A 268,030-nucleotide genomic window follows, 5' to 3' on the forward strand; every position below is an offset into this window, starting at 1 on the left:
ACTTGTTAAAATCTGTTAACAGTTAGTTTAGAAGGGTCATTTCCAAACTGACTCTGCTTTGTTTTCTTATCAGATGATGAGATCTGGGACTGGGTTAGCTTACTAAAGATACAGGATGAAGCCTGGACTTATACTGTCTGTTCATTATGTGATGTTTCTTAATGTGACTCCAGTCTGTGTTTTGTTTAATTCTTACTTGTAGCTTAGGTTTTAATCTCTGTTATTTCAGATGATGATTTGGCTATTACAGATGTCAAGTTGAAATCACCAAGGCATTCTTTCCATATGTAATTCATTCCCCCTGCACACATTATAAAGTCTTATTAGATGTAAGGCTCGCCATTGCTTCACATAAACAATTAACTTCCTGTAAACTAAGATATAGACACGTGTCTGCCAGCATCTCTACTTGACTAGGGCTTCTCTTCACACACTTGCCTGTCTTGATTTCAGTATTTAGTGGGAGAATTACCACAGGTTTCTCTTGGTGATCCTACTGCCAGGGTCAAGTCACCTCTCAAGAGTATGACTGAGAGTTCTGACCCCCTTCCACAGAGAGCTGAGAGATCTGACCCCCTTCCACAGAGAGCTGAGAGGTCTGACACCCTTTCACAGAGAGCTGAGAGATCTGACCCCCCTCCAAGCACCAGGGGTGGGCCAGAGAAATACATGAGTGCCAAAATGACCAGAGTGAGCCTCCCACTCCAGAAGAAATGCCAAGTAAGTAAGGGTTAAGTTCAGTCTTTGACCCAAGAATTTTTCTATCCTAGGTTTGGTAAAGATGGGGAATTTGATATGATACATGGTAATGCATAGGCTTACTTTACTAATCCAGCTGATAAAAGATGTTTGAAATGTGTTTATATATAGTGTACTGCCTTCTTTGAGACTTAGTTCTGTTCACCAATATAATTTCCAGACTTGTTAATTAATTTTAATGAAGTCTTTTGCATGTGCACGTTAATTAATTTTAATGAAATCTTTTGCATGTGCACTTGACTCATTTTATGGTCTTACGTGTAATTATATAACGCAAGTGGACATGTGCATTTTAAGTAATAAAGATTAGTATGCACCATTAAATAGTGCAGCATTCCATTTAGATAAGGAATTTGTATATAAGCAGTATTATCTGGGAGTTCAGAGAGAGCAGTTTGAGAGAGAGACCACGTAGGAGAGCTAAGAAGACAGATTCGAGCCATGGGAGATGGTTCAGAAGTTGGAGATTTCACATAGATCATGTAGTTAGCAGGCATCATCAAATAAACTGTTAAACTGGTCATTATGTGTCCTTGGGTTTTCTTTGAGCAACTTACGTAAATCTGACACGAACCATGGAATCTTTAGATTGTGTTATCTGCTAAGTAAGTCGAAAATGTATTTCGAGCCTACGCTTCAGTTAGGCATACTAGAATTAGGAGATTTCATTACATAAGTATAAAAATATCTTACAACTTGCTACACTGAGTTGTAGACCAGAGTGTCCAGGCAGATTTTTTTTATCAGTCAAGGTTAAAATTGAAATCTTAATTTCAACTTGAAATTCAGACCTTGCCTAGGTAGATTTTAAACCTGCCTTTGGGAGATTGAGATTTCAGTATTGCTCTGTCACATTTAAAATCTGCCTGCAACATATCTAAGAAGCTCTCACCATGGAAGATGGTTATCTTATTATCATCCTTTTTGATGCTCTTTGTTTTTTAACAGGTGAAAATCATAGATCTCAGCAGTCCCTCTGACCTGTGTGTGATATTCCCAGACAGTGTTCCCCAACTTGTCAAACTAATACAGGACATGAAGGAGGCACGTCACTGCAGCATTGTGGGACACATTCACAACAAACTTGATCCGCGGACTAACAGATTTGTAGGGAATCTATTAAGTGTTTATTAGGGGTTTATGCAACAAGCTTTCAAGTGGTTCGGCCATATTTAACAGTTAGTCTGCAGATCAATTTTGTTGTGAATACAACCATAATGCACTAATTCTATCTCTTATTTATCAACAGTTGACATGAGTTCTTTTGTTTTCAATCAATAATTGGTATGTAGAACAATTTATTAGCCATTGTATAATAACAATTTGATGCGTGAAGTATCTTAGATATCAGTGAAATATGATGTTAAGTTTAATATGCAGTTGAGGTGCGGCTGGAGATGCTGCCTATTGATTTAATCATGTGAAGTCTTGTGTTATCTTGTAGTATTACAGTGGTACCACTAACATTGGTCCTGGTGCCTATGTACCATCAGTGGGTGAGGTATGTGCTGTCCAGTATGCAGTGGACGGTGGTTGGTACAGGGCAATGGTGGAGGAGATCACACTAAATGGCCAGGTCAGGGTGAGATATCAAGACTATGGCAATGTGGAGGAGAGACCAGTGATGTATACCAGGAAACTGCTGCCAGAGTTCACACAGCTGCCACTACAGGTACTGTAGGAGGAGCCACTGGTGGCCCTTCATCTTCTCGTCACTTTTATTGAGATTGACATCAAAATTCAGGAATTATTCGGTTCATTGTATTAGAGTGATAGCTTCACCAGGTGAATTTGTGGTTACAGGTGTTAAATGGTGCAGTTGTTTACGATGAGAAGTTCTTATTGATTTTTGTGTCCTGTTTGCAGGGTATGCGTTGCTGTATAGCTAATGTAGCGCCAGTCCAAGGAAGTGACTGGAGTGACCATGTGACCAGTGAGCTGAAAACAGTTGTAGACAGTCTGGGAGGGTTGTTTGACGTCGTTTGTGAACAAGTTGTTAATGGAATAAGTCATATACAGCTGCTGACAGAGGAAGGAGGTGAGGGGTTTGGTGGGCACAGGAGTTGAGAATCTCTACTGAAACTTACGTGATTTATTTTCTTGATTTAACTGATTTTGTCCTTTGCTATGAAACCATTTGATTTTACTTTCCTTGATAACTGTAAAGACAGCAGGAGACTTAAATGGCTCCTGACAAATTTCAACTGCAATTCAGCATTTCTAGTTGCTTTCAAAACATGTTTATTGACATGAAGTTAACTTTAAGTCCTCTTGGAATTTGCTCTGGTAAATGTAATCATGTCATTTTGTTCTTTATTGATGAAGTACGGCAGTGAGTATATTTGCTCGCAAAAGTAGTCTAACAGACAGGACCTCGCATTAAAAACTGTTAATATTGCTCATTGTACATAGGAAATGTTGGAGAGGCCTTGATCTACCAGAATATGGCAAGACAGTCTTCAGAGGAAGTGCTGTATGATGCTGCCCTGGCAACTTCCTCAGCAGAGACTGAACAGAATATGGCAAGGCAGTCTTCAGAGGAAGTGTATGCTGCTACCATGGCAACTTCCTCAGTAGAGACTGAACAAAATATGGCAAGGCAGTCTCCAGAAGTGCCGTATGCTGCCCAGAAGACAACCCTCTCTGTGGAATCTGAACAGTGGGGACAGTCACCAAACAGGTAACCCTGACAGTACATGTATCTGCTTTATTGATATAAACTGCTCAGGAGGAATACTTCCATGGAGGAGAATATACCAGCTGTTACAAGGAAAGTGGAATGAAAATTTTACTTGTAAATACCTGAGTAAAATGTGTTTCATTAGAAACAGGTAGGATAGTGATGGTTTATTTATCTGTTTAACATGTTAAGAAAAGGTAATGGACAGAATGTCATGGAAATCTTTCATTTCAGTTCTACCTCGCTGGACACTATATATCTTAGTCTCCTGCAGTCTGCGCTGTCCATGCTGAAAATAAACGAGCCATTTGATGCAGCAGTATTCCACATAGAGACGTCTGAAGTGTTCTATATTCACCATATTGATGAAACCTTTGTGGCATTGAGTCTAGCCATGAATGAAAAATACAACACCATGTCTACACAGCAGACTTACAGGTAACTTGTGTTGTTAATAGTCCTATGTTAAAGCTGTTTAATTTTAAACTGTTCCACTTGATTTCCTCTGGTTAAGTTTTGCCAAGAAACAATTCTCTTGTCATGGAGCTATTGATTAAGTATTACAGATAAATTTTGTTTTCAATAATTTGTCCTGTGGCATCTTCAATTAAAATAAGTGAGCTCAGGATGATTTGATAGAAGTAACAGTTTGGTGATATATCCCCACAATTTCTTCATCTACTTGTATCTGCAGGTTCAAGTCTGGTGATATGGTGGCAGCCCAGTGGCAGGGGGCCTGGTACAGAGCTCTGGTGCTGGCAGATATGGCATCCACATCTAAGGTGTTCTACTTGGATTACGGGAACACAGAGGAGGTCAGCAATACTGCCATACGCCCCCTGCTGGAGGATTTTGCTGACCACCCACCTAAGGCTATCAGGTGCAGCCTGGCAGGGGTGAAGATTTGGGCAAAAAACCCTCAGGTGCCCCACGCAGTCCAACAGGTGCTCCAGGAGAAGCTGGTAGAGAAAGTAGTCAAGGTTAACATGGTGTCCACTGATGATAACAGAGCTTTGGTTAAACTGACACTTGATGATGGAACAGACGTTGGACGTTTTCTGGTGGACAGTGGATTTGCTACATGTACTGACACCAACCAAGTCACAGAACAAAGTGAGGAGTCTAATATGTCGCCATTGGTGACTGCCCAAACAAAAGAGAGCCCGAAATCAGCTACGTCCCCCACACTGCCAGTAGTGAGGAGAGGAGCCAGATCTCCACTTTCCTGTATCACTAGTGAACTGTCTCTACCACCTGTGTCAAAGTCTCCACCCTGTGTGTCAGGAGCAAGATCACCTCTGTCTGTGTCAAAATCTCCACCTTGTGTGTCAGGAGCTAGATCACCTCTGTATGAAGACCGTAGTCCAAATTCTTCGTCTAATGTGCTCAGAGCTAGAACTCCTCCATCCCCAAGACCTGCTGTTACTGGGGCCAGAGCACCGGCATTTCCCAGAGACACTCAAAGAAAGAGAAGCTCAAATGTCAGAGATGCCCCATCAAGACCAAGGTGTCTGACCCATGTGGACCTCCCAAAGTTGGAGCTGCCAGAAGACAGGGAGTTCCCACTACTGTTAGTGCATTGCGTCAGTCCCTGGGAGTTCTTCATCTGTCTGCCTGATCTCATTGAGAAAGTGGCTGAGTTAGAGGTAAGGCTCCAGACGCATGCTCTCACAGATCACCATCCTCATCGTCCTGAGGTTGGCGAGGTGGTCCTGGCGCAGTTCACTGATGGTGTCTGGTACAGAGCCATGGTACAGGCAGACCAGGGTCCTCAGATAGGGTATCAGGTCTACTTCTGTGACTATGGCAACACGGAATATGTTCAAACAGCTAACATCAGGAAAATTCTGGAGCCAGAGTTAGTGACAGGGTATCCCCGCCAGGCCTATCAGTGTAAGCTGGCCGGGGTGAGAGAGGTAAATAAAGAGAGCAGTGTAAAGGCTGCTGAGGAAATGAAGACAATACACCCTGGGTCAATACTGGTCAGAGTTGTCAGGAAGGAAGGAGAGGTATACTCTGTGAATTTGACTACACCAGACGGTGACTCCATGGCCCACTATCTCACAGGTCAAGGACTTGTGGCAGGTACTGAAATATCTGGAAGTTTTTTCTAACCTTTTATCTTTCTAGGATGTTATCAGTTTAAAATTTTAACACAGCCAATGGACATTTGATACTTGCTGCAGTACAAAGACAAAAGTTTTACACCGTTATTATCAGATGTAATGATTTTAATGCAAAAGCAGACTAAACTTGAATGTTCTTAAAATTGGTAAAGCTTGTTTTAATAAGACTCAAACCATTCCAGTGTCGGACCTGGTCCCTCACCCAGACAGTGCCTTCCAGCCCATCCAACCAGCTGTGTGTACAGCACTGCCAGCACCTGAACCTAGAGTTATGACATATGATCTGATCAAAGCTTCATTGGATTCTTCTGTTACCATGGTGATAGTTTGTAACCCAGACTCCTCACCAAAGCTGTTTTATTGTTGGAATATGTCCAAACAACAAGGTATATAATGGTTTCCATCTGAATTAAGATGATTTCAGTTAAGAAGTATTTATTCATTGGAATACTTCAACACAGTTATGATCAGCCTAATTAGACTTTTGAATAGAGATTTTATTCAAATCTCACTTCTATTTTACTAGCTTTTGGCTGTGGCTTAGTATGTGCCTGTATATATTAGGCTTTTCTTTAATCTTTCTAAGCATGATATTATGTTCCCTCTGTCTAGATATATTAGTATGTGCCTGTATATATTAGGCTTCCCTTTAATCTTTCTAAGCATGATATTATGTTCCCTCTGTCTAGATATATTAGTATGTGCCTGTATATTAGGCTTTTCTTTAATCTTTCTAAGCATGATATTATGTTCCCTCTGTCTAGATATATTAGTATGTGCCTGTATATATTAGGATTCCCTTTAATCTTTCTAAGCATGATATTATGTTCCCTCTGTCTAGATATATTAGTATGTGCCTGTATATATTAGGATTCCCTTTAATCTTTCTAAGCATGATATTATGTTCCCTCTGTCTAGATATATTAGTATGTGCCTGTTCATATTAGGCTTTTCTTTAATCTTTCTAAGCATGATATTATGTTCCCTCTGTCTAGATATATTAGTATGTGCCTGTATATTAGGCTTTTCTTTAATCTTTCTAAGCATGATATTATGTTCCCTCTGTCTAGATATATTAGTATGTGCCTGTATATTAGGCTTTTCTTTAATCTTTCTAAGCATGATATTATGTTCCCTCTGTCTAGAAATGCAAGAAGTTGTGACATTGAAGGACAGACTTGGTGAGGTCTATGAACATGTTCACCCGGACCCTGCCTTCAGACCCCTGGTAGAAGAGATGTGTGTTACCTTTGCTGAAGGTGGGTGTGGCAAAGTGATATTCCATTGATCATCAGAAATACTTGTTTTCAAGTGTACTTATCATTTAAGCAAGTGACGTTTCCTCACTGGGACTTTATTGATGTGTAGATTATACTTCTTAGTGAAGATTATAATTTCCTGGTTCCAGGAGAAGATGGTGGGTGGTCCAGAGCAGCAGTCCAAGCAATACTGCCAAACAACAAGTACAAGATATTTTATGTGGACTTTGGACAAGAGGATGTGATCCCAGGAGATAAACTGTACCGTATAGAACCTCAGTTCACCACACTACCTCTCCAAGCTATTAAGTGTGCCCTGTCATATTGTAAGTGTAAACTGTACCATATATAGAGTCTCAATCCGAACTTTTTTATGTACAGACACTGGCAATCTGTTCTGGTCATGCTTTAGAAAGTAAAAGGTTGTTGTTTTAGATTTTTAAACTTTTCAGTTTCTACACGGACTTGAGATGTACCTAAACAAAGCTTTCAGTTACTACTGTTACCCTTCTCAAATTGAAAAGTTTAAATGTCTAAAACAACCAAAAGACTACGCAGATGAATTTCCATCAAATGAAGTGTTCTTGATCTGAATTGATGTGCCTAGAATGCAACTGTTACAATAATGTTGGCATTTTTATCGAAAAAGTTACAAAAATGATATCATTCATTTACAGGCTTCCACTCTGAAAGTCAGACTTTCCCTCCACAAGCTGTTGATAAGTTCAAGGGCTTGGTTCAGGGGACATTACTGCAAGCCAAGCTGATAGGCACCAAGAATATGACTCATTATGTAGAGCTCTGTGACCCCAAAACTAAGGTAGGTTGCCATTATTATGATGGATTGTTTTCTTTTGTTTCATAGATTGGGCTCCATATTTATACTTATTGTAACAATGTGATATTGCTATATAAGTTTCTTCTCTTGATTCTTAATTAGAAAAACATTGGGTCAGAACTTGTCAAGATAGCTACAGATTCCATCACACAAAGACCAGATAACAGGGGTACTTTAAGCCAACTACCAACATACAATGCCAACAAACCAGAGTTTCAGCAGAATAGAAGAACCGGTGATGAAGATCAAAGTATCCGTGGCAACAGACAAAAGTCTTTTTCTGGAAATAGACATCAAGGAATATCTGATAAATCTCAGCAAGATGGTGGCAACAAAAATAGACCCCAGGATCAGATGTCTGCTGGTGGAGATGCGGGAGCCAAAGCTTTTATTGATCGATTAAACCAAGGAGGAAAGCCGTCTGGATATCAGCAAAAGTCTGGTCATCAAGGCAGTCCAGACAGACGACAAAAACAAAGCAGTCAGAAATCTCCAGGGCCGAGAAACAAACAGCAGAAATCTCCAGAATCAGGAAACAAACACCAGAAATCTCCAGGATCAGGAATCAAACAACAGAAATCTCCAGGACCAGGAATCAAACAGCAGAACTCCCCAGGCAGATCTTATGGAGGTCAACTGCCAGATGTGTCTGCCCAGCAACAGTCAGGTCGCAGTCCACTGAACTATCCCCCTAACAAAACTTCACAGGTGAAAGGTCATGGCCCAAGACCTTCCCCACAACAAGCTGACAGATCTCCTGTAGGCAGCTCCTATCACCAACCTTCACATGTGACAGGCTATGAACACAGTACTGCCACAAAACCTTCCCCACAACAGGCTGGTCCACACCCCTCAGTTAACACCTCTCACATGCCAGAGCACCAGTCAGATCCTGGGCTTAGGGACTCTACTGCACCAGGCCGAGTGCAGTCAGGACGCAGCCCATTCAATGTACAAACTCCGCTGCCACTGGAGGGCCCAGGCTATGGGCGCAGTGTGTCAACCACACCGATTCCACAACTATCTAGTCACAATACAGTAGATTTCCCACCTCAGCAGGATTTTCAGGGTCGAGGTCACCAGGAGTATCCTCTAGAGCAGCCATTACGACCTCAAGGATACAATCCATACTTCAGGAGTTATCCATCCCATAATTACCAGGCCAGGAGGTATGAGAACCCAGCTGACTACAGGGAGGAGTACAGAGAGATGCCAGCATATCACTATGGTAACTACCCTCCCAGAGGAGGCTATAGAGGGCACCACTATAGAGGAAGAGGAGGGTTTCACCATAGATACTCACAGCCACTTCAGCCAAGTAAGAAAAATTCTTTAATCAGTGATAATGTATACTGTAGCTGTTGTGTAGAACATCTTGATAAATCATTTGAAGTTGTAACTTGAAAGTAACATGTACATGTACATTTGTACCTTCTCAAAAACTTTGGTTTAATCTTAATCAAAATTCAAGGAATGAAATAGAAAAGTAAACGCCTCATTCGTTTATAAAGCCTGATATATTCTGTTGCTGTTTTAGGTGGTCTGGAGCAGAGACTGGAGAGACTGGTGGCACTCCTGGAACAACAGCAGCTTCTCCAACTGCAGCAACACCAAGACAAATAACCAGCACTATTCCAGTCCATAGAGGGCGCCACCAAGTCTCTAATAAATAGCAGTAGCCCATTTGATGGAGGGCGCCACCAGGCCACTAATTAACACCAGTAATCCAGTTAATAGAGGGCGCCTACAGATCACTAATAAACAGCAGTAGCCCAGTGCATAGAGGGCGCCACCAGGCTACTAATAAACAGCAGTAGCCCAGTGCATAGAGGGCGCCACCAGGCCAGTGCATAGAGGGATCCACTTGGTTTCTGTGCCCACAAAGATGGAAAAAGATGATAAAAACTATTTGAAATGGGGATCAAATATTTTTTGATAATTTGAAGTTTATTTTATAGCTACGGGAGGATAAGTACATGGATGCATGGCAAAACATTAACAGTCTACCCCCCCTTCCCCTATTTCATAATAATTGAATTGTGCTCTTTGTGGCCCTGACCATAATAAAACCGGTGTTGGAAGGGGAAAGCAAGCTCAATGATCATGATTTTTGTTTTTCCCAGTCATTTACTTGCATATATGAACAATGTAATGTTATATGTAGTTGACTTATATTCACATTTACGTTGAATTTCTAAAAAATTTATTTGAACAACTTGTAAATATATCATTTGAAAGATAAATGAGATAGTTGATAAGGATCCATTGTAATCTAGTCGCATGATTTATTCATTCCTAACAAGTCGTAGGATGTCAATTAAGTAAGCAACTGCCTGTAAACTCGTAACCAGCTTTGGTATCTGCTCAGTCAGCATTTACGTGTAACAGTTTTATGCAAAAATTATGCAATTTTATTTATTATAATTTTTGTAACTCTATAATATTTTGGTTCGGATGGGACTCTATCCTCATTCTATTAGAAAATTTCAGTATTGTTTGTTCAAACTTGTAAGATTTTCAATAAATGTGTTCACCTTTGAATAATTGAACCAAATGTTGTATTCTACTCTAAAGATTGTATCTTCTGTCAAAAGCTTTAATTTTAGAAATGTTGGCCTGTCTGGCTGTGCGCATGAGGGAGTACCAATCTTAAGATGTTTTTACAACATTCACCTTTGACGACCACATACCTTGGAACCACTGAGAAACAAAAAGATGAGAAATGTTAATGTTTTTGGCTTTATTGAAAGTATATTGGACATTTCCTCTCTTCCCACACATGCTAACAGGCTTTGGCAACATCACCATGTCTTGGCACATAGAAGTAAACCTATAGATATGTAACATCTGATGGCTCTTATAAAAGAGAAACGCAGTAGAGAACTCATTTGCCATCAGATCTTATCACTTGTTATTTGAATGATCAGCCGCTTGCAACTTAAGAATTTCATCTTTGTCTTTTATGTATTCCCTAAGTTCATTCTCTGGGATATCTTCCTCTGTCAAAAATTCACAATCCAGATTACTGTGACTTGATACAGAAATACTCTCCCGAGAGCAAGAGTCATCTTGCTCAGAACAAAGTCGAGCCTTTTTGTAAGCTGTTGGAAAAATAGCAGATGCTCCTTTGCGTTTTCCATGGTAACCAAGCTGCTCGGTGTCATCATCAAGAAGTTCTGTCCCCTCCCTGTCCTCCTGCTGTAAAGATATGGCAGTTGCCAGTAGAGACTTCTGGTATTTCAGAATATCAGGCAAGTGTAAGTGGACTTTATCTGGTTTCACATCACTGAGCCAGGGCACCCCCTCAGCCAGAGCACACAACACCGTCTTCAACTCCTCAACAAAGTGCTTTAGTCTGTATTTCCACTGCAACAATTTAAAGGTCGAAACAAATCTGCATATGGGTGTCTTGAGCTCTTTAACATTATGAGACTGCCAGACCAAGTATGCGGCAGCGGTGATCACAGAATTATACCTCCTTCCACTGCTGACCCAGGTCTCCTTACACAACTCCACTAATCTTGTCACCTCATCAAGCTCTGTGTCACTAAAGTTACATGAACTGAGACAAGATGGGATAAGATCAACAATATCCTGTGCTTTCAGTGTGATGTTTAAAACCTTCAATATTTCTTTATAGTACTTGCCAAGGTCAAACACACTACACTGACACAAGGAGGCCGTGGAGTTGAGCGTGACAGGCCACCCTCTCTGCCTGCATACCACATACACAGCAGCACTGGCTAATACTAACTTATTTGCCAATAAAATGCCCCGGAAGGGCCCAGACCTGTGAATTAATTTATTATACATATCCAGGGCACTCTCTTTCATGTCAGAGCTGAGGTTCATGGCAGCTGAGATTTCTTTGATCCTCTTCTCTCCAATCTTTTTGCCCTCAGAACTTCTCTCCCCATCACCATGGTGTTGTATCAGATTCTGCAACTTCTTGGAAGAATTCCAGAAGATGTCTGACTTATTTGACCACACTGTCTGTTCTGGAGGGGCCTGGAAGCCTCCCTACAAAATAATGAGTGACAAAAAAATAAATTAAAAATGTTACCTTTGTTTAGCCTGGAATGTTACCAATGTTGTCGAGAGCCTACATTAAAATATAAACCCCAACTCACTCCCTTTAACTTTGTCACTGTTATATATGTTTCTACGCATTAATTTGAGGGGGATAAAAGAACGCAACACTGGACATGTGCTTTTACTACTCTAAACTAATCTTTATTTAACTAGAGAGTATCTTGCCACTAGGGGCACTCCACCACAAGACATAACAGTCACTTTGTTCGCTTACCTAACTTCCATCTTCTTACAAGTCATTCTATAAATTACATGTACTGAGTACATGTACATGTACACTTTTAGTTTATAGAATGGGTCTATTATTACGTATCAAACTTCTCATGTTTTCAACACACTGGGGATTACACACGACACACAAAAGATTAAGAGTCAGTTACTAGACTATTCGTATTTTCTTTTTATTATTACCAATGTTATAAAAAGAATTATTGCCAAATCAGGAAATTATATATAGACACTGAGTCGACTGAGTAACCCCGCTGGAGTCGATCAGAACACATTACCTGTGCTTTAACGGTACCACATTCTTCACAAACCAGCTGAGAACAGCCTCCGTGATCGTCAGTTATCAACGAGTTTTTGCCACAGTTGTCACAGAGCTGCGAGTCCATCTTAATCCACACGAGCTGTGTGACTCTGTTTCAGAACGTACAGGCTGCGTAATAGATGACTGGTTCAATACGATAGCTATGTCTCGAGAAGTCCTATGGTTTGGAATCTAACATTGAAAATGACATCATAAAATTAAGGTAATTATTGACATGATTTTTTAACCTTGAAAAGAATGAATAAAATCTGAATTTTCGGTATAATTCATTGGAATAAAAATTGCTTGGTTTTATGTCTGGAGAAGACCTGTCGTCTTCCGATGCCAACCCTCTATTTCTAACTCTCGAGGTGAAGGTCGTATAAAGCGGGAGTTTTCAAGATGGCGTCAAAAAGATCATTGTCAGGCGGTGGAAACGCGCTACTTATATGATTAAGACGAGCCTAGCCGTCAGTACCGGATATTGTTTTGTGACCTTGAGGAGCAATTAGGTTTGGTCTTTGCGGCACGCATGAACAGTAGTCGAACTACCACACCTGGGTCTTTTGTTTTTGACAACTGTTCACTCGTCATCGAGGCGCTTGTTCAAGACTACAGGCTGATATCTACTAGTACTACCAGTGGCTTCATTAGTAACGTTCCCACAATACTTAGTTTTCTGTCTGTGCGTACATACCCTGAAAAAAGCCAGCCTCGCTGACGAGAACAATGGACGTTTCTCACCCCTCTCTAGGATTACCCCTGTCATTGTATCAGCCAGCACAGCAAGATACTGTTGGACACGGTTTTAACAGGTATTTATACATTATTTTGATTCATAACAAAAGGTAATGCTGTAACACGTATGTTGATCACAGAAACTAGGCAACTGTGATCTATCACTCGCCAAGCCGTCGATATCAATGAAAGTGAATCTGAATATTCGAACGTAAACAGTAAATTTTATTTGAGTCTTTCTGTATTTTACCGTGAAAATTAGTGTCTGTAATTCGGCATTCTCACAATTCCACAGAAATGTGGCACAACTTAATCGCTACTGACTTCTGCTTGTCATGTAAAATGTAATCCTACTATGTTATTCCTACCAGCTAACTCGACGCTGCTGTCCATTTTCAATGTTGTCTAGCCATAATATCCTCCAGTACTACTGCCTTTTACCTGTTTTTTTTTTCATTTGCAGGAAACCACTCACACAGGGAAGACTTATATCCCAGTCTGACTCTGCATTAGGAGCTGAGATTTCACAAACTGAAAGCCCATCACAGAGGTTATATAAGCCAGGTACAGTAGCCTCACACTGAACATTTCATCAGACGCTAGAGATTGTTTACTTGGGTTCAAGAATTTGTGAAGTTAGTTAAAAACTGATTGAAATATTTCAAAGTTGAAAGTGTATCTTATATCAATCTAGCATTGATTTGGTGAAGGTAGTTACATGGCTGAAGCAAGTTTTGTTCTAAGAGATGTAGAAAGGTGTTGCCTTAGAGTTCATTTTGTATTTGTGAGTCATGGGGAACTTTGTGTGTCGCCAACTCAGAATTTAAGAAAATCTGTACTTTATTTCATATTTCAGGCACAGATGGAAGTTACAAAGTGAGCTATGATGGAAGCAGTACAGGAGATCTTTCTCCCAGACAGAAGTTGAGTAGCCATAAGAAAGTCCATGCAGACCACCAAGTAGAGGATGTATTATCTAGCCCAAGAAGGTATATACATACATACATACATACATACATACATACATGCACATTCTGTTTTAGCCACCCAAAAGTGGTCAAGGTAACTGATGTAAAATAAAACATGATGAAACTGTTCTCTTTATGTACACTAAGTAACAGTTTCAACCATGGTGAATAATGTGATTATTTTTGTGTAATTTTTGTGAAATGTGTATTTTTTGCATTAAAATGTATTGGATAGAAAACCATTTTGTTGAAGATTATTTGTCAGTGGTGAATTCAAGTTTCATTCACAGTTGTAAGAGCCCCTTTTAAAAAACAATAATGTAGTAAATTAATGAGGTACTTTGCTTGTTTCAGAGCTCAACCAAATCAAACAGAACACCATTCTCCGAAACGTGTCACACCATCCAGACTATTAGAATTATCAGACAGTGATGATGAAGTGGCATTTAAAACAAGAGTGAGTTATTAGATGCTGTTCACATTGCATCTGATTAACTGTTCATAGCAGTTGAGTACCTTTCCATTTTGTTTTTACTCTTAGTAACTGTGCATTACCAGCCAAGTATAGTGTGATTCTGCAGGAAGACAACAGACCAACACCATGTGGTATCATGTCAGTCTCTGTGTATATCCTCATAGTGTGTTGCAATCACTGTCCCCCATGTTACTGGTTTTCTCACTTCCAGAGATCTCCCCGTGTAATGCAGCACATCAAGCACAGTCCAGCGCCAAATGTCCTGGTAGTGGACGCGTCCAGACAGACCAGACAGCCTCTGGACACAGAGGTGGACATCCACATGGGGTTTGAACACTCCCCTGTCAAAGTGATCTGCCACTCCCCGGGGGCCGTACATTCTGACCTCAGGTAATGAGAGGGCTGGATTATGATCAACTTCCTCCCCCTCCCCTCCTCTCTCTCTCTCTCTCTCACATACACACACACACAACATGTATATGTGTTTTTTTATATTTATTTATTATTGGTTCACAAATTAGACCTTTTTAACAGGTTTGTCAAAATAATGAGACATTTGTACCCCATTAAAATACTTATTTTTGAATTTTGTGCATGTGCTGAAAAAAACCTAAAGCTTTCATCACCTAAGCATTTTTATAAAGAAGAACAATTCCAAATGATGATTATTCAGACATTACAATCTTGAAGCATCTTTTCCCATATTTCATCCCCCAGGAACACAGGGGACACTGCAGCAGCCAGGAGGGTACAGGTGGACCAGGTCCCCTCTGTGAACATATTGTCTGGGAACACAGATATCCCACAGTCAGACCAGGAGAGAACAGGACACCGGTTTAAGTCTCCTATGGTCATCAGAGAGGCTGCAGTGGCAGGTAAGTAAACCACAAGTTCTGTCTCCTGTCTTTGTCAGAAAAAGACATAAGGGCAGATTAAGCCAGGTGTTGTAACTGTTCTTGAAATCTAAACTGGCATCAAATTAACTGTCTTAGCTTGTTTGCCTGAATAACAATAACAGGGGATAATTCCCACTCGTTTTGATATTCTTAACTTTCAACTGGTGGCTATATAAAAGAGAAATGACAGTTAGGTGTCTAGGCAGTGTCAGGGCCTTGTCTCAGTGATGACTGGTGGTGTTGTTACAGGTGTCATTAGAACCAGTGTACTAGCATAGTGAACCACTGCTTTTATTATGATATCACAATGTTCCATATTTAAGGTGGCAAGATTGACCATCATTCTGCAGTGGAGACAGTGGATACAACTGACCACTTGACCAGGCCAATGAGGGAGGACCTTCAGTACCAAACTTACAAGCAACCCAGAGTAACCATAGGAGATAGTGGAATACCAGGAGTGGAGCCCCTCCCTCAGAGTGACACTGCCTCTGTGGACGAGGTGTACCATGAAGTAAAACCTAAGTAAGTACACATGTACTGATGACTTACACCAGTATAGTATAGTATAGTTTATTGCCGAATCAACTTGACATAGGTATATAACCAAGAAAACAAACATAACATTTGTGGTAGGTGCAGGTGGTGGTGGCAACCACTGTTAACACATTGGAATACATAAAGAGTGGTGGATGGACAGATATATATATATATATATATATATATATATATATATATATATATATATATATATTTAAAAACACACACAGAGTCGGGCAAAATGACCTTTATTCCTCAGAATCTAGAAAACTATAAATAAGTAGAACAGACAAACTCAATATTAATAGATTGGATCATAAATAAATTAAACCATTTCTGCAACAGATAATGAAAAGTCCCACCACTTGCAACCGAGTTAAGATAATAAAAACTCCTGAAATTGGAAAGGGAAGGGTGGGTGGGAGAGCAAAGCAGAATAGGCTTAAACAGCAAGGTCGGTGTGCTAACGCTAAAAATTATGCATGTTTCGGCTGGCGGCGCTAAACAAAGACTGCCCCAGGAGTGAAAAATTAATAGGGCCTACAAAGTTAAGCTGAATGACCATTGGCCACGCTACCGGATGTTTTTCACGTGGCCTAGTTACTTAGAACTGATAGGACAAAACTTGTTTTTCACATGACTAGTAACAACCCTGGGAAACAAAGGCCAGCTGCAGGCACCTTCCCTGTGTGTGCTTTTAAATACTCCTTATTCTAAGGGGGCACATATATATAAGTAAAACCTAAGTAAGTACACACGTACTGATGAGTTATACCATGAAGTAAAACCTAAGTAAGAACACATGTTCTGATGAGTTATACCATGATGTAAAACCTAAGTAAGTACACATGGATCATTAAAGAATCAAAAGTGTACGACTTGTTCAATGAAGTTAAGATTAATGATTAAATATGTCTTGGTAAAAAGATGTCTTCATTGTACCATTTTTTCTAGGTTGAAGGGTTCAGTGGTAGAGCCATCAGCAAAGAAGGAAAAGAAAAAACAGTCAAAAGGTAATCAATGAAGCAAGAAGGAACAGTATATCATCTTTACACTGCTGATGTTTTTCTTACATCACTGAAAACACTGAAATCATTTATTAATTAATTTTGTTGCTAAAACTGTGAACAGTTCTATCCCTGTGTTGTTAATAGTTCTGTCCCTGTGTTGTTAATAGTGCTATCCCTGTGTTGTTAACAGTTCTATCCCTGTGTTGTTAACAGTTCTATCACTGTGTTGTTTACAGTGCTATCCCTGTATTGTTAACAGTGTTATCCCTGTGTTCTTAACAGTGCCTATCACTGTGTTGTTAACAGTGCTATCCCTGTATTGTTAACAGTGTTATCCCTGTGTTGTTAACAGTGCCATCCCTGTGTTGTTAATAGTGCTATCCCTGTGTTGTTAACAGTACTATCACTGTGTTGTTAACAGTGCTATCACTGTGTTGTTAACAGTGCCATCCCTGTGTTGTTAACAGTGCTATCCCTGTGTTGTTAACAGTAGTATCCCTGTGTAGTTAATAGTGCTATCCCTGTGTTGTTAATAGTGCTATCTCTGTGTTGTTAACAGTTCTATCCCTGTGTTGTTAACAGTGCCATCCCTGTGTTGTTAACAGTGCTATCCCTGTGTTGTTAACAGTTCTATCCCTGTGTTGTTAACAGTTCTATCCCTGTGTTGTTAACAGTGCCATCCCTGTGTTGTTAACAGTTCTATCCCTGTGCTTACAGAGAGAATTGTACCCTCCAGATACATGCAGAGTGGGACATCATCCAGACACAGAGGACAGGTAAGCACTGCACTGAGGAGATTTCACAGGCTTTTTAACTTAAGAGAATGTGTGATTCTGTACTATTAGTGAATATTACTTGTTTTCATCATCCATGATGATTTTTATTTATCTCTTTGAAAATGTCATGATATATGTTACATCTATGAATTTGTAGACATTTAAAATATTACTTATAAATGTCATAAAAATCTTATATTTAAACTAAATACTTACTGCCATGGTCAGCCCATAAGGCTTGTCAGCATTCTCTGCCATCTTCTCCTAATATGTATTGTTGCTGTGCTGGCTTATTTCAGTCATTGGTTGGTAAGAGTGGTGCAAGGAGTAGTGCCACAGAAACAAAGAAGACACATAAAAGACCAGTTGTCACCAAGAAACGTACAGCCCCAGACTTCAGCACCACTCCCATGGTGAGAGGGGTGTCCAAGATGGCCTCCACCCCTGCGGTTGACACATCCTCTTACCCTCAACCAGGACCCATTGATGTCTCCGCCATTGCAGCAGATGTTCCACACCTGAGCATGGCAGGTAAGTAAACCCTCTGCCAAAACCCATTGATGTCTCTGTCATTGCAGCAGATCTCCCACACCTGAGCATGGCAGGTAAGTAAACCCTCAGCCAAAACCCATTGATGTCTCTGTCATTGCAGCAGATCTTCCACACCTGAGCATGGCAGGTAAGTAAACCCTCAGCCAAAACCCACAGTTGTCTCTGTCATTGCAGCAGATCTTCCACCCCTGAGCATGGCAGGTAAGTAAACCCTCAGCCAAAACCCACAGTTGTCTCTGTCATTGCAGCAGATCTTCCACACCTGAGCATGGCAGGTAAGTAAACCCTCAGCCAAAACCCACAGTTGTCTCTGTCATTGCAGCAGATCTTCCACCCCTGAGCATGGCAGGTAAGTAAACCCTCAGCCAAAACCCACAGTTGTCTCTGTCATTGCAGCAGATCTTCCACACCTGAGCATGGCAGTTAAGTAAACCCTCAGCCAAAACCCACAGTTGTCTCTGTCATTGCAGCAGATCTTACACACCTGAGCATGGCAGGTAAGTAAACCCTCAGCCAAAACCCACAGTTGTCTCTGTCATTGCAGCAGATCTTCCACACCTGAGCATGGCAGGTAAGTAAACCCTCAGCCAAAACCCACAGTTGTCTCTGTCATTGCAGCAGATCTTCCACACCTGAGCATGGCAGGTAAGTAAACCCTCAGCCAAAACCCACAGTTGTCTCTGCCATTGCGGCAGATCTTCCACACCTGAGCATGGCAGGTGGGCAGTACTTAGTGAACTTAATTACTGGGCTTAAAGTAAGATGTCAGGAAGATGTTTGAGTATGAATGTTGATCTCATCTTATGGATTGGTACATTTGAAAAGTGGCATGGATTATATTTTATTAAACCTTAGACAAGAATATTAATCTTAGCTAAAGCTTTTCATTGTATGTTTTCCTTCAGGACCTCCAAGCAAACCTACTGCCGCAGTCTCAGTCCAAAGACCTCCGAGTAAAACTTTATCTAGGACAAAACATAAACAGCCAAAGAATGTGTCAGTGAAGGAAGAGTCAACTCGGGAAATGAGTTCACAGCATTTATTGTCAGCTTCTGTTGCTACCCAGGATTCTGCCTACTCATCACACTCTCAGTCTCACACGACAAAGAAGGTAAATATGACAACATTTATCATGTGTCTGTAACTACCCAGGATTCTGTCTGCTTCTCACACTCTCAGTCTCACACCACAAAGAAGGTAAATATGACAACATTTATCATTAGTGTCTGTAACTACCCAGGATTCTGTCTGCTTCTCACACTCTCAGTCTCACACCACAAAGAAGGTAAATATGACAACATTTATCATTAGTGTCTGTAACTACCCAGGATTCTGTCAGCTTCTCACACTCTCAGTCTCACACCACAAAGAAGGTAAATATGACAACATTTATCATTAGTGTCATCATTAAGATTCTGCCTATTCTTTTATCTCTTTGTAATCAACATTGCGGTATTTCAGAAAACATTCATAGTTTACTCTTTTAGTAGGTTAAAACTTATTTTATACATTCATGTTAAACATCTCTGTGATAGGGATTATAGATAGAGAGAAATGGTTTTTATGTAAGTTTTGATTTAAAGAACTTATGGAAGGCATCAAAACTAAACTTCTGTACCAAAATGCAAATGAATACAACATCATAAAGATTTTAAATTTTTTTATTTTTTAGAAGTCTTCCCCTTCTCGAATCACTCAGGAATCTCTGGACCTTCAGTATGCCAGGTATTTACAGTGGGTGTTCCTGGAAACTAAAGCAAAGAAGGAATTTCAGGAACAGGAGAAGCAAGTCGTGGTATGTACAGGTCCAGTTGACTGTAACATTTAACAGGCACTGTTATTATTCAATTTTGTTGATATGAAAACAGTTTTAAGGCCATATAACATGTTCTGTAGTATTTTTCCTCCATCTTTAACTACTGTCGTAAATTCATTGTGTTTTTCTCAATTAAGGTTTAAGTATTGGAAATATAATAGAACAGTTTTATTCCTTTTAATGGATATGAAGAGATGAAACAGTGTTAAAGATTTTTTTTTTTTTGTGTGTGTGTGTGTGTGTGTGTGTGTGTGTGTGTGTGTGTGTGTGTGTGTGTGTGAAATGACATATGTGATTGTCTCCAGGCACAGTTGTATGGTTTGTGGGAAGAAAACCAAAGGCTGCTACAGAAAAAGGCAGAAGTGGAGCAGACATATGAACAGCTGAAGCATGCAAATAAACTGGATGAATTGCTCGAATTGCAGGTATGCAAAAGGAAACTCAGAACTGCTGGAACTACCAGATGGTTATGTTATACACTCAGAAGTACTGGCACAACCAGATGGTTATGTTTTACATGAAAGTTTAGATATCAATAAAGAATACCTCACAATAGGAAACAAGTTTCTTGTGAATTTTATGCCAGTTTAAATAAAAACCTTCCTTAACTACAGCAAGCTTGGCAATTTTGCAATAACTATTAGTCATTGTACCCATGTTGTTAGTTGAAAAGTGAACTACTTGCCATCCCATATTACAGAAGGCTGGTTTAGGTCCAGTAGCAGCTAACCTGCCTGGCCTGAGGCAGCAGTACAGTACTCTGGCCCAGGCTCTGGACACCACACGGCACCAGATACTGTGTAGAGGAGTACATATCCCAGACAATGAGGAGGACTTCCAAGGTATTGACCTCTTTGGCCCCATTCAGAAAAGCAGACTTACTAGTCCGAGGATCAAATATAGTAACCCACTACAAAGCCTGCTGTCTTATCCACTTATAGACACTGAATAGATATCCCGTGGGGAAGTATTCAAGCGGGTCGGCCATATTTGACCCTCAGACATGTTAGTCCCTATTTTGAATAGGGCCTATAAAGGACAAAGTGATAAGGTAAATAAAGGTCAAAAATTAGGTCTATATGCCAAGCTTATAAAGTCATGAAGGTCAAGGTCAGTGAGGTCATTAATATCGTGGTTGATTGTGTCCCTGTATTCCACTTGGCACCAGTGTGATCACTGCATCTTAGCTGGCTTACATATTTCTTTTCTTGGTTACAGTATCATTAAAACCCATGCATACATTTCATTATAATCGTGGCAAAGTGTATAGCACCACATTTCTTAGTTTTAGTCTATTATCATAAGCGTTGAGTCAGGGAGGGCCGTGACATCTAACATTTGTTCTTGGGTTTTATAAATTATGTTACATGATTTCAGAAGCTATGTTATCAGCACTAGCAGAGAGCGAGCAGCTTCTTGGGGAACTTAGTGTAATGACGCGGCAACAGCAGCCTAAAGTGACCTCTTTTGCTAATGCGATCCAAGCTTTAGAGAAAGCAGTTGATGAAGAGAGTAAAGAACTCAAAAGGTATATCTTCACATTTGTAAAATAATCATAACCATTCACTGCTGAGTCACCAATAACTTCTTATAGTGTTATGTGGCATGTATTGTATTCACATATACAAGTCCAATAATCACATAGTTGTACAATTGAATACAGAGAAAGACAAATACAGATGTTAATTAATTCACTTTATTTTTTTTTCAGGTGTCAGGAAATGCAGGCAGCTGTACAGACTTTAGCCACTCAAGAAAGCTCCCTGAAAATACAGGCCGTTCAGATCAGAGACGAGGAATGAGAAATGAATGACTTTAGCCACTCTTGAAAGCTCCCTGAAAATACAGGCCGTTCAGATCAGAGATGAGGAATGAGAAATTAACATCACCCGCAAATTTCATTGACTGTAGACAGCTACTTGACTTATATTTTAACTTGTCTAAAGGGAAGGAATTACCATTACTTCAATGTTTTGTCTAAATGTATTTCTTGCAAGAAGACATCAACTGTCAACTTTGACTCAGAAAACAGCCCAGATGTTGAGGCCCCCCCCCTCCCCTCGCTCCCGTTATAAACCAGTATAACTGGAAGCCAGAACTATTTCCTCAGCATCATCACTTACATTGTTTTCTGACAAAATAGAATACCTTAGCCCCCTAGTACATAGGCAATTGCAAATTTGACTACAAAGTCTGTTACATTATATCAAAATATGTATTTATTTCACTGACATCTGTGGACTATGTACAGAGACCATATTACTGACAACATATTGTATACACTGAAGTATTCACACAGCTATAAAATACAGATATGGAAGAACATATATAGGTAATGCTTTCAAGTAAAATAGCACAGATTATTTTCATTTCAAATTTCTGTGTGCAGTTTGTGATGTATACAAAGAACTGCACTGGCTTTTGGCCAGGGGTGATGTAGAAAACGTTCCAATAATTTTGTCAAGAATGTCTCCCTGTACTGCATGCATTCTTGTAGTTGACTGAACTACTTTTTCAACTTTTTTTAGTCAGAGTGGCATTTGGATAAAACATTTTAACACTTCACAATACAATACATTATTATACTATTCAATTGCACAGTGTAATTAGCGATCCTTTTAAAATATTCAAAACTATATTTTGTGAAAGGACTACCAAACTTGGAAAAAAAGAAAGAACAAAACTTGGTCTTCAGTAAAATAACAAGAATAACAATACATCACTCAGCACCTAATACTTCCCATATCTCCTTAAAACTTACTACCTTCAAACTAGATGATCTGAAAGACAAATACATATGTATTGAAGTTATGCTGGATTACAAAATTATTTCAGGGATTGGATAAAAATAATCCAAGAGATATTCACTGTGAAGTGTGACCATAAAGAAAGAGAACAGACTATATTCATATATAAGCTTAAAGCATGGAAGTATTCATACAGCACTTACAAAAAATATAGCAATTAAGTAACAGGCCATCAACAGACAAGTGCATATGTTACTTGCATATACAGAGAACAAGCATATCTACACAAGAGTGTTAATATACCTCTTAGTTTGTTGGATTAGAAAATCTTTTCTATAGAATATTGTACAAGTACTGACATGTCAGGCAATGTTCATTTTCTATTGACAGCCCAGTCCATAGCCTTTACCATGGCAGTGTAAGTTTTTACTTAATACAAACAGAAAATGAAGTCATTATTTTACCCTTGCTACTACTGTCCTACAAGGCTCTGTATATCCCTGAGCATCACATTTATGTCATAAGCTATTGCACCCTTTACGCAGCACTGCAAGGACGTTAAGATCAAATACAACTGTCACAGACATACCACTTCACAAACGTTGGACAACTCACGGTTAACATTTGAATTAATTACAATGAACATGACCAGTTTCATGTGTATTGCTTGATAAGAATGCACTGCCATGTAGATATAACTACACCTCAGGGCAACGATCATCTTGTTTGACCACTGGTCGGTGTTAATGACATCCACTGTGATCACCTTCGCTACAAAAATATATTGGATTTCTGGATCGATTAACTTATTATGATACAGAGCTAAATCACATCCTAATTTTGTGCATAATTCTTGTCTTTGTCAACTGTACTTACTGTTGATTGTTGATTACTCTAGTAATCATGCGATACTTGGCACAAAACAGCTTATAAAAATATCTTGAATAAAAGTAAATGCAATACTCAAGCTGAATTCTGAAAGACAAGCTACTGGGGATATCCTAAATAACCCCAAGCATAGTTCCCTTCCTCTTCAGGGGTGGATCCAGAATTATTTGAAGGGGGTCTGCAGGGTGGGGTGCAGGACCCAGTGAGGGCAAAAAATATATTTGGGTATTTTAGAGGGTGAAAGGTGCCATTTGGGTCATCCTATGATTTCCAGGAGAAGAGGAGGGAACTCTATATCTGTATGGGTCATCCTATGATCTCCAGGAGAAGAGGAGGGAACTCTATATCTGTATGGGTTATCCTATGATCTCCAGGAGAAGAGGAGGGAACTCTATATCTGTATGGGTCATCCTATGATCTCCAGGAGAAGAGGAGGGGACTCTATATCTGTATGGGTCATCCTATGATCTCCAGGAGAAGAGGAGGGGACTCTATATCTGTATGGGTCATCCTATGATCTCCAGGAGAAGAGGAGGGAACCCTATATCTGTATGGGTCATCCTATGATCTCCAGGAGAAGAGGAGGGAACTCTATATCTGCATGGGTCATCCTATGATTTCCAGGAGAAGAGGAGGGAACTCTATATCTGTATGGGTCATCCTATGATCTCCAGGAGAAGAGGAAGGAACTCTATATCTGTATGGGTCATCCTATGATCTCCAGGAGAAGAGGAGGGAACTCTATATCTGTATGGGTCATCCTATGATTTCCAGAAGAGGAGGGAACTCTATATCTGTATGGGTCATCCTATGATCTCCAGGAGAAGAGGAGGGAACTCTTATATCTGCATGGGTCATCCTATGATTTCCAGGAGAAGAGGAGGGAACTCTATATCTGTATGGGTCATCCTATGATCTCCAGGAGAAGAGGAGGGAACTCTATATCTGTATGGGTCATCCTATGATCTCCAGGAGAAGAGGAGGGAACTCTATATCTGTATGGGTCATCCTATGATTTCCAGAAGAGGAGGGAACTCTATATCTGTATGGGTCATCCTATGATCTCCAGGAGAAGAGGAGGGAACTCTTATATCTGTATGGGTCATCCTATGATCTCCAGGAGAAGAGGAGGGAAATCTATATCTGCATGGGTCATCTTATGATCTCCAGGAGAAGAGGAGGGAACTCTATATCTGCATGGGTCATCCTATGATCTCCAGGAGAAGAGGAGGGAACTCTATATCTGGCCAGTCCAACTGAATGCTCTCAATGACTTTCCTGTTCCACTCAGATAATACCCTCAGGTCCATCAGTCTGACTATCACTTTAGCCAACAGTATCTTGTCATTAGGATGGTGGACTTTAAAGGAGTACTGGAGCGCTTCTATCATCTTTAACTGGATTTTCTCTACTTGAGCAGGATTTTCCAACTCACAACGGTCTGAAATGTGTCAATAATAATAATAATAATAATAATAATAATAAAGGAATAGATAGAGAAAGTATTCAAAACCTTAAAAGAACCATTCATGTAATTAAACATTATTTACATATAATTCAATTAAAATCTTTCTTTGATAAAAATACTTAAAATGACTCTTTTTTTCAAAACTTATTCAATGAAAGAAAATTGCTCTGGCCTTATTCAACTAAACACGGTGAAATGTAGAGAAGAACATAAATCATGCAAATAAACAGCATAATAGGAGGGAATCAAAATATTAAACGGGAGTGTACACGTAATCTCCAAGTTACAACATGGTGAATACTAAGTGCAACAAATTTAAATGTTTGCCTCTTTTACATGTTTTAGAGTCATCATTTCCATATTGTTACACTATCACAAGTTTTGATGCCTAACAACTGGCCAAGGCAGTCACTCGTCAATTATTTTAGAGTTGACCTGCAGTCACTTGAAGTCAATTATTTTAGAGTTGACCTGCAGTCACTTGAAGTCAATTATTTTAGTGAGTTGACCTGCAGTCACTTGAAGTCAATTATTTTAGTGAGTTGACCTGCAGTCATTTGAAGTCAATTATTTAGACCTATGGCTAGGTTCTTGGCTAGGTTCAACCCAAAGCTGGAACACAATCTGATATTGAAGACCAATTATCCCAGCTTCAGTTGCCAAGATGTGACCTCATCCAAAGTCTATAATCATATGAAGATGTGACCTCATCCAAAGTCTATAATCATATGAAGATGTGACCTCATCCAAAGTCTATAATCATATGAAGATGTGACCTCATCCAAAGTCTATAATCATATGAAGATGTGACCTCATCCAAAGTCTATAATCATATGAAGATGTGACCTCATCCAAAGTCTATAATCATATGAAGATGTGACCTCATCCAAAGTCTATAATCATATGAAGATGTGACCTCATCCAAAGTCTATAATCATATGAAGATGTGACCTCATCCAAAGTCTATAATCATATGAAGATGTGACCTCATCCAAAGTCTATAATCATATGAAGATGTGACCTCATCCAAAGTCTATAATCATATGAAGATGTGACCTCATCCAAAGTCTATAATCATATGAAGATGTGACCTCATCCAAAGTCTATAATCATATGAAGATGTGCTGGGTGCAGGTAACAACATCTGTATCTGTCACAACATGATATCTGCGACAACTTAACTATTATCTAAAATCTTAAAAAACACAGGAAGAATTCACAAAGACATTAGGGAGTTTGTACTAACAAATATGTGGCATCCATGTAAATGCACTGCTAACTCTGAGGGGTTGAACTCCAAAACCAAAGGTACATTGAGAAGGTAGAAGAGTCTTAGGATTTTGTCTTTATTCATATGTTATTGAATGCCCCCATATTTTAGTGTGCATTTACTGAACCTTCCTATACACAGTAAGACTGGGTTCCCATGCCTAGATTGATCCATCTGGATCGGCCTAACTCCATGGGGAGTCTCATTAAATTGCCATCAACTTACCTGGCTTAAATGTCTGTCACGCCTATCGAAGCAGCAAGGGTAAAGATAATTACCCCCTAACAGCTTTACTAGGCGTGACAGACATTTAAGCTGGTTAAGTGATAGCAATTTGGTGAAACTCCCCAGGGAGATAGAACGATCCATATATCTGTGGAAATGGTCCCTAACGCCAGGGACATTCAATAGCTCAGTACATGGGTCATATTCTCTGGCTACCCACCATGTTCTCTGATATACTGGCTGTCTATACCATTCCCACCATACTGCCTGTCATCTACACTGACATGATTACCTCTACGGAGACAGACTCCTACCTGGACTGACTATGGCGATTACTGCCACCAACAGAGTTTCAGGAAACGTCAGGCGTAATTTCTTCATCTGACTACCAGTAGCAAACAATGCTTCGACCCATTTGGGATCATTATATAGCATCTCCAACTGTATGCGGTGGACAATTCTGCCATTTACTGTAGTGAAGTGACAATTCTCTGCATCAAAACGTCTGTGCAGCATGATTGTCCGGGCCTCAAACCTTGCGGCTAGAATTAAAAAGAAAGCAGTGGAGATATCTCAAGCTGGTATACTTGCCTTGGAACAGAATGTTTACACTTGCCAAGACAGCGTTCTCTTCCCTGGTCAGCCCTAGGGCCTGCCAATGTCCTGCTTCTTTGAATAATGAATCAGCACGGATTATGTTGGTCACTTTGGACATTTCAGAGCAGTGATACGTTTTCCCATGTACGGATGTTACACACTGATGTTTGACATTGAAACGATAAACTGCACTTGCCGCAAACCCAGTTTCAAAGCGATTTGCTAAAAATGAGAAGAGAAGGAATGATTTAGTTGAAGCTAAACTACACCTATATCACCCCAAATGCTGCCCCATCTCAATGTGTGGCCATACTGGTCCTAGGAATGATGGCAGCAGGTCAACACAAAACAATATAAAACACTCCATCACATATATATATATATATATATATATATATATATATATATATATATATATATATATATATATATATATATATATATATATATATATATATATGAAATGAAAGATTATGCACACACATATATATATATAACATAAAAGCCATGCAGAACTTGGTTCATAAAAAGCCAAGGGACTTCTAGGTATCCAGGCAGTCTCAGAAAAATTATCTGCTTCTTAAAAACCTATAGCCTCATTTTAACTCTTCTGAAAATAAAATTATGGCACACAAAATGTTTGCTGAGAATATGTAAAACTGGAAGACAATTTTGTGCATAATCTTTCATTTCATTTCTTGCAATTCTAGCTGGGGTATTTACACAAATAACGTTTAGACAGCTGACTAACAGTGCAGGAAACTAAAGGAAAAAAGTGCAAACTTTATCATAATTCCTAACTTATAGAATTACTGACTCTGAACAATGCAGATATTCTTAACAGTTTGACAAGTACATGCAACCACTAGTTTACCTTTTATAAGAGCAGCCTGGTCATTGAGTGAAAGCTCCATAAATCCTGGAATGGCTTTGGCAAATCTGATCAGTTTCTTCACCCCATCTTCAAGCGTTTTGGTCCAGTTCTGTACCATAGACTTCCTATCATCTATGTCTATACCAGTCAGTTCATAGAACATCCGGTACTCTTCTTTTGTGATTGGTTCCAGCTGCCCAAACATTTCTTGTTTTAGTTTATAATGTTCCTGGAGGACAAAAGCAAGAAAAGGGAGTTGAAAGAGCTGGATCTTTTAACCAGACACTAGGCCAACATATGATTGTGATACTTATTTATATAAAAAGGTTTCTCAGCAAAAAACAAAAAACAAAAATTAGTCAAATAACAGATATTTTTGATACTTGTCTCATACTTTTTGTCAAATGTAAATTATTGAAATTGATATCTTGTATGTTAAAAGGATCAGTTTGCACATTTTACCATGAATTCTTCTTGCTGCATTGCAATCTTTTTATAAGCATCAGGCCCAGAAGGTTCTAGCTCTGTATAGGCCTTGGTTAAATACTCAATAAGCTGTGTGATCTCATGTTCTTTCTGGTCCCGAGCTTGCATATAGAGAGGATGGACGTCTGCAGGATTATCATCTTTGCCTTCCAGTTTCCTCACTTCTTCTATGTCTCGTGTTCTCTTGGCGTGTGTATATCTACCTGTTTTTATAGCTAGAACAGACAGAAAACAGGGATAGAAAACATGGAGTATTGCTCATGTAAAATCAAAGATAAAAATATGAATTGGGCTTTTAGGTCAACAATGAGAGAGAGAGAGAGAGAGAGAGGAGGGAGGGAAAGAGAGAGAGAGAGAGATAGAAAGAGAAAGAGAAATGAGAGAGAGAGAGGGAGAGAGAGAGAGAGAGAGAGAGAGGATATGATGACTTAGGTCATAGGATATATATATATATATATATATATATATATATATATATATATATATATAGTCCAGGTCAGCAGACAGTGACCTAGATCAGCAGACAGGTTACAGACAGCATGGGTTATCTAGAGTTTCAACAGCTATCTTCAGTTCAATAAAACACCGCCATCCCGCCACTCCTCAGTTCAATCTATACTAAGATGCTGATCTCAGAGTCAGCAGGCTGCACTTGTCAAACACTTTCCCTTAAAGCTTCCATTGTACAGTGTGCTAATGTCACCTCTCATATTGCTTTGATTGAAATGGGGGCTATTGACACTTTGTGATAACACAACTGTGTCAATGTCCTCAACATAAAGATGGACCACATGGATGATAGCCACTTTATCTCACTGCCTTTAAATACTGAAAAAATTAGTCGTTATAATTCTTTTCTTTAATTTTAACAGGTCTAATTCAGGGGTGGATTTAGGTCGTCTTCTTGGTCTTCCAAAATACGGCCAGATTTTCAAGTTTACATTGACTGATATCTAATTTTTTCTGTCAGAAGAAGGTCGAAAATAGAGGATGGATCAATAAAGATAATTTGGAAGACTGTCAGAAAATATATCTGGATCCACTCCAGTAATTGACCTAGTTCAATCAAGCTATCCATCTGGTCATTTTAAGAGCTAATTTTACTATAGCTGTACTTTTGATGATGTTTGTGTCTGGTTACCTATAAGGTTAGGACCCTGATATATCTGTCAAATAAAAAGTCTGATCTATAGTAACCTGAAAGGTTAGTATCTTAACTGAATGGTCTGTCCAAAAGATCTGATCAACCTGATAGGACAGTACCTTTACTGAAAGGTTGATGTGTCCTAACATTTCTAGCAGTTTCATCATATAGCCCTATGTAATATCTGAGAACTTTATCTTTATATTTGAGGCAAATTTAAAAATAATTAATAAATATTAAATAAAAAGATGAAGTAAACATATATCCCAAATTAACAATAGAGTATAAATGAAAAACTTTTTGAATTTTTTAGTGTCAGAATGCAAGAATAATTTAAAGCCAAAACCCCTCCATCTCTTAACCCTGTAAATAAATAGAGAAGTGGTATTGCACAATATCACACTGACTCCAAATAAAGCTGACTTCATCATGCACACTTGGCAAGTCACGAGATGCTGTACTATATCAATAAAGACCTTTCAATACTAGCCATACCCAATTACCAAACCACAGAAAGCCTACAACAAAAGAATAATCAACAGAAAATTAAAAGAAAACAAAACAACTTGGAAAAGTTTATAATTTGATCTTAATGTGTAGGATACAAATTATTTTATCACACTGTTAGACTTCATATCAATTATTAGCCATTAGTTTTTAAACCAAAGCCTGCCTTTAGGTGACATGGTGCAGAAATAGTAAATGAAGTGATAATAAAGATGCATGTAATGTCTCCCCACACATTGAAAATGCATGAGTAACAGACCACATCATCTAGCGATATTTATGAAGTGAATGTCCCCTACTATGTTACAAGTAACATTATCTAGCCTATGTTATTCAGTTAGTAAAACTGCTCAACTGACATCTTTCTTCAATCACTTTTCTCAATGCCAGTTAATTTCACATAAACACAGGGGGTCAAGTTTCCAAACTCCCAATGAAGTTCACACTAGCAGCATACAAAAAGAGCCTAGCTGTTTTGAATTCAAATTATTTGCTGGCTGATAGAACAAGTTCTACAAGATGTGGAAAATAAAGATAAACTGTACATGCAGACTATGGATATATCATATATTGTGGTAAGGATTGGCAGATATTATCACTTGTAAAACAGGTGACATGAACTCAGAACAGGTGACATGGTATAATTTAACCTTTGTCTACATTTTTCATTGAAACATATCTCAGGGGTGGATCCAGAGATATTTTCTGACAGGCTTCCAAATTATCGCTGTTGATTCATCCTCTATTTTGGACTGTCTTCTGACAGAAAAAAATTAGATGTCCATCTGTGTACAGTGGAAAAATTCTGACCATCTTCCAGAAGACCCAGAAGACATCTTCCATCAGCCCCTTATATAAAAAGCTAAAATTCAATTTCAATCACCAAAAGTATAGAGCACTGCAGCAGTGTCTGTCATATGAGTTCAGCCACTCAAAGGACAAACTTACTTCCAGTTCAGTTACTCAGGCTATCAAACCATGTGGCCTTCTAGCCAAGTGACACTGACCTCTGATATCAACTTACCCTTCTTTGACATCCCTACGCTGACACACTTCTTATAACGACAGTGTGCACATGAGTTGCGTTTCCCAGGCTGTATTCTGCAGTTGCCATCGCCCACACACTGATAATCTTCCTTCCTCTGTAAGCTGCGGCGGAAGAAGCCCTGAAAGAGATAACAGCTCTAAAGTGCTCATATACTTCCTCAATAGCAGGGTTCAATTTGAAATGAAAAAGTCTGAAAAAAGTTCTTATTATGAAACAAATCTCAGATATATTTATAACATTTTAATTGTTGGTCATCATGAGTTCATTTTCTAGAATATTTTGAAAAAACGCACTTCTGGTAATCAAAGCACTTGCTTCAGGCTTGTAAGCGTGACTGTTGATTTTACTGAGATTTCATAAGACACACTACAAAACTGCTAAAAATCTCTTTCTGGTTTATAATAATTCTACTCCACAATTGATAACAGTAACACTGGGAGATAACAATAGCACTATTCTGTCAAAACACCAGAATTTAACCAAATTATCCATTTTCAAAACATTAAAAAGCTACCTTGGATAGAGTGTGTGTGCGTGCTTTAAAAACAGATTTTAGGTATTTACATTTACATTCTATATACATATTGGTAATATTCAATTAACATAAAAACATTCATAATATGTTTTTTGGCCCAGAGAAAAAATATTTTCAACTCATTCCAAAAAAAAATGTAGGTAACAAATTTAATTGGCAGTCCTTACCTTGCATGCCTCACAAGTGTTGATTCCATAGTGTAAACCTGAAGCCTTCTCCCCACACACACGACATGGAGGGAGTAGAGGAGAGGGGGGTTTGTCTTCCTTTGTAATACTGTCACTGCTACTGATGATGTTACTGCTGCTGATAGCACTACTGTTGTCTACCTCAGGACTTGTGACTACAGGAGAGGAATCCATTGGAAAAAGACTGGAAGTGACACAGCTCTCTCCTAAAACAGATAGAAATGTAAACATTGATTTTACTTTCAGCTATAATCTTCACTCCTCTCTGGGCACATTTCTCCCAGTGAAGAGCTGACATAGCTGGTAGTCTAGAGAAGTTAAACTGACCTGGCCCCTTGATAACCAGTCTTCTGTATTGACACACCTCACCTGCCTGTAATCCCATACACAGCTAGTATACACCTGACCACAGTGAATCTCACATGGCCTGCCATACATCATGATGTAAGCAGCTTAATACAGGGAATACTAACAAGGCACAATCAATAGAAGTAGTAGGCAATACCTTTATAAACACAGGTCAATCCATGGGAAAGAAAACATGGAGCCATCATTGATCAGGAGATGTGGAACTGTTGTTCTAGCTGGTCCATATGTGCAATACTATTATATACCTTTATTCAAAAAGGGGAATAAATGGCAAGGTAAAATCTCATTTTTCTTACTCCCCTCATGCAACAGAAGTATTCTCTAAGTCTTCAAGATAATGGATTAATCTATATAGCCAAGTATTCTGCTAGTACTGCATCCACACCTTTTATTCATAAACAACACTCTTATCTGTCAACCTTAGCAAGGAATCGTGACAAATTTCCCTCAAAGCACTCTCCAAATCTCTGACAGCCAAGTCCACTAATATATCTATGTGGTAACACTTATTATTATTTCTGTAGTATATCATGCACTCCTACAAGTACACAAATAACCCATGTAGAGGAATTCTATTGGTTAATATGGAGATTACTCCTACATCATTTCTACCCCCACTTACATCATATCATTTGATTGGGAGGCACCAGCACAACCGCAATGATACTGTGAAAGGGTGTAGAGACCATCAACAAATAACTTACTCCTACATAACAGTTCTACATGGCATCTAAACCTACATACAACCATCCACACACTATGATAGGGTGTATGACCATCACTAGTAACTTCACTTTCCTTTCCATAAAAATACATGTACACGCCGCTGGTCAACATAGAACAAATCCACTCTGTAAGTAGGGACTCTCGCTAAGTGCAATCAGCTTAACTGAATGACACAACTCAACTTGTTTCCAACATTATTGTCTAATCACCAGTTTTTCTGTATTCTACTTAATGCCAGGAGGAGGTGTGTGTCATTTAGTTAAGCTGATTGCAGTCAACAAGAGTCCATGCGAAGTTGGGTTGATCCATGTGGATCAATGCTGTTTGTGGGAATGGGGCCTTAGGTTAAGGCAACTATTTTATCTTGTGAGCTCTTTAAAAAATTGCAAAAACTTTTGTGTATATAACAAGCAAGAGTATTATTTTTAAAGTCCTTTTTCTATATTTTTCCACTTTAGCGTCATTTTGTACCTTAACTGACTGTACACCCCTGTAACAAAACTTGCAGGTAACTACACACATCTTGCACCCAACTGTCTGAAGGACTTTGAAGGAATTTGCAAGAAAAAAAAAATGCAACAAATTTACAAGAGCACCTAAAGCAAGAAAGTATTCAAATTTGCAGCAGACATCATTTGCATGGTAACATTCCCTCTTGTATGAGGCCAGATATATATATATATATTGATTGGGGGGGGGGGGTCTTTCTCAACTCTTCTCAAATTGATCATGAGTTTAACTTACAAGCATACATCAAAGATAGGAAAAAGCTGATCTAGCAACCACCCCAACTTTATGAGAAAAAGTGTAAAATAATTAATTTTTAATCGATATTTTAAAATATCTAAATACATGTGTGTCTATATTTTGCAAGACAAGCCTTTACAAAACTCTTGGAAAATCTGTCCAGTTCTCTTAAACTTACATGTGCATACATGTTATCAAACCCAATCAGACAAAACCCATGGCAAACGGACCTCCCGGTCCCACTGAAAACATCCTAGCCTGCCTGACTGTGTTAAAAAATGCAAGTCATCTCCTCACTGCAGAGATTACTTCAACCATAACACATGACATCACCCCAAACCCTGTGTGTTCAATGCTTACCAAAGACATCATGTGCACACTCTATAAGATCTCCCAAATCATCCCAAGGTATAGGATGCTCCATGTTAATACATGCCATGTCCTCCTCTGAGACAGTTTTCATGATTGCCTGGCTGGGTTGTCACACCCAGTTCACACCCACAACACTGGGCTTGAGAGTCTCTGAGCCCAGCTCTTATTTAAATGACCCTCTCCATAGTGAGGGTGCACACGGTGAACATCACACTTAGAGAATTAAAATGGTTCACAATATCCATATCTTTCTGTATCTACTGTAGCTCAGTGCAATAACAGCATAATGCTCTACTGATCACTGCATGAAGCTCAAAGTAAAAAGAAAAACACAGTACTAATGAAGTACTCTTTAAAAAAACACCATTACTTTTTTATTTCTTGCTCCTCTAAAGCCCCATTATAAAAGCCTTGAGAAACTGACGGAATCTGACGTCACCTATCGATAACCATTCAGACTGAAGGACCAGTGTAAAACGTTGGCATAATAGTTCCATACAAATAAGTACCCAAGTACTAAGCAAACACCATGTTCTACCTTTACTTGCTATGGAGATGACAACAAACATTGCTACACTGCATTATATACTGTGTCACACAATTACAAAGTTTCCACACACTAACACATCTATAACCCCATTGTACAATCCTCCTACAACTTCTATATAAAACATTTCAAGACATTCTTTACAAGGCTTGGAGAAAGGTATGAACACAGGGTATGGCCCATATGAAGAGGCTTGCTCAAGAGAGTAACAGTAAAGGATTAGCAGAGAGGATTATACACCTGGGCACTTATGTTGCAGGGGGCATGGTGACCTGATTAAGTCACATGATGTGGTACATGTGATCAGTGAGTGACTGGGGCAGATCACAGTACAGATGTACTCTAAGTCAACACCAGCTGATGATGAGAACTTAGTGGGATGATAACACATGGTAAAATAGGTCATCTTCACTGGACAACAGTGGTTTGATAACTTAATAGACTGATGCAGAAAAAGCTTTTAATAATCTTAGGTTTATGTCATAGACTGATCAGTAATTACTGGTATGTCCATTCAAGTTTCCCCTCTACCTCTTACTGTACTTTATGATATTTCAGCAGCATATGTGACAAGTTTTAAGTTTATTTCATACTTCAGGCCTACAGACCCAGAATACATAGTTCAAAACATTATTTTATGGGATGAAAATACAATAAGTAACAAACGTTCTAAATATAAATATGAAAATAAAGTCTAGATATACATGTACATGAAGTCCACATATTATAATTTTATCTTCTGATTTTGTTACAATGATATAAGTAACCTGCCAATCTCAGGAGCAGATCCAGAGATATTTTCTGACAGTCTTCCCAATTATCTTTGTTGATCTATCCTATTCCTCCATTTTTGATCGTCTTCTGACAGAAAAAAAATTAGATACCCATCTATGTACAGTACAGTAACCTTTAAAATCAGACTGTCTTCTGGAAGACCAAGAAGACGGTCTCAATCCGCCACAGAATCTTTTTATAAAGTCACTGTTTTGCAAAGATGTATGTTTGGTATGTACTGTTTGGTTAAGCCTTTGTATTAAGTATGCTCTTGTAGGACATGAATCTCTTTTTTGACATAACTACAGTATATCCTTTTGAAAAACAGGCAATGCACACAGATCTATTTTCTGCCTCTGTGCCGTTATAGCGTCCCTTTTCTATTTGTAAATCATGATTCGATACTATACATTTATACAGACATCTTCTGTGCTCTGCCACAGTAACAAAGCAAAGATATTCCTAATGTACTTAGTATTTTCAGATTGTGCTTGCTGTTCATGTGCAATCTCAACAGACACATTCATGGCCAGAGCTTCAAAGGGACAAGCAACAAACTTGGTGAGAAATACATAACAAATCAATGTTTTATCAGATTTAAGAGTGTTCTATGGTGATAAGGCTGATGCGTCTTGTAAATTAATTTTTTTAAGGTAATAACTGATACCTCAACATTAACCAGGCAATCAATCTCAATTTTATCAAGTTCTCCACCAATCTCAGTTTTATCAAGTTCTCCACCAATCTTAGTGCCTGATGTAAAGTTCATGTGGAACATTCATACAGTAAAACAAAAACACAGTTTGTACACAATAAATTGGCTGAAAACAAACCAACTGCAGTCATATCCATGGCATTATATTTTGCATTCATTTTTCACTTCTGTTCTTCCTTCACAATGGTTACAAATGAACATAAGCAATGGTACACACAGGAAAGAATATACCTTTTTAGGCCATTCTGGCATGTCTAAGTTTGTTGTCAATAATCTACATGGCATTACTTAGAGACTAAATAAACATAGGGGTGGACAGAAGCAGTCTGTTGGGTCTTCTGGAAGACAGTCAGAATTTTTAAGTTTACATTGACAGGCACCTAATTTTTCTGTTGAAAGAAGGTCAAAAATGGATAATTTGGAAATCAAGACTGTCAGAAAATATCTCCAGATCCTCACCACGTCTGGATCCCATCTATGGACCTTAGTCAAAGCCTGGGAAACAGGACTCACCATTCTTGTAACCAAGGTCCATAAATGGTGGTTCAAAAACTCATGTTTAATTTATGTCATTTAGTCTCTGGAAAAGAATCATTCTGTTTCATCATCCTTTTTAGAGACCATGAAAAAAAAACTGTTTCCTAGTTGGCAAAATATTCTTCAGGCATTCAAATCATTGTCATTAGAACCACTACTGTCTACTAGTACCATTCATCACTGTTATCACTGGTTGTCACATGAACCCGATTGTGTTTGTGGAAATCAAGACTGTCATGTTTATATAACAAGATTTAACTAAGTGCCAAAAGCACAAAATATCATCAATAAGATATTTTAATACCTGTATTAGAATGAATAAACAAACTTTTTAGTATCTGCATTTATGTTTATATTTCTCACAATCATATAATTTGAATAAACAAACTTTTTAGTATCTGCATTTATGTTATTATTTCTCACAATCATATAATTTTGGGCCTGTAATACAGATTTTACCTGAGAGAGATGTCTACGCTGAAATATAATTCACAATAATAACACTGATTACAATTTAACATGTTTATCTTAAAAGCATCCTATCTCAGGGTTCTCGCCATATATAATTTTCTTCAAAAAAATTGAATTTCTCCAACTTACAAATCATTGGTCAATCCATCTCTGCACTTGCAGTCAATGTTTTACACCATTTCTAATTAAGTAATTTATGAACTCCACACACCTCCACAACATCATCAGATCTTCTGAATGGCCTCAAAGTCACATCTTGAATATGTGAAATATTATTTCACATAAAACTGTATAACTTACAGAAATATTAACCAATCAGACTGCATGGTTTTCCTACTGAAGCTATAGTTAAGTCCTTAAAATTTGTTTCTTTACTGTAAGTTTGAGAATTATGTCAGTGACGGTTTTCCTTAAATGGTCACTATGACAACAGTGCCCAAAATAGGGTTTTCTTCAATTAAAATGCAATATTACAAAATGTTTAACAGCATTATCACCACCAATCTTTATTTATGTACTGCAGGTAACATGGATGAAATAGTGACTAGCAGAGGTCTTCAAGCCCACGGAACTTCAAAGTCACACCTTAAAAATGCCAAGAGATAACTGTATCAAAATGAGTTTATTTCCATTTTCAACACTATTTTTACATAATACAAAATAAGGAACTTTCTACCATTTTTATATGATCAACTAAGAAAATTGCTGAAATGGTAAAAATATCAATAGAACAATTTTAAATGTTCGTTTGGCTCCATTCTAAGATTCTACACATACGAAGGAATGAATCTGACAAACTGCAATTACATGAGTTCGTTTCCATATTTGACACTTTATTACACAATACATGATAACACATTTACAGACATATCTGTGTCTGTACATAAAAATGACTTTGGATCATTGAGCGCATTCTCAACGAATTAAGCCAGGCTTTACAAAGCCGATGACCTAAAAATGGCGGACGTACATGAAAGAAAAACCGCCTAATCTTTTAATAGTCTCTCCGCCTCCCCACACGTCGTCCCTGCGGGGTACAGTAATTAAATCTCGGCTCCGTTCGCCATGCGGAAGCTACCTGAGAAATATTAAGTGCGCATGCTCATCAGTTAAACTCATGGTGAAGAAAGCATGGCGGCTGAAGGCGATCGAAGGAAAAAAGCTCTTCTATTCTATTATCTTTGAAAACAGAGACAAAAAAGGAATAATTTGGCCCGTAGAGCAGCAATGAATCGACTATCTACGGAGATAATATCACCAGAGATATTCACGGAAATATTAATGTTCGGAGCCGAGATTTAATTACTGTACCCCGCAGGGACGACGTGTGGGGAGGCGTGTGAGAGGCGGAGAGACTATTAAAAGATTAGGCGGTTTTTCTTTCATGTACGTCCGCCATTTTTAGGTCACTGGCTTTGTAAAGCCTGGCTTAATTCGTTGAGAATGCGCTCATTGTCAATATAGTCTACCTTAATTATAGCATGTGTTACTGTTCTCATTATTGGCATCACATAAATATAATTTTAGGCATGTGACTCTTAAAATGAGAAATAAGAACATCATGTTTAGGAGGACAATAAGGTGAGCAGAATTCTTGTTGCGATGTTCCAATGTTTTAAAATACTCCGCGCAGAGCCTCGTTTACATTACTTCCGTAATATTCTTCCTGCCTTGAAACAATTGATTTGTATTACACATCCGAGCAATTGATTTGGGGATGTGACGGGTGGCTATTAAAATTCTGGAGACTAGTCTTTGAGTTATATTTACTCTGCCGTAACTATAACTTAACTAAAACACACTGGACGAAGTCATGGCATGAATACGCTAGCTAGACCAGGTGGTGATTTTCAATTACCACATTCGGAACATTTTAGCAACATGACATTGGATTTCAAGCAAATATAAATAGTAAAAAACAATCTATAACTTTCCCTGGCCCTCTAGTTTTGTTCAATATAGATTATATTCTATACAATAGTACATCAACAAACAGGTTAAAAAGTAGAACTTCACCTGATGAACTTTTTGGTTCCGCATCCGTTTACCTTATTCCGTACAAAACACAACAACAAATATCAAATGCGGACTTAAAGTATTTTTATACATCATATGATATTGAATTTTATTTTTTGTAAAGGCAGCAGCTGTGAATATGTCATCTATGTAAATAATATTTCAACTAATCAATTTCTAATTCTGTTTCTTAGAGAATAAGGTAAAAAGCACGCCGCCATTTTGACCTGGCCTTGCCTGGGAAGGAAGCGACCTGGACATTGAGGTGTAATGCTATTACTCCATTTCTGCATGATTTACACAAAATCCATGTGGTTCTAAGGCAGCAATAGTACAGGGTAGCGAGGAGAAGGCAGCGTGGGGCTTGGAATATATTGGCACAAAAGAACTTTTGGTTTTTAACACAGCAATGGATGCGGCTGCAGCCGTGCAGGCAACGCAGCCGTCAAATCACGGAGCTGCTGTGTTTGAAACTACCAAGACTGTCAACGCACATGCATCCAATCAAGTGAATAATAATATTGCGGCCGGTATGATCACGTTTTATGTCATTTTGTATTATTGTTGTGTGATTTCAATATTACTGCATAAACGCCTGCTGAACCCTTTGCTAACAATGAAAAGGTTTCAGAGCAGTTGTACAATTTTCTCTGAGAGCCCCTAAGTCTTACTGGACGCCTGGTCTGTTGTGAATCAGTATGTCCTCTATAAATGAAATGGTTGACTGAGCGTTCAAAACTGTAGCACCTTGCACTTATCATCTGAAAATGACTGGCAAAATAGTGGTCATTTTTTATTGCAAGTTTCTGTTGTCCTGGAGAAGATGTTCTTGGGTGCCATTTAGTCAAGGAAAGAAGCAGTTGCAACCCTGCATATAATTCCTGATAGCCAATACTTTTTATCTTAGGTCAAATACCTCAGATATATCTGTAAGACCATATAGTGCAGCCTCCCCAATATATTACAATGTAATGGACAGAGGGGGATAACATGTTTAAATACTCCTCAGATATATCTATAAGACCACATAGTGCAAACCCTCCCCCCCCCCCCCCCCAAATACATAAGTGTAAGAGTGTAATGGACAGAGGGGGGTAACACGTTTAAATACACCTCAGTTTTATATCAGGCTAAATTGCGCAATACGCTGCAACACAGCGCAATACACTTGAAAAAACGAGTCCAGTCACATGTAAACACAGGAAAATGTCATTCCAAACAAAATAGGCTGATATGAGAGCGAAATATAGTAATAAATAATTAAAAGCCTTGATAAAACTGAACAAATTTGCACATTTTGTTTATTGTCAGGTCAGCCGCCATGTTGGTTAGTGGCTCTTCTTTGCCGGTAATATTGTTAAGAAGCGCCACAAGCCAACTTAGCTGCCGACCTGACGATATTAGAAGTAGCGCCGATGTGTTAGTTATATCAATGACATCAATAATCTAGTAAAATATTTTGCTTTTATATCATCTTATTTTGATGAGAATTGCCGTTTTCTGTGTTTACTTGTGACTGGACTTGTTATTTCAAGTGTATTACGGCGTATTGCGTAATTTAGCCAGGCCGGTTTTATATCTGTAAGACCACATAGTGTACCCTCCCCCCCCCCAATATATTACAGTGTATTGGACAGAGGGGGTAACATGTCTAAATACACCTCAGATATATCTGTAAGACCACATAGTGCAACCTTCCCAATATATAACAGTGTAATGGACAGAGGGGGATAACATGTCTAAATACACCTCAGATATATCTGTAAGACCACATAGTGCAACCTTCCCAATATATAACAGTGTAATGGACAGAGGGGGATAACATGTCTAAATACACCTCAGATATGGATGTGACTGAAATGTGCAATACACTGCAATACAGCGCAACACAGCGCAATACACTTGATAACACAAGTCCAGTTGCAAGTAAACACAGGAAAGGGTAATCTCAAATAAAATAGGGTGATATAAAAGCAAAATATAGTACATAGTTATTATTATTGCTGATACAACTTGACAATTTTCTCCTTGTTTGGTCAGCCTCCATGTTGGCGAGTAGCTCTTCTTGGCCAGTAATATATCCAAGAAGAGCCACTCGCCAACATGGCTGCCAACCGGACAATATAAAAGTCTTGCTGATTTGTTAAGTTATATCAACGATATTACTTACCTAGTAATATAGGTTGTTTTTATATCACCCTACTTTGCTGGGGATGGTCATTTCTTTAGTGTAATTGCAACTGGATTTGATTTTTGAAGTGTATTGCACTGTGTTGCGCTGTATTGCGCATTTCAGTCACACCGCTCAGATATATCTGTAAGACCACATTGTGCACCTCCCTCCTATAAACAACAGTCTGTGAGGATAGACAAATATAAAAAAAACTTGTAGTCTTGAAATTAGCATCCCCTGTTGTGAGTGGCTATCTGGGCCCATTTTTACCTTGATGCTATTGGCCTTAGTTCAAAAGATAGTACAAAAAACTTAGAGGAGATGTTTTTGTTAAAAAAATATTGCTAAGTATATGCTTGATGGTAATGAAAGTAAGTAAATACTAAATCACTTGGACTGTTTTCAACTTAATTTGGTTCACATTTGAGAAAAAAAGACTCCCAACATCAAAACACAAAATATATGCTAATTCAGTTTGATAAAATACCTGTTGCTGATGTAATCAAAGAGCAACTCAGTGTAATATGTAGAAATCAGCTCACTGTTAGGAACAGCTGTTGCGTGAGCAGTACATTCAATACATAAGAATATCTCTCAGTGTTGTGTGTAAAAATCATCTCACTATGTCAGCTGTTGCGTGAGCAATACATCCAATGCATATGTATTCTGGTATTTGATGATGTTTTTATGTCAGTGGTATCTTTGTCTGAATGCATTCATTGCTTTCAGAATCCAAGTTTCAGGTAACAGATGGTGTGATTGTTAAACATTTTGTACAATATATTCTACACTAATACGAGATCACCAGGGAAAGAATATCATGAGGAGAAATACAGAGCATTTTAACTGCTGATCTGCACTGAAGGCCAATATCCATTGCCCTTTTTCCTGTTTAAATAAGATCTTTTGTAATTTAGAATATTGGCTTTATAAAGCACCACATACAAAGTTGTTCTGGTAGATATAGCCTGGCCTCTTGATTTGCTGTTTGCAATTAAGGGGTACAGTAGATCTTCCACTCTCTCTCTTCTTCTGTTAAATGTTTATGTAAACATCTGATACACATATCATAATTCAGGTTGAAAGGTACGCTAAGGAGTCCCCATCAATTGGAGATGTAGTATTTCTCATATGCATGCCTGTAGAAGAATAAGGTATTTTATTCAGTCCAGTATCTGAATCAAATATAATGAAGTAGTTTTAATGAGCAGAGGATGACAGGATATATATATATCTGCAAATTGCTGTCAATGTTTAAGCTGGTAGTTGATATCAGGCTCTTGATGATATAAAAAGTCCCCAAATCTAAATTTTTTCCCAGTTGCTCTCTGTTGATGTTAGTCCAGGCTCCGACTGCTGTTAATTTATTGGATATGAAACAGTAATAGTAGAACCCCAGCAGGAGGGAATGAAAGGACTTGAACAGAACCACATTGAATATTGGAAAAGTTCATTACTCACTGTCACCTAGACGCTAAAGTCAACTAGGCTAAGGTGACTATTTGATACAGCTAACTTAAACAGGATTTGGAAGTTGATTTTCATTTTACATCTGTAACTGATGTTTTAAATTAAGATGAATATAGGATGAAAGGAAATTGAGATCTTTTTACATACACTCAGACTGTAGAATTATAGATAAAAAAATGTTGTTCCAGTATATCTACTCCTATTAATTTTCCAAGTAATGGAAGACAGTAAAAACAGCATTCTAATTAGTTTTGCATATGAACTATATAATGTACAGTACTAAAAACTATAAAATAGATGTATATCTGTCCCCTAAGTACACATGTACTTCAGCAACCTGGCTGTTTGATGTGTGTAGAAGTTTTGCCTTCACCTTGTAAAGTTAACATTATTTGCTGATCATGCAGGTTTTCACCATGTCACATTAGTTAGTATTGTCCATAGCAAACTGTCAGCAGATTTTATATAATGTCACCCTAGTTGGTTTACAGTTTATCCCATAGTAAAGAAACACTATAGTTTGGCCATAGGAAACACAGTCTCTGTGGTTTTAGAATGTGTTTGTTTAGTTTGATCCTTGTGGTTTGATAGGTTTCTTGGTGACAATAAGTTCCCATTTGACACATTGGTTTGGACCTGTTTTATGATGATTTCCACAAAGCAAGTCTCTGTGTGGTTTATGTGGGGAGGTTGTAATGAAAGTCAATATGGTCTGGTTCAAGCTATAATGGCAGGCAGTGTGGTTGGAAAGTCTTTTTATATTCCTGTGCCGTGGGAGCAATAAGGACATCCGATTCAGTGGTACTGACAACATAATTAATGACTACAAGCTATGTTCTATGGTCTATAGTGGATCACAGTGACATATACTCCATGACTTGGATTTTACTGGCAGGTGTCATGGATACTTTATGAAATTATTCCCATGTGTTCATACTACCAGCTCACTGGGGTTGTTTTAATGGTTTGGAGAAATGATGACAGAGATTTGTACCAAGAGAAAGATGTTTGACAATGTGCCATGCTATGTATTGTGCACATCTCTATTAGCTGGATAACTGATCTGGTCACGTAAGATTCTGGAAAATACATGAAAATACATTCTACTGTTGGCAGGTAATAGGAAACCAACTTTAAATGTTGCTTGTGAAAACAGAGTTAAATCCTATAATTTATCATTTGTGCTTGAAATGTGATATTGCCAACGGGCTGTATTTTTTGCACAAAAGCACATACTAGTATCAAAGTCAGAGCATTTACAGATTCTGGAAACAAAATTAATTTTTATTGTGATAGAAGACATCTGATGCCCTTTCAGCTGAATTAGATATTAATTATGAAGCTGTTTGTGGTAATAAATAATCAAGAGGGAAGTAACAGCAGTGTACTACCATCTGTCCCTTAATATGTTCAACGGTATCAACAAAAATTCCATCCAAGGTTACATAGTAAAAAACCTTTGTTATCATGGCAAGAAAATATTATGGTTTTGGTAAATTAATGCTTTTTTGCCCTTAAAAGATGAAAATTGACTGTAATAGAATTTGTACAAATAGACTGCCATGGAATTGAGTGTTGTTAAAGATGCATACAAAGTCAATTTTTTGTCACAAAAACCAATCAAATGCCAGCATATAGTTTCATGTAGTATAACTTGAATTACCAAATTACCAAAAGGCATTGTTTAATTTTACCCGAAAATGATGTTTGAACAGATTTTTCTGCTAGCATTCTATGCTGTATGTCAATAGGGCAGAAAAGTAGGTCACGAAAGTAGGTTAAATTATCGACCAAAATTTTAAAGAAAGGAGCAGTCTAAAACTCTTTTATGGCTGATCGAGTGATCTATTCAGTTTATCCCTTGGCATGTCGAATTTATTTGAGTCGTATAAGATACTAGTAGAAGTGGTTTACATGTGTTACTGGGAATCCACGCTCCACCGATGCTCGGTTCGTATGTACCTTTAAACATTCATCTTTTTTAACTATTTACATAAAAGCTACAGCTTACAGCTAAAAACCTCCAAAAACTGTCTCATAACACTTTCATTAGTGCTATTTAATAAGCTGATGTCATTCAAATATTTGTGGAAGCATTAAGTGGAATTTAGTGAGAGGTTGTTAAATAAATGTTCATTATTAAAAATTACTTAAAGTGGTAATTTTGTCTGAGTGTTTTTACATAGGTATCAGTGCTTGCCTGTGACAGTGATGGAGTGACTCGTCTGCAGTGCCTAAATCAATAGTATTCACTCAGTAATTAGGTTAGTATAAGTTTAGATGATGCTTCGCTCAAAATGTGAAGTTAACAAAGGATGTTCACAAGCTCACCAAGGAAATCACAGTGGACTCTTTTTTTCCACTGGTATTGAATGGATTCCTTCATAAGTTGTATTATTTTTTGTATTCATTATCAGGCTTAACCTGTAGCACCACAATCATATTGATCAGTCATTATACTCCTTTTTTTTCTTGTAAGCAATAAATAACCTTGGAATGGTGTAGAATCAAGTTTAATGTGTCCATTTTAAGTACAGCAGTGCAGTGAAACCTCAAAGTTGTGGTGGGATGGACTGATATCTGTTCTCTTACCTCAACTGGCATGTGTATCAGTGTTAAAAAGCCACAAAAACCACAGCAATTCATAGGCTTTGGTAGGCATGAGAGAGAAGATAGATCAGGCTGTGACAGGGTAGAGAGATACAGTAATAGAGCTGTCAGCCACTTTCTTTGTCTGAAGTTCTTAGGAGGAATGCTGATGATTTTTATGCCGTCTCATAATGAAATTGATGGCACAACTTAACTGTTGTTTTTCAACACAATATTAAGTTATAAAACTAAGCATGAAGCTAAATTTTGAAATAGAGTAAAGTCCTCATAAAATCAAATAATCCTTTGATATAGCATCTGTCAGTAAAAGGAATTATGCCATTGTAAATATTTCAGTTTAGATTTGTCAGCATGAACACCCCTTTTGATAAACAATGGATTATCCACATTCACTGTGCTCTGAATATAAAACTACACATTAGGAACATAATGCTGTTTTTGTGAAAGTACCCTTAATATTCATTCAATTGTTCTGTGCCAAATGATTTTCTTCTGTAATCTCAAATAGCCTCTCTTGTTTACTTAGAGGTGTTTTAAATGCATCATATGAAGTGGAAATTTATTCATAATTCTGCATAATCATCAATAACATGCAAATTGCCATGTTTTTGTACTGTAAACTACAGTCCCAGCTGGAGCAACTAGTCTCTCTCTTTCAGGCATTGCTGGTCTTCATATCTATTACTAGTCTATCGATTAGTTGTTAGTCGTTTATTCTGCCCTCTGCTGTCACTGGTGTATCATATCATTGTCACTGATTTGGAGTTTGCTTGGATTAAGTAAAGTAGCAGTATCTTTCACATTAGGAATTCAGTCTTCCACATGAAAAAACTAATTAAGGAAACAAAAAACTGTAAATCAATAAATTATTTAAGGGTGTAAGGTAGCTCTTTACAATTATTCTTTCATTTAAGTACAAAGTAAACTATAGTGAATTTTGTTTGGATGTGAAAAGGGCTAGAAACATTGGTGGAAGCGCCTGCTTATTTTGTCTTTGGGAGAAATTTAAATGGGCACCTACCACTTATGAGGCAGTGTGCGGGCTCAGCTGTATCATTCATAACTCTGTGAACATTCCAAGCTTGATTTCTTTTACTAACCATGTATGGCAAGGTTTGTAGGAGGACAATTGATGCAACCAGGCATAAACTTGCATGTGGTCCTGATAAGGGCTACATGCCTGGGTGCTTTTATGTAGCATTTGTAAATTGGGACAGTTGTATAAGTTATCTTTTTTTTTTTTTTTTTTAAACCTTACAGGGCAAGAGTTAAAGTAAGAAGGTATGTATTTCTTTTAAATACTGATTTAACATTATTAGTATTTTCAGTTAAGTATTGAAGTGTTTGGTAACATTTTATTGTTGTTTGTTCAAAACTCAACATCCAAAAAGGAAAAAAAATGATTTATTTATGTAATTCTTAAATTTTCATAACCCTTGACTGCAGAGTAGGTAGCAGTTTAGTGGTGTGGTCCATTAGTAAAAGTATAATTAGAAACTGAAGAAAAAAGTCTTGAAATTAGATTTTTAGGTATATTTTTACAATGCATACTGGTGTCAAATATAACGTGGACCTAATGGGTTCATGACCACACTCAGTTTTGATAGTTTTACCGTCTTAGTAATGGATGACTGGAAGTTGATCTTTCCTTTTCATTACCCAAAGTTAATCATCTTTTTTATTTGTCAAAATATGGTGTATGCAGTGGTTTGGAACAAAGTTTTACTGTGTAGGGTGAATGGCATTACGCAAAGCCATCCTGAGATTTAAAGTCAGCCTTAGACCCCATTCTCACAGATTTTAGATTGATCTATCCCTATGAGGAGTCTCACTAGATTACTTTCAGCTTAGCTGGCTTAAATGTCTGTCCCGCCTACTAAAAGCTATAAGGGGGTAATTAACTACCGTGCATGCTCCACTGACACCAATTTAGCGTGAACCCCCAGGGAGTTAGGGCGATCTAGTAAGATCGATCTAAATCTCTGGGAATGTGCTCTTAGTCTCAAATAACCCATGAAGTCATCTTTTCTGGTTATGAATGTGATGATTGTAGATATCAGACTCAAAATACAAGATGCCTTTAGTATTTTGTCTGGAGATTGAGGTAAAGAATTAATAGAAAGTGTTCATGAGAAACCTTTAAACTTGAGAAACCTTTAAACTTGTTTTCTATCCTAACCAGTCAATTTGTATATCTTAAACTATTTTACAGTCCATATATCACAATCACAAAAAAATATTATCGCAAGTCCAAAACCTAGGTTTATATTTAACCTTGGTTTTTTATTGCTGATTTATTCAACTGTACACCAGAACAATCTTTCACTGAAAACTGAAAAAAAAACTTGTTTTACTATTTACATACATGTATATTACAAAGTTAACTATTTCTAGTGCTGGTGGTATTGTTTGGATTAGGTTTAGCTTCTCCATCATTGATGTACTGCTACAATGATAATACAGACCTCTGTTGTGTCCATTTTCAGTGCATTTGTGAAAAGATTCAAAAGCTCTCAAATGTGTTTACCTCCAATTGCATTCATACTGAATTCTATTAAGATTTTTTAGAAGTACTTTAAATTGGACCTATTCAAGCTATAGGAGTTCCATACAAAGGAGGCTGAGGTCATGGCACCTTGAGGACATTGCCTGGTGTGGTCCAGTAGTGTTTTGGCTGTACTCTATAGTTCAGTGAGGACATTGCCTGGCCCCCGTTTCACAAAAAAACTTAAGTCGGTTTCCCTGACTTAGGGCTTGGTTACCAACGTAATTAAGTCCTTACGTCACTAAGTCCCGTTTCACAAAGAATCTAAAAGGTCGCTTGCGTCATTTTTTTCTTAGCTGTAAGTCCAGTAGTGTTTTGGCTGTACTCTATAGTTCAGTGAGGACATTGCCTGGTGTGGTCCAGTAGTGTTTTGGCTGTACTCTATAGTTCAGTGAGGACATTGCCTGGTGTGGTCCACTGGTGTTCTGGCTGCCCAATACACTACAGTTCAGTGAGGACATTACCTTCTCTCTAAATTGCTTTCAGCTTAAGCAGCTTCAGTAGGCGTGACAGACATCTAAGCTGCTTAAGTTAATTGCAATTTATCAAGAATCCCCTTGGAGATAGATCGATCCAAAGCTAGTACAATAGGGTCTGCAAATGGTACCTGTAACAGTTGTTAACTAGTGTACCACTGGTTAAATGCAGCAGAAGTTGAAGAAAAGAAGGAAGGCTTATTATAAGATCTGTATTACCCACCTTCCTCTATATCTTTCTGATCTGCTGACCAGTGTGTTGGTAATTATTAGGAGTTAGGGTGTATTCCCAGAGCTTTTAGATCGATCTATCCCTGCGGGGAGTCAGATAATCCATCTTAAATGTTGTCCCGCCTACTACAAGCTATAAGGGGGTAATTAACATTCGTACCCACTCGGCTGACAGCTATTTAACGTGAACCCCCAGGGAGTTAGGTCGATCTAAAGTAGATCGATCTAATCTCTGGGAATGGGGTCTTAAAATAGAGGGAAAACAGGTTGGATTCAGGGATTAACTCAGGATTTGGGCTACAGGGAGTCCAAAAGGTGAATCTTTAATTTGGTCATCGATTTACAGAGAGTCCTACCAGGCAAGCCCAACAAACCAACTTGCATTTCCCCAAAATTTTGTAAGCCATTAGTCATCTCTTGAAATAAAGGCTGACTTTTGAGATCACTGGCTGTCCAAGGGATGGCTGGATGCTCTCTTGGGGAAATGTTGGCTGGATTGTATATATGTTTATGTATAAACCTATGTATTTTATTTTTGTTCATGTTATGGTAACATTTATTGTACACATCCTGTTTAAGTTGTCTTTGAATTAACAAAAGCTCCACTATAAGAATAGACAGAGATAAAACATCTTGGGTTTTTTTGTTTTGGCCAGTTCATGCATTTCTTCTCTTCATAATAGTGTTTTTGATCTAAATTGCTCTATTATTTTCTCAGAATTTCACAGTAATGTATATTCTGTTAGTGACACAAAAATCAATACTCTTGTGGTTCTGTTGAATAGCACAGGATATGATTTTCAGAGAATTTTTTTCCATGTCAAGGTCTGATAATGGATTTGGTTTGCATTCTATTTGTAATGAAGGCTTTTAAGAGGAAATCATACTCTTTTCTCAAGATTGATATTGGCATTCTTTGGTCTATAAGATAGTTACATAGAGTTCTTTTGCATAACAGGCTTCTGACAATTGCTGTTAGTGAAGTTACAGTTGCAAGTGTCTCTGGATTTTCAAGTTTTTCTATCAGAGGTAAATAAAAGCCTACTTTCTTGGCATCCTGTTCACACAGTGGTATCCCTGCTGTGGCAGAAGTGACAACTTCAAGGCATCAGTCCAGTAAGCCTGATATTTTCATTTCTTTTGCCCAAGATGATGGATTACTAGATAAAGTGGTGTTTGGCTAATCTCATTAATTAGGCAAAGAAAAAGTAGCATTGGTTACAGGAATTAGATTTGAATATCAGTTCTGGTAGAACATCTTGTGATTTATATTGCTGTGCTTTTTTTCTGCATCTTTAATCTAAGAATTTTTTCATGGCATTTTATGCAGGAAAGCATCTGGTAGTAAGAGGGTTTTTTTTTTTTACTTATATTGTCACAGGTAGGTTTTAACTGTATCAGAGAACTGACTTCTATCGCACACGGTAAAGTTCTGTTCATATTGCCTGGTACCTGGGACTCCAGTATTATCTGTGTTGTGATCACCATAAGTGAAGCAGGTGCTTTCTTCTTCAACACATCATTTTATCTCTAGACCACAGAAGGTGTAAGAACAGGAAATGTGTGGTAAAGATAACAGGGAATCAACTGGAAAATGTATCATTTGGAGTTCAGTAATGGAGACTGCTGTAGAGTTTCATTTGCCATTTGTTCATAAACAAGTATATTCTTTTGCCAAGAGCTATGTGAAATATATGGTAAAAGATCAGACTGATTAGGAGTGTTGTTACTGCCTGATGCATTATCAAATAACACTTGAAAATATGTTCATACAGCTCTGGATCACAAATTATGAATTGAAATGGTTAACTTGTACACCTTTTCAATTCACAATTTACAATATTTAGAAAAGCAATGTCAGCATATTTCATTGATGGAAGTATGCTTTGGTTTTCTACAATGTGGAGGAAATGTCAGTAGAAAAAGAGATTTGGCAATATGTGCACTGTTCAAAGCTTGCCGCCATTCTCAGTTTGCACCAAAAAAATTACGATAGAATATGCATAGTGTTAACATAGGCCTCATAAACACTGCTTGTGGCAAGTAATTTTATATTGGGGTATCTCAGTTAATTCAATTCATATTTACAATAAGGTGACCCTTAGTAACAACTATGTTAATATATACATTTACAATGACATTCAGTTACAACTGTGTTATGTACCTTAAAAATAAGGTAACGCTCAGTAACAAGTTGATAACATTATCTGGTGAATGCAGTATTGTATTAGTCCAGCACATGGATGAGCCTGTAGTGTATTTATCAGCATAAGCTCAGCAGAGATCCTGGTAGGGCCAGGTTTTTTCCTCTCTAATTGTGCTTAAAGCTAACATCAGGATATCATGATAACAGAGACATTCCTGCAGGTGCTTGATTTATGTACTTTTATGAACTGTGGTAGATTGCTGTCTATTACCCCGTTCACACTACGCTCAGTTATCCGGATAAGTTGCGAATTAGGTCACAATTCGAATAAATGCAGTAGTGTGAACGCAAGAGGATTTTGAAAATGCGCATTTTCAAAATCCTGCAAGCGAGGTGGATTTCTAAGCGTGATCCGGATAACTTACCGGAATCGACACCTGTACAGATCTTACTGCGCATGTGTGCAGATAAGTGCGGGTATCTATGAACGCTGGTTTATTACTTTAGCGATTGCACCAAACGTATTTGGAGGTCACCACTCACTACAACATGAGGAAACAAACTTATTTTGCCACCTTATACTTCTCAAGAATGCTGAAATGTCTTTTGAGTTGCATTTGTCGTCACAAATTTTTGTTGATATTTTAAGATTTCCTGTGCGGCGCATGCGCGAGTATTCAAAACAGGAAGTTAAACCTGAAATTTTCAACGTGGGATTCGGATTCGCTTAGCGAGTGTGAACGCAATACCGAATCGGATTCCTTACGAAAAATCCGAATTATAGAAATGCGCATTTTGGCAACTGTAGTGTGAACGGGGTATATGATAATCTCTGGTATTAGTAAGGGAAATGGTTTCTGTTCCACCATGTCTGCAGGTAGAATTGTAAGGACCGTAATGTTGATCTTGGAGTGAGATCTGTGGTGTACTGCACATGGGAATACTAGGAGACAGCAGTTTGGGTGATAAAAAGACATCCTACATCAACTACAGCTCTAGGTATCTACAATGTGTATCTAACATGTAGATATATGTCTGCTACAGACTGCCTGATATGTCAGTATAGACATTTGTATTTTGTTTGTTTGTTATCTTTTATCCTGGCAAATAGATAAAAAAAATTCCTTATCACCAGAAAATGTCAATTAGCAAAAGTAGAACTAATTTTAAAATCTGAGAATATTACCAAGTTAATGGAAGAGATGGTTTTGTCATCAGTATTTTAGGGCCATACAAACTACTGCCACATTTACACCAGAGGCCCATCATTGTAAAGTTTTAGATCAAAATCAGGATAACTGATAGAAGTCCAATGAATTAAAATACTCTGCCTGTTTTATAATAAGAGAAGAGAGACAAGGTTAAAGTTTTAGACCAATACTTATTTTATTGTAGTTGACTACCATACTTTCATCTTGAACTGATAGTTGACTAAGTTACTGATAATAGACATTGTGTGTAACTGGACCCAGGACTATGTTTGAGTGGAAATTAGTTCAAAAAAAAATTAATAAATAAATAAAACATAGCTGATAACTTGAAGAGCCACTTAACAATGGTTTTAAACACAGTTCATTCTTCACCCATCAGGTGTGATATTTCATCTGATATTTATTATAAGTTTAACAGAATATGTGGTGTTTCAGCCATACCTAGACTTTTAGCTTGGGGTCAATGACCTTTAACACCAGATATGTATCTTCCCAGCCCCAGATCAGGTGAGGTATTTCTCAGGTGTGAGGTGGTCTGGTCAGGAAGAGAGATGACCAATAGAATTTGGAGTCATTTTAATACCAGGACACCAGGCACTTGAAAGTACACCAGTACTCTGTGCGCCTCTAACCCATTTACTCTGGTTATATCATAGGTGGCACTGAAAATAGGTCAGAGACAGCTTTCTTATTAGAAATATGACCCGAAAACTGGTCCAGAGCTTTAGACCATATATTGTGTCCACTTCATTGGGGAATCCACAACCAAGGAAGTATCACCTTATTGGAAGAATTGTCTATGATTGGAGAGTGGGAATTAGCCCCTAGTCCAGTTTTACAAGTTGACTTTCTGAGGGCTTGTATTCAAGGTAATATTTATGGGCCAGTTTGGATTGGTCAGAAAGGGGGTAGGACTCTCAATGATAATCAATGTCTGTGCATTTTACAACTTTTGATACTCTGCTGGATGAAGACCAGTAGATGAGATTATATATTGTACCTGTAATTTCACCAAACATTATGTTGGACTAGATACTGGTCTTGAAGATATACGATGCTACTTCTGAGGCCTTTGAACTTGCAGACAGATTTCATTGCCTGAGAAAATGCTGGAGCTTGTCCGGTACACATGGTTTTTATTAGAACATAGTTGAAGGCTTTATAAGCTGACAGACAGGGCTCTTATCACTGAAGATGTGTTCAGGTTGGGGTTATACTAAGACCCCATTCCCAGAGATTAGATCAATCCAACTAGATCGACTTAACTCCCTGGGGGTTCACGCTGAATAGCTGCCAGCCGAGCGGGCACGATAGTTAATTACCCCCTTACAGCTTGTAGTTGGCAGGACGGAAATTTAAGATGGATTATCTGACAGTAATCTAGTGAGACTCTCCACGGAGATAGATCTATCTAAAATCTATGGGAATGCGCCCTAAAACTGGACCATCACCATGTGGTTGATATCTTGAAATCTTGTGGCATTCCCATCTGCAGCAGAGAGCTCCCCCCCCCCCCATCCCCACCCCTCAACCCCACCCCCCCTAACCCCACCACAGACATCACATCCTAGACAGATCAAATAAGTTGATAGTACATATTTTACAGAGTGGTTTTAGAAAACAGCTGGTCTGAATACAGAGTTAGTACTATATGTTGCCCATGTTGTGGTGTAGTAGGCGAGATATGTCTTACCACAGCATGTTGTTCTCAGTGAGGTCTATTCATGAACAAGACAAAAACGATTTCTTTGTGACTGTCTCATCAACCATATCAAGGATAATTTAAGTAAACCCTGAGAACTAGAGTGAGCAATTGCACATTTCCCAGACTGTAGAACAAAAGAATGCTTGGTAAAGAAGAAAGGTTTTTTTGTCTCTCAATTTAAGCATCAGGTGTATTACTATATCTGCTAAAGAAATTGGAGAAGTGATGGGTTGAATGACCTTCACTAAAGGCTTGCTTTGTTTAATATTGTATTTCATTGCCCATATTTATATTGTAGTGCATCTGTAGCAGGTACTTAGCTGCAACTTTTTGAAAAAAGGAAAATTCCACAAAAAACAAGAATTGTGACATTTAGCAATCATGTTTAATGGTTCTACTTTCAGCCAAATAGGCTAGAAGTGGTATCTATAATTTGGAAGGTTAAAAGTGGTATCTATAGTGATAATTTGGTGTATTCCTTGTCGCAATATTTGTGCATTTCGAGAGTTTACTCTATATCAAAACTGATTTTGGTCATGTAGACCAAAAGACAGCAGAACCCCACCCTGCCCACATCACATGCTCCTTGGTACAAAATTATCAAAAATAGTAATAAATCTTTTTTATAATTACATGCATTTTAATTGCAGAGAATTAATAAGAAGGATAGAACTCAAACACATACCACATGTTTCTTGTTTTCCTAATTTATGATATGTTTTATTCTAATTTGAATCCCAGAAGATCCATATCTTGTTTGAGATAGCCCTATTTCATTCATGATTTCAGAATAAATGATACAGATTTCACTAGATTTATTTTAAGTATAAAAACATGCTTCATGTCCCTTTCTTATTTCCTTTTTTGTTTCAGAAATGAAAGAGCCAGAGCTGTCGGAGCCTCTAGATGATAACCAGCCCCAGGCAGAAGAGGATCTCGTCGACCAGGCAGGGAATTCCGACCCCAACATGGTGGGAGTGGACCCCGGCATGATGGCCGACTCAAACAGTCCAAAACAGACCTTTGTTCCCTGCAAAGTATGTGGAGACAAAGCCTCAGGGTATCACTATGGAGTGACTTCTTGTGAAGGATGTAAAGTAAGTACACACTGTGTTAACTGACTATATATGTGAAGACAAAGTCTCAGGGTATCACTATGGAGTGACTTCTTGTGAAGGATGTAAAGTAAGTACACACTGTGTTAACTGACTATATATGTGAAGACAAAGTCTCAGGGTATCACTATGGAGTGACTTCTTGTGAAGGATGTAAAGTAAGTACACACTGTGTTAACTGACTAAATGAACACTGACAACTTAATAATACTGGTATGCGTGCAATTGCTTAGTCACCCTTAATGTAGATGTTTTTGCAGATTTTAAAAATGGTTATAATGCAAGTGTTAGGGTCATATAAAAACATCGAGTCACATCAGTGATAAATAAGTAGGGAAAAAAACATAATTCCTAGTTTTGGCAGGTGTCCCGATATTAGTGCAAATATGCACCTGAAAAATCTCTTCACTATGCCCTTAACATGTAATTTGTGGTTAGAGTTTTAAAATGCTACGTCATGACTGGTTCACCAGTGCATATTTCTGTTTTATTTAGTAAGGGCCGGGGCAGTATCATATGAAAGATCTCCCTGCTTCTACGCCAATAAGTATTACATAAAGGAAATTTATTTGAAAACTGACTCCATCAGAATCTCAGCATGCCTTACAATTAATAGGCATGGTATTTCTAAGCTTCCTGCATTACACTACATTGGCGATATCACAACTGAAAAAAGATTTTCAGGAAAGGCATTAGGTACAAATATGCTTGATTTCTCAAGGTGAAACTATATATATAGATAGATAGATAGATAGATAGATAGATAGATAGTGATCATTTTACCTTTAAATATTATGAGTCCAACAGGACGCATATGATATTGAACAATGGGTCCCTGCCGATTGTGATGGGTCCCTGTCATTTTGAACAATAAAGGTTACCACAAAACTAACAATTTGTTACTTTTACTTTTTTCAAGTTTCTTTATTTAAGCGATATGACAGTGACGAGTTTACTTCAGTTCATATAGGCCTATCCGCGGATCTTTCACCATCCCATTACGTTTATTTACCTATGTACATGCATCACAATACATGAAATCAGTCCCATCCTCATTTTTTATACCTTAACCAAGCATAGAGCTTTGTCCAGTGTTGTTTGAAGGAACGGATTTTCCTTTTTGACTCCGTTTTTGCCTCCGTCAAACATTCATCTGTGTCACTCTCACTCTCAGCCTCAACGGCAGTCACAGCGATTACTGTCTCAGAAGTTTTCTCTAACTCGGCTTGACTCTGTCTCACCTTAAATATATTCTATATTGTCTGTTGGCTACTGTCTATTAATAATTGCTTTTTTCGGAGGCATGGTCGGATGGTCGCTGAGCAGACAAATACGCTACGGAAAATCTATTTTAGTCGAAAATAGGTCAAGTGTAGAGTGGAGTGTGCAAAGCAGACGAACAGTTTTGCCATTACTAACGATTGATATAATTGGCTATTTGATGCGGAAGCTATTGTAACATTCAATACAACAACGGGAAAACGAACATGATTAACCTACTTTAATGACTAGTATTTTATGCGGATCAGCGATGCATATGGACAGGTTATTTACGAATCTCACACAATTTAAAATCTTTGCGTCCATGGGGACGCATATGCTATAAAACTCTCGTCTACGGTAAAAAATGTGCGTCAGGGACGCAGAGGTAAAATGATCACTATATATATATATATATATATATATATAACAAGCGTGAATGTGGAACAGAGTCACTGAGATCTGACAGTCACTACTAAGGACAAATGCATGAAATATATAGGGCTTTGTGGTGGCCAATTTAAGTTGAGATACAATAATCACACCAAGTCATTTAGAGACAAGAAATATGCTGCAGATACTGAGTTATCTAAATACATTTGGAAATTAACAGAAAATAAAACCCAGTATGACATTAGATGGGACATCATAAAGAAATCAACGCCGCAAAGGAGAAATCAGCACCTATGCAATCTTTGCTTAGACGAAAAACTGTTGATAATGATAACACCAGATACTCTGAATAAAAGAACTGAGATAATTACCATGTGTCGGCATAAAGTGACGTAACTAACACGGCGTGCGACGTAAGTGTCGTCATACTGTGTATGTAAAACGGCTAATAAAACCATTTTCAAATAAACCTCCTGACGATCGGGCATACCTTCTGGGTATGACCGTGAAACTCGGAGTCGGGGTTATTGCATGTCTTTTGTTTATTTATTTATTTATTAATTTTAATTGTGTGTGTGTGTGTATATATATATATATATATATATAAGCAAGTATATTGACCTAATTAGCTCAGCCTTTGAAAGCTGAAAACACTTTCCAAAACTACACATATGCATGGACCTTAATCACTGCTTGTCTGAATAAAACAGAAACCTTTTGACTGCATAATATGTTTTATATAATCAGCTTTACTTGGATTGATTTAATCTAAAAGTAATTATGTGTCTTTGCAGGGTTTCTTCAGAAGGAGTATTCAGAAACAAATTGAATATCGATGTCTACGTGATGGTAAATGTCTGGTCATACGCTTAAACCGCAACCGCTGCCAGTACTGCCGCTTTAAGAAATGCCTTGCAGTGGGGATGAGTAGAGATTGTAAGTCAGGAAAACAATACGGTAGGATCTTCAACAGTCCACAGAGGGGGTTGATGGGGGGAGAAATTTATCTGAGATGGTGGGAAATCACGATAAGTGCTAACATTTTGATGATGATTATTGGTTAGTGGGGGTGGGGGATTAAAGTTAAACTTTTATCTTGATGATAAAAATGTATCTTCCCTTTGAGAGCTGAAAATGTATACTATAACTAATGCATCTATTTTTTGTTTTCACTCAAAACTGCCTATGATAAAATTTGCAGCATTCTTTGTTTGCAATGAATGAATTTAGATCTTAATAACCTGCCTTGAGAGCTTTTTTTCCTAGTGAATAAGCAGGTTCAACTTATATGAATAAGGTGTAGGACCTAAGTGACTCTTCAAACATCCTGCTAATTTCCTGAAATCTCCATCTAAGTGTAGGTATTCAAACTATTGTATTGTGGTACAACTACTTTCTGCCTTCCAGCAGTTAGGTATGGACGTGTGCCTAAGAGGTCCAGAAGTACAGAAGAACAACGGGTGACAACTACAGACAACAGTGTGGGACCTGAACCCGTGCCCACGACAGAGAGCAAGCAGCTGGCACTGTACGACATCATTCTCACCATTTCTCAGGCACATCATGCTCAGTCCCAGTATACCGATGACAAAATCAAGGCCATAGTGAAAAAACCAGTGTCTTTGGTGAGTGAGTTGTGTAGCTGGGGTAATGAGTTGTAGTTTGCCTTGTTGCCCTGGCTTTCTCCAGAGAGCCTTCCAGCCATCCTTTGGACGGCCATTAGCCAGTAAAGGCAGCTGATATTTCCTAAGATGGCTGGACTGCTTACATAATTTTTAGCTTGCTTTGGTTGGACTCCTTGGAAATCAATGACCAAATTACAGATTCACATTTTGGACTTCCTGTACCCAAATCCTAGGAGACCCCAGCTTATTGTTTTCATGTAAGGGAAGTAAATAGTATTAGGTGTTATGATCCTATGTGGTAGAGTCCATAATTGACCATAATATTGACTTGATTAAAAATGAGTTGGTAAATGTCTGCAGAATGTAAAGGGTTTCACCATTTACAACTGTACCTGCTTTCAGTTAATTGCCCAAGATGGCATTCCTGCCCCTAGTCCTATGTCTTTGGAAGCTCAGCGGCTGATTGGCTGGCAAAACTTGGCGGTGCTGATGACGCCATCTATACAGAAGGTGGTGGAATTTGGGAAACGGTTACCAGGTAAGACTTCAACTGGATATAGTTAAAAGTAATATAAGACCTAACTAATTCTGAGGTAGATGCTATTCTACAGCTATGCAGATAATGAATGTTCCTGGTGCATTCTTTGTGTGTGTGTGTGTGTGTGTGTGTGTGTGTGTGTGTGTGTGTGTGTGTGTGTGTGTGTGTGTGTGTTTTTACAAGAATAGGACATAGAAATGTAGTTGTTGAGTTTGTTAAAAAGTCAGAAAGTAAAGTATTTTGCTATGATATGCTTGTTTTCCTTGAATGTTTGTATTTTTTTCTTTAGAATAAAAATAACAACAATCAAAGACCAGTTCTTATGAAAGACCTAAATTTGGCAAATTTGTACAAAATATTGCAACCAGTATTCTCAGTACCTCAGCTGTAAGACTGTTGCTAATTACCAATTAATGCTAGTGTAAATCTATCAACTTTGCCAGGGTTTGCAGACATTGTCCAGGATGACCAGTTAATTCTGATGAAGATGGGGTTCTTTGAGGTCTGGTTGACCAGGATTACCAGGATGTTCAACAAGACAGAGCAGACACTGACATTTGGAGATGGAAGTGTGGTGGCCAAGGAACACCTGGAGATCATCTACTCAGTGAGTTCAGCTGGTTAACAACTTAATTACCATAGAAAGGAGGCACAGGCATCGCTTTGGTTGCCAAATGAGTTCAATGATTGGCCAGTCGTCGGCACGTAAAGTATTATTTTTTTCACTCTCAAACAGGTTCGTGCTATGGGACCTGTAAAAGGATGCCGTCCAGTGTAAAGGGAGCTTTACTGTACTCTCGTGGAAAGCTTAGTCAGCTAAGCCAGGGAGCTGACTTAAGTTTTTTGTGAAACTTGGGCCTGGATTGGACTAGTTACCAGAGAAAAAAAAATAACTCACTTATTACAAGCACATAGAATATAACTGACAAATAAAATGCATTTCATGGCTATTATTGAGATTTTAAAGCCTTAAAATAGCTCATTTATCAAAAATCCATCACGTTAAAGTGGTAGAATATTTTAATGCATTTTGTGACAATTACTGAGAATTTGGACCCTTAAAACTTAAGCTTAAGAAGTTGTATATTTGATATTGACCTGAAAGATGAGTTGGTAACTTCTATAACCAATGCATTTGCTCTTTCAATATAAGTTTGAATATCAAGGACTGTATTGGTTTGTTTCAGTCTGATTTTGTGAAGGCCATGTTTGACTTTGCTTATGGTATGAATGAACTCCATCTAAATGACACAGAGATAGGACTGCTCACAGGGATGGTGATTGCCACATCAGGTAAGTACTACACTGTATGGGATGACTTGCCCAGTGCTGGGCCCTGTATCTCGAAAGCATCGCGTATTGCGAATCGCTATATCAAATAGAGGCTACAATGTATTATATGGGACGAGTATGGGCGAGTTATGGAATCGAGACGCTTGCGCACGGGCAAAATGTGCAATGCTTTCGAGATACAGGGCCCTGGGCAGCACTGTAGAAGTATCAGCTTCAGATGGTTATGTTTTTATTATTAGCATTTTCTTTTTTAAATGTACATATTTTGTGTTTCAAAACTTGGTTTGGATAGATGTCCAATGAAAGATAAATAGATGTGTAAAACTAGATATATTGGCTCAGTAATTTTAAATTATGAAAAAAAAGATTAATTCCATGCATGCAGGATGCTGTTGTAATGACTAATGAATGAAATCTACCCCAATGTCTGTAATATTCCAGATCGCCCTGGTCTCTCAGACCCCCACGCAGTGGAGTCTATGCAGGATGGGCTGATAGAGGCCCTCAAACTTCAGATCAGTCGTAACCACTCTGCGGAGATTAACTTGTTCTCATGTTTGTTGATGAAACTGCCAGAACTGCGCACACTGGGCTCGTACCATAACGAACACGTGCAGTGGTTCCGCCAGCACTGGGCAAGTCTGAAGCTGCCCCCTCTGTTCTCTGAAATCTTTGACATAATCAAAAATGAGGAAGTATAATTGTGTGTGTTTAGAGGAGGGGATGTGTTCTATCTAGAGGGAGTGGAAGTGTAGATTGTACTCCCAGGGTTCCTAGTTCTGCTGCCAGGTCCTCCAGTTACAGCAGGTGCTCCTTGTAACCATAGTCAGGCAGCTTTCAGACTACTTGGACCACTCCTAGCTCACAGCCAACTAGTTTACTGATAGCAGAGACAAAGTGGGAAAGTCTATTGGAGAGAGAGGGGGGTAGAAGTTACGTTAACCAGTACCTGTCTACCATGCAGATCTTATGCTTTGACAAAGCATTCCTAGACTGCCAACACCTTGCTAGCTGTTCTGCAGCTGGGATCTTATGTCACCAAGTGACCCTAATGTTTTCTTTTCTTCTGTCAGAATAATATTTTGGCAGATTTTTATATATATACATATATTATATATTATATACACACATTTATCCAAGATAATAGTAAGTGAAGTTTGAAACTTCCTTCAGGGCATTTTTTTAGTCTAGATAATGTTTAGGTCTTGGTTGATAAGATAAAACAATTAGATTGTAGAGAAGAATCATTGTACAATGTACAAGCACATTTGTATGTGTAAATGTTTATCTGACAGCATTGATGTCTGTACTCAAGGCCTTGTGCTCTGTCAAGAATGCGTAACAGAACTGCAAATTGATCACTGGAGGACTTAAATCGTCATAAAGTTGTAGAAAGGGAAGAAACTTTAAAATACCTTCATGATTCTCAGAAGTTGAACACCAATATCAGGTTTGGCATTCAATGTTAAGTCAGAAAGTATACCTCATGTCAAAGGTCACTTATCTTAGCAGCCAGTGGCAAATTTTTTTGGGAAGAAAAAATGTCTTGCAGAGCTTCACGGGCAACTATGTCAATGTAAAGCTTATGTGTTCTGCCTCACTTCAAGAGGTAAGCCTTGAGGAAGAGTGGAAACATTGGAACATTGTTGCTTTTTAAGAGAATTCACCATAAAGTGTTTACACTTAGTGTATTATATCTTTTGATAGCCACAGAATTTTATCTAGAGATTGTATGTATTTTTTCATTGACAGGCTTCTTCAATTTGAATCATCAGTCTTTCTGAATCGGCTGGGAAATAACAGTCAAACATAATAGTAATAATGAAAATTGATTTATTTTATTATTGCTTAATATTATTCATTGTCAAATTCTTTAAAATTAACACTGATTTAGTCAAGCTGTATTTTAACTTGATGACATGTTTATGTTTAAAATCTTACGAAACTGATGTCTTGATGGCCTTATTTTCTCATTGTCAGCACAAAGCTCTTGGAGATTTGCTATTTATTCCTCAGGTTAGTGTTTTGTAACTTTTGTTATTTCAATCCACACCAAATTAGGTCAGATTACACAACTTCTCATGCTAGAAAAGATCTGAGAAGTCTAGCTTCTCTTCTGTACTTAGAACTGCAAGTCTGGAAGCAAGGAAAGGAATTGTGGTGCATTATGGGAGTATCAGGGAGTTCATGGTGACCTGAGGCATTGTGGGAGTATCAGTAAGGTTTGCAGTGACCCAAGACAGATTGGCTTAGCAGGAAAGGAAGCAAGACATCTGTTGTGATGTTTGTGTTCTCAGTATTTTGTTACAGTCACCATTATGCTACACCTAGGTATCATCCCATCTCACCAGTATGTGGAAGTCTGATACATTCTTAGGCCTGATAGCAGTGTTTGTTGCCTGTATAGTTCTCTCTTGTATGTTTTATATGAAACGTTTTTATATGTATATATGGCACAACTTGTTGTATGGTATCAAGTAGCTGTCAGTCAGTATGAATTTCATTGTTTTTTTGGCAACTCGTTTTGCCAAATTATTTCCCCTTAGTTTTATACGATATAAAAAAACCTCAGAATTTCAGTTAATGCTACACCACCTCCAGTTCTACTGAATCTGATTAAAGAACAACCATTTGTCAGGTCTGGTGCATCCACAAGGCTTGTCACTTGTCATGAACATACCCATTTGACCTAGGTAGAAATTGCACCCTAATAGTACCTGCAATTAGGACTGAGTGGTATGTTGAACATCTTGTAAGCCTGCCACAAGTTGTCAGTTTTCAGTATATACAATCCCATAGTGAGACTGTGCACGGCCACATTGAGGGATGACATAGTTCAGACCATGTCACATTCCATGCTTCCAGATCTAAAGCCCAGTGCCATATTTGCTGCATAGCTGGAATACCTTTTGGACTTCCAAAAACTCCGGCAACATTTCAGTTCTTTAAGTTAGTACATTAATTACTAAACTATAAGGAAAAGAGGTATAGGGTCATTGTTTTATTGTCAAAATAAAGCATGTAATTGAGAACCATTATATCACTAAAATATGTCATGGTAGAGACATCTATACCTTATTAGTTTTGAGGAAAGGAATTAAGATCGCATCGGCTCACAATTGTGAATTGTGGTGCTGAATTGCCAAACATCAAGTAAATGACCTGAAAAACTGAGTGAAGTGTTTGGAATAGTTGAATAAGACTAATCAAATGAAAAGGTCGTTGGAGTTTTTTTATGTTGTAATTTTCCCGCCATTGCTTAAGAATTAATACACTAATTAATTCACTGGAATCAGCATTTGAATTTATAATGCATTGTGTTCATTCAGTGCATCGGAATTTAGCAGGAGCTGTAGTAAGACTGAAAGACCTCAAATCTTCTCAGGGTCTACATAGATATTACACTGAAAGGCTATTGTTTTCATACTATTATACATTAACATTACATTTGATCATCATTTCTGCACCTAGTGCTTCTGTCGTGGCTAAAAAGCAAGGTCTTATTATTTCCAGTATATGCATGTTATTGAAGATATATATATATACATATATACTAACATAGAGAGATTAGAGCATTTGCATAGTGATCACGCAAGGATTTGCTTATTAATTCAGTTCCAGCCAAACCCAACATTTTTTTTTTAATAGATGAAAAATGACTGTCATGATGAACCATATTGTGGTATTAGTAAAAAGTAAATTCCAGTCATTTGGAAGGTAATGTTCAAATATATATGGGCATATCTAGGCTAGCTATAACACGAAATATTTTCACTATATGCAAAGGGCAATTTTCTTTGAACATAAGAATATTTTAATTAGTTGTTGCTAATTAACAGATGGTGTGAGCTGCAGAAATTGGAATTCTAAGGACGAGGATTGTATGTTGTAGAGTGTGTGTTCTAACTTCATACAGTTTCCCCTCCAGGAAGATGGCAGTTTAGGCCAGGCTGTGGCATTGAAGAATTCTTTTCTTTTCGATCTGATCATAGCACGTCTCCTGCCAATACTTCGGGGAACTTTGTCATATAAAGATACGAAAAGAAGGCATGTGTTACAGCTTTTAAATATCACTTCCAAAACTTCTCTTATGAATTTGGATATAATGGAGATATACTGCATCCACTTTACAATATATTTTTCCTTTGTGGTCATAGTAATTTATAGTTACCATTTGCTTGTTAATGATAAATTTGAAACCTTTAAGAATCCTACTTACTATTTCTGTTATGGTAGGCTTGATTATAGAATCTCCACATGTATCTATTAGAGGCCAGTAGTTTTGCTGGCAGCAAAGGAAAACTACCTCCAACCAATGTTTTATAAATTAACAATGGGCACTTGTCATAGTCAGCACTAAAATGTCAAAGCAAAAGAACCTTGTACACTGGTCAAGCAGAAAACAAACAGGGAGCTCTGTGCTAATTTTTTGCATATGAAATATGTACAGGTAATTGGATGTTAACTGTTACAAGATTAGTTTTATTAACATTGATATTGTTGTTGTCGTCGTCCAATTGGTTTTTTTGGAGATATTTTTCTTCATATTTTGCTGAACTGGATGTTAATTGCTCAAGAACTTAAGCAAACAAATTGCTTAATAGTTTTGAGAGCTTTTTTATTTTAAAGCTAGACTAAATTTTGTTGAACTCTGCCGTTGCCTGTATTATAGCAGATAGATAGTGGGATGGGTAGCTCCATGCAGTGGAGCATTATCTTAACCTAGATGCAGTATGTGTCAGTATGGCTTTTATTTAATTTTATTTATTTATTAATTTTATTATGTATGTTGCCTCTGACAAAGGGAAGGAAGGCATCTGCAGGACCTTAGACATTCCCACAGTGAGCTTGCTTTGTCTTAGAGCTTTTTGTGTTCATATTTTACGCCATTCTGAAAAAAAAATATGTATAGAAATGCATGAGAGCATGAGAAAGAGAGAGATATTGATTGTGTAATCTTCAATATCAGAATAGCTTTATTTGTTATTTTTGTTGCATTTTTATTTGGTAATGTTGCTTATCTTATGCATATCATAAAGAAAACCTATAAAACTGTTCATGTTTCAATTCCTCCTGATAAGCAGTTGAATACAAACTAAGAAGGTTCCATGGAGCAAGTGTAAAAAATTGTAGAGACTAAAGTTGTTCACGGGGGCGTCTCGATGGTCCAAAGGTCCGAAAAATGGTAAAATTTTAATTGTTTTTTAATTTCCATAGCGAAAATTCAGACCAATGAACTTTCGGCCTGTTGAACCTTCAGACTATTGCTACAGCCTCGTTGTTCACTATGTTAAAGCTTGTCACATGGGATAACTTACTCCTTGGCTTCAGTTAGGTTCTACAGAATTCTTAACCTTCAACAGACGTACATCCTGCACACTCCCTTGTCATATCAATATGCCCAATCTGCCGTCTTATGGAGCAATTTTATCAACTCAACATTCCAATAACATGGCATCTACTGAACTAATTTTGGACAGAAAATACTGAAATACAAAGGTTCAACAGTTTCTTTTAGCTACTTTTTTCCTTCACACTGAAGATACAATATTGTTATTAGTTTGACCTATTAAGAACTAGGTTTCATTGAGTAATAGTGAAGAAATGTGTGCAATTGAAGATCTCAGTTTTTAACAGCTTGTCTGAAACCTGAAAATGTGCTTGAGATGCAGCAGTTCTTAGTGCCATATTTTGCTACAAGCTCTAAATAATGTATGTTATCAATATTAATAGGATAAAGACTGATGTTGCTATGCTATGAACTTATGTTTGTGCATATAGCTTAGCTGAATAGAGGACTTATATTTATATTAATCATGCCAGTTCTTTCATATTACGCCATGTCTTGTCTGCTTTTTCGTGTGTATGAAGGACGTTTTTTTCTGGTAGAAGGGGTGGAATAGAGAAAACTAGGTAGTTATTATGCATGTTTTGTGTTGCTTAAAGCAAGTCTTATTGTAGCTGCTTTTTCCCCTCACTGTTGCTTGTGAAAGCTTATGAAGCTTGTAAAATAAACCGCACTAGAAGTGCATATGTAAATGGTACATTTGGCAATACTTCAACATCACATTGACTTCATAGCATATCAAGGTGCCTCTTCATGAAAAGTTGAAAAGCTTTCCTTATCAATTTCATTCAGCAAATAGAGATTATATAATTATAATGATTGCACAACTTTTTAGATAGAATTTTAAGTGTATCTTTCATCTTTGTGAAATAAAAGGTTTTGGTAACAAAGCAGTATTTGTATTATATTGTACCAGGGGGCTGCTTCATCACATTTTGTATAAAACATATTAATTTAATAAGTCCAACTGGAAAATACATTTAGACGTGCATGCCATTCCATTTTGTGAGTGTGGAATATTGGGAGATTATGAACTCGAGTGTCCCAAAAGAATTGCTCTTAGGTCCCTTTACTTCCAATTTGAAGATTTAGACTGGAATTTTCTTCCTTTCAATGTTGGCCAGGCAATGGGAGCAGTCAAATTGACCCCTACTCTCTCTCGTTACCTTGACCAGTACAATCATAGGGAGGCCAGGAGAGAGCACAGTCCAAAAGTTGCGCCAAATAAGCCTCATTACCAGCAATATAGGCCTTCTTATTGGTTAGAAGGTATACATTGTTCCGGAAGGACAGTTATGCTGTTTATTGAGGACTTACAAAAATTTGGCATATTGGACCATTCAGATTGAGAAGAGCAGAGTGCTAAGAAGTCTGTGACCTAAATATGGTGGCGTCGTCCCTACAGGGGCACATTAATTAAATCTCGGCTCAATTCAACCGGTTGAGGGACAATGCGTGGGGAGGCGTGCGAGAGGCGGAGAGACCATTACAGGATTAGCAGTCTTCCTTTCAAGTAAGTCCACCATACTTAGGTCACAGTCTTGCTAGCACTCGGCTCTTCTCTATCTGAATGGTCCCTTAGTGTGGTCAACGTCCTTCAATAATTATTAATTTACACGTCTTTTAGCAAATTCTATAAGCAGAAATTACATTTCGTGGAAATGGTTTAAAACGAAATCAAGGGACGCCTTATAGACTACATTTAATGCAACACACGATTGTACAAAGAAAACTGAACTTTCACATTTATTATTCCAGCAAAATAAGACCCGTTTCCTCTGCCCAGCCAAACAAAGTGCTGGTGAAGATACAACGGTCAACATTTCTCGAGGTCTAATGTTGGAAATAATTCTTAAAATTTACTGGAGCAAGAGATCCAATTTTACACTACTAATTATTGTTTTTGTGAAAAAATAGAGGGGCTTAATGTCATGAGATGTATTTTCCTTTTAGTGAATAACAGCCAAGTTTTTTCACACACTAGAGGCATTCAAAAGCTTGGATACTGAAGTCTACTGGCTCTTGCTTCTAACAGACAGAAACACTGCAATGATGAGACATGTGAAAGCCTGTAACAAAAACAAAACATTCTGTACAAAATAGACATCTCCTCCCACTTATAACAAAGCCAACAAGTTTACTTGCAGAACACTTGAGAAAGATAAGAGCAAATCTGCAGCAACACTGGTTTCAAATGCATTGTAGTTTCTACAACCTCGTATAAAACTAAAGCAAAATTCATAAATACACTGAACATCTCAATTTCATACTAAGACCAATAATTGTGACACAGTGAGGAAAAGTTCCAGTATTTCCAGCTACTGTAATATAACATTAAATTCAATTAATTTTATCCATTACGTATTTTTCACCAGCATTACTGTTGACAAACATTATAGAGATTTATATTGTCACCAAAAACTGAAGGGTTCTTTTTATTAAGCATGTTTCAAATGCTAGTATACATGAGAAGGGGGGGGGGGGCATCCAAGTTGTGGACCTTCCTAATCTAAGCCTACATCAAGTCTATCAAAATGTAATAAGGGAGCATTAAACATGAAATGCAATATGCCAATATCCCCTCTCAATGTTGCTATAGTTTTTGTTGTTGAAGCTGATATAGTGTAAAATGACATCAATCCACCAACATAGAAGGGTAGGCCAGAGATGGGGGCATTAAAAGATGGATTCTGAAGACACGCAGCTGGAAAAGCAACAAGTACATCCTACAGTTGATGAAACTGAGAGACAGGTCACACTGGCCACAGCTGATCTCTTGCTACTGTTTGTTCAATACATATGAAACTTAGCTTAGTGCCTCCTTTCTTTTCCTTTAGCAAAATAAATATCATGCATTTTAACAATAAAGTGCTCTTTTGTTCTCTTTCAAAGATAAAAAAATGCCGTCCCCTGCAGTAAGAAAAGTCCAAATTTGAACTTGTGTGGTATTTTTCCTTCTTTTGTCATTCCTTCCTGACATAACATCTACTGCTGTTTACACTCTGGGGGCTTGCTAGGGTCAGCCTGCAACAGAAATATTAGCATCAGCTCTCTCATTAAACATCTTCAACACATAAATACACTATTCACTAGTGCATGTAGGAGGATCATGTTTGAAAATCAATTTCAACATGTTTGACGTATGTGTTAGAGGACTTGTGTAGATCAGTAAACCCAGTAGTACCTGCCTCCATCTAGATCAGTCACTATTAGTGTGGAACAGATGACGGATGTTATCAGATATATGGTCCAGAAAGTCCCCAGTCTGGACATGTCTATAGACTTGTTACTCTCTGATGATTCAATAATTAGAAATTTTCAGTTTACGTCCTCAAAAACAAATTTCAACTGTCCTGAATGTGAAAACTTCCATGTAACAAACAGTTTGATCACCATTTTCAAGGCAATAAAAATTATATAACAAAAGCATTAACATATATAGTTAAAGGGCAAAACCAACCAACTTTGAGGATACAAAAGGTTCACATTATTAATACACCCAGATGTATGTCTGTGTATTTGTACAGGAAACAGAAGTCTGATTACAACCCTAAGTGAATCATGCAAAGGTTCAGTGCACTGAGAATGTATTTTTTTATTTCTCATTCAAGAAGCAGAGCATTTTCACTAAAAACAAAATCCCAGTGCAAGCACCATAGTTTCAAACAAGGGGTAGCCAAACATTACAGAATACAACTGGCCAAGATGCAAACTCTTGCACTTCTGTTGTTAACTTTTACATCAACTTTTTCTTAAAAGCTGTAGACAGTAGGTTTATTTAAAATACAAAGGCCCATGCCTCAGCCCTTTCACAAAAAGCATGCACATTTGAAGACAGGGGGTAGGGGTACAGGGGGAAAGAAGAAGACCCCCCAATTATGTCTAAGCAAGTGTTCATGCTAGAACCAGTCCAGTGCCTGTACCAGGAAGCCATTTCCCAGACACCAGAGAACAACATTTAGATCCATAGGAATAACAACAAAGAACACCCATTAGATTCAGAGCTCCTGGACTCGGCAAATTGTAAATAAATTAAAGCTAATTATTTAATCAATAAAAGAAATCTGCTTGTTGCTAATTCATCTTCAGCTTCAATGTTGAGCTATAGAAAATATTCACATCAATAATTTTGAACAGACCTTGACATAGACATAAAAGTAAGTCCAGTCAATGGATCGGCAGTGTAAATAATTCCAAGTATACAACTCAAAATCACCACTGTCCACACCACTAGAAAACAGGAAAAGGACGGACTTCAAATGTGTAATTATCCCTAAAGATATAAAATGCTTTACAGCATTCAGTACAAAGAACTCTCCTGGATAGAGAGTACAGGAACTCTGAACTCTGACCTACATAAGCTGCATTCACAGCAGGGCTAACTTAGGACTGGAAATGATGCAATTTGAACATATCCATTCCAAGTTATTCCTTCAATTAACATAACTTGGGTGCAGGATCCACAATGCAGAAAATTGATGGAATTACCTCTGTCCTCACTAAGACTTCTCCTGCTGTAAAAACAGGGCAGATGACAGTTACTCTGAATATATCACTTCATCCTTATACAAACCATGTATAAACTATGAAATCATCATCAATGACAATACAGACAACAAGTGACGGATATTTTACTGTCACTGTACACCTACACCAGAACAAGTAGTTCCATCAAGTTTCTAAACTGAACAGTATTCAAAAACTGATCTTTTACAGAGAAATTACCCATGTTACCTGCATTCTAAGCAGTGGTAACTGGATTTAAGTATTGTCTTTAATTTAAAATGTAAAATAGAAAAAAACACAAATAAAGATTACACTGCATTTTGAAATTAAAACATTTTCAAGTGGATTTAGCGAAATTTGCTGTAAACAGAAACCTAGGATGCTGAGATCAAGATATGCATCACATTAAAGTGTTAAAGAGAACATGTCACTTACTGGTGGTTGATAATCTGGATCTGCATCTTCATCCTCCTCTCCTTCCTCTGCTTCTCCCTGAAACAAACAACAGCCAATTAGGTAAGAACACAACACAGCCAATAGAAAACTAGGTAACAGAACAGCACAGCAAATAAAAAACTAGGTAAGAACACAGAAGAGCCAATAGAAAAATAGGTAAGACACAGCAAAGCCAACAGAAAAGATATTCTTTATAATTCTCACAACTTCCATAACACTAAATATGTGTACACATATACATTAGCACTGTAGTATTTTATCTATTAAATATCAATATTATCATGAAAACATCTTTTCCTTTACCTACAATGTACTTTTGTTAGCTTTTGAAATTGAAATTGTGCACAATTGTAACACAATGTATGTACAAGTCTAGAAATGAATTGAATATATCCTGATTAAAAGTACATTGTAGTTCCTTTATTTTTTTTTACTTATTATTATTATTATTATTATTTCAATATGCAACATCTGAAAATATTAATTTATGCTCCTTACCTCTTCTTCCCCCTCATCTTCAAACTGAAAAACAAAAACAAAACACTGATATCTCTACAAGAACTATTGTTCCTCTTTGCACCAAATTGATATCCCAGTACAGATAAATTCACTTCAGTGTAAATTAAACATGACATAAGCTGCAGGTTGTATAGTTCCATGTAAAAAACAAGAACTTTATTCCACATCACATCCACCACGTACCTCGTCTTCCTCCAAGGCCTCTCCAGTAAAATAAAGGACTGCCCTCGGGACCACACGCTCACGGATAAAGTGGCCAATTTCAAAATCAGCAGCCAGGAGAGCTTCTGTGTCTTCATCCTGAATTGAAGAAAACAAACACCATTTGATGCTTCTGCTAGTCCAGATCTGTTCACATTCTTTGACACAAATGTCAGTGTCCTTGCCACAAAAACTGTCACATTATCACATGCAGTCCTGGCATTATGATTGAATACAAAATAATAAACCAACTAACACCAATAAATTATAAAATATCAAACTAATCATTTTATCTACCCAAAGACAAACCAAAGTCAAGGGCAGATCCAGGATTATTTGAAGGGGGGTCCGGAACAACAGGCCTCGGAAAAGTTTTTGGTGTTTTGGAGAGCAAACAGTGCCCTTTGGTACAGTTTAGAACTATGATTAGCTAGTTAAAATTCTAATTTCAAGAGGGGAATATTGGTGTGATATATTTTTCAGAAACTGAAGGGGGGGTCAGCCCCCCAAACCCCCCTAAATCCACCACTAAAAGTCCACCTACTCCTTCCTCCTCCCCATCTCCTTCAGGAACTTGTGGAGGGTTGAAGAAATTAAAAAAAGAATCATTCTGGACTGTCTTGGTGACCATCCGTGTGGTGCCCCGCCCTTTGTGCTTTTGTTTCTTCTTAATCTGCTTGATTGTCACATTCTTGCCTTTCTTCCAATCAATTGTACAGCTGCAGCAAACAATGAAAAGTTGGGAGTAAATATTTTCATCTATTCTTGTTCTTGTTTTTTTTATTTATTTAGAAGACATTTTTAACAGCCAAACAAAATATTTGAATTGCAGTAATCACAAATTGAAATATTTTCTTCCACAAGATAGGAATATCCTTCCTACATTGAAAATTTTATGTTTTAGGCCAAGAAATAAAGAATATTGCCTAAACAAAGCAGTCTAACATCACCTTACCCTGTGCACTTGATAATTTCTGGGCCCTCAAAAGAAGACAGATCCTCTCTGTTAGGTTCTGATCGCATTATGTAGTGCTTTGTTAGGACAGAATTGTTAAAGAACTCATTGGGTTCAAAGTGAAATTCTAGTGTAAAACCCTGGAGAAAAAGAAATTCAGATATCAGTGTTGACCAATACATACTCACTACACAATGACTTTAAATTTGTCAAATACAAAAGAAGGTAACAAAACATGGTATTGTACGCTATTTATTACAATGTAAGGAAGAGGTGTACTCTTTAAATAATACGACCTAAAACTTTGAAAGCAATATGTAAGCAGCTGGGATGTAACCTTTAATTTGTAACCACCAATTCCTTAATCAATGATGAAATTTACATACTGTTACAACTATCATAGGTCTTACCATAGGTCCAGAGTCCATTGGTGTAAATTTGACTTTAATATCATTTAAATGTTGCAAAATGGCTTCATCATGCTCCTGAAATTCCCAGACACGAGAGATTCGTCAAAAAAATTGCAAAATAAACACTCAACATAGTCTTTTTTGACTTATCAAAAATTTAACTACACATTGTAACTACTCCAATATTTTACTGAAGTTCTGCAGCATATTTAATTTGGTGAAGTAAAAGTAAAAATTTGTACCATGAAAAATATTTTAAACAGACAAAATGAAGAGTCCAACAGAAAGGCAGCTTTGAAATATGCATTTCACCTAAAAAAAAACAAACTAAGTTTTGGTTGCTCAATGTAATTTCTTCATTATGTAACCAAATGATTATATTTTTGTTGAGCAATGATTTTTTTTATCTGACTTATTTCTTATCTGACTAATAGAACTATCCTACAAACCTGCACCATGTCTGAGAGCATGTCAACATTCTTAAATATAGTCAACCAGAATCCTGGAATTCCACTAGGGTTCTCTGGAACAAAATGGCAAAAAATAAATCACATTAAAAAAAAAAAAACTAAAATGAGATTCAATGCTGGGGCAGATGATAGGTCGACGGAATACTTATGTTTATATAAAAAATAATTAATCAAAACGAATTCCTGACAGTGAAAAAAAATCAATTCCTTTACTGAACTTTAGAACAGGTATCCCTCACTCAAGTTGTGCAAAATATTCTCACTTAAAGTTTTAATGTTCCTATTTGAAGGTTGTACAATTAAACATACCTTCTTCCTTTTCTCCATCATCTGTCTTCTCTTCTCCTTCTGGCGTAAGTTCTACTATTTTTGCCTTTTGTTTCAATTCATCCTGAAAAAAGAAATTTATAGTAAAATCTTCAAAAGGTAATCTTCAAAATGTCCAGCCTAACTCCTGGCTGTGTTGAGAAGTGCACACCTTCCTAAGTGCCAAGGTATCAGAAAATGTAAATGGTTGGTCTTCTGTGACAGCCTTCATCATTTAGTTAAGATTAAACAGCTTAAGATGCCAAAAATTTTAATCACACAGACCGCATTCTCAACGAATTGAGCCAGGCTTTACAAATCCTGAGAACTAAAAATGGCGGACGTACATGGAAGAAAAACCGCCTAATCTTTTAATAGTCTCTCCTCCTCTCACATGCCTCCCCACACGTCGTCCCTGCAGGGTACAGTAATTAAATCTCGGCTCCGAACATGAATATCTCTGTGAATATCTCTGGTGATATTATCTCCGTAGATAGTCGATTCATTGCTGCTCTACGGGCCAATTCATTCCTTTTTCATCTCTGTTTTGAAAGATAATAGAACAAAAGAGCTTTTTTTCCTTCGATTGCTTTCAGCTGCCATGCTTTCTTCACCACGAGTTTAACTGATGAGCATGCGCACTTAATATTTCTCAGGTAGCTTCCGCATGGCGAACGGAGCCGAGATTTAATTACTGTACCCCGCAGGGACGACGTGTGGGGAGGCGTGTGAGAGGCGGAGAGACTATTAAAAGATTAGGCGGTTTTTCTTTCATGTACGTCCGCCATTTTTAGTTCTCAGGATTTGTAAAGCCTGGCTCAATTCGTTGAGAATGCGGCCACAGTCTACCATTCTAATTCTTATTCCAAATAAATAAAATAAAGCCAGATCATATTTGTGTCTTATCAATGAAAAGCTGGGTAACATATAAATAACATATATACATATATAATATTCTATTGAAATATTTAGTCCACTGTTCTGAAAACAGCCTATGTCTACTGCAGATATTCAGATATAAAGTATTTCCAGCACATTAGCCTCAATCAGACACTAATACTGATCCACTGAGGATTAAACAAGACAGATAATGATGACATATTCCATCATTCTAAGTGAAAGCCGCCTCATTATCCTGTACCTAGATACCAACTTGTGGCTTATTTTTCCTTTTCCAATAACATATAAATTACATAACATTTCGTCTGACGATAAAATGCCTATTCTCATCAAGAGCAACCTTTGGAAATACATTTACATGAGGGCTAATTTAGACTAGAACTTGATGTAAAAAACACATATTCAGACTAAATAACATAACAGTCCTGTTGTATTAGAATTAGCAATTTGGTTTTTTATTTCTTATGATACAATTCTAATACCAAACTGAGTAACCCTTTCTCTAGGTCAGCTTACAAAACTATAAGTAAACATTTCCAGAATGTTTGCCAGCAATGATGACCAAGTAATACTACATCACAATGTGCTATCTGGACAGTTTAACCTTCTTGGGTCAGAGTAGAAAATTGAGATGTTTCAAAAAAGGCAGAAATCACCTAAAATACAGCATGTGATAATTTCTACAAGATTGCTTCAGTTTTTGATTCAAATCAAGCAGATTGCTGGCAAGCATTTTGACACTGAAATTGTGGAGTTTTAGTCTTTATTTCACCTGCATCAGTTACTCACTCAAGTCTGCAATATTTCCAAATCAAATTATAATAAATGAAAAGATAACACTTCACACACAACAAAACTCCTGCCTCGGTTCTAAAATGGACACCGGACTGAGTGTTTTCGACTCCAAGAAGATTAAACAATCTGGAAAGTGAAATGAAAAACCTACTTCCTCCAATCTTCTCTTCTTGGGACTGGACTTGGTCTGGAAACAGAAAATCCCCAAACTTCACACAAAATGGACTCCCTTTAAATCTTTAAAGTTTGCCACGTCACTTTTGTTTCCTTAAGCGTGATAATACCGCCTTATACAGACTTAACATTTTAAGACTAACACTAAAAATCAGTCTTGAATCTGTCAATACAAAAGACATACCACTACACTTTTTAACATCTGTCCACTGACACACCTAAGACCAACTCTTGGTCCAAAACAGTCCCAGTCTGTGCAGTGCTATAGTTGACACACATCACATTGATTTTCCATAACAGCTAATTCAATCTCCAGTTTTGCCACACAAAGATTTCTTTTCTTAACTCAAGCCTATAAAAACGTGCTTTCACAAAGTCATTCACAGATATGTTCCACACACTAGCGCCATCTACAGATCATACTCACAGCTAATTCATCATCTTCTTCAGCGTCACTTGGCCAGTCGCAGTCAGAGTCTGTAGGTTCTAGAGTGCCACTTACTATATCACGTCTCTAAAATATATACATATATAAACATTTCATCAATTACAAATCATGTCAGCAATGGTACCACATGGTAACAACAAATTTTTCTTTTAAAAAAAAGTACCATCTATCCAACCTTGTCCCCAAATCCCTAGGGACAAATTTCCTTCCTAACTCCTCCACCCCTTCTGCTAAAGCACAAAACAGCTTTTAAACTTTACTTCCAAAAATGTTTTAACAATGCCAACCCAATGCCAAACATATTTATAAATTCAAATTCTTTTATAACAAGATGACTTCACCAAAATTTCATTTTGATGGACTTAACACCTCCACTTCTTATACTAACTAGTGTTATAATTTCATTTTTATTCGATTTTCCATATTATTTTCCTGCATGAAAATAAATAACCACCTATTCTCCATGACAGAGAATATGAAAATAAATAACTACCTACCCTCTCTGACAGAGGAGCATATTGTGCAGCATATTTGCACTCTAACTCATGGACCTCTTCATAAAATTTAGACTCTATCTGCAACATCTCAAACTGCAACTTCTTCAAGGACTTTAGCCGCCGCTTGACAACTTTTGGTAAGCTGTAAAAAAAGTGTAATTTCAGTACAGGTGTAAAGGAATAAATAAAGACTTCAGTGTGAAATCGCCATTCACATGACCAAGGCCCTCGGCAGTGAACTAAGACGTCGTGTTTGACTAAGAATACTTAGTCTATAAGTAATGAATAATTCTATTCACTCTAACATAACATATACAAAGTAAAATTTTGCTAATTAATTTAATCAGTTGAACAGCATAAAATTTGGATTTTGAAAAATAATTCAACATTACACAGTGCAACTTTTTAGGAAGCAATTAGTAGAGAACTTACCTTTGAATATACCCCGAGGGCGAGCCAATCATTTGACCTAGACGACCTTGAATTGCAGCCAGAAATTCGGGATTCTGCAGAAACTGGGCGGCCATGTCCCCTGTGAACTGTGGAGCTCCCACTAGGAGAGGAAGGAAACCTTTCTTTAAAGGGATAACAACTGTTCATTTTGGCAAAAAAATGGATTGTCCTGGGGTAAAGGACAATTTTCCCACACTTACCAATGGTTAATGAATCCATTCCCACATTCAAAGTTAATGCCTGTTTATTTTTTCTCTAAAGAGATTATTACAGAGTGTAGTAATCTATGGAGGTCACGTGATGTGATGGCAAGCACAGATTCCAGAATAATTGTATTAACTGCCGTTTTGGTGGTAAAATAGAATTTATTATATTTCTATGTGTTATTTACAATGTATTTATTGTGAAAAATGGATATCTTAAGAACAGTTGTTATCCCTTTAACAATGCTCAAATATTTTCGGTTTTCAAGAAGTTAACTCATAAAAAGATCTGTTGAAAATCATTTTAAATGGTAAGGAAGACATGGACCTCCACATCCCCCCCCCCACCCCACCCCTCCAAGAAATAAATCCAAACATGTACTTTCCACTATCAATGAAAAAAATCCAAGCAAAATATACCTATACATTTTTACAAAAGGCAAAATTCTACAAGACAAACAAGCAACAGCACTATCATAAAATATTCACAGTATTCATTCAATACTCCCTAGTTTACTTCCTGTCATTTAATCTGGAAATAGTTCCATCAATGGACATTTTAATAATTCTTATAATATACTAGGTGAAGTGGGGGGAGGGGCACTTCGACTGAAATGGAGATACCCCTTTTTTTTTTTTTTTTTTTTTGGGGGGGGGGGGGGGGGTCTAAAAATGAATACAACAATGATTTCTAGCCATTTGCAGTCATTTTCTGAGCATTTAGATCACTTCAATGGTTAACACAAGAAGCATGGACCATCAACCAGACTGTAATGTCCCTGGTGCAGTGTGTTACTGCAGAGCATACTGAACTCCAGTGGTGTACAGAAAACTCTGCTGAACACTTTTCTCATTGTTTAGAATACAAAGTTTGGTATCTCTACTTACTCTCATCATCTGGTCCTGCATCCTCTTCATCAGCAGCAATTTCTTCCACACCTTCATCAACAGGTGGCCTGCAGAATAAAGTCCAAAACTAAGTCTGGTCTAACTACAAATGTGGATTCTAAGTCAACTAAGTCTGGTCTAACTACACTAAGTCAACTTATAAATCTTAAAAGAATAAAGACAAAGCATGCATTTAGTGTGCAGCAGACTGTGACATATATATAGCTGCATATTTTACAGACATTACTAGATAGGTCTCATTTTATCTAAGTCCACTCTTCCAGTGCAAAAAGGCATCAAGCAAAAAGAACTGGATCTTACCTATTTAACAAATTATAGTTTTTTACCATTTTCACTTTACATTTTACAGGCCTATAGATTAAGGGGTGGGGGTGGGGGTGGGTATGTGTGGGTGAGACTTCACCATCCCCCTTTTTGGATAGGAATAGATCCACTCTGGGAATATTTGATCTATGTAAACTAAGGTTTCATGACAAATGTCCTCATTTTCAGAAAAAGTACCTCCTTTTGCAATTGCTAGCTATGGGTCTGTTTTATCATATCAGATAACTTCCAGCTGTACTTACTTTTCTGGGTCTGACATTTCTTCTTATGTAATGACGACTGAGAACTGAAATAAAGCAAACAAAATATGACACTTCATGCTCCTGCAGCTAGATCACAAATCAATAGGGCTGAGGTTTTTTTCCCTCAAGTCCTGTTAGAAGTGGAAACAGAGCATTGCAGAAAATTGAACGGTTTGTTGTAAACTAGCTAATCGAGAAATCATGAATGATTTAATTACATAATATGATAATCCCTAATAATATTACTGCCTGATACAACAGTTATATTTCATTAGAAATGCATTAGCAACATTACATTATGTTACAGAAGCAAGACAAAGTAAGCCATCATTTATAACAATAACAAAGTCATTTAAAAACAACTGACGTCTCTTCATCAGAACTACCATAAAATAAAAGTTACTAGTGATCTTTAATTCACCTGTCTAGCCTAATATCACTCAGCTTTACTTTCGGTGCTTAAAAATTATGAAGTGCACTTACTTAAAAAGTTTGATCACATTATAAAATATACAATCTACCAAAGAGACAATTAGATATTTGAATTGAATATTCCGCTTCGTCTCTTTACAGCAAGTCCAGATTATATCATCAAGAAATCTATTCCACCATGCACCACTGCACAAACATATACAATACAAGTGACCAAGTTTCTAGCCCAGTTCAAAAACAGGATTTAAAAAGTTTAAGTGAAAACTTAGGGATTAGTTATAGTAGTTATCTTTCCTTTGGATTAATGGTGCATCAAGAATGTACTATTTCCAAGCTTGAAAGTTAAGAGTCCAGTTGGAATTATTTCATGCCATGTTATTTTCTTTTCTGTATCTTATCTCTTTATATACCCCCACCCCCAGTACTTCTCCACACTGGTACTTCTCCCCATTAAGACCCCCTACACCCTTCAGCTCCTTAAGTAGATTTGAATCATGATTTGAAAAATGTGACCTTCTGGTTCTTGGGTTTTCAGTAACGGTTTTCAAATTATGAAATGAATTTATATATCACATTTTCACCAGTGGTGACTAACAGTACAGAACATGAAAGAATTATACCTAATCCATAACAGAACGACTCCTAAAATGTTAATCATGACAGCGCTATATATATATATATATATGTAAGTCTGTTATTGGATTCCCACTTTCTGTAATATTATAATCATGCAAAATTTCTATAACTAAATATATATATTGTCCAATAAATTCTTCATGCAAGGCTGTAAACGTGGATCTAGACATTAGTTGATCTCAGGCACTGAGACTTCAATACCTAAATGAAGACACTGAGAACCCAAAATGGCAAATACAAGTCTCAAATTTCCAATCAGTTTCAACAATGAACACTCTATTTCAACACCATTTCACTATACATCATGACATTGCGGTGAGCTTTGTAAAAAAAGAAATCGACTATAAAACAAGCATGTTCAGCACAGATGGTTCTCTCTCACTTTTCTATCAGCACATGTTCGCCGTCTAGACGCATGCTCATGCACATGCAGCCGATCATGCTCAAAATTATTGGAAAAAGAAGTTCATTTCTGCAGTGCAGTTTAAACTATTTCGACTATTGACTCAGACAGTTTTAACATGATATACATTATCTATCAGCTTGCAGTTACATTTAAGTGAAACAACAAATGATCGCAACATTTACCGAACTTTCTTCTCCAAACCAGGTGCGCCTTTTATCAGCACGAGGAAATATGGCGGCGCTGAACACCAAGTGCTATTGAAAGAGCGATTCTGATTGGCTACTTGCGTCATCGACAGCCAATCAAACACTTCAAAGCTCCAGTGATTTAGGTTTTTTGGCGGGAGCTGAGCATGACTACACATGTCAACATCCATCTCTTTAATCCGGCTTTAGGTCGAATTTATCAATGACTGCTTTGCATCCAAAGGAGCCTTAACTTGAATTGAACTTTTTGTAATGTTTAATATATTTATAATTTCATAAGAATAAAGACATAAACCGGAGAAATCGGGCCTAAATACGGTATCAAGAATTATTTTGACGGTATGTGGGCCTTCACAACACAGTAGGCCTATCAATGCACTGATCTAAACTAGGGACCACACCTAAGTTATAAAACGGCAATCTGCACTTAGCTTTACACATATTATAAAAATCAGTATATTTTGTAAATTCCTTTATCACGAACTTAACCTTTGAAATCTGAATAGTTCTACAAAAAACCCACTGAAAGACCTTATTTTAGACCTTTGCAAGTGTTTATTAAATCTAGAATTGAACGCGTGTTTTTTTGTTTTTATTCTTATTAATGTGTATATTAATTATGTTAATTTTTATATTGTATTTTTCTAGATAAACATTTTTCTCTGAACCATAAGCACCCCAATTTTCCTTTATAATTAAAAATGCCGTGTCATTGCACATGTCTCCACTGTCGCAATCACGTGCCTCAGAAACCACTTCTAACACAAATGTCTCCGGCTTCTGGATGACACTACATTGGCTAAAAGGTGCACCAAACAAAAAGCTTGAGTCGTCCAATAAACCGCTGTGATTCAGTTTGTACATTGACCCAAGTCACTATACTTATAGCCAAGTTCAAGGCGTTCGGATATTTCCCGACAAAACGAATTTCCCCCCAGAAATATTCAATTTTCTCCTACTCGAGGATCATTGTTCGACCTGTCCCTCACTTGGACTCAAAGTTTTAAAACCAATTTTAAAAGCAGTACAATCAGATAACTTAGTTCTAGATCAGTCTTTCACTAGTCAGTCTTCATTGACCCCCTTACCTTCCTGTGCATTGTTGAAGGAAATATCGCCATCGGGTACTTAAATTGGAGTTTAATCGTAGTTCATCATTTATTTATTCATTTATTTATTTATCTATTTATTTAGTTATCTATTTATATTTTTGTTAGTGCAATGGATTCACAGTGTTGTTTTTTTTTTAAGCATACGGTTTATGTTTGATAAACTGTAGATTTTTTGTTATTTTCATTAATTTGTTTTAACAAAAATTGTGTTAACAAAATTTATCTTTTTCTCAATTAATGTAACACATATGACTTAAGATCAATTATATAAAAAGGGGTCTCTAAATAACTCTTTAACCCGTTATCGCGTGATAGTATGCCATCTCCCTTTACCTAGCCAGGAGCACAGTTTTCCGATGGGAACTGAAACTTAGGGTTAACATTCTCATCGCTCAATCTGTAAACATTATATGCACCCAGTAAGATGAGAATAATCTCAAGGGGACACACTTTAAAGCAGTATTTTTCTATTTTAAAAATTGTCACCTTTTTTTAACCCGTCCACCTTGACTTTCAGTCCAGCTGGAAGATTTTTTAACTTTTGAAATTATCTTTACGTGATAAACAACTTCATTCCCTACGACCAGAATCAACAAGCAGATCTATGGAATATGTACAAACTCCAATGGGCGACGTCGCCTGATTTCACTCCAAAACTCTATGTTTTATCCATCATGCGTTACCATGTACAAAAACATCTAAAGTATTCTGTGAAAGTGCAGTTTCATGAGAACAACGCAGATGACAATGCGAGATTTCCGGTTGATAAAATGTCTGACACCATAAGTACGATGCACAAGAGAGACGTGAAACCCCGTCGTGGGAGCCTGCGTCAGCTGGCTCATTTGACTAACATAATTCGGCGTTTTAAGTAATGCCCATTTGTATGACGTAAATTGACTTGCGAACTATCAACTCTCCAGTTACCTTACTACGCTGAGGTTGTCAACCCCTTAATATTGTAATGAAATACGAGTCACCATAATTTTGCCAACTTCATCTTTTATCTCCATCGGATTTTCATTTCACAATTACTCGTATTGTATGACCTCATGCCATTGAACACTTTACATAAATGGACACATTGCATGTCTCTCTGACAGCGAGCCTTTGTTTTTACTCAACTTCATAATGTTTTATAATTCGCTTGATGTGACAAGGCACATATATCTCTAATATATTTGTTCGTATATCCACTTTATTGTTGTGGCACAAATATCATAATGAACTTTTATTGTAACAGATTACTTTTTACAGCTCCATTCTAATATTACAACACAAATTTAACCAGCTTATGTGAAAATAAAGCATAACAATAAAACAAATGTAACAATTATTAAACCAGTTTACGTGCAGGACTAATATAAACGTGACATTGTTAGAGGCTCCTTTTATGAGTATATTTTACATCGCTAAATAAATTATGGGATATCTTTCACCTTTGGATCGAGTGTATACAACATGTGGTTTACAGCATAAATTTTTGATTTTGTTTTTTAATTTTGAGTCACTTTAATGTATCCAAGATTTCTCCCAATCGAATCAAAGCCTCATTAGGCTACTGAAACAACACAGCAAAACTTGTTTAAACTGTAAATGTTCTCATGTAAAAATGCGCATGCAGTCACTCGAAGACTGATGTTGCACCTTCTTAAACAAACGTGCTCCAATAAGGTGAAATTACACCTTGCAGAAGCTGTGCAGAAATACGTAAAAACCGACAGTTCTTGCTAAACGCTAGCGATAAACGATGGGATGCTTCGAAATGGTTCGTAGCTCGAAACACTGGCAATTAATCACCAAACGTTGTAATGCAATAATATTCGCATAATTGTTATATTGGCAATTTTTCTCCAATCACAACAACTATTGTAGACTAGAGAGGATATGAAGTATTCTTAATCTTTCACCGGTCTCCATCCTCTAATAAACTTCACGATCTTTTTCCTTTCAAGGGCATTGAGATGTGGAAACCCTTCATTCAGGTCATCCTCGTCCAAGTCAATCAGCATCTTACCGTCAATGGACTGGTCCAGAAAGTCCTGGATGACCGGGGGCTTCATGCCGATGTAGCGCAGAGACCTGCAGACATCTTGCACTGAGAGGGGCGCCAGGTTACGAGGGGGGACAAAATCGTCATCGTTGGGTAGACCCCCAGGACACGACCTATTTAGGACATCGTCATCAAAATTGGTAGCGTATGTCAGGGGTACATCCGGGTAACCTCCGACGGAGATTCCCGAATCTGAACGAAACGAAAGGTGTCGCGAAGAAGGCAAACTACTCTTCCTTTGCCGCCGCTGACCAGGCGACATCTCCGGGGCCATCTTACTGAAAACATCCCAACTCTGACTACGGTTATATCCTTTTGGTTTCCTCAGCCGACCAGGCTTGTCTCGATCACTTCCACTCAAAATGTCATCATAGACAGGTTCTTGTGAATCATCCGATTCTATATGATGTGCCATTTGCTGGGGTTTAACGCCTTTAGCAAAAAGCATATGGAGCTGGTCACGGCTACGGTGCAAATCTTCCCGAATTTCGTTCCAAGGCGCCTCTGCTAGAGCTATACGTTTAAAATTATGCTTGCGCACCGTAGCATTGGGGTTCAACTGAAACTGCCTGTCCGCTAACATCTCACGTGACCTGTTCTGTTTTTTCACCCTCATAGTTCCTCCCATGACTCGGTCGTTTTGGAAACGTGGATCAAACCACGGCATGTCGGCAGCGTAGTTCTCCCAGCGGTATTCGTGGTCGTACGGACACTGTCGCCCTCCCCTTTGGTACGGGTTGGGGGTGCGGCTCATCTGACCATACCGTAGATCGTAGTCATAGGAATGGTGTTGGCAACGAGAGCAACTGTGGTGACCAACTTGGTCGGCAAACCGAGGAGACCGTCCCTCGGCGGCGCTGCTGCTGCCATCAGACAGCTCATCCAAGTTGAACATCTCGTCTATCTCGCGCAATACTTGGTCCTCACGGGTTCGACCAAGTCTGCTGGAGTTTCTCTGTGTTTTGTGACTCTTTCTCTGGGATCGTTTGCTATGGGGCATCAGGTAACCCTCATCATCTTCAATTTTAACGGATCCTGGAATTTCATCGTAATCTGGATCATAGTCCGATTCGTGGTTGCTTCCAGTCTTTGAACCACGTGACCTATATGAACCAGATCCTGACCCCCCTGAGCCACCGGATGAATCTTCGGATCCTTGCGGATGTTTGTTTTGTTTGGCCTCTTCGATAGGGTTTGGTAAAGGCCGTTTTTGTATATCTGCAATCTTTAAATCGCTATTGCTTGTAAAAACTGGGGCCGAGTTGTGACGACCAATTGCGCCTAATTTCGGTCTATCGTCAAAATGGCGCTTGGGAAGTTCGGGTACCGTGTCCGTTTTCCCAACAGAGGATGGATTTTGATTATGTGACATATCAAATATAATTGTATTATCATCTGACTCATCCAAACTACTTTCTTCTTTCATGGTGTCTTCACTGTCTATGTCATTGCCTCCATTTAAAGAAGCTGGTTGGGTGGCGTTGGGTTTGGTTGCAATGGGTTGGGCGTCTGCTGATTCTTCATCATGGTCTTGTATAAACACGGGTACAGCCCGTACTAATCCATGCTCCTCTGCTTGACTTTCACCACTGTTCTCCTCGAGGCCGTCTGAGGAGCTTCCGCACGAGGCCGGGCCGGTGTCACGACTCTCAGGTGTAGGCGTGCTGCAAGCTGAACTGCGCTCGGAGCCATTGCTTTGTTCATTCGTTTCGTGTTCGAATTGCCCTCTCTCTACGTCTGCCTCTACAGACAACGTTGGTTCTCGTCGCGTTTTATTTGTCGACGGATTTTTGGGTGTGTAAGCAGTTTGTGTAACATTGATGGATGAAGCAAAAGTGTCAATTTTCTCATCACACTGACGAAGTATTTCTCTATATATGGGAAATTCCTTGTATGCCTGGTAGTTTGTGGCTCCTACGAATTTTACTCTGGAATCGACAGAAACTTCCAACATGACATTATGCTCGTTGTTCATAGTACAAGCGATAATAGTTTCGTCATTATAAATCTCCTCCAGCCGTAGATATCGACTGAAGGAACACGGGGTGATCGGCGGTTCTCCGTAAACTAAATGAAGAGTAAGGGGTAACTCCATATGTCGTACAATGGAGGAGAGTTGGTAAACACAGTCCGTAGATTTGATGTGAGGTTCTCCAATGGGACTGAAAAGCCCACTTTGACCAAACGCAATTGTATACTCCTTCCCGCTAGCATCCATGCACTGAAGATATTTATCCACTTTATCAGGCTCTAGGGAGGATGATTTTGAATTATTTTTCTTAATTCGTCTGACAAATCTTGCCAACTTTAAGCAACATTTCCCTTTATTTCGTTTCTCCTTGGACTGGTTCCTCTCGATGGTGTGGATGTTGTATACTGTCATCACCTCCCCGGCTGGAATCATGCCGCGCACCCACACTCGGTGATTTAAGTCCTGGTGAAGAGTAAAAGCGGGCGTGGCACTCCGAACCAGGAAACGCTTGGGGCTGACGGCAGCTATCTGTTCCACCGTGTCGTAGATTTCTACGGGCGTTCCTTCCTCTGGCACTATTTCGAACCAACCTGAAATGACCAAAGAGGTGTGTTCATTATCTTTAATTATTATTTTGGGTACAATTAAACAAAGGTACAGCATTAAAAATACTTTTTGGTTTTTTAATATCAATATCAAAATTATAATATTTTGCTTTCTTTGTTAAATGTATAATGATTTGCCTACGCCAGCTGCAGTGCAATGTTCGCCCCTTTCTTTTAAAAGACGTACTGTTAAAGAGCGATTTATGAATAGGTATCATGCACTAACTTTTTATTTGCTTAGTGCATATCATAGGTAAGTTTACCCGATGAAATGATACGTGAAAAATAATAAGGTAAGGTGAAAACATCGTCAAGTACCATAGTCGGAATAGAAACCTAATGCTATTCATATGTATAGGGTCTATGTGGTTTAACCTTTGTCGTTTACTTTATATTATTTACCTTCGATCCTATCCTCTTTGCCACGTCAAAGATCGGGATCAAAGGTACTGAAACCTTGAAACCAGACACTATGACTCATACCAATTATTTACAACTCAAACTTTGTAAAGAATACTTTTTAAAGCCTGTGTTGTACGAGGTTTGTGTATACTACAGTTATACTGTAGGTTTGGAGGTAAAAGAACACGAAGCCCGTAATTCCATGCAATAAATATTACCTGTCAAAAATTTACAATTTCTTTACATTGCCCAACCGCATTTGTCTTCGTACGCGCCATGCCCATGTGCTTATAGGTAATCTGTCTGATATATTCTGGGAAGATCGAATTTTCCTCGAAAAAAGAAAGCGAATTTCACCTATTCACAAATTATTGCTCGAGCCGTTCCTGCACTAGGATTCGATGTTTTATACTATTTCTAATCAATTAAATAAGTTCTAGATGAGGTACCAGTATTCCGGACGGACATGACTTTCTATACATTTCATAGGGAAATATTGACGCGCCGTTCTTTGTTTGAGGGGTTATATAGTTTGAAAGTCTGAATTAGGAAAGGTGAGTAGTATTACGGGATAAGTAAACAGAAAATATGGCTCTGTGGCATTTTCAAACGCGGATAGTGTACCTATAATGTCATTTTCAGGGCGAGATTTCAATTGGTAATGGGATTATATTATACAACCTATCTATCTGATCGATATGGGCTTTAATTTAATAGCTAGAAGTATATCGTGTAAGTAACTTGCCCTTTGCAAAGCTGCAGTAGCATTTAGACAAGCAGAGGACATTTTGCAATTTCATATGATATTCTGTAACAATGCTTGCTATCATCTATAACTTCCAATTTCCGACGGATTTAGCTTATTACACAATTCAAACATTTTTACCATTGCCGGACAAAGTTTCAGTGTTCTCCATTTTGAACACGGTTGAACCATGCCAGATAGTATCCGTGGTATTCAGGACCAACTTTCAGTGTTCTCCATTTTGAACACAGTCTGAACCATGCCAGATAGTATCCGTGGTTGGGGAGGGTGTCATCCAAACACAAATATGTCACGAGGGTTGGTTAAATAAGTGTTGAAGTGCTCGGTTTATTAAATGAATTATTTTGAAGATCATCCTGAACGTTATGTGTGGTTGGCGATTACTTGTTGTGGACTAAACGGATTAAATAAAGCATTAACTCGTGCAGTACAGATTACATTTTAAACTTTAGCGAAGCATTTTTGAAAAGCATTGACGATTTGAAAGTTTATGCAGTGGACTGTCTTAGTCGTCTATCTTAGTCATCATTTCATTACTTACACAGACGACTCTATACCTATACATGCAGTATTTGCTTCAGTACGTAAAAACTGTAAGGTATAGGCCACAGCTTGGCAGTTAGTCAATATCTCACTTATAAGAACCACAATGCCTATCTTACAGACACGAGTAGATCTTATCCAGAATGTGACACGGCGCGTTCTTGACCAAGAGAACTGTGACAAATGACAGCGAGGGGTTTAGTGTTGTCTCTTTTTTCAAAAGATGCAATGTATGATAAAACAACAAGATTTCAAGCACGTTACATATTGCTGATGTGTGCCAGATATGTACCAGATATATACCATATACACCAGATATGTACCAGATATATACCATATACACACCAGATATGTACCAGATATATACCAGATATATATACCAAATGTATACCATATACACCAGATATGTACCAGATATGTACCAGATATATACCAGATATACACCAAATGTATACCATATACACCAGATATACACCAGATATACACCAGATATGTACCAGATATATACCAGATATATACCAGATATGTACCAGATATATACCAGATATACACCAGATATATACCAGATATGTGCCAGATATATACCAGATATATACCAGATATATACCAGATATATACCAGATACACCAGATATATACCAGATATGTACCAGATATATACCAGATATGTACCAAATGTATACCATATACACCAGATAAAAACCAGATATGTACGAGATATATACCAGATATATACTAGATATATACCAGATATATAACAAATGTATACCATATACACCAGATATATACCAGATATGTACCAAATGTATACCATATACACCAGATAAAAACCAGATATGTACGAGATATATACCAGATATATACTAGATATATACCAGATATACACCAAATGTATACCATATACACCAGATATATACCAGATATACCAGATATATACCAGATATGTACCAAATGTATACCATATATACCAGATATATACCAGATATGTTCCAGATATATACCAGATATATACCATATACACCAGATATGTACCAAATGTATACCATATATACCAGATATATACCAGATATGTTCCAGATATATACCAGATATGTACCAAATGTATACCATATAGGGCCTACACCAGATATATATACCAGATATGTACTAGATATATACCAGATATATACCAGATATGTACCAGATATATACCAGATATGTACATGTAGTACATGTGTACCATAAACGAACAGGACACGCTAGCTGCCAGGATTGAAAGAACTAGAACTTCGTTAAGAGAAAGAGAGAGAGAGAGACGCTGAAATTCTTAAATTATATGGGCGGGTTAGTTTACGGAATGTTGTTCATTGTCACCGGCTGCATACTGATGACAAACGCAACTTTTTTATAAGTGTCACGATATCTGTTACAGTCTGCGCGAGCTAAGACGTGTCTTCTTGTTTAACATTGTTGTTTTGCAATAATACTGAAACTGATATCTCTGGTTATTCTCCACGTGGCACGCACATAGTCCTATATGTTACTGAAACGACACTTGTATGAAGTTTTGAATCTTTAAGGAGAAAGGTCAAGGATTCGGCGGCAGACCACATGGCCAAACACGTTTTTACGTTTATCCCTTTCTTTGTTGAAGGTTTTAATGGGTGAAACTGATATTTCTGACAATTTGCCATATATCATTTATGTCAACATTGCTACTTATTTATTCAAAAGACCTTGACGAGATTTTTCACATCACATTTTTGTTGATTTTCTGTACAGTAACAAACATGCTTCCCAAAAATTATTGCGAGCAATGAATTACCAAACAAACAAAAAAAAAAAAAAAAAAAAAAAAGGAAGATGACCACGGCGCCTGTCGGATATTATTTATTCATTCTATTTCAGTCCCACAGATATCTGCCCGCATGCCTTAAGTGTGGTTGTGTAAGTCCAGTTATTTATATAAAATGGTCAAGAGAAGAAGGGGCCTGTTAACAACTGCCCGGTCAAGGGGTGGACGCTGGGTCAGGGAGGGCTTTAAGTGACATTTCGCATGTCTGAGGGCTGTATTTGACACATGACAGAGGCGCTTAGCGACATTGATTTAATGCAATAAGGTTAGAGTGCAATCGTTCTTAAAATAGTGGAACATATAACATCAATTTTCTTATTAAAGCCAGATCAAAAGTCAGAGTTGTCCCTTTGAGAAAGAGCATACGATCAGTGCAATTAGATGGAGGTATAAGAAGAGCTACTTTGTCATGGTCGCCACATCAGCCACCCGTTGGCAATTATTTTCGCCCCTATTTTCTAGGGCCCATGCCTCACCTCGCCTCACCCCTGTGTGCAAGCATCTACCCCATCACCTTCCTATCTGACTTCAAACACTTACTGGAATTCTCTTTAGTTAGAGAAGTGGCATCCGTAAAAGCGCATCAAAAGGCGATATCCAAGAGACAGCTAATAATAGGTTTTCGTCACACCTCATGTAACTCCTAATGTGTATGGAGTTGTAATGCGTCTACATGCCACGATGGTAATGCCGAATTCAACGATGTTAATTGTTCTTCATTAAAGTGAATACCGGCGTAGAATACGTAATAGCTCTACTGTAAGGCACCGAAAACCTGTATTTTAAATTGCTGTATCCGTCAGTGAATTTCAAATATAAAAAAATGCACATACCATATCATAGTGGGGTTTCTATTGATACTGGGCCTCCGAGACCCTCCCCTACTCTCTGATTAGTAGTCTGTTACAAAATTCTTGTATGGTCTAAGCTTTGTTTTTGCATATTATTTAAGAAGCCCCGAAAAGTAAAAAAGTCGAAAACTCGAAAAGTCAACAAGTCGAAATATCCTATAGGGCCACCATATGTATCCGAGGACACGTTCCCACCTCAAACAACTCGAATGTTACTGTGTATTCCACTCTGTCGTTAAATCGAAACTGTTCTTTTCTACAATCTTGACTTGTGTTCTCTTACCCCCCCTTCCGAGTTATCACCCCATGTCTCACTCCCCCCCCCCCCACACACACACACATACACAAACACAAAGTGAGACAAGTTGGCATGAATCAAAATGTGATCGAAGTCATTTTGCAAGTTGATTCAAGGGTGTACAATATTCGCTTTTCAAATAAAGAGTCTCCTTTTTATTTTTTGCATGAATGGGGTATATATTATACTGCCTGATACAGTCTATATAATCACTTCATTTCACTCCCACACAGAAGAAATACACCTTGAATAAGATTGCGTGCTGCTGAATATTCTGCTCGCATCCACGTTGAGGTAAGAGAATCGATGAGATCTGTAAAAGGCACGCCCGCTGCTGTGGTAACCATTGTGCTTTATCTTTATTGCTCTGCGATACACCTTAGCTTCTATATCTAATAATCTGCCTGACTGCATCCGCGCGTATAAAAAATATGTTTTTTTCGTCAGAGGTGAGTGATCTTCTATGGAATAAAGATAAGTGGACCACTGTATGTGGTACCTGTATGTGGTACCTATAATGGCTTGCCTCTCTGGGCGCCACTAAACCGCTTACCAAAGCCGGTCCCAATGTTTACTTTTTATTTTTATTTCAAATTCAAGAATTTGCTGTAAAATTCTACATACCATCAAAGTTATGACGGCAGAACAATAATAGTAAAACGGTTTCAGAAAACCAGTAATGATATTCATAAAATGAGAGAAGTTTTCAAGATAAAAACCCTCGCGGGTACAGAACCATAACTGACACTGTGTAACCTTTGATAATGTTGACGAGGTCGTCAGGGCTTACCTTAATTTCATTATCTTGACAACTGCATAAAAAGACCATAAAATTAGATTAAAGTATGATTTTATAGTTAATGGGATCCTTAAAATCTAATGCATTTGCACGTACAGCTTTAGAATCCTACAGGTCTTCACATACCAGTCAAACAAAGAAGGCATAAATTTGGAGCTATAAGAAATTTTTTCATACACGTCCGACTATCCATTGACGACCATACCACGACAGCAGTTAATTCCTTTACATTTCCTTAATTATTCTTTTTATCTTCGCCCATTTGCTTAAACATAAAGAGTTTTTAAAAAGCGATTCTAATGCAATTCTCATTTGGGAATTTTGGGATGGAATAAATCAAACATTATTGCACCACGTCTCCATCACATAAAAATCATTTTATTTAACTAAATTTCAAACAGCTTTGCTTTGTTCCCAGTTAAAGATATCATAGTTTTAAGTAACCCTCAGAGCCGCGACAGAGGCGTGACCAAACTTCATTAAGGGATTTTATCTTTCGAATAATAACGAAACCTTGTCAGGATATGTTTTTAATAATCCTTCATTAATGCTGTAATTCATTCCGTCTTCGATGCAGATTCAACGTTATGTACAGTGGTGTGGGGTGGTTAAATGAAAGATATCTTCCCCTTTAATCGGGTTTTCACGTAGCATTGTGGCACACATATAGCGCTGGGATTACGGATATCATTTTTTTTTCAATCTCTGGTTGTCTTCCTGGTAGAAAATTGTCAGATTAGATAGAAATGTCTTGTGTATGTACGGGTAGTCCACCTTATTATATACCTTTTAGCCTTTTGAGAAAAGTTTGGAGATAAAATCTGAAATGCGGCAGAAATACGAGCAAGACCGCACAGAATACTTCTAAACTTAAGAAATGTTACTATTAAAAAAGAAGACTATCCACCATGTCCCTTTATGGTAATATCGTGTGACATAAAGTTACTCGCGTGTCACTTTGCAGCAAGCAGTCTATATGTGACAGTGGTATAAGCTACATAAGAGAACATCTTTGGCAACAATGCATTCTTTGTGTTCAAGGGGTTGAATTACATGGCAATTTCCACCCAATTTGTTTATAAATTTCATTGTGAATTGAATCGTTAATACTGTGGCAATTCCAAAGAATGGTTTCAAATTGTAAATGTTATTTGGGATTGTGAGTGCCAGTCTTAAAACTATACATTCTGGTATCCGATACAGTAACACCGCGTAATTCTCAATCGTCAGCCCAGCAAACGACCACTTCCACGCAATCCAGGCGTGATGATGCAGTGCTGGACAGACGCTTGTGACTATAATGTTACTTTGGTAAGACGTGATCCAGTAAATACTATTTTTGTGGTCACAAGCTTGTAAAAAATTATCCCGAAAGTTACTGTCAGCTGTTTAACTTCGGCAAGATGGCACTAAAACTTGCCTAGTACTAGTAGGACGCAAAGTGCTGGTATATATGTCGTCACTGACATGTGTTTGTAAGTGTCATATGACACACGTCAGAGGACAGTACAGTGCCTGGCGGGAACTCGTGCCATATACATGAACACGTCTCTCTGTGGAGGTGATCAAACAGACAATATTTACTGCTCTAAAACTAGTCAGACAACGTTGTGCCGGTGCCATATATAACCCATTGATGTTAGTTACTCTGTGGCTTTATATGTAACTCATGTTTTTATTTACAACAAGTATATAGCAACATGCTGTTTTATGGTTGCCCCTATTGTTAACCCTTGCCTGTCATACCCCCTGGCTAGACATATAGGTCTTTCTCTACATATCACATTGCTTTTATTTTGGTTTATGTTTTTCGAAAACGTTTATAATAAAAATATCTTATATGCAATGCAATGAAATAGATTCAGTTTAATAACATTGTGATAATGCTGGCTTTGTAAAATACAATACAATTACACAGACTATTTACCCCCCCCCCCCCCCCCCCCCACACACACACACACAAAGGGACAGCTCTACCTTCTGTTCCTTACATTAGGTAAACGTCAAGTCATAGGTGTTCACGGTGACAGTTAAAGCCTGCCATGTCCCGGGGGGGTGGGGGTGGGGGCATTGTTGAATGAAGCACCTGTCTCTGATGACGTCATCCCTGTGTGTCCTCCCTAACCTGCTGTTATAATTTCATCTCCAACTACCTGGTATTATCTTAATCTTGGTCATCAATGGAGATGCTGCCAAAGACATCAACGAGGTCCACATTTGACTGTGGTAATATTTCCTCATTAATTGTACGATATTTCTATTAAAACTTTCCTTTTAATTAATTTCTTTCTTGATATTAAAATTTTGCAGACGTAATGGTGGTAGTATATGACATATTCTAGTACAATACGTGTAGTTAGATAGAGACGCATTAAGCTTAGGATCGTGAATGCGACCTCTGCCCTTCACCACATAAACAGGCCACTTGATGGCAACTAAACAGCACACCTGCGTCCATCTAGGTGTGGTCAGTGGGTACATTTAGGGGTTGACCACCGGCTAATAATCAAAGAATTTTAAGCCCGTGCACGCATTCGTGCGATAAAAGTGTGGTAAGAATTGGCCTGTAAACCGTGAACTTCAAGCCGAGCAGGAGCTCCATATCTTATATCTAACTGTGCTGGGTTTGTTCCCTTCACATGCTTCATTAAGGTCGCCTATTGAAATGCAACGCAAAATAAGACTTTTCGGTTTGAAGTACATTTTTGTTTTTCATCCGGCCTCGTCGTCCTGAAGAAAAATAGTCAGCGGTAGCACGGCTTTGTCTGACTTTCATAATGTGTGCCTTGTGTTGGCGGATAGAAGCAAACACACACAGGCTTAAACAGATTGTTACACGTCAACAGACGAGAACAATGTTGCTTACATAGTACCGCCTGGGAGAAAGAGTTTATGACAATATTTTGTGAAGGACTTGAGCTGAAAATCAACCTCTAATTTTAACAATTAAAGTATTGGATAAAACTTGTCCAAGTGACCTTTTGTGTGGCTGAAGTAGACGTCAAGCAACCTCATACCTCTATGTCAACTGCATGGACTAGATCCAGAGGGCTACCATTTATTTTGGCCCCAATGTAAACAGCCCTATTTGCACATACCCGTGTGCTATATGAATAATCTTTCTTTTCCTTCTTGCAGAATTCAACAATCTTAGGTTTTGAAACTTTTCCATTTCTTTATTTTTAACATGGCAATCTTCAAGTTAGTTCATTCCAAACCTGCACTCACAACATGCATTAATCTCTGCGTGTCACAATGTACTGTCGCCATGCAGTGGTGGGACCATACAGGCACCCGTGGGACACAGCAGCCCCCGCCCCCTCCCCCATTACATAAGTATACTTCCTTGAAAACTGCTCTGGTTGGAACATAGGCTTCAATAACATAGTCTCACAGAGTCACTGTTTAGAACGATAATGCTGAAACATGAGTAATTTCACAGGGTCCTTGAGATCAAAGAAAGAAAATGGACACATCAGGCGCCTTTCTGACTTTGTTTTTACATCTAATATTACGATATTGACCCCTCTTGCCTATGGGCTTGATAAAAATGAAAATATTCTGTAGTTGAAAAGCAGTAAAGATCATTTCCCGCCCGCTAATGTCAGCTTTTTCTCAGACAAAGATTAATCCTGGTACCTTTGGTTCAGGTTAAAATAACATTTAAATAAGTCATAACCATTTGTAATTTATTATCGAACACGCCCTCATGACTTTACTCCAGTTGACTCCAGTGACGGTACAGATATGACAGAAAGATAGAGAAAAAAACGCCAAAAACATGTTTACATGTGTCTCTGAAGCTGGTTTATAGTGGCTCATAAATATAAACTGACATATCCATATAAATTGCAATAATATTCAACCTCCTCCTTTTTTGAAAACGAAACAAATCATTATGTTGTTTTTTCGCCATTAAAGTTGTTTTCCGTCTTAGAAAAATAAAGTTGTCTCTGTTCTGTTTGCGTGATGCAAATTAAGTGCCTTTCTTGTAGACAAGAGATGCTGTCTGCACGCTGATGATGCAGTAAAAAAAAAACTGCAGCTGGTCCAATTTATCAAGTAGTTATGGGTGGTTTAGGTGAACGGGTTCTATTGTCATAAGACAGGTTGCTTTTATCAGATGCGTGATTTTTTTTTGCTTCCTCATGTATTCAAGAGAAACCTGGTGCAGCTTAGAGCAGCAGTGTTTAATCGTTTCGAGTTGAAGCATAATTAACAAGAATCGGTGGCTTCAAGATTAATTTATATTTGAGTCTTAACAATCCCTTAATTAAGTCAACCTAATAAGGTTTGCCTTTCATCTGACTGAGGCAATTATCATCAAATCATCACAAGCCTCAAGCAAGTGTGTTAGTTTCATGTCGGCTGGGGTGGGAGAGGGAGGTTTTTCTTTATATTAGAATTATGAGAATCTGTGACCCATTCGAGTTAATTACTATTTTTTAAAAATGTTCCCAGATAGCACACCAATGCTGACTGTAACTCACCTTGATAGTTGACAGGGATGACAAGAGCTGGCCCATCTCTCTTATGTTCTGCTCTCTCCTCGTCCCAGTGTAGATTACTGGCGAAAACTTTGGTCCCTCTGCGAGCAGAATACAGCAGGAACGGCTGCTGGGAGTTTAAAGTGGTCTTCTCGCCAAGGTTACTGTACAAACCACTGCTCAGTTTTACCACTTGAGGCAGCTGATGTTGGAACAGAAACAGGCGGGCGTCAACTGCTTCGTCCGCCCATTCAAAGTACGGCTCTGCGTCCTCAGAACCCTCCTCACCATCATCAGAGGGACGCCTTGTCTGTGAGTGGTCTCTGTCCCCTCGCTTCACCGCCGCATCTTCTTCATCCCCTGACACGTTCCCTGTTGAATTCCTCAAATCATCCTCGTCATCCATTCCGTCCTTCTAGTGGTGGTACCATATGTACTGTCACAGTTCCAGTCAAACACGTACGACTATGTAACAGGCAATACCTTGGCCTCGCCGCCCTAACTGGTTACAGGTTCCGATGTACAGGTAATGGACAGGTATTTTAACAGAGGTAAACTTAAGTCGGAGTCTATGTTTGTGTCGTTACCTGAAACTGATGCCCACTGGGCCTTTCTCCCCGACATATCCCGTGTCCTAGTCACTTCATTTCAAGTGTTCACAGGCCTCCGCCAGAAGATACCATCAACACTGCATACATAATCCACGATAAACGCCACTAGGATATGGATCAGGGAATTATTGAGAGAACAACCCAGTTCAGCGACCTTCCTCGCAGAAACCTCAAGCTATTTACAAAGTTCTCTGTCGCCCTTGTACATGTAATTCGCACCGTGGCTTCTCAGCGCCCTTTTAAATGTCAACTTAAAAAGTGTCTAAATTCCGGCCGTGCTCTTTCTGACAGCGTGCTCCGTGTCCACGTAATGGGCAAGCGTTCAGCTGGACTGCGACTTGGTGACAATTTTACGGTCATGCATGTCAGAATGCATAAGTCTCGTAACGAGCTCAGTTCCCCCTTCACCGCGACGTCAACTGGAGGGCTATTGTACCTATACCTGCGGATTACTCATAATGACCAGGTACACTGTGCCCCGTCAGCTCTCTCACAACCTGACTGCGCTCTACCTGTACACTGAACCTGGTGTGTCTGTGTCTATGACACACGATAGCCAAAGACTGTATGTGACAGCTGACTTCCCTTCCTGATTGAGTATGCAGATCACCGGCGTGAGGGGGGGACATTAAGACACGTCCTTCCTCCGGAGAAACTGGATCCTATAAATGTTGACACGGCAATGGGTAATTTTGGGGAGAAGTCTCAGAAAAAAGTGTTAACTAACAAAATAGGTTGATTTTGATTACTAATATGCTTTTTAAAATTTTCTTTTAAACACTGTTTGGTAGGGAGCTCTTCCCTTTTCAGAATTTCTTCCCCTCACCACGTATTTTTGAACCCGCCACGCCCTCCTGCCTGCCTTACCAGCCTCCTCCTCTGCCTCTCCCTAAAATATACCGATCATTGAAGTTTCCAGTGCGTAACGCATACAAGTCCATCAATAATATATTTCGTCAACTTTCCTCACCATATCACACAGTGTTCCATTGTTAGGTGTGCTTACACAGCAAACTCCTCTTCAACATCGCCTCTCCCAGTCATCGATTACTTGAGAAAATGACGGAAGGTCTTGGCTCAGCGTTAGTGCAGAACCCTCCCCTCACCCGGGGTCTAAGATGGGTGAGCGAGACGCTGTTCATCGAACCCTATACGGGTCATTGCGACAGGACCCGACTGTGTATCCTTAACCCTATTTGCCATGCGCTTAAAGAACCCTGTAAATAATTCATTAGTAACTATTATCAAATTTTAAGGGGGGGGGGGGTTTCATTACAAGTTACCTCAGCGTTGCAGAGATGAACTCTCTGATCCCACACATTGTGACCGTCCCATACCACTGGAACAGAGCATATATGGCTGTAGTTTTCTCTACACTTTTACAGTTTTCTCTACTTTTATAGTTTTCTCTATATATTTATATTTTTCTCTATATAGTTAGAGTTTTCTCTGTTTGTCTAGATTTCTCTATTTTAAATATTTTCTCTATATATTTATAGTTTTCTCTTTATTTTTATAGTATATTTTTATTGTATAGGTTTCTTTATCAGCAAGTGTATGAATCAAGATATACAAACATCGAAAACGGTGTATGTTTCTCTGATCAATGAAATATAAAATACAATATCATACTTATTCTTATTCTTACCATTCTTATAGGAGTGAAACTGATGTTTTCAAGTTACATAACAGACAAATTGAAAAGTGCTTATTTCTTGAAATGAAAGTAATAACAGCATATTTTGGGATATAATTGTTACTTCGGTCAAAACAGGAACCCAGTCAAGTGCCAGTAGAGATATAAAATAAAGATAAGTGGATATTTAGAAATATCAGTGAAGGTTGATGCCGTCAGCAGAACAAATGCTACACCTGTGCTTGCTGTGACACCACTCCATAGTATGATGCGTGCGTCCTTGCTGAGGTTTGCTCAGTCATCACAGTGAAATAACGTGAAAACTGATAGTATGGTGCCACTTTCATTTCAGATTTCTGATCATGTAGCAAAAGGGAATTTAAGCGCTTAACTTCATCGTCATTTCCGGCAATTCAGAGGTGTAACGTCTTTAAGCATTGTTATGAATTATTTGTGGCAAATCTTGCAGAAAGATGAGTCATAACCCACACCGTCCACACGCCATCATAACTTTGAGATACTTCATGCAGGCTGATTATGAATTATCATCATTTCATACTTAATGATCCAAACAAGAATAAAGGACAGAGTTCTAATTAAGTTTTAAAATGTCGAATTAGTTCCATTAGAAAGTCTGAAATAAATCGCTTTTCATTCTGACATGGACGCGTGCAGATCATGTCAGAATTCAGTGACTTGCAATTGTCTATTTTTATTCATTATAAGACCACGCTGTCTTAAATAACAAAACACTATCAATTTATGTTAAAGAAAAAAAAAAGAAAAAAAAAAAGAATTAAAAACGCGTCACATTTATTCAGCAAAACGGTGCACCAATATTTCCGGCATCTCTAACACAATGTTTTGCCGCTTGAAGTTTGGCAGCTTCTCAATCACAATGCGATAATTTAAAAAAGTGCACTTTCCTGTGGTATCCTTTGTCCAACGTGTAAATCGAAAGCACCTAAAATCTTCTGACACAAGAGAAAGCAACTGGTAAAATGTATACATAATCCTCAGTGCTATCATAGTGGAATTAAAGACGTTCTCTGCGAAATGTAGGTTTTGAGACCAGTGCCTTCCACAGCTAGGTAACCTACAATGAATCATCTAGAAATGTGATATTCAGTTCTTTCAATTTGTATGGTATAAGAGAAACGTAAATAAACGTGACTATCAATCACTCCTATTATCCATTAAAAGTCAAAATAAAACAGAAAGTTCTTTGCTGTGTTTATATCTATCTGCTTAAATTCACAAAGTCTACTTTCACAATATGAACGTCCACCTACGTACTGATATATACCTTCGTAACACGCGTATTTGTACCTCGTAAAACCCTGCACACACACACACACACACACACACACAAACACATACACACACACACACACAAACACAAACACAAAAACACACATTTATTTGTACACACAGTCTCTGTAAAATTTTTTCTGCATTCTGCATGTTTATGTAGTATCAAAATAGAAATTATATGATAATGATATCTGGGGAATTCCCCTGGAAATTCCAAGACGATTCCTAACTCAGAAAGTGGGCTTTCAAGGTTTCGTATGCACAGCATTGGACTCCTACGTTACAACAGAAGACTTTATAGAGATGTGACCCAGTCAGGAGAATTTGTGACTTAGCTAGTAAATTTAGGCTTCGTTCACATGCAATGTCTATTTTCTATTTTCTATTTTCGGTATGTCTTATGATCACGGTCTGTGCACTGAATATCCCGCCGCGTAATTACTGGCAGCGCGAGCCAGTTACTTATAGTAACTTATAGTAACTGGCTCGCGCTGCCAGTAATTACGCCGCGGGATATTCAGTGCACAGACCGTGATCATAAGACATACCGAAAATAGAAAATAGAAAATAGACATTGCATGTGAACGAAGCCTTACTGCCTACACTATTAGTATTACAGCGGGTTTCAACATCGCCACCGATAGAGGCGCCAGTGTCCCTCAGTGTCTGAAGGTCGCAGAGATAGCAGTATTCTTCTCCTGTCTGAGGCAAGACCTGCCAGTACTGCGAGCCAGTTTTTACAAATAATTTACAATGGGAGGAACCTCTTCTAGCACTTCATACGAACGACAAGGTAGGTTAATATTTTATTTAGATACCAGAATGATTTCAAAAACCATTGTTTATGTTGTGTCTGAAACATTCAGAACATTGTTTCTGAAAGTGAAAGTGACAGCAACGTTTTTCGATTATGTGAAGCGAGTGTTTTAAAACTAACATTCGCCAATCAATTTTCCCTGCCCGCTAAAAACCCAATGTAAATAGTACATAAGAAGTAAAGGAAAAGCTACCAGAGTGAACGTTTAAACAAACCTAATAAGTGCTGTAAAATCAAAATTTAAGATTTGATATCCGTCTATTTTCACAGGTAAAAGAGTGGATGCTGCGGCCACCCCCTCTTACTTCCATGAAACAGTCATTGGACCATGTGGAATACGAGGAGACAACAAAGCACTGTCGAAAGTAGACAGAGGGCTGTCTATGGTGAAGGTTTGCAAATCAGACGCCACCCAACTTCAGAGGAAATTACAGAGGGAGTACTTCTCTCACTGGGAAGAGCGGTGCGATGTGAGCGAGTTCCACGATTTTACCGTCGATCAAATTGATCAGCTGATAGAGAAAATCCACCGTAAAATGCGGAAATCTGGCCAGGACGTCCGGAAGAAACTCCGGGGAATCCGCTGGTCCGAACAGTGGTCCCAGAAAATGTTCGAGTTTTCCTTTGGAGATGACCTACAATCCGGCGTCGTCTACTTCGGTATGATTGCTCTAGCTAAAGACGGCGCGGGTTTCATAGACGCCGCCACGTGTTTATACAAACTGGACTTTACAGTGGCTCAGGAAAAGGTGGTCAAGACGGATAGAGACCATTTATTTGGCTTAACCCTGGAGACGCGCACCACGACCTCCTATCGCGACCGCAGCCTGGGCTTCGTCACAGCTCAAGCCTTGAAAAACTTCGCCCGTACTAAGGCAGTGGAGGCCTTTCAAGAACGGGGCCTTCTCCGGGCGGTTAACTATGTTTCCAGTTTAGAAGCAACAGAATAATAGGAAAAACTCATTTGCTAGTTTGGACCCCGCAAATGTTTCACGAGTCCTAGTTAACATATTATATACCATGTTTTTGCACAACTTACTTTTCAGGAGAGAAGAAAAAATATATCGTTTCAGACTTAAGGTACAAAAAAATATAATCATGTTTATGCACCATAGCACAGAGAGTACATAAATGTCACATTGCAGAATTACAGCTATTTATTTTCATTATGATTCATTTATATCATATATTGCCAAATTACAGCTGTTTACTTTTATTGTAATTTTCAGTTGTGTCTTGCAATGGTGCTCATTTTTTAAAGACAGATTTAAAGGTTAGTGTATTCTGTCCATTATATGTGAAACATTTTTGCCAAAGACGATGGGGGAAATGAAAACAGTTTGTTCAGGGATCTCCAAGACAAAGTGCCACAGGAAGTGCAATTGAATGAGATTACTGAAAACGCTGTACTTACACACGTACCCCTACCCTGAACTATCCCGTTGGAGCGCATTTTGTCATATTTGGACTTTTTATGCAATGCTTGACAGGCAAATACTGGTCATGCTTCATTTGGAAGCTTTTTGTATCTGTACATTCATGCATCTAGACTGACAGCTTTGCAATGGAAATAAAGCTTCTGTGTTTTTCAAATGTATGATACTTCATTGAAAAACAGTACGTAGCAGCATAAAAATATTTATTACAATGTCCAGCACACTTTAGTTATAAACCAATGTGGCAGTAAAGCAAGCAGGTGATAGTCCCAAGTTTGTTACAAATGTGTAAACATCATGGATTTTCTAAAAAAAAAAAATTCATGAACCCTGTGTGCAACAGGTATCACTACACTAGGGCTGAGTGAGTATGTAACTTAAGTTAAGCTGCCTCAAAGAGTTCTAGAAATTATCACTCTGATTACAACAAAATGACTGGCTGTAACATACAACAATCAGCCATTACTATCAGTGACCTCACTGACTAATGGCACAGAACAGATGTTATACATAATCATTACAATATTCCACATACGTCTTCAAACCTTTTTTTAACTTTGACAGAAGGCATGTAGTTTGTAGAATATAGAAACTTAAACAAAACATAATTTACAGGAACATAAGGCTTTCTTCCACCTTACTTCTTTAAAGGATTACAGTTTGATCAGATAAAGATAACAAGAAGCCAGTTTTATCAGCCAGCAGAGTCTAGTGAGTGATTCCAATGACACCACAGGCCAGCCTACCCCCAGCATTGCCTGTTTTCAAACTTTCCTCATTTCCACCTTTACCAAGGTCATCTTGACCTTCATGAACCTAGAGCAAAGAAAAGGCAGATTTCAAAATATCAGTTTTTAAAATTTCTAACTGGTGCTACTTTAAGTTTTTTCAAAATTACAATGGTTTCTTCTGACAAAAATTTGACTTCGGTGTAAAACTGTATTACACAGAGCCATTTGAGTATATTTAATGAGCAAAATTCCCAAGATAAATATAGAATTCTTACTTGAAAAACTTACCAGGAGACTGAAAATTTTACTTACCACAATGGTTCTTCCAATTACAGAGTTTGGTCCAGTCAGTGTCACCAGTTTGTCTGTGATAGCCACTGTAGCTTTACCATCACTCCCTGCTTTGATATTACCAAGATCACCAAAGTGCCTGAAATTATGTCAAATATCTGACATTAATAGCTTTACCAGATGTCACTCCCTGTCTTGAATTACACCTCAACCCTACTTTTAAGGGTGAAATACACTCAATTTTCCAGGCTTTATTTCTCCAGTGCTACAAGAGAAATATATAGCTATGCTAACTAGCTTGTGTGATGGATTTTCATAAAATTATCCTTTCCCAGCCACTGCTGCAATGACTATCAATACTCTAATTGTTTGACTCCAGTCCTTAGGGTAATTTTGCAATAGAACAGATTCACTCTCGTAAGTTTTTTAAACATCACATAACTAAGTTTTGCTCCTTCTTTGTTGTTTTTGTGCTTTAATAGTGTGCATGTGTTGAGTTATAAATAAAATTCCACTAAAACATTTTACTGTAGTAATACAAGCTTTGTTATAAGTTTTTTTTTTATTTCATTTGAGTGATTTCTTCTCTGTATCATTACAATCATTGGCCTGCGTAGACATTCACAAGGTTAAGTTGACACAATAAGTATCAGAGGATTTTCAGTGTGGGCATTTGATGCCTCTTAGTTGTATACAACACACTAGAATGCTTGTCTTTCCTGGAACTCCATCTACACTCACCAACTCACACCTGAGTGAAAGTGAAAGTGAAAGTGCTTTGAAAGGAAAATCTTAGTGTGTTACTGAGCTGAGATAGCTGACTTCTTTAAGAAGTGTGATCTGTGGGAAACCCAGTTTTCCAAGAAGACTATATTCCATCCAGGGCTTAGGTTTTCCTCATGTTATTTTTAGAACAGATAACATAGTATGCTCTGTTTTGATATACATGTAAATTACTTCAAAAAGCCCTTTTAATGTTGATAAACCTCTGCAACTAATCAGACTTATTTGCAAATTAGATATCCTTTTGTCTGAAATATAAACGTGTCTCTCAGCTTGGAGTCTGAAATATAACATGAATTTTTTTGTTTGTACTTTATTGTAATGTTTGAATGGAAGATTTATTTTCTCCTTCATTTTTGCCTTCTAGGGTGAAAAATCCTTCAATATATTGAAATAATTTTAATCCATTCTCTCGCTGAATGTTATCAGATTAACAGATGAATACGCCTCCTTGTTTCCAATGTACTAGTATGATTGCCAACTTCTCTTTGATCTAGCCAATACCAGGAGCAGTGTTTCCCCTGCACTTAAATGAGCGAGGCGCCCGCCTCGCTGAAATTTGCAAGCGCCTCGCTGAAATTTGTCAAAAGCACCGCCTCGTTCGGCTGAATGGAACGACAAAGTATATTTTCACTCATGCTAACTGAAAATTATATTTATTTCTAAGCAAATATGGCATTTTCTGTTTACATACGTAATCCCATGCTTCTGAGCACTTGATTTAGCAGTAACGGAAATACGCATGCGCGTATGCCTAAAAATAACAAGCAGTTACTATCTCCCTGTAAGTGCCTCGTTTTCGCAGTTCTGTGAAGTATGAGAGACGCAGCGAAACGAGGCAACTGTTCTTGACACCATTTAATCACGTGTCAAGAATACACTTTCTCTGTCACTTCATGTTCCGAAATTCAGACTGCCTGTTGTTTGTTTTTATAGTTTACGAATATTCACTGATAAACAAGGCAGCAAAGCTGTCAAATGTACAGACAAAAAACAGGAAATAACTATGCACAAAATAGGCTACTGTCAATTCTGATGCAAAAGTACATTATGTTAAACTGCAAATTCAACATCAAATTTTAATTATGCTCAACAGGTAATACCAATGTAAGTAAAATGTGTAACAAGTTCACACTTTGTATATGTATAACTTCCAGAAAAAGAAGCCAATTAGACTGCTTTTCCAACTCAGGCTGCATTTAAGTCCTGTATTTCTTTTATTGAAAGTAAGGCAATCATAAGTAACATGATTTTCCCATAATGGTCCTCATGGCAGCAGTGCCCAAAATACTTTTTTTCAAATTTTGATGCAATATTACATAATGTTTAACAGCATAATGACCATCAATTTTAATAATAAAATATTAGTATTATGGATATTCAGAAAATGTGACTAGCAAAGGTCTTCAGGCCCATGGAACTTCAAGTCACAACTTGAAAATGCCAAAATGTAAACAAGACAGCACTGTTCTGAAATGTTTTTTTTTTTATTTTTTATAATTTTTAACATAACACAAAATTAACAGTTTACTGCCGTTTTTATATGATCAACTAAGAAAATTGATGAGATGGGGAAAATATCAATAGAGCAGTGTTAAATGTCCAATTTCTTCCATTCTGAGATTCTGAACATAGTGAATGATTGAATCTGACAAACTGCAATGATATGAGTTTATTTCCATTTTTGAAACTTTATTACACAATACATGATAACAAGTTTACCATCATTTTTACATAATCAACTAATAATGTTGTAAAGATGCAGGAAATGCCAAACAAACACTTTTACGTATCTTATTAATTAAATAATGAAACTGTTAACATGCCTAAGAATTGAATCTGAGGAAATGTGAAAAAACGGCATTTTTTTAAAATAATGGCCCGATTATGCTGTTTTTTTTAACTCAACCTGCGTTTTAGCAGGAATGACCACTCCTGTGAGTTTAATGACAATTGGCCTGTTTTTCTTATATTGTGTTTACAGTGTTGCATATATGCTGAAAAATGAAAAAACAGCATAACTACTAAAATAGTGGCCCGATCATGCTGATTTTCGAACTTGATCTGCATTTTATGAATATTCATCAGCTCTGTAAATATACAGTCAAAAAGTAAAATTGCCTTCCACTTATCCTGTTTACAATGAAAGTGCACGGCACCAGCGACAGTGACGACGGCGACGACAGACGCAGGTGATGGCAATATGTACAGACACATCTGTACATATTTACTGTACTGTTTGAGAACAGTAAGTGACATGGTTTTTCTTAAATGCTCATCATGGGAGCAGTGCCCAAAATAGATTTTTTTCAAATTTTGATGCAATATTACATAATGTTTAACAGCATAATGACCATCAATTTCTAATAATAAAATATTAGTATCATGGATATTCAGAAAATGTGACTAGCAAAGGTCTTCAGGCCCATGGAACTTCAAAGTCACAACTTGAAAATGCCAAAATGTAAACAAGACAGCACTGTTCTGAAATGTTTTTTTTTTTTCCATTTTTAACAATTTTTTAAACATAAAACAAAATTAACAGGTTACTGCCATTTTTATACGATCAACTAAGAAAATTGATGAGATGGGAAAAATATCAATACAACAGTGTTAAATGTCCAATTTCCTCCATTCTGAGATTCTGAACATAGTGAATGATTAAATCTGACAAACTGCAATGATATGAGTTTGTTTCCATTTTTGAAACTTTATTACACAATACAAGATAACAAGTTTACCATCATTTTTACATAATCAACTAATAATGTTGTAAAGATGCAGGAAATGTCAACCAAACACTTTTACATGTCTTATTAGTTAAATAATAAGACTGTTAACATGCCTAAGAATTGAATCTGAGGAAATGTGAAACAAGACAGCACTGTTCTGACATGGGTTTATTTCCATTTTTAACACTTTTTTTAACATAAAACAAAATAAACAGTTTACTGCCATTTTTATAGCATCAACTAAGATAATTGATGAGATGGGAAAATATCAATAGAATAGTGTTAAATGTCCAATTTCCTCCATTCTGAGATTCTGAACATAGTGAATGATTGAATCTGACAAACTGCAATGATATGAGTTTATTTCCATTTTTGACACTTTATTACACAATACACGATAACAAGTTTACCATCATTTTTACATAATCTACTAACAATGTTGTAAAGATGCAGGAAATGTCAAACAAACACTTTAATGTATCTTATTAGTAAAATAATAAGACTGTTAACATGCCTAAGAATTGAATCTGAGGAAATGTGAAAAAACAGCATAACTTCTAAAATAATGGCCCGATTATGCTGATTTTCGAACTCAACCTGCGTTTTAGTAAGATTGACCACTCCTGTGAGTTTAATGACAATTGGCCCATCTGTTTTTCTTAAATTGTGTTTACAGTGTTGCACATATGCTGAAAAAAGGAAAAAACAGCATAACTACTAAAATAGTGGCCCGATCATGCCCATTTTCGGACTTGACCTGCGTTTTAAAAAGATTGATTACTTCTCTGAGTTTCATGACAACAGGCCTAACGGTTTTCCTTAAAATGTGTTTACAGGGTTGCATATATGCTGAAAAGTGAAAAAACAGCATAACTTCTACAATAATGGCCCGATCATGCTGATTTTCGAACTTGACCTGCGTTTTATGAATATTCATCAGCTCTGTAAATATAAAACCAAAAAATAAAACTGTGTTCCACTTATCGTGTTTACAGTGAAAGTGCACGGCGACGGCATCGCCATCGGCATCGGCATCGGCATCGGCGACGACGGCGACGACAGACGCAGGTGATGGCAATATGTACAGACACATCTGTGTCTGTACATAAAAAGGAGCAAATAAAGTGGCCTTCGTTGTTTTTATAAACTTGGAGAAGATTTTCTATTGATTTACGGGTAAGTTTTGTGAAAGCAGTAGCGTTGTAAAACTGGGTCACGTCAGTATTTCGCGTGGAAACCTATGCATTGAATATGAATTCCCATGACCGAATAGAACCATATAAATGAATAAACGAAGAACTAAAATTGATGATAAGTGTGATTTTCATCTCTTTAATTCCGAAGAATTCATTTAACGGTGTTTGAAGTTGTTGATTATAAATTACATCTCAAACTACGTAGGCCTATAACTAGTAGCGGGAGTCGCTTTGCGCTGAACGACAATTAAGGGAGAGAACTTTTTGAAGCAGTTTTATATTAGGATGAAGCGCTCCCACACGCAAAGTCAATTGACCAGTTACTTTCAGAAATGTAAAAACGGTAAGAACAACATATTTTATCAACTTTTTGGTCAATTTGAAAATAATTCAATGTAGTAAGCCCTTTTTCTTGTTTCTTGTAAGTATTAACTTTTTTTTTGAAAGTACTAACTTTTTTTTTCTTGAAAGAGTATGTTCTATAAACCGAAAAGGACTAAACTGAGTGAATGCATACTGGAAAATAAATTTTGTCCAAACCTTTGTTATGTCATTACTGAATTTACTCCTCAAAACATCTAAAACAAGACAATTCAGTGCCACATAAAATGTAAAAAAAATCAGTTCTAAATACCCTAAAATGCACCAAATTGCACCTCGATTAAAAAAATTTTCCGGGGGGGCATGCCCCCGGACCCCCCTAGTATTGCTGGGATCGCGGATTGCCTACCACCTCGCAGAGCTTGAAAGCCAGGGGAAACACTGCCAGGAGGAAGCATATTAGGCTGTACTCCCAGAGCTTTTAGATCGACCTATCCCTGCGGGGAGTCTCATTAGATTACTGTCAGATAATCCGGCTTAAATGTCCGTCCCGCCTACTGCAAGCTGTAAGAGGGTAATTAACTTTCATGTCCGCTCGGCTGACAGCTATTTAGCGTGAACCCCCAGGGAGTTAGGTCGATCTAAAGTAGATCGATCTAATCTCTGGAAATGGGGTGTTAGACTGACTGCATTCAGCAAGTCCCAGTGGAGCAAGTTAGCTATTCTAATCCTACCTGTTTTCATCATCAGGTCCACCATGAGTCTTTCCTGATGGATTAAAATGTGGGCCGGCACTGGTACAACCTATAACCATGTAACAATATATCATGTAAATATTTATTATAACAGAACAATCCACAGGAGAACTACATAATGTTCCCTACATTGAAATTACATGCAATTAAGATAATTTCAAGACCCAACAGTCTTTTTTTTAATCTTAAACTGTCTCTAGTTCCGACAAACATTATTCATTAAGAATATAAGTACAATATGAATACTATATGTGAGTACTATCTGTTAACAAAAAAATTAATCCTTTCAAATACAAGAGACAAATAAAAACCAAGCTTGTACCATTAGTGTTATCACCAAACTGATGGACATGAAATCCATGCAGTCCTTCTTTCAGCCCAGTCACCTCACCAGTCACTTTGCATGGGCCATCAGCACTCTAAAATAATAATAAAAATATAAATTACTACTTGGCATTCTTCCCATGAGTTTAAGTGTGAGTTACATATGTACGGGGGGGGGGGGGGGGGGGGGGGGGGGGGGGTTATACAAATTATTCAAATTTATCACCTATCACAGTGACATCCTAACTTAGTAAACAGATGTTTCCTCGATAAGATGTGACCGGTAGGTTGGTAAATTTCAGTTTATTTGACACATGAAATTTTTTACTTTGTGCACTAACCAATCGTGCATTTCTTGTAAGTGAAATACAAATGAAATAATCTAATTCTTTGAGTCAGTCATGGGAAAATCTTTGATGCATATGTTCTAAATTGTGGACATGTGAAAATTGGATGCCAAAGAAATATAAATAAAAGAGAGTTTCCAGTAGACACGGCAACAAGCGGGAACAGTCACGCCGTCGCCGGCGTCCTTGACCATTACAAAGACCGAATATGTGTGAACTCATACCGTTTGTTCGAAATACACAGTTCCTATCACATCTGTAGCTCCCTTCAGGACGCAAACAGCCTTCAATGCCATGATTTTTGTACGATGACAGGCAGTGGAATGCTAAAATACCGCGAACTAAACTGCAATTACTCAGCACTTCGGATAACCTCAGCTCTGTCTTGACCCCGTGACCTACTTCTCAAAACGAGGAGGCTAGAATGACGCTAGAGGGCAGCGTTAAAAGTGTCTTTTATTCTGTAAATCAACATTTGCGGTGTATTTTTATTGAAAGAAATAAATTAACGAAAATGCAAGATCCCAAAGAAGTCATATACGCTCTGACATGAATTTATCACAAATAACATGTTTCAATTCTAAGTCTGTCTTGCAACTAAGCGCACCCACTACCGGCATGGCGGAAGAGTTGTTGAGGGAGTTTGAGCAGGCGGCACAGTTTGTCTTGGTAAGTTAAGATAGGCGAAGTTCATAGGATGTCAAACTATATCTTATCTACTTGCTGAATGTGTAGTCATATGAACATGGCTAGTTTAGTGTATGCGTTGTTAATTATATAATAACAAATCATAAGGTATTCACAGTACATGCTGTTTCTGGGTCCCTGTTTCTGTAAACATCGCCAAGCGAGATAATTCATGCGTTAGCACTTTTAAGGATGGTCTCTGGTATGTACTGTTGTGCATGAAAGATATAGGTGCTTAAATCTGTAAAATGACGACCAGCTTTCGTGTCCACCGTGATGCGGTAGCTCCCAAATCTTTATCTCACCTCTCATCTTCTCAACTCGCCAAGTTCTGTAAAGCCAAGTAGTTTTTGTGTTGTAATTGACCGCTGAGAGGTCTGGCGCTTATAAACTGGCAAGGGACATCAATGAAGTGCACCACATTTAACCTGCTCTTGGACTTTTTTGAGCACACTCTTATTTCACCATCTGGAATCTTTACTTGTAGCATAGAACACGAAAGCCTTATAAATGTACAGTTTACCTTCATATTCAACTGAAGATTTTGATGCTTTGTGTTTAAGGCTCCTCCCACAGTTATAAACAATGAACAGAGACATGCTGCTGAGAGTGTCTTTCTTAATTTTCGCAAGTCAAAGCTACCGTACCAAACTTGCAAATACATCCTTGGTAAGTTGTTGTGAATGGCAGAAGCTTTTTTGTATTACTCAGTACTTAAATAAATTGATTTTATCTCCATTTTTTTTTATTGATGATATTTAATGTAAGAACAAGTAACAATTAAATTGGGTGTCCAGAAATATGTGAAACAGTTTTTTTAAATAAATACACATTTCATAAGTTGCTAAAAGGATAAATTTTGATTTTTATTTTAAATTTCGAAGACATAAATAAGTGCATTGCTTACTGTTAAGATGATAAGAATTAATATTTGTTTCTTCAGAGACCTGCAAGAATGACTACGTGCTATTCCAAGCAGCGTCTACTATAAAGGAGAGTGTAGTTAGAGAGTGGACTGTTCTGGACACTGGGGATATTGCCTCACTGAGATCTTTTCTGCTGCAATATATCACTGGACACACTCAGTAAGAACAAACAGAGACAATGAACTTATCACAGGTTTCTTGTCATTAGATATTCTGTATAAGTTGCATATAATTATGATGATCCTAGAACTTTTTACATCAACAATAATACAGTATTAATAGTACTAAAAATCTTAGTTTTTTCAAAAAGGATTGTCAAAGAATTCTTTTGAAATATGATACTGAAAGGTTTAGAGTGCTTTTAAGATTAAGCGTTTTTAAAATTCAGATTTTTGTTTCCAGTTTACAGAACTATGTAAGAGAGCAATGTGTCCTTGCTGTAGCAGTCATAATAAAAAGAGGAACTTTAGACCTGAAGGGTGGTGATAGAAGCAGCCTTTTTAATGAAGTCACTCAACTGATCAGCAGTGGAGACTTGTCTATGGTGAGCTGTGTGTGTGTGTGTGTGTGTGTGTGTGTGTGTGTGTGTGTGTGTGTGTATGAGTGTGTGTGTGTGTATGCGTGTGTGAGATCTCTATGGTGAGCTGTGCTTTGTGTATGTACTGTATCTGTGTCTGTGTGTGATTTGTGTGTACGTGCACGCGTGTGTATGCATGTGTGTGTGATACCCATCTATTGTGAGCTGTGTGTATACATATGTGTGTACACGCATGCATCTGTGTGTGAGACCTGTCTATGGTAAGCTTCTGTAACTTAATGTGATGAAGTCTTTGTGTCCGTGATTGTGTTTCATTAAAATTCTCACTAACAGATCTCTATAAAGCATTTTGTGAAGATTTGGAGGCACTTTAGGTAATATTTGTGATCACATTTCAGCAATTGATAGCCTGCAGTATCCTGACTGCTCTGTTAAATGAGTACTCCAGCACCAGTCACTCCAGTAATGTGGGTCTCACATGGGAGTTCCACAGCAAGTGTAAAAAGACATTTGAGGTACTGTGTAGAACTCAGAAGTGGCTTGAAAATGGATATATATGTTTTATATTTCCTCAATAAGATGCGACCACTCAGTTGGTAAATTAAAGTTAATTTGACAGATGAAAATCTTTTAGTTTCTGTTTAAATAATCAGTTGTGTATAAGATGTAGGCAACTGTGCATCTCTTGTAATAGGTGAAATAGAAGTGCAATTGTCCCAATTTTTTTTATCAGTTATGGGATAATCTTTGATGTAAATGTTATAAATTATGAATTGGTGCAAATTGGATGTCAAACAAATATAAATACATGGATATTTTTCTTACCAGGTTCATGATTTGAAGCAGGTATTTCTGTTCTGCCTACAAGTCCTCCATGAATGTGAACGGTGTGCTGAGCCACTGGGACGTGACACCACCGTCTTACTGAACAGGTTTCTGGCCATCACGGAACAGGTCTTAAACTGGGAGTTCACACCCAATAGACATATCCTTTTGATTAAAGTAGTGAGACTGCATGTTTTTATATTCAAGCTGTATTAATACTGAAATACTGTGCGATAACTTAAAAGAAAAAGACTTTTATTTCAACGCTGTTTTATTATTAAAATGCTGTGCTATATTCTTTTGCCAGCTAGATCATTTTTACCAAGAATACTGTATCTGCATCTTGAATTGTGAAATTTTATTGAAAGTATCGGAATAAGAAGTCATTTTCTTCATAGTAATTAGCAAATTTTCAAAGTTTAGTGTTATTTTTTTATGTTAAGCAACTTTTACTGACATAAATATGCCACAGATTTCTTTTTCTACTTTAAAAGTTAAAAAGTTTAAAAGTTAAATTCAGAGACGGAGTAATTTATATGTTTTTTCTTAACGATTTTCCACCTCGCCGCCATATTGGTTCATTTCAAGGCACCCAGAGTGTGTCTTTTAAGCCCAGTGAACACTGGAGAGACACCATATTAGACAAGAACTTGATCCAGTTTCTTTTCAAGGTATTTAAAACAATTTTATTATAACAACCATATTATACAAGAGCTTGATCCAGTTTCTTTTTAAGGTATTTAAAACAATTTTGTTGTAACAATGGAAATGAAGCTACAAGCTATTCAAAGATCTTTTAGTAAAGATCATGTATAAATTGAAATTATGTTCTTACAAGATTATTTAATGTACAGAACATTCTACTTACAACTTTGTTATGAAGTTAATGATTGACTGAAAAGCAGAAGAATGTATATCTGCCACTTTATATATATATATATATATATATATATATGCCACTTTATATTATATTATAGATAGATAGATAGATAGATAGTCTATATTCCTTTACTGTTTAAATTTATTGTGGACACCTTTCAATTTTCCCCTTCACTGGGATTCTCAGACATGATTTTTCACCTAGGTCTTCAGGCCTTTGAGCCATTTCTTTCTGCTTTGTCTTACCACCCACAATCATATTTGGGTTCTGTTAATTAACAACCTTTTTTCCCCTGAAGTTACTTCTGTTTAGATCACAAGTGACTTGAACTATAAACAGGGTTGCTAAATAATAACCAGAGTCAGCTAGTTATTTCACATAATTGTATTTTGTGTGGTTCACATGTTCAGGTCCATTGTAAAGTGCGTCACAATTCGGAGATGGCCCACCATAGCCTGCAGTGTCTGGCACAGCTGGCTTCACTCAATGGCTCTGTGTTTGTGGATGACAGTAGCTGCAGAGAATACTTGACCCACTTTATACAGGAGATGTTATCTACTTTTTCTGGGTAAGGATAAAAGAGTATATTTTAAAGGGATATATTTTATAATGTTTACATAGTTTAAAGTTGATTTTAATGTGAAGTTAAAATATTTCATCAGTTGTATAATTGTTTATGCACAATTCTGTTTAGTCAAAAATTAGAATGGAGATTCCCCTTTAATAATAATAAATTAATAATAATAATAATAATTAAATAGTAGTCTGAGGTAGAGTAACTGAAATGTATTACACATTTATTTGTTTATGATTTAGTAATAAAACCAAACACATCTCTAACCTCAACTTCAAGACAAAACATATCTTTAACTTCATCTGTTAACTTTATACATGATTTCATTTATATATGGGACATATTTCGTCAGAGATTAAAAATAACTTCTGAAGTAACCTGTAATTTATCCACTTATTCCCCAGTTTAACTTTACACTTATTCCTTCTTTTTAGGAATGGCATCCCTGACTTTGAGGCCCTGGGTTTGGCCACCATGTTGATGAACCTGTCCACCATGTTTTCTGGCTCTGTGTTCGTCTCCATTCCACAAGACACACTTGCCTTGTACTTCAGTTTCCTCGCCAAGGTGACCTGTGATTTTGGCAGAGCGGCAGTGGCCCAGGAGGCTGTAAGTTGTCATGTTTTCTAAGGTGACCTGTGACTTCAGCAGGGCCACAGTGGCCCAGGAAGCTATACATTGTCATGTGTTCTAAGGGAGTCTGATAGTCTTGTTAAGTGTGTAAATATTTCTTTTGTTAAGACTGGAACTTAGATCAGCATCAATGTTGCAGCTGCTGGTTCTGTTTTCTAGGGAATATTAGAACTAATGTCATATTAATGATTGCAATTAAAGACTTTCTGGATGTTCTACATCATCTGCAAGCAAGACACTGCTACCAGTGCTTGCATGTTGTTTTACTTGAGAGTGAGAGGAGTCAGTACTTTGTGTTCACATGCTTGTAGAATGATAGTGTTTTTAAGTTGTAAAGATAAAACAGTTCAGAAAATCCATTATAACCAGCTGCTGTTTTCCTACTTCAGATGCACAGAGACAGCACAATGTACATGGAAGCCTTTGAGAAGGCCCTTGAATCCTGGATGTTGTTCCTCTCTGATTCCAGCCTCTTTCCCACAGAGAGGCTCCACTCCCATGTGATCCAGGTGTTCAACATGTATCTCCAGTGTCACCTCAGCCCACCTGACGGAACAAGAAACCAGGTAACATGGGCTTAGATTTTTAAAATAAATATGTGTTTTTTTGTGATCTTTAGTAAAAATTCATTAAACAGAAATGTGGCTATAAGCAAAAGGTTATCAATTTTGATGTATACTTTATGTGCTCTGTATATTTTGAAGAAGTTACACTGAGCAGTGATAATATTTACATGAGCAGTGGTTGATTTGTCCTTTTTTATTCGTGAACTAAGAGAGAAGATGGAGGAACAGATGAAGATGATGAGGAGATAGAAGAGACGGAGGAAGATGACAGGGAAAAGTTCCGAGAACAGTTGTGTAGCGTAGCAGCATTTGGTAGGAGAGCTCCGCAGCATACTGTGCAGCTTCTTGCCAAGTGAGAAAACTATTGAATCCATTAATTGTGAAAATGTGACACTATGGATAGTATGCACAACAGGAAATAGGATTGTATATTTTTGGTATATTTTAGGGATAGTTTATAGATAGTTTGTTTCTGGATGTGATTTACTACATTAACTCATTATATCTTTTTAAGGGCAATCAAAAATAAAATAAATAATGGAGTTGCATTTATTATTCCTGGAAGATATAGCCTTACATGTGAATTTACGTTTAAAAAATGAGTTATATTTTTCATTGAATTTTAACTTTTTTTGCCTAATTCCCAGACTACTTGAGGAGAGGACTGGCCGACTGTTTGGCCAGTTACAGCGACTTCATCAGCAGGGACTGTCAGCACCACACTCTGATACTTCCATTTTGAATAATTTAAATGAAGACCTCCACTGGTTACTACTAATTACTGGTAAATTAATGGCCTCTGGTGCTACATTAACACAGAAGAACAGATAATTGTTTAAAGATTAGTGTTGTGAGTAGAGTTGGTAATGCTGCCACATTGAAGAGAAAAGGAGCGTATAAATTTCTGTTTTGCAGCATTAAGGTTTCATTTTGTTGGTAGTAGTTTATTCCTTGTTAACGTGAAAGATTGGACATGCTTTTATGCTTCAGAATAAGAGGGAATGAGGGTATTTGAATACTTGGTTCTCTGGCATCTGGCACAACTGCAACATGCAAGTTGTAGACTAATAGGTTGATGAGAAAGAATTTTTAAGCAAATATTTCATCCTCATTAATTTTGTCCACAGCTCATGTCCTCACAGATGAGTCAATAGGGGAGACTCCTCTGATTCCGTCTGAGATCATGGACTTCTCCATTGCCCAGTCGACATCAGTGGACATTCAGACCACGCTGCGGGTACTGGGGTCACCTGGCGACAAGTTTGAGGCTGTGCCAGGGAGCGAGGATAAGTCCGACCATGTTGTCAGGTGAGCAAGTGATGATGATAGGCTATGTCTGGCTTCAAGTCAGGGGAGCAAGTGATGATGATAGGCTATGTCTGGCTTCAAGTCAGGGGAGCAAGTGTATGAAAAATAGATACTAATGGTTGTCACATTGGTATAATGACTTATTCAAATGTTTTCCCTTGAGGGGAATAAGCCAAAATGGTAGATCTTAATCATGCCTGTGATAAGAAAAACAGAATCTTATGATTGTGGTGAAATCATGTATTCAAATCTTTTATATTTTAGAGGAGAGTTAGCACAGAAGACTCTTGTTTATGATAGGCTAATTACTGAACATGATAGTTGTCTTGTTAGTTCATATATCTTTGTCCATATCCAAATATTAGAGTGTCTCATTCTGTAAGAATTGGGATCTAAGAGTTCCTTATTCTTGCTTGGTGCTTGGTTTGACTTAGGGACATGCAGTCCATGCAGCTGTGGCACTGTAGATGTGAGTTCCTAGGCCCCACACTCCAAAGTTCATCTCAAAGCCAGTCGTAGTGATATGTGATGGTGACACTTTTATACGGATGTTACCACCCTTCCTAAATTAAAAAATGATGTGTAGCAATATTGCAAGTAATTTTTGATAAAGGATATGACAAAGGTGAAAACGAAACTTTTGACTAGGTCATACAAGAATCTCCTAATCTCAGCCAGTCACAAAATAGTATTTGTAGAGTGAAAGTGAGGTCAATGAATTATGTATAATTAGCAGGGATGTCCACGTGATTTTTATCCCAACTCTCTTGACAAGTGAAGTAAAATATCCTGTCAAGAAAAGAAATTAAAAATGTATCCCTCAGATTTGCACATTTGGAAATAGCTTGAAAACTTATTTTCATTAGATGGAGACACAATTTGTCAAACACAACCAACGGTACGGCACACACATACTTTCATTATGTTTATTATTTTATTACAATTTTTAAAGGTTTTATTTTTTGCCTGAGTGGGCTTTCTGATGCATGCTGGTACACATGATTATATGAAGAGAAAACACCTTACCAGGCATCCAGTAAAGAGATAGCAGCCACAACATCAGGGGGACTGGCAAATGGCTTCTTGAATGTGACATGTTTTGACCACTGGCAATGTATTTGACCCCACTTGCAATAATCTGATGACACAGATCCAATTTGACCTTCAAGGGAAAAAGAAAAGGTGGATGAAAATGAAAAGTTTAGTATTAAGGAGGATGCAGAGGATTCTCTTCTTAAACCTCTAAGATCTACCTTAGCTAAGTATTACTAATTGTTGAAATTACCTCAAGCCAGTTGAAACTTGGAAAAATTTAAATCACATGTAAGGTTTATAAAGTGGGTTCAACTAGGAGACAAAAAAAAACAAAAACATGTGGCAGTGCAGTATGTGAATTAGGAAAGTCTCTTGGAATATCAGGAAGTGTAACACTATGCTTTGGCCATTTCAGCAGATTTTTAAATATTGAAGATCTATTTTTCTGTTTTGATTAGCTTTTAGACAATGCAATGAAGGAGAAAATTTAGAAACAAGGCAGCAAAACTGTTAAATGCACAGACAAAAAGCAGAAAATAATGATGCACAAAATAGATTATTTTTTTCAGTTTTGATGTAATAATACATGATTTTTAATAGCAAAGTCAACATCAAATATTAATTATGCACAACAGGTAACACATGTTAGGCAATTGTTCCATTAGAGTTCAGATTCACACATTGAAAATGCCAGAATGAGATAAAATGAAAATTTCACAAAAAATTACATAAATTCAAGAAAATATAATACCCCAAGCTGGTTTTCAATTTGAGCCTTAGGTCAACACTAAGAGTCATTCTTCAACTTGTAAGATAAAAAAATATAAGTAAAACGGTTATACTTTCAGAGCATTCATGGTGGCAGTGCAAAAAAAGGGGTCTTAAAAAATCGATGCAATATTACATGGTGATAATTAACTGCATAATCACCACCATTTTTTAAATTATCTTCTATCCATAAGCAGGCATTCAAGAAATGTTATCACCATATGGCACCATGTCTGTTGGAGTTCTATTTCCAACATTGAAATTGCCAAAATGTGAAAAAATGAACAATTCTCAAAAAAACAGAATTATTGCCAGAAAAAGAATCCAATCAGGCTGGTTTTCCCATTCAAGATGTATTTTAATCCTATGTCTCTTTTCTGTAAGTTTAAAATCAAAACTTAAATGGTTTCCTTCAATGGTCAATTTGGTGGCAATGCCCAAAATTGGGTTTTCTGCAATTTTGATGCAATATTACATAATATTTAACAGCATATTCGCCACTAATTTTTAGTTATGCACTGCAGGTAACATAGATAGTTAACATTTTGACTAGTAAAGGTCTTTAGGTCCATGGAAGTTCAAATTCACACATTGAAAATGCCAATATGTGAAAAATGACCATTTCACAAAAAACTTCAAAAACAATAATCAGATCAGGCTGGTTTTCGAACTTGACCAAAAATTGAGTAATAGTGATTACTCCTGCAAGTTTGGAGACAATACGTGCACCAATTTTCCACCTTATGTGTTATCTGTATTGCAAATAAGCTGAAAAGGTGAAAAGTCAGCTTAAAGGGATAATAACTCTTGTATGATATCTATATTTCACAATAAAAACATTGTGAACAACTCATAGAAATATAATATATTCAGTTATACCACAAAAATGGCAATTATAGCTATTATTCTGATATCTGAGCTTGTCTTTAGACCACATGTCCTCCATTGATGGCTATACTCTGTTATAATCTCTTAAGAGATTATAAAAAAAAACTTTTTAGAAAAAAAACAGGGACTAACTTTGAATGTAAAAATGGATTCATTAACCATTTGTAAGTATGGGAAAATTGTTGTTTACTCCAGGAAAATTCATTTTTTGGCCAAAATGAAGAGTTATTATCTTTTTAACTTATGGAAAAATGGTCTGATCAAGCTATAAATATTCATCAGTTCTGTAAGTTTGAAGACAAAAGGTAAAATGTTTCCACTTATGTTACCTCTGAAAGTGCATAGCATAGGCAACAGCGACAACAGACACAGGTGACAGCTATATGTACAGAGACATCTGTATTTGTACATAGATGTCTAATTTGATGATGGTGAAATTGTTAAGATATTTTCTTTCATCTGCTTCAGTTGACATTCTTACACCTTTGATGACATCTGTGTGGAATATGATTAAACTGAAATATTGAAAATACTCACATCTGTCTTTCTCTCTTTTGGCTGGCTTCTGTGAAAGGCCTTGGCTGAACATGTTCAGATATAACAACACGCAGAGAAGATAAATGGAATACTTATTGCTCATGGTTTGCATCTTCATCACTCGTCAAGTCAATGGATGCTGTGTCCCTGTCGTTACTCCCTTTATTTATATGCTCCAGCTGCCCAGATAATTTAAATATGAAAGCAGTTGATAACATCAAAGTAAGGCAAGTGCTCTTGAATTACTTGTTTCTCAAACAATTTTTATTTTCATCAAAGTTTGGAGGGAGGAAAGTAAAAAATGTTTTTCTCAAAATAATGACTTTGTCATGATTAAAAAAACATTTTAGATAGCTTTAACACCCATTTTAACTTACTAAAGCTATATCTCAAAATGGTAAATATAGTGATTCTAATTAAATAAAGTGCTTTTTTGTGTTAACAAATCAAACAAAAAACTTTTTTAAAAAATAGCATGACGTATATGAAGATATTGATTCTATTAGTTCAAATTTATTTCTTTAATGTAAATTTTTCAAGAGCATTTAATCTGAAAGAATCAGAATTTTTTTCACTAACAACAGCTTGACTTTCCTAATAGAAAGAATTTGTTCTTAAAAATAATGAAACTGAGCTTAAAGTTAATACCTTTATGGGTTTTCATTCATTTAAAAGGGTTATTATCCAAAAATGACAGTTCAAGGGACGCTACATGGGATTTTTCCACCAAATGAATCTTCCTGGTATATTTTCTCCTACTCGTGATTTCTTGCTTGACCCTTCCCTGCACTAGGAATCAATGTTGTATTCCAATTTTTATATAATATTTTAATTTGAAATGACTGGCCAGTCAAAGTGCTATTATGTTTATTGCCTTGTTTTAACACAAGAGAAAGATGGGAGTTTTCTTATATCATGGCCTTGTGCCGAATATAACGTGGTCATTGCAAGTTGGCAATGACTTCCCATGGAGGCTGAGAAGAGAAATTCTGACACAAGGTATGTTTTAGATAAACTGTTATCTGAAGAGGTTTGTTGTCCTTAGAATCTGAATTGGAGAATATAAGCTTTACCAGCCACTCATGTCCACTTGTAGTCAGAGCCATTTTCAAGTCTGACAGCTAGCAGTTAAAGAACCTCAAACATTTATCGCATTGACTGGACTGACCTTTTATTAATCTTTTGTCCTTCAGTCACTAAAAAAACCTAGCCAGACTAGGTGACCTAAGAATAGTTTATACATATACTGCTGCCAAAGCCTGTTTATTGCACCATTTGACTTATTAAAATATAAGCAGTAGACACAAATACAGTAAGAAGGGGAATATGAAGCAATCGTTTAACTAGGCATACAACCATGTGACGTGTGAGGACCATAAAACTTCTAAGTTATCATGTTTATTTTTTAGATGTGACCAAATCTTGATGTGACCATTGGTAAAAAAAATTTTTTTTAAGTTGTGGGCTCAATTTTTTTCTGTTTTGGCCATTTTTAGGTTGGCGAAGTTTGAGAAACAAGTAATCAAAAAGCACCTGCCAAACAGGTTTTGTTTCCTAGAAATTATGACGGACAATGATAAGGAAACTGTTTACATAACTGCTATATTTGGATTTTCAATATAAAATTTAATAAAGTGAACAGTAATAATAAATGATACAATCAGATGATGCTACCACAGGCTACAGAATTTGAATGCTTTGGGTTGCACACTTTAAAAAAGACATGTCAATAATAAATAACCCGATCTTGATGTCAAAGCTGATTTCCTTAAAATGTCATTGGATGTGACTACATAATTATTTTGGGCTAAAATTTTAGATTGAAATGTCAATAATAGATGATCCAATCTAGTTGGCAAGTCTTTGATTTGATTATATTCGTATTTCAGTGGGTGTTACCACAGAATTATTTTAGGATAGAGAATTTGTTGCTTTGGGTTGGTTTGTTCATTTGGTTGCACACTTTTACAAAGTTATGTCTTCAACATTGTGAATTTTACACTTACTGTATTTTTAAGTCATATTTTTTAAATTATTATTTTCTCATTGAGTGGTAGCAGCAAAACTAAAAGAACGCCTTACAGTTTCCTTCTTTATAACAAAAGCACAAATACTACAGGGAAATATAGTTTTATTAATTCAAATATCTCTATGTATATATGGCTCATCATATTATTGAATATGATAGTTCATTTTTAAGTTATCCATGTCTATATCTGAATATTAAAGTGACTTGGTGTGTTAGAATTAGGATCCAATTCATTCAAAGGAACAGGAAAGAGGACTTGCCTATTTTGTTTCAGAAAAAAAAGCTTATCTATTTTAACTGAAAGCAACTGAAAGTTGATCTTTTTTATGGACAGACACAGCTCATGACTCATTCTCCTTTGCATTGATTTTAGACAGACTATCATTTCCTTGTTTAGTATTTGTGGTTTCGCAACAGCATACTCGCTGGTGGCTGTTTGTTTTTATGTACAGACACAGATGTGTCTGTACATATAGCCGTCACCTGTGTCTGTCGTCGCCGTCGCCGTGCACTTTTACCGATAACACGATAAGTAGAAAACTGTTTTTTCTTTTGGCTTGAAACTTACAGAACTGATGAAAATTGATAATACGCAGGTCAAGTTTGAAAATCAGCATGATAGGGACATTTTTATGGAAGTTATGCTGTTTTTTATTTGTTTTTTTTTTATTTTTCACTATTTTCAGCATATATGCAACCCTGATAACACGATAAGTGAAAAAACGCTTCACTTTTTGGCTTGAAACTTACAAAAGTGATGAATATCTATAACATTCATCAATATTGACGCAGGTCAAGTTCGAAAATTGGCATGATCAGGACATTTTTATAAAAGTTGTGCTGTTTTTTCACTTTTTTCAGCATGTATGCAACACCTATAACACATTTTAAGGATCAGACATGTAAAAGTGTTTGGTTGACATTTCCTTCATCTTTACAACATTATTAGTTGATTATGTAAAAATGATGGTAAACTTGTTATCGTGTATTGTGTAATAAAGTTTCAAAAATGGAAATAAACTCATCATTGCAGTTTGTCATATTCAATCATTCACTAAAAAAATTGTTAAAAATGGAAAAAAAAACCTTTCAGAACAGTGCTGTCTTGTTTACATTTTGGCATTTTCAAGTTGTGACTTTGAAGTTCCATGGGCCTGAAGACCTTTGCTAGTCACATTTTCTGAATATCCATGATACTAATATTTTATTATTAAAAATTGATGGTCATTATGCTGTTAAACATTATGTAATATTGCATCAAAATTTGAAAAAAAAAAATATTTTGGGCACTGCTCCCATGATGACCATTTAAGAAAAACCATGTCACTTACTGTTCTCAAACAGTACAGTAAATATGTATAGATGTGTCTGTACATATTGCCACCACCTGCGTCTGTCGTTGCCGTCGTCGCCGTCACTGTCGCTGTTGCCAGCGCCGTGCACTTTCATTGTAAACACGATAAATGGAAGGCAGTTTTACTTTTTGGCTGTATATTTACAGAGCTGATGAATATTCATAAAACGCAGGTCAAGTTCAAAAATCAGCATGATCGGGCCATTATTGTAGAAGTTATGCTGTTTTTTCACTTTTCAGCATATATGCAACACTGTAAACACATTTCAAGGAAAACCGATAGGCCTGTTGTCATGAAACTCACAGGAGTAATCGATCTAACTATAACGCAGGTCAAGTTCGAAAAATCGGCATGATCGGGCCACTATTTTAGTAGTTATGCTTTTTTTTTCACTTTTCAGCATATATGCAACACTGTAAACACAATATAAGAAAAACAGATATGCCAATTGTCATTAAACTTACAGGAGTGGTCATTCCTGCTAAAACGCAGGTTGAGTTAAAAAATCAGCATAATCGGGCCATTATTTTAAAGAAATGCCTTTTATCACATTTCCTAAGATTTAATTGTTAGGCATGTTAACAGTTTCATTATTTAATTAATAAGATATGTAAAAGTGTTTGTTTGGCATTTCCTGCATCTTTACAACATTATTAGTTGATTATGTAAAAATGATGGTAAACTTGTTATCGTGTATTGTGTAATAAAGTTTAAAAAATAGAAATAAACTCATATCATTGCAGTTTGTCAGATTCAATCATTCACTATGTTCAGAATCTCAGAATGGAAGAAATTGGACATTTAACACTGCTCTATTGATATTTTTCCCATATCATCAATTTTCTTAGTTGATCATATAAAAACGGCAGAAAACTGTTAATTTTGTTTTATGTTAAAAAAGTGTTAAAAATGAAAAAAAAACATTTCAGAACAGTGCTGTCTTGTTTTATTGATCATATAAAAATGACAGTAAATTGATTATTTTGTTTTATGTAAAAAAGGTGTTGAAAATGGAAATAAACTCTTTCAATACAGTTTTCTCTTGTTTACGTTTTGGGATTTTCAAAGTGTGACTCTGAAACCTATGGGCTAGTCACATTTTCCGAATATCCATGATACTTTTATTTTATTATTAAAAAATTTATGGTTATTATGCTGTTAAGCATCGTGTAATATTGCATCAAAATTGAACAAAACCCTATTTTGGGCACTGCCTCCATAGTGACTGTGAAAGGAAAACCATGTCACTTGCTCTTCTCACACTTACAGGAAAGAAGCATAGGACTGAAATACAGCTTCAGTTGAAAAATTGTCTCATTAGTTAATTGTCTGGAAGAAATACAGTTTTTTTGTGAAAATTTTTAATTTGGAATTTTCAATGTGGGACTTTGAGCTCCCTTGGGCATAAAGCCCAGTGGTAATCAAATTTTCTTAATGTCCATGCTTTTAATACTGAATATGATAGTTCATTTTTAAGTTATCCATGTCTACATCTGAATATTAAAGTGTCTTGGTGTGTTAGAATTAGGATCCAATTCTTGCTTTCTACTTGATTGAACTTTGAGACATGCAGACCATGTAGCCATGACTGTTGATGTGTGAGGATCAGTACACACCAAAATTTACCACAAACCCACAAGTATAGATAGATGTTACTGCTACTTTCTGATATGGGTGTCACCACCATGCCTAAAATTACATATGAAAGTGTAGAAATATTGGGAAAAAAGATTCATAGGAAATACTTCTTGAGTTGGAAAACCATTTGGTGTTGATTTTGCTTTAAAGCATTGTGTAATAATATTATTGTATCAAAATAACCTATTTTGTGCATCATTATTTTCTATTTTATGTCTGTACATTCAACAGCCTTGCTGCTTTATTCTTTTCCAGGTTGATATCAGCAGTATTTCGGTTGAGTGAAGTAGAGAAACGCGCCATAAGTGCCAACCTGTGTGATATCCTCAGTCCTCAGGTGGGGCGATCGCTGGTCTGGTTACTAAGGCGATGGGTGGTGACATACCTGCTACCCAATGAAAACCATTATAAACAAGTAGGTATAGAATTTGATCAGTAAATTATCCCTTTTGATTTACATGTCATTTCAAAAAAAGCAGATGCAGATAGATACATATAGATTCTAGAATTTTATTGTATATACATATAAATACTAGAATTGTAGTGTATATACATATAGATACTAGAACTTTAGTGCATATACATTTAGATATATTTAGATACATAAAGATATAGATACTATACTGTAATGAATATACATATAGCTACTAGTGGTGTAGTGTATTCTTCCAGATTAGTCTGGCACTGAATGCAGCATTTGGTCAAGACACAGAGTGTATATAGATATAGATACTAGTGGAATAGTATATATACATATAGATATAGCTACTAGTGGTGTAGTGTATTCTTCCAGATTAGTCTGGCACTGAATGCAGCATTTGGTCATGACACAGAGTGTATATAGATATAGATACTAATGGTGTAGTGTATATATACATATAGATATAGATACTAGTGGTGTAGTGTATATATACATATAGATATAGATACTAATGGTGTAGTGCATTCTTCCAGATCAGTCTGGCACTAAATGCAGCATTTGGTCAAGACACAGAGTGTATATAGATATAGATACTAATGGTGTAGTGTATATATACATATAGATATAGATACTAGTGGAATAGTGTATATACATAAAGATATAGATACTAGTGGTGTAGTGTATATATACATATAGATATAGATACTAGTGGAATAGTGTATATACATAAAGATATAGATACTAGTGGTGTAGTGTATATATACATATAGATATAGATACTAGTGGTGTAGTGTATTCTTCCAGATTAGTCTGGCACTGAATGCAGCATTTGGTCAAGACACAGAGTGTATATAGATATAGATACTAGTGGTGTAGTGTATATATACATATAGATATAGCTACTAATGGTGTAGTGTATATATACATATAGATATAGCTACTAATGGTGTAGTGTATATATACATATAGATATAGATACTAGTGGAATAGTGTATATATACATATAGATATAGATACTAATGGTGTAGTGTATATATACATATAGATATAGCTACTAGTGGTGTAGTGTATATATACATAAAGATATAGATACTAATGGTGTAGTGTATATATACATATAGATATAGATACTAATGGTGTAGTGTATATATACATAAAGATATAGATACTAGTGGTGTAGTGTATATATACATATAGATATAGCTACTAGTGGTGTAGTGTATTCTTCCAGATTAGTCTGGCACTAACTGCAGCATTTGGTCAAGACACAGAGTGTATATAGATATAGATATAGATACTAGTGGAATAGTGTATATACATAAAGATATAGATACTAGTGGTGTAGTGTATATATACATATAGATATAGCTACTAGTGGTGTAGTGTATTCTTCCAGATTAGTCTGGCACTAAATGCAGCATTTGGTCATGACACAGAGGGAGGCCAGTGGACTATCAACTACCTGCTGGAAAAGGTGATGTCCAATCTCTCTGTCTGGAGCTCTGAGGCAGACCTAGCTGAAGACACTGTCCAGTTGTTAGTGGCCATGGTAGACAAAAAGGACAGGTAGGTGTCACAGTGTCAGGTGTCATGGGGTAAGATGTCACAGTGTCAGGTGTCATGGGGTCAGATGTCACAGTGCCAGGTGTCATGGGGTCAGATGTCACAGTGTCAGGTGTCATGGGATCAGATGTCACAGTGTCAGGTGTCATGGGGTAAGATGTCACAGTGTAAGGTGTCATGGGGTCAGATGTCACAGTGTCAGGTGTCATGGGGTCAGATGTCACAGTGCCAGGTGTCATGGGGTCAGATGTCACAGTGTCAGGTGTCATGGGGTAAGATGTCACAGTGTCAGGTGTCATGGGGTCAGATGTCATAGTGCCAGGTGTCATGGGGTCAGATGTCACAGTGCCAGGTGTCATGGGGTCAGATGTCACAGTGCCAGGTGTCATGGGGTAAGATGTCACAGTGTAAGGTGTCATGGGGTCAGATGTCACAGTGCCAGGTGTCAGATTTCTTTGTTTGCTACAGACATTCCTGCAATTTCAATTAAAACATTATTATTATTATTATTATTATTATTATTATTATGTGTTAGGTATTTTGTCTGGGCTTCATCAAACCACCCTTCACTTTCAGAAATATCTACTTCGTCTTCTAAAGTTTCATGATATTGAAAATGGGCCGCTTCAAACTGAATAAAAGCATCGTCAAGAATTTTCAGTTTTTCTGTAACTAACTTACAGTCTGCTGTGACAGTTGCTCTCTCTAATGCATTAAGATGCCTGGTGACGATTCCTTTGCACGAGCTCCTTACCCGACGTAACTCGTCCGCAGTTTTCTCTGTCTTTGTGTCCATCTCGAAGGTTAGGAGTAAACAAACTGAAGACACACGGGAAATGTCCACTAACACTTGTGTCGTCGCTTGTCGTTGTGTTTCCCTACGAAGTCACCAAAGATGCCAATCTTTGAGTTTCAGTGAGCCCGTCGTCACATCGCTCCTTGACGATTCCACGAACGGACCCAGATGTTGTTTTCACTAATGTTACTGCGTACCAGTCAATAACTCAACAACAAATCTTTAAATTTCACCTTTATTGTTCACGCACATTTTTTAGCTATTTATAGTGAATTCTAAGGTGAATTCTGGGGTGAATTCTGAGGTGAGTTCTGAAGCGAGATCTGAGGCGTTTTCTGATGTGGTGAAACTAAACAAAAAATAAGTAAAATAGATAAATAATAATAATAATAATAAATAAATAAATATATTACATTAAGTGTACACACAAATGCAAATATAAAGAACGGAGAGAGAGAGAGAGAGAGATACGAACACGCAAATATCGACAATATGACTAAACTATGAAATTAAATATATATCTGTAGTACTTACACAACATTCGGCAACTTAAAGATTGGGTACACAGTAACGTGGCGGCCAGGAAAGCAATTGTCTAGAAGGATAACGTACATGTCGACTAAATATATATATATTGATATAAAAAAGATGACTTTATACTAATATCACCTGACTTAATGAAAAACTAATAGGTGACGACAGTTTACAAATCTTTAATATCAAAATAAATGAACAACTAAATATGTACATATCCAAAGTGTTCTACGTGTCTTACCTTATTACATTTCGAAGAGAAAAAACCTGACCGCACCCAGAAGTGGTGTGCGCTCGCTTTTATAGTAAGCGTTGGCAAAAAGTACTCAAATATTCATGACCCTATTACAGCGACATTGTAGTAGGTGTGATAACGTGATATATTTGTCGATGTCGACAACATTATTATTATTATTATTATTATTTTATAAGGTGTAGGTATGTAATTCAGTCAGAGCACCTGTGGTCCCTGGCCAGACAGTATTCTAGCAACCAGCCACCTCTCAGTTTACTACCTCCTTCTGTGAAGAGACATCTGCTGAGAGCTTTAGTGTTAACAGGCTCTTCAGCTCCAAAGGAGAGCAAGGAGGACCTCTGGAAATGTGTAAGTCTTCTCTGGAAATGTATAAGTTTTGTCTGGAAATGTGTGAGTCGTCTCTGGAAATGTGTGAGTCATCTCCCGAATTGTGTGAGTTTCCCAAAATGTAAGTTTCTGGAAATGTTTGAGTCTCTGAAAATGTGCATGTAAGTCTGCATATGTATGTGTGTTCTCTGGAAACATTTAATCTGGCCCAGGAAATGTGTGTGTGTGTCTTCTTTGGAAATGTGTGAGCCTTCTCTAGAAATTTGTTCATATCTGGAAATGTGAGTTGACAGGATTTTATTCTATTTGGCTGCTGATATTTTGATATTATTACATCAAACTCCTTGTAACATTCCAGGTTCTCCAACCCTTACATGATCACTTCATAGCAGTGCTAGGACAACCAGAGTTTAGGAAAAAGTGCCATGAAACTTCAACCAAACTGGAAGTGGAGAGTTTACTAGAGTCTGCCTGCGGGGTAGCAGAGGGCAGCAGGGTTGATAATCTTAGCACTCTCTTTGGGTTCCTGCATCCAATTCTGGTGGAGAGCATCAAGATTTTAGGTATTTTTGATCAGAGATTTGGGTCAGTGCAGCAAATTCTCAGGATTCAATTTTTAGGCATTTTAATGAAATCTTGCTATTGACAGGAAATATAAAATGTGAAGTCAATTAATCTTTAAAGTGCCATTTCTGTTTATGTGATGTTGGGAAAGGGGGTTGATGATTGCATGCAAGCAAGTCATTTGCATTATTTTTAATTTTAAGCATTATCTGTTTGTGATAATTTGTTGTATTTTAATGAGAATTTTACGTTGTAGAGGTCTACAGTAACTATGAGATGGTGGTTCAACTGGTTTTATAGATAAATTATACTGTTTGTTGTATTTTAATATGATAATTTTACATTGTAGAAGTCTACAGTAACTATGAGACGGTGGTTCAACTGGTTCTGGAGTTGTTTGGTATTGTTGTAGACAAGCAGATCTGTTATCTAAGCGAGGTCAGTAAAAAATCTACAATGTGTATTATAATAATGGATTATATTTCGAAATATTATCTTTACAATTTTATATGTTTATTGTCTGCATATATATATATAATATTCTGAAGTGTGTGTTGGTCTTTTTTTTTTTCTTTTTTATTTACTTCACATTTGTTTTATTTTTTTCACCAAAATGTTTTTGATATTTCAAAGTTTATTTATTTTATTGACAAGTAATGTTTGTGCTTGACATATTTCCAGAGAGAATCTCAGCAGTTGTATGAGAGTTGTCTGTCCTGTATCCAGACTTACTCCAAACTTAACATGGGTAAATATATAAATATACCTCTCACCTGGAATTACACGTTATAATGGTATCCAGACTTATTCTAAACTTAACATGGGTAAAGTAGCACCTCTCACCTGGAACTACACATTATAATGGTTTATACTGCTATCACACAAAATACCTGTTATGCAAATATGTGTATATAGGTTTTTTTCAATGATTTTGACTTATAAATGTTTATGTACAAAGTTATATGTAAATTGTCTGACATTGCATGTCTTTTGTCACTTTTATTAGTAAAAATGTCATAAAAAGAGATAAGAAAATCTGCATATGATAGATATTATTAAGATTCTAACAGTGAATGCATATAAGGTAGGGTGGTTTGATATTATGTGATGTGGATATGTTTATATTTCTTAAAGGAAAAAGGTCAGTGGAAGCTGATGCGGAGGAGGACAGGTTTACAGATATTTTACTGATGATGGAGTTACTGACCCACATGTTGTCCAAAGACTTCATAGACTTTGGTGTGGGTAAGTAACCTAGTGTGTGTGTGTGTGTGTGTGTGTGTGTGTGTGTGTGTGTGTGTGTGTACATAATCTAGGCCAAAGTTACATAGTCTGATTTAGAACTGTCATTTCTAAATCTAAGTCACTCACAGTGAGTGTGTAATGATGTGAGTCAAGGACCTGGAATGAATGACCTAACAGCTTAAATCCTCAGTATGCATTATATGTGTATGCTGTTGAAGAAAATGTGAAAAATGTAAGATTGTTTGTTTTTATCTTGACCCATTTTCATCTTTAAAGTAATAAAGGCATTTAATATTTTCAGAAGATAACAATCCTCCTGATCAACATATTAGTGCTGCTGATGTTATACTACATGGTCTCAATATCCTGGTCCCTCTCATGAGTGCCGAGTTACTCAAGGTAAGTCTCCTTGTGGCAGCCCCGGCACTGTGGTGGTCTTGAATTATATTGTTATCTTTTAATTATAAAACAATGTGATGAATATCTGCATTTTGTTGATTATTTATTCATTATGTACAGACACAGATGTGTCTGTACATATAGCCATCATCTGCGTCTGTCGTCGCCGTCGCCGTCGTCGCTGTCGCCGTCGTCGCCGTCGCCGTGCACTTTTACCGATAACACGATAAGTGGAAAACCATTTTACCTTTTGACTTGAAACTTGCAGAACTGATGAATATTCATAATACGCAGGTCAAGTTCGAAAATCAGCATGATCGGGTCACTTTTAGGGAATTTATGCAGTTTTTTCACTTTTTTCAGCATATATGCAGCACCGATAACACGATAAGTGGAAAACTATTTTACCTTTTGACTTGAAACTTACAGAACTGATGAATATTCATAATACGCAGGTCAAGTTCGAAAATCAGCATGATCGGGTCACTTTTAGAGAATTTATGCTGTTTTTTTCACTTTTTTCAGCATATATGCAGCATCGATAACACGATAAGTGGAAAACCATTTTACCTTTTGACTTGAAACCTACAGAACTGATGAATATTCATAATACGCAGGTCAAGTTCGAAAATCAGCATGATTGGGTTATTTTGAGGGAATTTATGCTGTTTTTTCACTATTTTCAATATAAATGCAACACTGATAACACAATATAAGAAAAACGGATTGGCCAATTGTAATTATACTCACAGGAGTGGTCAATCTTACTAAAACGCAGGTTGAGTTCGAAAATCAGCATAATCGGGCCATTATTTTAGAAGTTATACTGTTTTTTTCACATTTCCTCAGATTCAATTCTTAAAGGGATAATAACTCTTTGTATGATATCTTTATTTCACAATAAAAACATTGTGAACAACTCATAGAAATATAATATATTCTGTTTTACCTCAAAAACAGAAGTTAAAGCTATTATTCTGATATCTGAGCTTGTCTTCAGATCACGTGACTTCCATTGATGGCTGTACTCTGTTATAATCTCTTAAGAGATTTTAACAAAAAACCAAACTTTTTAGAAAAAAACCAGGGACTAAATTTGAATGTAAAAATGGATTCATTAACCATTGGTAAGTGTGGGGAAATTGTTGTTTACTCCAGGAAAATTCATTTTTTGGCCAAAACGAAGAGTTATTATCCCTTTAAGCATGTTAACAGTCTCATTATTTAACTAATAAGATGCCTAAAAGTGTTTGTTTGATATTTCCTGCATCTTTACAACATTGTTAGTTGATTATGTAAAAAACATGGTAAACTTGTTATCATGTATTGTGTAATAAAGTGTCAAAAATGGAAATAAACTCATATCATTGCAGTTTGTCAGATTCAATCATCCACTATGTTCAGAATCTCAGAATGGAGGAAATTGGACATTTAACACTGTTCTATTGATACTTTTCCCATCTTATCAATTTTTTTAGTTGGTCATATAAAAATGGCAGTAAAATGTTTATTTTGTTTTATGTTAAAAAAGTGTTAAAAATGGAAATAAACCCATTTCAGAACAGTGCTATCTTGTTTAGCATATATGCAGCACCGATAACACGATAAATGGAAAACCATTTTACCTTTTGGCTTGAAACTTACAGAACTGATGAATATTCATAATACGCAGGTCAAGTTCGAAAATCAGCATGATCGGGTCACTTATAGGGAATTTATGCTGTTTTTTCACTTTTTTCAGCATATATGCAGCACCGATAACACAATAAGTGGAAAACCGTTTTTCCTTTTGGCTTGAAACTTACAGAACTGATGAAGATTCATAATACACAGGTCAAGTTCGAAAATCAGCATGATTGGGTCATTTTTAGGGAATTTATGCTGTTTTTTCACTTTTTTCAGCATATATGCAGCACCGATAACATGATAAGTGGAAAACCATTTTACCTTTTGGCTTGAAACTTACAGAACTGATGAATATTCATAATACGCAGGTCAAGTTTGAAAATCGGCATGATTGGGTTATTTTTAGGGAATTTATGGTAATTTTTCACTTTTTTCAGCATATATGCAGCACCGATAACACGATAAGTGGAAAACCAATTAACCTTTTGGCTTGAAACTTGCAGAACTGATGAATATTCATAATAGGCAGGTCAAGTTCAAAAATCAGCATGATTGGATCATTGTTAGGGAATTTATGCTGTTTTTTCACTTTTTTCAGCATATATGCAGCACTGATAACACAATAAGTGGAAAACTGTTTTTTCTTTTGGCTTGAAACTTACAGAACTAATGAATATTCATAATACACAGGTCAAGTTTGAAAATCAACAAGATTGGGCAATTTTTATGGAAGTTATCCTGTTTTTTGTTTTTTTTTTCAATTTTTTCAGCACTTTTGTAACACCGATAACTTGATAAGTGTAAAAATGTTTTTCCTTTTGGATTGAAATTTACAGAACTGGTGAATATTTATAATACGCAGGTCAAGTTTGAAAATTGGCATGATTGGACTATTTTAACAAAAGTAATGCTGTTTTTTTCCTTTATTCAGCATACATGCAACACTGATAACGCATTTTAAGGAAAACCAATCAGCCTTTTATCTTGCAACTCACAGGAGTGATCAATCTGACCAGTATACAGATCAAGTTTGAAAATAAGCTTGATCAGTTAAGTTTTGATGAAGTTATTAGCCTTTTTGTATATAAGTGGTTTTTCTTCAGATTTAATTCTTAAGCATGTTAACAGTCTCATTACAGAACTAATTGGATATGTAAAAGTGTTGTTTTAACATTTTCTGCTTCTTAACAATATTGTTAGTTGATTATATAAAAATGACGGTAAACCTATTATAGTGCATTGTGTAATAAAGTATCAAAAATGGAAAGGAACTCATCATTGCAGTTTGTCAGATTCAATCATTCACTATGTTCAGAATCTCCAAATGGAGCAAATTGGACATTATAAATTGTTCTATTTATATTTTTCCTATGTCAACAATTTTCCTAGTTGATCATATAAAAATGACAGTAAATTGATTATTGTTTTATGTAAAAAAGGTGTTGAAAATGGAAAGAAAAACCATTTCAGTACAGTTATCTCTTGTTAACATTTTGGCATTTTGAAAGTGTGACTCTGAACTTCCATGTCCTTGGAGACCTTTCCGTATCACATTTTCTGAATATCCATGATACTTTTATTTTTTTTTTATAAAAAAATTGATGGTTTATTGCTGGTAAGTATTATGTTATATTGCATGAAAGTTGAAGAAAACCCTACTTTGTACACTGCTGCCAGGATAGCGATTAAGGGAAAACCATGTTACTTATGATAATCAACCTTACTGAAAAGACTGAAGTGCAGCTTGTGTTGGAAAACCATTGTAATTGTTTTCTGTTTTGAAAGCAATGCAGTAGAGTGCTATTTGGTGCAATAAATGTATATGGATAGTAGGCAGTTAATTCAGGGTTGTAAAGTAATTTGCTTAATTGATTTTCAAGTTATTTCAGGGTTATAAAATAATTTGCTTAATTGATTTTCAAGTGGCCATTAAATGAGATTACATAAACACACATTGAGATTTCATTGTAAAGTCCCATAGGTTTAGCTCTCTTAACTGTGTCACATAATTAGGAATCGATTATTATTATGCAGGTAAATGTTATTTAATATTGAAAATAAGTTTACAAAAGAAAAATTTTGTGTAACGCTTACATTAATGTTAAGATGAATAACAGTGCCTTATTATTCTCAAACTCAATAGGGTTATTCATATCATGTTAGTAATTGTACAGCTAGATTAAAAGTTTGAATAGCAGCTTTATTGGTATTTTTTGTTGTTTTATTTTACATTTTCTTTTAATTTTTTTTTCAAACACTAGCATCTTCAAGATGACACTTTCAACTGTCATCCACCAGAAGCGCTGTGTATTTTGTTTTTCCACATTAGCAGTTGTGTTGGTTTTTATGTCTTTAAACATTGTGTAATATTATTTTATGCACTGTCATCATTTTTCACATATAGGGATTTTCATTATGTGAATTTGAAGTCTCACATATGGTCCTGAAACTGAATCTTATTGACCATGTTATTCTGTTGTATATATTTTTGAAATTTTTATCTTTTACCTACTGGCATTTTAAGTGTGGGACTTATAACTCCCAAGGGTATGTAACAGTTCACTTTTATTGATACTACCTGTTGTGCAATATTTGCAACTTGACTTTACAGTTAAAGGGATAATAACTGTTCTTTTTTGGCAAATAATTTTTTTTCTAAAAAGTTTTTTTTGTTAAAATCTCTTAAGAAATTATTACAAAGTATAGCCACCTATGGAGGTCACATGGTCTGATGACAAGTTCAGATATCAGAATAATAGCTATGACTGCCCTTTTTGTGGTAAAACAAAATATATTATATTTCTGTGACTTGTTTACACTGTTTAAACTGAAGTTGGATGATTCATATCATGGTTATGCAGCTAGACTGAATTGAGCTTTAGTGGAATATTTTTGTAATTTTTTCTTTAATTTTTAATTTTTCAAACTGGCATTTTCAAGATGTGACTTATCACTCCCATCCACCAGGAGCCCTGTACTGTAACTTTGTAACACTTTCTGTATTTTTTTAACTTACAAGTATGATTATATATATATATATATATATATATATATATATATATATATATATATATATATATATATATATATATTTTTTTTTTTTTAAATTGAGTTTAAGCAATGAGTTTAAGAAATTTTCACTTTATCTCATTCTGGCATTTCCAAAGTTTAACTCTTATCAGCCTCAAGCCTTAGGGACTATTTCCACACCCTATCACGCTAACTGTGGATCGATGTATCTCCAAGGGAATTCTCGCTAAATTGCAATCAATGTAAGTGGCTTAGCTGTCTGTCACGCCTACTGAAACTGGCATGCCAGAATCCTAAGCCGCTTAAACTGAAAGCAATTTAGTGAGAAACCCCTTGGAGTTGGATTGATCCTGTTAGATTGATCTAGGTATGGGAACTCAGTCTAATGCTTGTTACACATTTTACTTTCATCCTAATTCAATGTTATGCAGAATTAGAATTTGATGTTGGCTATGCAGTTACAGTAAGCATAATACATTAATGCATCAAAATTGACAGTATCCTATTTCCTGCGCTTTTTTTCTGTTTTTTGTCTGTACATTTGACAGCTTTGCTGCCTTGTTTTATGTATTCTGAACCTATGTTGTTGTTGAAGTAAACAAGTTTTTTTACAAAAAAAATAAATATAAGTTCATTTTTTAAGTGTACCCTATCCCTAGAGGCTGTTTATTTATTGACATTAAAGACCATTATGTATTCCAGTTCCCGTCTCTGTGTAGCCAGTATTTTACCCTGATCATATTATGTATTCCAGTTCTCCTCTCTGTGTAGCCATTTTACCCTGATCATATTATGTATTCCAGTTCCCCTCTCTGTGCAGCCAGTATTTTACGCTGATCATATTATGTATTCCAGTTCCCGTCTCTGTGTAGCCAGTATTTTACCCTGATCACATTCATAGCTGAGATCTTCCCAGAGAAGATATGCGAGTTGCCGCAGCAGTTACAGGACAGTTTGTTGTCTTCTCTGGACCTGGGACTCTCCTCGTATCCTTGGTGATAATCAAGGGCAGATTGTGGCTGTCTTCTGGAATACGGTCAGATTTTCAAGTTTACATTGATGGGTATCTAATTTTTTTTTTTTTTTTTTTTTTTTTTTGTTCTTGAAAGATGGTCAAAAATGGAGGATTGTTCAACAAAGATAATTTAGAAGACTGTCAGATAATGTTCATGTAACAACAACTGGCACAGTAACACTTTATACACACTTATGGGTAATTTCATTGAAATGATTGCTTTCAATTACAGTGGACATATAGTTTGCTTTATGTTTACATATTTTCATTTATGCCAACATGTGCAGTACATTATATAGACACTCAGTATAATGATAGTTATCATTTTCTAGATTGCCAAATTATTTAGAATAGTAAATGATAATGATAATTTTAAAAAAACATGAATGACTTTATATTTGTCCAAATTATTATTATTGACTTTATATTTAAACCTCTTGTAATTGATTGAATGGCCGTGTTTTGTGTTCCTTGACTCAGTTATCAGTTATGGCACAGAGGCAACTCGTCATTGTCTGGAATTTCTGACATCTTTAGCAAGCCACATCTTTGAGAAGAACCTCTTGGGGACGAGGTTACATGCAGCTTTAGCGCACTTTCTAGAGGTCAGTTCTATAATCATCCACAACCCAATGATTCTGTTTGCCATTGTAAGATTTTAGAATTCATATTATTTTATATAAACTAACTATACCAGGTTAGTCAGGTTCCCTGGCTAAGAACTTAATTACCAAGGTTACATGGTCACTTGGGCACATCTTGCCCTATCAGGAGCAGTGTAACAGCATTCTCATGGAAATTTTAGTCAACTTAGCCACGGAACTGACTTAAGTTTTTTCTGAAGAATAAGTTGACTTGTAGCTTCACTGGTGTAGTTGATTTCATCAGCACTTTGTCACCCATCACAGGACTTTTGTACTGTAACAACATATTTAGTGCAATATATGACATTATTTATTTATTTATTTATTTATTTATTTATTTAGTTAATAAATTTTGCATGGACAGGAATGGGATAAGTCCTATCCCCCTTGTGTCTTTTAACAATCAAGTTTGTTTATTCTGTTTACTTGTCTTATGCTACTGAGGTTCTGTGTTTATTTACTTTCAGCTGTTGTTTCAACTTCTATTCCTGGATTCCTTTGACATGGATCTTCTAGATGTAGCCAGTCAGACCCTCTTTACACTGATGTGTTGTCACAAAGTGAGTGAAATGTAGTAGTATTAAGAGAAAAGACAGCTATTAACTGCTGGTGTTATGAACAGTTGATTGATTTCATGGGTATTTCATGCTAACTTTAATAAGCAGAGTAGACAATCCTATAGGCATGTCATGGCATTAGAGAGTTCATCTTAGAATTTCTATGTGTAGTACTCTTATAGAGATGATTTTCAAAGTGAAGTGACAAACTGTTGAATTTAACAAACCAATACTGTTGTCTGGATATATCATAAAGTGGAATGAGCAGAGCAACAGTGAGGGTTTGTTTTAACCTAAAAATGTGCCTTGAGCTGTGCCATTGTGTTACGTTGACAGAGCTTGCTGTAATTTCAGGAGAAGTACCACGCATTAGTCCAGACTCTTCTTTCCAAGCAGACAGATGCCTTATATCACACCAGACTGGTGGAAGCCTTTAACAAACTGACTCCTGCTACCTTACACTTAAACCTCCACAGACAGAGCAAAATTGCTTTTAGACAGAACTTTGACAGATTTCTTGTTGATGTCAGAGGGATATTATGTGTGAAATAGTTCTAGTAAGGCCAGTTACCAAATGGTACATAACTGGGGCCTATCCTTCAGCAGAGGCTGTTTTAATGTGGCATACACTGGCTGTGGCTTGGTTCTTAGACATATTTATTTGACATTTTAGTCCACTCTCGTAAATAAGGATGAAACTGTGTTAGAAATGAATTGATAACAATGGTTATGTTCAAAGATTTTTATGCAGAAGAATTACTCTCCAAGGTTTACAGATTCCTGTTTTTGAAAACATCTGATGCAATCTCATGATCTTTTTTCTATTGGTCAAGTACAGGAAGTATTGAACATCTATGCCACCAATATTAACACTTGGGATAGTTTTCATAATTGTTTCTTAACTGTTTTCTTAACAATTTCTTAATTGTTTCTTAACTGTTCACAAAGAAATCTTGTTTGTTTTCCCTCAATTTTTCTTCCAAAATAAATATGAGAAAGGACAATAAAGTCAAATTTTCATAGACAGGTTTTATCTTTGAAATTTAATTTTTGTTAATTAATTAATTTATTTATTTATTAATTTATTTATTTATTGTGTTTATTTAATATGCACAGGTTTATTATATGAAAATATGCAAACATATACATGTATCATATAAATATCAAATTGAGTCCCATTCAATCCTACTTCTATGAACATCAAGGAGAAAATCTTGGATCTGAACTGTGTTGTTTAATAATGTCCACTAAGTGAAGCAGAGTTTGAGTCTGTATTTTATTTTCCCAAACATCAAAGGCCACATTCAGAACAGTGGACTTACTAGTCTGAGTGTCAAGTATAGCGACCAACTAAAAATATAATCTGCTATAAAACACTGAATAGATTCCCCGTAGGGAAGTATTCAAGTGGGTTGGCCATATTGACTCTCGGACTAGTTAGTCCACTGTTCTGAATACGGCCTAAGTTATCACTGTGATAACCTAACTCCATACAAAATTATCCACTTTCTGCTATGTGTTGCTTATTTGTTGATCTGATGTCAACTTATGCGAATAATCCAGCAGGCACAGTCAGAAATAGCCTTTGTGATTCCATATTTATCTATACTATTTGTTGGTTGTCATAATAAACAACTATGATATTGTTGTAGGCGATTAATAAAGATGAAAATCAGTCACTTGCTAGGGCTCTATTGTAAAGAAAACGCGCGCGCGCACTAACAGACCGTAGACGGGTCTTGCACGAACACACTATTTCAAAGTACACATTATGGTCGTGGTGTGGGGGGGTGGGGTGAGATGCTTACTTTGAACATAAACATCGCCTTGCATTCTCTCTTTATAAAAAAAACTCGCTATTACAAAAAAATCAAAATGCTTGTTTATGTTGAATTCCACATAGATTATACGTAAGCTGTTGATTTACATAAAGCAGTAGTATTGAGTTAAATTTCACTGAATTATAAAGAACTTCCTGTAGATAAATCAAATTTGAAGTACGGGGCGTTTTACATGAAAATGCATGTATAAAATGCATTTTTGTTATGTTTGTCGGTTCGATACATGTGTTGACATTCTTATCTGTAGTTGGCAATACATGAAATGTAATTTTCAGCTCGTCTTCCTGACATGCAAGCACGCTGTCCTGTCATATTCCCTCTTTATCATTCCTAAGGACTGCTGAGCCATGATTATGTTTCTATTACATCACTCACTGCCGAGATGTCATGTTGAAGACAATTGAAAATGAATAATTGACGCAGTAAAGAAGGTGCTCCGTTATCAAAATCAATCAACAGCCCTTTGTCCCAAGAGAGAGAGAGAGACGGAATAGGTTTTATGGCATGTTCAAGTATATACGTAAGGCTTGAAAAGGAAACGGGACATTTGGTCGTAGAATTGCCGTTAGTTACTGTTTACAATGCTCTCCTCACCGGCAGGATAGCGCTTGAGTCAAGGAATTATAGCAAGAATCTTCCATGGACGAAAAGCCTCTGCGACGCCGTTTGTCTTGTTCGGTTGTGGAATTTGTGGATATATCTAATTTAGTGAGGTACGTGTATTGTAAGTTTTAAAAATAAATGTACCTGTGCCTGGCGGACAGAGGGACAAATGTGTGGAAAGACAGAAGGATGGATGTAACGATGACAAAAAAATCATGTTCGAAGCTTTATTAAAATCATTTACTTAAAAAACCGACTGGTAGTCATTATATTTAAGATTTGCCTAAATTCTCATGAAAGAAAACAAATGGGAGTCACCTAAAATTTAATCAAAGGTGTATAATTTATTGCAGGTCACGCAGCTCGTGCACGATGACGTCTGTGGGGGAGATAGAACCCAGTTTACTGCCGAGCCACTTCAACTCCGCTTTACGACATTACAAATCGTCTGCCTGCTCGGACGGCACCGCCACTAATCTGGCAGAACGCCGCATTAAAGGACGCCCGTCTCCCGGGAGGATGTTCTATAGAGAAAAAAGTGCACCAACAAGGGGCGAAAAGCAGCTTGTAAGCGGGATTTTACAAAACAGGGGTTTTTCAAACGCGGACGCCAATCTTTATAGTACCGCCGTTCTTGAACACCAGAATGCTTGGAGGCTCGTTCCTGCTTACCAGCCTTTCTCCCACAAAAACGACACAACTCCATTACTGACAGTACGGCGTCTACAGTGTCGAACGCGAGAGGAGGAGATGGAAGAGATGGACACACCTGCCTGTGCGTCACAACAAGCTGGAGTGCAAGATACCAAACACGATTACGACGAACAGGAAAAATCTGGCGGCATTCATATTTATCTTCCAAGAATAGAAATTGACGAAAGTTAGATTAACACTCCATACTGCCCGATTGCTCAAAAAGACTGACTTTTAAGGGGCAGATTTCAATAACGCACCATTTGCCATTAGACGTAACTGTTCAAAGTCATAAAAACTGCACCTAATATAGTATCATGCAACCCTTTGTGATACTTTTTCTGAGACAAGTACCATTGAAGTTGCATAGACACCTGCTCAGCTACGACATTTTCTCCTCAGTATCTGAGTACCCTGAACCACGCTAATAAATAGATGTTAATCGTTTTTTTGTATCTATTCAATACATTGATCTTTTCATATCTTGCTTTAGTCTCAATTTACCTACATTCACAGGAAACCTGTCAGCTGTTTCTGAGGAGACACTTCAAGTAACGTGTACCCTGAAATACGGGTAATTTATAATTGATCACCGTTTTTTATATATTGATATTTCATTTTTGTGAATATAAAGGCCTCAGTACAAAGTGACAGGGTGTCCGCGAGTTTGTCTTGATAAAGCACTTTACGTCACGACTTACTTGGTTTATTGCAACAGATACTGAGAAATAAATCGATCGACTGTTTTACTAAGATTGACTGATCGGCTAAGTACAGGTGGAGCGCACTTCATTATCAGAAACTTGCACATTTCAACTTGCCACAATAATGCAAGTGGTTTTGTTTGTTTTGTTATGAAAAAAAAACGCAGTTACTGAAAACACTCATTTGTGATATCGTAAAAGCAACGGTATGTAACTGAGACTGAAATACTGCGTACTTAACAATTCAGGATATCAATCACTGCTAAACACAGGAAGGAAAGAGTTAACAGCACTTTTGAATATAGAAGTCTAATATGAATAGAAACAATTCGACAATACATTAATTAAGAAACGCACAAGCAACATTTTCTCTTATATTTTCAAAAGGAATTGGAAGTTTGATAAAGTGGCGGAAACTGTATACAAATCTGCAGAATTAATCGTCAAAATGCAGTCAAACAACCCCGCCCAAAGATATCATGAAAAAATTGTAAGTGGGGGCATGACTACTGAAAAAAGGCCGTTTTTCCCAGAGGCCTAATAACGAAGGCTGCCCATCATTTCTGCATGGTGGTAAAACATTTAAAATACCCAAGACTATCAAGATTCTATAAAAATCTGCTACACCACAGCACCGTATAATGACGAGGGCGTTGCTGGAGGAACGCTGGGAAGACAATCCGTCGAAACTTGCGTCTGGATGGGTCTGGTCACGGCAGGGTGGGGGCGAGAGGGGGGAATCAGCCTGGGCAACGTCGGCATCTTCCAATCCGCTCTCTGGCGCCGAATTCGACGGTTTGATGAAGTGTCTTTAGTGCTGGGTTCAAGCCTTATGAAACCACACGTTTTGGAACTTTTGTAATGTTCAAACTTTTTAGTTTTCTCTGCGTGTCTAGCTTGTTGTTTTGTCCAATGTTGAATCCATCTTTTCTGTTGACTGCTCATGACGCCGCTTTGTCGAGCATGGTCATTGTTCTTGACTCCCTCGTTCGCATGTAAAAATGGTAAAAGATGGGAACTGTTAATATCTGAAGGCCTGTTTATTAAACGTGTTCTGCTGACACATTTTTGTTTTTGGACAAGTCCGTTCATCTGTTGTCCTGTCCGTAACGCCGCCTCACCTGGAGTGTTGGCGCTCTTTCTCCCTCCAGTGGCGCTGACGGGGGCAAGTCCATGGCTGTTTTCCCTTGCGAGATCATACGGATATAATTTATCCACGATTTCGTTCACTGGCTGCGAACAGAGCGATTTAAGCCATGTTCTCTCGCGTTCCACCGCGCCATTTAGAGTTAACCGGAGACGCGCCCAGAACCCTAGCGGCAGCCTGTGTGCTGGCGTCTCAGTGGAGGTAAGGGGACCAGACTGTGACCCCTCTGGACGGCCGAGAGGTCCTGACATCAAGTGTTGTCTGCTTTACATGGACGCTAATACAAAGACAAAACTTTAGGCAAAATGTTGGTGACGAGAAGTCATTAAGTATGGAATATTGTTTGATTACTTGTGTAAATCCTGGAAATCTTTAAAATCTGAGATTACCTCAGAAAAGGATCAATACTTGGAGACGCAACTGAACAAAGTCAGGGAGGGCATTATCGTCTTAACAGGGGATTCTATATTATATGCTCTACAAAGCACAATCGGTTATGAGCCCTTCGTTTATTCATTAATAAATGAATAATAAAACTACAAATATAGAATCCTTTCAGAAAGATCAAAAATAAATCTGATCGTTATTTTCCGGGACGGTGATCATCTTAAGCTACAGTTCATTATTAACCGACTTCTGCCTTCGATTTCCAATTAGATTTTGTTGCTGTAATGAAATATGCATGAGAGCCGTCAATAGTGAGAACTAGATTTGGCGACTTAGAACAATTGATTGGAAACAGTTCTCAAATCCTTTGATATCGATCCTTCAGTCCTTGGTGCTTTTAAACAAACATGGCTGAACATGATCGCACTTTACCCAAACCCCTCTTCAATCTCCTCCAAGAAGAAGACATCGCCGGTCAAATGAAGCGCAGTAACTCACCTCTGTGTCAAGATGTCCGCCTGCGGGACCTGCTGGACAACAGTTACCAGCCGTCATGGCAGGACTCTTTTGTGAAACGGCAACCAAAGTCCACCCTGGTCATAGACGCCAATACTGAAATCTTTGGAGAACAAACAGAAGAGGGGCAGGGTCTACGGGGAAAGCTGTACACAGAGATCATCCGAGCGTTCCCCAACAGATCGAGTATTCCACTACACAGCTATCTAGAGATGGAATACAGCATGTTGAAAGATGGAATTCAACCGGCTTCACAACAATACATGAACTTTGTCACTCAAAAACCACTGCAAACAAGGGACATGGCAGAATATCAGAAGACTTTACAACAACAGGCAGCAATTAGGGCTCGAAATCGACCGGTTCCTAATAATTCACCACAGAATTCAAAGGAGAAACTTTCTCCGGAAAATATTAACAATCGAAACAAAACGAGACTTTTTACTTACACTGTAGCGAACAACACAAGCAAAAACAATAAGAACGAGACTGCAATGCAAAAGATGCATTCCAAAAACAGCAGCATGGACGAGAGTTTGCCTCCTATCTTGAGGAGCACGGGCACAGATCGGCCGCGAAGGAGAAATAACAGAGTTCGCTTCAACATAGGAGGGGACGACCTCATTGACGCCGACAAGGCATTTGGGCGAGCCTCGCCTGGTCTGCCGGCGCTGGTCTCAGCGGAAAATGCCGAGGTGGATGCGGGAGGGGCCTGGGACGACGAACTGCCCGCCCACCGTAGACCAGTGGTCACATCAAAGGAGGACAACAGTGGGGAGCCATGGTGGCTGCAGAGACTGTGACTTCAGAGGAAAGAGATTTTTATTCATTTTTTACAATGTTACATGTGTACGAAAAGCAGAGCTGAAGAGCTTGATACTGAGACCGTGAAGTGGTCTTCAGCATGTGCAGTATGCAATGACAGCAAAACCCGAGCCGCGCACCTGTTGACATTAGTTTACATCAATACAGATATTGGCGTTATAATGGGATACTGGGATAATAACAGGATATAGCATATAACAATTAATGATGTTATAACGGAATGCTGAGATAAAGGCATATAACACAACAAGTATTAGCGTTATAGCGAAAAACTGGGATAAAAGGCATATAACATATTACAAACATTTGCGTTATAGCGGAATACTGAGTTAAAGACAAATACCACATGACAAAAAATATTGGCGTTATGACAGGACACGGAATATGATACATAACAGACTCCTGTGATCAAATTGATACGATTTGTTCTCGAAACTATTTAAGAAAGGCGTATTTAAATCTGATGTCATCGCGTTTCACAGGCGCGGACCTAGTCACGAGAACCGCTGATCCAGTTGTTACTCAGTTGTTGTGGGTGGAATTCACACAAGTTTGAAGCCACGAACTTTTTTTTCAAAAGTTGCACACGTGACACACGTTTTTTTTCTTCTGGTATGTAAAATTTTGATCAAGCTGGTAAAGGAAGATATGGCGGTTGAATAGCTCAGGGAATTGTTACATTTCAAGAAAAATATAAAACAATTAGCATCACTTTTGTTTCCATGGTTTTACTCATAGCATGCTATATAAACAACTACATAGTTAGCCTGGCATGTGACAGGTTTTGATAAGGAACTTTGTGATGTGACATTATGTTTGGGGTGAGGGGGCTGTGTGAGGTCGTCCTGATTTTACTTGTAAAACTGGCTCTGAAACAGGCATAGGAATGTTTTAAGTATATTTCAGTAGTCTTCAATTCAGGGTGGAGCACTGTGTTTGGGAAACTTTGTTATTGTTTAGAGGACACATATATGTAATAGGTACAGTTTATAGTTTTCATTAACAAGATGGTTTCAATCCCAGTTTGTTTTTGCTATTTTATAAGTAAAAAGATGAAAATTTATATTCTAAAGCACATTGAATGCAGTATTATACACATCTATACATTGCAGGAAAATATCAACTATTCATGTTTCTAGTTTAGTCACACTCATGAGATTTCTATTAAACAGAAAAAGTAACAAGGTGTAAATACTGCAATAACTGCTCAGATTTTTATAAATACCAGGTTTTATTTTCATTTGATAAAATGTTATTAGTTTTATGTACATATGTATATTTGTATAAAATAAAAGTTTCAGTTTACAGTATTTGTTGCAGTTACATCTCAAAATTAACTCCCATCCTGGATCACATGGCTCAAAGAAGAAACTTGTTTATACTCTTTGCACAATGTCATCCAAAAGCTGTACATGTGGTTAAATTCTTTCAATTATTTCATAATTTCTACAACATTTCTACAAGTGTCCATGCCAAAGTGTCCATCATCAAGTATTGAAGTATTCGTCCCACTGCAGTCTTAGAAATTATAAGGTTTTCAGTTACCAGCAGAGGTATATCTCAGATTCTCATTGAATTTCAAAGATGAACAGGTTAAGAACACTCTCTTTACAAGATGAGTGAGATGTCCTGGGTGGAGAGGAAGGCTGACACTATAACACTGCTACTTTTTATCTTCCTTCATGTGTCTATTTACCTATTTAACTGCATTATAGCTTCATATCTTTCATTTCAGTACTTCACTAATCACCTATTCTTTGCATTTCAACAGTTGAGAGTGCCTCAGACAGGTTACACCCAAAACATCACAGTTACAATCCAGGATTGAAGGTAGATGGCCTTGTCATGCTTGTGTAAACCCTCTTTATCTTGTGCTGCAATATTGGAATGCTGCCCTAACTTTCCAACTCTCAGTCACAGACAGGCTTTACACACATATTGCATTGTCAGCTGCAGTCAAACTTTGAAAGGGAGATGTTCCAGCTATCCCTGTGTAAACCTTCCTTAATCCCAGTACTTTATGACCCCATCCCAGCCTGCCGTAGCCACCTTTGACGTCTCATGAGGGTGCCACAGACAGGCGATACATACATCATCATGGGCTTTAAACTTGCTGTAGAGTTTGGTGGTCTTCCAGTCCCAAACAAACAACTTCCCATCAGCATCTCCTGATATCAGATAACTGGAAAAAAACATGGAGATCCACATAAATGACTATTACTCTTTTCACAGATGAAGTGTCTTTAAAGCAAGGCATATTATATGGGGCGCTTACAAATCAAATTGTCAAATTTAACGCCCTGTGAAATATCAGCAAAAAGAGTGTGCACCACTTTCCTGATATAGTTAAAAGACTGAAAATTGCAAATATGAAAAAACTGACATCATTATCATAACCCAGACTGCATTAAGAAGCAGGTAAGAAGTGTGTTTTACCTCATGTCAGGTGAGAAGTCCACACTGCAAGCATAGCCAGCGACCTGGAATCAGACAATGATACAGGTCAACTTAAGATTGAGAGATGGAGAGAAGAGAGATGTTTATCCATCACAACTTAGCAAATTAAATACATTCCCATTATCAATCAACAAATACTGAAAAATTGCACAGGCAAATCAATTTTATAGTCAATTAATAATAATAATAATAATAATAATAATCTTCACATACCATGTGCCCCTTGAAAACCTTCTTCCTCATGTACTTGAACCTGTTGAGAACATTGAAGATGACCACTTTGTTATCCATAGCTTGACACGCCAGCCACTTGCCTGGAATCATACCAATGTCAGCTTTAGAATCTTTTATTAAAATTTATTTATGAAAGATGAATTTCCACTTTAATTCCAGAAAACCACTCTTAATGCTACCACTTGGTTTTATCTCTGCACACAAAACTGTGACCTGATAACATTTGGTGAAAAATTGTGGAGTGGGGCTTTAAAAGAGCCCATACTAGGAAGCATTCTTAATTTTACGTTTATTCCTTTCCTTTTAAACATTCTATCTGTCTTCCTGTAAAATCATGTTAGCTTTCCCTTACCGTTGTGAGACAGCGTGACGGCAGGCATAGAATGCATACTTGGGTCTGCTATGTACTTAAAGTCCACTGGGATATCCCTGGTAACATAATTTATAATACATTATATAATACAACCCAGATAAATATTACTGTATACTTGGGTCTGCTATGTACTTAAAGTCCACTGGGATATCCCTGGTAACATAATTTATAATACATTATATAATACAACCCAGATAAATATTACTGTATTCATTTTGTGTTAAAATATATTAAGCATGTGCCTAGAATAGTCTTATTCAGATTAAGATTTGCAAGCTATGACAAAGTTATGGAAAAAGCTTAATTTTAAATCTTAGTGCTGAAAATAAAATATACTGATTTTTACAAATCACAGCAAGTCTATGTAGTTCCTGTAACTTACCATTCCCAGACCCGGAGAGATTTATCATCTGAGGTGGTGACAAACCTTCTGTTCTGATCAACAAATGTGATGGTGTTCACAGCTCCAAGATGGCGGTCATATTCCTGGACGATCTCCCCGGACCTTGTGTCCCACTGATGACAAATACAACTGTATTAGCAAACCAACAAAACCAACCCATTACTCAGCTTTGACATTTTAGTGAATTAAATAACAATTTGGTCCTATTTACAGAGTAAGGTAACTACAGCTGTGGAACCTGCTTCAGATTTCTAGAAGACAAAGTAAACTAAAAACTTCAACTACTAAAGTCCTTTCCACCTAGATTGGTCACCCGTACTCACAATGCTGATGTTCTAAACTTTCATTTCTTCAAATACTGGTAGGATTCTCACAAATTGGAAAAAAGACACCGACAAAAAATAATCACATCAATTTTTTTATAAAACTCACACAAACAATTTTCTTGTCTGAGGTGCCTGCCACAAAAAGGTGCTGTTTGTCCTCATCTGGGTTAAACTTGACGCAGTACGGCACCTTGCGGCTGGTAAACCTGGACGTACACTGACCTGGAGAGGACAATTAGAAAGTTACAGGTTTATAATTCAGTCTCTAGTGATAATCAAATACAATTTCCTTGAATTAGTTGTATAAAATAATCCTAAAGTTCTAAACAATATCTGTTTCATATGACTTAGTAAAATATTACAGCAATATTTTTATGAGATTCTTTGACATAACTTCAGGACGGAAACCTTGAAGTAAGTTATCTCATCTCAAAAGTATAGTACATTTATGAGAAAAGAAAAAATATTATCCAGGATCCAACACTATATATCTTCTAAGATAAAACACTGATTCCTTTCCCCCCTGTCCCCGTCTCACCAGTTTCTGTGTCCCATAGTTTACAATATCTGTCATAGCCAGCACTGAGGAAGTGTGTGCCATCATTGTTAAAACTTATATCTCTAACTGCTTGTTTATGTCCACTGTATGTTCTGATACATCTCCTCTCATTGTACACTTCCCAGATCTAAAACACAAAATACAAATATCATTATATTAGATTAAAAATAAAATAAAATCTGGGCAAAGAATAGGAAAGACAGATGCTTAAGTCAGTGTGATGTTTGCTTTCTTCAAAAGTGAAAGAAACAAATCTGGTTAATCCTATATTGACATAATGGGTAGACTGAATATGTGCTTTAAAGGTGCTTGGTCTAAAACCTCTGAAAAGATAAATGGTGTTTTCCATAATGCCAGAATAAGACTAGGATGTCTAACTTGATCAAAAACCACAGGGTAAAACAAGGGTAGAAGTATAAAAATGCCAGATATGTTATCTATTCAGGTTATTTCCCTAGCCATCAAAAGCAAACAGCAAGTAAACACAACCCGCTTCCTGGTATCTTGTGAGTCACAAAGATCATAGTGTAGTTATCATGTTTTTTCATATCTCCCTGTGTTAGCTAATCAGAGAGTGTATCTTCCTGCTTGCACTTTAGCACAATTCCTCATTTATACCATCACATGTATATGGTCACAAGACCCCTTCCAGAGAAGTAACCCACATAGATCATTTGATTCACTGGCTGTAACTGGTCCACAATGGTCACCCAGAACACAGGACATGGCACGGTGGGCATCTGGTTAACAGCAGGTAAGAACATGGCTTCCTACACACTTTCCCACATGTTAATTTATTATCAAATCAGCTCATAATTACTGAGTCACACTTCTCTATACACGTGCTAATTCACTATCAAGCCTTTGGTCAGTCATTTCATAGTTCATGGATAACACTTTCATTTTAATATCTCAAGCGAATGAGACCTGACTTTCAAAATGTTTCATCAAGATTTTCATGTCTATGTGATATCTGTTGTCTAGACTTGGTTAGTATACACTATGTATCAGCATGAATCGTGATAGTGCTCTTCATATCTCTTGACTTCAGCATCACTGGTTGCCGTGTCAGCAAACTTTACCACCACCAATATGTCAAGTACCTGGACATCTCTGGTACCACTTACATCTCCAGATCCACTTCCACTACAACCACCTCTCCCTCCAGGTAACTACTGAACACTACAACCACCTCTTCCTTCAGGTAACTACTGAACACTACAACCACCTCTTCCTCCAGGTAACTACTGAACACTACAACCACCTCTTCCTCCAGGTAACTACTGAACACTACAACCACCTCTTCCTCCAGGTAACTACTGAACACTACAACCACCTCTCCCTCCAGGTAACAACTGAACACTGACCATTGCTTTGTATATTGATTTTTTGACACACCTGAATTTCTTGACAAGAAATTTTTACATGCATATAGATGAGAATACTTGTGCCAATCTAACCAATATCATTTCTTAAATTAGAGTTTATCATTGTTCTTTTTTATCCCAGTTCCAATGCCAACCAATATCTCAGCTCTGTGGTGTCATACTAACTTGACAATTTCCTGGGAGAACCTGGCAGAGGGTAGTGCTGATGTTTTACATACTGAAATCCTGCTCCTACACAACAATTCTTACCTCTGGGAGACCAGAACACTGATCTGTAAACACTGTTCTAATATCACTGTGAAGGGGCTTGAAGATAATAACAAATATACTATACAGGTATCTCTTTTAGCTTTTCCAATATATCAATCACACAGTAATAACATAAATGATGGAAATTCATCTGTGTAGTCTTTTGATTATTTAATACACTTAAACTTGTAAGAGTGTAGAAATTTAAAAGTTTTAGCTTATAAAATAAGCAAAAACACAAAGATAATTTTTTTCTTCATTATTTCAAATTTGTCTTTTAAAATAAAGAAAGGCTTATAATTATCCTACTAAAAGAAGCTTGTATTGATCTACCATAATACAATTTACTCTCATCTTTTTTCAAGCTTAGGGCACATACTGGCTCAGGAAGAAGCAATTACTCTGATTCGCTGGTTATTTCACCTGGCACTACAACCACATCTACCAGTAAGATTAATTTACAAAATATTCTGTTGAACTTTTGATTTTGATAAGTATATTGCATATACTAATATATATTTCCTGTATTTCAAATTTTCATTCAGTCAAAGAACAAGGCAGCAAAGCTGTCAAATGTACAGACAAAAAGCAGGAAATAACAAAATAGGCTACTGTCAATTCTGATGCAAAAGTACATTATGTTAAACTGCAAATTCAACATCAAATTTTAATTATGCTCAACAGGTAATACCAATGTAAGTTAAATGTGAAACAAGCATAAGGCTTCAGGCCCATGGGAGTTCAAGTTCACACTTTGAAAATGTAAAACTTCCAGAAAAAGAAGTCAATTAGACTGCTTTTCCAACTCAGGCTGCATTTTAGTCCTGTATTTCTTTTTTGAAAGTTTGGCAATCATAAGAAACATGGTTTTCCCATAATGGTCATCATGGCAGCAGCACCCAAAATTGTGTTTTCTTCTATTCTGATGCAATATTACATAATGGTTAACAGCATAATGACAATCAATTTTTAATAACAAAATATATGTATCATGGATTTTCAGAAAATGTGACTAGCCTGGGTCTTCAAGCCTGTGGAACTTAAAAGTCACACCTTGAAAATGCCAATATGTGAAAAATTAAATTTTCACAAAAAAACTGTTTATCTGGCAGATTGCATTGCCTACTGAAGCTGTATTTTAGTCCCATGTTTCTTTCCTGTAAGTTTGAGAACAGTAAGTGACATGGTTTTTCTTAAAAGGTAATCATGGGAGCAGTGCCCAAAATAGGTTTTTTTCAAATTTTGATGCAATATTACATAATGTTTAACAGCATAATGACCATCAATTTTTAATAATAAAATATTAGTATCATGGATATTCAGAAAATGTGACTAGCAAAGGTCTTCAGGCCCATGGAACTTCAAAGTCACAACTTGAAAATGCCAAAATGTAAACAAGACAGCACTGTTCTGAAATGTTTTTTTCCCCATTTTTAACAATTTTTAACATAAAACAAAATTAACAGTTTACTGCCATTTTTATATGATCAACTAAGAAAATTGATGAGATGAGAGAAGTATCAATAGAGCAGTGTTAAATGTCCAATTTCTTCCATTCTGAGATTCTGAACATAGTGAATGATTGAATCTGACAAATTGCAATGATATGAGTTTATTTCCATTTTTGAAACTTTATTACACAATACACGATAACATGTTTACCATCATTTTTACAAAATCAACTAACAATGTTGTAAAGATGCAGGAAATGTCAAACAAACACTTTCACGTATCTTTTTAGTTTAAACATAAGACTGTTAACATGCCTAAAAACTGAATCTGTGGAAATGTGAAAAAACAGCATACCTTCTACAATAACGACACGATTATGCTGATTTAAGAACTCAACCTGCATTTTAGTAAAATTGACCACTCCTGTGACTTTCATGACAATTGGCCCATCTGTTTTTCTTATATTGTGTTTACAGTGTTGCATATATGCTGAAAAGAGTAAAAAACAGCATAACTAGTAAAATAGTGGCCCGATCATGCCGATTTTCGAACTTGATCTGCGTTTTAGTAAGACTGATTACTCCTGTGAGTTTCATGACAACAGGCCTATCGGTTTTCCTTGAAATGTGTTAACAGTGTTGCATATATGCTAAAAAGTGAAAAAACAGCATAAATTCTACAATAATGGCCCGATCATGCTGAATTTCGAACTTGACCCGCGTTTTATGAATATTAGTCAGCTCTGTAAATATAAAGCCAAAAAGTAAAACTGTCTTCCACTTATGGTGTTAACGCTGAAAGTGCACGGCGACGGCGACAGCGACGGCGACATGATCGGCGACGGCGACGACAGACGCAGGTGATGGCAATATGTACAGACACATCTGTGTCTGTACATAAAAATTCTGATTGTAAAACTAGTTTCAATAAAATGCACCAATATTTCACTATTTTAGGCCAGCACTGCCCAGGTCAAGCAGACGACATTACAGTGTTACTGGCAATAAGTATAGGGGGCGCTGGTGGGGGTCTCCTTCTTATCATCATCATCATACTTCTCATCCTACTTGGAACAAGAGGCAAGAAAGCAAAAACCCAAGAAACAACTACCTGCAAGATGACAGAAATTCAAACAAATGAGGGACACCTTTCTACAACAGTTAATGACAATGAACAGCAATCAAGAAACAGAAGAGAAAATATCAATCCTACAGGCACAAGTCAAGAAGAACCGGCCCAATATATGAGTATAAATGTTTATGATGAAGCTGAAGAGAGAAATATGCCAGGTCACTCTAACAAAAAACATGTGCCAACAAGTCCAAAGCAAATGGATGGTAGCCATTACATGAATGTGAATGGGGGAGGGGAGGATGTCACACCAAATAGTTGTCCTAAATATCTGCCTCCTTCAGCCAGCAGAAAAGGCTCTAAAAAGTTCATGGACACTTATGAAATTCAAACCAACCCAACAACTACCTCTTCTAGCTGGAAAACAGGCTGGGCTAAACAAGTCTCCAGTTTAAGCAGCTTTCTAGGTGAAAAGAAAGCCAGCAGGAAGCAAGGTCATAACACTGATACTGAATATGTTAATGTTAATGAATATGCAAATATCAAGAGATAGACATTTGACTGGAAAGAAGAAACCAAAAATTTAAGATCAATAATCAACAGAATGCAAAATGTTATTCAGATTAACTGGGAATGGACAATAATATGTAAGCATATTTACCTTGATTTTACAATCCATACTGCAGGATAATAATAAGTGAGCATATTTACCTTGATTTTACAATCCATACTGCAGGATAATAATAAGTGAGCATATTTACCTTGATTTTACAATCCATACTGCAGGATAATAATAATAAATGAGCATATTTACCTTGATTTTACAATCCATACTGCAGGATAATAATAATAAGTGAGCATATTTACCTTGATTTTACAATCCATACTGCAGGATAATAATAGGTGAGCATATTTACCTTGATTTTACAATCCATACTGCAGGATAATAATAAGTGAGCATATTTACCTTGATTTTACAATCCATACTGCAGGATAATAATAAGTGAGCATATTTGGGGAACCAGCGAATGGCGGACACTCCCTTTGTATGCCCCGTCCAGGTGTGAATTTGTTTCTTCGGAATAAAACACTTCTCTGGCGGTTCTTCTGACTTCAGATTAACTCCAACATCTTTCGGTGGATGCAGGAAAGAACGACCTTGGTAATCATATGGATCTTTGACTGGAAAAAAAAGAATAAACCCCATACATAAGAGCAAAACAGGGCACTGAATAAAGTGTATAGAAAAACAAGATACCAAATTAAGTTTCTAAAAATCAGCTTACTGTGTAATGTTGTCTTCTCATCTGCAATTTTCTCTTCCACTGTTTTCCCACGCTTGGCACGCTTTGCAAGGATTTCATCCAATGCTTCTTTCTCTTCCTAGAGAAGTAATATACATTTAAATAAAGTTGCTTTCTGAACTGAAACTGGTCATAGTGACTTTTTTAAACATTAACAGTTAAACTGGCTGATGAAAACATCAAACTTTTCATAACATGTTCAACTCAAAAGCCAATATATATCATAACAGGGTCTTAAAAAGTAATATTATCATACAATTTATTGGACTGATCAGTGTAAAAAGTAAATTTTTAGAATCAATGTGTTTAGTTTAATCATCTTCATCTCTTACCTCTGATGGCTTCATCACAGTCTTCTCATCTTCGTATTTTGCCCAGGGACCTAAATAACCATCAATGTCGGAAGGATCATTGTTCTTCTGTTTTTTCCTTTTATCTCCTGGCCTCTGTTTTGACACCTCAAATACTGTTGTTCCTAGAAGCAATTTCATTTATGAAAAATCTATGCAAAAAATATCAATGATTATTATGTTAGGATGTTACAGTATAAAACTCAATTAATTCAAAATAAAACACATACTATTACTAGTTAGCTCTAAATATGAAATCCCTTGAGTGCATGAACCTTTAGCATTATAAGTATTTAATTATTTATATCCCATCCTATCATCTATCAACTATATATATATCAAGAAGGGAGAACTGTCTTCAATCTTTAATACATTTCAAAAGCTAAATCTTATCTAGAAGAGAAGATTTGACCAGATTTCCACTGTCTACCTTTATTTCCCTCAGCAGCGTCCACGTCTCCAACCAGTTTCTCTCCCTGCAGACTGCCTTCTACACTGGGGTCCATAGCATAACCTGGAGGAGGAAAGGGAACTAGGGATGGGATTATATGTGTGTGTGTGTGTGTGTGTGTGTGTGTGTGTGTGAGTCCTAGAGAGAGAGAGAGTGAGTGTGTGTGTGGTTGTACAAGACTGATTATGTTAATATGTGTAAGCCATTAACATCTCCTTGCTAAAGTATTTTTTTACCTGATATCTACAGATTATTCAAGTCACATTGCTACCTTTTTAATGATAATTAAGTAGTTGCCAATTAAGAGATTAATCAATGGAGGAATGAACAATTTCCCATGTGAACTGAAAAGGATAATCTAAGTTGTTACTTCAGAGATTACAAAACACACTATACATTCAGGTAGCACAGTAATATACATACCGTAGCTCTGAAAAGTTCTCCTCTGTGTCTCAAACTGGAAGTGGTTGATGTGTGCCTCCTCTGCGTACCCAGACAGCATGTTCTTGGTGGCTCTCTGCTGCTGGGTTTTGAAGGGATTCACTGGTCCTACCTATACAAAGAGAACAACTTTTCAATAAAATATAACAAGCACAAAATATCACAACATTCAGAAAATAAATTAGCGTTTCAAGTCTTATTGCTAATAACTAATAAAACTAATAAAAAATAGCACATAAAAAGGCAAGAACTCACTGATAAATAACTTTAATTTTTTTTTGCGAATAAATGTAAAATAGCTAAAACACAATACTTTGCAACATTAGGCTAATAATAATAATCATCATTATAATTATAATAGTAATAACAATGGCATATCACCTCTGGTGTAAAGAGTTCCTCATATCGGGGATTGTGTGTTATTTCTTTTGTAGTAGGATGGAGGTACTTCGGAAGGTGTTCATCTCCCTGTAAAACAAAGGCCAGGATATATTACACTACAATTTCAAAACAGTGTCTCTGCAACTTTGACAAAAATGCTATCTATTCTAGACAGTATCATAGAGTATTAGGACTTATGACTTGGTGGTCTTACCTGAAGTACTGTTAGGTGGTCGGCTGCTTACATATATCATAGAGAAAATCACATTCAATTCTGAATGCTTGATCATCAGAAATCTTAGCACAAACAATTCAACAACATTACCGCTTAAAGGTATTGCAAGTTTTCTTTTTATTGGGAGGATCGATCAGAAATAATATCTATGAGTTTGCAGAGATGTCTTCTCAAGTCAAATATTCACATAATATTTCATTTTAACTCAAAGATGCCAAACGTAAAGTTACAATAAAATCCGTGAACTGCAGTACAGCTTACCTTTGGAGTAACTTGTGGTGCTGCATTTAGTGCGATTGTAGTGCAGCCTGCTTTCTTTTCTATGGGTTTCAAATGTGCCTGAAATTCCTGAAGATCTACTTCTTCTTTTTCAGAATCACTTGATTCACCATAACTTTGTAAATTCAACATCGTACAACGACGTTCGAATAACACACGTCCAATGTGTATCAGCCTTATAGTAACTAACGCACGTGCAAACATGACATACATTTTGATATAATGTCTCTGTCAATCTTCATTATCTAATTTCACTACATAAGTGTATTAATTTTGATATTTTATAGAATTTTTTATATGAAAAGGCACTTTAATGCAAATATTTCTGTTTAAACTTCAACTTTTATTTTCCATCTGAGCTAATTTTACCTGCGTTACTATTTATCAAGTTAAGGAGAAGCCTCGAGAGTTGACGAGACTGAGAAATGATTTTACTTCCGTAAGAAAATATTTGACTCATTTACTGTAATTGTATACCAAATCATGTAGATTTACCATTTGTGCGTTTAAAGGTAAGTATATTGATGTATTCCGAATGATAAACAGCCATGTTAGTAGTTGCTTATTTGTGCACAATTCCTGCGTAAATGAAAACGTAGACGGTCCAATGACAGTAACATCGACGAGGGTCGTGCACTCATGCAGACGGGATAATCCTAAAATTCACTATCACTCCAGGAAATCTAGGGAAGTAAAAGAAATTTAGTTGTTAAGTCAAAACCCTGAAAGTGTACCTCAAAATATTTTTATCAGTTCAACTTGAATAAGTGTTATTGGAAGTTGGTGAAGTTTAAGTAATTTGAAGTTACTTCCTTGGACCTGTCCCAACTCCGACCTCGCCCATCTCCGACTCCAGAGGCAAGAGACTTGGGCAAAATCACGGACCCACGCTATTATGTCATACCTACTATAGTTCTTGCACATTGATATTTGTTTGAAAACAATCTTTTTGTCTGGATGTGGGATTTTAAACTATTCTAGTGTTATCAGTTCTATAAATAAATTGATGTATGTGATAGTAAAATGCCACAAATGGCTAGTTTCTACAAGCAGTCATGTATTAGGACACCTCACACCTCTTAGTGCATGAAGGCTTTATTGCTGTTTAAAACTAGATGTAAAATTTCTCACTTTAATTTCAGTGTTGGCAACTAATTAATAAATAGTCAGTTTTCAGGCCCAAAATTTTTCCATTCTTAAGATATCCTCAATTTGAGCTTACTTTTGAAATGTAAATGTAGCAAACCTTCTACTTACACAACTAGCATTTCAGATGAATACTGATTTGAAATCCAATGTTGAAATGTACATTTTACTGAACATTGAATATTCAGCATCAAGTAAGCAAGCAGCATGCCTCTGATCAAGCGTGAGGTTCATCCAGTGAACCTGAGCAGAGGTAGTATAGCCAAGGGTATCCACAATGAACTGGAGTGTGTAACCAATAACAGTCTAGCCAATGTGATCCATCAGCTGAGCAGTCTGAGTAAACATGCAGAGGACATGTTTGGAGAACTGTTCAATGAGGCTAATGCCTTCTTCCAGCGTGCCAATCACCTGCAGGAGAGAGTGGAGAGGTTAAAGGTCAAAGTGACACAGCTGGATTCTACTGTTGAAGAAGGTAAATCAAGCATTAAATGTCTTGTCTTTCTCAAATTGTAATATTAGATATGTATATCAGAGAGTGAAGCTGTCTTTATATATACATAAATGCAATATCTGTTCCCAGGTTGTCAGAATTCTTCATTTTACCTTTTAATTTGGGGTTAATTAACAATCAAGACTGGTGGTATGAATCAGCTCCAGAGTGTTTTTGTGTGTCAACATTTTGTAGGAAAATATTGAAGATACTTAAACTAACAACTGCTCTACATTTCTTGCATAATTTCAGTGTCGTTACAAGATATCAACATGCGTAAACCATTCCGTGGTGCCAACCTGACTGACCAGCAGGTTGTGTCCAGGAGAACTATGCCAGTGGCCATGCAGGAGACATATCACAGATGTGACCAGCCCCCTCCTCTGGCTAAACTTAACATCTACAGGTAACTTTACCAGCCCCCTCCTCTGGCTAAACTTAACATCTACAGGTAACTTTACCAGCCACCTCCTCTGGCTAAACTCAACATCTACAGGTAACTTTACCAGCCACCTCCTCTGGCTAAACTCAACATCTACAGGTAACTTTACCAGCCACCTCCTCTGGCTAAACTTAACATCTACAGGTAACTTTACCAGCCACCTCCTCTGGCTAAACTCAACATCTACAGGTAACTTTACCAGCCACCTCCTCTGGCTAAACTTAACATCTACAGGTAACTTTACCAGCCACCTCCTCTGGCTAAACTCAACATCTACAGGTAACTTTACCAGCCACCTCCTCTGGCTAAACTTAACATCTACAGGTAACTTTACCAGCCACCTCCTCTGGCTAAACTCAACATCTACAGGTAACTTTACCAGCCACCTCCTCTGGCTAAACTTAACATCTACAGGTAACTTTACCAGCCACCTCCTCTGGCTAAACTTAACATCTACAGGTAACTTTACCAGCCACCTCCTCTGGCTAAACTTAACATCTACAGGTAACTTTACCAGCCCCCTCCTCTGGCCAAACTTAACATCTACAGGTAACTTTACCAGCCCCCTCCTCTGGCTAAACTTAACATCTACAGGTAACTTTACCAGCCACCTCCTCTGGCTAAACTCAACATCTACAGGTAAATATCAGCCACCTCCTCTGGCTAAACTCAACATCTACAGGTAACTTTACCAGCCACCTCCTCTGGCTAAACTTAACATCTACAGGTAACTTTACCAGCCACCTCCTCTGGCTAAACTTAACATCTACAGGTAACTTTACCAGCCCCCTCCTCTGGCCAAACTTAACATCTACAGGTAACTTTACCAGCCCCCTCCTCTGGCTAAACTTAACATCTACAGGTAACTTTACCAGCCACCTCCTCTGGCTAAACTCAACATCTACAGGTAAATATCAGCCACCTCGTCTGGCTAAACTCAACATCTACAGGTAACTTTACCAGCCACCTCCTCTGGCTAAACTTAACATCTACAGGTAACTTTACCAGCCACCTCCTCTGGCTAAACTCAACATCTACAGGTAAATATCAGCCACCTCGTCTGGCTAAACTCAACATCTACAGGTAACTTTACCAGCCCCCTCCTCTGGCTAAACTTAACATCTACAGGTAACTTAACCAGCCCCCTCCTCTGGCTAAACTTAACATCTACATGTAACTTAACCAGCCCCCTCCTCTGGCTAAACTCAATATCTACAGGTAACTTTACCAGCCCCCTCCTCTGGCTAAACTTAACATCTACAGGTAACTTTACCAGCCACCTCCTCTGGCTAAACTCAACATCTACAGGTAAATATCAGCCACCTCGTCTGGCTAAACTCAACATCTACAGGTAACTTTACCAGCCCCCTCCTCTGGCTAAACTTAACATCTACAGGTAACTTTACCAGCCCCCTCCTCTGGCTAAACTCAACATCTACAGGTAACTTTACCAGCCCCCTCCTCTGGCCAAACTTAACATCTACAGGTAACTTTACCAGCCACCTCCTCTGGCTAAACTTAACATCTACAGGTAACTTTACCAGCCCCCTCCTCTGGCTAAACTCAACATCTACAGGTAACTTTACCAGCCCCCTCCTCTGGCTAAACTCAACATCTACAGGTAACTTTACCAGCCCCCTCCTCTGGCTAAACTCAACATCTACAGGTAACTTAACCAGCCCCCTCCTCTGGCCAAACTTTATAAGTTATAAGTTCCTGATATTTGCTTTTTGCAGATTAGGAAAAATAGCTTAACTTAGCTGTGTTGAATGCTACCTTTGAATTTGAGAATTTTGTTGTAACCAGAGCAACTAAAACACATAAGAAATGCTAAGCCTGTACATGACAAAACCTCCTACCTGCTCTGTCTTTATGTCAATATAATGTTGGTCTTTGCAGGGAGGATGGTAAAGACAGCATGAAGTTCTACACAGATCCTAGTTATTTCTTTGAGTTATGGCTACAGGAGATGCAGAAAGACACAGAACAAAAGAAGGAGGAATACATCAGGAAGAGGAAAAAAGTAAGCAAGATTTTCTTTAGATATAAATTTCAAAATATTTGAGAGAAAAACATCCTGATATGTATAAAGATAAAAGATCTTAAAAATGACTTCAAAGTAGGGAACAAATTAGAAACTAGGTCATAATGAATTATAAAAATTAGTTTAAGTGAGAAAAAAAGAGAAGGAATGTTAGATGAACATCTGTACTGTGCTAACTTTACAGCAAAGGCCTCGCGCTGGTGGAACACACAGCAAGAAGCCCAGAGAAATCAAAACCAGGAAAGAATATTATGAAAAGTTCAAGGATGGTGTGGAATTGGCTGACAATACCAGACAAGAACCACAGCAAAGGCCGAGACAAAGCCAGCAGCATAATCGCCCAGATAGCCTGCAGTTCCAACAACAACACAACCAACAGAGGCCACCCTCTTCCGCCAACAGTTACTACTCTCCTCGTATGAGCCAGATGGATTCTGGGAGCACTGGGCCAGTCCCCGAGTACCACCAGCCCCCACCCTATGACCCCCAGAGAGGGGCCAGGAATACCAGGTCTTCTTCCATGTTGAACAGTGGCCGACCCATGCAGCCTCCTCCACAGCCACCCCCACAACAACCTGCCATGACCTCTCCTCAAGATTTACGATATAGAGGAGACAGTGGTAGCAGAGAGAGTCTGCCGCCACCACCACCACCGCCGCCATTCATGCAGCCCATGAATACTGCAGAAAACACCACGCCCTCCTCCCCAGACCCAGTGGAGTACCGTCACCTGTCCCCAGGGAGACCTGCCCCCAAGAGACCCTCTGCTGAAGACTTGCCCCCTCCACCCCCACCCCCTCCCATAGCCATGATGAACGGCAGTGGGGGGATACCCCAGGCCCCACCCACACCCCCTCCCCCCATGCCAGACCCTGCTCCTAATATGGCCACCAACATGGCTCCACCCCCACCCCCTCCCCCGCCACCCCCAGGAATGAACACAGGGAGTGTGGAGGCAGGGCTGGCACCCCCAGACATGGCGCCTGACGAGGTGTCGCTGACGTCTACTAACAGCTCTATCACTGCTGATAACAAGACTCAGCCAGTACGAGATGAGAGGAGTGATCTGCTGTCTGCCATTAGACAAGGTAAGGACTAGTTATATACCTACTAACTGCTGGGGAACCTCTAACACAATCACTTGGTTTGATGACAAAGTGAACTGCTTCAAATCCAGGTGTTGTACATAGCATATGTTTTTATACTTGGTTTAACTTTTTCATTTTGAAATATAATTTTTGATATGCATCAGCAAAATTGATGAATTTTGATTTATTGTACTTATAACAAATAACATGTTGAATTTTATCTGCAAGATTTTTACCTACTGTTCACAGCATGTTAGTCCTCACCAGTAAATGTGTTTTGTAACATGTCATGCACATAATTTAGCATATTTAAAGTTATTTCTTTTATTTAATTTTTGTGTGGCACAGTCAAGGAAAAGGGTAAAGTTTAGCTTTTACTGTTATACCTAATCACAAATGATAGTGCTTAATATCACTGATAATTTGTGCACAGTGGCATTAACAAGACTTAAGCACAGTTTAGAACTGTTTAGAACTGCACAGCTGGGCTCTTAATAAAGCACTTAATTTGTGATCAGGTCAAGTCTATGTAAGATGTACCATTTTCTCTTTGCTTGTGGTGCATTTTGTTTTTGGTGATACATTTGTGAAGTGTAAGCATTTGTTGCTGAGATAAAATTTTGGAAGACCAGTAGTGCTTTTCATATGCTGGACTAAGCTTATAGTAATTGCACTTAACATGTCTAAAGTTCTTGCATTACTGTAAGTTTACAGTACATTCATTTAGATGTTTTTTGGTCAGTTTCATTCAGTCTTATTTTGATATCATGGGATTCATAGAGAAATGTCTCTCTGATCATCTGTTAGTAATTACTTCATGTGGAATTCCAAGGTAATAAAGACTGTTCCCTGTGTGGACAACTGTCACTTGATGCATAAATCAACAAAACAAGGACAAAGTTTACACAAACAGATAAAAACAAATACAAGATTTCCACAAACAGCATAAAAATTGACACCAGATTTCCACAAACAACATAAAGTCTAGATTTCCACAAACAACATAAAAATAAAGACCTGTCTTTCTCCACAAACAGCCTATTCCTAGAGCTGCGTGTGTATTGAGAAGCTGTAGTTGACCCCCATAAATTCCCCCTTCCCTGTGTGCCGTGCTGGGTCTTGACTGCTTTGACTTTATCCAAGGTTCTGAATTTATACTGAATTTTAATACCATTCTTAATGCTGTTTTCAGGCTTCAAGCTGAGGAAAGTAGAAGAGCGTAAGATGAAGGAAGAGCAGAAGCAGGCCAACAGTGGTAGTCTGGACGTACAGTCCATCATGGACAAAGCGTTTGAGATGCGTAGAAAGGCCCTGGAGGCCAGTGATTCTGAGGAGGAAGAATGGGAAGACGGAGGAGAGTGGGGCAGTGATGATGATTAATGAAAGTGTTCTACATGGATCAGACACGGAGGAGAGTGGGGAGTGATAATAATGTATATTTGACTCTGTATGGATCCTGCTGAATAGTTGAACTACAAGTTAGAAATATCATAGTTAACTTTTTTGGTTAAATTTAAATTGACTTTCAAGGAATAGATCATCAATAGGAGAAGTGTTTGCATCAAGCAGTTTCAAGATGTATCTTCCTAGTGTTCTGATAATGCAAAAGGAAGCATGTGGTACAGGAAAAAATAAACTTAAACCCTAAGAATAGTTTTAAAAAAGGAGAAAATTTGGTTTGGGAACATTAGTTATAAAAATGTTTTTGAAAAAATTCTTAATGCTGAACACGAAGGTAAATGCTTAAGAAAAATGATATTTCATGTCATATGGTTCCAGTTAACATTTGCAAGTATAGTTAAATAAAATCATTAAATTTTCTTTTTGATGAAATGAGATGTTGGATTATAGTATTAACAAAAAGTACTTGATACATAGTAATTATGGGTATGTTTATGTTCCTGTAATTTGAACATCCTAAAAAGTCACAAACTGTGATGATAAATGACTTAATGAAACCATTGTATTTTAAATCTAAGAAGAGGGATATTGTGTACATTATGATATCCAGTATCTAGAGAAGATGTCCAGTATCTAGAGAGGATGTCCATTTTCTAACTGCACGCAGCATCCATAACTGCTTTCTGAATTTTGTTATGTATGTATATGTGTGTGAGTTTGTATGTATGTGCATGCATGTATATGTGTTCACATGGTCACACCCCTGGAACTGTGTTCTTGCTAAAAAGATCTGTAAATTGTTTAATTTCATATAGGTTTATATGTACCCATTGCCAGAAAGAAGTGATACTTGAAATTTTACTCACTATTAGAGTACACGTTGATTTTCCAAACATTTAACCAAGCTCTAGTGGCAATAATGTTAAAATCAGACAACAAATGTTTTCAACAGCCAAATATTTCCTGTATAACCTAATAGCACTACACAGAATACTGATGATGGTGAGACGAGCTAATTTTGATAGCTGAGAACTCCACAAGAATTTGACTGTTAATATATAAGTAAACTGGTCGTTATGTGTTTTTAAGGGTCGGGTAATTAAAATGTTTTTTGTTAATGTTATGTTATAGGGCTAATTTTGTACTATGGGAGAAAATGATGAGGATATGGTGATTTTCACATGGCAAGTCTTCATAAACAGTAGAATGATAAGTTGGTAAACGGGTTTAGTAGTGCTCAGTGTTGTCTTATATCCTGCAGATGATAGGATTTGAAAAGCTGTCGTGTTATGTCTTTTAATGATGAAATATATTGTTTTGTTTATCAGTTAAAACCTTGAATTTAAGTCATGGTTGGTGTTACACGAAAAGTATACGGTCTACTACCCGCACCAGATGATCTAGATCAGTGTCCTTTGTGATTGTCGTCCAGTAAGTCCTTGAGGTGATTGAACCATTGTTGTCCCCAACACTGACAAATAAACTCTCGACAACTGAATCTTGTGTGTTTCTGTATTCCTGACGTCTGTGGATTTTGAATTAACAATCGAAATAAATAGAAACGAGATTTTGTGAGATCGCCTGCCGGAAGACCTTACACGTGCACTGATAAGACGTGTTCTTCTCGGAACGCCTGAGAGAAAGAATTGAGAACAAAGGTCCGAAACTTGTAATAATTCTATTACATTTAACAGGTGCAGTTTATGATTAAGTAGAAATCCGTTCTAGGCTCCAAACTAGTTATTCTTGGCAAACTCGTGTACTATATAGTGTGAAAGAGGGGCGGAGTAAATGCTTTTGAAAAAAAAGGCCGTTCAGGCTGAGACGGCGGCATAGAGGACGTCACGAGCGACTAGACCTTGTTGACATGTCTTTGGTAATCCCCTAAGTCTAATCAAGGAGTTATAACTCCTTGGTCTAATGGTAAATAGAAATGGCACCGGCATAAAATATAGAGGCCTATTGCTACCAACGTTGATTGATGTCAAAGTATTTTTTTACAATAAATGCTTACGCCATATGTCCAATAAAATATCAAAAATTATACCCGCATTTCTCGATTTTGTCATATCTTTTCCCCTAGCTACAGCCCCCATAGACCTAAAGCTATTGTTAGTTTTTTGGTCTTGTCGCAATAACGAATGCAGAAAGATAATAAAAAAGATACAAAAAAGACATGCCAGCGATATTTTATTGTGAAAGCGTTTTTCTGACACCAAAGCCAACGTTTTGCCTGTATAAGAACGACCGTTCATGTTGTATATGACCTTCATGATACGGTGGTTTACGTATAAATTATCTGGCAGAAATAGTTTTTGAAATTATTTCTCAATCATTCTATTACTATTGTTACTTGCAATAAATAGTGGCAAAAGTCAATGACTAAACTATACATAACAATGCGTTCCAAATGTGCTGCAATTGCTCAAAAACGGGCTGTCGCGGTGATCTCTAACTGAACAAGAATTCTCGAATGCGTTTTACATGTACCTGAAACGGTCCATTTTATCTAAATTAAAATTCTCTATAAATATCGTTATCGTAAACGAGAACTAATTAACATTATTGAAGGTCCGACTGCGCCACCAAGCGCTCCTTATTGTTAATCTTTTCTTTCTGCTTATTTATTAATAAATTTAATCAGTTATATTGCGTTCACTACGGTGCCTTTCACTCTCTGCTGAAAAAGAAATACTTTTTAAGCTACTCCGACTTAAAACTGGGAACTACAAAGAGCTAAGAGAGCTAAACATTTTGGACTATCGCGCAATGCCTTGTGTCACTTTGTCTTTATAGATTTAAAATGCTTGATCGTCGAAATATTTCAGTTCAAATTCGATCCCTTGTTAACGATTGTTAAATGTATTGTGGATTGCACGCAGAAGGGAAGGGCATGCTGTCATTGGCGTCTAGCAGCAATGAAATAAATTGTCTGAGACTACTTTTTTAAAGCAGAGATATTAATAAATGTGAGTTGTGTTCGAAATGTTTTCCGTGTTTTATGAGACCATCAAACCTCTTTACACATAGGCCCTACTAATATATAATGTGCGTTTCCAGTGTAGGTTCCCCAGCGTACAGGGGGTAGAGGAAATACCTTCACGAACAATTAATGGTCATATCGTTTTCACTTGCCGGTAGTTATCAACGCAGTCGGCATGGCAACTGGGTGTAGGGCGCACTGAACCTATGTATCACAAGACTGAAATGGAAATACAATCCATAATGGAATAGAAAGGCAGCATATCTGATTTGGGTTGGACGAGGGCCAGTAAAACTGTATTTGTTGTCTTTTCTTTGTGTTGTTTTTCATTCTTTTTTGGGATTCTAGCCGATAATATCTGAGAAGTACTGTGCGATATCTTTTGAAAAGAGTGCTGGAATAAACGCTTACTTTCTCCTGGAAAAGTTGATGAAAACTCTCATGAGACATATTTAGGATGAGGCAGAAGGTAGCCAAGGAAAGCTTTGCCCATGTAACAATGGGTCACACAAAGTAAACGTCACACACAGACGTGGACACGTCACAAACGATGTATATCCGGAAGACGTCGTTACCAAGGAAACAGAAAAAAGTAAACTGTGCTAAACAAGAAGATACACGGATCATCGGAAAACATGTCAGCAAACAAGAACCCACCGTCTTAAGAAATAAAGACGGGCGATCATGGATTCCTACCGCGGCGACAATGCAGTTCTTGAACACAGACGTCGACGCTCCTCTCTCCCGGCTTTTTGTGTGGCAAAGATTGTATGAAAACACGTTCTTTAATCCCAAGCCAAAATTTACAAGTAAGTTGTCTTTGAAGTAGGCTTAATACATGAACCAGTTCAAGGTTTGCAGGGTGAATATTCTAGTTCTTAATTTAACACAGTGAGTGATCCAGAATCTAAAGGTCGACTTTAGCATTTTAACCGAAAATAATTCATATAACATTTTAAATCTGTATAATAATTCTGATCGTTTTGCTCATTTCATGTTCTTGAGTTTTCTACATAGTTCAGTTGGTATATCGTTTATTTGTTTTAAAGTTTCCTAGTGATTCTCAGTTCTTCACTTCTGGTTTAGGTGCAGATTATGCAGAACGTTGCGGAAAGAAATCAGCGCAAATTAACATGGACAGATTATGTGTAGTGAACAAGAAATCCACACTACACCCCTATCACCGAGCTCTGAACAACGCTAAACTTCATTACCAAACAGAACAGTTTTACTCAAACTTGGAAAATAATTGCGACACTTTTCCCGAGAGATGGAAACCTCCCGTCAAAGAAAAATCCCCAGTGCGACGGTTTCCTCTTCTTGCACCAATCACACCTCCGACAACTAAAACAATTGCCAAAAAGACTCGTTATCCAGCTTACGATTCCAACGGTCGACCGCTGCCTAGAAGACCCGCCAATGCGACACACCAAGCGGATCCCGCTCCAATTTCAGAGTTTGAAAATCTCCATCCTACCTTCTGCGTTCTCAGTCGGGACGGGTCTGCTGACCAGCTGGCTTATTATCGTCACCGCTTTCCTTTATTACTCAAAATTATCAAGGGAGATAACGTGACGGATCCATCCAGACCTAATACCGGATTACCAAGACAGGTCACCGGATTAACCACCAGGCCTAAAACATCCGATAAATAGCTGTAACGGATCCTTCGGACGACCAGTAACAGGAGCATCGAGTTAAAACACATTTGAATAAAACTTGCTGTTATAATACACTAAGAGGTTTATTAGATCTTAGTAATACGCAATTGTTTGCTGAATTATTTAAAAAGAGAAAGGCAAAATTTATGAATAATGTAACAAAGCACATCATTTAAACATGTTTACTATGTGTTTATTCTCAAGTAGAAAAAGGACTTATCTTTTTTTATTTGAGCAAAGTCGCAATGGATGGATTCTCATTAGTATCACAGTAAAAACAAATTACTTTTAAAACTCACAAATAAGTAAAACATCGACCCCCTCAAAATGTATGCAATTTATAATTTTTGTAATATTTTACGTTTTGACAATAAGTAGAATTCAGTACTAATATCGTTTTAACAATGAAGAACCCTCATGATGTGACGACTGAAATGACTACACATTAAAATCAGTTTTCTCTCTTTTCTTACTGCTTTTGACGTGGACTTTTAACGTGGACTTTATCATCTGGGTCTTAATCTGGCCGAACAGAAAGATCATAAAAACTTCTATATCACAATCTTCAGAAGTCAAATGTCCGTATCTCCTCCTTTGTAATGAATTCTGTTAGTACAATGTAAACTAAATTGTACAGCTTTGTGAGCCAAATAACCACTTTGTAAACCTCATACTGAACATATTGCTTACCAGAAATTGACCAAAAAGAACAAATTCTGGAACAATATTAAGGTCGTTCACTTATAAAAAGTGGAAATCGACTGATTCAGAAGATATAATTCCAGTGTTGTCATGCTGGTGTCATTTCAGCAGTTTTTAAAAAGTCTGGAAATGTCCTGTCATCACATAACTCACAGTTCAATGTATACTGGACAGTTTCATTTCATGAATTATATACATGTATTCTAATTCATCAGAGAAGTTGAATCACTGTATAAGTTTTTTCAAGACACCTTTTTATCAGTCAGATTTTAAGAGATAGTGATTTCCCAACTCCTGTCCAAATGATGTTCAATCTGTTATATAATAGCAACCAAATTTAAAGCAGACACAATGTCTGTTGATAACTATTGGCTCTCAGCAATCTGATCATCCATAAGTATCAGGTCAATTGGTCAGTGTCTGCGGCCTGATACTTAAGCTGTGCCTACTGGAGTGTTATGTGTATGATGGGACTGCCTGGTTTCATCATGTCTGGATGGAATAGTGGACATTGGTCAATTGGTCAGTGTCTGCGGCCTGATACTTTAGCTGTGCCTACTGGAGTGTTATGTGTATGATGGGACTGCCTGGTCTCATCATGTCTGGATGGAATAGTGGACATTGGTCAATTGGTCAGTGTCTGCGACCTGATACTTTAGCTGTGCCTACTGGAGTGTTATGTGTATGATGGGACTGCCTGGTCTCATCATGTCTGGATGGAATAGTGGACATTGGTCAATTGGTCAGTGTCTGCGGCCTGATACTTTAGCTGTACCTACTGGAGTGTTATGTGTATGGTGAGACTGCCTGGTTTCATCATGTCTGGATGGAATAGTGGACAGTGTCAGTTCAAAGGGGTCGGAGGGACTGGCAAACAGGTGCATCTTCTCTTCTGGAAATATAATATTGAACAATGAGAAAAAATGATGCATTCTGATTAAAGGTCAAGAATGCCCCAAGACGTGATACTCATAGCCAGAATATTTAAACTTTATAAGAACTAAGAATACAAGAATATTGTTCAAAATATGAAGGAAAATAAAAAAACATCACAATGCTTACCAATGACTCTCTCAGATTTTGCAGTTGTAGCAACTTCTTTCCAACCAGATAAATAACTGAAATACAGTAAGTATGAATAAATTAAATATATTTTAAAACAAATAATTAAAGTAGATAATAATGGGTTGGTATTGGTATGGACTACACAAGAGTCACCAACAAACAAACAAACAAATTTATTAAGCAATAATTCTGCTATCTAAAGTTGTCCTTAAATAATAATAAGACATACATGTAAATAAGAAATGATATTCTGCAGTTCTTGAATAATAATTAGACATATATGTAAATAAGAAATGATATTCTGCAGTTCTTGAATAATAATTAGACATATATGTAAATAAGAAATGATATTCTGCAGTTCTTGAATAATAATTAGACATATATGTAAATAAGAAATGATATTCTGCAGTTTTTGAATAATAATTAGACATATATGTAAATAAGAAATGATATTCTGCAGTTCTTGAATAATAATTAGACATATATGTAAATAAGAAATGATATTCTGCAGTTCTTAAATAATAATTAGACATATATGTAAACTAGAGGATCAGAGAGGCGATACCGCCTCCGAATATTGTACCACCAGCTGGAGCAAGCGCATTCGTATAGACCCCCCACATACACAAAATAAGGGACACAGCCACCAGTCTTATGCTTGACAAGCTATAAAAATGCAATCAACAAGAATTTTCAAAATACGCAAAAAATATATATAACTTAAAATGGTACAATCAAAGTTAAGTTAAGGTAGGTCAAAGGTCAATTTCAAGGTCACAGTAAATTGCCAGTATATGACTTTCTATTCAACTACAATAGTAACTATGGACCTATCTCTGCCAGGTTTGGAGTTAAAAGAGAAAGAAATTAGCAGAGTTCAGTTCATGATTATAAGTAGGTCAAAGGTCAATTTCAAGGTCACACTTAGATTGCCAGTATATGACTTCCTATTCAAGTTCAAAAGTAACTATGGACCTATGCCTGCTTTGCCAAGCCTTATGTTTTATTTTTCCGGAGTTCAAAATTTATTATCCATTACCGTACTGCACATTTTGCTTTAACCACCAAAATGTACTTTTTGATACAGTGTAACTTTGGAGATAAAAGGGAAGCAAAATTTGCAAGGTTCAGTTCATGATGAAAAGTAGGTCAAAGGTCAATTTCAAGGTCACAGTAAGATTGCCAGTATATGACTTCCTATTCAAGTTCAATAGTAACTATGGACCTATCTCTGCCAGTTTTGGAGATAAAAGGGAACCAAAATTTGCAAAGTTCAACTCATGGTGAAAAGTAGGTCAAAGGTCAATTTCAAAGTCACATTTAGATTGCCAGTATATGACTTTCCATTCAAGTTTAGTAACTAAGGACCTATCTCTGCCAGTTTTGGAGATATAAGGGACTAAATGTTATAATTTTGGAGTTACCATAATGTGCCATAAATTTCCTACAGAAAAAAATTAATTAAAATAAAGAAAAGGTCATTTTGGTCAAAATTCTTGAAATGGAAGGTGCTCTGAAGTTCCAGATGTTCTAATTTGATGAAATAATGTCATTTTTGACCACAAGTTGTCTGCTTTGCCAAGCCTTATTCCGGAGTTCAAAATTTATTATCTATTACTGTACTGCACATTTTGCTTTAACCACCAATATGTACTTTTTGATACAGCGTAACTTTGGAGATAAAAGGGAAGCAAAATTTGCAAAGTTCAGTTCATGGTGAAAAGTAGGTCAAAGGTCAATTTTAGAGTCACATTTAGATTGCCAGTATATGACTTCCTATTCAACTTCAATAGTAACTATGGACCTATCTCTGCCAGTTTTGGAGATAAAAGGGAAGCAAAATTTGCAAAGTTCATTTCATGGTGAAAAGTAGGTCAAAGGTCAATTTCAAGGTCACAGTAAGGTTGCCAGTATATGACTTCCTATTCAACTTCAATAGTAACTATGGACCTATCTCTGCCAGTTTTGGAGATATAAGGGACTAAGGCTTCGTTTACATGGAATGTCTATTTTCTAAAAATCTTTTTTCTATTCGCGCTATCTTATGATCACAGTCTATGCCCTGAATATCCCGCCACGTAATTACTGGCAGCACGAGCCAGTTACTTAAAGTAACTTATAGTAACTGGCTCGCGCTGCCTGTAATTACGCCGAGGGATATTCAGGGCACAGACCATGATCACAACACATGCCGTGAATAGAAAATAGAATTTAGAAAAAAAGACATTGCATGTGAACGAAGCCTAAATGTTATAATTTTGGAGTTACCATAATGTACCATAAATTTCCTATTATCCCACAAGTTGTCTGCTTTGCCAAGCCTTATTCCGGAGTTCAAAATTTATTATCCATTACCGTACTGCACATTTTGCTTTAACCACCAAAATGTACTTTTTGATACAGCGTAACTTTGGAGATAAAAGGGAAGCAAAATTTGCAAGGTTCAGTTCATGATGAAAAGTAGGTCAAAGGTCAATTTCAAGGTCACAGTAAGATTGCCAGTTCATGACTTCCTACTCAACTTCAAATGTAACTATGGACTTATCTCTGCCAGTTTTGGAGATATAAGGGACTAAATGTTATAATTTTGGAGTTACCATAATGTCCCATAAATTTCCTACGGAAAAAATTAATTAAAATAAAGAAAAGGTCATTTTGGTAAAAATTCTTGAAATGGGAGGTGCTCTGAAGTTCCAGATGTTCAGATTTGATGAAATAATGTCATTTTTGACCACAAGTTGCCTGCTTTGCCAAGCCTTATGTTTTATTTTTCCGGAGTTCAAAATTTATTATCCATTACCGTACTGCACATTTTGCTTTAACCACCAAAATGTACTTTTTGATACAGTGTAACTTTGGAGATAAAAGGGAAGCAAAATTTGCAAGGTTCAGTTCATGATGAAAAGTAGGTCAAAGGTCAATTTCAAGGTCACAGTAAGATTGCCAGTATATGACTTCCTATTCAAGTTCAATAGTAACTATGGACCTATCTCTGCCAGTTTTGTAGATAAAAGGGAACCAAAATTTGCAAAGCTCAATTCATGATAAAAAGTAGGTCAAAGGTCAATTTCAAGGTCACAGTAAGATTGCCAGAACATGACTTCCTATTCAACTTCAATAGTAACTATGGACCTATGTCTGCCAGTTTTGGAGATATAAGGGACTAAATGTTATAATTTTGGAGTTACCATAATGTGCCATAAATTTCCTACGGAAAAAATTAATTAAAATACAGAAAAGTTCATTTTGGAAAAAAAAAACCTTGGAATGGGAGGTGCTCTGAAGTTCCAGATGTTCAAATTTGATGAAATAATGTCATTTTCGACCACAAGTTGCCTGCTTTGCCAAGCCTTATGTTTTATTTTTCCGGAGTTCAAAATTTATTATCCATTACCGTACTGCACATTTTGCTTTAACCACCAAAATGTACTTTTTGATACAGTGTAACTTTGGAGATAAAAGGGAAGCAAAATTTGCAAGGTTCAGTTCATGATGAAAAGTAGGTCAAAGGTCAATTTCAAGGTCACAGTAAGATTGCCAGTATATGACTTCCTATTCAAGTTCAATAGTAACTATGGACCTATCTCTGCCAGTTTTGGAGATAAAAGGGAACCAAAATTTGCAAAGCTCAATTCATGATAAAAAGTAGGTCAAAGGTCAATTTCAAGGTCACATTTAGATTGCCAGTATATGACTTCCTATTCAACTTCAATAGTAACTATGGACCTATGTCTGCCAGTTTTGGAGATATAAGGGACTAAATGTTATAATTTCGGAGTTACCTAAATGTGCCATAAATTTCCTACAAAAAAAATTAATTAAAATAAAGAAAAGGTCATTTTGGTAAAAATTCTTGAAATGGGAGGTGCTCTGCAGTTCCAGAAGTTCAAATTTGATGAAATAATGTCATTTTTGACCACAAGTTGTCTGCTTTGCCAAGCCTTATGTTTTATTTTTCCAGAGTTCAAAATTTATTATCCATTACCGTACTGCACATTTTGCTTTCACCACCAATATGTACTTTTTGATACAGCGTAACTCGAAAACCGTATGGAATACAAAAAAACGGAGACCACCTCCAGTGTTGGGCTTTACATGCTCTACAAAATGCAAAAAAGAATGGGTCTCTAGCATTAACGGTTCCCGAATTACAGACAGTTTTCAGTTTCGGTATCTTATGGCCGCTACACCCGTGAAAATGCACCGATTGACCCCAAATTCACACAGATGAAAGATGACCTGAAGGGTAATATTTTCCAATAATTTTATTGGTTAAGTCTGTGTGGTGTCTGAATAACAGCGCAAATAAATTTTTTTTCATAAAAAAATTCATTTTTTTGAAAATTTTTGCCCGTTTGACCTTGAAATAAAGGTCAAAGGTCAAATCCAAGGGCATATTTGAAATCTACACATATGACTTTTGGAAAGCCGTCTGTAGAAATTTTTCCCATAATTCCTTCCGTAGGGTAGATAATTAGCATTTAATTTTGCCATTTTTGGACAAGGGTGCATTGCAATGAGTGCCACACCTAGACCCCAATACCGACAAAGCCCAAATTTTACGTGGAACGAGTTGAGATTATAGGTGACCTAAATCCAAGAGATGGGTATGGGGGCCCTTACCGTCTAGGAGGAGAAGCGGTAACGGTAACATGGCGGCGGAGCCGCAGGAGCCGGCGGAACGGACCGGACGGGACTAAAACCATGTGTACTGCCAGCGCTAACGCTGGTGGTACAATAAGAAATGATATTTTGAAGTTCAGCTGTCTGGGTGACTTCTGATGACATAGAGCCATATTTAAGCCTATATTGACCGCAACCCTGTAGTCAGCAATTTTAAAGGCCGTATTGTATCAGATCTGACTGCTGGGTTAAACCATAGAAGGATTACACAGAGTTTCTTCAAATGGTGGCTTAAGGGTGTTGTAACCTTTTATTATCATCCAGATACTGGTGTTTGTGGGTACTCAGGTAAAGGAGAAATTGGAGAAACCCGTTTCTTTCAATTTTTATCCCAAAACTGCAATAATGATGTCACCTGTGAAATGACGTGTGAAAATGTTAATGCAGACCATACGCTTGAACACACTTTAAGTGGCTATCTGTGACCTACTCATCAAAGTTAAGACTAGTTGTCCAGTCCAGCAGTTCGTCCACCTCCCAGTCCTGGACGGCGTCCAGACCCTCTCTGTTGATAGTGTCCACCATGCCTGCTGCAGCGCCCTCTATCAGCTCTTTGGTCTCGTTGTCTTCAGTGCGTGCCTTCAGCAGACCATTTTTATACCTGCAGTCACAGGATGGAAATGAACTCACAACTGCCAAGGCTTGCATATAGAAGAGTTTTCCAGGATAATTTTATGACAGCAGAAAAATAAGTAAAGAAAAATTTCTTTTCAAATTGTCATTAATTAATTAATTAATAAAACAGAAAAACACTTAGCAGAACATGGCCCCCCTAAAAATGCAACTGAACAAAAATTAAACTGAAAAAGTTCTTGGGCTTTTCAATTTAATAAAATCCCACATTGGTAAATGATAAGGGAATAAAAGTTTATACTTACATTGTTTTCATCCATTCAATTTTTTTCTGCTTTTTTTTCTTCTCCACATCTTGACGTCTTTGTAGCTATAAAACCAAGTAAAAATATTTATGTATTGAAAATATTTCACTTATGCTGAAACACCAACCTGTCATTTCAATACATATTCACAGTGATGTCCACTCATAGAAAGCTGGTAAAAATCTACTATACACACTGTTAGATTGTCCTTATTTTAAAACATTGTCCTCTGCCCTCCTTACATACACACAGACACTTAGACTAAAATGATGACATAAGTAACTGAAGTCATCTACATGAACAGCCATTGTGTTACTAACACAATAGATGCTAGGTAAGGTCACTCTGCAAACTTAGCCTGTACTTTTGTCACCTTGATATAACCTCTGTCTGGCACCTGCTTATTTCATTAATATTTTCCTCTCCCCCCCCCCCCGCCCCGCCCCTGCTCACCTCTGTCTACTATCAGTTGTTATCACACCTGCCTGCATACCTGTCATTATCACCCATGCAGGGACTGAGCTCTATCTAATAGCAGATCTATATAGTCAGAGGTAACACACTGATAGCCTTCTCAACTGATATCTATGTCATAGCCATTATCAGGAGATAATATATAACTTTGTCCCTGCAGCCACTTATTTACTGTCTTGTTGAAACGTGAAAATATCCAGTTTGATACAACTCCAACCTCTTTATTTGTGATAAGATAACAAAAAGAGATAGTGGAGTTAATGACATAACAACTGCATAATGTGAGGTGAAAGAAAGCAGATTCAGCCACCCCCTATGTGTTCCTGTGATCACAGCTCCTCCTCTCCCCCCCCCCCCCCCCACTTCCCCTCATGGTGAGCTGGCATTCACATTAGGCCTCATTGTTTACCGTTCATCCAAAATAGCCTGAGATATATTTATCAGCACCAGCAGCTATGAGATGCTGATAATAGCACTGCTGTCATAGCAACCGTGATGTCAGCAGCAGAGCTAGATAGATTGTGGAATAGATATCATCGATTAGAGCTCAGCTAGTGGCCCAGTTCTGCAGTATGTATAGAGAGACACACACACTCCCCAGACAGTAGCTAGGCATGCTGGCCACAGTGGAGGCTGTTCACTACTCTGCTGTCCTAGGATTACAACTACTAAGGGAGGAATAAGTCAGGGCTACTGGTACAAGCTAGCCAGGGATTTTAACCATTGAAACAAGTGAGGAAAGTCAGAGCCTGAGGCAATAAGGTGAGGTGAACTCACATAGTCTAACAGTCTGGATTTTCTTTTACTTTTTTGAGGTTTTAATCTAATGTTCACAACATAAACACTACCATGATTCACAGGCTTTCAGAACTCCTATGCGGATACCTTTTTTTTTTTACTTCACCGTAAAATGATTTGTTTCTCTAGTTAATAGCAGTAATTGATGATACAAGTAATGCTTTACTAAGTGCAATAAATACTAGAAGTATCTGAACATTTTCTCAATCTATAATCATGCTATCTCCATACAATAAAGGTAGATTTGCAAGTGTTGGAGCTGTTTAGTGCTTCATGTGGTATATTTACAGACAGGCTACCTAGTGCACATCCTTCCTTCAACAACAGTCTCTACTGGGGACAGAGCTGCACAGAAAAGTGCTTTGTTTTTAGGGTGTTTTCAGTGTGCTTAAAATGAACTCCCTGAAATGTGTGCTTTGAATGCACAGCCCAGATTTTACAAAAAATTTGAGACTCTTTACCTCTACTTGGTTTCCCCCTTCTGAAAAGTTTTTCTTTTTTGTCTACCAGGCCCGTAGCTAGCAATTTCAAAAGGGGGGTTCTTTTTCTGAAAAAGTGGACTTTTCCCAAAAAAACTTAGTGTACCTAGATCTTTACCCAGAGTGGACCTTTTCCCAGCAAAAGGGGCGGTTCTGTCGAACCCCCTGAACCCTCCCTGGCTACAGGCCTGTCTACATTAAAGTGAAATATGTTGGTATGATGAAAGAAATTAATTTTTTTAAATTTAGAATAAACATAACAAGAACTAGATCCCAGCTGAAAAGGACATGATCATATGGATTATATTACTTTGTTGGCATGTGAATACAAGAATTGTGACTTTAGAGGTATCATTTAAAAGAGACCTAGGATCTGAGTTCAGAAAAGAATTTTCAAGCTTGACTTGATATAAATCAATTGATATTTTTGCAAAGTTCAAATTAAATTAGTTTAAAAAGTAAAACATACATGCTATCATATTTATTATATTATCATATCTTATCCCCCATTTTATTTTCTTTTTCTCTCTATTATTAATATATTTTAACATGTAACCAAAACCAACCAATGGTGCAAATGGTTTATTCAGTGCTACAGAGAGAGGGAGCCATTGAGTTTAATATAATGTCAGAGTAAAGACTTCATATGTACAGCTGAATAAATGGGTAACACATGCCCTTCTAATAATGCATTCACAATATTAATACGTGACCTAGTCAGTTTTCTTCAGGTAACATAACCATACATAACGATTAATAATTTCTTACATTATTCCCCCGTTTTGTTATTTTCATCCACCCAGATGGATGCATACATTATAATGAATAAACTATGAAACTATTTAATAAGAAAGTCTTTCCGTTTTTTTTTTTCCCGCTTTCAATGTATCACTGTCTGTAATACTACTGTTCATCAATACAATGGACACATTTCTAAGTTTTATCTACATGGACACAAAGATTTTACAAAATGTACAAAGTTAAAACAAAAATAGTCATTAAGTTTCTGGAGAGACTGTCTGTCACATCGAGGTCTCCTTGGACATGGGGAAAGAACTTCAACTGGAGAACAGCTTTCTGGGATACATTCTTCCCCTTTATGGCAATGATATCCAGTGTTTGGTTTACAATAGATTTCTCCACGTTCTTGGCACCAACCTCCCCCCCCAAAGTTTTCTTCACACCCAGTAGCCTGCACATCTCCCCAATTAACTAAGGGTACTTTCCCAGAGATTTAGATCGATCTAAAGATTAAGTTTTAGATGGACCTAACTCCCTGGGGGTTCACGCTAAATTGCAGTCAGCTGAGTGGGCACCATAGTTAATTACCCCCTTATAGCTTTTAGTAGGTGGGACAGATGCTTAAGCCGGCCAAGCTGACAGTAATCTAGTGAGACTCCCCACAGGGATAGATCAATCTAAAAATCTATGGAAATGGGGTGTAAGATTCAAAATTTCTTCCCCCCTCAGTATGGATCTTGCATGGAGCTCCAAATCTATAGACAAACTCCTCGACCAACTTCCTTGCCACAGTCTCAGATTCCTGGTTGAAAATTGCAAATGCCTCTGTCCACTCACTGAAATAATCACTCACCACCATAACGTATCGATTGTTTGAATCCTGGGATCGAATCCCCATCAAGCCAGGTGTTTTGAACTTCATCACCAAGGCAGTGGTGCTTTGACTATAATCAATAATCTAAACCATCATTATTAATAGCAACAGGCTGACATAAAACAAATATTAACTTCAGGGCAGAGAGAATCTATGTGGAGAACAAATATAATATCTATGAATTCTGATGAAAGGTTCATTCCCAATGAAACTATTGTTCCACCTGGAACAATCCAACACTGCAGGGACTTTCCCTGAACAGGCCCGTAGCCAGGGGGGTGGGGGGGGTGGGGGGTTCAAAAGAACCACCCTTTTTGCTGGGAAAAGGTCCACTCTGGGTAAAATTTGATCTATGTACTTGAGGATTTTATGGTAAAAGGTCCACTTTTTCAGAAAACGAAACCCCTCTAAAATTGCTGGCTACTGGCCTGCTGAATGCAATCAGATGATCAGATTCACACACCTCCTCCTGGTATTGAGTAGAATACAGAAAAGCCAGTGATTATATGATTACACTGGAAACAAGAGAAGGTGTGTAAATCTGAGAGAGGGAGAGAGAGAGAGATACATTAAGTAAAGGCAAATAATACAATCCATTGATATAATATTATTATCATGTCAAAAGGCCAAATAACTCCATGGATTCCCTCAGGCATTATATCCTTATTTCAATCTTGCATTCAGTATGCATCCATAAAATGAAAATAAAACTTATTGTCACAATTGGCAGTGAAACTACTCTTGCTCTCTGTCTGAACAGCAACTTGTTACACCTAATTATCCAAGTATATCTGATGCAGATTCCATTTTTTCAGCCACCATGAAGAGCGTTCCATCACAGGGGAGTCCCTGTAGCTCTAGCAGTGGCCTAGATTACACCAGTGTGTGTGACGGCAACCTACTGAAGATGATTGACTCATACGCCAGTGCCCTGGGGACCCCTAGGGAGTATGTTCTCTTCCCTCTCCTGGCCTCAGTATCAGGTACTGTGATTTACCTATCTCTGCCAGTGCCCTGGGGACCCCTAGGGAGTATGTTCTCTTCCCTCTCCCTGGCCTCAGTATCGGGTACTGTGATTTACCTATCTCTGATCAGTTACATGTCACAGGTCCACAGCCAACATTTTCAGAGGGGGGGGGTGGGGTGGGGGTCTTTTTCTGAAAATGTGAACTATGGTGTACTTAGCTCAAATTTTGACCTTGAGTGGACATATTTCTTCCAAAAAAGGGTGGATCATTTGAACCCCTGATTGCCCCTGGATATGGGGGATTTCCCCTGGACACGATCTGTGTCATCTGCTAAACATAGTTTGGTGTGTTTACAGTAGTGTTGTATTTGTTAAAATTTGTTAAACTATATTAGGCACCATTAATATTATTACTGTCATATCTACAGGACTGCTGACAAGGTCTAGAGTACAGCTCAGTGACATGTGGTATAAGACATCATTAATATTATTATTGTCATATCTACAGGACTGCTGACAAGGTCTAGAGTACAGCTCAGTGACATGTGGTATAAGACAACATTAATATTATTATTGTCATATCTACAGGACTGCTGACAAGGTCTAGAGTACAGCTCAGTGACATGTGGTATAAGACATCATTAATATTATTATTGTCATATCTACAGGACTGCTGACAAGGTCTAGAGTACAGCTCAGTGACATGTGGGAAGAGACCTGCACAATGTGGTGTGTCACAGCAGCAAGAAGGTGCAGTAAAAAGACAACAGTTCTGAACCAGTTCCTCCAAGCCCTCCATGAGGCAGGAACTGAGGCATACACACACATAGCTAATCTAGTCTGCAGAGAACAGTGTGACCCCAACCAGGGCAAAAACAATATACTTCTAGAGGAAGACCTCAGTTTGCTAGCAGAGTCAGACTATACCAGCAAAGGGGGCAGTTTAAAGTCACATTTTGACAACACGTGGCAACCAGGGGAGGGCATCAGCATAGGTGGTTTTATGAGCAAGGAGAAAGTAGCCAAATTTATTTATGAAGACCCCTTGCAAGTTGCAGACAGGTTTTTAATAGCTCTCCCTGGGGATGTCACCTATAAACCCAGTGAGTGCAAGGTCCCCATGCCTTCTAATACACCACTACTGAGTGAGGTTTTCAAGGTGCTATGTGTTAAACACACAGAGAAGAGACAGTATACCCTATCCCCTGAGGCCCACGCTTTGTTTACAGCAATGGGTGACCACTTCAAAGATTGTTCAGATAAACACACTAACAATGACGACAGATATGCTATGTACAGAAGAGCACCGTCTCTCCTTGCTCGACTTGCAGCCACTATCACATCTTTGCGGCAAGCTCTGAAATATGTTGTCTATCATGAAGACCTCCGCACAGGAAGCTGGTGTGACATCATATCCAAGGAAGACTTGGAGTCCAGCCAGTCCATTTTACAATGGGTAATTGACTTGAAGTGCAATATACTTGATCAGAAAGAGCAGCAAGAGAACACTGCATCTCAGGCTGCTAAAATGAATGGCACATCTCTAAACTTGCCTAGTGCTTCAAAAGACAACAATAACCTGGCTATGTTAAAGAGATCACATAATCAAGAGCAAGGACAAGAGTTTGCTCCTCCCCCCAGCAAACAACTGAGGGGAACCAGTATAGCAGGTAGTCAGGGGACACACCCTTCACTAAAACCTCACCAGCAGCAGCCACCTTCAGCCCCTCTCCCTCTCATCATACCTATCCCTCAAGTCTCCCAGGGTGAACCCCAGGGTGATCAGAGACCAGTCCCTCCTCCTCCACAACACAGGTATTACCAGACCCCAGGGTCAGTGAGCCTGACCCCTGGCCACCCCAATCCACCTGCCAAGTCTTCATCTCCCTCCTCACCACCAGAGGGTGCTCCAGTAGAGAGAGGAAACCCTTTCATGAACAACATTGGGCCATTTATCACCAATGGAGCTGTTTTCTCTTCAGAGACTGCAGCAATGCAGGACAACATGGGGTCCCACTCTCTCCACCATATACAGCAACAACAGCTACAGTCACAGTCCCCGCATATTACTATGTCCAATATCACAACAGGTGACCTGAGAACCTTCCTCAGTAACTACAGCCACAAAATCAAGAAATTTTTAGAATTCAAACTCGATTACAGGATCTCCCCAAGTATGGCCGCCCAGCGCCACATCATACCTCCATTAACTAGAGAAGAAATGCAGCACCTCAATACCATGAATCGTTACCCAGTGACAGCCGCGCGGGAATTTCTACACAAGACGGCGCTGCTAGGGTTTGGTCGAATGGAGTACGGGACAATATCTCACAATCGTGCCTCCATGTTCTTTGTGAAGTTTCCTTACCAGGAGTTGGGGGACAGAGCCAGGCAGTTACTGAGTAGTCTAGGAGTCCACCCTGTGGATTATAATGCAGCTTTCACATATGGAAATGGCAACACTGGGGATAGTGACTGTAAATACCTAGAATCCTTTGGAACATCCCCAGAAAATCTACATGAAGATGGAAGTGCTATTGTCAAAACTGAGTCAGAATAAAGTATGTTCCATTCAACCACATTTTAGGGTCTTGAATTGGGTGTAAGGCAAAAATTCTGTATCTAAGATAAAAGTTTTTAAACTGTTAATGATTTTAATTTTATCTGAATAAAATGAATCATCTATTTCCTCATAGTTATGATACATCATTGTATTCACTGACTAAAAAAATTAAACAGCAATAACAGAATAAAAAGCTTAAGCCCAAGTTTGTTTCAGACAAATGTAAACCATCATAATTCTAAGACAAATGATGGCCATGATATGTAGACAATGCTACTGTTGAGACGAAAATGAAGTTCACAGCTACGGCAATCATGACATACTACACACAGTCTAAGATGGGTCACTCTATATGTCTGTCAGTTAAATAAATATCAAAATTACAAATAACAGTTAAAACAAATCGTGAATGAGAGTAAAAACAGTTTTTTTTCAAATTTGCAGACACATGGTGAAAATTCAGCCTATTCTATTTTAACAAAAATATAAACTCATTGAGATGAAACATAATCTATAAGTGTTCTGTTATTGACACATTCTCTATACATTGTTTTTAATGTAACTATACAGCATTCATCATCAATAATCTGTTTATCTTATATTCATCTTCATTTATGTCTGTGTCAAAGAGGAGGTTTACCTTATTGTGGTGGAATTCAACCTTCTTATTGGTGGTTGCCCAGGTAACAGGGTCATTCAGTGCATGTGTGATAAGTCTATCTGACACCAGACGCCAGCCATTGTTCTCTATTCTCTGATACCAGCCATCTTGATCTGCCAGGGAAATAGGAAAACTGAGTACAGTGAAATCTTCCTGTTTTAAGTCAGTTGTCTTAAATCTCAATGTGTTTATAATAACAATCATAGTAAATCTTATCATTTTACTTCTTTCTTGCAATGTCATGTCTCTGAATGCATGGGATTATTTCAAAATAAGAACAGCTAATTATCTATACATTTGTATATAATCAACAGGATTTTTTAAATCTGTAAATATAAATAATAAGAAGAAATACAAGAGAGAAAGTTTAAGAAACATACCATATCTATCATCCGGTGCTGTTCTGTCCACCTTGTTATGTAAATCTCTGGGCAGTTTCTGTTTGGCGCCAGCCTTAGTGTAGTCCTTGGGACTGCAGGCACACAGGTCCACCACTGGGCGATGGGTGAAGATTTTATAGTAAATATTGGGGGGAAATCTCTCCTGAAAAGTTAATATTATTATTATTAATATAATGTCCACCACTGGGCGATGAGTGAAGATTTTATAGTAAATATTGGGGGGAAATCTCTCCTGAAAAGTTAATATTATTATTATTAATATGATGCCCTTGATCTTAAAGCTTGGTAATAATCATGAAGTATATCTAGATATAGGTCCATGGCAATAATGAAAAATTGTCTAAAAAAGTAGGATTTAAATATAACAGGCATTTCTCCAAAAATGAAGGCAGACAAATTAAATTAACCAGTAGTTGACTGTTGCAAGAAATAGAAAACAATTATTTGTCCTTTGCCAACACTTTCTCTGTTATTTTGAGTTTCAGTAGGGAAAAATATATCTCTCTTTGCCTTAAATAAATAAAATAATTTTGAAGCATTTTCTTTTATTTTGTAAAATTAAAGATTTATAATTCCACTTCATTTTTCACTCACTTGCTAGTGTAACCATGTGAGTTTTTCACTATTAGCTGACTACTTCTATATTTGTATATCATCTTAAACAAACTACTTTATTATCAGGACAAGGCCAATAGCCAGCTAACTCACCCCAGCTAGTCTAAACTTGATGTGTACTCCTGATGCTGGGTCCAGTAGTTTAGCTTCATTGGGGTTGATACATTTCAGCATAAGTGAAGGGTCTCCTCTACACTTAAAGTTGATCAGATCCCTGTAGTAGTTATAGACTTGTATGTCCTAAAGAAACCAAAGAAATATTAGGAAAATATTGTTCTTTAAAAGGTAAGGGTAAGGGCAGACTGTCTTTAAAAAACCAAAGAAATATTGTGGGTAATGCCAGTTATTTCAGCAAAGCACTTATTTTGAATATTGAAAATATTTTTCAAGTGTAAGATAAACATTTTTTAATTTAAACATTATTCCAACTTTTTTCCAATTTGATATCCTTTAGCTATTAAAGCAAATCTACAGCAATGTACCTCAGTTTAAGTGTTTTAAAATCACTTTTATCACAATTTTTGTATTAGTTCCCAATACTCACTATGTGTCTTCTCCAAGCTTTCTGTATACTGCACGCAGCCTCATGTTCAGTTAGTGGCCCCTCTCGTTTCTTTTTCCTGACTTCCTGGGCCAGTGGGACAGGCTTGTTACTGGCTGAGCCATTTGGAATGTGTACACTAGTCATGCTAGGATGAGGGGCTGGGGCTGGGGCTGGGGGACTCTTATGTGATGTGGTCCCTTTTTTGTCCCACCAACTTTTAGTGTATGCTGCACAGAAATCTTCAAAACTAAAACATAGCACATTTCACGGATATACAAAATGCTTATATGCAACAAAATGAATAACAAGTTCTCAAAAGGATTCTAAATAAAATCTAAAAAATATAAGACAATATCTGATAAACAATGGGTAAATATATAATTTCTTTATTTATTTCCACAGCTATCTTTATGATTCACACTTCACATTCCTTGGCAGTAAAAGTTTTATCTTGGGTAATATATAATGCCTATTTTAAATCTTATTTTCTTTCTATAAATATATCTTAGTTAACTTAAAATATAGTGATAGGAAGCTATATTTTCAATAATCAATGCCCAGTCTTCATCTCTACCTACCTCAGTATATCCAGGGACTGTTATAAGAAGCTATATTTTCAACAATCAATGCCCAGTCTTCATCTCTACCTACCTCAGTATATCCAGGGACTGTTATAAGAAGCTATATTTTCAACAATCAATGCCCAGTCTTCATCTCTACCTACCTCAGTATATCCAGGGACTGTTATAAGAAGCTATATTTTCAACAATCAATGCCCACTTTTCATCTCTACCTACCTCAGTATATCCAGGGACTGTGGAACTGCACCTGCCTGAATTTTGGCATTTATAAAATCCTGATACAATTTGGTTAAAGCTTCTTTTGAAGGAGGCCCTGGGCCCTGAAAATGATTAACAAATGATTCTACCATCAATGTTGCATAAACCACATGGACAAACAGTGTTTTTAATTAATGTTTACTATGCTTGGCAGTGGTGCATATGTGACATGTGATACTCGTCTGATGAAAAATATGTAGGCTTCATCCATCATTACTGTGAACTCTCAATTTCTTCTCTGATGAAAATATCAGATATTCATGATATTAATTATATCATTCACAGCTTGATCATCAAACCACCCTAAAAAAATTAAGAAAAAATAAATTTTTATTTTCTTTGGCCCTTTTCTTTTCAAGTTTTATTAATAATGTATTTAAATCATAATCATAGTTATCTTACCAAATTATTTTCATCCGGTGATGGCGTCCTGACCTCCTGAAGTCTGGCCATGTGGTGTTGACTGGCACCATAGATAGCTGTACCACTGACTTTAGGAACTATCACACTGAACAGGTTACACCTTAAATTATACATAATATATAGCTGTACCACTGACTTTAGGAGCTATCACACTGAACAGGTTACACCTTAAATTATACATAATATATAGCTGTACCACTGACTTTAGGAGCTATCACACTGAACAGGTTACACCTTAAATTATACATAATATATAGCTGTACTTTAGGAGCTATCACACTGAACAGGTTACACCTTAAATTATACATAATATATAGCTGTACCACTGACTTTAGGAGCTATCACACTGAACAGGTTACACCTTAAATTATACATAATATATAGCTGTACTTTAGGAGCTATCACACTGAACAGGTTACACCTTAAATTATACATAATATATAGCTGTACCACTGACTTTAGGAGCTACTACACAGAACAGGTTACAGCTTAAATCATACAAAAAATAATATAACAAACATTACACAATTTCAATTACCTTCACCTAAAGTCAAATGTGGGAGTGTTTTATACAAAATCCCTGCCACATAAAGCAGTGCAGTATATCTTGTTTAACTTAATGCTATAGCACTACAATATGCTCACAGTACCTTGTTCTATATCCTCTCCAGACCCTCTGTATTTCTATGGCAGCACAACTGACTGCTTCCTCACTGCCCTTCCCCTGCCTGATCAAATTCTGGAATGGATTGTAATGGTCTAACATCAGTTTATCTTCAGTTACATTGACCATAGTGCTATAAAACACCCATTCCCAATAAAAGTAACATTCTATAGATTGATCCAACTATATGGGGACTCTTGCTGAATGCAATCAGATTAACAGCATAACACACCTCCTGCAAGATGACAGCGTGCAATCTCACCGGATTACATGTCTATGTACTGATATGTCTACGTCGACAGTGGTTTATAAAAACAGCATCTTACCTGTCGTAGTGACTTTGGTGCAGCAGCAAAGCTAAAAGCTCTGTCTGTCTCATGGTTAACTGTTTAAAGAGATAAAAAAACTATGATTGTATACTGAAACTGGACATTTACATTTAGGTGATCTACCAGTACAAATGTTCTCCAAGCATATGTCAGTTCTCAATTTTGAGCTAACATTTTTAATTTTTCCAGACTGCTACAGACCTATGGTAATTGTCAGAAAAGGAATATTATCGGTTGGCTGGTCGGAGAAAAATACTCTTTACCCCAGAAAAATATTACTTTAGAAACTCGTTTATCACATATGAAGCTGGGGCTTAAAGCTTTTAGTTCTATCTAAGTGTGAATAAAAGACAAGGATTCAAACTGGGAAAAAGACAAGATAAATCAGATGAGGTAATCAAATATTCTCTTCTTTTTACGAACCTGACATTTCCCCAACAGTTATATTATCATCCATAATCTTGTCGTCTTCTGGAGTCCAGAGACTGGAGAGCCCCAAGACAGTGGCTGTTTACCTGGTAACCAAGAGCATTTCTTCAACAATATCGACGTTATTTATCACTAAACCAAAAACATGTGAGTCTATGAGTTCGTCTGAACCAATGAATTGTCAGTGATCAGTATAGTTGTTCTGGTTACTACCCAAACTGAGTTATACTGAAAGATAATTATTATTTGAACGTCAGGTTGACCAATATGGACAACTTCCGGTTAAACTTGCGCATATCGCACTTCCGGTTATCATCGCATGCACTCACGAGGGAAAATTCAATCAACATCAATTCATTTACAATTCTTTCATCAAAGAAATGGATGATGAGCAGGAAACCTATAAATTGTGGAGAATAAGAAAAACTGTTATGCAGGTAAACTGCTGTTTTATTTTGAAAATACCAATGAAACAGTAAACTGAAGTTTGCATTGAGACTAGTCACAACGAGATGGCTGTAAGTTGTAAAGTTTCTGCGGTTTCACTACCGCCGTACCGGCAGCTTTGATATTTTGGTAGAATCATAGCTTTGTTTTAAATTCAAGTGAATCCGTGGGCACCTTTCGTGCTACACAAGATTTCAGAGTTATATTTAAGTATATTGGTTTCACAGGGTCAAGCCACTGAATACTGTCCTCTTGTGACACCTACATGTACTAGTGCTGACATAGCAATTTATGTGCAATCTTAAAATGTTCTTATTGTAGCTTTGTCATGACCGTGGCTATTTGGTGACTCAGGATGAATTGGACCAAACTCTTGACCAGTTTAAAGTGCAGTTTGGAGATAAACCTAGGTGAGCTCTTTCTCCCTTCTTTTCTCTCTCTCTCTCTCTCTCTCTCTCTCTCTCACACACACACACACACGCACACACACACATACACATACACACACACACACACACACACAGAGGCTGGGATCAGAACAGACATTGTGCACAGGAACACATAATCACTTGGAGGAGACTTTTGTCCAATCAGATCAGATTGAGTTCTTTCTGCATAAAAGGGCATCTCTCTCTCTCTCTCTCTCTCTCTCTCTCTCTTACTTACACACTCACACACTCACACACACACACACACACATGAACACATAGACATTTCAGGGGCAGATTCAGAAATATTTTCTGACAATCTTCTCAAACTATCTTTGTTGATCCATCCTCCATTTTTGACCGTCTTCCGACAGAAAAATTAGAAGACGCTCAATGTAAACTTTTAAAATTCTGACTGTCTTCCGGAAGACCCAGAAGACGGCCTCCATCCGCCCCTGCATTTTACTTAAGCCTGTTTATTTGTTGCAGTGAGAGGCGACCAGCCAGAAGTGACTTGATTGTACTAGTAGCTCACAATGATGACCCAACAGGTACTGGTAGACATATTTACTGTCATAAATGAAATTCAGCAGTATCTGTTTATAAATTATTTTGTGAATATTTTATTCATATGTCTTAAAAACACCAAATGATTGTGAGACCTGAGAGCTTATTACACGGCTTAAGATTAGTAGTTGTTTTAAGGCATTTTACAGAAAGGTAGGTATTTCATAAGTAGTCTTTCAACTGAGTCATTAATGAGACTGCATCTGTTTGTTTTAGACCAGATGTTTGTGTTCTTTCCTGAGGAGCCAAAAGTTGGAATCAAGACCATCAAAACGTACTGTCAGAGAATGCAGGAAGAGAACATTACCAGAGCTTGTATTGTTGTACAGCAAGGAATGACCCCATCTGCAAAACAGGTAAAAAAATGCAACATCACGGTTCTACAGATTCTGACGCCCGTGCACAGTTAACGGAGTTCCACTGGTCTTGTGTGGTCACCCATGCATCACTGAAATTAACATGCACACACAACCAGTGGAAACGGGTTACCTGTGGAGAGATGAATAAATTTGCTACATGTATCATGTCCCCCACTGATTATGGCTATCATTGTTACTTACTAGTATGTGTCATTTCAAGGTGGCAGTTTGCTGTGTTGTAACTTGGAGAAGCAAGCATATATATTAATATGAGGCAAACAGGGAATGAAGATTGTGTCTGATGGAATGATAAACTGTCATAACTTGGTTAATAGTAAACAAATGGTGGGTTGTGTTTTTATTCCAGTCTCTTGTGGATATGGCACCAAAGTATATATTGGAACAGTTTTTAGAAGCTGAACTTTTAGTCAACATTACAGAACACATGGTGAGTAGCACACTTAGTGTAAGCAGAGTTGGAGAGAGGAACTGACGGTTTTGTTTGATGATAATAACTAGGTCTGGTTTGGAGAGTATACAACCAGGACTGAGGTCTATGTTTAACAGTCTTTAAATTGTTAACAGTTATTTTATTGACTTAATGAAATAAAATCCCAAGGTTATATTGCTGTTTTAATAACTAGTAAAGTTATTGTTTGAGGTGATGTACCTATTATATTTTGCTTCTATGTAAAAAATGGTTAATAAAAGAGATGTAATTTGGTTTTATTATTTTTTAGCTGGTTCCAGAACATATACTTATGACTCCAGATGAAAAGAAAGAATTATTAGATCGATAGTATCCTTGACTGCCTCAGATCAGCCGTCTGCCCTTCTGATGTGTGCCTTGCTCAGGATTGTTTACTGATGGAAAACATAAAAATAAATAATTATGATTAATGAAAGAATTCTTTTGAATATATTATGAAATGAAGAAAGGGATATAATATTTCCTTTGTACTGAAATGGGTAAATAATTCTTCCCCTTCAGAGCTTTGCTATCCTTGATCCCTTCAGTATTTCATGCAATGATATAGTTTTGTCTGTACATTCCTTAATGAGAATTCAGTAAATTAAAAGAATCTCAGATTCCTAGAATACAGGCTGGAGACCCAGTGGCCAGGTATTTTGGTCTCAAACGAGGACAGGTACGTTTTTTTTTCTTTTTTTTATGGAAAACTAAGGTCTTCAAAAGGAAAGTCTTTACTGATAGTGTACATTTCTTTTCCTTATTATACTTCACAATCATTTTCTGCTGTTTAGTTCGCAACTGAAAACAAGTTTGTTGTAAATTTACAACACAAATCAGGCTGGTGGTACATATTTAGAAGATGACACCCTTCTCTGACAACCTCTGTATTATTAGATATTCATCAACAGACAGTGTTTCTTGACCTTCCCAAGAATGTCAGTTATCACATCTAACACAATCAGCATTGTTCATCCTGCATATTGACTTCTCTATCTGACCTTTTGTCTCTTTTTTTCCAAGTTCATAAATTCTGCTTTAAACTAATTAACTCTCACCAACTGCAAACATATTGCATATGGTGAAAACATCATATGCAGAAGACTAAGAAAACATCCTTCATAGGTTTTTACAAACCTGCGTGAAAGAGTTAGGAATTGTATCAATAATTAATAGCATCTTCATTGAGTGAAGCAACTCAATAAAATCTGCATAAACTGTGATGACTGCCAGGTCAAAAAACAACATGGTACTTTAAAATTTAATAATGATGGTCCATTTCATTAGTATCAGGGTCCATGTTTCCATTATTGGGTACACAGTTGATTTTTATCATTTAGTTGGATGGAGCTCTGGGGAAAGAAAAGTTTGTCCACTTTTCTCTTTTCCTTTGAATCACAGAAATCATTTGAAATATGGAAATAACTTGCTTTATGATAATTTACCCAGACTGAAACAAAGACTGGTGCTAAAACAGAGCATCAGTAGGAATTACCCAGCCTGAGAGATACATTGTAAATTGATCCATTTCCAATAATGTACTGTGTGAACTGCATTAGGCCAGGCATTAGAGCAATTCTTTTCTACTGAGCTTGTGCTAATTTCTTGAATGCATTATCCACAGTTCATGTGAGCCGATTATCCTCCAACTGTGCATGTCACAAGAAATGGCAGAATATTCATATTGACCCCCTTTTTCTTCTGTAATTACCCCGACCCTGATGACCAGCACACCTTGTATTGGCCAGGGGATTATATTAGGTGGCTTTCACGGAATATGAAGTTGTTCTGGGAGAGAGAAAGTCACAGGAGCAGATGATCTGACATGCACGGAACTGCTGCTAAAGTCATGGCAACAGCTGCCTCTTAGTTCATGTGTTATTCACACTTGATGAAGATTTGTTACAATAAACAATAGTTATCTGTTGTTGAGAGTGCTTGCCATGGCTGGCTATTTGTGTGCTTTTTGAAATAGGTAATATATGAAGATGAAAAGGAAGTTACTTAATAAACTGTGTTATTCCTGAAAACAAAGGTTGCACTGGCAAAGTGACCAACACAGGCCTTACCTACAATGCAGTATGAAGTTGATGCTGTAATCATCAAATAAACTTATTTAACAAAGTGGATTTTTGGGCCCGTCCCTCCAACATACAGACAGACAGACATACACACACGCGTGCGTGCGCGCATACACACACACACACACACACACTTCTTACCGCTGGTCTGACAATTATTCATGAGTTTTAAATAAAAAACTATAGTGTAAGATACTTAGAAAATAGAACAAATTATTTCACAAAGAGAGCAGCAAGTCTTTGTGAGACATGGAATTCAAACATTTTGTTTAATTTGATGGTAAAAGCATCCATATAGCATGTTTGTCTCATGCCCAGAGAGAGAGAGAGAGAGAGAGAGAGAGAGAGAGAGAGAGAGAGAGAGAGATGCCCTTTTATGCAGAAAGAACTCAATCTGATCTGATAGGACAAAAGTCTCCTCCAAGTGATTATGTATTCCTGTGCACAATGCCTGTACTGAGCCCAACCCAGCACTAATTATTATAATAACAATGCTAAAGCAAGCATGATAAAGAATTCAATAGGCTTTGTGAATTTGATCAGTGATAATCAGTATTGATCACACGGCACACAAAGACAATTACGATCACTGTGTACTTGCCTCATATACATTATTCATGTCAAGTGGACCTTGGCACTTGGCTTGTTTGCATTTTTTCTAGAAAAAATATGTAAAATTAGCATTTACATAGTCTGTATGGATTAGATCTTGACGGAGTAAGTAATGGTTCTAATTGTAAGCATGTTGTAATACTCTGTTTGTGAAGGCCGTGTTTATGTCCACAAATGATAATGACTTTTGTGATCAGACAGGTAGAGTGAAATTTGACTGCATTGCCTCATGCAGGGGCATTTCATATAAAGTGACCATACAGCATTTCAGTCATATGTGAAACATAATTGAATTGGTGCTCTCCAAGCCAAGAGCAAAAATTGTGGAAGATTTTGGTTTAAATGTGATTGCAAAATTGATAAACATGCATTTTAAGACCATATGTATTCTAGCTCATATCAGCATAATATGTGCTAACCAAATACTAATCTCACTCTAATGTAGGTAAGAGAAAAGTCAAACATTTGCCTAATTTTCACCAGTTTTATCATAATTTTAGATATATATATATTTGCATAAATTTGTCTAGCTATTTGGTTGTTATTATGTTAAAGCCCAGATGTAGTCTTAGGTTGGATACATGAAATCACACTTTGGGCAAAAAAGGATTGGGATTTGTTTGCATAACTGCATCCAATTGGTTACCATGGATCCAGTAATATTTTGAAAATAACAGGTCTTCATCAGCACTCATTTGGCACACGTTCAGTAATACAGCAGTTAAGACAAATTATCATTCAATATTCACCTTTCGTAATTCCAGTATATTGTTATAAAATTCATTGCAAAACTATGGCACAAATTCAACTCTGGCAGCATCAACCCTGAGTACCAGCCATGTGAAATAATTTAAGAACCTGGTTTATTATAGCTCTCCTACCCCCCATCCCCCACCCCCAACCCCTCTACACCTCTAGCATTATGCTGGAATCACATTGTCTGTCCGTCCATCCATCTCTCCGTCTGCCTGTCTGTCTGTTTGTCTTTGCACATGTGGACAAATTCTTATCAGGCCATCTCTTATTTTCAGTCAGTTCTAAAGAGATTTTATAAACATTGACCATGTCATGTTAGTTTTGCTATTGTTTTAGCAAATTTGGAAAAATAACTTAAGAGCATTCAGTGGTTTAATAAATTAGAAGTACTCATTTTTGAAACTTGTCCCTTTATGCCAAATATGACCTTCACCTTTGTTTGTCCTTCAAACAAATATCAACATTTAAAGATTCATTCTTCAAATTATTTCTGAATAAAATTCTTCCGTCTCTAGCAGCCATGACCCCCGCTGTGTGATCTTGAATTTTAGTGGTTTTAAATGTTCTTCAGAATGTTTTCCTTTTAGTCTTCAACATGCACTGAAATGAGTGTATAATTCAAAAATTTTGTTAAAGGTTTTTTATTTTTATTTACTTAGATATAAGGTTCTTTCTCACTGTATTTTGGTGTTTGTTAGAAAATGTTGTTTTCATGGCTTTTAAATGCACATTTCACCCATGGTTTTTCTCTAAAACCATATTGTTTTATGGTTATTTATTGCTAATCAATTATGTACTGTTTCTGATTCCTAATTTTGATATTATATTTGTAACTTATTGTAGCCAGTCTAATTGTTTATTAAAACATGTTTTCTTCATATGATGTCCTTATGTATATTAACAGGTAGTTAAAATTGTGCGGCCCAGTGAGACAGCCGGCAGGTACATCAGCTATAGGCTGGTGGTCTGAGGGAAATAAAACAGGTAACTTAAACCATAAAGACTTTCATAAGACTCTTATTTATGCTACAGTAAATTAATCAGTTTTACTATTAGACAAAATAAAGCAAAGCTTTTTTCAGTCATTTTTTAATTTTAGTGTTGACAATAGTATGATTTCATGGCCTCTTTGAGCATATTCACAATCATACCTGTGAGGTGTGTGTTTGTGTGTGGGGGGGTTCATCCCCAATAATATGCCTTGAAACAAACATAGAAGAAGAAGAAACAGCTCTGTTGCAGAAAAGCATGCTACTTTAATGGTGATAAAGTCCACTTAACACTTATACCATATTTATACATAATGTATATTGTAACCAAGCAAAACAAGCTCTCCTGGGCAGTTGTATCACCATATATAACAATCCTTTAGACAAAAACATTTTCAGCTGTCATCACACATAGTGAACCTTGCAGAAACTGTGTGCCCCCCTGCCAGATAATTAAATTACTCATTATCTTTATCAGGGATATGACTTTTCCTTTTTTATCTTTTTGGATTTTTTTTTATTTTTTTTTTTAGCTTTTCTGGGATAATTGCACATTGTCAATTTTCAGGTTTATTCCCCCCCCCCCCCCCCCCCCCCCCCCACACACACACACAAATCACATCCTTGCTATTTATTGTGAGTTAAATTATTTTTATTTTTTATTTTTCAGAGAGGAAGTCATGGTCTTGTCCCATTTGAAAATTAGCGTAAGCAGAGATGAGCACGGATAGGAGTTGAAAACTTAATTCACTATGCTTGAACACTGGAATATATGGACATGAATACATTAATTTTATAAGGAGATGAATTATTATGAAAATAAATTTTTTAAAGTATTTTTGAAATCTCTAGCAGACCAGTCTAGCTGTGCTTTGAAAATATTCCAGTGCAAATTGATACTGTAAATATTAGAAAAAAAATATGAGTGTATACATTTTTCTGAAATTCTGCTATAACTTAGTTTAGACACATCACATTATGTTAAACTACCTGTTTATAGACACCATTGTGCAACTCAATGATAATTTCTATAGTATGCAATAAAATGCATTATTTTTACTTGAATCTTTATGTTCCAATTCCCCAAATCTGCCATGAGCTGCAAAAATTAGGCCTGTGGCTATGGGTTAAAGGTTTATTTAATGACATCAAACTTTCTGTTCAATATGTTTATTCATGAGTCATAAAGCACTTAAGGTAAGGTTATGTATCGAAAAATATATACAGAACTCTTCAGTGGCACAATTAGGGGTGGGGGGTGGGGGGGGGCAAGTGGTGAGCTGAGTGCCCCTTTTCAAAATAAATACTCTTTTAACATTCTCCTTATTTTAAAAAGGATAGGAAATATTCCTTGAGGTCACCATTCCACATGTCATATGTTTCAGAATGTCCCTAGTTGCAGAATATTTTTCCACAAGATGGATGGTACCAAGGTTAGCTTGGCCCAACCTGAATAGAAACACGCCTTCAGTCGCTTGCCCTTAACATAAGCATTTGTGCAAAATTTATCCTAATCCATACCAGCACAGTGAAGCATGAACCAAGTAGGTTAGAAATTAAGTTTGGTGGGTTAACAATGCTTGAAACAAGGTTAGAGTTGCTATAAATTGAGATTGGTCTATTTTTATGCAAACTAAAGCGTTTAGCAGCAAAGATCTAATTATAAAGCACCTAAAGGCAATGCTCCTGTCTTCGTTCTAATAAACTACCAGCTTAGATACTGGTTCTTACTCAATGCGAGCTTGTTCTTACTTATTTTGGATCCTAGACTCAATCCAGGAACTACGGTAATATGCCAAACAATTCGACCAAGATTAATTAATTAATTTCATGGAAATGTCAGTTTGGTCGAATTGATTAAAATACAGCAAATGGAAACCTTTGATATCGTCGGATTGTTAGGGGCATCTGCCAAAACGTCCATCTTTCCGGAAGTATTGCATTTTACCGGAAGTGTTACGCAAGATAAGCCGCAATTTTCGCCTAACACGTGTTTCAGGCTTGTTTTATCCTCCTTTTAAAATCTTATTTTGCTGTGTACAATATGTGCTAACATTACTCATAACATTAAAAAAGACGACAATTATAATTTCTAATTATATATTTCCCTCACCTACGATCATTTTCATGATGCGCTTCACGAGTGGGACGAGTACTTCCCCAGAGACGGGTGTTGTAAACAAAGGCCGGTCACTTATATTTGAAACCGGTAGCTTTAGTAGACTTAAACTAGTTATGTGATCTACGTACGCCCTATTTGAATTTTAATATGACAACTGAAATCAACCGAATTGAAATTTTTTACCAGTCTGAGATCAGTTGTTTTCAACCCGCAAGGCTTGCTCAGCGTCAAGGCGTAGACGTACTTCCGAAGAAAATTCAATCACCTGTATCAAAGAATACCAACTGGTACTCAAACGGAATTCAGTGTAACTTCAAATTACTTATAAGTATTTTATTTAAAAAGCATGTCATATTAAAACATATTGAGAAAAGGCAAAATACGGAGCCTACCTGTGCCGATAGACATAGAGTAGGCCTATCTTGCTGGCACTCTTCCGATTTTCTTACTTATATACTCTCGCTGTGCACAAACCACGGTGCATATTGAAAACCCCACTGATACAACCCGAACGTAAAATAAGCATTTAATTGCCATAATTTTCTCAAAACAAGTGCATTTATAATTTGACGCGAGAATCATCGAGTACATGCAGAAATGAGACTGGTCTTATCTGGTCTGGTCTAGCATAGCGCAAGCCACATGTTAATGAAGACGGTCCCATTTTGGGGGAGGGGGGTCACAGGAATGGAGTTCTTCGTGGATTACGCTAAATATCATCAACATTTCATGCATCTGGGGAAATAAAAAGTGACTCACAGGTAACGTAAATATCCAGTGGAACTCTCTATGAAGCTCTCATGGAGTTAAGGAAGACGTCATTTTTATTGTTGACAAATCAGTTATCCATGTAGGTGAACAGCTACACGTGTTCGTCAGATTTTGACAGCGCGTGGTATTTGGCGCCAAGAAGTCTGGGCGGTCGATCCCGCTGATCTTTCGGTCGATTGAAGTAAATGTAAGATCTTGCGGTGTTGACTTCAAGAACGTTTCCCCATCTGCATATATATTTCAATCAAACTTGAAAATAAATTGCTTATTCTTCCCAAACTTTTTATTGCTAGCAAACGCTATATATGGTCTATATGAAGGTGTTTACGACGTATTCTACCCACTGTCGATATTTGGTTTCATCCAGAATGGACCTTTTTTAACCCCCCCCCCTTCCCCAGTTACGGGGTGATGAATCAGTCAGCGAGGGCAAGTCTGCTTAATTAGCACAAACTGTATGTCTATAACACTATTTTGTCATCGGGGACAAAGGAAATGACAGGTACGTCATGCTTCCAGATTAGATCTTCAATTAATAGTTTCTTCCTCATTGACGAGAGCTATTGAAAGGACAACAATTGACAAAGGGCCCGGCATGCAGCATCTATATGACTGGCTTGAAAATTTACCGAGTCTTGCCGACGATGTGGTCGAACAATCGGAACAAGAAAAAAATTCTGTCGCATGATTTTGACGTATGGACTAAATGTTTGAGCCCAGAAAAATTAATTTTATAATATAATTTTTTTGGTCGGATTGACTGGGCCCGTCGAAATGCTTGGCACATTACCGTATTTGTTTTCTTGATTATTTTGTTAACCAGCCAGCTTGGCAGAAAACACTTAGTGTCATGAGGATTAAATTATACTGACTTGCATACACATTATGCACTTTAAAATACATTTTGAAACTCATTTCCTTTTTTCACATGGCAAGCTTGATGCAGATACTTACTCTAAAATTGAAATGTATTTACAGACAATTTACCTAAAAAATGAATAAAATACATATTTACTGTTTATCAAAACCAGTAACAAAAATAACACCGGACACATCAAATCTTAACACATCTTTAAAAAATGAATTTAAAAAATCATAAATATTAATACATGCAACTATGCTATATCCATAAAGAAATAAAATAAGGTCATTTATTTGACAACAGTATACCAGTGACACTGTTAATACAGGTATGTCCTTTACCCAAGAATTTATACAAGCTCACACCTGTTTACATTCAGCCCACTGTTAATGTTTCCGCCTCTGTGTTTTAAACAAACAAAGATTCACAAACAAACATTTTGGTTATTGTTAAATAGGCTTGTCATTTTATTTTCAAAAAGTAATATTTTGTTGTAATATCATCTTAATGATTTCCTTTCGTGTCAATGAAATATACTTAATTTCTGGAACTACGGATATATCCATTTTTTCACCACAACTGTAGGCTCGGCCTTTGTAATCATGCAAATTTCGCCGACCATGAAAATAAATTATGGGATTTGTCAGCGAAATCAATCGTGGGTAATGGGACTCAAAATCACAAAAAAGATCTAATATTCAAAAGCTAAATGTCGCTCCAGTTTCAAATATCAACCAAATTGACGTTTTATCTCGATAGATTTTCTCATTCTTTCAATTTCGATGCATTCCTTTGTATTTTGTCTTTCAATTGGTAGGCGGAATGATTATGCTCAAATGCTTTGTAAATGCCGCTCCCAGCTGGGGCACGAGAATTATGCATCGGAAGGGCGCTATTGACTCAACCATTCATGAAAGGGGATTTCCCAATAGGGAATCCCCGGTGCCCTGAATCAGGATTCTTTGAGTTTATTTATAGATCGGAGGCGTGTTGCCTTAAATTTAAGATACGCATGCTCAGACAAACTTCCGCCCAATCAGATGTTTCCCATGGCGGCTGCGAAGAGACACTGTTCATCGTGGCCGGGTCTTTCTGGGCCAAAAAATGCCGGTCAAAATACTTCAATTGGTGCTACAAATACGGGAAAGCATAAACCAGACTCTTTGCTTGACATCTGTGCAAAAATTGTGGCCGAAAACATCCCATTCCAATGTGTGGAGGAACGTTTCGATCGGATCCCCGAACCCGTGCAGAGTCGGATTATATTTTGGTCGTTCCCACGAAATGAAAGGGACATTTGCATGTATTCCTCATTTACGAACTGCTCAAAGGAGGATGGTGAAAAACAAAAATTACCGTTCTATCAGGGAATACGCTTATTAGAAAGCGGTGCGGTAGAGAATGTGCTACAAATAGGTAAGTTATAGATAAGTAAATTCCCACGGATCTTCGTTCTTTCAGTATTCAGGAAAGAGCACTCAAAGATTTAATGAAAACCCTCTGGGATAAAGTGAGTCAAGTTGCGCTGATGAAAGCTGAGTTGTATTTCCGTACATTGAAATTGGAATTAAAGTAATTCACCCACATTCTTAGCATTTAGGTCACACAAAGGGACTTGAATTGTTATCATAATGAGTAAGTTTTCGATAAAAGGCGCGTTTGTTTATATTCAGCCTACCGTCGCTGTACACATCAGCTGAGCGCTCCGTGCCAAGGCCCTTTAAACAAGGCTGGGTTTAAATCGCCTAAGCTAATAGCAGTTATTTAGTAGCTGCTGTCGGTATATATTTTGCATAGTGGCTGTTTGCATTATGAATGACTGTGTCAAGCCTAAAATTGAGGATTGCAGCAATTGCATATTGATCTCACTGCCACATGTTATTGTTCAAGCAGTTGTGCACGAACATAAAGGGGGTGTGTTTGAAGATTGACTGAACTCTTGAGGATCTGTTTGCCAAGACTGTGAATAGTCTTCCTTATCAGGGCTATTTGACCAAGGAATTTAGCATATAAGCTTTCTGTGGTTATGTGAATTCATCTCTAGGCTCAAGTTCTCTATTCACCATTATTGCTTGAGAACTGAGCTATAGTTCAATATTAGAGACAAGTCTAAACTACTTGTCCTGACAATTAGTGATGGATTCACAGCCAGCCTGACATCATCAGATAAAAAGGGTTTGTGTGTCTTTGGGATCTTTGCTTCAATAAACTTGAATGTTAAATACACAGACTGCCGACTGGCTTCATTAAAATAAGTGATGCTAATCACGGCTGGGTAATTTATTGGAAGGTGGGTGAATGAACACAGATGGAGGCCTTAGATCACAATAAGACCTATAATTTTACCCCCATTCACTTGCTAATCTAACACACCTTTGGCCATTGGCCTCCAGATAATGTATTTTAATGCAGCCATATCTATTGTGATGTCAGGGAGGTAGTTTTATCATTGAACCTTCCCTGTGTGGCTGGAGTAATAGAAGTTGAATGAGTGGCTGTGAGCTAGGCCATACATAACCTAGTGATGGAACAGGACTGTGATTCCTAGCTAGAAGGTAGCAATCAAAGCTTTTCTCACTTCTCCAGTCTCACACTCAATAACCGGAGGGGTTTGGTAGCAATAATAACTTGGGAAAAGGTGGATTTGTATTGTGTCAGCTTTGTCACCTTTCATATTGTTTCTTGGTTGAAAGGAGCTCTGTACCCAAAACTGTACCATCCCATTGACTCTTCACATCAGTCTATTCAGCCTATCATTTTCTATACAACAGGCCAGAGTGTTTATAGTATTTTGTTGCAGGATGAGATTTCTCCCCCAAGTAAAACACTGTTTATTCCCAATTGATAACTGCTGTAGCATGGGCGGCAGAGAACAAGTGAAAGAAAGAAAACTCTATCTCCCCTGTGGCAATACACAGGGCCAAGGTATTCCCTCTGCGGTGAAGTGTTGAATCAGCGGCTCCAGGTATTGTGCAAGTTTCTATGGCAGGGCGATTACGGGGCAGCCAGGGGGATACACTGGAGCATGGCGGAAATAATAAACTGCCGCTGAATTCAGATGCCAGCTTAAATGGGTCCCGGCTTCCTGCAGTCATAGTGAAGGAGGTTATCAGAGCACACAATACAATTAAGTTGTGTATGGATAGGGATTAAAGCCAATCATTTCTTTAGCCACAGTCAGGGAGCAGGGTGGGTCCCTTGTATCAGCTGGTGCCTGTATATAGTACTTATGAACAGAAACCAGGGGGAGGGGCTCAGTGGGAGGAAGTGAGAGATTTAGCTGACCATCTTCTGGTATTGATCAGCTGGATTATGTATTCTAATTCTGTGAGCTGCTCTCTGCCTAGCCCTACTGTCTGCTGGTCTCTTGGCTTGGGGGAGGCTCTGATTGGAGACGGAGGGGAATCTGGCTAGCCTCATGGTGGGAACTCCTTCTTGTTTATAACTCTCAGCCGTGTTTGTGTGGGGTTGGGGGGATGGGTTGGTGGGGGGGGGGGGGTTCTGTCTAGGCTCACTGTCTGTTGTTCTGGTAGGGACACTAGTTTTTAGCTCTGTGCTGTGGAGACATCAAGATATGTGGAGGTGGTTGTGAATAGCTGGCTATTGAGCATATGAGACAAAGTCACCATGGGGGCAGCAATTTGCAATAAATGCTCATAAGAAAAGATTAAAGATAATCAACAAACTGGCTAGACAGGCTACATATTTAGGAGGGACTTGAATAATGAATTAGGCAGTCATGCATTTTGAAAGACATTACCAAAATTTTAGGTCATTTGTAGGTGTCAGTTTATCATCATTACAGTATTCTAATGCAGAGTGGTAAAATCAGTGTTATTCTGTGAAGTGATTATATACAATAGTGCCGTGATAAATGGTAGATTGGTCTAGATAGTGCAGTACTCTGTGTTTAGAGCCAAGATAAATGTATTTATGGGATCTTTTATATCTACCCTTTGTGTACCTTTTTGGAATTTCAATGCTTGCTTGGTTGAAGGGGACTTTTGACTGATATGTAAAGAAAGGTGTTGCATTAGAATCTGGAGAGGAAACTCCCATTGGGGAGAAATTATAGGATAGAGTTGTGTAATAGTTGCAGAAAGATTAGGGAGTTTATAAAAGAAGATAAAAGATAAAAGTTTCTTTTCTTTATCAAAAAATATGAATATGTTTACTAGTATTAGCATAACACTGTTTTATAAATTTATATATAATTTTTAGGTAATATTCTTTGTAAAAATGCACTAGAACCAATTAACATGAAAAAGACATATAAAGGGGGTGTTTTTGTATTACTCTGTATGTTGTGTGTGATGAACTTTGACTTGTTCAGTTATTTTGGTGTTTGGTTAGAGATAAGTAGAAACCCTGTATATTGGGATACTCTATTTCCCATGGGCAGCATAATAAGCTGGTGGAGTTTCATCTATACTATGTGCCAGTCACTGATGGATAGTTCTGTCAGTTTATTATTAAAGGATGAACTCTGGTTATCCAGCTTGAAGATGAAAGCTAACAATAGTTTGTCTGTTGTTCACTGTGGGCTGAATTTATTCCTGAAAATAAAAACATAGGGGTAATTACTATTAACAAGGAGTAGTGATGTTCACTGTGCCGTTGTAAGATAGCCTTGTTGATATAATTTTCAGTTTCTGTATGTGTAACTTAAAGGTTTATGACTTAATTTACAAAAAAAGGCCCCCCACTTTCTGATGTGAATAGGGTGGGTTTCAATTTTAAAGAATCATGAACAAAATGAGCCCCACACATCCCAAATGCAGTGGTTTGCCATGGAAACACTGGCAATTGTAGGGTTTTATAACATGGTTTGAATTCATCCTCATAATATTAGTAACAAAAGGCCACAGTTCTGTCCAGAAATTGAGTGGGAACGTCTAGACATAAGAGATCTGTGAGAAACCACCATGTAACAACCTGGTACGACTCTCGATGTGGTTGGAGATATATTTTTATGGTCAGTGTTATGCATTATTTCATTTATGGTAATAAAATGCAGAAGGTTCAGATATTTCATCTGATAACTTTGTCTGAAGAAAATGTGGCCTCATTGTGTGTGCTGTCTACTAGTGCTGTGTTAGAGTCCAATGAGAGCCAGAATCACTCCAGATACTGATAATACTGATAGCTGACATGATGAAAGAAATCAAGCCACAGCTATTGAAATTTAACCATGATTTAATGCCTTGTAATTTCATGTGACTTGTGTAAGGTTTGCTAGTGTGAAGCCTGTGAGGTATTGTCCCTTCAGGACCTGACAATACTGATAGCATAGGGCTGATAGCTATTGTAATAGCAACAGTACACTGATAAGATCAAAGGAGGGAAAATACAAAGAAATCTTCATTTGCCTCAAGATGGAAGCATCCAGGTGGTTACCTGCTTTGTAGAAAGCTAAGTACCCAGGATGAGGATTGGAGGGATATTCAGGGTTTGTAGCGACAGCTGATTGTATTTGAAAGAATAACATAATTTGATTGGATTTGATCATCTCAGTTGTGGCATTCCTTCAATAAGCTGTCCTTTCCTTGACTTTATGATTGCAGTTTTCATCCTACTGCAGTTATTTGCTTAGAGAGTGGGAAGACCACACAATTTAGGCAAGAATGGAGTTCAGAACAAGATGTCTGTGAGGAGCATTTGACGATATCTTTCACAGTCAAACTGATGGATGGTTGGATGATTATTGTGTCTGTATTTTTCTTCCTTTTTTCAGTGTAATTTACCATGTGACCATGTCCATGCATTTTGTATGTAATGATTTCTACCTGCTGTAAACAGTCATATAATCATACACCTGTTGTTCTTAGTTGGAACCTTTCTGGGAAATGTATATAAATTGCTAATTGGAAGTTATCTTTGATTAGACAAAAGGCAGAAGTCAGAGCATGACAAAAAAGGGGAAGTTATTTTTGGCTAGAATTTATCAGATAAGTGGAGATGTTAAAATAGGATCATGGGAACTGGATTGATCAAAGGTTGATTAAAGCACCATTTTCATTGATCATTACTGGGAAATAGATTAATTATGGCCTGGCATCAGCAAAGTGGGGATGTAATCGAGATATTTCTCTGGCTCAGGTTTCCTGTACACAGCATGATGACTTCAGCATGGTTCCTGTTACACAAGTTCATGTAACAGGTGCTCTCACCTTATGATGAACTTCTCCTGTCAACATGAGATCAGGATTCTCACTAGCTCTAGAACCCAATCAACACATTTCATAGAAATTGTATTGTGTTCACAAGAGATGTGTAAACTCAAGGGTTATACCACCCACCTGGTCTGGCAGGGTCAGGGTGGTGATCTGTCTTATTACTTGTGCTTTAATAAAGGCAGTGACCATGTATATTTAGCTGCCAAAGAAGATTTTCTTTTGAGTTTTGTCTAGCAATTAAAATGACCAAGAATTTCATAGAAGCGCACTACATGAGCTATGTACTCCCTCCCCTTAGTATTTGCAGACAATCTCAAAAATCTCAATGTTTCCCACTTCTTCCAAGAACTGCTATTCCTAGATGTGCGTAGGATATGGTAAATGATGTTGTTTTGTTTCTGAAATTCCTAGTAGGTGCTGGATCTTTTTTCTCTATGGTAAACCATGGTGTAATATTTTGAAATGCCCTGTAGGTACTTAATTGGTCTTCCTCCCTATATATATAAACCACAGTGTAATTTGGTTCAGAAGATCCCCTGCTAGGCAGTGATGGACAGCCCTGGACACCTGAAGCTCAGTTTCTCTCATCAGAAATCCCAGGTTGATTGACAGGTGGAAGCTGTGTTACTGCATGTCAGTGTCTGGTCAGGATTAGAATGGGGAGTACTCCACAAATCCACAACATGTGTTATCAGAATGCAAGCCCTCTCTCTGTGTATGGCTGCAGGGAGAAAACAGTATAGATTTGCTGGCCAGAATGCTTTGACAGTTGGTGGCCCACAGGAGCTAGATAATACTGCCAAATGTTCTGGCCCAGCTGTCCAAATTTATTCTCCCTCAGAGGCAAGAGGTGCCCTGCTCCACAGTGTACTAGCAGTGACCTCTATGAGGTCAGCCGTTTGGTAACAGAACATAACTGTGTCTGCTGAGATGTTTGGTGCTTCCTGTTCCTGGTTGAAAGAGGGATGTGTGCTCTTTTGTAGGCATGGATTCTAGAAATTGTGTTCTTCTTTAAACTGTGTTCTTCTATAGACATGGGTTCTATAAAATGTGCTCTTCTATAGACAAAGGACCTATAAACTGCTCTTCTATTGGCATGGGTTCTATAAACTATGCTCTTCTGTAGACATGGGTTCTATAAACTGCTATTCTATTGGCATGGGTTCTATAAACTGTGTTCTTCTTTTAGCATGGGTTCTATAAACTGTGCTCTTCTGTAGACATGGGTTCTATAAACTGCTATTCTATTGGCATGGGTTCTATAAACTGTGCTCTTCTATAGACATGGGATCTGAAAATGTGCTCTTCTATTAGAGGCATGGTTTTATAAGTTGCAATTTGTTTTGTGGGTCACAAAATTTTAAATACAACTACACTGTTACAAGGCGATTTGTTTATTATCTTTCTCAGAACTGTTCGGGTTAAGGTAGATCTCAATAGATTGAGATTCCATCATCAGTATCTCGAAAATAATAAATGTAAAGTTATACCCATGTAGTAATTGCCTATTTATTATGACCAGTGCTCATAGGAAATTTTAAGCTTCTGTGCAGTGAATTTCATTTAAATTTACACTCCTAATATGTGTAATATGAGTCATTATTTAATTTGAAATATTGTTGAGTAGATTTCTGGGAAATCAACAATGACATGTTGTGATTAGTTGTCATGGAAATAGAAACATTTTCTCCAGTTATATGAACTGCATGAGGAAAACGCTCCTTTACACTTTATGTAAATAGTTCTTAATTTTATATCTGCATATCAACAATATAGTTTTATATTCCACACAGAAAAAGGTAAAAACACTTGTAAGATACATGACATTGACCTGTCTATAGAGTTGTGTCCTGGTGCACTGACTGTCTCCAGCGTGCATTGTGGGAAGTACTTACTGTGCCAGGGGTCTTCTCCTCTCTATAAATGACAAAAAAAGAAAAAAAGATGAACCCTAACACTAACCTTTCACCATTTTCTTCAACCACAACAAGAACCTGTGCACTTAATCTCCACTGCCTGCACAGTGCAGGTCCCCGTGGTAATGATCTGAATGTCACTGTCAAGTACTACCTGAAATCAAGGTAAATGAATCTGTCTCTCGGGGCTTGCATTTTCTTAATGAAATTTTGTTTGATAAAGGACCAAGTTATGTTTGATAGATATGACATTAAGTGTATTATTTTTGGGGAAATGTAAATGAAGTGCTGCATTGGGAATAGTGGAGACTTATGATATTGCAAACCAACAGAATAAGTAAAATGCTTGGTGTTGTAAGGTTGACTTTGAGCTAGAAAGACTAGTTTTAGGGGACTCTGGAGAATACATAGTCTGCATGGTTACACACACACACACACACACACACACACACACACACACACACACACATATGGTTAGAATGTGTATGAAGCATCTGAGTACATGTGTCAGAACTGAGGTAAAATAAACCATTATTGCTTATTAGGGGTTTCCCTAGGATTACTACGGGTATATGGAGTCCAAAATGTGAATCTGTAATATGGTCTTTGGAAATATGGGCTGTCTTTTGAAGCCAATAGCCCTTGAATTTATGGCTGGACAGCTCTCTGGGGAAATCTTTGTTGCTTGTAATGCTGGCATTGGGACTGATGGTTTCCTGGGAAGAGAATAGGCAGTAGAAGCCCACAGGCTATGCCCTGTAGGAAACTCTGCATACATACAGTAGATGTAATACTGGCATTGGGACTGATGGTTTCCTGGGAAGAGAATGGGCAGTAGAAGCCCACAGGCTGTGCCCTGTAGGAAACTCTGCATACATACAGTAGATGTAATACTGGCATTGGGACTGATGGTTTCCTGGGAAGAGAATGGGCAGTAGAAGCCCACAGGCTGTGCCCTGTAGGAAACTCTGCATACATACAGTAGATGTAATACTGGAATTGGGACTGATGGTTGAGAATGGGAAGAGAATAGGCAGTAGAAGCCCACAGGCTGTGCCCTGTAGGAAACTCTGCATACATACAGTAGATGTAATACTGGCATTGGGACTGATGGTTTCCTGGGAAGAGAATAGGCAGTAGAAGCCCACAGGCTGTGCCCTGTAGGAAACCCTGCATACATACAGTAGATGTAATATTGGCATTGGGACTGATGGTTGAGAATGGGAAGAGAATGGGCAGTAGAAACCCTCAGGCTGTGCCCTGTAGAAAATACTGCATATATACAGTACATGTGCATACTTATGAAATGGTGAAGATGCAAGGCTCAGCTGTAGTCCTCAATATTCTGAAGTATTAATGGATGACCACAAATACTTGACCACAGCAGGAATCTGGTAATGGTGGTGAATTGAGGTCACGACTAACACAGGTTGCCATGGCAGCAGCTGGTGTGGTCATTGTAAGCCATATAGATTTAACTCTTTCAGTTTCTCTTAATTATACATGATGTTGGTACTTATCATGCAAGTGTGCATACTTGATGCTGTGCTAAAATCCTTCTCTTTTCCTATAAAATACCAATCACATGCAAATTTATGATGACTGAAGACTAATTGTAATCAATGTACTGCAAGGCAATGCATAATTCTGTCAAACTTAAGTGAAATACAAGAGACTTGTTTCTGTCTCTATCTGATATTATCTCAATAGTATACAGTCAATAGAAGACAAGTATTGAAGCAGAAGATAATACAAGCTTTCAAGAGCTGCCCCTAAATAATGCAGACAGTTTCACATAAATTAGTGACTCCAAATGTATATATTTACATGAGGGCGTAGAAAAGAGACTTCCAGCCTTTACAGTGCACTTCAAACAAGGCATCTGTCTGGAGGAAAAAACTTCCAAGTGTTAATTGATTTAGAACTTGTGTCTGTCACCCCTGAGTAAATAAGGGGGGTTGACATAAAAGTGTCTTTAGATGTTAAGCCGAGAGAACCGTATTCTTTATACTTGATCCTCATCTTTGGGACAGGTTTCCACTCTCACCCTGTTTTAGCCATTTCAACAGACAGAAGGCTGTGTGTGTAGTATTGTGTGAACACATCTAGGAGGCTGTGAGGTTGATATACCAGCTTGTACATTGATTGACTAGGTGAATGGGAGAAGTTGGATGTATAGGAGAGCCCAAACTGTGTGTGTGTTACATTGACGTACTGTCATCTTTAGATTTCATGTTGATCCTTAGACAAAGGACTATTTCCATTATGATTGTTAAAAGCCATCCAAGTAGATGCAAATCCAATGTGTAACTAAATACGTGTACGTCAAGATTGAAACGATATAAATGATTTTGAAACCAAATATGTGCCTCATTTTAATTTGTTAAAATATATTCAACAGAACAATTTTGATAAGAAGGAAGATATTGATTTCTTGCCCAGTGCTGTATTCAGCTCTCTCCCACAGTATATATATATACTAAGTGGCACCTGTGGCGGTAACTTCTTTCATTTCTTTGTTGACATATTTTTGTTGGGTTCGTTTATTGAACCAAATGAACCAATAACAAATCTCCAAAAGAGGTGTATTTTTCAAACAAAGTGATGTATAGTTCGTGAAGCCATTGGATTTCGCTAATAAAGCAGGTAAATATTGTCCCTTTATTTGTTGTGATTTTAGCTGAGGCTGAAGGGTCTTTGAACCTGAGTGAGAACTGATCTATAGGCCAGGGCTGGCCCTGCCAAGGCAGGCATGCATATGTACATAGAGGTCTATTGATGGCTGTCTGGGTGAAAGGAGTAAAGTAAAGATTTGCTATATTCTAGCTGCTTTGTACTGCTCACTTGTGGCAATATGGCCTGGCCAGACCTTTGCTGAAATTACATCTGGTTGGCTAGATGTTTGCTTTCAGACATGGTTACGGCCTCGCAGCTGAAAAAATGTAAGAAATGTTCTGCTTTATTGTATGCAGAAGCAAACAATTCCAGTTGGTTTTCTCTGCTCTGTGATGCTTGTTTGACAAATTTAAAGCAGTGTTGTATTTCTGGAGGTTGGATAGGTTGGATATTGTTTGTAAAATAAAGCACTATTTCCTGTTTTTTGTTGAGTAGTTTTTCTGCTGCCAATTAAACTGGTATGATTCTTGTTTAGGTACAATAATAAAATAGATTTAAGATAATACCCCATGCACCATAATTTGCCATCTATAAGGTAAGTTATCTTGAAGGAGCACTCCTGTATGCTTGAGGTCTCCAGGTAAATTTATGACAGTAGAGCAGTGTGTGTCCAGTGTTATCTACTATAAAGACGCTTCATAACCATTGCCTGGCTCCTGGCTCATTTATTATGGAGGGAAGTCATGGCAAGGTTTTTGTTGTAGCAGCCAAACCAGAGCATTATCTGTCATCATAACTTCTGAAGATAATGTGGTGGCAGTGTTGGCTTTGTTATGAAGTGTGTCTCATCAGGTCTTGTTATCATAGATAGAATGGAGACCATGACAGAGCAAACGGCTCCGTGTCACCACATGCCACCCTCTAATGGGGATGATGTCTCAGGATTTTCACCTTATCTCTCTCTCCACTTAAGGAGTTGAGTTAATGAGGATCCAGTCATCAAAAGGTGTAGTGTTATTAAACAACATCTATCAGTAGTGCAGATATGTCATTAGTGCCAATTAATAATAGCAGTTGATGTTGCTTTCAAGGTGCAGTGTTTTATGAGTGCCATATAGTACAGGGGCAGACAGTGACCCTGCTATCTCCTGTGGTTTGAACATTAAGTCGTGTTTGAGTACAACCCTGTCCTATCTCTACCCCTACACCCCCCCCACCCCCACCCCCCACGATAACCATACCTCACATATTTATGTTTACAAGTCACAAAACTACTGCCAAGTGGTTTTAACTCCAAGTTCAGTTTTAAAATGATTTTGAAAAAGCCCCCAGTTTGAACATTTTACCATATTGTAAATGGGGGATTGAGTCAGGGTCCCGTTGAGCCTGTTTAAATCATTTCTTTGGCATATTTGAAGACTGAGCACCTAGTCACCATAAAGAGGACATGCTTCAGACTTAGTAAGCTTTTCTTCAATGTATAAAGTGAGAACAATGAATGATAAAGCAAGTGAAATCTAACTCATCTAATATATCAAAGTAATGGGCCAGTTGGCATCTCAGTAGAAACTATTGCATATCAAAATGAATAGGTATTTTCTATGGCATATGAATGCAGGGATTCATGGCTTGAAAAGTCATTTATCACAGTGTATTAGCTGGAGGGAAAGCACAGCTATTTTGTTCCTCAGAAAATAATCCCGTCATTGCAGAGATCTGTAAAAGCCTGGATTAGATTGCCATTTTATACCAAACTCTTTACAAATTATTAACAAGACAGACAGCTTTCTCCCTGTGGTAAAATGATCGGATACATGCAAATCCTCTTTTAACATTGGAGATAATGACTGGGCTATTGTCAGATTGATTTCCATAATGTTGCATAGCTTTTTGTTAGTTTAGAAATAAATCTTTCTGGTCATTCAGTAAGGCCTTGATTTGAGTACAGAGTAATTCTATAGTTAAAGGAAAAACTGAATAGAATTCCCATCACACCAAGTCACATTCATTTTCTGTAATTTGTTGACATAACATAAAAACATGCATATTTATGTCCAATTAATCTTTCTTTAATGCAGTTTTTATTTCTTTTTTCACTTCAGGTTTCCATTTAAGTGGAACGGTGTCCGAGCCAGCGAATCCCATCTTCTCCGAACCCTCCAGGAACTACAGTGTCTCAATCAGTTTTGACAGGTGAGCAGGCTACATGTTACCTGGTTGTTTAAGTCCATTTATCTGGATAATGTTTAATAAATGAAAAGATCTCTTACAGAGAATAGTCAAATTTGAAGGTCAGCATGATAAGATATTTGTGAATGAAAACTTATCATTTTATGCAGTCCATATCTTTATGGCTATCTGCCAGTGTTTACACAGATACAATGTACAATACTCCTTACATGTCCACACAAGGAAGAAGTTTGATCTGTGATTGGTATGACTGCATTGTGGACTATCACTACATGTTATAATTTGATGTCTAAACTCTGCTATCACAGATTTCGCTGTCCCAAGGTCAGAAGCACAAAGACTTTGTCCATGTCAGCCTGGACACAGAACAAGTGAAGAAAGCATCAAAGTGTTATTTATCTATAACTATTGTGTACTTAACGACCCAATGTCTGGCACTGGTTTAGAAATGCAGTAATGAGACTTGTCATTATCAGTAAATTATTGAACATTTTGGTTTTCTTTACTGCCCGTATTGTTCTTGTGAATATGGAGGAAGTCTTTAGAGTGTCGCCTGCTCTCTTTAGGAAGACGATATTGTCAGCGGTTAGGACATAATCTGATGCCAAATTGCATCTATGCAGAGTTGAGCTGCATGCTGTGGACCAGTTATCATGATAACTGCCTTTCACTAAACATTATGCATTGATAAATGACAGCATCAGGCAGTAAAAGTTCTAATGACATGCTGGGGAGTTGTAAGTTTTATGGCCTTAGTGACCACAAGAGCTATAATCAGGTGGTCTGAGAGCCAGAAGGACAATCCAGTGCCCAGTGTTACCTTAGATTTGCCTTTCATTGCAGATTTCATGCTTTGAATCACTCCTGGTATATTAACTTGGATTACTTGACAGAACAAAGAACTCCCATTTGTACAGTACATAGTGAACAAATTACAATTAACAAAGGGGAGGGGTGGAGACTAAAATGTTACTTGAGAGATTAGTTTTATTATTTCACCCCACACAATTTATTGATAAAAATTGTAAAATACTGAGACTGTGTCAGAATTGGTATTGTTTACTAGTTTGAGATTTTATTTAGTATGGATACATGTATGAATTAGGCTAAACTGTATCCAAAGTGTGCTACCCTAATTAAGAAATATGTTTCATATGTTTGATGATCAAGTGAAACACTGTGAGTTCAGAGATTTTATTGTTATTGATAAATGGTCTGCTGCCATGACAACCAGAGTCTGGCTTTATGTAAATCACCAATTAGTGCAACTAATGAAGCCATGACTGACTGGCAGTTGAATTCATTAGTGAATAATGTTTCTTTTGCAGATGCAAAATTACCTCAGTGAAATGTGGCTGTGGAAACAAAGATATCTTCTGGTGTCACCATGTGGTGGCATTATCCTTGTATCGGATACGCAAAGCCAGCAACATACAGCTCAGGGTGCCAATATCAGGTAGGGGGACACGGCAAGACGAGCCCATCCTAGACCTCTAGAATTTATATAACCCTTTTCTTGCAATATCAACTTGTGTGATGATTATGATTCCACGGTGCCAAGTATTGAGAAATGTTAATTTACATCTAGAGATCAGATTACTGTGCAATATTTAACACAAGTTGTCACCAGTAACATTGTTAGCCTTTGATTATCCTGGTTATTGATACATTAATTATTCTGTTTGATATTTCGTTTTATAAAAATAATGGTGAATTCAGGACTTATGAAAGAAATTATTTTCTCATTAGTTTTATAAATAATTTATTTCTGTCCTTATTTGTATAAACGAGAAAACCAAGTTTGTGTTTGGCATTTATATTAGTTTGTTAAAGAAGCATCATTTTGAAGTTAAGTTGTATGCATGTAACTTTCCCTATTTCAGAAACACTGCTGCAGATGAGCCGCGAGCAGCTGCAGAAATTTGCTCAGTATTTGATCTCAGCTCACCATACTGACGTCTTGCCAACAGCACAGAAACTAGCAGACGAGATTTTACAAGCCAAGTCCCAAATTAATTTATTTGCTGGTACGTTTTTCTTTTGAAGAGCAAACAGATAAAGTTAAAGAGGGGGAAGTCTGACAGGGTTGCCAGGGACCATAATTAAAACTTGTCTTAAAACCAAGAATAAAAATAGATCAAATTTATTCCTAACCTCTGTTATGTGCACCACATGGGTGTGGCCTGTAGATGCCATGTGGTACTCTTTACATTGGACACTGATGACGGAAACATGGCAGAACTTAGCTAGTTGAAATTCTGTTGGAGATACTGCTTACATTTGCAATATCACTGTCACATCTGCTATAATAGCTGTGTCAGATGGAATTATAACTCAATGTGACACTCTAGATTAGAGCAGCCTGCTCTCTCTGTTATTTAGAGTTGATATCAATGCTGTTATGTAAAATCATGAGGAACATATGCTGGTCCTTTATTCTCTAGTCTATATGTGGGTACTTACAAAATACACCTCATTACATTTGAATGATACAGGCTTTTCCTTTCAATACTTAGTAATAACTTGATATTGTGAAGTTAATCAGTCTTTTGTTCAAGGCAGAAATTAAAACCTTGCACGTAAAGAAGTATGTTCCTGAGTAATTTGTTGCATGATTTATTCAAAGTCAAATAACAGAAGATTCCATATTGGATATGATGTATCTGCCTCCATTTTACTGAAGAAGAATACAGCTCACTTAAACTGAGAACACATTTGGCCAAGGACAAATTGGAAAAGAAAAAAAGGACTGGTTTTGATCTAATTGGTCCTCCAACTAAGAGCAGCCCTTATCCAGGTGTCATGGAGGGGGTGTTGTGTTGTAAGGAGAAAAAATCTCAAACCAGTTTTAATTTATGCGATTGCAGTATTGTTTGATCTGGAGAATTAATTGTTATAGGGGTCCTTTGTGAAGAGAAATTTCCTGCATATCTTGCATGCTAAGTGGCTACACATCCTTAACAACAGTTTATGGGATAACAAGATTTATTCCAACAATGAATGATCTATTTCACCAGTTTTACATTTCTAAAGATTTTTTTGCTCAGTAAAATTCAGTGCTGTTAGATACCTTCTAACCAGCCTAAACAACTGCATATAGTTACAAATTTAATTCCTTGTATATTGTATTCCAGTGTGTACGTGCGTGCATGTGTGTGTGCGTGCATGTGTGTGTGTGTATGTGTGTATGTAAATCTTGTGTTGTGTTTCTGCAGGTGCCCCAGATCCTACAGCTGGTGCTTCTGTTGACGATGACAGTAGTTGGCACTTAGATGAGGAGCAGGTTCAGGAGCAGGTGAAAACTTACTTATCTCAGGGAGGCTACTACAACTCATCCAACCAACTCAATGCAATGTTTGCTAAGGTAAGACTTCCTGGTCAGTGTGTTATACTATACTACTACAACTTATCCAACCAACTCAATGCAATGTTTGCTAAGGTAAGACTTCCTGGTCAGTCTGTTATAATATACTACTACAACTTATCCAACCAACTCAATGCAATGTTTGCTAAGGTAAGACTTCCTGGTCAGTGTGTTATAATATACTACTACAACTTATCCAACCAACTCAATGCAATGTTTGCTAAGGTAAGACTTCCTGGTCAGTGTGTTATAATATACTACTACAACTTATCCAACCAACTCAATGCAATGTTTGCTAAGGTAAGACTGTAAAGAACAGGATCTGTTACACCTCTGCTTCACCTCAGCTTCAGAATTTGGCATGTAGTATGGTTTTGTAAGAATAAATTGTTAAACAGTCAGATGAAGCATCAAGTATATTCTGATATTCTGGTATTGTGACTAAGGTGTGACCTTTATATCACACTTGAGTTATACTGAATATAGCAGGATATCATCTATATTTTAGATATGGGTATTAATCACCACATAACTCACTGTCACTAACCTGCACAGTCATTTCACCTTCCAGCATTGACTTAATAATGTGTGTATTGATCTCTAATGGCTGTTATCTATTATCTGTTCGTAGGTGCGTGAAATGCTGCGTGCACGTGATTCCAATGGTGCTAGAATGCTGACTCTGATCACGGAGCAGTTTTTGGAAGACCCACGGCTGCCAGTGTGGAGGACCCAAGGCACGCCCATGACAGACAAGTGTCGCCAACTCTGGGATGAATTAGGTCAGTAAACTGGGAGGGATTGGGTCGTGAAAATAAGCCTAGCTGTAAGATACTTGTGTTTAATGTCTAAGGGACAAGGGAATTTATGCAGAGGGTCTGTGTATTTACAAAATGCTAACTTTGTTTCAGTTAGATCAAACAAAAATGTGTCTGAACAAATAACTACAATCCAAGGAAATGAAGTGATGAATCTAGTCAGTTCCTTATAAAGCCTTCATATCTAATTGTAGTAAAATATATTTCTGAAGTTGTATGACAAATCATTTCAGCCTCAACCTATATTTCTCCTAATTTTAATCCACTGTTTTTTTCCTTGGCAGGTGCTCTATGGGTGTGTGTGGTGCTGAACCCAAATATCAACCAAAGTGACAAAGACCACTGGAATGAGGCGTTAGACAAGTGGTCTCTAATGGCGTCCTGCCCCCTGGAGGACGCAGATAACAGGAGTGCCTATGACAACCAGGAGAGCGATGATGACAGTTCTGATGACGAGAACCCTGGTCCCTCCACACGCCCACAGAGACCAAAGCCGCGCACCATATTCCATCGCGCGTTGGAGGGTTGTCAGCTGACATGGAACAATCCTCATTTACAAATGGTGCTGCGAGAAGATGTCTGCTACTATGAGGAGAGATGTGATAGGTCCACCATGTTTGACTCCCAGGGATTACCTTTATGGGATGGTAGGATAAGTTATTTCAGATAAAAGAAATGATATTTATGATATGCCTAATTTATGTTGATATTACTTTTTGATGTTATTACATATTGTTATTGTTCTTTGTAAAGAAGTAAAAAGATGGGAAGCATTTTCCATATAAGCAACATAATAATTTTTTCTCCTTTTTGTGTATCAGTGCAAATTTTATTATACCATGCAGTGTTATTGATGTAAAGAATAACATTTTAGACGTATCAGAAGCAGTATTTACACATTTCTTTTGTCATTGTTTTTTCAGAGGACATTTCAACAGCTTGTGCCAGAGTAGATGCTTTGCGTTCTCATGGTTACATGAAAGAAGCTCTTCGATTGGCTGTGGTCATTGTTCGCACCATGAAAAAGAGGCAGCGAGAAGATCAAGAGAAATACAGGAAAGGACTAGAAAAAGGTGAGTTCTATGTTGCAGAGAGGGGTTGATACTTTTCTAAACATATTAAAAAATTACACTATTGCATCCTCTATTTTAGGTTTTAGACTTTTTGACACTGAAACTGAAGTGTTAATTATCAGAGATCCAGTTGTCATTTTCTGATTGTGAAAAGATATATCTACCTTAAACCATTTTGATTCTTGAATTTATCTTTTGTTTTTGTTTGAAATTTGATAAAAGATGTCTAAAAGAGAGTGAATTTCAGATAATTTGTGTTTAATTTCAGGGTTTAAGCATAGCAGCCCCAAGCAGCAGTCTCCACCGCCCCCGGTGTCCCCTGAGGGCTGGATAGGCCACCCCCTGGACCCCATTGGCTGCCTCTTTGATACTCTGCTGGAAGCCTCCACAGCCATAGATGACTCTAGCTCTGATTCCTCAGGTAAATATTGCCTCATACACATACTGGCAGGAATGAGTCTTGTGAGGGTGGCAGATAAAAAAGTTTTTAATTTGATTCTATTTTTATAAAACAAAGGCAGTTTATTGTTATTTATACAGAATTATTATATCACAATGTTACTAGCTGATAGTTTTTAAAATGTTTTCTATGTCACTGGTCCATGTTTATTGAGTTCTGATGGTACCAACCTTCAGTTTGTTTTTAATGTATTCAGTTCTGTTAGTTCTTGTATCGTATATTTTTCCATGTATTATATTTTTGAATTGTGTCCTGCAGCGTTGCACATGTTTCATGGCACATGTTTACATCTAGTGACATATGAGAACAGATGCTGGAAAAATGGATATAAACTGTTTTCAGCCTTGGCGTCCTGTTTAAAAGAATATGAAGCTCTTTGTTTAAATTACAGCATAAGTCATATTGGACTTGCGCTCTTTGAATTTTGAATTATAAATGGTGTAGAAGGCACTAGTATTTATTTCGTTAATTTCATTGTTTCTTTGCAGTTGATTCATTCAGCACGCGAGCCTTTGGTGGCAGTGACAGCAGCAGTGTTACCATAGCAACCAGGTATCAACATCTGCCGATATCTGGTAACCGTGACCACACGGAATCCTACCTCACTCTGGCCATAGAAGTGGCGCTCATGGGTAAGACCTCCAGGAACTAATGAATTGTGCTCTTTTCAATGAGAATTATTATCTCAAAAATTCGGTACTCATAGTCTTGCATGGGTATTTTGTTATACATTTTGTTATACATAACAGTTGAGGTGATTATGCTATTCTATGTCAATAACCTAGTGCTATCTCCCATGTATTCTAGGTCTAGGACAGCAGCGTCTGATGCCTGGTGGCGTCTATGCCCAGGAGAAAGCGTGCAAACAGGAGGAGAAGTTGATTGGTCGGCTGACAGAGATTCCGTTGGATTCTACTCTCATTGCTGTCATGAGAAAACAGGCAGTGTTGTTGTTAGAAGGTTGGTAATATAGTAAATTATTTTACAGAAAGCAGTTAAATGTCAGTTATCTATTGTAGTGTAGATCTTTATTGAACTTACATCTGAGAGCAGTGTTATGAGTAGCATCATATAAAGAAGAGAAGGATGTAATAAAATGGCTTCATCTTCTTACAATATGGCTTGGAATTCCCTTGTGAAATCCTTTCCTGTTTAAGTCTGTGATTAACATGGCTATGTATTAACATAAAATGAAAATTGAAATATATATATAATAAGTAAATAAATAAATAAATTAAATAAATAAATAAATAACAGTCCTTATATGTGTATATTCCAGGTGGTCCCAATAGTGGCCTGGGTGTTGGTATTCACTCGGAGAGTATCCCTATGCACACATTTGCCAAGTACCTGTTCACCAGTCTTCTCCCCCATGACGCAGACCTGGCGTACAGAGTGGGACTACGCGCCATGAGGTAGGGCTGTGCACAGTGCCCTCTTTGTCAAAGATGATATTATAAAAGAGTAGGCCGTATAGATAAACCTGGATATCGGACAAGAGTTTAACTTAACTTCAAGAAGGACAATTTCTCTCACTAATATTTTCCAGGTGTTGTAATTTGTTCTCTATTGATACAAGCTGTAGCTAATCCTTTGCAATATATGACATGTCACTCTTTGCCTTCCAGACTTCCCGTACTTGAAGACAGTGATGACACAGAGGATGCTTTCAGTAACTTAGCACCTATGGTGATCAGTCGTTATCCTCGCTGGTTTACTCTAGGACATCTGGAATCTCAACAGTGTGAACTCGCCTCCACCATGCTCAGTGCTGCTAAAAGTAAGCCCTCTTCCCTGTCATGCTCTTCTTCCTTAGTAATCACTGATGAGGTTTTTCCGACTTCTGTTGGAATTCCGACTTTTTCAGGGTCATTTTGGTCATTCTTGTGAATCATGAACCCTGGACCCCCGGCCAATTTTCCTACTTGAGTGAGGACTGGTCTCATCCCTGAGTCATGGTTTGAGTCAAAAAGACTTGAATTGCACTGTTTAAAAAAAAATCAGAAAGTATGGATTGTACACTCAATAGTACCGTATCTTTAGCTGCATTTAATGAAGTTGTTTCCAAAAGTTTTGAACTTTGAAATAATTGTGATATGTTTTTTCTTACAGCGGACATGCTACGATTGCGCACAGTTCTGGAGTCTGCTCAGCGTAACATCCACAGTTCGTCACAGTTATTTCGTGTTGCCCAGGATGCATTTAAGATTGCCACCCCAGCTGAGGGTCCAAAGCATGGTCCTCTGCTGAATGTGGCCCTGGAGCTTGGTCTACAGGTAAAATGCTCTCTGAACCATGCAGTGTGGTATGAAATATGTTATCATTTTGTGTGTCATAAGCATTTCTCTTCTGAAAGTTTCCTTGTGTTATTAACACTAGTGATATTAGCTTTCTGTGAAGAAATGTTGCAAGAGAGTCTAGGAAGAAAAAACTTGGATCTGAATGGTGAAAAAGACCTTGGAACCAAATTCTCCTGTAAGAAATAATTTCCTTTGTATAAGTATTTAAGCAGATGTAATGAGGATGATGCTGTCCCCCCTAAACTGTATTAGTATTTCTATAATATAATTATCTACACACAGGTGATGAGAATGACCTTGTCCACCTTAAACTGGCGACGTCGTGAGATGGTGCGTTGGTTGGTCACATGTGCTATAGAGGTGGGGGTGGATGCCCTTGTGTCTATCATCAGGAACTGGTATACATTCTTCACTCCACTAGAAGCTACAGGTGAGAGTCAGTTTTGGCAGTATAAAACTATAACGTTGTCTATAGTGGGTATTTTTTTTCACTTTGACATATGACTTTAGATGGGATTAAGTTTTCTGTGCCCAGAATACACTATTGGATTCAAGCGTAAATGCTCTTAGCCTGCTAGAAGACCGGGTTGGTCTACATAGTATACAAGGATAAAAGTATTGAATTAAGGCGTAGATGTTGTTGGCCTGCTGTAAAGAAATTAGTCACATCAGTTTCACATAATCAGTTGATTTATCAACACCTTTGCTATGTGTTAATGAATTGTTGTCAGGTGACATTAAATCACCTTTTCACATGTGAACTAATTACATGATGTTTAAGTGACTTATTAAATCTAATTACATGATGTTTAAGTGACTTATTAAATCTACTTTGCCATGTGTTAATGAAATGTTATAAGGTCTTTTTTAAATGCCTTGTAATGTGTTAATTTAATTATTACCAGGTGTTTAACCGACTTAGTGGTGGGTTAACTGCATTAATTGAAGAGGTGTTAATCCAGACAGTTTCCTGCAGTGCGGAGGTCTTAACAATAGTGTTGATGACTGTTTATTTTTACTTCAGGTACAGTTGCTACCACGGTGATGTCACCAGCCACCATCATCCAGATGTCTCTGAACTACCACCAGCAGGAGAAGCTGGCAAGCTGTGCACGCACTCTGGCCTTACAGTGTGCCTCCAAAGACCCTCCAAACTGTGCCTTGTGTGCCCTGAATCTGTGTGAGAAAGACCCCGTAGCATTTGAGACAGCTTATCAAATTGTGATTGATGCCGCGGAGCATATCATGACATCTAGTCAGTTGTTTACCATTGCTAGGTATATGGAACACAGGGGTTACCCTCACAGGGCGTATGAACTGGCCCTCTTGTCTTTAAAAAATTTACACCTGGCATACAACCAAGACACCCATCCTGCCATCAATGATATACACTGGGCGTGCGCGTTGAGTCATTCCTTAGGCAAAAATGAACTTTCCACTGTGATACCTCTGCTCATGAAGAATGTCAAGTGTGCAACAGTATTATCCGACATTCTGCGACGCTTCTCCATGACAGCTCCAGGCATGGCCACGGCAGCCGCTGACGGAAAGAGGAAACCACTCAAACTGCTCTCCTTTGAGAAACCTCCATTACGGCAGCTGTTGGATGCAACAATCCACGCCTACATTAGCACAACACACTCTCGCCTGACACACATCAGTCCGCGGCACTATGGCGACTTCATTGACTTCCTGAGTAAAGCGCGGGAGACATTTCTCCTGGCTCACGATGGCCACTTACAGTTTGCCCAGCTCATAGAGAACATGAAATTCATTTACAAAGGAAAGAAAAAACTGATGTATTTGATCAAGGAAAGGTTTGGCCTTTGATATTGAGGCCCAGATGATAAAAAATAAGTAATTCCTTGGGATCTCTTTTTGAAAATACTATGTATTTGTGCAAGATTGCCAATTTGATATATATATAAATATATATATTCCTATATCTGTATCTATATATAATATATTCCACAGTGTTAATAAGTACAGTTGTTGTTGTGTATACTTTATGTTGTTGTTCTCCATGTTCAATTCACTGGCACTTGAGGATATGCAGACCCAAATGATATTTCTGTACTGGGGCAAAAAGCAACATTATAAAAAGAATTGCTACACGATACATGTGTAAAGAGGTTTACCCCTTTTGTTGTTTAACAAATAGGTTTCTGCTTCCAGGGGGTTCAGAGTTGATTATAAAGAAGGGATGGTTGAATAGAAATCAATTAGAAAGATACTGTAATTAATCCTGACATATGTTGCCTACATATATGTATTCAAGTCGCAGTTTGAGACCAGTTTATACAGTGTCTCAAGTGATGTAAATTAGGAAGTATATTTCTTTATAACATACAGAAAGTCAAGTATATCAATCATAACTGAAACTGTCCAGTCATTTATTTAGATGAACCAGTGGGGGATTCAACTGCCTCTGGAGTATCAGTTGCCAAGAATATCAATGAATGGATCATAAGGAATTCCAAGAAATAATAATATTTTATTGGTGCTAAATTACTTCGGTATGTAATCAGTTTACTGCATGCTATTCTAGGACGACCAAAGGGACGGCCTCATAGGTTGAATCATTACTTATATATGTGTAATCATTAGGAGAATGTGAAACTTGTACATATCTCACATAAGTAAAGTACAGGGCAAGATGCGTGTTGAGCATCTTCTACCTCATTTCAAGTCAAGCTTACATGGTATTTTGGTGTTTACAAACATGTTAGGTTTATTGATCTTGTCCAGTTCTAGTTCACAGACTAGCGTTCCTAGTTCTACCACTGGTGCTTGGAGGTGCTAACGCCGTGCATTATAGCAATATAAACAAAACTTGAAGATCAAACATTTTTCCAGTGGATTCTTGATTTTGCAATTGTATTTTTTTCAGAAGATTTCTGCATGTTTGTGGACATACAATGCATCACTATTGTTAGCTAATGGGCTCTGTGCAATTTGCCCACCATAACTCTTCATTTTTTGAAGCTTTTTTTCTTTTTTGGAAAAAAAAGGTTCTCTTTTTGGTATGAATTGGGAATTCTGCTTTCTATAAATGTGAAAGATAAACATTAAAATGAGATTCTATGTACTATGGAGCCACATGAACAGCTTATTAAGTACAATATTTGATTAGTCAGAGTAGAAGAAATCTCATCAGTCACATTAAGGCAGGCAGATATATGCAAGGGAGTCAGACGTGAACTGCTGGTCATTTAGTTAGACATTTTGTTCCACGTCTTCTGTCCCAGCATGCCTTGGAGTTGACATTTCCCCACAGCTGCAAGGCAGATATTGTTTTACGTATTAAGAGTAGTTTTGCTGAATCGGGTATTGTAGATGTAGCTTAAGGTTTGCAATTGTAGTGTATATAAGATTTGTTAGGTAGCATGTAGTATGGTCGTGAATTTCCTTTGTTTTGCAGGTATTTACAAAATAACATTGCAAACAATAGCCTCTAGTCTGTATTTACAGATCAAACAAATCAAAAGAAATATCATTTATTTATTACCAACATAATTATTATATGATAATTTTTTATTATTATTTGATTAAAATATGATTCAAATAATTTATTCCATGTTTTCTTGACTGCCTTCCTTTCACTTTGAACCAATTTGTGTTCAGCAGATGTTTCACATTTCAAATGTCCTTGTTGACCCTAGATTAGAATCTGAAAACAAAGTGGGTTGTATTGGTTTCAGTTTTACATAAATAACTGGCCCACAACCAATTTTATAACCAAGATTTCTGCATAATTCAACTGTCCTAGTTTATGAACTATTCTCAACCACTACACAAGATCTAATGCATGGTCAAAATAATAATCATTCACTCTGGAGGCTTCATTTAATGACTTAAAAGAAACAATGTATTACTGGGTCTTTATCATTTTTAATGACAAGCATTTTAGTCCGGTTGCTTAGGGCAAAAAAATGGCCAAATCGTGACACAGCGGATAAAAGCACCAAATTTTGCATGTGGGTACCTTTCGACGTACTAAATCAAATTAGAGCCGTAGCCCACGGAAAAAAATTACCGTTTGGCCAAAAAATCCAAAATGGCCGCCAATTTTTGAAATTTTGTAGAAATACATACATATCTATGTTGATTTTTACCAAATTAAGTATTTTCTCAATGTTTTCCACATCCTTATTACCCATATTATGCATATGTGTCAGATAACAAACTAGTGTCCTTGGACTTATTGAAAAATCCAAGATGGCCGCCGTGTGGCATAGGAATACTAGAACATGTACAAGGGTTTTCAACTAACTAATGCCAACTAGGAAGATGCATTGCCCACTATCAAATTAATTTTGTTTCTTATTACACAAATAATTTATTTGTGGTGAGTAACTAACCTTTATTCACAGGCAATTCGAGAAAAATCCAAGATGGCCCCCATATCAAAGGAACACTAGTATACACATAGGGCTTCTTCTGCCATGGAGATATAATATTAATTGATAAATTAGGTTTGTTTCTGAGTATTTTCCACATCTTTTTAATTCATATAATACATATGTGATGAGAATGTTATGTGTATCCTTTTTGAAAAACAAAACAAAACAAAATGGCTGCCATTAGCCATAGAAGGTGGGGTTCAGTTAATACCTGCGAGAGATAGGCTTACAAATAAAATGAAGATGAATTCAGTTGTTTTTCTGTTTTTTTTTAGTATTGTTATCCCATGATATATATCTGTTAGGTAATTAATGTCCATATTTTATCATTTTGGGGAAATCCAAGATAGCCTTCTTTTCCCCATAGGAAAACTGGTGCATTAGATTTTATGGGCACTTCTACGGCAAATGAGGGTAATCATGATATTTTTTCAAAATACTTAAGGGTATACACTTGTAACCCACCAGATAGATATCTAAAAGTCCAAAAAGAATGTGTGAAATACCGAGAAACAAAATTCATTTTATATTGAACCCAATGTCTCTCTGGCAGTAGTTGGCTGTGCTATTCCTATTGTGAATTGCAGCAATCTTGAATTTTCTTAAATACGCAAGATGCACACTTGCTACACACCAGATTTATAAAGAGTAAGGTTAATAAGGATGTCAACATGTTTAAACATCAAAGGCTTTATTTCATGTTGGAATCAATGTCTGAACTGGTCTATTAATTGACACCTATGTGCATTTGAATGATATATACCTATGACAACTGGCAGCTATCTTGGGTTTTCTCCGAATAATACTCAAGGATACATACACTTTCAAAACACACGGAGTCTTTCATAAGGATAAATAGGATATGAAAAACATTTAAAAACGACCCAAAGTTAACTACATTTAAATCGCACTCATTGTATCTCTAGCATTATTTGATTATGTGTTCGAATATTCTAATGACAAAAGGCAGACATCTATTTTTTCAGAATACCCAAAGGTACACACATGCTACAGACCAGGTATACATCATAGGGGTAATAATAAATGGAATGAAAAACATAAATTATTTTTAAAACAAACCCATGGAAATGTAATTGTATAATGAACCATATGCCTCTCTAGCAGCAATTGAAACCCACCCATTAGTATTCCTATGTTAAATTGTAGGTATCTTTTTCTCAGAATATCCAAAGAGGCACACTATTTACCCACCAGATATATATATATCATAGGACTAATAAGGATGGGCAAAACTTGATAAGCAAACACAAATTCACCCTGGTAGTAGATGAAAAGCCATGGATGTGCAGTTGTTATTCCAGTAGTATTCCTATGGCCAGTGACGGCCATCTTGGGTTTTCTCAAAATGATCAAATATGCACATTTATTACCTGCTTGATATGTATCACAGTGTAATAATAATGTGTGAAACACTAAAAAAATAAACTGAATTTGATAGTGAATTAGCTGGCATTAGTTCCAACCCTTTGTAATACTAGAAGTATTCCTATTACATATGACGGCCATCTTGGATTTTCTCAAAATGCCCAACAATACTGTTAGTTACTCACCACATACATATTTTGTGGGTAGAAAGGATGTGGAAAACACTCAGAAACCAGCTTAATTTGATAGTGAAAAACTAATCTTTCCAGTTGCCATTAGTTGAATCCCCCATATACTAGAATTCCTGTGGCACATGGCAGCCATCTTGGATTTTCCAAAATGCCCAAGAACACTTCGTAGTTACTCACCACAAAAATATTATGTGGGTAACAAAGATCTGAGAAACAGACTTAATTTGATAGTGGACAACCTATCGTTCTAGCTGGTAATAGTTGTGCACTAGTATTCATATGGCTGTTTCTATGGCAAATGACAGCCATCTTGGATTTTTTCAAAAAGTCCAAGGGGACTTGTTTGCTATCTGACATATATGAATCAAATGGGTAATAAGGGTGTGGAAAACTCTGAGAAAATAATTTATTTGATAAAAATCAACATAGGTGTTGCCGTGACCGTACCGTTAAAAACTCAAAAAGCGTTCTTGGTTTGAATAGATTGTATTTCGCTGAATAAACTGATGAAAACTAATGAAAACTTACGAAAACTTATGAAAACTTATGAAAACATAAAACTATATGATCCCGGAGACCCGTGTTGCTGAAACTGAAAATGTAAGGGCGGGATCTCAACTATATACCCGAGTGTCATGTGACACGAACACATCTCACTGACTACTCGCACTAATCACTGCTCCACGTGTTGCAGTTACATGGCTCCCCAAAAAATAACTATTTTTTTACATTAATATTACTTAAACATACATTATATTAGTGGCGTTTTAAATCAAATTGAATTGACAAGCACTATTAACCTTACACCATTTACTAAATCACTAATGATTTTATATACCAGAGATATCTTTACCCTTAACCGTATTTGTAACCGTATATAAATTATAATAAACCGTAATATAATTAATAAACTGTTTATAAAGTATGATAAACCGTAAATATAATTAATAATCATATACCGTATGATATCATTGATATACAATAACATTTAATGACCTTTGACCGTTAGGATACCATAGAAATAAACATTAATAATGCTTTACAACTTCTACATTATTTAAGCAAACATTTACCCTTTAACTGTGTGCTCCAACATTACCTTATCTTCTAAAGAAGACGCCACGACTGTTAACTGTTCTATTATCTGAAAAGTTCTAATGATGATATGAATATAGATACATGCTTTAACAAAAAACAAACATCAAATATAGATAACCAATTAAGTATGTACAGTGTGTCCTTAAGACATAGCAATTACAATTTAAATTTGTTCATGCATGACATCCATATAAAATGATGATGATGCTTTGTAACAACTGAATTCCTTACTACTATACCATCAAACTAATTTATTAATCCAGCAAAATGCTATACTTAATTGCAACGTATGCATTTAGGTTAACAATTGGCTCTTTGACGGGGATTAAACCCTGCAATAAATCATTAATTATTATCAGTGCTTGGAACTAAAAGTACCAACTTCTGAATTGGTCTGTTTAAAAACACAATTGGATCTAACCTTCGACCAGCAGAATCTAATGCACGAGTACTCATTGCTACTTTGACTTTTCTGACATGCTCATCATCACTGGGATAAACATTTTCAACTCTTGCTAATGACCAAAGATTTCTTGGTAAATTCTCATCTTTAATCAAAACAATATCTCCAACACAGAAATTGCGTCTAGGCCTTAACCATTTTTGTCTCACTTGTAAGGTTTGCAAATATTCTTTGCGCCATCTAAACCAAAACTGATTGCATAAATACTGAACCCTCCTCCAGTGTTTTCTACAATACATGTCTGCTTTCTGGAATTCACCAGGAGGCGGGAGAATAACATTTGTTTTGGTGGTTAACAAGTGATTGGGGGTTAATGGCTCAAGGGAACATGGGTCATTTAGGTTGTCAGAGGTAAGAGGTCTGCAATTAACAATTGCGGTCACTTCATGCATCAATGTCCGTAACGACTCGTCGTTCAATTGAGACTGTGACTGCTCAAGCAGAGAAGACAAAACATTTCTCACAGTTCGGATTTGACGTTCCCAGACTCCTCCTGCATGGCTGGACGACGGTGCATTAAACTCAAATTGAATGTAATCGCATTGTCGTTCCCTCAAAAATTCTGACAAAGTATGCTGATCCATTTCACTGAGTGCTCTTTTAAACTCATTGTTTGCCCCAATAAAATTTGTACCACAATCTGAACGCAGCAATCGGATCGGTCCACGTATTGCTTGAAATCGACGCAATGCGTTTATGAAGGAGTCCGTTGTCAACGCGGTTGCCACCTCAGTGTGAATAGCCCGTGATACAAGACATGTGAACAGCACACCGTAACGTTTGACCTCCTTTCTTCCTTCCTTCACGGTGAACGGACCAAAACAATCAACGCCGACGTATGTGAACGGGGGGCTTTCTGTCAAGCGATCTGCAGGTAAATTTGCCATCCTTTGCTCTCCCACTGAACCTCTCGTCTTTTTACATGCAACGCAGTTGGATATCAGTTTCGACGCGGCTGAGCTAGCTGAAATGATCCATATGCCAGTTGACCTAAGGTAGTTAACTGTCATTCCTCTGCCTTGATGACCGCATGATCGGTGCGCGTGCTGTAAACATAGCGATGTAATATGATGAGATTTGGGTAATATAATAGGATGACGAATGTCGTAAGCAGCATAGGGTGACATGCGAATTCGTCCTCCAACCCTCAGAAGTCCTTCCTTATCAAAGAAAGGGTTGAGCTTTCTCAGAGACTGTTCCTTATCTCCATTCGGGAATGCCTCGGCCTGCACGTGTTTGAAAATTTCATTTCGCGCTCTTTTTATATCGTCAACAGTGATTGGCGAGTGTGCCTTCTGACCCTCTCGACGCAAAATTCGGCGATAGCGTAGGCAGACGGCGATGGCCCGTTGCGCCTTGTACCAATCCGAGAAACGTTCAAGTCGATCCAGAATTGACACGTGGGATGACGTAGACAACGCTGATACTGCTTGCCTCACTTCTGGGTCGTCTTGGCGAAGAGAAAAATCATTTTGTTCCGTAGAAGCGATCGTTGTTTCCAATAAAAAGGAAGGTCCGTGAAACCAATGCTCATGATTAGCCAGATCGATGGCAGATAAACCTCGCGAGGCAACATCAGCCGGGTTGGTCTCTGATGAAACGTACGACCACTGGTTTGGCTCGGTGAAGTCCCTAATCACTTGTACTCTGTTGGCTACGTAAGTGTGGAATCGACGTGCCTCGTTATTGATGTACCCGAGTACTATCCGACTATCTGTCCAAAAGTATTCAGTCAGTTTCTCAAATTCCAGCTCGGAGCGTAGGAGAGACGCTACTTTCACAGATACGGTGGCTGCTGTCAGCTCAAGTCTCGGAATGGAAACGGCCTTAAGCGGTGCTACCCTGCTTTTACCCATGAGTAAACAACAGTGTATTTGTCCTCTTTCGTTCATGAGCCGTACATACGAACACTCTCCGTAGCCTCCTGCGCTGGCGTCACAGAAATGGTGCATTTCAGTAATTGACACTGAACCAAACTCAGGCGGCTTGTAACAGCGTTTCAAACTGATAGATTCCAATGAGCGAAGACCAAGCCTCCATTGCTCCCACCGTGATCGAAGGTTGTCGGGTATGGGGTCGTCCCAGTCTAAATTCTCAGCACACAGTTCCTGTAGAATGCGCTTGCCGACCATGACAACTGGAGCAACAAATCCAAGCGGGTCAAAGATCGAGCTGATCGTAGACAATACGCCACGTCTAGTTAATGGCCTATCTTTGAGTAGTATTCTGAATTGAAGCTGGTCAACTTCTACACACCATTGAACACCAAGGGCTCTCTCAGGTAAGTACTTGTCTGCATTCATGTCAATGACATCACAGTCGTGGGCTCGATCACCAAGTAGAACTGATTGGATGACTGCATTAGAGTTCGAGATGACCTTGTGAAGACGAATGCCTCGCTTCTCACAAAGCTGTCTGGATCGGCGCAGAAGTTCTATGGCATCTGATGCAGTAGCAGTCGACTTCAATCCATCGTCCACATAAAAATTTCTGTGAATAAAGTGTTTCACATCGGAGCCGCATTCATGTTCGTGTAAACTGGCCATCTTTTTTAAAGCAAATGATGCGCAGCCGGGAGAAGAGGTTGCTCCAAATAAATGAACACACATGCGGTAGTCAACAGGTTCTGATTCAAAGTCATTGTCTTTAAACCACAGAAATCTCAAATAGTCTCGGTGTTCTTCGTTGACACGAAATTGATAAAACATTTTCTCAATGTCACACGTAGACGCGACCATTTCATGGCGAAATCTCAGCAGAACACCAATAAGAGAGTTGGTCATGTCAGGTCCCTTCAGTAGATGTTCGTTCAACGACGTGTCCTTGTATCGTGCACTACAATCGAATACAACACGCAGTTTTTGTTTATTGTACACTCCATGGTGGGGAATATACCATGCACATTTACTGACGTCACTCGTGACTCTTTCAGCGTGTCCGTTGTCTATCAGCGACTGCATGAATTTCGCGTATTCGCGAGCGTAGTTTGGGTCCTTTGTAAAACGCGATTGCAAAGACGACAAGCGTTTCACAGCTAATTCTCGGTCATTGGGTAGAACAGGATTTTCCTTTCTAAACGGCAACGGCATTTCGTAATGTCCGTCGTTCGTGACGTGGATGCCTCTCTCGAGTATGTCTATAAACCGGCAATCTTCACGAGAAGGCGCGACAGTATCAAGCCGTTGATCGTTAAAATCGAGTTCTAGCATTTGCGCAACGTGCTTTGGTACAAATATTTCCTTGATACGATTCGGTTTGCAGAAGATCACTTTCTCGTTCATTTGGTATGACGACTTGACTTCTGGGGACACTTCATGGATCATCACACGATGACTTATGAAACCTGGGTCACCATCGTAGTTAACGAGTCCCGTTCCCACTATACTCCAACCGAGGCTAGTACGAAGAGCGTAAGGGCCGTCATTCATAGGGGGTATGACCTCTCGCGGGAATAAAGCGGATGGGCAGTTGTACCCGATGAGTAAGCCTACTTCAAAGTCGCCTCGAGGAATCAATTTATCAGCAATCGGTTGCAGATGGGGCCACTGGTGGGCGATGCCGGGGGATGGAATATGATCGCGATTGGCTGGTATCACGTCTCTCGTGTAACAGGGTGGTAAGGTAATTCTCTCGGAACCGTCATATGCACGCACGGATAAACCGGAGATCTTGCTACTGTCCAAAATCTGATTACACGCAGACATGGTTGACAATGACAGTTTAACAGGTGTGCCTTGTAACTGTAGGGAATCAGAAGTGTTTCTCAGAACAAAAGAAATATCTGACTGAGTGTCAAGCATAGCGTAAATGAGCTGCTCTCTTTCTAGGTTACTTTCATGCGAGATCCAAACTGGCACTATCATGGTTGACTGACTGACAGAAGTACTGTTTGAAGTATTGACAGCAGTATTGACCACATTGACCTTAGTAACTGCATTCTGGCGTTGAAAATCAGGGTCATGTAACGATGTAGGGTGTTTTTTGTGACATTTTGAACAGGTAAGTTTATTCAAGCACCCTTTAGCAATGTGATTAGGCTCCAAACATGCCATGCAAAGACGTTTGCTGAATAAAAGTTGTTTTCTCTCGGATAAGGGCATTTCTAAGAAAGCACTACATTCATTCAGCTTGTGGGTTTGTTGACAATGGGGACATACCTGATCAGTGATCACAGCGAAACTTGAACCTGGTGGATGTGCACTGGTCCTTGGCGTTGGGGGATGTGATGTGTGAGTTCTCTTCATAGGTGACGTGCGTGCTGTCTTTGTCTGTGGAAAGCGAGTAGTCTGCACACTGGGACCTTCGGATTTAAGTGCCTCCCTTCCGAATACCGGGTCGTTGACTGCCTCTGATTCATGTTCAATAAAGGTGACCAAATCTGAAAACACTACAGACCTTTTTTCATCTCTGACAACCTTTGCAACAATACCCCTCCAACGGTTCTGGGAGTACATGGGAAGCTTTTTAACAATAACTTGCATGTGTGGGGCATGATTGAGAACTTGTAAATTATGCAAATGAAGCATTGCTGAATGACACTTAACTAAATACACTGAAAGCCCCTTGAGACCAACACTATCCTCCGCTCTAACAGCGGGCCATGCTAACAATTTATTCAAGTATGCCATTGAAATTTTGTATTCGTTACCATACTCTTTATGCAACAATTCACGTGCCCTTTTGTACCCATCTGGCATATAGAGACAACCACTTATCAATTCTTTCGGTTCACCATCTGTGTATTGATAAAGGTAGTACAATCTATCAGTGTTTGATGCAACTCTAGATTCTATTCTAGTTTCAAAAGAAATCATGAATGCACTATAAGTCAATACATCACCCTTAAACACTGGAATCTCTGGCTGCGGTAAAGGCGGGATGCACTGCACAAGATAGGGCACATCTTGTTGGCGAGGATAGAAGACGGGCGTTCCGTGAGGATCATTTGGAAGGAATGCATTTGGTACTTCTGGTCCGCGAGAAAAGTAGCCGGGTGTACCGCGAAGATAGGCTGGAAAGTCACTGGTCACGTCTTGTCGCGACTGGCGAGGAACAAAGTCTGACACACCATAGGTATCCGTATGGAGCATTTCACCTTTCGCACCGTGGGAATCCGCCGTGACAGCTACACCGTGAGGATCCGTGCCGTGAGTCACACCAAGGGGGTCCATTCCGTCAGCTGCACTATGGGGAACCTTGCCGTCAGTCACACTGTGGGGGTCAATTCCGTCAGTCACACCGTGGGGGTCCATTCCGTCAGTCACACCGTGGGGGTCCTTTATATCAGCAGAATCGTGGGTGTCTGTGTTAACTTGACCTTGAACAGTTTCTACGTATTTTTCAGTCTTTGTTTTGTCCATAGGCAGTCTAAAAAGTGATTCTAGATCAGAGTTTGAGCTATCTGAATCTGTGTCAAGGGCGGCGGCTTCTGCCGCAGCGGCTGCTGCATCCTTCTGAGCCGAAATTAATTCAAATTCAGCGTCCAGCAAAGCTCTTTGGCGTTTAATTTCAGTTTGTTTCTTCACATATTCCAAATTTACCTCTAAAGCTTTCGCCTTGGCCTTGGCTTTTGCATAGGATGAAGTGGACGCTCTTGACCGTGTTTTCAGCGAAGAGATGACAGATTTTTCCGTGTCTCCTTCCATATTCCCCGGGAATAGTTTTATTGTTGCCTTGACCGTACCGTTAAAAACTCAAAAAGCGTTCTTGGTTTGAATAGATTGTATTTCGCTGAATAAACTGATGAAAACTAATGAAAACTTACGAAAACTTATGAAAACTTATGAAAACATAAAACTATATGATCCCGGAGACCCGTGTTGCTGAAACTGAAAATGTAAGGGCGGGATCTCAACTATATACCCGAGTGTCATGTGACACGAACACATCTCACTGACTACTCGCACTAATCACTGCTCCACGTGTTGCAGTTACAATAGGTATGTGCATATTTCTAAAGAATTCAATAAATTGGCGGCCATTTTGGATTTTTTGGCCAAACGTTAAATTTTTTCCGTGGGCTACGGCTCTAATTTGATTTAGAATGTCAAAAGGTACCCACATGCAAAATTTGGTGCTTTTATCCGCCGTGTCACGATTTTTTCCTTAAGCCACCGGACTATTTTTGGTTGCTAGAAATTCGTAGCAATCTTTGCCTAGACTTATCTTTGACTATGATACAATTTCTCTGTCTGTCCCCCCACCATCAGCTGTTGTGTAATGTGCCTTCCACATATCATGTAGACATTTCTGTAAATATTTCTATGTAGCCAAATCTTCACAAGCGCAACAAAACTTGGTTTTTGTTCAAATATCAATAATAAATGATCCCATCTGACTGAAAATTGTCATGAAAATATTCCAGAGCCTGTTGCGGGCCAACAAGAGTATCTCACACTAGACTTAGTACCTAATCTCTTCCTCTGAACTTAGTAGGTAGACTTCACACTAAGGGGATTTCAAAATGCAGAATTTTTTGTTTCTGTTTGAGAAAATCTCTTATAGCAATCATATTTGTGGCATTAGAAAAGTCACGCTTGTGGCCTGTTTGACTGGGATGTCCTCTGCAGACTGGGTTCTGTAACACACTGAGACCACACTGCTGTGTAACCACCACATTGACCTCTACAGAGATCTGGTCCTAGGAATTATCTCCAGGCAGAACAGGTCCAGGATTGCCGTCTGTTTTATCTTCTGTTGCTATGGTTACAGGTCAGACTAGATGGTCATCATTCTATCAACATCAACTATCACTTCATTTGTAAATTTCCCTAAAAGATAATTTATTACCAAACTGTCAAAATCACTTCTGATATTGATATGTCAGCATGCTCCTCTCCAAATCACATGGCTACTGATGAAGAAATAGTTCATTGAAAAGACTAATTCACAACAGTCTAGCAGCAAATCTTGTGAAATGATACAGAATTTAAGGAAGAAAGTGCTGATTATCCTTAGTCATTATCTTACCCCTGGTCATCTGTCCACTGCCCACTACAATGTCCTTAAGGACACATTGATAGTTTGATATATTGAAGAGACCAAAACTGGCATTAAATAAGGAACTAGCAGTGATAATTCATGCAAGTTTACAGGGTATTTACTCTTGCTTCAGATGTATCTTTAGGGGACAAAGTGCTGATTGTCTGTGGTCCATATCTTACCCATGGCTACTATATTCTGTCCACTACCCACCATGCTGTCCTTCAGGTCACACTTCTCATTGATGTGTGCATTGTCACACAGTATACATCCCTGGATGTTGGAGCTGGTAGACAGATAAAATACAGTGTGATTTATAGCTGAACCTTTGGTTATTTGAAATTTGTCTCTATAAAGAGAGAAAATAAACCGTTTTCCACAGGTATTTTGTTGAATGCAATCAGATTAACATGTCTCCTGTAGATTCAATGTACACATCTTACCAGGTTGTATTACAAAGATATACTACATATTTCTTCAATACATGTGCACTCTGAGATCACATTCTGAGTTAGTAACTTACCCTTCTTTGATGGTCACATGGTCCATAATCACAGAGTTGGTGATTTTCACCTTCTCTCCAATGCTGCAGTGTTTTCCTATCACTGACTTCTTGATAGAGGTCTTCTCCCCAATGGTGACACCCTCACCAACAAGACTGTCATTACCAACCTGATAACATTTCATTAAAACATTGACCTTGATGAATATTTCAAGATTTGAGGATTTTTCAACATTAACAAAGCCTAGCTTTAGGTTTAATACATATCAAAGGCATGCTAAGACCTACATTTCTGGGAATACATTATCCTCGTCCCCTCAGATCAGCCTTACAAATCTAAGTATAATAGACTTTATCATTAATTTTCAAAACTAAATACTGTTAAAAGGTTTACATTGCATACTGCTTATATCTAAGTGTAGAAATGTGAGCTGGAGACAAACATGAAGCATGGTAGAGGACACAGGACTTTAATTATGTCAGCTGGAGAGAGAGACAGAGATCACAGGAACAGGACCACTTAGTCTTACCTGAGCCTTCTGTGCAACAGTAGCTGTAGGGTGGACAGGTTTCACATCTTTACTTGGCCTCAGAGATGCCAGCAGCTTAGCAATCTGAAAACATACCAAATAGTGTATAGTTCTTTCAAGCGAGGAGACATTTTATTCCAGTTGCTTCTCTGCAGCATTTTGTGTTGGCATTCATCTCAAAGAGACTCTTGGATTCACTAATAATGATGGAAATAGTCTTCTGGGAATTTCACAAATTATTTTAAATAACATTGTATAATAAAACCAGTTTCATTAACTCAAAGCTATCCAAATAACAGAACTTGTCCTCAATTTCATGTCCCTAGTGAAATCAGCAGACTACCTGTCTGTTGGCCTCGCAGTAAGTGGCCACCGTGTTAGCCCTGAGCAAGAACCCCTCATTCAGGATGTGAGTGTAACACCTTATCTTGTTGGCATGGTAACAACCCTCCATATCTCCACTGTGGTCATTCCAGCTTGAGTATTCTCTGGTTATTCCTGCCATGTTGTCTTCTACAGCAAAACCATATATATCTGGAAATAATGGGGGGGAAATAATCCTGCAAATTAATAAGTCGCAGCTCCATGGTAGTCATGTTTTTAAACCAAACTGCATAAACTGAAATGTGCCAATTTATTACAGCTTTCACTTCCACATGACATGAAATGCTATAATAAATTTTTTAACCTTTAGACATTCTTCTTGATTAATACTGAATTAATTTCAAACATCTCTACCATAAATATACAAGAGAAATGATGTAGCTTGTATTCCTAGCATACAGATGTTAACATGGGAGCAGTACAGTTCAGGTTATATGGCACTGGCAGTTTGGAACAATTTTCCATGAAATGATTCCTGACAGCACCAAATACTTAAGAGTGGTAGTGAGTACCTTTCACTGTAGCTACAGAGATTACTGAGGCGTTGGCATTAGGGAGATCTTTTTCTGGTACTTTGGCTGCTTGAGAAAATTGTTTCCTTACTAAGTATGGTACAAGTTCACCTTTGAGAGTTGTTAGTGAGCTGAAAACAGAAATATTAAAATGCATGAAATGAATATTTACTAGAAAGAATACTATATAGTTGAAAAACATGAAAAAAATGTCTTGTGTTTCATTCCAGTAATAAATTTCAATACATTTCTGACAGCCAAGAATTTAAATTTATTAATCAAAAGAGGAATGAAAAATCAATAAACTTTTTTTTCAAATCAGACATTATTTATGCTTTTTTATTACATATTTTAAAAACTGAATAACTTTGGTGCCAAATAATTTGAAACATTCACTATAATAAATGAATATAACCAAACCATACCTCTGCTCTGCTAAATAATCAAGCACCCACTTTTTGATTAAATAGAGATGACCATCTAATAACTTGGTCCTGATATTTATACATGGATGCCTAGAAAGAGAGAAAAAGTGAAAATATACTCCCTCTACTAAAAATACAAAAATTGAAAATCTACCAGTAAGTTTAATTTTGTTCAGTAGGAACCATCTGTGCACTTACACTAGAAAATATGTTGTTATTTCACTTACATTGTACCATTGTCTAAAAGAACAAATAAATAAAATCACATAATCCACAAAAAGACAATAAACACGTATATGCTATACCTTTTTAAAATTGACTTTTTAAAAGTAACAGTTTCTTCAAAATCTGCATCAGAACCGAGGAATAAGAGTCTGTTGCCCTTTTCATCTAAACCAACAAAGTCATGTTCTGAAATTTAAAAGTTACTCATTATTTACTGTTTAGAGATATATACTACCTGTATACGACTCCTAGATATTTCATAACCTGTTGAATAGTATAGATTACTTGATCTGGTGCTCCAAATATAATAAACAAATATGTAAAATATATCAGTAAAAGTTACCTATCATATAAAAATTTTGACAAAAATTACACTGCCATTTTGTGTCATGCTTATAATATGCTATTTTCAGAAACAGGGCAATTTCCACATAGTACCCATTTTTCTCTTGGACTTGGTCCCTGGTGCTGTGAGTTCTGTGAAAGTTTCTGGCGCCACAGACATCAGAGTGGTGACGGTGGCGTCATAGGTACGGTGAACATCAGCCAGGGCATTCAGAGGAAAATCCACAATCAGGTCACAGCTTATTATCAGCAAATCAGTCTGAAGATGATCAGAGAGAAAGGCATTTATTGGCTAGATATCTGAAGATGAACAGAAAGAAATGACTCTATTGGCCAGACAGGTTTTGATATTATATGCAAGTTTGTACCAACTTGTTACATTTACTATATCTCAAATAGTAGAAAACTGAAAAGATAAAGCAAAGAGAAAATCTTTTAATTTCAAACATGTATCCTCCTAAGACTTGACTAATCTATTTCCAGCTTACTGTTATTTTATCTTTAATATGTCTCAGAGAGTCGCATGTTCCCCAGTCTTCATCATCTGGCACCTCAACGAAGTCCAGGTTTAACTTCACCTCGCACATCTGCAGTGCCCTCTCTATCTCTGCTTTGAAATATGCAGGGACAATGATAATGGCATCTACAACAAAATTAAATACGTGTGAAACATTTATATTCATCAAGTACATATTTCAATAACACACAACAAATTGTGATTTAGCCATATAAAACTATGTTTTCAAATTTCTCTGGAATCCTTAGCAATTTTCTTCTACCTATCAAATATAACTATGAGGTTTAAAATATAAATCTGAACAATTTTTCTACTGACTATAATTTGAGAGAACACTTGCATGATTTCATTGTTTGAGAATGCAATTTTTGAGTTTGTAGTTACTTAAAGATGTAACATGTTGTTTGACCTACGCGCTTGCTATCTATACCAAATCTAGAAAAGTTCAAGAACAATGGCAACCTTGCATATTATCCTATTATGTTTATTTTTAAATTATAATTATCATCTTTTTCAATCAAGGATATTCCCGTGTGACTATATAAGGGGAGGGGGGGGGGTCACCTTGTGTTTTACCTTCAAATCCAGATCTTTCCAACAAGTTGATAGGATACCAAACCATTGGCAGATTTCCAATAGGAAGCAGTGCTTTAGGTATCTTAGCTGTCAGGTCTGTCATCCTGGAGCCTTTCCCTCCTGCCATGATCACTGCCTGAAACTCCGCCATGTCTGGAGTAAAAATAATGACTGGAAGTCAACCTGGAAACAATTGGTAATGTCATTACTGTAATGTTACCCTATATTAAAAACTAAAGAAAATAGTTTAAAATTAAGGGAAATCCTATTAAAAGTGCAATGCATTCGATGAAAATATCAACACTCTGTGGTAAATGTTGCTGAATCTAGGAGTTGAAATATTCATTTGTCGAAATCCATATTGTCATATTGAACATTTATTTCCGAATATCTTACACGAGAACAAAAATGAAAATGTGTGTGAAATACGGGAACGGTCTCCTAGTGTCGTGAGAAATAATGTCACTCACCTGCTCCTAATTTCGGAGTTTGGATGTCAGCAGCTTTCAACAATCTGGAAAACGTGGGACAAAATATGACTGATCGCAGATGGGTACTTATCAAAGCCTTCAGCCGTCGTAACCGGTAAAATAGATGCCGAAATGAGTATATTTAAAAAAGTTTTACATAAACTGAACATAAATTTAGATTTTTACATTCAATACATATATTATAGTATACTATTGATGATCAGTATATATTTTGCACTCTTGTATTATTGTCGTAAAAGTGACGTCTTCAAGTACCGAGTACGTCAAGATGCTGCTGCAGCAAAGTAGAAAAAAGTGCAAATAAATCGATTTACCACGTCTCTAACACATGGCATCATGAGTAAGTTATCTAAAGGAATAACATAATAGCTTGAAAAAGAATTAACCGTGGTTTGCCATCTTATGGAGTCTGTATATCTCGAGTTAATGTATTCATGCATGTCTTCCAATGTCACTGGAAGGTGATTCTGAAATTACTAGAAAATTATCTGGTATGCATTTAAAAGGCACCTTGCGTTAAGATTTTCCTACGATACTGTGTTTTTACTGCGTTAATAATGAATATTGGTGTCTATTTTCATTTAGTTATTGTTACAAATAATACAAAACTATGTCCCTAATGTCAGATGTATGAAAAATATGCCCAAACTGTAAAATATGGCGTCAGAAAAATACTTACTAGTTTAATACTGTTATATTGCTTGATCATTTGTTGTCTTTATTGATTTCAGGTATTAGAGATACTTGTTATGGACTTGAGTGAAGATAGTGACCACCATAACAGGTAAAATAAGAAGGCATGTCTCGGGTTGTTATTGTACCAGTAGGTAATGATGAAAGCATTGCCGTCCTCGTCTCTCAGAACAACGTACACGGACTAGAGCAGCTCTGGCAGAGTGGACAGATATGTTTTGGAGCAAAGACAACAGAAGGAGGTTGCTCTAACCCAGACTGCAGTGCCAGAGAACATGGAGAAGACCTGATATGGGCCGCAGTACAGTATGGGCATTGTGATGTGATCCGCTGGTTGATAAGTCATGGTGCTAACCTGGCTGTGGGGAACTCACGAGATCACTGGAAGAGACAGCCTGTCCACTTTGCAGCCTGTGACGGTCACATTCCACTGCTGCAGGTGTTATTAACCTCTGGTGTTAACGTCAACACACTGGATGCTGAGGAGAGGACACCATTACACTGGGCGGCTACATTTGGTCAACATGAAGTCGCCAAATACCTCATCAGCTGTGGTGCTAATGTCAATATAGATGCTGCACAGAATAATGGGTTCACCCCCCTCCATGCTGCAGCGTGTTTAGGGCACACTAAACTATGCAAGCTGTTTCTAGAGCATGGAGCAGCAATCAATGAGGCAGACAAAGACGGCTGGACAACACTCCATGTGGCCTCATGTTACTATTATCCAGATATAGTTAAATTGTTACTGGATCATGGAGCCAGTGTGAACCAGGAAACCGTAGACAAACAAACAGCTCTACATATCTGTGTAGAGAACCGTGACACAGTCCTAGCAGGTATGCTGATAGAGGCTGGGGTGGCTCTCAATTTGAAAGATAAAAGAGGCTACACTGCCCTACACTGGGCTGTGTACCATGACAAAATACTGATGGTGAAATATTTGATCAACTATGGGGCTGACCTGAACACTGTGAATGAGAAACAGCAGGGTTTGCTGGAGACGGCGCTAACACAGGCAGACACCAACATGATCCAGCTTCTTCATGCTGCAGGAGCCAATATTTATCCTGAACTAAATTCCCATTACCATATCCAACAAATACATACTCTTCGACAGTTTGAAAATAATTGCTATGTATCTATCAATAGAAATGTTATTGAAGCATTAGCAACTAACCCACGTAAACTTCAAGAGTTGTGTTCCTTGAGAATCAGGTCTTGTCTGAAACCCAACTACCAGCAACAAGTTCGGTTTCTTCCATTGCCAGCTGAGATGAAGTCTTATGTTGCATTAAAACATTTGTGAAGTCTTTAAACAATTATATTTTTTAGTGAGATGAGGTATTATTATTGTTTCATTGATTTTATAATAATAATAATAATAATCTTTATTGAGCACTAAAATGCATACATATTACATTTTACAGGCTCTCTACACTAGTCATAACAACTTGGCAACAAATTATACAAATCTATACAATACTTATGGAATGATTACTGGGAAGCAGCACAGAATAAAACAACTATTTCTATTGATGGGTGTGTCGTTTTTTCAAACTTTCAGTTATATAAAGATATAATGTTCTCAAACACGATTCACTTTTTGGACTGAGCAGCCACTGAATTTTTTCATGATCTGTTTTCTGCTCAGGAGGTATCATTAATCTAATTCTTCTGTCACTATGTTCTTCACATTTCAGTAAAAAGTGGATCTCCGTTTCAATTTCATTACAGTGGGGGCACTTGCGATTTTCAGTAGGGGTTTTAGGGGACGTATAGCAGCCACGTTCAATTTCTAATTCGTGGTCACTAATCTGCATTTTTGCAATAGTCTTCATTTCTGATGGAGTGACTTTCATTGACAGATATTTTTCAGGGGTGTAGGTTTTTTTAAGTAATCTGTATGTCCTGAGTTTACTGTAGTTATCACTTTCCAGGTCTTTCCAAAATAGTTCCTCAATTTTATTGTTGATAGCATCTCTTAGGTTTTCAAAGTTATTTAGTGTTTGTGTATCAGTTTTATGGCCCAGACCCAAACACTGTATAAATGTTCTTATTGATTCAGACCAACAGGGTCCTTTTTCTTTTTGCTCCTGTTCATAAATGTTTTTGACCAATCTGTTGGAAGGTAGCTCTTTCAGTCTGGCGCTGTATCTCTGTGTCTGTTTTGCAATATCAGAATAGAGTGGAAATCTTCCAAATTCAGCTCTACAGGCAGGATTTTAAAGCATAATTAATTCACAGAGAAAGAACATGTTGTCCAACATACTTAAAGAATTAGAAAATATTAGCTAACTGAAAGATAAGGTTCATGGGATTTTTTGATAATTTTTTCATTCCGTAAATATGTGAGCTCTTAACTGAAAGAATGATAATAAACACAAGAGGTAGTCAACACCTACCTACCTTTTATTTACTTTATGGTAAATATGACTCCCTTTTTGCATCACTGGTAAATGTCTTTCAACATATTGGAAAAAGTAAAGAATAGAGACTGCCCACTATTGTATCCTGCATTATTTATTATAACCAGATTCCACATATTCCAAAAATAAGAACTATGTAGGCTTATTTGTTCATGGAGGCTGTTATTGTACACGCTTGTGTAATGTTTGTGTGGGGGAGAGAGATTGTTGTTGAGAGCAAGAGAGAGAGGGGTGGAAGAGAGAATGGTTCAGAGAGCAAGAGAGATGGAGAGAGAGAGAGGGGGGAAGAAAGATGGAGAGATGTGCAGCCTCTCAGTATAGAACACGAAGTAATTATAGATATTGATATTAATCGAAGTTTCCTAAAGTTTTGGAGTTGATATCGACCAGTAGACTAAATTCGCTTTTTAAGGCATCTTTCTTCACTCTGCTTAATAATGAAATTTTCTACATTGCTTTAAATGTGACATATTTTAGTCATTAGAACTGGGTTTCAGCAGGCTTTTAAAACAGGAATAAATAATACATCTTATGTCACGAGCGGTCTCTTATCACAGGAGTAAACTGCCAGTGGAGCAATGGAGAGCGGCAATTGTGACAGATGTGCCGCTAAATTGGACAAACGCAATCTGTACGGCAACTGCATTTGCAGCGGTTTTCTGAATGTTGTCTATGAAGTGTAAGTCTTTTATCCTGAACATTATCGATTTCTTTATAACGTCCTATTAGGGAAAGTCCTTGTTCTCTCATAAACTGACACGGTAAAAATTTATCACCAAATTGGATTCCTATTTTTAAGATTGCCCACGCTCGAGTGTATGGTCTTAATGATCAAAATAACGCCACTTTGTCCTATCAATCGAAGATAAATTCTGATGAATTCAACACTAAAATGAAAAAGACGCCTCTTATTTTTATTCATTTACCTCTCCAAGTGGAACAATCAGCTCCTGGGCCAAACAATTTATCAATTAAACGCTGCCAGTTCAGTCACGGTCACACGCACATACACTGAATTGTTTAAGTTTTAAATGGCTGGAAATGCCTACATTAAGTGGGGATTATTATTGATACCTACATAAGATACTGAAGCATTCTAAGTTTTTTACCACACATGCAGTGGGAGACCAAGAGCCAGTCAAATGGGGTTTAAAAATTTACAGGGGTTTACAAATTGCACTTGTTGGCTGCATTTTCTAGTTTATTTTATAAAATATTTAAGAAAAACGGCGTGTTACTTGGCAGTGAACAGGAGAACAGGCCACTTCCTCGTCAAATATCTGGACAGTTAGATCTGATATCAGAGTGGAGTTGAGTAGAAACAGCCCTGACTCCCACACGAGCAGAAATAAAGACAAAAAAGAATAGAAATAATTCCGCCAAGGGTAGGTGCTACATCCATGCATCCTCTCTGAAACACGTTTCCACAATGTTTATTTACCGTGCAGAATGAAAATGAAATCGTCGCAATGAACAGATTAGTAATCTTATGAAGTTATTGTTTCCCTCCCAGCAAGGCGCCCTCCAATACCGCAGAGCTAAGGAGGCAGGTTTCCGTGCAGCCAGAATTATTTTTTTCACTTCACAGAATATTTTACCGACCAAATAAAACCGTGGGAAGTGTCCTTCCTGAGGATCGGTGTATTACAAAATTGACTGATTACGTTGCACATCTATTTATTTACTTCCTGTAATTTCTATTTGATTCAGATATTTGCATTTCTGTGAGTCATGTCATTACTTCACACTATTTCTGAGAACACAAATTAGCTAAGACGAACGTGTTTTTATACATGTACACGTACAAAAGAGAATTCATGTGTATAAAACATAATAAAGATAAGATAATTCACCGTTTCCCTGTAAACAAAATCTGTTTTGATTTCAGCAACTTAGAGAGCCAGTTTGTGACATTGAATACCAACGTCCAAAGCAGAGACCCTCAGTATAAATATACTTTTAAGTTGAAACTTAAATCAAATATAACTGTCAGCTGTTACCCTTTGTGGAAGGGAAACAAGAATACTGTCCCATCTCCTTTTAAAATTATTTAAACTAACTGTTACTACTTTCAGAGGAATTTGAGTTTTTTCTCAGACCCTGAAGACAAAACTGAAGAAGGAACAGCATGATGTCAATGAGATGTGAGACTTTTCCAAATAACAGATAACAATTGCCGAAATGTTGGCCCCCCTTTCTATATCAGCAATATGATATAAAATAACATTGAGGGGGAAACAGGCAAAACTTAGGGGATGAAATAATGGCCCCCCATTTTATAACTCCATAATTCCCAATGGATGTTCATGTATAAGACATCATGAAAGTGATAAAGGAAGTCTGGCTCTGTGATTTCTCTCTTGATTTAAGCATCGGAACCATCTTCGGAGAATGATGAATTATTTTCAGAACACTCTTGGGAAGAGATTCCGGCATTAAGCCAGTCTTGGCAGACGACATTGTGCAGAGCGGCTTGAAAAGGAAGGTCGCCAGTCGTTCACACTCCCACACTTATCTGGCAGGGATTGCTTGAAATGTCTGCTTTTAATTTATTATATTTTTTTCACTAGTTTAGAACACTTGTCTAAGAAACATTGCACTTACTGGGATATATCAACGCTATCAACAGATAACTGAATTATACGTTTATATCGTCATCTCAAAGACAATCCAAGCAGCCGAAATCGTGGCAATGAATGGTCAGTTTTCAACATTTGGTTGCTTATGTTATTTTATCACAAACTAACATGGGTATCATAAAATAATATATTTGACAAATAAACATTTGCGAACTAATATCGCTTCCAAACTTTTGAGCTTATTACAAAAATCATCTACATTTTTCAGTCGGTACACCCTAGGCCCTGCACTTTTCAGAAAAAAATGAAAAAAAAAAATGAAAACTATATTTGTATTTTTTGTCCTATAAAGATACAGCATGTTGCTAAAAAAGACTTCTTCGAGATAAACTATGAAAAAAATCAGTCCAGAATCAAAGCTTTTATCTTATATGAAGCAATACGAGTAATATTGCGCAAAGAAATATCATAAGGACAACCGGAGGGTTTGGGAAACATCATGCACAATTTTGATTTTTTGAAACATCTTTTTTCTTGCTATATGTGACTAAAGTTTCAATCCTTAGGTCATGGTACTTTTACATTGGTATTCTGATCTGTCTATTTATGACCGACATTAATTCATCAGACACAGCTTTGATTCCTTCCTAAGATGGGTAGAAATATGAATATGGAAGTTTAGGACTAGGTTTTCAGACATGCTTAGTCTAATCAGATACATGAAAACATGTTGAAAGCAACGCGTTCAGACACAGCGTGGACGCTTTCAGAACACGAATATCGTGTTACTTCTGTTTCAGTACTTAAGAAGTCGTGTTATAGACATATCATACATAAGTGGCGGATTTAGGGGGTGTCAGGGGGGTCCTGACCCCCTCCCCCTTCGATTTCTGAAAAAATTACACCAATGCTCCCCTCTTGAAATTAGGATTTTGACTAGCTGAATCATAGTTTGAAACCGGACCAATTGGCACCGTTCGCCCTCTAAAATACCAAAACTTTTCGGGAGCCTTCGAACCCCACGCCAAAGGGGGGAGGGGGGTCTTGGACCCCCCCTTCAAATAATCCTGGGGATCCGACCCTGTACGTGTAGCACTAACACTTTGCTTCTTCAATGGTTTCAAACCTGATGATGATGGAATAAAGACGAACCGTTCTTTGCTATTGTATAACATAGCTGAATTTCACAGGCTGAGACAGAAAAGGCAATTGCTTCCCTGGAATTTTCCTGGAACAGTTTCATTTTCAGGACTCGCCCCAGGGGGTTTGTTTGGGCGTCCCTGGCTGGTGACCGTTTGCTTTGTCATTGTCCAACCCCTGGCTAAAGGACTGTTGACATCTTTTTCACATTTGTAATTATTTTACGTTAGAGGTTGTGTTTGCTTAGAATGTTTCTAACATCAGATAGGCTGCAGCAGATACGTAAATTTGCCTTTCGCTTTGATGTGATAACACGACATGGTAATTATACAAAATAAAATCAATTTCGATGCATTCTATCAATTTGATATCATATTGCATGCTGCCTGGACTTCCGTATTGCAACCTGAAACCAACCAAAAATTCTGAAGAGCCAACACTGCTTTTTTCACACCACAGTTGCTCACTAAGAATGTTATACTTTTTCTGTGTCAGATATTTGTATGTAAAGATATCCATCATCGCGACTCAGATGTATACTTTACAAAATAACAAAAAAGAACAGAGTTTTTCTATTATATGTGAATGCAACCTCAAAAATGCACCCAGACAATAAATCTTCAGCTTACAGCGATGTAAACAGTGACGTGATTCCTGCACTTGAAATTTAGTTCTTTATTTTGTCCAAGTAATGTAGATGTACAATACTGGAGAAATGTTTTCTCAGCCATAGAAATTCGTGTATAAAATATATCCATCAGGATTGAAATGTATTCTGTAAAAATCTGATTTTGGTAATGACATGTAAATGGAATCTCAGAAAGTTTTCAGCATACAGCGATATAAACGGATATTGGATTTCATCACTTTTCTACGTTGTCCAAATACTTGTACAAAACTTGATAAAATTGTAATAGGCGTACATTTTGTTTTCAAAATTTTGTTTGGTGCATTCTGTTCAGTTGTCAGTTCTGAAACTGACTTTTTTACGGAAAAACGTTTGTATCTCAAAAAAGTGCCAACATTAACAGCGTTTGGAACCGTTCATGTATAATCATCTATATTGTTCGTTTAAGGTTTCAGTTGTATTTAAATTTAAAGGTAATGTGTGTCTCAAGCAACAGTTCCTTTTCTAGAATTTCGCGTTAGGCCTTCACTTTATCAGAAATCGTTTTGTTAAATAAAACCATGCAAATAAGTGATTTTGGATGTTTGGGCGATAGCTTACCTGAGTACAGCGAAGCATTTTGGAATATTTGAGGTAATTTTGTTGTGTGTCATTGGCGTCCTGCTAACGTACAGCACTTCATCGATTTAAGATAGAAAACGCGAAAAACACAATTGTGTAATTTAAAGTCCAGTAATGTAGTGAAACCATTGCACATGGATCCAGTCTCTTTGATTATATCTGATTAACACATTTTTATCCATGTCATGTACTGCACACAAGAGAATCAGGTTCGGAAAAAATAAGAGGTCGTGTGCTCCAACACTCGAAAGAGCTTTTGATTGAAGTATTTGAGATAAATACTTGATCAACATTTAGATAAAAAGAACAATATAAAATCGACTCCGAATGCTTTTACCTGATATAAAAATAAAATGAAAAGTACAATCATAGGTAAAGAAATGAAATGAAAAGTGAATTGATCTTAAAGTCTCTAGTAGGACCAATCAATTTGGACGAAAACGTGTATTGATGGCAAGAAAAAGTGCAATTTAGAGACATAAAAACTGTCCATTTATCTCTCTATGTTACAGTCAATTAGCCGTGTGAATAAAGCTCTACCTAGGCGGCGGTAGCCCCATTCTTCAGCCCCCACCACCGATAAAAACAGTCTTTAAAAAGAATGAAACTTGTGCTGAACGATGTATGCATTAGGCTAAAACGTTATTCAGTAGTTAAAATCATATAAAGAGCCGCTCCTTTAGGACTTGCAATTAGAGCGTTATTATCGGTGTAATACAATACGTACTTAAAGCTGTCATCTAAGTACAATTCATGACGGTGTGTGAGAGAGACAAGCAAGAGTTAATTGTATCAATTGTTCAACACGTAACTGAGTGTGGTAACTGCAGTAAGCAAACAGTCGGATCACGACGCGATCCATGTTGCAATCCCGTAGAGACCAGACAAAAGACTTAATCAGCGCATTTCAGGCATGGAAAGAAGTAATCCAAATTTCAGCAGTTATGGCGACTCCCATGCAGATAACAATATCAATTTGTGCCGTCCGAAATCGTCACGACAATGAAACAGAGCAATGACCGCCACCTAGATATTCCAGACTTGAAGTACAGCCTACTCTCATCCACGCAGATAATCTGTTTCAGGAGCAAACATAATCTCTCTGTAATTGACTGAAGTACTTTGTATGTAATTCCCAATGCTCCTTTTGAACAACGCCTATTGATAAATTTATGAGAAAATTGTGAATGATAGTTTGTGTTCATTTGTAGACATCACTTTTAACGTTTTCATAAAACAAGCCGCAGACTGAGAATTATTCTGTAAAAGTGCGAAATTAGTTTACAAATTGTGTGTAATTGTGAAAGTTGTGTACACTTTATATTGGGGGTGTCTGTTAAAATTATGACGAATCTTCATTCATCATTTTCACCACTGCATAGTTCCAACTTTTACAGTTGAATTAAAGTAAAAGATAAAACTATACTTACTAGACCTTATGCTTAATCGTAAGCTGTAGAAAAATTTTCTAATCTTTATAAGAAGTTATATTTGAAATCTGATGACGTCAAATGACTATTCTTAAATTATGTTGTCCAGTTGTTACAGCGGTGGTGGGGTGAGGTAGGGGTGGGGATGGGTTACTGCTTGGCTCTTTTCTCGGCATTATTCCCATTCACAGATGTTGGAACTGTCATTCTGTTGTAGCAACTTTGACTATCAATTTAAAACCATAAATCAATTTAAAAATACATAAATAAAGATACTTGGTAAGTGCCCCAGCAAGACATATCCGGAGGGCATTATATCTTTGTTAGAGAGGAGGGGGTTCTTTTTAAAGAAATATGAAAATAAATAAAGAATGGGAAAAACAAATGATAAAAGTTCTATAGACATACATCTGATATGATAACCCCCGTTTTATTTCAATTTGCATGTATACACAAAGGTACGATTGATTTACGGGACGATTGATTTATATTTCCACTTACTGATATAGCTACATACTCCATTGGTAAAAAAGTGGGCGCCTGACTTTATTTCTTCCATGTAGTTAAGATAAATGAATTGAGAAAAAATTATCCTTGAGCAGAAATGGTTTTCATATCCACAAAATTGTGAAAATAAATTGTCCATACCATTTCATCTGTCAGGTAAATTTTACCTGAAAATTAAGGTAATAATCATGTTACTTGCACAGACGAGATTTAAAACAATTAGCATTCTACCGTCTGATTTATTTGACAGATAAAAAGTATCCATGTGATTACGAATCAAAAATCATCTGCAATAAGAAAGATTAATCTAAGTTATGCCGGAAACATTTTTCTACGAGAAAAGAGAATAAAGCACAAAAGGTTACGCCATCAAAGAGATCGTTCTTTTCCAGGTTCATCATTTCCTGTCTAAATCTGAATTTCACCACCTATTTTTCAGCATGTAACACATTTACCTAATAACTCTTCAGACCTCATAAATAAGAACCGCAAAAGAATATATACGCCTTCGTATCAGGCGATAAAAATGGTCTTTCGGTTATTTCAATAAATTTTAAACTATCAAGATACACACGTCTTTTGTTTTGTGATTATTTATAGTTAGCTAAGTAATGGTTAAAATGAAATATTTGAAAAACTACAGTTTAATCATATACGAACAGTGAAAACAATCTAATTTTATTCTCTTATATACATGTAGAGGATCTATCCTGGGTATCGCTGTCTTTGAGAAATCTTTAATTTTTCTTTTAAAATCAGATTCTGATGATAAACACGAACTATTATTGTTGGAAATTTTGAAAAGGCAGATTATATTACAATAATGTATGTAGTATATTAATTATTTACATAATCACGCTTTCGTGGGAGTTAGTATCATCCTCATTATTATTATGGTATATTTGTAGTCACCTTAGCATTTCTCATGGTCAAACAATATTTGGCAGCACAGGAGTACCTGCTGCACGCGGACCTGTATGAACCCACTCTCTGGACCGTCACAGGGCTCTTCAGTATAGAATGTTATAAAATCGAGGAAGAGGCTTGTCAGCAATTTTGTAACAGACTAGCAGCAACCAGAGAGTAGTCACGTTAGATGTCTGGATTACAGTTGCTGTGTTTTTCTTTTTGTATGCTAATACCTTTAGAAAACACGGAACTAACGCCACTTTCAGTATCAAATTTTGGCTTTGATTTCACGTTCTCTTTTTTATTTTATTTATTTTTTTGTTTGTTTGTTTATCTTTTGTAGTGCTGGCGATAAACGTAGTTTCATGAACCCTAAGATACCCTGGTTTATACTTCACAGAGATTTATTTTGTTACAGCCAGTTACGGGGCATAGTTTCTTTTCTTTTTTCTTTTTTTTTTTTTTTTTTTTTTTTTTGATAAATGGCTCTGATGCTTCTCTAACTTCAATTTACGCCCTAAAAGAAGAAATTCACGTTCTCCTTGATGAAAAAAAATGTCAGAGACATCGTTTCGGGTATTGTGAAAATGATGTTAACGGCAGCTAATGTGACTCAAGGGTGAATCTCACCAGGATACTTTTTACATCAAAATGGACACATCCTGTTAGTGGAAAAACGGGGACGCCTTAATGGAGCATTGCGTGCAAGAATAGAAGTAAAAACTCCCTGTCTTGAAAAACAAACCTTACTAGCTACGAGTTTTCTTATTTTGATATTTTACCACACGGCGCAATAAAATACATGTATTTACCCTCTTTCGGGAAGGGGGGGGGCTTCTCCTCCACGAAAACTATTCAATAACTATATTTTTATGATTCAGATATTGTCTTTTTGATGTTTTGCATTTTTTACTATTTGATGTGGAGTATTTTTTTCGGTTCACAGTTTTCAGCAGTGTCTGCAGCTCTCCGTAATGCTCACATCAGTTTAGTCTTTTTAACATTAGCAAATAGTTTTGGCATTTGGTTGAACTGCAATCTGGAGGCGCACAAGGACAAAATAGATTGTTAAAAAATATCTTAAAATTTTGCTTTGCCAAAATGTCTTTCGACCAAATATGTCGCTCTCGAATCATTGCAACAGGCAAGTTCACCCTAGCTAATTGGAAAGGCACATCCATTTGGTCGCAAATTGTGTTAATTTTATTCCATAACTTAATGATCATATTGATAGCTACTTATCCAAATCAAGTAGGGAAGATGGAATTCAAGCTTAGTTAATGAGCGTTAGATCTAAATCTGTGATTGTCTTCGTTTTATAGATCGTATGAAATTGAAGAATATTTTGCCAATGTATTTACGCTTGTTAAGTGAAGGTAAAATTATGGAAATCTTGGCGGATATACTGAGAAACCGGTTGTATTGCATATGAAAGGCATATCTTGGCTAGGCTAAGGGCGCATTCCCATAGATTTTAGATCGATCTATCTCCGTGTGGAGTCTCACTTGATTACTGTCAGATAATCCGGCTTAAATGTCCGTCCCGCCTATACTACAAGCTGTAAGGGGGGTAATTAACTTCCGTGCGCGGTCGGCTGACTGCAATTTAGCGTGAACCCCCCAGGGAGTTAGGTCGGTCTAAAGTAGATCGATCTAATCTCTGGAAATGGGGTCTAAATCTCTTGGAATGCCCTCTTAGAGACGAATGGAAAATATACCTTTTCATATGCACAGTTTCACAGCACCGACTTGTTATTAGATAGAGTTTAAAGAGAGACGCAATGTACATTTTTCATACAACTCTAGCACGTGAACAGTTCACTCATGCATCTGTATTAACGATTGTCTGCACATACATAAAACAGTGTTTTTTTTTTTGCATTGAAAAACTCCTGCTGTTATAGAATAGTAATTTATTACCATAATTGTAAATCATTAGACATTTTAAACAGTACCAAAATAATATTTCTGTACAACCCTTCAGCCGAAAACAAAGCTTGCTTCTTCATATTTCCAAATAAACATACGTGAACTTGGTTCGAGTATTTTCTATTAGAGTTCAAGTGAACCACAACTCTGTAAATCACAGAAATTGCGCATTCAAGCAAATGCTTAAAGAATTGTTAGCTTTGCATTGACTTTTAAGTTCCATGTTCATGAATATCAAAAACCTTCATTAATAATGAAATAGATGGAAAAGAACTATTAGTTCTTGGATGCGATTTCATTTTTAGCCGGTGCAACTTTACTGATTTTACTATTTTCGCTTCTTTTGCCAAGTCGTAGCATGCGCATCTTTCGCTTCTCTTCGTGTTGTGAAAAGTCAGAATCCTCTTTTGAAAGGTCGTTTGTTTTTTGGGAGTCGCTTCTTCCCAGCCGTAGCATTCTCATACGCTTTCCCAGTCGTAATCCGCGGAAAGCACGTTTGTCTGCGTACGTGTCAAAATAAGGATCCTCATCATAAACTGGGGGCATGTCATACGCTTCGTAGCGGCCAATGCGGGGATAGGGGATTATTCCACGGACGTATTGCTCATAGTCTTCATTGGGCAAATAGGGAAGGGGCTCGTCATCTGAACGCTTTGCTGTGGGCTCGCCGAGGCGCGGGAGAGATGGGCTGCCCTTTTTCTCGTCGTAATGGCTCTCTGGCCTATCTACAGCCGAGCGCTTTTTCCGAGAAAGGACAAAGGGGAGAGAGGCGTCGTGGTTGGCCTCCTCTGCGGCCGCCCACTCGTAGTCCTGCAGTTCTTTGCCAACTCGGGGTCTCGGATTGGCGGCCGGCCAGTTCCATTCCTCACTAAATGGCGCATAGTCTAAGTCTTTCCCTATTCTGGGATAAGTAGGAATTTGACGACGGAATTGCTCTGCGATATCATTTCTTGGCTCGTAGAAAAGATCGTAGGGGTAACCGTACATGTAGGGGTCGCCTCGTTTCCCGAGCCTCAGCATCCTCATACCGCGACCAAGGCGGATCATCTTCAGCTGGTTGGCTCTCTTTCCCATGCGCATAATCCCCAATCCTCGGGTGTCTCTTTCAAACCCATCTGCTAAATAACCTGCAAGATAACCATGGAGTCTTATAATAGGGGTTAAATATATATTTATTATAGGGCTTATACTGTAACTGATGTCGAGGTTATACACTGTATAATGGCAACGTGGATGTATTAAACCCTCCCCTCCTCTCTCTCTCTCTCTCTCTCTCTCTCTCTCAAATCGATAATGTTTGTTGGCTGGTATATGCTTATCTACATTGATCGTTCACAGAATAGAGGCATTAATAGCGTCTTATGGAGGAAGCCCTATTGTGATTTCACTAGGAAGATATGTTGGGCCGGACGCACCCTGAAGCACTTCCAAAAAATATAGACTGCAAAATCAGCGAATATTCATTACCAAGTATTGCAATAGTCCTTCGTTAAGCTCTTAATTCAGACATGCTTTGAAGTGTAGATAAAACGATTCATCTAATTGTTTAATCTCCATCTCATGATATTGGCGAGGCGCACCATTCCTATTCATTTGTTTCCTTACTTTCTCGCTCAATAAGGAAAGAGCAAATATAGTCATGCATCATCTCTTCGCTACTAGACGAGTTACTTTCCCTTATTGATCGCACACTTACGTTTCAATTTATCAAGAAAAAATTAAGACAAATCTTTGCAATAAACTGGCTTGGGCTAGGACCCTTTACCCGAGGCTGACTAATATAGTTTTCAAAAACAATGTATTTTTTATTAGTCTTCTTTAATAATGACCTTCACAAAATTTCACAAGACTTTGATTTGCGCTTTTTTAAAATAGTTAACGTAAGAAATTTTTGCTGTTTAGTTTTGAAATACAGTTTTGTAACAGCGGTGCCTCAGTAGACTCTATGTTAAGTTTTTCAGATTAAGTCTGAGTTGAATTAATCCACAATTTTTGTTTGAACCCATTTCGTTTTTACCTGGTCATCATTTACCAGTGTTAGACTAAACTTATTCCACAGACCGTGAATTTTAATAGGAAGGAACATTACACTAACTGTAACAATTTCAACAATCAAACCAAGCCATATTTTTAGGGCACATGGAGCTGGTAAAAAGACGCCTTAATCATAGGCCCCATTCAGAATAGGGGACTTACTAGTACGAGGGTCAAATATGGCCGACCCACTTGAATACTTCCCCACGGGATATCTATTCAGTGTCTATTGGCGGATTAGACGGCAAGCTTTGTAGTGGGTCGCCATATTTGACCCTCGGACTAGTTAGTCCTCTATTCTAAATGAGGCCATATACATGCACGTATATGTTCCACACAGGTGTACAACTGGTTGGCCAATTTGGAAAGTCGGGGCATTCTGAAGGAGCATTACTTTGCGTTTGTCAGGATGTTATTTTCAACAAATAATTGCCTAAATGTGCTCTTTGTGTAAATTATTCTGCGGTGATTGAAGCACAGAAAATATTGCTGCATCGTTTTTTTTTACACACGGTTCCAGATTGAAGAACGTATGTGTCATTATGTACAAAGAATGGGCATATTCCACTCACATTTCAACATTTGTACATCTAATTTTTTTCTTTCATGATATGAGTGCTTGAAGAAAAAATGTTTCACATGCCGAAAACGGATTTATCAAAATGGTTATTCGAAATCATAAATTAGAAAACAAACAAACAGAACAAGAAAAAAAGGAAACTTATTGGATTGCGCTCCACTTTTTCAGCCAATTAAAATCGCTCAATTCAACAACTCAAGACTTAATGGAGTTAGAAACTATGCTTTAAAGTATCGTACGATTTAAGTGCATTCTTTTCACCAATATCTGATATGTGTTTGGATCATTTATCACAAATGTCATTCAGTCAAACGTTATAAATCATTACCACTCTATTTTCTATAGTATACATAGGCATGGTGGTACACAGGCTTGTAAATGGTACAATAGGGAGTAATTAGTATTTAGTTTTAGAATTTGATAAACATTAAGTCGTTTACATTTAATGAAGCATGGTCAGAACTTGTACAAAAAAGAGAATTTGGTTACTTTTTTATTTCCTTGGTCCTATTTCATAAGTGCCAAGCTTCAACGTCAGCTGAACAGTCATTTCCGTGGAACAGTGTTGTTATTCAAGTGTAAAGTCAAAGCTTTTAACTTAGCATTAATATGATACTTGGCTTGAATCAATGTTCCATTATGAGCAAACGCAGTTAAAAGAAATAAACCCTTAATAGACGTATCATGATGGAATGATATTGAAAATTGGCAAATGTGTTTGTTTTTGATGCTGCATTTTCTAAAATGCGCCGAGATATAAGCTGGTCTGGCAGGATTGCCCTCCGTCTGCTTGGAATGCCCTTTTCAAATCCTTTACTTGTCGAAGTAGCTGATGCTCTAGACTCTGATATCTGTCACTAGAATAGTTCGCTGTCAAATCAGCAAAGCAAACACGCTAGTCGCTTGAATGCATGTTGCTTTTCGCCCAGGTGGTGACTTTAGCATCAAGATAAACTAATAGGCTTGCAAGGGGTTGTAGGTGACTTTTTCTTAGAGTGCCATCTCGTTTGGCTATTATGCTAAGGCAATGTGTTAAATACAGGACGTATATGTACATGTACAACTACCGAGAGGGTGGCAAAACATGACATAATTTTGTCAAAAATTTGATCGAAAGAGATCACCACTTATACTCTGTGAAAAACGGGGATTTTGTGCTAAAGTCTTAAAATCTGATTCTTTATGATGTCAGAGGAGAGTAATGCCCTGATATTTTAGCAAACTGTTGTTATGTTTATCCCCGATTTTGTTCTTTGTTTCTAACGTAATGGTGAAATAAAAAAAAAAACAATTAAAAAGAGTTCTCCTTGTAAGAAATCTGGCCAATCTCTTCACTTTCGTGATGTTTACGTCCAAAAACGAATGTCCTGGCAAACCTTTTAACTAAAGCGCCTGAGGGGGCCCCTATGCTACAATGTACACGATACGGCTTCCATTTTTAAACAAACGTGAAACTCAGGTGATATTTTTGCCTTGACACCTGCCAACTGTACCCATGTTGTGACCGTATGGCTGAAGAGTGCCAGTTTGATATATGTAGACTGTGTTCAGGTATGTCTAATTCTAGCTGATAAGGTGATTATTTAACGAAGTAGTATTGGCGACAATGTAATATTATAAAGTTTGCTATAGGTGTGATGACAGTTACACCAATAAGTGTCTTTATTTCCACGTTACAATGGTTCTACTGTTTAACTTTGTCTCTCGTACGGTATAATGGCTGTCCAAAATTGGCAATTAAATTTCGCCTTAATGAGGAGCCGCTGTATCATTAAAACACGTTTATCACAATAATTACCATACGTAATATTCCTTGTTTGCGCATCAGAGAGATTTTCATGATTTTCTGCTTAATGGTGACACCGTCTTTTGTTTTAATGATCAACGCGGATGAATGGCGCCACTCAAATGGATTTTAACAATTGAAGCGGAGATTGATATCAATTAAAAGTCATTGTGATTTCAGGCAACGGTAGTTTTTCATGCCACTGAATAGTCGTAATTACAGGTGATACGCACTGGTTGAAATGCTTATCTTGATGGTTGAATCGTATATCTAGATGGTTCAAATTTACATCTGATTGGTTGAAATGTATAATTAGTTGGTTTAAATGTAAACGTGTACCCGATTAGTCAAATTGTTTATCTGAATGGTTGAAAATAATTTATCACGTTGATTAAAATGTTTATCAGAATGGTTGAAAAATATGCATGTATATCTGGATGGTTGAAATGTATTTTTAATGGGTTGAAATGCATATCTGATGGGTTGAAATATATGTATATAATAATGGTTTTAATGTATATAACAGTGGTTGAAATCGTTGAAATGTGAATGTGCATCTTGATGTATATATGTAGATGGTTGAAATGTACATTAAATGGTCAAAGGCTATGTCAGAAAAGCTTAATTACACATGAAAATCATCCGCTGGTAACTTATTTCCATGATCGCGATCTTACATAGGCCAGTTAAACGAAACGAAGTTCGCACGGATCGACATACTTTTTCATTGATTTGGGATGGTGGGTTTAAGTAAGTCTAATTAGCTGGTTTTCACTATTTTGCCCATTACGCAAGGAACATGTCTAGCAATTCAACTAGATAGACTTAACGCTTCTTTCTTCAAATAAGACTGACGAATTGGTAGGTTATACTATGTTTTTAAAAAGGAATTGAACCCTATTAGCTTTTGTGATAATTTAAAACTAGAAAAGGTTATTAACTGTATGTCTTTGTAGAAACTGTGTGATTGGAAAAAATTCGATAAAATGGCCATTAAGCAAGAACGTTCACAATATCCAAATTTTAGCTTTCACTTCAATCAAGATTTTGTGAATGCCAGCTATTCTACCTAACGCAGACCACATAGCGAGCAATGGGATTTTGATTGACAGCCAGAGAAAATGGCTGAAGACAAATGGTGCTGGCTGTTAGGGAACCTGATACCATACTCGGCGGTATACTTCCGATATGCCCTCAGAGTTGTCGAGTGTGGCGAACTACTTTGTTCAAATAAGTTCCTCTGCATCAATCCTCCGTGGCTCATCAACATGGGGAAAATGAATGTTTCAACACCGGTCACTGTCTTAAGCACATTTAAGAAAATTTTGACGTGTTACACAGTAGATAAACATACCGTAATTCATGTCCTGCTTTACTTTGAAAACACTTCTGACTGGTATCATTGTTCTGCGGCGCGTTCAACTCTAACCGTGAAAATATAATTTCACCATGTTTTGAAAACAAGGTTTACTCTCTATTCTATACAGTGTGGACACAAACGATTTTTTCCACAGAAAGTGCCCCCGCCCACTTATTTCCTTGCACTCTCGGAAAAAGGTTATGAATAAAATAGAACTCAAAATACTCATTAAAGTCCTTTATTTCCCTGCTTACGATCACCCAATGCGGCATGGAACGAAAGATAAAGGTTCCAATAATACATTTCCTGACTCGTCCTAGCAGGCATTTTCTGCATTTTATTTCTCTTTCTTCCCCGTTGTTTTGCCGGTCTTTGCTTTTTTCTTAAATAACCTGTGATCGTAACTGACTGTTTTGTGTCCAGTTCCCCAAAGGATTGGCAAAGCATGAAGAACTAACCTGACACGGCTGACATTCTTTTGTTTTCACCTCGGCAGTGTACACACACTTGATAATCGCCGGCGACGTCACGGCCGATTGAATACAAGAACACACATTACAGCAATATTACTACCGGTTATTCTGTATTGCGTTACTTGAAATCTGGTTTGTGTGAAAATTTGCCGTGGGACGTTTTGTAATTTCCCCCCGAAATTTTACCCATGTTCATCTTTAGAGATAAGGAATATTAGGTGCTTAATGTGTGAATCGCATGTTATCCAGGCTTTTAGAAGTTCGGGCACCATGTGTTTGTAATCTGTACACTGTACTCACATAGCCACACGGTGAATGCTGCGTGACACTAAGACTGATGTAACAAGTGTGGTCGCCATGCTGCAGGTGATGGCTGGTGTCTATATACAAAGATATACAAAGATATCTACTTCGTACCTAGCAAACCATAGTGGTCCTCCATGGTAACATTATGCATTCCTAGTCCATTGGCTTTAAAAAAGATCTAAGGTGCTTGTTTTACAACTGCACAATAAGTATGCAATTTGCTACTTTTTAAATTTATTGCCTGTGATATTGATGTCGCGCTTTTGCAATTAGATCAGGCATTGTGTAACTTTCGGTAAAGAAGATTGCTACATTAAAGCTACACGTATGTAGTCACTGATAGCTGTGGCGTCCTCCCCTATTTAAATCAAAAGTACTTAAACCTATGATCAGTGAGAGAGTGACATGATTCATTTGACAATCCATTGAGCTTATACCACATAGTCGTATGATTTACCTTCAGTTTCCCGAAAATGAAACCAAAGCTATTGCTATTACACCACTTGAAAGCCATCATGTCGATTAGCACATTTGAAGAAATAATGTAGATTGACGCTGAAAATCCAACCAGAAAATGATTGATTTTGATACTCTGGGCATTTATTAACGAATTAATTGAGAACGTTTCATGTTTTTTCCTCTAAAAGGGTATCGACGGATTAGCCCTTTGATCGTTCTTGTGCATTGTACATATTTAAACAATAGAAACCAAGTGCTTCGTGAAGATAAGGGTGACATTTAGGAGTGAAAGTGAATGGCAGTCTGCGATCATTCTAAGGTACACAATGTGGGCATAGACGTCAGCGTATTCCAAACATGAAACACCACTTGCCAACATTATCTCGGATTTGTTCTTCATTCGTGAACTTCAAACTATGCAAACAATTTCGTTGTGCGTTAAGCAGTTCTCGAAAAAAGGGGGTTTTAGATAGTATTATAAAGTCTTCAATAGATTACTTGTCCCTGAGCTGATATTTTATATTCTTCTTCCACTCAATTGCGTTTCTAAAGCGCTGTTTTCCATAGAAAGAGCTCTAGCTTAATTAGATCTAATGGCCATTTGATGACGATAAATTGCAATTCACATAAATGGTATCTTTATCATTTTAATCGTTCAAGAATTGAAGTCTAACATAATTGCAGGTCACCATATATATAAGCTGACTCTGTCTTTCAACTCTCATAATTCTCATTATTTGTGATTCAGTCCAAAAGAAGTTCGATAGATATAGAAACCTAACATCTTTAGAAGTATAACAATCTGCTCCTTTAGTTAGTTGTAATATTTTTTGTGGTAAAACATTTAAGCTGAAATTGTGAAGATTGCTTTTGCTGCTGCTTTATTTCAAGCTGTGAGCATTTTAAATATTTAATGTTCATTGATTACCGTTTGAATCTTGTAAATAAATAAACAAAAAACCAACAACGGCAAAAATAAAGGATAAATAAAAAGTAGCACGTAAAAGCAAGGCGCTACAATTAGTAAATTAAGAGAATAAAATTGATCGAAGTAAAATTATTAATTCAACTTAGAGATAAAAAATCTTACCGTGAAAGGCCTGGAAGAGCAGACATATCGTCGCCGTGGCTAAAACGTGCATCTTACTCTGATGGTGCTCAATAGAAACTGCAATAACAAACTTCTACGCTAAAACAGAATTATTTTTAAGGAAGGAACGCTTTCAAAAGCCAGTCTGTTGTCAATCCTTCCTATGTAGATGTCTTGAAGCGTCTATGCATTAAGTAAATGGACGAGGCTGTGTTTCTTTTAACGGACTTCCTTTGCCTCCTACTCAGACGTGCGTGCGTGCTCGAGCTTGGCTAGAACCCCTGGTGCCGCTTTTATAGCGCCAGCCGCTGTTGGAGGCGCGACGTGGTTTCCTCCGCACTTCGCAATCGACGCTATTTGCTAATTCATGGGATATCTCTTAATTACTGCGTGAACAGCCTCTCGCGCACAGGAAAAACGTTGCCGTCAACGGGCAGTTCGCCAGCCAACGAGAACTGATGTTACTTATATAACTTGGGCCACTATGGACACGGCCGCTGGTGAATACTTGAAATAATACAATGATCTATGGGCTAGCGTAGAATAAGATAATTTTGACACATAGGGCAATTACAATTTGTGTTACAAATTCAATAGAGTGAATTTAGGAAAACATTGTATTCAATAGATGTAGAATGAAAGATCCAATACCTTTCATTTATTTTGTTATAATAGCCGTGGTAATGAATTGGCGGATAATTGTAAGATGCAGATCAACATTTGTCTTTCGCTACCCAAGGGATTTATAAATCAACGCATTTAATGTCAACTTTGTTTGTGGTGCGAGATCTCTTTTGTTTTAGATGTATGCTCTGAAAGGTTCACTAGCTATCAAATTGGTGGTTAAATTTGGCTGCAGCACGAGTTGTCATCGTCTTGACAAGTAGCAGAAACAATGCTCAAATATCTGATTATTTTATGAACGCATCCACCGTAATTCCGACAGAGAGAAAATCGATGCAGGGCAGCACGACCGTTTGCTTAGCGTGACCCGGGGGTGGACCAGCTATTGTTCCTGTATTATATATAGGTCTTCCGAGGAACACAATAACACTGACTTCATCATAAAAGGCAGCCGTTTTCTTCATTGTAACTCACACCACGGTCACGTAGAGAGATTTCTAAGAGGAGACCCCCAATCAGAAGTAATTCACACCTTTGGCGATATGGCCGCAGAAAGTACATTAATGACGTCATTTTCTGCCAGTGTAACGTCTCTTCATGATGCAAAGGGCAATGTATTTGGCCACTCCTATTTGAAAATAAAGGGGGTATGAACAAGCCTTGATAAACACAGGGTGGGAGGCGGGTTTGGCCTGATTAGTGAAGTGAGGTTTGGTGTTCCCTGTTCAAAGGGTGGGAGGTGGGAGGCTATCTCGTAGACTATACTCTACATAAGCAGGGACTATTTGGATATGCATGGTAGGAAAATATCCATATATGTTAAACTGTAATGATGCAGCATAGACATCCATTGCTCACTGTCAATTTTATGACCAGTAGTAACCTGCACTGTTGTTTTATTAAGGGATGTACTACCAATGACCCGCTTGTTAAATAGACAGACTACTTTGTCATTTTAATTGCCAGACAGCTTAGCTCATTATCATTATTTATTTATTTTTGAAACACCACATGAACACGATCATCCTCCAAGCAATGTTGCCTGTGTTCTTGTGTAGAGAATCAAGACGATTTAATTTTGAGAGAGAGAGAGAGAGAGACTGACATTGCTGTGTATCTACTGTAAATTAGTTAATTCTTATTTCTTTTTGGTCCAAGGTATTATCTGTACTGAAATATTAACTCAACCTTGTCTGTTAATAAAAATATTTGTCAATTATGTTTCAGGCTATGTAAGATAATTAGTAGCAATTGATAAAAATGCCAATGGCCATAAAATAACAGTTAAAGTAAAATATACATTTGAAATGCACGGTCTTACGATAAAATTATGGTGCGAGTATGATTTGAAAACGATTTTTTAAATTTTGAGAATTCTTCTGAAAGGTTTGATAAAATTTACTACATGTTATTATGCCAGGGGGATTTATACAAAAATGTTGAACTTTTAGGACGTCGAATTATTTCAAAAAGGCGAGTGAAAAATATAGATAGCAGGGACCTTTTATCAATAGAAATCATTAATTAATTAATTTGTCAATTAATTGAGCTTTCATTTACTCCTTTGTTTATTTATTTATTAATTAATTTTTCACCTTATTTTCGATATTTTGTAAAATTCATTCGTCCATCATATTGTTCTGAAAATTATAAACTACATCGTCTATTGATGGAAGCTGCTTGATCGTCTTCTCTTTATATTTTTCCTATAGTCTCTCACAATAACTCACTCCCAAACTAGACCAGTACATTACGCGCCGTCTCTTATCAGTGTTGTGCTGGGGATCGTTTTATATCGAAATGACCCATTGTTCGCTTAATGTGCAATTCGTCATCATCTTCTTACACCGTATTAGTAACGATTTGTTGGATCTATTGCCCCGGAATGGTGGTTTAATATGATGTTTGACTCCCTTGCCTGTCTTCATCATAGGACCATGTTCAAATAATTCTCTCTTCATCTACTTGGCTGGGTTTGCTAAGCTGCAACTACAGCATTTAACTAAAATTTGTGCGAATTAAATCTTTTCGTCAAAGCGAACTATGTTGAACCATAAATAAGTTTCAATGTGTCTGTCTGTTCGTCCGTCTGTTTGGCACTCCTTCTTTCCGTCATTGCGTCTGTCTCTCGCTTTCTCAGTCTCTGGTTAACAACCAGGGCAGGCCTCGTGTGCGAAAGAACATTCTGTGATTAAGAGAAAAAGGGTAGCGTGCATGTGAAAGTTTTAGAATAGTTTGCCAGGTTTGCTCAAATGTTGCCTTAGCTTGCAATCAACAATTGGAGATGAATAGGCCTTCTTAAGTGACTTGATAGCTGTTTATTGGACTTTGTCATCAACCAACCGGAACCGTTCAATAACTGCGCACTGTCGTTTCTCAGATTAATTAAATCGTTCTTTCGAGAAAAATGAGAAAAACGACTAAATACTAATTAATGCCATGCAAATTTCTATAAATATGCAAAAATTCGCCGTGTAATTGCTTTCTGCATTATGTGCCTAATTAATGAAATTATTTTATTTCACGCCGTAAAAGAGAACCTAAGTAAGCATTACTAAGGCATGGTAATTAGTTTCATTTATCAAAAATAAGGGTTCATTTATTTCCAGTGGTGTAGCTCCGAGGAAAATGTGTGGCATGTAAGCTTTGGAATACCACAGCGTCACTTACAGACTTCTTTTTCTTATCACCTAAGAATTTGATTATTCATTTGCAAATAATAATACAAATATAATACAAAGGAACGTTTTTATATAATTCTATTATAAATAAATAAATAAATAAATAAATAATAATAATAATAATAATAATAATAATAATAATAATAATAATAATAATAATAATATTATTATTATTATTATTATTATTATTGTATATGATGCACTAAACAAAGGATTCAATGTAACATGCAATCTTCAATGACACTACATGTGCATGCATATACCGTGTAAGAAAACTCTTTATCGATATATAAATACTTTTTTATTTTAATTACTATTTAAAGCTTGACTTTCTCTCGTTTTTATCAGTAACATTTATGTATATGTATAGTGCACTAAACATAGGTTTGTATATAATATGTAACTTTCTATAATGCTGCATCTACGAAAATTTTGTCATCTTAACTCTTAAGGGTTCAATACATAGCGACACAGCTATTTTAAAACCTGTCTTGGTTTACTTATTGGTGAGAAACAGCATTAGAGTTTAAAGAACCTGGATAGCCAACAAGACTGGTTATTACAAGAACAGAAGCAAAACATTTACTCTACAAAAAAACTATGATCTATAAGGATTAATGTGATAGACAGGCATACATTGCACGTGTAAAGTGTGAAGAAGAAATCAGACCCCGTATAATGAACTGCCCCTGTCATCAATACATACACCTTATTTATTGTGCATTACCCAATACTGTATTTGAAAATGGTGCAACGGATCATTTTACAGGTTTAATACTTGCTATAAATAACTATGTTACCTATATATATATAATTTGATATGTCATAAAACCTTTACAAACGATAGAAATAGACATGCCATGTTCACCAGTGCAAAAACATGCATATCAAATCTTCGAAATAAAAATAAAGAAAAAACACATTTTACAGCTCAAAGAAAGGAGGCATATTCTTAACAATAAAGCTGAATTCGATTGTTCGATGTTAAGATTTATTGGTAATAACGACGAATGTACATGTACTGAAATAAAATTGCCCTTACAAAAGCGTTGATATATACGCAAACGGCATACTTTTGACGTCATGGCGAATCAAAATGGCGTCACCATGTATAAGCTGTAATAAGAAATATAAATACGACTTCTTTTCATATCCCCAAATAATGATTTTCATTCGATTGTACAGCAAATTTATATCAATAACATCTTATGGGGTCAAACTCTGAGCATTAAGGGGCAATTACTTTAAACCAACTCAAAGAGGTCTCCTAGATTGGTATTAAGCAGTGGAATCGTTTTACTTGAAGGAAAAATGTCATCTTTATTTCATCAAAAAGATTAAAAATCCTTTGAACAGACAGATTTCTCAGCAGAATTTTGCTCCAACTGCTGGTCAAATTTCCCCCAACTGAGCAAAAGTCAAAATACAAAATAAAGTGTATTTTTTATTGAACGGTTAAGCCCTTCGTACAAAGACTTACGAATAAAAGTCACAATGAATATTTCTTTTGATTGCTTGTACTTTTGAGTTAACACGGTGATGCAAAAGTACAGTATATAAAAGAAACCCGTGCATTTCAGTAAAATGCCATATCATTTATAGCCAAATATCTTTAAATTCCAACAGCATAAGCCGAGGTCAAATATCAACACCGAAACAATGTGTCATAGGACACGCCCACCCTACGTCAATCACGTGAGTTACTTAAACATAAGCTTTCTATAAAGTCAGTGGACAACTACAGATCACCCAGTACTGTACACATATCACCATCACGATTATCAACACTGTCTTCAGCTTTCACTGCTGCCAAAATAACATGAAACTTGTCCGTCATTTCCTTCAGAGTGGCACTAATGGTGTTCTGCAGATAGATCCGTCCAAGCTCCCATGGATGCCAACTCTATCGACTTCCCATTACCAGGCGCTGCGCTAATATTAGCCGGCAAAACCGACTCCACGCTGAGTTTGCTTTCATTATGAAGGCGTGGATAATGATGACGAAGTGGTCTTAATTACTATTTCATCTATTTCTCTTGTACCGTATGGTTTTGTTCAAATTAGGCACTCGTTTGGATGATAGTTTAACTTCCTGTCATATCACTAATGAGACTTAGATATTAGTATTAAGTGAAGATTGGAATTTGTATGCTGAGTGAGTGCATAAAGTTTTTTAATCGGAACTTCAACATTTTAAAACACATTTCAGATTTATCATCTGTATTGTCCGGAACAGATGTTTGAAGATGATGACGGTGCCATATTCATACTCCCACGCACATTCCTAGAATAGGCAAGCAATGATCAGAATTACCAGGCCTGCTTTGGTACAGGCCAACAATGATGTCTTAGAAATAATCTTATAGACATTGGCAATGATAACATTAAGCTATTCACAGGGCATGTTTGTAAGTTTGGTATCCCCCCATTGAGTCAGGTGCATTATTTCCCACGTTTTACTTTAAATCCTCAATACCTCTATATGGGGCTATATTTGAATAAAAAAGAAAAAAAAGGCCACGGTAGAGAACTGCACTGCGAGGACCCGGTTTAAAAGTATACCGCCGTGGACTACACGGGACCTCATACTTCTAAATATCATCTTATCTCGTCGCATGAGTTATTCACAGCAATTTTCAACTTAAATAAAATAAAAAAAAAATGAATTAATTAAAACTAAAGTAAAGTAAAAGTAAAATTAAGTAAAATAAAATAAAAATAAAAAAATTATAATGTTTTGCCTAAGCTTCGTCTCCTTCGTCTCTACCTATGTTTATATCCATTTTACAATACACAGCAATGTGGTTTCATCCAGTAAAAAATTAGACAAGATGACTTGAAATATTTTGATAGAAATTCATCTGTGTAGTCTGTTGGTATGTTATAAGATTAAACTTTTCATTTTCGACACTAAATTAAAGCTATACCTTACATGCCATAATCGTCCTCAGTGTGTAAGGCATATAGCTTTAATTTAGTATGGCAAGTGCCTTGTTTGATCTTATAACATGGCTTGAAATAGACAAAAACAAGAATTAGAGTGTTTAATAAAAAGCATGAACGATAAATCTTAATAGTCTGAATTCGCCTGACAAGGTTCCATCTTCCTACATCGACTATATAATCTAGAAGTCTGAACCGTTACGTAGATCTTAAGACATGTTTCGTGAAAAATTGGAACAAGCAATCAGAGTACCAGACATATGATGGACCCATTGCTGAAAGATACTGATATCCGATCAAATCGTTGTGGATTACACCCCTCTAGTTGATTTCATTTCGAAATCTGAAATAGGAACAAATGAACTTATTGGTTTTGATTGTGTTGATAGAGTTTCACCTAAACGCAATTAGCTTTGTGGGCGCAACTACCACAACCCACCTTTAGAGCTTCTCTACAGCAATTAGCATTGTGAACACATCGGGCACACCTCGCCTTCGCGGCTTCTCTACAGCAATTTATACCGAATGTTCGCCAAATAACAGAAGAGCATGTGGTTACCTTGGTTTCAACACTGATAACACTTTTAAGGAGTTGAAAAATGCACTGTGAACATTATTAAGAGCGTGGACGGACAGAAAAAATATGCAAAATTTTTATCGACATTTAGATCAAATACCGCATGCATCTTGTAGTGTTTGAATTGTTTTGAAGCGATAGTGTAATTTACAGCTTGTCTGTCTGGCAATGAATTTTCAAGTAGGCCTCACCCAAAGGTAAACGAAGATCTTTTGGAAAGGGTCCTTTTAAACAAAGAATCTCATAAATGTACAAAATATTGGACAAGGTCGTGCGATACAAATTGGACTAAAAACTGATAGACTTTCAAAAAAAAAAAAAAAAAAAAAAAAAGGGAGATGTATGTAAACGCTTATCTTTATTTGATACACATGTAGTCAGTGGAATAAAGATCGTTCTGGTATAACCATAATAGTAAAGCCACCGCATTTGCTAAAATATTCTTATTACAACCGTCTGTGTGTGTGGAAATGAATGAAATTTGCCCAAAAAAATAAAGTGATGAGAGCAATTTGTTCTGTTGATTTCTCTAAGAGGCATACTGTGGCATACCAATCAATGAACTCGCGATCTATAGTTGTATACAGGAAGAGAAGGCAATCTTAGGAAGGGATTGCAATTTAATAATAATAATAATAATAATAATAATAATAATAATAATAATATTTATTTGTAGTCTAAAATCCATATATAAAATGTTTAGTAGACTTTACATGGGTAAAATGAACAGAAACAGATGACTAAAATAAATGAAAAGGTAGTTAAAATAATAAGATATGAACTAAAGATGAAAACTAATGTGTAATTGAATTGATAAGATATCAAAAATAAACTTTACAGTGTAAAAGACAACAGCCAGTCAAATCAATTGTAAAACTTTTTGAAGATATAAGTTTTGAATTATTTTTTAAAATTGTCCTCAGACTCTATTGTTTTAAATAAATAGGGAGATCGTTCCACTCAATTGGCCCATAGACCTGCAGAGCAACATCACCGTACGCTCTTAATCTGGAATTACCAGGCGTTAATTAAAGCTGATCGACTGATCTTAAAGCGCGTTTTGGAACAAAGCGTTGAACTAGTTTTTGTAAATAGGGGGGTGCTGATTGGTAAAAAATTGCAGGCATAAAAGTTAAAATTTTGAATAAAATGCGTGCTCTGACTGGGAGTCAGTGTAACTGCTTTAAAATGGGTGTGATATGTTCCTCCCTGGCTGTTCGGGTTAAGATAAGAGTTTATTTAGCCAATTATAAAAATCGGAAATCATTTTCCTTTTGGAGCAATAAACAGAGTAAAATGATAAAATAATACAATAAATAAATAAATTAAGAATTTAGTTTTGAGATCAAATTAAAATGCGTCACTGCACTTTGATAAAAGCTGTTTAAAAAAGCGTTTACTGCCTTTAAAAGTAAAAAATAAAAAGTCGTGCTGAAATATTCTGAATTCGCTGCAATTTTTTTTATTCGTTCGTCGGTACAGCCATAAGGTAAAGAGTTGCAATAGTCTAAACGAGAGGTGATCATAGCATGAATAAATGTTGCCGCAGAAGATTGATCCAGGTAGTTTCTAATAGCACCGATGTTTCTAATGTTAAAAATACACGATTGAGTGATATTTGATATTTGTCTGTCCATGGAGAGAGTGGAGTCAAAGTAGACACCCAGGTTTTTCACGTGTGGTAATGGGTTCACAACACTGGTGCCTACTGGTAATTCAAGTTGTAGATTTTGAGCAAGTTACTTGTTATTTGGCTGCGTGATTAATAAAAACTCAGTCTTTCCGTCGTTTATTTTCAGTTTGTTGTTGATGAGCCAGGCGCGAATATCAGCCACACAGTTGGTAATTTTATCCATAGATGGTTTAGGATTTTGTAAGTCACAGCAAGTATAGATCTGAGTATCATCAGCATACATGTGGTATCCAAGTTTGTGATGACGTACGAAGGCACTGAGTGGCAGGGTATAAATGCAAAACAAAAGTGGCCCAAGGACACTGCCTTGAGGCACCCCAAAAACAAGTTGTGAAAGATCGGAAAGAATGCCATTTACTGAAATTAGCCGTGACCTCCCAATGAGGTATGATCGAAGAAACGCAATGCCTTTATCCCTGACACCAACACTATCCTCAAGAAAAGTTAATAATGTATTGTGATCAACGGTATTGAAGGCGGCTGAAAGGTCTAGTAATATAAGTAGCATAGCAGATTTGGGGTTGTTGTCAATGCCCATGTGTAGGTCTTTTTTTATCCTCAGGAGAGCTGACTCTGTGCTGTGTTTTGACTTATAGGCAGATTGCATTTCCTCAACAAGGTTGTTATTGTTTAGGTGGTCGAACAATCTCACAGCAAGTACTCTTTCAATCACCTTAGAAAGGAATGAAAGATTTGATATAGGTCTATAGTTCAGCATAAGGTCGGGATCAAGGTTGGGTTTTTTAGTACAGGTCGAACAATTCCAGATTTCAGCACATCCGGGAAATTTCCATTAATGAAACAAATTTTTACAATGTGGGTGATTAGGTCAATTACAGCTGGCATGATCTGAATTAGCAATGGTGTTGGTATTGGGTCTAAGATACATGTTGTCTTTTTTGAGTTATTGATGATTTTTGTCACTTCATCAGAAGTTGCCTTGGGAAAACTAGCAATGGTGATTTTGGTTCTGTGAGAAACCTTGATGTGGAGAGATGTGATGAGAATGTGACAGTTTTTTCCAGATCATTGAGTTTGGCATAGATGTCACTAACTTTAGATGTTAAAAAGTTACTCATGCTATTCTCCAAGTCCTTCAGAGATCTTGCTGCAGGTAGTGTGGCACACATATTCTTGCCTAGGATGGTATTAACAGTGTTAAAAATTGCCTTGCTGTCACCATTACATTCACGAATCATGTCAGAATTATAGGTTTCCTTTGCTTGTCGAATTAGCTGATTAATATGATAACACTTCTCTTTGTAGGTTTGATGATGCACAGACAACTTGCTTCGACGCCATTCGCAATATTTAGTCAAATTTAATGAAATAAAATTTCTCAGTCAAAGAAAAATGATGAAACTCTCAAAAGAACATGTGGTCACGGTAATTTTCTCAGTTACTGTAGATTTATTGATAGATATTTTTCCTCAGTTGTTTACAATGTCAGGAATATTTCATCACTTGTACTTATGTCATCCATGAGTAATCATCTTAACCTCTAGCTGTGTTTATTTACCGGAGAGCATATGCATATGCACCTCGGAGCGTTTTAACATTATTTTGAGGTGAGATAGCAATCGGCATGGGGCGTAACTCATTTCCTGTACGAGATATTATCACAAAAATTGGCACAGGTGAAGGCAAGTGTATGGGCTTCCATCCAGTGCCATGTTTTTTTTTTTTTTTTTTTGCCTGGAGTTATGAGCCCCTTATTACAATGCATCATTGCAAAATCATTTGCGCCAACTTTTTGCTCCTATAGCTGTTGTGATTTCTCACATTTTTCTTGATTAATCCTGGTTACACTCATTAACATACTTTATTATTTTTATATTATGGTACTTATATAGTTTGGGGGATGTTTGATTATCTCCCCAGTTTTGTAACTTTGTATCTTATTAGTTTTCGTCATTAATAAATGACAATTTTCAGTCATTTGGACTTATCTTACTTAATTTGGAGCAAAAACAGAGCTTCGTTGTGCTTGTGAACATTTGGCTACATAAAAAACATCATTTTGCCTTA

General features: G+C 37.3%; 24 protein-coding genes across 52 annotated transcripts in view; 14 read left to right on the top strand and 10 right to left on the bottom strand.

Moving 5' to 3' along the window:
- LOC106176488 (uncharacterized) overlaps positions 1 to 10,206 on the top strand; it is an 18,200-nt gene extending 7,994 nt beyond the window's left edge. For 2 of the 5 annotated variants that reach the window (XM_086999232.1, XM_086999236.1), the window contains exons 13-25: positions 454 to 720; positions 1,708 to 1,803; positions 2,204 to 2,431; positions 2,626 to 2,797; positions 3,172 to 3,439; positions 3,674 to 3,877; positions 4,134 to 5,524; positions 5,748 to 5,951; positions 6,711 to 6,824; positions 6,974 to 7,150; positions 7,502 to 7,644; positions 7,765 to 8,980; positions 9,200 to 10,206. In XM_086999232.1, coding sequence (XP_086855358.1) covers positions 454 to 720; positions 1,708 to 1,803; positions 2,204 to 2,431; positions 2,626 to 2,797; positions 3,172 to 3,439; positions 3,674 to 3,877; positions 4,134 to 5,524; positions 5,748 to 5,951; positions 6,711 to 6,824; positions 6,974 to 7,150; positions 7,502 to 7,644; positions 7,765 to 8,980; positions 9,200 to 9,285 — 4,566 coding nt within the window. In that variant the 3' untranslated portion in view covers positions 9,286 to 10,206. The remainder of the gene's footprint in view (positions 1 to 453; positions 721 to 1,707; positions 1,804 to 2,203; positions 2,432 to 2,625; positions 2,798 to 3,171; positions 3,440 to 3,673; positions 3,878 to 4,133; positions 5,525 to 5,747; positions 5,952 to 6,710; positions 6,825 to 6,973; positions 7,151 to 7,501; positions 7,645 to 7,764; positions 8,981 to 9,199) is intronic. The other 3 variants (XR_015331735.1, XM_086999239.1, XM_086999242.1) reach the window with 3 other exon arrangements.
- Positions 10,207 to 10,378: 172 nt separating this feature from the next.
- On the bottom strand, positions 10,379 to 12,620 carry LOC106176496 (transcription factor IIIB 50 kDa subunit). The gene is made up of 2 exons (XM_013558910.3): positions 12,261 to 12,620; positions 10,379 to 11,682 (listed from the first exon to the last, which is right to left on the bottom strand). The coding sequence occupies exons 1-2, from the start codon at positions 12,366 to 12,368 to the stop codon at positions 10,567 to 10,569; spliced, it is 1,224 nt and encodes a 407-aa protein (XP_013414364.2). The 5' UTR covers positions 12,369 to 12,620; the 3' UTR covers positions 10,379 to 10,566.
- A 15-nt stretch (positions 12,621 to 12,635) lies between these two features.
- Positions 12,636 to 22,381, top strand: LOC106176487 (uncharacterized). 2 transcript variants are annotated; one of them, XM_024077707.2, is made up of 17 exons: positions 12,636 to 12,700; positions 13,049 to 13,098; positions 13,485 to 13,585; positions 13,878 to 14,010; positions 14,344 to 14,446; positions 14,676 to 14,854; positions 15,182 to 15,339; positions 15,684 to 15,885; positions 16,855 to 16,913; positions 17,628 to 17,686; positions 17,986 to 18,217; positions 19,144 to 19,349; positions 19,911 to 20,033; positions 20,360 to 20,479; positions 20,755 to 20,896; positions 21,432 to 21,582; positions 21,766 to 22,381. In XM_024077707.2, the coding sequence occupies exons 1-17, from the start codon at positions 12,686 to 12,688 to the stop codon at positions 21,854 to 21,856; spliced, it is 2,124 nt and encodes a 707-aa protein (XP_023933475.2). In that variant the 5' UTR covers positions 12,636 to 12,685; the 3' UTR covers positions 21,857 to 22,381. The 2 variants fall into 2 exon arrangements, with proteins under 2 accessions (XP_023933475.2, XP_086855397.1); XM_086999271.1 differs by lacking the exon at positions 12,636 to 12,700 and having other exon boundaries at positions 12,707 to 13,098.
- LOC106176495 (vitamin D3 receptor B) lies at positions 22,256 to 39,347 on the bottom strand. Of its 6 annotated transcripts, none has more exons than XM_013558908.2 (7): positions 39,306 to 39,347; positions 32,011 to 32,237; positions 31,285 to 31,426; positions 28,586 to 28,824; positions 28,124 to 28,352; positions 27,244 to 27,471; positions 22,256 to 25,130 (listed from the first exon to the last, which is right to left on the bottom strand). In XM_013558908.2, exons 2-7 carry the CDS (start codon positions 32,203 to 32,205, stop codon positions 24,892 to 24,894), a joined length of 1,272 nt encoding a protein of 423 aa, XP_013414362.2. In that variant the 5' UTR covers positions 32,206 to 32,237; positions 39,306 to 39,347; the 3' UTR covers positions 22,256 to 24,891. The 6 variants fall into 6 exon arrangements, with proteins under 6 accessions (XP_013414362.2, XP_086855439.1, XP_013414359.2 ...); XM_086999313.1 differs by lacking the exon at positions 39,306 to 39,347 and adding an exon at positions 37,419 to 37,538; XM_013558905.3 differs by lacking the exons at positions 27,244 to 27,471; positions 39,306 to 39,347 and adding exons at positions 26,967 to 27,194; positions 34,234 to 34,432.
- Positions 39,348 to 39,502: 155 nt separating this feature from the next.
- On the top strand, positions 39,503 to 66,333 carry LOC106176502 (ecdysone-induced protein 78C). Of its 8 annotated transcripts, XM_086999376.1 has the most exons (9): positions 39,503 to 39,835; positions 46,819 to 46,839; positions 54,746 to 54,969; positions 57,435 to 57,597; positions 58,048 to 58,265; positions 58,668 to 58,803; positions 59,247 to 59,410; positions 59,991 to 60,096; positions 60,538 to 66,333. In XM_086999376.1, exons 3-9 carry the CDS (start codon positions 54,748 to 54,750, stop codon positions 60,795 to 60,797), a joined length of 1,269 nt encoding a protein of 422 aa, XP_086855502.1. In that variant the 5' UTR covers positions 39,503 to 39,835; positions 46,819 to 46,839; positions 54,746 to 54,747; the 3' UTR covers positions 60,798 to 66,333. The 8 variants fall into 8 exon arrangements, with proteins under 8 accessions (XP_086855502.1, XP_013414372.1, XP_013414373.1 ...); XM_013558918.2 differs by lacking the exon at positions 46,819 to 46,839; XM_013558919.2 differs by lacking the exon at positions 46,819 to 46,839 and having other exon boundaries at positions 58,051 to 58,265.
- An 843-nt stretch (positions 66,334 to 67,176) lies between these two features.
- Positions 67,177 to 79,993, bottom strand: LOC106176503 (nucleosome assembly protein 1-like 1). 3 transcript variants are annotated; one of them, XM_013558926.3, is made up of 17 exons: positions 79,868 to 79,993; positions 78,212 to 78,255; positions 77,625 to 77,692; positions 76,513 to 76,633; positions 76,081 to 76,222; positions 75,563 to 75,649; positions 75,113 to 75,148; positions 73,270 to 73,351; positions 72,940 to 73,013; positions 72,491 to 72,565; positions 72,081 to 72,220; positions 71,670 to 71,844; positions 71,108 to 71,224; positions 70,904 to 70,927; positions 70,385 to 70,441; positions 69,932 to 69,957; positions 67,177 to 68,467 (listed from the first exon to the last, which is right to left on the bottom strand). In XM_013558926.3, the coding sequence occupies exons 2-16, from the start codon at positions 78,226 to 78,228 to the stop codon at positions 69,943 to 69,945; spliced, it is 1,230 nt and encodes a 409-aa protein (XP_013414380.2). In that variant the 5' UTR covers positions 78,229 to 78,255; positions 79,868 to 79,993; the 3' UTR covers positions 67,177 to 68,467; positions 69,932 to 69,942. The 3 variants fall into 3 exon arrangements, with proteins under 3 accessions (XP_013414380.2, XP_013414379.2, XP_013414381.2); XM_013558925.3 differs by lacking the exon at positions 69,932 to 69,957; XM_013558927.3 differs by lacking the exons at positions 69,932 to 69,957; positions 75,113 to 75,148.
- A 1,992-nt stretch (positions 79,994 to 81,985) lies between these two features.
- On the bottom strand, positions 81,986 to 97,378 carry LOC106176505 (uncharacterized). Its single transcript, XM_013558928.2, has 2 exons — positions 95,616 to 97,378; positions 81,986 to 85,618 (listed from the first exon to the last, which is right to left on the bottom strand). Exons 1-2 carry the CDS (start codon positions 96,016 to 96,018, stop codon positions 82,902 to 82,904), a joined length of 3,120 nt encoding a protein of 1,039 aa, XP_013414382.2. The 5' UTR covers positions 96,019 to 97,378; the 3' UTR covers positions 81,986 to 82,901.
- Positions 97,379 to 99,741: 2,363 nt separating this feature from the next.
- Positions 99,742 to 101,583, top strand: LOC106176491 (uncharacterized). The gene is made up of 2 exons (XM_013558899.2): positions 99,742 to 99,966; positions 100,261 to 101,583. The coding sequence occupies exons 1-2, from the start codon at positions 99,927 to 99,929 to the stop codon at positions 100,938 to 100,940; spliced, it is 720 nt and encodes a 239-aa protein (XP_013414353.2). The 5' UTR covers positions 99,742 to 99,926; the 3' UTR covers positions 100,941 to 101,583.
- Positions 101,584 to 101,612: 29 nt separating this feature from the next.
- On the bottom strand, positions 101,613 to 109,324 carry LOC106176506 (superoxide dismutase [Cu-Zn]). The gene is made up of 5 exons (XM_086999409.1): positions 109,131 to 109,324; positions 108,558 to 108,654; positions 108,215 to 108,284; positions 102,470 to 102,587; positions 101,613 to 102,242 (listed from the first exon to the last, which is right to left on the bottom strand). The coding sequence occupies exons 1-5, from the start codon at positions 109,200 to 109,202 to the stop codon at positions 102,135 to 102,137; spliced, it is 465 nt and encodes a 154-aa protein (XP_086855535.1). The 5' UTR covers positions 109,203 to 109,324; the 3' UTR covers positions 101,613 to 102,134.
- An 88-nt stretch (positions 109,325 to 109,412) lies between these two features.
- Positions 109,413 to 112,113, top strand: LOC147763804 (exportin-4-like). The gene is made up of 6 exons (XM_086999398.1): positions 109,413 to 109,575; positions 110,157 to 110,262; positions 110,537 to 110,678; positions 110,922 to 111,063; positions 111,456 to 111,572; positions 111,886 to 112,113. Exons 1-6 carry the CDS (start codon positions 109,456 to 109,458, stop codon positions 112,096 to 112,098), a joined length of 840 nt encoding a protein of 279 aa, XP_086855524.1. The 5' UTR covers positions 109,413 to 109,455; the 3' UTR covers positions 112,099 to 112,113.
- A 289-nt stretch (positions 112,114 to 112,402) lies between these two features.
- Positions 112,403 to 138,096, top strand: LOC106176486 (exportin-4). 3 transcript variants are annotated; one of them, XM_086999328.1, is made up of 19 exons: positions 112,403 to 112,553; positions 113,173 to 113,330; positions 113,771 to 113,945; positions 114,359 to 114,535; positions 114,745 to 114,887; positions 115,183 to 115,319; positions 115,663 to 115,843; positions 124,349 to 124,508; positions 125,911 to 126,080; positions 127,840 to 128,011; positions 128,349 to 128,553; positions 128,904 to 128,992; positions 129,236 to 129,302; positions 129,689 to 129,799; positions 130,101 to 130,198; positions 135,710 to 135,840; positions 136,357 to 136,474; positions 136,981 to 137,073; positions 137,425 to 138,096. In XM_086999328.1, exons 1-19 carry the CDS (start codon positions 112,419 to 112,421, stop codon positions 137,620 to 137,622), a joined length of 2,718 nt encoding a protein of 905 aa, XP_086855454.1. In that variant the 5' UTR covers positions 112,403 to 112,418; the 3' UTR covers positions 137,623 to 138,096. The 3 variants fall into 3 exon arrangements, 2 of the variants coding, with proteins under 2 accessions (XP_086855454.1, XP_086855465.1); XR_015331744.1 differs by lacking the exons at positions 136,981 to 137,073; positions 137,425 to 138,096 and having other exon boundaries at positions 135,658 to 135,840; XM_086999339.1 differs by lacking the exons at positions 135,710 to 135,840; positions 136,357 to 136,474; positions 136,981 to 137,073; positions 137,425 to 138,096 and adding an exon at positions 135,557 to 135,651.
- LOC147763805 (uncharacterized) lies at positions 115,924 to 119,369 on the bottom strand. Its single transcript, XM_086999414.1, has 3 exons — positions 119,072 to 119,369; positions 116,870 to 117,005; positions 115,924 to 116,406 (listed from the first exon to the last, which is right to left on the bottom strand). The coding sequence occupies exons 1-3, from the start codon at positions 119,187 to 119,189 to the stop codon at positions 116,274 to 116,276; spliced, it is 387 nt and encodes a 128-aa protein (XP_086855540.1). The 5' UTR covers positions 119,190 to 119,369; the 3' UTR covers positions 115,924 to 116,273.
- A 783-nt stretch (positions 138,097 to 138,879) lies between the features above and the next one.
- Positions 138,880 to 140,666, top strand: LOC106176493 (uncharacterized). The gene is made up of 2 exons (XM_013558900.2): positions 138,880 to 139,624; positions 139,868 to 140,666. Exons 1-2 carry the CDS (start codon positions 139,551 to 139,553, stop codon positions 140,397 to 140,399), a joined length of 606 nt encoding a protein of 201 aa, XP_013414354.2. The 5' UTR covers positions 138,880 to 139,550; the 3' UTR covers positions 140,400 to 140,666.
- Positions 140,667 to 144,988: 4,322 nt separating this feature from the next.
- LOC106174039 (pre-mRNA-processing factor 17) lies at positions 144,989 to 155,938 on the bottom strand. Its single transcript, XM_087002743.1, has 14 exons — positions 155,722 to 155,938; positions 155,226 to 155,312; positions 154,827 to 154,956; positions 154,383 to 154,466; positions 153,935 to 154,077; positions 153,585 to 153,681; positions 153,266 to 153,480; positions 148,118 to 148,265; positions 147,686 to 147,801; positions 147,233 to 147,366; positions 146,830 to 146,906; positions 146,457 to 146,557; positions 146,223 to 146,266; positions 144,989 to 145,968 (listed from the first exon to the last, which is right to left on the bottom strand). Exons 1-14 carry the CDS (start codon positions 155,869 to 155,871, stop codon positions 145,791 to 145,793), a joined length of 1,704 nt encoding a protein of 567 aa, XP_086858869.1. The 5' UTR covers positions 155,872 to 155,938; the 3' UTR covers positions 144,989 to 145,790.
- Positions 148,317 to 153,402, top strand: LOC106176508 (uncharacterized). 3 transcript variants are annotated; one of them, XM_087002745.1, is made up of 5 exons: positions 148,327 to 148,892; positions 149,190 to 149,306; positions 149,648 to 149,862; positions 150,141 to 150,222; positions 152,184 to 153,402. In XM_087002745.1, the coding sequence occupies exons 1-5, from the start codon at positions 148,841 to 148,843 to the stop codon at positions 152,849 to 152,851; spliced, it is 1,134 nt and encodes a 377-aa protein (XP_086858871.1). In that variant the 5' UTR covers positions 148,327 to 148,840; the 3' UTR covers positions 152,852 to 153,402. The 3 variants fall into 3 exon arrangements, with proteins under 3 accessions (XP_086858872.1, XP_086858871.1, XP_086858874.1); XM_087002746.1 differs by lacking the exon at positions 149,190 to 149,306 and having other exon boundaries at positions 148,317 to 148,892; XM_087002748.1 differs by lacking the exon at positions 148,327 to 148,892 and having other exon boundaries at positions 149,190 to 149,486.
- A 180-nt stretch (positions 155,939 to 156,118) lies between the features above and the next one.
- LOC106174069 (uncharacterized) lies at positions 156,119 to 163,851 on the top strand. The gene is made up of 6 exons (XM_013555457.3): positions 156,119 to 156,251; positions 157,074 to 157,360; positions 157,631 to 157,784; positions 159,720 to 159,843; positions 160,049 to 160,952; positions 162,145 to 163,851. Exons 2-6 carry the CDS (start codon positions 157,093 to 157,095, stop codon positions 162,330 to 162,332), a joined length of 1,638 nt encoding a protein of 545 aa, XP_013410911.2. The 5' UTR covers positions 156,119 to 156,251; positions 157,074 to 157,092; the 3' UTR covers positions 162,333 to 163,851.
- A 1,725-nt stretch (positions 163,852 to 165,576) lies between these two features.
- Positions 165,577 to 167,465, top strand: LOC106174062 (uncharacterized). The gene is made up of 2 exons (XM_013555448.2): positions 165,577 to 166,145; positions 166,423 to 167,465. The coding sequence occupies exons 1-2, from the start codon at positions 165,887 to 165,889 to the stop codon at positions 166,989 to 166,991; spliced, it is 828 nt and encodes a 275-aa protein (XP_013410902.1). The 5' UTR covers positions 165,577 to 165,886; the 3' UTR covers positions 166,992 to 167,465.
- On the bottom strand, positions 167,169 to 186,395 carry LOC106174065 (uncharacterized). Its single transcript, XM_087002744.1, has 13 exons — positions 186,121 to 186,395; positions 185,695 to 185,753; positions 185,355 to 185,443; positions 184,684 to 184,804; positions 184,240 to 184,343; positions 183,443 to 183,689; positions 182,992 to 183,138; positions 182,263 to 182,425; positions 181,862 to 181,995; positions 174,326 to 174,390; positions 173,878 to 174,048; positions 168,762 to 168,817; positions 167,169 to 168,591 (listed from the first exon to the last, which is right to left on the bottom strand). Exons 1-13 carry the CDS (start codon positions 186,152 to 186,154, stop codon positions 168,443 to 168,445), a joined length of 1,539 nt encoding a protein of 512 aa, XP_086858870.1. The 5' UTR covers positions 186,155 to 186,395; the 3' UTR covers positions 167,169 to 168,442.
- Positions 175,207 to 181,353, top strand: LOC106174061 (uncharacterized). Of its 3 annotated transcripts, none has more exons than XM_087002741.1 (3): positions 175,207 to 175,561; positions 178,492 to 178,674; positions 179,327 to 181,353. In XM_087002741.1, the coding sequence occupies exons 2-3, from the start codon at positions 178,512 to 178,514 to the stop codon at positions 181,216 to 181,218; spliced, it is 2,055 nt and encodes a 684-aa protein (XP_086858867.1). In that variant the 5' UTR covers positions 175,207 to 175,561; positions 178,492 to 178,511; the 3' UTR covers positions 181,219 to 181,353. The 3 variants fall into 3 exon arrangements, with proteins under 3 accessions (XP_086858867.1, XP_086858866.1, XP_086858868.1); XM_087002740.1 differs by having other exon boundaries at positions 175,208 to 175,561; positions 178,507 to 178,674; XM_087002742.1 differs by lacking the exon at positions 178,492 to 178,674 and having other exon boundaries at positions 175,208 to 175,561.
- A 22-nt stretch (positions 186,396 to 186,417) lies between the features above and the next one.
- On the top strand, positions 186,418 to 193,893 carry LOC106174063 (DNA-directed RNA polymerases I, II, and III subunit RPABC1). The gene is made up of 9 exons (XM_013555449.2): positions 186,418 to 186,563; positions 186,895 to 186,983; positions 187,491 to 187,552; positions 187,785 to 187,924; positions 188,295 to 188,375; positions 188,668 to 188,726; positions 188,997 to 189,075; positions 192,750 to 192,829; positions 193,505 to 193,893. Exons 1-8 carry the CDS (start codon positions 186,507 to 186,509, stop codon positions 192,813 to 192,815), a joined length of 633 nt encoding a protein of 210 aa, XP_013410903.1. The 5' UTR covers positions 186,418 to 186,506; the 3' UTR covers positions 192,816 to 192,829; positions 193,505 to 193,893.
- A 3,722-nt stretch (positions 193,894 to 197,615) lies between these two features.
- Positions 197,616 to 221,074, top strand: LOC106174056 (zinc finger SWIM domain-containing protein 5). Of its 2 annotated transcripts, XM_013555432.2 has the most exons (16): positions 197,616 to 198,005; positions 209,400 to 209,490; positions 210,816 to 210,943; positions 211,371 to 211,514; positions 212,703 to 212,851; positions 213,483 to 213,633; positions 213,954 to 214,316; positions 214,593 to 214,742; positions 215,011 to 215,163; positions 215,691 to 215,834; positions 216,010 to 216,162; positions 216,482 to 216,617; positions 216,831 to 216,982; positions 217,315 to 217,478; positions 217,785 to 217,932; positions 218,527 to 221,074. In XM_013555432.2, the coding sequence occupies exons 1-16, from the start codon at positions 197,630 to 197,632 to the stop codon at positions 219,330 to 219,332; spliced, it is 3,408 nt and encodes a 1,135-aa protein (XP_013410886.2). In that variant the 5' UTR covers positions 197,616 to 197,629; the 3' UTR covers positions 219,333 to 221,074. The 2 variants fall into 2 exon arrangements, with proteins under 2 accessions (XP_013410886.2, XP_013410888.2); XM_013555434.2 differs by lacking the exons at positions 197,616 to 198,005; positions 209,400 to 209,490; positions 210,816 to 210,943; positions 211,371 to 211,514; positions 212,703 to 212,851 and adding an exon at positions 213,096 to 213,151.
- A 10,070-nt stretch (positions 221,075 to 231,144) lies between these two features.
- Positions 231,145 to 236,613, bottom strand: LOC106174057 (translation initiation factor eIF2B subunit gamma). Of its 3 annotated transcripts, none has more exons than XM_013555436.2 (12): positions 236,511 to 236,613; positions 236,041 to 236,223; positions 235,436 to 235,590; positions 235,041 to 235,206; positions 234,683 to 234,788; positions 234,378 to 234,467; positions 233,953 to 234,083; positions 233,400 to 233,590; positions 233,057 to 233,140; positions 232,548 to 232,696; positions 232,207 to 232,310; positions 231,145 to 231,813 (listed from the first exon to the last, which is right to left on the bottom strand). In XM_013555436.2, the coding sequence occupies exons 2-12, from the start codon at positions 236,189 to 236,191 to the stop codon at positions 231,761 to 231,763; spliced, it is 1,380 nt and encodes a 459-aa protein (XP_013410890.2). In that variant the 5' UTR covers positions 236,192 to 236,223; positions 236,511 to 236,613; the 3' UTR covers positions 231,145 to 231,760. The 3 variants fall into 3 exon arrangements, with proteins under 3 accessions (XP_013410890.2, XP_013410891.2, XP_013410892.2); XM_013555437.2 differs by having other exon boundaries at positions 236,041 to 236,193; positions 236,511 to 236,602; XM_013555438.2 differs by lacking the exons at positions 231,145 to 231,813; positions 232,207 to 232,310 and having other exon boundaries at positions 232,544 to 232,696.
- A 125-nt stretch (positions 236,614 to 236,738) lies between these two features.
- LOC106174050 (uncharacterized) lies at positions 236,739 to 239,628 on the top strand. The gene is made up of 2 exons (XM_013555427.2): positions 236,739 to 236,871; positions 237,263 to 239,628. Exon 2 carries the CDS (start codon positions 237,331 to 237,333, stop codon positions 238,531 to 238,533), a length of 1,203 nt encoding a protein of 400 aa, XP_013410881.2. The 5' UTR covers positions 236,739 to 236,871; positions 237,263 to 237,330; the 3' UTR covers positions 238,534 to 239,628.
- A 9,737-nt stretch (positions 239,629 to 249,365) lies between these two features.
- LOC106174053 (uncharacterized) lies at positions 249,366 to 257,921 on the bottom strand. Its single transcript, XM_013555430.2, has 2 exons — positions 257,485 to 257,921; positions 249,366 to 250,523 (listed from the first exon to the last, which is right to left on the bottom strand). Exons 1-2 carry the CDS (start codon positions 257,534 to 257,536, stop codon positions 249,673 to 249,675), a joined length of 903 nt encoding a protein of 300 aa, XP_013410884.1. The 5' UTR covers positions 257,537 to 257,921; the 3' UTR covers positions 249,366 to 249,672.
- Positions 257,922 to 268,030: the final 10,109 nt, after the last annotated feature.

The sequence above is a fragment of the Lingula anatina genome, chromosome 1 (assembly GCF_051362555.1).
Source record: "Lingula anatina isolate TDL-2025a chromosome 1, LinAna3.0, whole genome shotgun sequence".
NCBI lineage: Eukaryota > Metazoa > Brachiopoda > Lingulata > Lingulida > Lingulidae > Lingula > Lingula anatina.

Excerpts from the sequence above, each read along its gene's own strand:
- LOC106176495 (XM_013558905.3), bottom strand. The coding sequence starts at position 34,336 with ATGAAAACTGTCTCAGAGGAGGACATGGCATGTATTAACATGGAGCAT. Across the intron at positions 31,427-32,010 it reads ACACTTGTGAGGCATGCAAG|GGCTTCTTCCGCCGCAGCTT; the intron begins GTAAGGACTGCC and ends TATCTCTTTCAG. Across the intron at positions 27,195-28,123 it reads CCAGGCTGCTCTTATAAAAG|CCGCAAGGTTTGAGGCCCGG; the intron begins GTAAACTAGTGG and ends TTTTAATTCTAG.
- LOC106174057 (XM_013555436.2), bottom strand. The coding sequence starts at position 236,191 with ATGGCGGAGTTTCAGGCAGTGATCATGGCAGGAGGGAAAGGCTCCAGG. Across the intron at positions 235,591-236,040 it reads GGAAAGATCTGGATTTGAAG|ATGCCATTATCATTGTCCCT; the intron begins GTAAAACACAAG and ends ATTTTGTTGTAG. Across the intron at positions 231,814-232,206 it reads ACAGAATATAGTAGCCATGG|GGAAATTTACAAATGAAGTG; the intron begins GTAAGATATGGA and ends ATTATCTTTTAG.
- LOC106176486 (XM_086999328.1), top strand. The coding sequence starts at position 112,419 with ATGTTTTTTCTTAACGATTTTCCACCTCGCCGCCATATTGGTTCATTT. Across the intron at positions 113,946-114,358 it reads CGGCAGTGGCCCAGGAGGCT|ATGCACAGAGACAGCACAAT; the intron begins GTAAGTTGTCAT and ends TTCCTACTTCAG. Across the intron at positions 129,800-130,100 it reads CTTCATAGACTTTGGTGTGG|AAGATAACAATCCTCCTGAT; the intron begins GTAAGTAACCTA and ends TAATATTTTCAG.
- LOC106176493 (XM_013558900.2), top strand. The coding sequence starts at position 139,551 with ATGGACGAAAAGCCTCTGCGACGCCGTTTGTCTTGTTCGGTTGTGGAA. Across the intron at positions 139,625-139,867 it reads GATATATCTAATTTAGTGAG|GTCACGCAGCTCGTGCACGA; the intron begins GTACGTGTATTG and ends AATTTATTGCAG.
- LOC106174063 (XM_013555449.2), top strand. The coding sequence starts at position 186,507 with ATGGATGATGAGCAGGAAACCTATAAATTGTGGAGAATAAGAAAAACT. Across the intron at positions 186,564-186,894 it reads TAAGAAAAACTGTTATGCAG|CTTTGTCATGACCGTGGCTA; the intron begins GTAAACTGCTGT and ends TTCTTATTGTAG. Across the intron at positions 187,553-187,784 it reads TCACAATGATGACCCAACAG|ACCAGATGTTTGTGTTCTTT; the intron begins GTACTGGTAGAC and ends TGTTTGTTTTAG.
- LOC106174061 (XM_087002741.1), top strand. The coding sequence starts at position 178,512 with ATGAAGAGCGTTCCATCACAGGGGAGTCCCTGTAGCTCTAGCAGTGGC. Across the intron at positions 178,675-179,326 it reads TCTCCTGGCCTCAGTATCAG|GACTGCTGACAAGGTCTAGA; the intron begins GTACTGTGATTT and ends TCATATCTACAG.
- LOC106176505 (XM_013558928.2), bottom strand. The coding sequence starts at position 96,018 with ATGGATGACGAGGATGATTTGAGGAATTCAACAGGGAACGTGTCAGGG. Across the intron at positions 85,619-95,615 it reads CATCCCTGTCAACTATCAAG|GTTGGTTCGAAATAGTGCCA; the intron begins GTGAGTTACAGT and ends TGGTCATTTCAG.
- LOC106176491 (XM_013558899.2), top strand. The coding sequence starts at position 99,927 with ATGGGAGGAACCTCTTCTAGCACTTCATACGAACGACAAG. Across the intron at positions 99,967-100,260 it reads CACTTCATACGAACGACAAG|GTAAAAGAGTGGATGCTGCG; the intron begins GTAGGTTAATAT and ends CTATTTTCACAG.
- LOC147763804 (XM_086999398.1), top strand. The coding sequence starts at position 109,456 with ATGAATTTATCACAAATAACATGTTTCAATTCTAAGTCTGTCTTGCAA. Across the intron at positions 109,576-110,156 it reads AGGCGGCACAGTTTGTCTTG|GCTCCTCCCACAGTTATAAA; the intron begins GTAAGTTAAGAT and ends TTTGTGTTTAAG. Across the intron at positions 110,263-110,536 it reads AACTTGCAAATACATCCTTG|AGACCTGCAAGAATGACTAC; the intron begins GTAAGTTGTTGT and ends TTGTTTCTTCAG.
- LOC106176496 (XM_013558910.3), bottom strand. The coding sequence starts at position 12,368 with ATGGACTCGCAGCTCTGTGACAACTGTGGCAAAAACTCGTTGATAACT. Across the intron at positions 11,683-12,260 it reads GTGGTACCGTTAAAGCACAG|GGAGGCTTCCAGGCCCCTCC; the intron begins GTAATGTGTTCT and ends ATTATTTTGTAG.
- LOC106176508 (XM_087002745.1), top strand. The coding sequence starts at position 148,841 with ATGGTCACCCAGAACACAGGACATGGCACGGTGGGCATCTGGTTAACA. Across the intron at positions 149,307-149,647 it reads ACAACCACCTCTCCCTCCAG|TTCCAATGCCAACCAATATC; the intron begins GTAACTACTGAA and ends TTTTTATCCCAG. Across the intron at positions 150,223-152,183 it reads CACTACAACCACATCTACCA|GCCAGCACTGCCCAGGTCAA; the intron begins GTAAGATTAATT and ends TCACTATTTTAG.
- LOC106174053 (XM_013555430.2), bottom strand. The coding sequence starts at position 257,536 with ATGCACGTTTTAGCCACGGCGACGATATGTCTGCTCTTCCAGGCCTTT. Across the intron at positions 250,524-257,484 it reads GCTCTTCCAGGCCTTTCACG|GTTATTTAGCAGATGGGTTT; the intron begins GTAAGATTTTTT and ends GTTATCTTGCAG.
- LOC106176487 (XM_086999271.1), top strand. The coding sequence starts at position 13,013 with ATGGACGTTTCTCACCCCTCTCTAGGATTACCCCTGTCATTGTATCAG. Across the intron at positions 15,886-16,854 it reads TACCATGAAGTAAAACCTAA|GTTGAAGGGTTCAGTGGTAG; the intron begins GTAAGTACACAT and ends CATTTTTTCTAG. Across the intron at positions 20,480-20,754 it reads ATGAATTGCTCGAATTGCAG|AAGGCTGGTTTAGGTCCAGT; the intron begins GTATGCAAAAGG and ends CCCATATTACAG.
- LOC106174069 (XM_013555457.3), top strand. The coding sequence starts at position 157,093 with ATGCCTCTGATCAAGCGTGAGGTTCATCCAGTGAACCTGAGCAGAGGT. Across the intron at positions 157,785-159,719 it reads GCTAAACTTAACATCTACAG|GGAGGATGGTAAAGACAGCA; the intron begins GTAACTTTACCA and ends TGGTCTTTGCAG. Across the intron at positions 159,844-160,048 it reads ACATCAGGAAGAGGAAAAAA|CAAAGGCCTCGCGCTGGTGG; the intron begins GTAAGCAAGATT and ends CTAACTTTACAG.
- LOC106174056 (XM_013555432.2), top strand. The coding sequence starts at position 197,630 with ATGTTTCCCATGGCGGCTGCGAAGAGACACTGTTCATCGTGGCCGGGT. Across the intron at positions 214,743-215,010 it reads CAGGAAAGGACTAGAAAAAG|GGTTTAAGCATAGCAGCCCC; the intron begins GTGAGTTCTATG and ends GTTTAATTTCAG. Across the intron at positions 215,164-215,690 it reads CTCTAGCTCTGATTCCTCAG|TTGATTCATTCAGCACGCGA; the intron begins GTAAATATTGCC and ends GTTTCTTTGCAG.
- LOC106174065 (XM_087002744.1), bottom strand. The coding sequence starts at position 186,154 with ATGGATGATAATATAACTGTTGGGGAAATGTCAG. Across the intron at positions 184,805-185,354 it reads TGGAGAGGATATAGAACAAG|GTGTAACCTGTTCAGTGTGA; the intron begins GTACTGTGAGCA and ends GTATAATTTAAG. Across the intron at positions 174,391-181,861 it reads TTGAATTCCACCACAATAAG|CTACAAAGACGTCAAGATGT; the intron begins GTAAACCTCCTC and ends TTGGTTTTATAG.
- LOC147763805 (XM_086999414.1), bottom strand. The coding sequence starts at position 119,189 with ATGAAGATGCAAACCATGAGCAATAAGTATTCCATTTATCTTCTCTGC. Across the intron at positions 117,006-119,071 it reads CAAAAGAGAGAAAGACAGAT|GTCAAATTGGATCTGTGTCA; the intron begins GTGAGTATTTTC and ends TTTCCCTTGAAG. Across the intron at positions 116,407-116,869 it reads ATCTCTTTACTGGATGCCTG|GAAGGGTGGTAACATCCGTA; the intron begins GTAAGGTGTTTT and ends TTTTTAATTTAG.
- LOC106174062 (XM_013555448.2), top strand. The coding sequence starts at position 165,887 with ATGTATATCCGGAAGACGTCGTTACCAAGGAAACAGAAAAAAGTAAAC. Across the intron at positions 166,146-166,422 it reads TCCCAAGCCAAAATTTACAA|GTGCAGATTATGCAGAACGT; the intron begins GTAAGTTGTCTT and ends CTTCTGGTTTAG.
- LOC106176502 (XM_013558918.2), top strand. The coding sequence starts at position 39,715 with ATGGATGCGGCTGCAGCCGTGCAGGCAACGCAGCCGTCAAATCACGGA. Across the intron at positions 58,804-59,246 it reads ATTTGGGAAACGGTTACCAG|GGTTTGCAGACATTGTCCAG; the intron begins GTAAGACTTCAA and ends CAACTTTGCCAG. Across the intron at positions 59,411-59,990 it reads ACCTGGAGATCATCTACTCA|TCTGATTTTGTGAAGGCCAT; the intron begins GTGAGTTCAGCT and ends GGTTTGTTTCAG.
- LOC106174050 (XM_013555427.2), top strand. The coding sequence starts at position 237,331 with ATGTCTCGGGTTGTTATTGTACCAGTAGGTAATGATGAAAGCATTGCC.
- LOC106176503 (XM_013558925.3), bottom strand. Across the intron at positions 76,634-77,624 it reads TGCAGGACCAGATGATGAGA|TGGGAGCTCCACAGTTCACA; the intron begins GTAAGTAGAGAT and ends TTCCTCTCCTAG. Across the intron at positions 72,566-72,939 it reads TGCTCTCAGACATGGTGCAG|GAGCATGATGAAGCCATTTT; the intron begins GTTTGTAGGATA and ends TGGGAATTTCAG.
- LOC106176506 (XM_086999409.1), bottom strand. The coding sequence starts at position 109,202 with ATGGCATTGAAGGCTGTTTGCGTCCTGAAGGGAGCTACAGATGTGATA. Across the intron at positions 108,285-108,557 it reads GTTTGGTGATAACACTAATG|GTTGTACCAGTGCCGGCCCA; the intron begins GTACAAGCTTGG and ends ACATGGTTATAG. Across the intron at positions 102,243-102,469 it reads TAATTGGAAGAACCATTGTG|GTTCATGAAGGTCAAGATGA; the intron begins GTAAGTAAAATT and ends TCTTTGCTCTAG.
- LOC106174039 (XM_087002743.1), bottom strand. The coding sequence starts at position 155,871 with ATGTTGAATTTACAAAGTTATGGTGAATCAAGTGATTCTGAAAAAGAA. Across the intron at positions 148,266-153,265 it reads GTATGGATTGTAAAATCAAG|ATCTGGGAAGTGTACAATGA; the intron begins GTAAATATGCTC and ends TTTGTGTTTTAG. Across the intron at positions 146,907-147,232 it reads TCTCTCCGGGTCTGGGAATG|GGATATCCCAGTGGACTTTA; the intron begins GTAAGTTACAGG and ends TTATGTTACCAG.